The 288,358-nt window shown below is 41.4% G+C and overlaps 3 protein-coding genes, 2 long non-coding RNA genes and 2 pseudogenes across 15 annotated transcripts; 3 read left to right on the top strand and 4 right to left on the bottom strand.

Moving 5' to 3' along the window:
• Positions 1–2,778: 2,778 nt before the first annotated feature.
• LOC129528785 (zinc finger protein ENSP00000375192-like) lies at positions 2,779–18,303 on the bottom strand (the record flags this gene model as incomplete). Its single annotated transcript, XM_055370950.1, has 4 exons — positions 17,898–18,303; positions 14,869–15,102; positions 13,136–13,166; positions 2,779–2,812 (listed from the first exon to the last, which is right to left on the bottom strand). Coding segments are annotated over exons 1-4 (705 nt in total), but the record flags the coding sequence as incomplete, so codon positions are not given.
• On the bottom strand, positions 17,179–17,512 carry LOC101125084 (small ribosomal subunit protein eS27-like). The gene has a single exon (XM_019014869.4). It carries the CDS (start codon positions 17,494–17,496, stop codon positions 17,242–17,244), a length of 255 nt encoding a protein of 84 aa, XP_018870414.1. The 5' UTR covers positions 17,497–17,512; the 3' UTR covers positions 17,179–17,241.
• Positions 18,304–93,808: 75,505 nt separating the features above from the next.
• On the top strand, positions 93,809–117,469 carry LOC109024078 (zinc finger protein 726-like; annotated as a pseudogene).
• Positions 117,470–117,652: 183 nt separating this feature from the next.
• Positions 117,653–285,384, top strand: ZNF91 (zinc finger protein 91). 6 transcript variants are annotated; one of them, XM_031004095.3, is made up of 8 exons: positions 213,835–214,005; positions 234,554–234,680; positions 235,476–235,571; positions 246,660–249,882; positions 250,175–250,960; positions 267,236–267,855; positions 270,235–270,264; positions 270,442–285,384. In XM_031004095.3, the coding sequence occupies exons 1-5, from the start codon at positions 214,003–214,005 to the stop codon at positions 250,449–250,451; spliced, it is 3,726 nt and encodes a 1,241-aa protein (XP_030859955.2). In that variant the 5' UTR covers positions 213,835–214,002; the 3' UTR covers positions 250,452–250,960; positions 267,236–267,855; positions 270,235–270,264; positions 270,442–285,384. The 6 variants fall into 6 exon arrangements, with proteins under 6 accessions (XP_055228297.1, XP_030859954.2, XP_030859953.2 ...); XM_031004093.3 differs by lacking the exons at positions 267,236–267,855; positions 270,235–270,264; positions 270,442–285,384 and having other exon boundaries at positions 213,805–214,005; positions 246,660–251,686; XM_055372320.2 differs by lacking the exons at positions 267,236–267,855; positions 270,235–270,264; positions 270,442–285,384 and having other exon boundaries at positions 213,835–214,018; positions 246,660–251,686.
• On the top strand, positions 191,373–210,524 carry LOC109024114 (uncharacterized). 6 transcript variants are annotated; one of them, XR_010131919.1, is made up of 9 exons: positions 191,373–191,535; positions 203,215–203,320; positions 203,988–204,065; positions 204,763–204,848; positions 205,578–205,605; positions 205,832–206,118; positions 206,817–207,152; positions 208,292–208,599; positions 209,392–210,524. It is a non-coding gene; the product is annotated as an uncharacterized lncRNA (long non-coding RNA). The 6 variants fall into 6 exon arrangements; XR_010131921.1 differs by lacking the exon at positions 191,373–191,535 and having other exon boundaries at positions 201,780–203,320; positions 208,292–208,474; XR_010131922.1 differs by lacking the exon at positions 191,373–191,535 and having other exon boundaries at positions 201,780–203,320; positions 205,816–206,118.
• On the bottom strand, positions 224,044–224,874 carry LOC101124726 (cdc42 effector protein 3-like; annotated as a pseudogene).
• On the bottom strand, positions 228,817–264,711 carry LOC115931586 (uncharacterized). The gene is made up of 4 exons (XR_004068046.3): positions 264,525–264,711; positions 257,711–257,830; positions 235,982–236,047; positions 228,817–232,218 (listed from the first exon to the last, which is right to left on the bottom strand). It is a non-coding gene; the product is annotated as an uncharacterized lncRNA (long non-coding RNA).
• Positions 285,385–288,358: the final 2,974 nt, after the last annotated feature.

Here is a 288,358-nt window from a genome sequence, read left to right as displayed (position 1 = left end):
CTTTTTATTCTTTTTTCTCTAAACTGCTCTTCTCACTTCATTTCATTCATTTCATCTTCCATCACTGATATTCTTTCTTCCAGTTGATCAAATCTGCTACTGAAGCTTGTGCATTCATCACGTAGTTCTCTTACCATGGTTTTCAGCTCCATCAGGTCTTTTAAGGACTTCTCTGCATTGGTTATTCTAGTTAGCCATTCGTCTAATCTTTTTTCAAGGTGTTTAACTTCTTTGCCTGGGTTCAAACTTCCTCCTTTAGCTCAGAGAAGTTTGATCATCTGGAACCTTCTTCTCTCAATTCATCAAAGTCATTCTCCATCCAGCTTTGTTCCATTGCTGGTGAGGTGCTGCATTCCTTTGGAGGAGGAGAGGTGCTCTGATTTTTAGAATTTTCAGTTTTTCTGCTCTGTTTTTTCCCCATCTTTGTGGTTTTATCTACCTTTGGTCTTTGATGATGGTGACTTACAGATGGGGTTTTGGTGTGGATGTCCTTTCTGTTTGTTAGTTTTCCTTCTAACAGTCAGGATCCTCAGCTGCAGGTCAGTTGGAGTTTGCCGGAGGTCCACTCCAGACCTCGTTTGCCTGGGTAACAGCAGTGGAGGCTGCAGAACAGCGAATATTGGTGAACAGCAAATATTGCTGCCTGATCATTCCTGTGGAAGTTTTGTCTCAGAGGGCTACCTGGCTGTGTGAGGTGTCAGTCTGCGCCTACTGGGGGATGCCTCCCAGTTAGGCTACTTGGGGGTCTGGGACCCACGTGCGAAGGCAGTCTGTCCGTTCTCAGATCTCAAGCTCCATGCTGGGAGAACCACTACTCTCTTCCAAGCTGTCATACAGGGACATTTAAGTCTGCAGAGGTTTCTGCTGCCTTTTGTTTGGCTATGCCCTGCCCCCAGAGGTGGAGTCTACAGAGGTAGGCAGGCCTCCTTGAGCAGCGGTGGGCTCCAGACAGTTCGATCTTCCCAGCCACTTGTTTACCTACTCAAGCCTCAGCAATGGTGGGCGCCCCTCCCCCAGCCTTGCTGCTACCTTGCAGTTCGATCTCAGACTGCTGTGGTAGCAATGAGCGAGGATCCGTGGGTGTAGGACCCTCTGAGCCAGGCACGGGATATAATCTCCTGGTGTGCCATTTGCTAAGACCATTGGAAAAGCACAGTGTTAGGGTGGGAGTGACCTGATTTTCCAGGTGCTGTTTGTCACCCCTTCCCTTGGCTAGGAAAGGACATTCCCTGGCCCCTTGCACTTCCCAGGTGAGATGATGCCTCACCCTGCTTTGGCTCACGCTCGGTGTGCTGTACCCACTGTCCGACAATCCCCAGTGAGATGAACCCAGTGCCTCAATTGGAAATGCAGAAAGCACCCACCTTCTGCATCACTCATGCTGGGAGCTGTAGACTGGAGCTGTTCCTGTTCAGCTATCTTGGAACTGCCCTATTAACAGCTTTTATATCTTTCTTTGAGTACTGTCTATTTAGATCATTTGCTTTTTTCTGATTAAGTTTCTTATAGATTCTATATATTAATCTTATGTTGTATTCAGCTTGCAAATATTTTATTTTATACTTTAGGTTGTCTGTTTGTCAATAGTTTGTTTTGCTGTGCAGAAGCCCTTTAGTTTAATTAGGTGCCAATTTGTCAGTAGCATTTCTATACACTTATAATTATCTCAAAATGAAATTATAATGCAAAACAATCTCATCTACACTGACTGTAGTAACTATAATTTGAAATAAATTTAACTAAAAGGTTGAAACATTTGTACATTATAATCTAAAGAACATTAAAATAAAATCATATGCAAATGGAAAACATTACTCATTCATGCATTGGAGTTATTAATATTGTTAAATATGTTTATTACACAAAATGATGTACAGATACAATGCAACCTCTATCAAAATACCAGTGACATATTTAATAGAAAATTTTAAAAAATTTAAAATTTTATGGTACCACAAAAGACTCTGAATAGTCAAAGAACTCCAGCAAATAAGAAAGACGGAAATTATCACCCTATCTGACTTTGAAATATACTGCAAAGCCAGCACACAAGCATGGCACATGTATACATATGTAACTAACCTGCATATTGTGCACATGTACCCTAAAACTTAAAATATAATAATAATAAGAAGAAAAAAGAAATATACTACAAAGCTAAAGCAAATAAAACAGTATGGTACTTGAACAAAAAACAGACACATAGGCCAATGGAGCAGAAAAGGGAAATTAGAAATATATCTGTGTACTTCCAGCTAACTGATTTTAGATAAAGGTAACAATTTCTTAGAAAAAGAACAGTATCTTCAATAAATGGCACTGAGAAAAACTTAATAGCAACATGCAGAGCAATAAAATGCAACGCTCATCTTACTTCATATATAAAAATCAAATAAATTCTTAAATGCAAGGCCTGAAACTCTGAGACTACTACAAAAAATATAGACTGAAAGCCCCATAACATCTGTCTGGGCTGTAACTTTTTTTGATTTAAACTCAAAATCCCAGGGAACAAAATAAAAAATAGATGAGTAAGATTAGTTCAAATTATAAAGCTGCTGTGCAGAATCTGACAGACTTAAAATGAGAAAACTAAAAAATTTTTTTGCAATTTATACATTTGACAAGGGGTTAATATTAAGAATATGTAAGAAACTCAAATGACTATACAACAAAAAACAAATAACTACCAAAATGAGCAAAGGGCTTAAATATTTTTTAAGAAAAGATACATATGGCCAATAGATATATTAAAAAATTCTCAATGTGGCCTGGGTGCAGTGGCTCATGCCTATAATCCCAGCATTTTGGGAGGCCAAGGCAGGTGGGTCACTTGAGGTCAGGAGATTGATACTAGCCTGGCCAACATGGCAAAACTCAGTTTCTACTAAAAATACAAAAATTAGCTGGGCATGGTGGTGGGCACCTGTAATCCCAGCTACTCGGGAGGCTGAGGCAGGAGAATTGCTTGAACCCGGGAGGCAGAGGCTGCAGTGAGCAGAGAGTGTGCCACTGCACTCCAGTTTGGGCAACAGAGTGAAACTCAGTGAAAAAAAATAAAAAAACCCTCAATGTCAATTATTATCAGGGAGAGGAAAGCCAAAAAATCTATAATATATCAACTCGCTCTTATTAGAATGACTCCTATTAGAAAGAAAAAGAAAAAAAAAGATAAATATGTGAAGAGAATGCTTGCACACTGTTGATGTGAATGTAAATGAGGCCAGCCATTAGGAAAAACAAAGTAGAGATTTCTCAAAAAATTTAAAATCAAACTACCCTATAATACAGCAATTTCACTATTGCATATATATTTAAGAGAAATAAAATGAGAATGAAGAAACATTTGCGCCTCTCTGTTGTTTGCAACACTCTTCACAATAGCCAAAATATAGAAGCAACAGTTCAACATCTAATGAGTAAATAAAGACAGTATGCTATATACACACAATAAAATACTATTTATTTTTAAAAAAGAAAATTCTATTATGTTCAATTACATGGATTAACTTGGAGGACATTATATTACTTGAAATAAGCCAGGCACAGAAAGATTAAAATTTCATAATTTCGCCTACACATGGATTCTATAAAACTTAATTTCATTGAAGCAGAGAGTAAAATGGTGACCACAAGATCCCGAGGAATTTAAAAGAAAGAGGTGTTTGGGAAGATGTCTGTCAGATAATACATAATTATAGTTGGATAGGAGGAATACATTCAAGAGATATATTGTACAGCATGGTGTCTATAGTTAATAATAATGTATTATATTGGGAAGGGCCCAGATGGCCAAGTAGAAACAGCTCCGGTCTGCAACTCCCACCGAATTTAAACAGCAGGTGAATTCGGCATTTCTAACTGAAGTACCTAGATTCTCTCACTGGAACTGACTAGGCAGTTGGTGTGACCCACAGAGAACAAGAAAAAGCAGGGTGGGGCCACAGTTCACCCAGGACCTGCACAGGGTGAAAGGGAACTCCCTCCCCCAGCCGAGAAAGGCAGTGAGAGATTATGTTACCCCGGTGAAAAACTACACTTTTCCTATGGATTTTTGCAATTTGTGGTTTAGGAGAGTCCCTTTTTCTCCCAGACTAACAGGCCCTTGCATTCCAAGCACAAAGCTGTGTGGACCTGTGGCAGCTGCTAGGGTCAGCGGCCGTTCAGGCAGGCACTTAGTTGCAGGAATTTTTGCAAACTCCAGTGGCTTCCAGAACTCATGAGGCAGGAGATTCATCCACTTATGTGGGAAGGGGACTAAAGCCAGTGTGCCAAGTGGTCTCACTCAGCAGATCCCACTCCCATTGAATACCACAAGGCAAGACCACTGGATTGGAATGCCTGCTGGCCAGCAAAGCAGCCTGAAGTATGCATAATGCAAGCAAGTTTATTTTGGAGAGACGGGTGACTGCCGTAACTGTGACTCTAGTTGGTAGTTTTCCTCTGCCAGTGGTAGACAGACTGAGGTTTGGACTGGGTGAAAGTCCCCAGAGCACAGGCACAGTGGCTGTGGCAGATCATGGCCAGACTGCTTCTTTAAGTGGGAAACGGATACATCTCTCCTTACTAGGCTGAGTCTCCCTGGACAAATTCCAGGAACTTCAGCTGTAAGTTTACAGACAGAACTTTCATCTCTCTGGGTCAGAGCACCTGGGGGAGGGGCGGTCATAATCTAATGTTCAGTGGATATAATCTTTTCTGCCTGCTGGCTCTGAAGTGTCCTGATGATCTGGACGAGGGAGATGCCCCACAGCACAATACACTGACACCAGTGAGGAGCATCCAATCTGCTTCTTTAAATTAGTTCCTGAATCTGTGCCTCCTGACTGGGTGAGACCTCCCAACAGGTGTTCCCGACACCTCATACAGGAGAGTTCAGGCTGGCATCAGGTCAGTGTCCCTGTGGGAAGAAGCTTCCAGGGGAAGAAGCTTCCAGAGGAAGAAGCAAGTGGCAATCTTTGCTGTTCTGCAGCCTTCACTGGTGATACCCAGGTGAACAGCATCTGGAGTGGACTGACCCCCAGCAAACTGCAGCAGACCTGCAGAAGAGAAGACTGTTAAAAAAGAAAGAAAAAAGCAGCAACATCAAGAAGACCACAGAAAACCTCATTCAAATCTCAAAGGTAGATAAATCCACAAAGATGAGGAAAAACCAATGCAAATATGCTGACAATTCCAAAAGCCAGAAAGCCTCTTCTCCAATAGATCACAAAAAAACCTCTCCAGCAAGGACACAGAACTCGGCTGAAGCTCAGATAAATGAACTGACAAAAGTAGGCTTCAGGAGGTGAGTAAGCAATAATGAACTTCACTGAGCTAAAGGATTATGTTGTAACCCGATTCAAAGAAGCTAAGAACCATAATAAAAGATTACAGGAGTTGTGAACTAGATAACCAGTTTAAAAAGAAACATAAATGATCCAATGGAGCTGAAAAACAGAGCATGAGAACTGCATGATGCAAGCACAAGTATCAATAGCTGAATTGACCAAGAGAAAGAAAGACTGTGAGTGCTCAAAGACTATCTTGCTGCAATAAGGCAAGCAGACAAGATTAGAGGGAAAAAAATAAAGAGGAATGAACAAAAACTCTGAGAACTATGGAACTATGTAAAAAGACCAAACCTACAACTGACTGGCATACCTAAAAGAGATGGGGAGAATGGAACCAAGTTGGAAAACACACTTCAGGAGATCATCCAGGAGAACTTCCCCAACCTGGCAAGACATGCCAACATTCAAATCCGGAAAATCCAGAGAACCCTAATAAGATACTCCATGAACCATCCACCCCAAAAACATAATCATCAGATTCTCCAAGGTTGAAATAAAAAAAAAAAAGTTAAGGGCAGCCAGAGAGAAAGACCAGGTCACCAACAAAGGGAAGCTCATCAGACTAACAGCAAACCTCTCAGTGGAAACCCTACAAGCCAGAAGAGATTGGGGGCCAATATTCAACATTCTTAATGAAAAGAATTTTCAACCCGGAATACATATCTGGCCAACTAAGCTTCATAAGTGAAGAAGAAATAAAATCCTTTGCAGACAAGTTAATGACCAAGGATTTCATCCTGCCTTGCAAAAACTCTTGAAGGAAGCACTAAACATGGAAAGGAAATCCTTTACTACCCACCACAAAAAGACACTGAAGTACACAGACCAATACACTGAAGCAACTACATTAACAAGTCTGCAAAATTAACCAGCCAGCATCATGATGACAGGATCAAATTCACATATAACAATATTAACTTTAAATGTAAATGAGCTAAATGCCCCAGTTAAAAGACACAGAATGGCAAGCTGGATAAAAAGACAAGACTCATCACTGTGCTGTATTCAAGAGACACATTTCATGTGCAGAGAACACATAGGTTCAAAATAAAGGGTTGGAAAAGAATTTACCAAGCAAATGGAAAGCAGAAAAAAGGAGGAGATGCAATCCTTATTTCTGACAAAATAGACTTTAAACCAACAAAGGTAAAAAAAGATCATTACATAACAGAATATGGTTCAATTCAACACAAAGTGCCAACTATCCTAAATATATATGCAACCATTACAGAAGCACGCAGATTCATAAAACAAGTTCTCAAAAATCTACAAAGAGACTTAGACTCCCCCACAATAATAGTGGGAGACTTTATTATTTATTTATTTTTTTTGAGACAGAGTCTCACTCTGTCACCCAGGCTGGAGTGCAATGGTGCGATCTCAGCTCACTGCAAGTTCCACCTCCCAGGTTCACACCATTCTCCTGCCTCAGCCTCCTGAGTAGCTAGGAGTACAGGCACCCGCCACCATGCCTGGCTAATTTTTTGTATTTTTTTTTTTTTTTTTTTTAGTAGAGATGGGGTTTCACCGTGTTAGCCAGGATGGTCTCAATCTCCTGACCTTGTGATCCACCCGCCTCGGCCTCCCAAAGTGCTGGGATGACAGCACTTGTGAGCCACCACACCTGGCCAAATAGTGGGAGACTTTAATACCCCAGTGTCAATATTAGACAATTCATTGAGACAGAAAATGAGCAAAGATAATCAGGACTTGAACTCAGCTCTGGATCAAGTGAACCTGATAGATATCTACAGAACTCTCCCCACAAAAACAACATAATATACATTTTTCTTGGTGCCACATGGCACTCACTCTAAAATATACTACATAATTAGAAGTGAAACACTCCTTAGAAAATGCAAAATAGCTAAAATCATAACAGTCTCTCAGACCACAGTGCAATCGAATTAGAACTCAAGATTTAAAAACTCACTTAAAACCACACAACTGCAAGGAAATTGAATAAATTGCTCCTGAATGATTTCTGGGTATATAATGAGATTAAGGCAGAAATTTAAAAAGTTCTGAAACTAATGAGAACAAAGAGACAACATACCAGAATCTCTGGGACACAGGTAAAGCAGTTTAAGAGGAAAATTTATAGCACTAAATGCCCATATCAAAAATCTAGAAATATCTCAAATTGAAATCATAACATCACAGCTAAAAGAACTAGAGAACCAAGAGCAAACAAACCCCAGAGCTAGCAGAAGAAATAACCAAGCTCAGAGTGGAACTGTGAAAGATAGAAACATTAAAAATTACTCAAAAAATTAATGAATCCAGAAGCAGATTTATTGAAAAAAATCAATAAAATAGATAGATTGCTAGCCAAACTATTAAATAAGAGAAGAGAGAAGATTCAAATAAACATAATCAGAAATGAGAAGGGGGATACCACCACTTACCCTGCAGAAATACAAATAACCATCAGATAATACTATAAACACCTCTATGCAAATAAACTAGAAAACCTAGAAGAAATGGATAAACTCCTGAAAAATACACCCTCCTCAGACTGAACCAGAAAGAAGTCGAATCCCTGAATAGACCACTAACAAATTCTGAAATTGGAGTAATAATAGCCTACCAACAAGAAAAAGCCCAGGACCAGATGAATTTACAGCTGAATTCTACCAGAACTACAAAGAGGTGCTGATACCCTTTCTTATGCACTATTCCAAACAATTAAAAAGGAGGGACTTCTCCCTAACACATTGTATGAGGCCAGCATCATCCTGATACAAAAACCTGGCAGAGATACAACAAAAAATGAAAACTTCAGGCTATTATCCCTAATTAACATCAATGCAAAAATTATCAATAAAATACTTGCAAACTGAATACACCAGCACATCAAAAAGCTCATCCACCATGATCAAGTTGGCTTCATTCCCAAGACGCAAGGCTGGTTCAACATATGCAAATCAATAAATGTAATTCATCATATAAGCAGATCTAAAAAAATAAAAGAACCCACATGATTATCTCAATAGATGCAGGAAAGTCCATCAGTAAAATTCAACATCCCTTCATGTTAAAAACTCTTCATAGGCCAGGTGTGGTGCCTCACACCTGTAATCCCAGCACTTTGGGAGGCAGAGGTGGGTGGATCACATGAGGTCGGGAGTTTGAGACCAGCCTGACCAACATGGAGAAACACCGTCTCTACTAAAAATATAAAATTAGCCGGGTGTAGTGGCACATGCCTGTAATCCCAGCTACTCGGGAGGCTGACGCAGGAGAATCACTTAAACCCAGGAGGTGGAGGTTGCAGTGAGCCGAGATAGTGCCATTGCACTCCAGCCTGGGCAACAAGAGTGAAACTCTGTCAAAACAACAACAACAACAACAAATAAAATACTCTTAATAAACTAGGTATTGAAGGAACATACCTCAAAATAATAAGGGCCATTTATGACAAACCCCGCAGCCAATATCATACTGACTGGGTAAAAACTGGAAACATTTCCCCTTGAAAACCAGTGCAAGGCAAGAATGCACTCTCTCACCATTCTTATTGAACATATTATTGGAAGTTCTGGTCAGGGCAATCAGGCAAGAATGAAAAATAATTTTCAAACTGGAATAGAGTAAGTCAAATTGTCTTTGTTTTCAGATGATGTGATCCTATATTTAGAAAACCCTATTTACTCAGTTCAAAAGCTTCTTAAGCTGATAAGACTACTTCAGCAAAGTCTCAGTATACAGAATAAATGTGCAGAAATTACAAGCATTCCTGTGCACCAACAATAGACAAGCAGAGAACCAAATCGTGAATGGAATCCATCCCATTCACAATTGCCACAAAAGGAATAAAGTACCTAGGAATACAGCTAACAAGGAAAGTGAAAGACCTCCTTAAGGAGAACTACAAAACACTGCTCAAGGAAATTAGACGACAAAAACAGATGAAAAAACATTCTATGCACATGGATAGGAAGAATCAATATTGTGAAAATGGCCATGCTGTTCAAAGTAATTTATAGATTCAATGGTATTCCCATTAAACTACCATTGACATTCTTCACAGAATTAGGAAAAGCTATATTAAAATTTGTATGGAACCAAAAAAGAGCCCATAGGCTGGGTATGATGGCTCACACCTGTAATCCCAGCACTTTAGGGGGCCGAGGCAGGCAGATCACCTGAGGTCAGGAGTTTGAGACCAGTCTAACATGATGATATCTCATCTCTACTAAAAATACAAAAATTAGCCGGGCATAGTTGCAGGCATCTGAATTCCCAGCTACTCAGGAGGCTAGGGCAGGAGAATTACTTGAACCCAGGAGGCGGAGATTGCAGTGAGCTGAGATAGCACCATTGCACTCCAGCCTGGGTGACAGGGTGAGACTCTGTCTCAAAACAAACAAACAAACAAACAAACAAAAACAGCCCATATAGCCAGGACAATCTTAGGCAAAAAGAACAGAGCTGAAGGCATTACATTACCTGACTTCAAAGTATACTACAAGGCTACAGTAACTAAAACAAGAATGGTACCATTTCAAAAACAGACACATAGGCCACATAGAACAGAATAGAGAAATGAGAAATAAAACTGCTTGTCTACAACCATCTGATCTTCAACAAACTTGACAAAAACAAGCAATGGAAAAATTGTTTTTCTATTTAATAAATCGTGCTGGGAGAACTGGCTAGCCATATGTAGAAAATTGAAACTGGACCTCTTCCTTATATCTCACAGAAAATAACTCAAGCTGAATTGAAGACTTAAATATAAGCCCAAAACTATAAGAACCCTGGAAGAGAATCTAGGCAATACAATTGAGGACATAGGCATGGGCAAATATTTTATGATAAAATCACCAGAAGCATTTGCACAAAAAGCAAAAATTGATGAATTAGAATCTAATTAAACTAAAGAGCTTCTGCACATAAAAAGAAACTATCATCAGGCCAAACAGACAACCTACAGAAAGGGAGAAAATTTTTGCAATCTATCTTACAAAGGTCTAATATCCAGAATCTAGAGGGAACTTACACAAATTTATAAGAAAAAAACAAACAACCCTATAAAAAACTGGGCAAAGAACATGAACACTTTATTCTTTCTTGAGATGGAGTCTTGCTGTCACCCAGGCTGGAGTGCAGTGGCATGATCTTGGCTCACTGCAACCTCCTCCTCCTGGGTTCAAGTGATTCTCCTGCCTCAGCCTTCTGAATAGCTGGGAATACAGGCATGTGCCACCACGCCTAGCTAAGTTTTGTATTTTTAGTAGATACAGGGTTTCACCACGTTGGTCAGGATGGTCTTGAACTCCTGACCTCGTGATCTGCCCCTCCCCGCCCCCTCGGCCTCCCTAAGTGCTGAGATTACAGGCGTGAGCCACTGCACCTGGCTGAACAAACACTTTTCAAAAGAAGACATACATGCAGCTAACAAACCTGTGAGAAAAAGCTCACCATCACTAATCATCAGAGAAATGCAATTCAAAACCACAATGAGATACCATCTTATGTCAGTCAGAATGGTGGTTATTAAAAAGTCAAGAAACAACAGATGCTGGCTATGTTGCAGAGAAACAGGAATGCTTATATATTGTTGATAGGAATGTAAATTAGTTCAATTATTGGAAAAGACTGTGTGGCAATTCCTGAAAGATTTAAAACCAGAAACACCATTTGACCCAGCAACTCCATTCCTTGGTATATACTCAAAATAATATAAATCATTCTATTATAAAGATACATGCATGGGTATGTTCATTGCTGCACTATTCACAATAGCAAAAACATGAAATCAACCCAAATGCCCATTAATGATAGACTAGATAAAGAATACTTGGTACATATAAACAATGTAATACTATACAGCCAAGAAAAGTAGTGAGATTATGTCCTTCACAGAGACATGAATGAAGCGCGAAGCCATTATCCTCAGCAAACTATCACAAGAACAGAAGGCAAAACACCTCCTGTTCTCACTTTTAAGTGCGAGCTAAACAATAAGAACACATGGACACCAGGAGAGAAGCAACACACACTGAGGCCTGTCAGGGGAGGGCAGGGTAGGAAGAGCATCAGGAAAAACAGCTAATGCACACCGGGCTTAATACTTAGGTAGTGGGTTGATAGGTGCAGCTAACCACCATGGCACACATTTACCTATGTAACACATTCACCTATGTAACAAACTTGCACATCTACTCTGGAACATAAAGTAAGAAAAAAATAATAATTTATTATATTTTTTTAAAATGCTAGGACAATGTCATGTGGTCTCACCATAAAAATTTTAACTATGTGAGGTAAAGCATTAATTACCTAAAATTAAGCATTTGACAATGTATATATACTTTAAAACATCATGTTTTACATAATAAATATGCTTATCTGTCAAGTTAAAAAGATATTTAAAAAAATTACAGAAGAATACCAGTGTGTAAAATACTGTCTCTTTGTCATTAGTTTGGCTAAATAGTATCAAAAACATATGGTTTCTGTGCTGCTCCTGCCATTTAATTTCTCAGTCACAATCACAGAAACTCTGATATTTATCAGCATGTTCTGAACCCAGCACAGTGCATGGGAGAAGCCAATGTACATTAGGGCTTTTATTTTAAGCTTGAGGGCACATGAAGTTTTTGGTGCTGATAATAAAGGTATAAAAGACACTAAGAAAGCAGGTGTTGCTTATGGTCCCATAACAGGGCACTCTGTGAATACAGTAAACAAGTTTGCATGCAAAATAACAGAAAATGTTTTAATCAAAAAGCTGCTATGATCTTTAAAATTTTTTCCAGAAAAAAAAAAATGAGCAAGGTGTTGGCTACAGTTAGGTGACGAAGAATAAAAACTGTAGACTGAACTTCATCCACTAAAAATATTATATACAATAAGAGAAACTCCTCAAAATTGTAGTATCAATATGAAACAGAAATATTGTTTTGAATTTCAAATCCACAGGGTTCATTTTATTATTTTGCAAAATTTAACATTATCACTTAAAGACAAAAGATTCTGCATGAGAACATAAGTTGTGCTATATCATAAAAAATTAAATTAAAACTTTTTTACTTGTGAATAAGTCTTAAAAACTTAATTTGTAAGATATATTTTCTAACAAATTTTATATTTACACTTTGTGTAAGAATCTAATGAGATTTTTCTGTTACAAAGAAAAACAGTGCTAACTGATTTATTTCTCTCAGCTGTGGACAGTGAATGCATTTTTTGTTTGTTTGCTTGTTTTGTTTTGTTTTGAGACAGAGTCTCACTCTGTTGCCCAGACTGGAATGCAGTGGCGCGATCTCGGCTCACTGCAACCTCTGCCCCCTGGGGTTCAAGCGATTCTCCTGCCACAGCCTCCCGAGTAGCTGGGATTACAGGCACCTGCCACCATGCCGGGCTAATTTTTGTATTTTTAGTAGAGACAGGGTTTCAGCATCTTGGCCAGGCTGGCCTTGAATTCTGACCTCATGATCCACCCACTTCAGCCTCCCAAAGTGCTGGGATTACAGGCATGAGCCACCGTGCCCAGCCGCCTCTTAATTAACTGATCTGAAAGTTATATTGATAAGCTAATTCTTCAGTTAAAACTAATTTGTCAGTGCATTACTAAAATACCAACTTCCTTATCAAAACCTACAACGTACAGTGTGAAATGACATGGCATGAAGACAACAGTGAGGATACTGTAGCTGTAACTCAGAAAAAAAAAGAAGGTCTGTGATGCATACATAGTTGGAATGCCAATAATGAGATAAGCAAACATGAGATAATTTGGTAATATAAGAAGCAGAATTGGCCAGGCGCAGTGGCTCACACCTGTAATCCCAGCACTTTGGGAGGACGAGGCAGGTGGATCACCTGAGGTCGGGATTTTGAGACCAGCCTGACCAACATGGAGAAATCCCATCTCTACTACAAATACAAAATTAGCCAGGCATGGTGGCACATACCTGTAATCCCAGCTACTCGGGAGGCTGAGGCAAGAGAATCGCTTGAACCCAAGAGACAGAGGTTGCAGTGAGCCGAGATCATGCCTTGTGCTCCAGCCTGGGTAACAAGAGCGAAATTCTATCTCAAAAATAAAAATAAAAAAAGCAAATTTTCTCTTTAAATTCAGCAAGAGTCAGCTGTGCAGCCAAAAAAAAAAAAAAATCCTCTTCACATGACAAATCAACGTTATTTCTTCACCATTGATATTTTCTCTCTCTGACTTGAAGTTACAAACTAACTCCAGGAGGAATACTTATGGCTTATCATGAAGCAACTGCTACACAGCAAGCACTGCCATGTTTGTTTGCTGCATTTATATACAAAAACATCCTCTTGACTTATGGAAGCCACCCTAGTACTTACCTGAACAAATTTGCTCAATAAATAAATAAATTAACTTATGACAATTTTAAAATCTGAAAGGAACAGTAACTAAATAAAAGTGGGCTTATATAGTATTCTCCAAGTAAAAGAACAGAATGGAAACTTCTAATTAAATAAAACATAACTTCATACACTAATTGTAAAACTACATTTACAAATTATTTTGTGTGCACTACTAAATTTCATAAAAATCATTATAATCCCTGACCAGCTCACATAATGAATACTGCATAAACTACAAAACAAAAAAAAATAAGAAACAAGAAAATTATGGGTCTAGCAAAGAGTACCAAGCAAGTAAAACCAGGCAAATTGCATGGGGAGACTCTGAACCATAAGCCATAAAATTTTAAAGAATTCAATACAAAGCAGACAGTATAGAATTGCTTTCCACATTTTTTAGGTTTTTAGTTTTCTACTAAATTAGTCGCCTTAATAAAAAAATTTATGGCTGGGCGTGGTGGCTCACACCTGTAATCCCAGCACTTTGGGAGGCCGAGGCAGGTGGATCACGAGGTTAGGAGATGGAGACCATCCTGGCTAACATGGTGAAACCCCGTATCTACTAAAAATACAAAAAATTAGCCAGGCGTGGTGGCGAGTGCCTGTAGTCCCAGCAACTTGGGAGGCTGAGGCAGGAGAATGGCGTGAACCCAGGAGGCGGAGCTTGCAGTGAGCAGAGATCGCCCCACTGCACTCCAGCCTGGGCGACAGAGCGAGATTCCGTCTCAAAAAAAAAAAAAAAATTTATTGTTTTCTTCTGAAAATATGCCCTGACTCATACTTACACACACATTCATCATAATTTGCATATACCTAGTGTTATCTTTAAAATAATATATGTGTATATTTAACCCGATTGAAATCAAAACTAAAATTCTGTATGTATGTGTTTGCAGGCAGAGTTGCCACATGTTGAAAAATATATATATATATAAAACAAATTTTTGAAAGTTTTTTTTAGGACTCAGATATGTATGAATTTTATTTATATAATTTTAATTATGACCATAAAATTTATCCTGTACTCAATAACAATTGTACATTTAAAAATAGCTAAAGGTGTAGAATTGGATTGTTTGTAATACAAAGAACAAATACTAGTGGTGATAGATACCTCATGTACTCTAATGTCGTTATTACATATTATATGCCTGTACCAAAATATGCCATTTATGTGGATCACTTGAGGTGAGGAGTTTGAGACCAGCCTGGCCAACATGGTGAGTCCCCATCTCTACTAAAAATACAAAAATTAGCTGGGCATGGTGGCAAGTGCCTGTAATCCCAGCTACTTGGGAGGCTGAGGCAGGAGAATTGCTTGAACCTGGGAGGCGGAGGTTACAGTGTGCCAAGATCGTGCCACCACACTCCAGCCTGGGTGACAGAGCGGGACTCCATCTCAAAAAAAAAAAAAAAAAAAAAACAGAAACACTTCATTGAATGTACAATAGATGTAACATTTTAAACAATGTTTTACTAGAAAATTAAATTCACATATAACTGAAAAATTTTTAAATGTACTGCATATTACATAAAACTACAATTAATAAGTTACTGCTAATTTAATTAATTTTAACTAAAACTTAAAACATTTTTTTTCACTATAGTGGACAAAAATATTACTCAGAACACCTACCTCATACATCACTTAACATTATAAGTTAACCATAATGAGCCTCTCTACTTAAATTTTCATTATGTATTTTATATTTTAATGTTCTTACTCTTCCATGGAAAAGGTCATAAATAATGCCTACCTAATAAAAAAGAATCTCTTATATCTGTAATGCAGTAATATTTGATCACATGCTTTCACATGTAAATACAATATGAATGGAGAGCATGAAGTAATTTGAGAGTTAAATTACATCATTATTTGCTTTCCAAAAAAATCTGTAATAATAAAAAAGTATACTTTGAATGTAATTATAACTCTACAAAAAATCTTCTACTTCTTTTAAAGTTATATACTAATGACTTATCAAATAATTTTAGTTTGGGATTATTTTCTATACTCAACACTCTGATTTAATGTAATGTCTGAAGAGTAAGTGCCTTATTTCTACTGTGTATTCTCTGTGATTTACATAAAGTTAGTTTTGAAGTATTTTTTATATTTACTTCATTTACAAAAATATATCTTAGTATAAACTCTATGATGTTTTCTAAGCTGTAGTTTTTGAAATGTGTTTCTTTCAAATTCATTACATTTGCAGGGTTTTTCTCCAGTATAAATTTCCTGATATTGAACAAAGTTTGAGCAACTTCTTTAGGGTTTTCCTCTAGTACGAAATATATACAATAAGATCTGTGATACAAGTAAAGGTACTACTAAGGGAGGAGACCACCCCTCATATTGTTTTATGCCCACTTTCTGCCTCCAAAGAAAGACAAAGTAAAAACTAAAAGGCAGAAATGAAATCCACGAGCAGACAGCTCAGCGCCACACCCTGGGCCTGGTAGTTAAAGATTGACCCCTGACCTAATCAGTTATGTTATCTATAGATTACAGACATTGTATAGAAAAGCACTGTGAAAATCCCTATCCTGTTTTGTTCTGATCTAATTACTGATGCATGCAGCCCCCAGTCATGTACCCCCTGCTTGCTCAATCACGACCCTCTCACGTGCACGCGCTTAGAGTTGTGAGCCCTTAAAAGGGACAGGAATTGCTCACTCAGGGAGCTCGGCTCTTGAGACAGGAGTCTTGCCAATACCCCCTGCAGAATAAACCCCTTCCTTCTTTGACGCAGTGTCTGAGGAGTTTTGTCTGTGGCTCATCCTGCTACACTACAATCCTTTTTATATTTGTAAGGTTTGTCCTCAGAATAAATACTTTTTCACATTATAGGCTTATATTTTCTGAAAGACCTTTTAAGAGTAATTGCATTTATAATGCTTTTATTAAGTATGAACTCTCTGATGTTGAGTAAGATGTGAGCAGATATCAATGGCTTTTCTATAGTCTTTAAATTTATACAATTTTTCTCAAGTATAAATGGTTTCCTGTGCAATAAGGTGTGAGCATTGGTTAAAGGCTTTGCCACATTCTTCACACTTGTAGAAGTTTACTCCAGTATGAATTATCTTACCTACAATTAAGCATGACTGCCATTTAAAGACTTTGTCATATTCCTCACATTTTTAGACTTTCTCACCAGTATGATTTCTTTCATGTTTAGAAAGGTTTGAGGTGTTGTCAAAAGCATTGTCACATCTTTCAGTTTTGTGAAGTTTTTCTCAAGTATGATCTGGGGACTTATTAAAGGCTTTGCCACATTCTTCACATTTGTAATTTCTCTTCAGTGTGACTTATGTGTAGTAAGATGTGAGGAATGGTTACAGGCTTTGCCACATTCTTTACATTTGTAAGTTTTCTCTCCAGCATAAATTATTTTATGTTTAGCATGGATTGAGAAGTGAGTAAAAGCTTTGCCACATTCTTCACATTTGTAGATTTTCTCAAGTATGAATTATCTTATGTTCAGTAAGGTTTTTTTTAATCCAAAATGTGTTTATTGAGATGGTTTCCCACTCATCTTGATTCAGAGTGCTTTTAGTGCTGCTTCCTCCTGAAGGAACATCCTTCTGTAAGCATTGCTTTTCCTCCTGTAGGCTGGCAGAGGACAGTGGAGCAGCCAACACACAAAACTACCATTTGTGCATGACTAAAGACCATGGTGATTTTATAGCATCCTGGGCATTTCACATCCATGAAGTAGGAATTGGGGCTCTGCACCAGGCATTTCTTCTTGTGTTTCCTCTTCTCCTCTTCTGGAGAGGGATGAAGGAGATCCTTTGTGAGAGGCATGTCCTCTTGTGGGTAGGTTGTCACCACCGGAAAGCTGTTCAGTAAGTTTTGAGGACCACATAAAAGCATTGCCACATTCTTCAAATTCTAGAGTTTCTCTCCAGTGTAAATTATCTTATGCTTAGTAAGGTTTGAGGACCATTTAAAGGCTTTGCCACATTCTTCACATTTGTAAGGTTTCTCTTCAGTATGAATTATCTTATGTACAGCAAGGTGTAAGGACCAGTTAAAGGCTTTGCTACATTCTTCACATTTGTAGGGTTTCTCTCCACTATGAGTTATCTTATGTTCAGTAAGGTTTGAGGACCACTTGTAAGCTTTGCCACATTCTTTACATTTGAAGGTTTTCTTTCCAGTATGAATTCTCTTACGGGTAGTAAGGTGTGAGGACTGGCTAAAAGCTTTGCCACATTCTTTACATTTGTAGGTTTTCTCTGCAGTATGAATCATTTTATGTAAAGTAAGGTTTGAGGAGGAGTAAAAGGCTTTGCCACATTCTTCACATTTGTATAGTTTCTCTCCAGTATGAATTATCTTATGTCTAGTAAGTTTTGAAGACCACTTAAAAGTTTTGCCACATTCTTCACATTTACAAGGTTTTTCTCCAATATGAATTATCTCATTTTCAGTAAGATTTGAGGACCACTTAAAATCTTTGCCAAATTCTTCACATTTGTAGTGTTTCTCTCTAGTATGAATTCTCTTATGTTCAGTAAAATTTGAGGACTGTTTAAAAGCTTTGCCACATTCTTCACATTTGAACAGTGTCTTTTTAGTGTGAATTCTTTTATGTTGAGTGAGGGTCATGAACATTTAAAGACTTTGCCACATTCTTCACATGTGTAGGAATTCTCTCTAGTATGAATTTTCTTATGTTGAGTTAGGTGTGAAAGCATGCAAAATGATTTGCCACATTATTTACATTTGAAAGAATTTTTTTCAGTATATTTTATTTTATTATTATTTGAATTTGGATATTTATAAAAGACTTTCACATATTTATCACCACAAAATATTTTGCTCTGGGTAGATATCAAACATTGATTGCATCCATTATAACCTCCTTTGTGCATCCTACCATCATCCACACTTTTGCAGTTTTTTCTTAGTTGTAAATTCTCATCTCCACACTTTGCATATGTTCTCGGTATCAAGTTTTGGAAGGAATCTTTCATGCCCTGCTCTGGCCACAGGTCTTGAGCAAAATGAGAACACATAACTGAAAGAAATAAAAATAACAAATTACTCCAGTTGCTAGACTCAGATAAATATACTTTACTAATCTAACCTATAAAATTGTACAAACTACATAAGCAAGATGGCACAGCAAAATACCACAGGCCCTAATTCTTTTATAGACATATGCATGTAACAAAAACATACTGACCAAAATACACTTGCAGAAAATTTATGAATGGGTTAACTGTGTGCAATGCCCAGGTAAAAACAATGCAAAGAGCCACGTAGAAAGATTGTGTTACAGTTACGCAACACAGCTTTTCCTGATCCCTAAGATAACAAAGCTTTTTTAGCAGTAAATTGCTGGCTGGTCATGATGGCTAACACCTGTAATCCAAGCCCTTTGGGAGGCAGAGAAAGGTGGATCACCCAAGGTCAGAATTTTGAAACCAACCTAGACAAAATAGCAAAACCTCATCTCTACTAAAAATTTAAAAATTTGCCAGGTATGGTGGCACACACCTGTAATCCCAGTTACTCTGAAGGCTGAGGCATGAGAATCACTTGAACTTGGGAGGTGGAGGTTGCAGTGAGCCAAGATCTCACCACTGCACTTCAGCCTGGGTGACAGAGCAAGACTCTGTCTTTAAAAAAAAAAGTAATTGCCAACTCCTGGTTTCTTTTTTAAAAGATGGGAAAAATACTGGCACATACACATTTATTTCTGGCTTCAAGGGGCCTTTCCAGACCCTGGTTTCTTCCCTGCATTACATAAAGTGGTGTAAGAAATGATGGGATACTTTGGAATGACAGTTTGAGTCTGCTGAGACCAAACGTAAATGTTATAGCAGCAGAGAGACTGCAGTATCACATACAGGAAACACATGTAGCAAGTGATTACTGACTATTAAAACAGAAATAAACTTTTTTTTTTTTTTGAGACAGAGTCTCACTCTGTCACCTAGGCTGGAGTGCAGCAGCGTGACCTTGGCTCACTGCAACTTCTGCCTCTTGGGTTCAAGCAGTTCTCCTGCCTCAGCCTCCCTAGTAGCTGGGACTATAGGTATGTGCCACCACACCTGGCTAATTTTTTGTATTTTTAGTAGAGGCGGGGTTTCACAGTGTTAGCCAGGATGGTCTGGAACTCCTGACCTCGTGATCCACCCTCCTCGGCCTCCCAAAGTGCTGGGAATACAGACTTGAGCCGCCTCACTCGGCCTTCATTACTTTTAATGGCAAAACTGTGATTACTTTTGCACGAGCCTAATAGTTTACATTCCCACCAGCAGTGTAAAAGTGCTCCCTTTTCACCACATCAATGTGAACATGTAATTTTTTTTGATATTTTAATTATGGTCATTCTTGCAGAAGGTGGTATCACTTTATTGTTTTAACTTGTATTTCCCTGATAATTAGGGATATTGAGGATTTTTTCATGTTTGTTGGCCATCTGTATATCTTCTTAGAATTGACTGTTCATGTTCTTAGCCAACTTTTTGATGGAATTATTAGTTTTATTGATGATTGTTTGAGCTCCTTGTAGATTCTGGATATTATTCCTTTGTCAGATGAATAGTTTATAAAAGTTTTCTCCCACTTGTGCATTTTAGTTTAAGGCCCATTGATTTATCTTTGTTTTTGTTGCATTTGCTCTTGGGTTCTTGGTCATGAACCTTTGCCTAAGCCGATGTCTAGAATCATTTTTCTGATGGTATCTTCTACAATTTTTATAGTTTCAGACCTTACATTTAAGTGATTGATCCGTCTTAAGTTGAATTTTGTATAAGGTGAGAGATGAGTTTCCAGTTTTATTCTTCCAAATATGGCTTGCCAATTATCCCAGCAACATTTGTTGAATAGAGTGTCCTTTCTCCCACTTTATGTTCTTATTGACTTTGTCAAAAAAGTTGGCTGTAAGTATTTGGCTCTATTTCTGGGTTCACTATTCTGTTCCATTGGTCTACCTGCCTGTTTTTCTACCAGTACCATGCTGTTTTGGTAACTATAGCCTTGTCATATGATTTGACATCAAGTAACATGATGCCTTCAGATTTGTTCTTTTTACTTAGTGTTGTTTTGTCTATGTGGGCTTTTTTTTTGGTTCCATATGAATTTTAGGATTGTTTTTTCTAGTTCTGTGAAGAATAATGATGACATTTTGATGGAAATTGCATGAAATTTGTATACAGATTTTGGCAGTATGGTTATTTTTACAATATTGACTCTACCCATCCATGAGCATGGGGTGTGTTTTTGTGTTATGTATGATTTTTTTCAGCAGTGTTTTGTGGTTTGCCTTGTAGGGACCTTTTACCTCATTGGGTAAGTATATTCCTAATTTTATTTATTTATTTATTTAGAGACAGAGTCTTACTCTTTCACCCAGGCTGGAGTGCAGTGGCGTGATCTCAGCTTACTGCAAACTCCACCTCCCAGGTTCAAGCAATTCTAGTGCCTCAGCCTCCCAAGTAGCTTGGATTATAGGAATGCACCACCACGCCTGGCTAATTTTTGTATAGAGGGGGTTTTACCATGTTGTCCAGGCTGGTCTCAAACTTCTGAGCTCAAGCAATCCTCAGCCTCACAAAGTGCTGGGATTACAAACGTGAGCCACCACACTCGGCCCTAGTTATTTTATATTTTTTGCAGCTGTTGTAATAGGGTTTAGGTTCTTTACTGGATTTTCAGCTTAGTAGCTGTTTATGTTTTGCAGTGCTATTGATTTGTGTACATTTATTTTGTATCCTGAAACTTTACTGGACTTATTTAACAGATCTAGAAGTTATTTGGGTGAGTCTTTAGGGCTTTCTAGGTATACAATCATATGCATCAGTAAACAGTGACAGTTTGACTTCTTTACTAATTTAAATGCCATCTATTTCTTTCTTTTGTCTGATTGCTCTGGCTAGGACCTCCAGTATTATGTTGAATAGAAGTGGTGAGAGTCGGCATCCTTCTCTTATTTCAGTTCGCAGAGGGAATGCTTCCAATTTTTCCCCATTCAGTGTAATGTTTTCTTTGGGTTTGTCATAGATGGCTTTCATTATGTTGAGGTATGTCCCTTCTATGCTGATATTGCTGAGGGTCTTAATCATAAAAAGGTGCTGGATTTTATCAAATGCTTTTTTTGCATCTATTGAGATGATTGTATAATTTTTGTTTTGAATTTTATTTGTGGTCTATTACATTTATCCCTGCATCCCTGGTATAAAATGCACTCGACCATGGTGTATTATCTTATTGATATGCTGTTGTATTTGGCTAGCTAGTATTTTGTTGACAATTTTTTAAATTCATTTTCATCAGGAACATTGGAGTGCAGTTTTCTTTTTGTGTTATGTCCTATCCTGGTTTTCATATTCAGGTGATATTGGCTTCATATAATAATTTAGGAAGGATTTCCACTTTCTATACTTTTTGGAGTAGTTTCAGTAGGATTGGTACCAATTCATCTTTGAATGTCTGATAGAATTCACCTATAAATTCATCTGGTCCTGGACTTTCTTGTTAATGACAATTTTTTAAATTGCTGTTTCAATCCCACTACTTGTTATCGGTCTCTTCAGAGTGTCTATTTCTTTGTAGTTTAATCTAGGTGGGTTATATTTTTTCCAAGAATTATTGTTTCTAGGTTTTCTAGTTTGTGCACATAAAGGTGTTCTTAGTAGCCTTGAATAATCTTTTGTATTTCTGGGGTATTTGTTGTAATATCTCCCGTTTTGTTTCTAATTGAGCTTATTTGGAGCTTCTCTCTCTGCTTCTTTTAGTTAATCTCACTAATGGCATATCATTTTTGTTTATCTTTTCAAAGAACCAGATTCTTATTTTATCTTTTGTGGTTTTGTTTCAATTTTATTCATTTTTTCTCTGATTTTATTCAGATTTTTGTTATTTCTTTTCTTCTGCTGGGTTTGAGTTTGGTTTGTTCTTTCTCTAGTTTCTTGGTGTATGCTTACATTGAGTCTCTTGAAGACAGCAGCTACTTGTTGTAGGGATTCCTATTTATTCTGCTATTTTGTATCTTTAAAGTGAAGCACTTTTGCCATTTACATTCAACATTAGTAGTGAGATGTGAGGTACTGCTGGACTCATCATGCGAGCTGTTGCCTGAATAGCTTGTTATTTTTCTTTGTGTTATTGTTTTATAGGTCCTGTAAGATTTATGAATTAAGGAGATTCTACTCTTGTGTATTTTGAGGTTTTGTTTCAAGATTTAGATATCCTTTCAGCATTTCCTGTAGTGCTGAGTTGGCAGTGGCAAATTCTCTCAGCATTTGTTTCTGTGAAAGAGACTTTATCTCTTCTTCATTTATATTCCTTTATCTCACTGGATTCAAAATTCTTGGCTGATAATTATTTTCTTTAAGGAAGCTAAAGATAGAATGCCAATCCCTTCTCACTTGTAATATTTCTGCTGAAAAGTCTGCCGTTAATCTGGTAGGTTTTTATTTATAGGTAACCTGATGCTTTCACCTCACAGCTCTTAAGATTATTTTCTTCATCTTGACATTAGATAACCTGATGACTATTGCCTAGGTAATTATCTTTTTGTAATGAATTTCCTGGGGGCTCTTTGAGCTTTTTGTATCTGAATGTGTAAATCTCTAGCAAAGCTATGGAAGTTTTGTTGTTGTTGTTGTTGTTGTTTTATTATTATTCCCTCAAATAAGTCTTCCAGGCTGGGCACAGTGGCTCATGCCTGTAATCCCAGCACTTGTGGAGGCCAAGGTGGGTGGATCACATGACATCGTGAGTTCTAGACTAGCCTGACCAATATGGTGAAACCCCATCTTTACTAAAAATACAAAAATTAGCCAGGTGTGGTGGCAGGCACCTGTATTCCCAGCTACTCAGGTGGCTGAGGCAGGAAAATCACATGAACCTGGGAGGCAGAGGTTGCAGTGACTCAAGGTCATGCCCCTGCACTCCAGCTGGGGTGACTGAGTGAGAGTTCATCTCAAAAAATTTTAAAAAAGAAAACAATTTTCTTTAAAAATTTCAATAAGATGCAAAGAACATAGATAACTAAAAAAATTTTAGGAAACAACACAGAAACAAAATTAGAAACAATACATAAGTAGGCCAAGCATGGTGGCTCACACCTATAATAATAAAACTTTGGGATGCTGAGGCAGGAACATTACTTGGGACCAGGAATTCAAGACCAACCTGACCAACACAGCAAAATGACATCTCATGTTTTATATATATATATATAGAGAGAGAGAGAGAGAAATAAAAACCATAAAAACAACCACACAAAAATCCTGCAGTTAAGGTAAACAATGGCAGAACTGAAGAAGTGTAGTAGAAAATTTTAACAGGAGACTCAATTATAAAAAAGAATATTCAACAAACTCAAAAACTTGTCATTTGAAAGTAATCAATCATAAAGTGAACAAATTTACACATTTTAGAATTTTCAGAAGAAGACAGAGAAAAAGAATAAAGGAGATTGAAAGACATAATGTCAGAAAACTTTCCAAATCTAGGCCGAGCCTGGTGGCTCACATCTGTAATCCCAGCACTCTGAGAGGCCAAGGTGGGTGCATGGCTTGAGCTTAAGTGTTTGAGACCAGCCTGGGCAATATGACAAAATCCCATCTCTACAAAAAAATACAAAAATTAGCCAGGCAGGGTGGCACATGCCTTTAGTTTCAGCTACTTGGGTGGCAGATGTGGGAAGATCACTTGAGCCTGAAAGGCAGAGGTTGCAGTGAGCTGAGATCATGCCACTGCACTTCAGCTTGGGTGACAGAGTGAGCCCCTGTCTCAAAAAAAATCTTTCTAAATTTAGAAAAGGATATGAACATCCAGTTTTATGAAGCTCAATTTCTCCACAGAAAAAAAAATATAAACCTAGTAAATATTACCCTAGAACACAATATCATTAAATTGTCAACATTCACAGATAAAGCACAAATCTTGAAAACAGGAAGATATAAAAGATTCTTTACATACAAGAGAAACTTTATGTAATCAGTGGATTTTTCAGCAAAAATATTGCAAACCAGAAGATTGAATTATATATTTAAAATGCTGAAAGAAGAAAAGAAAAACCTGACAACTGAAAAGACTATATCCAATAAAGCTGTCCTTTAGCCATAAAACAGATCAAGACATTTCAAGACAAAGGAAAAAGGTGAGGAAATTTATCACCACTCAACCTGTCTTACAAGAAATGGTACAGGGAATTCTTCACATTAAAATGATGGAATCATAACTAACAATATGAAAAACATTAAAGTATAAATGTCACTGGAAATGATAAGTATATAGTGAAATTCAGAATATTGTAATGGTTTTGTAAAAATACTTTAAACTCTAAAATAAGATCTATACAAAAAGTATTAAAAATATAGTGACAATAATTTTTTAATAAATATACAACATAAAAAGTTATAAAGTATGACTATATAGTATTAAGTGTGTAAAAGAAGAAAATGTGTACAGTTTTTACATACACAGAAGTTAAATTGTTATCATCCTAAACTAGACTATTAAAATCCCAGCACTTTGAGAGACTGAGATGGGAGAATTACTTGAGCTCAGGAGTTTGATACCAGCCTGAGCAACATAATGAGACATTTCTCTACGAAAAAAATAGCTGGCTGTTGTGGAGCATGCCTGTAGTCTCAGCCACCTAGGTGGCTGAGATGGGAGGACTGCTTGAGCCCAGGAAGTTGAGGCTACAGAGTGCTGTGACTATACCACTGTGTTCTAGCTTGGGCAACAAAGCATAACCCTGTCTTGACACAAACTAACAAAACCATAGGAAAGACAGGACAAGAATAAAATATTTTTTAAAATTTAAATAAACAGAAAAAACAAAATCACAATAGTAACTTATTAATAGTAACCTATCACTATTTTACATATAAAGAAAATAAATTATCCAATAAACAGACACTGCTACTATACACAATGTCATCTCCACATTTTAGGTTAAAATTACATAGCCATTATAATAGAATTAAAAGGTGGGACCTTTAAGAATTGATTAGGCCATAAGCAACCTAACCCTCATAAATGGATAAATGTTCTTATCATGAGATGGGTTAATTATATCAAGAGATTCTCTTATAAAAGGAAGCTGTCTCTTCCTCATGCCTTTGGCTATGTTATTATGCAGAACAAGGCCTTCAACAGATGCCAGTGTCATATTCTTTGCCATCTCAGCCTCCAGAATCATGAGGCAAATAAATTTTTGCTTTTCATAAAATACTTAGTCTGTGATACACTGATATAGCAACAAACAACACAATGAAAAAGAGTGACTGACTCACTTTTTAAAAGCCCATTGATATGCTGCCTAAAAGAGACTCCCTTTTGATTTAAGGACAGGCCAAAAGTGAAAGGATGAAAAAAGATATTCCATGAAAATGATAATCAAAAGTGTGCAATGGTAGTTATTGTTAAATTAGACAAAAAAGACTTCCTAGCAACATCTATCACAAGAGTCAAATGAGTTTACCATGCAATAATAAAGAAGTTAATGTGTCAAGAGGATATAGTAATTAAAAATATGTATGCTCCCAGCACTGGAGCTTCTAAATATATAAAGCAAATATTCACAAAACTGTAGGGAGAAGTAGACAGAAATACAATAAAACTTTAATACCTTACTCAAAACAACAGACAGATCATTCAAACAGAAATCTACTAAGAAAACAGTGTAGTTGTATACCACTATAGACTAAATAGATGATATGCACATAACATTTCATTCAACAGTATGAGAATACACATTCATCTCAAAAATACACGAAATATTCTCCCAGCCTGGCCAACATGGTGAAACCTCATCATCATGGAAAATACAGACATTGGGTGGGCTTGGTGGTGCGCACCAGTAGTTTCAGCTACATGGGAGGATGAGGCAGAAAAACTGCTTGATCTGGGGAGATGGAGGTCATAGTGAGTCAAGAATGTACCCATGCACTCCAGCCTGGGCGACAGAGCAAGAGAGAACAACAACAACAAAAATAACAAAATAAAAATAAAAACAAAAAAATACATAAAATATTTTTCAGGAGTAATTATACTTTGAGAAATTATAATTTCAGGAGGTCACAGTGAGTCAAGACAGCACCCATGCACTCCAGCCTGGGCAACAGGACAAGACAGAGCAAAGAAAAAAATAACAAAATGAAAATGAAAATAAAAAATACATAAAATATCTTTCAGGAGAAATTATACATTAAACCAGAAATAAACAGGCTTTTTCAAATTTAAGAAGGTTAAAATTATGTTGTTTTTATTCTGATCACAATGGCATAAAACTAGAAAAAAATAGCAAGAAGAGAATTAGAAAACTCAAAACATGTGGCTACTAAACAACATGCTCCTAAACAACAAATGACAGTCAAAGAAGAAATTAGAGGGAAAATAAGAAAGCACCCTGGGCCAGGCACGATGGCTCATGCCTGTAATCCAGCACTTCAGGAGGCTGAGGTGGGTGGATCACGAGATGAGGAGATCGAGACCATTCTGGCTAACACAGTGAGACCCTGTCTCTAGTAAAAATACAAAAGATCAGCTGGGCATGGTGGCATGCACCTGTAGTCCTAGCTACTTGGGAGGCTGAGGCAAGAGAATCGCTTCAACCTGAGAGGCAGAGGTTACAGTGAGTCGAAATTGCACCACTGCACTGCAGCCTGGGTGATAGAGCGAGACTCCATCTCAAAAAAAAAAAAAAAAAAAGCACCCTGATATAAATTAAATTCAACACACGAGGACCCAAAACTTCTTGGATACAAGAAAAGCAGTTTTTTTTTTTTTTGAGGCAGAGTCTCACTGTGTTGCCTAGGCTGGAGTGCAGTGGCATGATCTTGGCTCACTGCAACCTCTGCCTCCCGGGTTCCAGCAATTCTCCTGCCTCAGCCTCCCAAGTAGCTGGGATCACAGGCACCCGACACCACACCAGGCTTTTGGGGTTTTTTTGTATTTTAGTAGAGACAAGGTTTCACCATGTTGCCCAAGCTGGTCTCGAACTCCTGAGTTCAGGCAGTCTACCCATCTCAGCCTCCCAAAGTGCTAGGATTACAGGCGTGAGGCACTGTGCCTGGCCCAGACCAGTTACTTTTTATTTAATTTTTTTAATTTATTTTTTTTTTTTTTGAGACAGTCTCACTCTGTCCCCCAGGCTGGAGTGCAGTGACGCAATCTGGGCTCACTGCAACCTCTGCCTCCTGGATTCACACCATTCTCCTGCCTCAGCCTCCTGAGTAGAGTAGCTGGGACTGCAGGTGTGTGCAACCATGCCCAGCTAATTTTTGTATTTTTAGTAGAGATGGGGTTTCACCATGTTGGCCAGGCTGGTCTCAAACTCCTGACCTCAAATGATCCACCCGCCTCGGCCTCTCAAAGTGCTGGGATTACAGGTGCAAGCCACCACACCTGGCCAGAGCAGTTTTTATAATTGAGAAGATTAATAAAAACAATAAGGCAGCAGGCCAGGTGCAGTGGCTCATGCCTGTAATCCCAACAATTTGGGAGGCCACGGCAGGCAAATCACAAGGTAGGGGATCGAGACCATCCTGGCTAACATGGTGAAACCCCGTCTCTACTAAAAATACAAAAAATTAGCTGGGCATGGTGGTGGGTGCCTGTAGTCCCAGCTACTCGGGAGGCTGAGACAGGAGAATAGCTTGAACTCAGGAGACAGAGGTTGCAGTGAGCTGAGATCACGCCATTGCACTCCAGCCTAGATGACACAGCGAGACACAGTCTCAAAAAAAAAAAAAGTCAGCAACACAAAATTGATCAAATTATGTTTACATTTTATGCACACATCATAGAAATGGTGACTATATACACATGAAAAATGAGAGTAGAACAGTTCTATATAAATAAAATTAAAAGTTTTAAATTGTTTAACAATTATAAAATTCTTTGTAGATCTATTTTTGTGTTTCGTACTTGTAATTGAAGATCAAAACATACAATAATATAAAGTAAAATAAGAGCTATTGTTAGTCATATAATTTTTATTTTATTTTTATTTTTATTTTTTATTTTTTGGAGACGGAGTTTCACTCTTGTCCCCCAGGCTGGAGTGCAATGGCACGATCTTGGTTCACTGCAACCTCTGCCTCCTGGGTTCAAGCAATTCTCCTGCCTCAGCCTCCTGAGTAGCTGGGATTACAGGTGTGCACCACCATGCAGGGCTAATTTTTGTATTATTAGTAGAGACGAGGTTTCACCATATTGGCCAGGCTGGTCTCAGACTCCTGACCTCAGGTGATCCACTGAGTCAGATTTTTTTTTAATGTTTTGCTTTGTTTATTTTATGTGCCATAGTATGTTTTAGAATTTTAAGACAATAGATATATTGATTATATATTTTTTCTTTGTCCCTAAAATTACAGAGAATAAAGTATATGCTTGTGAAATGAAGGTGAAATTAAATGGAAACCTAAACAACTGAGACCTGTTTCAGAACTTCCACTTTCAAAAGCTGCTATCTATAGTTGACAAATAGGGAAGTATTTATTCTCCAAAGTAAGATATAAGAAAAAAAAGAAATAGGAGTTTTTAAATTAAATTTGATAATTTATACACCTCAGTAAATCCCCCTTCCAAGATACTCATTATTGATAAAAAAAAATATTATTGATTAAAAAAAACTAACTTTATAGTGAAAACACCTTAGCCAGATGAATAAATTTAGCATCAGCTGTAATGAGACAAACCGGATTTAGGGGCCAATGCACAGATGGGCCCATTATGAGACTGATACGCTGCCTATTGCACTAAGAAGGCACTTAGGTGGGCCCTTTATTACTGCTGTGATATTGATGGAGAGAAAAGTACATAATCATCTGAATCTACTCAGGAGAAAATACAACCTGTAAGGGAAGACGCAGGTGATGGTATTTCTTCAAACTGGTCATGTGGTCTTAACTGGATGCCTGGGCTGAGAACCACTTAGCTGACCATTCCCTCTCAAGCTTCAGTGTGCCTATAGGTCATTTGGTATTCTGGGCCCTTCTATAACTAATGTGATCCTGCAGGTTTTGAAGGGGTCCAGGAACTGGCTTGTTTAAAAAAAGTTCCCCATAGGCCAGATGCGGTGGCTTACGCCTATATTCCCAGCTCTTTGGGAGGCCGAGGCAGGTGAATCATCTGAGGTCAGGAGTTTGAGACCAGCCTGACCAACAAGGTGAACCTCCGTCTCTACTAAAAATACAAAAATTAGCTGGGCATGGTGGCAGGTACCTTTAGTCCCAGCTACTCAGGAGGCTGAGACAGGAGAATTGCTTGAACCTCGGAGGTGGAGTTTGCAGTGAGCCAAAATCATGCCACTGCACTCCAACCTGGGTGACAGAGCGAGATTCCGTCTCCAAAAAAAAAAAAAAATTCCCTGTTAATGCTGATGTTGCTCTCCAGCTCTCAGAGAAAACAGGAATAGCACACAAAGTCCCTTACATACAATATTCTTATTGAAACATGAATATTTTTTGTTTACAGTGAAAACCACTAATCACCATCCCAAAAGATCACATTTTTTGCCAGCTATTTGAAGTCTACAGAAGGCTGGAGAATGCATTTTGAAACATGTACACATGTGTTAATGCAATGTTTATTGAGCTCATACTATGTGCTCACAAGTATGCTGTGGTGTGTTGTGCTGGGAAACTCACCTGGTGTGAGTGAAACCTCAAAAAATTCTGTGAAGTAGGTATTAAGTGTCCCATAATTTCTAGCAGGATTTAGACGACGGTTCAGGCTGTTTGTTTTCTTTTTTTGAGATGGAGTTTCACTCTTGTTGGTGCAATGGTGCAATCTCAGCTCACTGCAACCTCCTCCTCCCAGGTTCAAGTGATTCTCCTCCTTCAGCCTCCCGAGTAGCTGGGATTACAGGGATGTGCCGCCATGCCTGGCTAATTTTGTATTTTAAACAGAGACTGGGTTTCTCCATGTTAGCCAGGATGGTCTCGAACTCCTGACCTCAGGTGATCCGCCCACCTCGGCCTCCCAAAGTTCTGGCATTACAGGCGTGAACCACCGCACCCAGCCCTGTTTGCTTTCTTATCACTATAAAATCTAAATACAGAAGATAAAAGGGATACAGAAATGAAGGCTTAAGTAGAGGTCCAAAAGACTTTAAATTGTTGTGTTTATATTTTCTTTCTCATAACATGTAGAAAAACTATTGGATTTGCAGAAGTGTAAAACAGGTTGCTGTATGAAATGTCTCTAGAAGCACTGGTTTCAATAAGAAAGAAAGAAATTAAGGCTCCAAATAAATAACATTTTGCTCCCATTTATTCGTTTTTGGGTCTAGGAAAATCTTGAGATCCAGCTCTGGAGAGATACCAAGAGTTGCCACACATAAATCCGATCTCCTCTAATCAGTTCTGTGAGGGAGATATCAGGGTGAGGCCAGACCTGGACAAGGCTCGGAAAAGGGTAGAGCTGGGTAGGGCTGGGGCAGGGAGCTGGCCCTCAGCTTCTCATCTCTATGCTGCTGGCTTATTTTCAGTTCTCTATTCTAAGCCTGACCAATAAGAACTTGACTCCCAGAACTTTTCTGATTTAAACGATTTAAGCCTCATCCTATCTATTTTGCATGATACAATAGCAACCAATTTTACCAAATCATGTAGGTCTTTCTAAAAAAATTACATTGAAGCTGGGCATGGTGGCTCATGCCTGTAATTCCAGCACTTTGGGAGGCCAAGGCAGGTGAATCACGAGGTCAGGAGTTCGAGATCAGCCTGGCCAATACAGTGAAACCCTGTCTCTAATAAAAATGCAAAAATTAGCCGGGCGTGGTGGTGGGCACCTGTAACCCCAGCTACTTAGGAGGTTGAGGCAGGAGAATTGCTTGAACCCAGGAGGCAGAGGTTGCAGGTGGTCGAGATCATGCCACTGCACTCCAGCCTGGGCAACAGAGTGAGACTTCATCTCAAATTAAAAAAAAAAATAATAATAATAAAGAAAATTACATAGAAAACTATTTATTCTTGACAAGTGAAAAGAAATAGAAATAATAATTGCAACAACTTTTCTGTCCATGGGTGGCCCTTCAGGTGGTGACATCAGAACTCACAACCACAACATACAATTAGTGTCCCAAATGAAGCCCAAGTTCTCTATACAACTCCCTTCTTTGTTCTGATCGCATTTCTTGAAATTAAATAATTTATCCATTGGCTCTAGAATAAAAATTCCTTGATGGTAGGGTCCATGACTGCTTCACCTGTTCTTCTCATGGCCAAATAAAATGGAAACAATTTGTTAACCTATCAGTTTGGGCCTCCAGACCTCCTACTTGTTCTCCACCCAAATATCAGGAAATAAGAGCAACTCCTATTTGGACACCAAATAAGGAGATACCTTCTGTGATGGGAGAAAGAAGCCCTGGATTACTCATTCTTTTATGAGATGGGAGGAAGATTGGACTTGTCAGCCTGACCCTTGTCTGCACAGTACATCCCTAAATGTCTCAAGGACTCCTAGGTGCTAGTGAGAGGGTCTGCAGTGGCCCTGGGCTGATGCTTCAATAGTTATTCAAACAGAGGAGACTCAGGCTGACTCTGTGGAGCCAGAATAAAAAATAGAACAACCCCTCATTCTCGATCCAGATCTGATATTACCTATATATGTTGAGCTAACTGTTGGGTTCAAGGACAAGAATACCCTTCTCCAGTAACACAATTCACATATAGGAGATGTAGTTATCTTCATCTCTCTGGACAGCTGTGGCCCTGCCTTGCCTCTGCTAAGTTGCTTCTGTACACCTATAGATTCTGCCACCAAATTTACCTTACACCAGGAGCCCCTCACACAGCCACAGTGGCTCACTGCCCAAGATGTTAAGTCTGGCCCTGTATTGTGAATTCCAGGTGGATATCAGCCCTTATGTGTAGATTCTAGGTACAATTAACTTGGCTCTGTATTCTAGGCATTACAGTAAGGAGAGAAAAACTGGAGGAGAAATTCCAACATGAAGGCTGCTCTAACACATACTGGAGAACCCTAGAAGCTGGACTCAAAATTTGGAACTGCAGATTTAGGTTTGGAGGGGCAGAAAAGGAAGCCACAGGGACACTTGGCACATTTCTGGGTATTCAGGCAAGAGAATGAGTGAAATATTTAGATTCTCAGGCCTACTCAATGCAAATGTGTGAACCTAGTTGGGTTTTCAGGCCACATGCTATTTGAATCAATTTAAAGTCTGAAGATGCTGGGGGAATGAAAAGACACGGTGAGAATAGCTGATTAATGCCCTATGTTTGTTTTTGTAGAAATCTGGTCAAACTGCACTATTAAGAATGTTAGATCCCGGCCGGGCATGGTGGCTCACGCCTGTAATCCCAGCACTTTGGGAGGCCGAGGCAGATGGATCACAAGGTCAGGAGATCGAGACCATCCTGGCTAACACGATGAAACCCCGTCTCTACTAAAAATACAAAAAAAATTAGCCGGGAGTGGTGGCATGCACCTGTAGTGCCAGCTACTTGGGAGGCTGAGGCAGGAGAATGGCATGAACCCGGGAGGCAGAGCTTGCAGTAAGCTGAGATCGCGCCACTGCACTCCAACCTGGGTGACAGAGCAACACTCCGTCTCAAAACAAACAAACAAACAAAAAAGAATGTTAGATCCCAAATAGGCAGGAAGAACATTCAGCCTGCAGACTTTGAGGGCAGAGTGAACTTTGCTGCATGACTGTGGGTTGTGACTGGAAGCCCAAGAGTAAAAAGTCCATACAGAGTGAAGCCTTGTGAACACATTATGTGTTAATATCAGGTCTAGTAATTCTGAACAATGTGAGAGAAATATAATTAAAAACAGAGGCCAGGCACAGTGGCTTATGCCTGTAATCCCAGCACTTTGGGGGGCCAAGGTGGGCGAATCACGAGGTCAGGAGTTCAAGACCAGCCTGACCAACATGGTGAAACACCATCTCTACTAAAAATACAAAAATTAGCCAGGCATGGTGGTGTGGACCTGTAATCCCAGCTACTCAGGAGACTGAGGCAGGAGAATCACTTGAATCCGGGAGGTGAAAGTTGCAGTGAGCCAAGATCAAGCCACTGAACACCAGCCTGGATGACAAAGAAAGACTACGTAACCATCCCCCTCCCACTGCCAAAAAAAAAAAAAGACAACGATTGTTGTTGTCAGCAACAGCCAAATGGAAGAAACGTACAGGGCAAAAAAAGTGAAGGGGAAAAATGGGGTGGGTAGGTAACAGCTGTGATTAAAGTAATGCCCCATCTTTTGTGTTTTCCAAGGTCATCTTACTGCACAGAACACGCTTCTTGTTTTTGATATCACAAAGCCACACACTCTCTAAATTCTTTTTTTTTTGCCTCATAAATAATTGAATAATAAATTGTTAACCAAACTTTGCTTAAGTTTTTTTCCTTCCTCAGGCCTCCTAACTTAGACTCAGTCTTACTCTAAGCTAACATACAAGCCCTTTTTATGACCCTCCTAAGAATAGGCTGACTTCTGGGTGAAATATTCTCTCACCTAGGATCTGATTTTACCATGTTTTTTCCCTCCCTTCCCCTCCCACCTTTTTTTCTGACCCTTTTTGTGCCTCCTTATTATTCATACTAAATAATTTAATAGACAATCATATATAAACATTTCTAGAAGGTGCCAAGATTCATCTCATAAAATTTAGCATTAAACTTGGACATTCAGAGAGCAGAGTACAAAATAGAGATATCCACTGTTACAAATTCTAGATCCTATAAAAAAGAGGATCTGATATTTTGACAAATATATGAAATTCATCAATTAATCTTTCACATTTGCTTGTGGAAATGTGTTCACTTTCTATAGTCATAGTGGAAGAAAAATTTTCTCTATTTCTTTTCTCTAGTAGCATTCCCAAAGCAAAGCGAAAGAATTATTTATTTGAAATCACCCACTAAAAATAACAGACATGAAAAGCTAACTATGGCTGGGTGCAGTGGCTCACACCTGTAATCCCAGTACTTTGGGAGGCTAAGGAGGGTGGATCACCAGGTCAGGAGTTTGAGACCAGCCTGGCCAACATGATGCAACCTCATCTCTACTAAAAATACAAAAATTAGCTGAGTGTCGTGGTGTGCACCTGTAATCCCAGCTACTCAAGAGGCTGAGGCAGGAGAATCACTTGAATCTGGGAGGCGAAGGTTGCAGTGAGCCAAGATCATGCCATTGCACTCCAGCCTGGGCAACAGAGTGAGACTCCATCTCAAAATAAATAAATAAACAGCAGGAAATTAGACTGAAGTGGCTCTAGTGCCCTGTGCTCATAAGTAAAATATCTGAAACCTAACTTGAATGCATTTCTTACAAATTACTATCTTAGGATGAAAAAAATTCAGGCTTGGCCTATCATAAACCTGCAATTAACCTCTAATTATATAATGAGGACATTTCTACCTGGAACATGCAAGTAAGGTGACTGCAAAACTGTAACCAATTCTTGAATCTGGTTTGCCTTCTCAAGCACTTTATAAAACCTTTCCTTCATGCCCCTCACATGAACCACAAACCACGGTTGGGCGCTTTTCATTTCACCAATCACTGTTTGCTCCAATGAACTGATTAATGTTTAAACACTGATGTTCTTTAACTTTCAGTAGGAGAGACCATATGTGGTGGCTCACTCCTGTAATCACAGCACTTTGGGAGTCCGAGGCGGGCAGATCACCTGAGGTCAAGGAGTTAGAGACCAGCTTGGCCAACAGGGCGAAACCCCGCCTTTACTAAAAATGCAAAAATTAGCTTGGTGTGGTGGTGCACATCTGTAATCTCAGCTACTCTGGAGGCAGAGGCACAAGAATCGCTTGAGCCTCAGAGGCAAAGTTTAGAGTAAACCAATATTATACCATTACACTTTAGCTTGGGAGACAGAGCTAAACTCCATCTTAACAAAAAAATTTAATAGCAGTGTTGGGAACAGGCCCCCCAAAATCTGGCCATAAGCTGGCCCCACAACTGGCCATAAACAAAATCTCTGCAGCACTGTGACGTGTTCATGATGGCCATGATGCCCACACTGGAAGGTTGTGGGTTTACCAGAATGAGGGCAAGGAACACCTAGGCCACCTAGGGCAGAAAACCACTTAAAGGCATCCTTAAACCACAAACAATAGCATGAGCGATCTGTGCCTTAAGGACATGCTCCCGCTGCAGATAACTAGCCAAACCCATCCCTTTATTTTGGCCCATCCCTTCGTTTCCCATAAGGGATACTTTTAGTTAATCTAATATCCATAGAAAGAATGCTAATGACTGGCTTGCTGCTAATAAATATGTGGGTAAATCTCTGTTCGATGCTCTCAGCTCTGAAGGCTGTGAGACCCCTGATTTCCCACTTTACACCTCTATATTTCTGTGTGTCTTTAATTCCTCTACCACCGCTGGGTTAGGGTCTCCCTGACCGAGCTGGTCCTGGCAAGTGGCATCCATCAATGGGGGCTCGAATGCAGGTCAAAGTGTTGCCAGAGCGATGGTTGGAAAACATGGAACTAAGCTGGAGGACACCTGAGTACTCTTAAAGCAATCCCCGTGGTGAGTAAAAAGGGGAGCTCAGAAGCATCAGGGTAAAAATGGGACAAGTGGGGGTCTGGTTTGTTCCACCTTGGAACTTTTTCACACTGATGAGGAGGAGGAAGGAGAGTATAACGAATTAACAGAAGAGGTTACAGAGCAGGTTTATTTGCCAGCTAAAGCTAAAGCGGCAAAGGAGGGAGAGGTTCATCCCTACCCTTCTGCACCCCCTCATTATTATTTTGAAGAAAAAGACCCTCCAGATCTTTCTTTTCTGGAGGACACTGGGCAAAAAGTAGTTGCCCCAGTGACTGCTCGAGCAGCGCCCCGAGTGACTGCTCTTAGTTCTATTCAGGCAGGAATTCAGCAAGCTAGACGAGAGGGTGATTTAGAGGCTTGGCAGCTCCCTGTTAGAATACACCCTCCAGATCAACAGGAAAATATTATAGCTACATTTGAGCCCTTTCCTTTTAAATTACTCAAAGTATTTAAACAAGCTATTCATACTAAAAAAGAATGTAGAAATAATCAGCGAGTCAGGCCACCAGATAGGGGAAAAAAGAAAACTGCTGAGCCTGAAATATTTCCAAAATGTAAAAAAGGAAAATATTGGGCTAATCAGTGTCACTCTAAGTTTGATAGAGGAGGGAACCCAATTTTGGGCAACACCATGAGGGGCCCATCCTGGGCCCCGTTCTAAACTGGGGCATTTCCAGCTCAGGCTGTACTCACCCCTGTACAATGTCTGTCCCCCACCACAGCTGGTAATGCCACAGAGGATTTATGCTGCACAAAAGCTGTGAGCCTTCTGCCTGGGGAACCCCTGCAAAAGGTCCCAACAGGAGTCTGTGGACACTTGCCAGTGGGGACAATAGGATTTCTTTTAGGAAGGTCTAGTTTAAGTTTAAAAAGGGGTAGAAATACATACAGGAGTCATTAATTCAGATTACAATGGGGAAATTCAAATTGTTATATCTACTTCTGTTCCCTGGAAAGCAGAGCCAGGAGAGCGCATAGCACAGCTCCTGATTGTGCCTTATGTGGGAATGGGAAAAAGTGAAATTAAACAAACAGGAGGATTTGGAAGCACAAATAAACAAGGCAAAGCAGCTTATTGGGTAAATCAATTACTGATAAACATCCTACCTGTGAAATAACTATTCAGGGAAAGAAAATTAAAAGTTTGGTAGATACAGGAGCGGACATTTCAATCATTTCTCTACAGCACTGGCCATCTGTGTGGCCAATTCAACCTGCTCAATTTAACATAGTTGGAGTTGGTAAAGCCCCTGAAGTGTATCAAAGTAGTTATACTTTGCATTGTGAAGGGCCCGATGGACACCCTGGGACTATTCAACCAATTGTAATTTCTGTACCTATAAATTTATGTGGGAGAGATTTATTACAACAATGGGGAGCACAAGTTCTAATTCCAGAACAATTATATAGCCCTCAAAGTCAATGTATGATGCATGAAATGGGGTATGTCCCTGGTATGGGACTAGAAAAAAATTTGCAAGGTTTGAAAGAGCCACTTCAAGGAGTAAAGCAAAGTTCCCACCAAAGATTAGGATATCATTTTTGATGGCGGTCATTGTCAAGCCTCCAGAACCTATACCTTTAAAATGGTTAACAGATAAGCCAATTTGGATAGAACAATGGTGGCTAAGTAAAGAGAAACTGGAAGCTTTAGAGAAATTAGTTACTGAACAATTAGAAAATGGGCACATAGCTCCAACATTTTCCCCTTGGAATTCTCCAGTTTTCATAATTAAGAAAAAATCAGGTAAATGGAGAATGTTAACTGACTTAAGAGCCATCAATTCAGTTATACAACCTATGGGAGCATTACAGCAAGGATTGCCTTCTCCTGCTATAATTCCAAAAAACTGTCCTTTAATAGTCATAGATTTAAAAGACTGTTTCTTTACTATCCCTCTAGCCTAGCAAGACTGTGAACGGTTTGCATTTACAATTCCTGTGGTAAACAACCTGCAGCCTGCTAAGTGTTTTCATTGTTTTACAGATGGGTCTAGTAATGGTAAAACTTCTTATTCTGGCTTGAAAAGTAAAGTTTTCCAGACTCCCTATAAAAAGCAAAGCTTGTAGCTGTAATTGAGGTATTGACTGCTTTTGATATGCCTATTAATGTGATTTCTGATTCTTCATATGTGGTTCATTCCACACAGTTAATTGAAAATGCTCAGTTACGATTTCATACAGATGAACAACTGATAACAAAAGCAAAAAAGGGGGAGAAATAGGGATTATGGGACAGCCCCTACACAATTGAATCTAGCATTATTAACTTTAAATTTTTTGAGCCTGACCAAAGGCCAGATGTTATCAGCAGCTGAATAGCATCTACAGAAACCAGCTGCAAAGACAGAAGCAGAGCAACTGGTTTGGTGGAGAGATCCGATAACAAAAAGTTGGGAAATAGGTAAAATAATAACCTGGGGTAGCGGTTATGCTTGTGTTTCTCCAGGCCAAAAGCAATAGCCGATTTGGATACCATCAAGACACCTGAAACCTTATCATGAGCCAGATGCCAAGGAAGAGACTCTGGGAGGATCCCAAGGACCCCCTGGTTGCAGCCATGTCAAGACTGACACTGAGGAGGACCCCAACTGTCATGAGCAACACCCATCGAACACAGCCACCCACTTGGGGACAGATCAAGAAGCTGTCACGGATGGTGGAAGAAAACTTGAGGAAAGTGGGACAACCAGTCACCATGAGTAATTTAATGGCAGCTATGATAGCAGTGATCACCACTGCCATGAGTATTCCTTCAACAAAGGCTGACACAGAGAACAGTTATACTTATTAGGCATATTTATCAATCTTAGCTGGCAATGATGCCTGGATGTAATCACTCTATGGCACAGTTACACATGCTTTCTGATCTCAGTATTTACCATAATAAATCTGCTGCTGTATTGAGGCATACTGCCCTCAAAAACCTATTTGTAAACAAAATTGACCTGCTCAGAAAATATGAATGTACTTGTTTAGGAAGATTGCATTGCAGAACAGGCAGAGGTGATGCACAATGATTCCTATGGAATCATTGGTCCCCTAAGGGGATGTTTGGCTTGAATTGCACCTCTCAGTCTGCATGCCATGGCCACACTATGTTCATATGGTCTGAACAAATGGTCAGATGGTAGAAATGATAAGAAGTATGGCAAGAGTTCCTATTATCTGGAACAATGGTGGTATAGTGGCACCTCAACCTCAAAAGATATGGCCCATTGTAGGAGCTAAACATAAGGATTTGTGGCTTAATAAGATCAAAATTTGGGAAAGAATACAAAAGCATCTAGAAAGACACTCTACAAACTTGTTTTTGGATAAAAGAACAAATATTTAAAGCATCCCAGGCACACCTGACCTTAATGCCAAGAACTGGAGTGCTTAAAGGAGCTGCAGACAGATTAGCAGTTAGTAACCCATTAAAATGGATAAAAACACTTGGAAACTCTGTGATTTCAATGATGATTGTACTTCTAATCTGTGTTGTTTGTCATTGTATAGTCTGCAGATGTGGATCCTGACTCCTGTGAGAAGTAGCTCACCGTGACAAAGCTGCCCTTGCTTTTATCACTTTGCAAATCAAAGAAAGGGGACATGTTGGGAACAGGCCCCCCCCCCAAAAATCTGGCCATAAACTGGCCCCAAAACTGGCCATAAGCAAAGTCTTTGCAGCACTGTGACATGTTCAAAATGGCCATGATGCCCACGCTGGAAGGTTGTGGGTTTACCGGAATGAGGGCAAGGAACACCTGGGCCATCCAGGGCAGAAAACCACTTAAAGGCATTCTTAAACCACAAATGATAGCATGAGTGATCTGTGCCTTAAGGACACGCTACTACTACAGACAACTAGCCAAACCCATCCCCTTATTTCAGCCCATCCCTTTGTTTCCTATAAGGGATACTTTTAGTTAATCTAATATCTACAGAAACAATGCTAATGACTCATTTGCTATTAATAAATATGTGGGTAAATCTCTGTTCGAGGCTCTCAGCTGAAGGGAGCAGCCCCAAAGGGTCGGTGGATCTCTCCCCATGTGTGGAGATGAGAGAGTGTAGAAATAAAGACACAAGACAAAGAGATAAAAGAAAAGAGAGCTGGGCTTGGGGGACCACTACCACCAAGTCACAGAGACCGGTAGTGGCTCCGAATGTCTGGCTGTGCTGTTATTTATTGGATACAAAGCAAAAGGGGCAGGGTAAAGAGTGTGAGTCATCTCCAATGATAGGTAAGGTCATGTGGGTCACATGTCCAATGGACAGGGGGCCCTTGCCTGCCTGGCAGCTGAGGCAGAGAGGGAGCGGAGACAGAGAGAAAGACAGCTTATGCCACTATTTCTGCATATCAGAGACTTTTAATACTTTCACTAATTTACTACTGCTATCTAGAAGGCAGAGCCAGGTGTACAGGATGGAACATGAAGGCGGACTAGGAGCATGACCACTGAAGCACAGCATCACAGGGAGATGGTTAGGCCTCTGGATAACCACAGGTGAGCCTGACCAATGTCAGGCCCTCCACAAGAGGTGGAGGAGTAGAGTCTTCTCGAAACTCCCCCGGGGAAAGGGAGACTCCCTTTCCCAGTCTGCTAAGTAGCCGGTGTTTTTCCTTGACACTGAGGCTACCGCTAGACTGTGGTCCGCTCGGCAACGGGCATCTTCCCAGATGCTGACATTACTACTAGACCAAGGAGCCCTCTGGTGGCCCTGTCCGGGCATAACAGAAGGCTCGCACTCTTGTCTTCTGGTCGCTCCTCACTATGTCCCCTCAGCTCCTATCTCCGTACGGCCTGGTTTTTCCTAGGTTATGATTATAGAGCGAGGATTATTATAATATTGGAATAAAGAGTAATTGCTACAAACTAATGATCAATGATATTCATATATAATCATATCTAAGATGTATATCTGGTACAACTATTCTTGTTTTATACTTTATTATACTGGAACAGCTTGTGTCCACCGTCTCTTGCCTCAGCACCTGGGTGACTTGCTGCCCACATCAGCTCTGAAGGCTGTGAGACCCCTGATTTCCCACTTTGCACCTCTATATTTCTGTGTGTGTGTCTTTAATTCTTCTAGTGCCACTGGGATAGGGTCTCCCCGGCCAAGCTGGTCTCGACACCGGAGAGACTGGGGACCCCAGGGCCTCAGCTCCTCCCACACATACACTGAGTTGAGGTTCTGCCCTGATGACCTGTCTAGCATCTCTGAACACTCTGGGAAGACTCTGGGAACAATCTGCAGGTGCAGAGCTGCTGTTAGAAACAAATGCTCAGTCCCACAAAGGAGAATCAGCACTCTGGCAAAAAGCTTTCTCAGCAAGGCAATTTAGTTCTGCAGAAGGTTGCAGCTTGTGCCAGTCACAATCACAAGAGCATATCGAACAAAGAAGGGAAGGGGCTTTTATCCCTAACACAGTTAGTCCCCATTGCCGTGTCATTGACTGGGGCTGGAATGCACAATCTAAGCTAATCATGATTGGCTATTTCAAATGGGGCAGAGGTGTGGGTTACAGTGGCAGTAAGAGCAGTTTGGACAGAAGGTCAGTTACAGAGCGGGTAATCAAGGGAACAGATGTGAGTTATAGATTAGAACTGGTGGGAAGGTTGTTTACCATAACTAGGGGCAAGGAGCCACAAAGAATGAGGAAGTTAGGCTTTGAAAATTGAGATCAAAGAACAAGGAAGCTGAACAAGTCGACTCTTTGAAGAGGAACTCACTGTACCTAACACTGCCCAGAGAGTTCCAGATAGGGGGCCGTGCAGGGATGGGGAAGGATGCAAGGGTCCCAGCTGCAGGCCCAGTCACCATCTTGCAGCCAGAGGGGCCTGGAGCAGACCTGCACCACCAGGGACTCAGGTCACAACTGGGAGATGACTGTTGGGAGGCTGGTCCCACTGGATTCACAGCCCAGGCTGGAGTGCAATGGTGCAATCTCAGCTCACTGCAACCTCTGCCTCCAGGATTCAAGCAATTGTCCTGCCTCAGCCTCCTGAGTAGCTGGAATTACAGGTGCCAGCCACCAGGCCCAGCTGATTTTTATATTTTTAGTGGAGATGGAGTTTCACCATTTTGGCCAGGCTGGTCTTGAACTCCTGACTTCGTGACCAGCTTGCCTCAGCCTCCCAAAGTGCTGGGATTACAGGTTCCAGCCACCAGGCCCAGCTGATTTTTGTATTTTTAGTGGAGATGGAGTTTCACCATTTTGGCCAGGCTGGTCTTGAACTCCTGACTTCGTGATCAGCTTGCCTCAGCCTCCCAAAGTGCTGGGATTACAGGCATGAGCTGCTGAACCTGGCAAAAAAAAAAAAAAAAAACCTTTTTAAAAAAGCTGTCTAAATATTCCTCTTCTTACCCTTAATTAGCCAATAAGGTGCATTATACAAGCCAACCCAGGTAAGGAAAAAAGCAAGTGCATTTCAAGTCTCAGCTCTCTTCTTAACTAGTTGCAATACTCTGGGCATGTGACCCTGCATACTTGAACCTGTTTCCCAGTCCATAAAATGCAGTAATGCTGGGGAGGGTGGGGGTGGGATGTGGGTCCTGGAGCTTTATCGAGTCAGTGGTGCTGGCATGGGAACTGCCCAATCAGGCTCTCAGTTGGAGAGGAGGGCATGGCTTCTAGCATTTAGTGGGGCCTTTGTCTCCCTCCCTCCAGAGCTTGGAATTCATTTCCGCTGTTCTGCATCCTCTTCCTGTTTTGCGTCCTCTTCCTTGGGAGCCCCCGGTGACTCTGTCACAGCCTCTGTTGCCCTGTGATCTGCAGGTCCTGGGAGATGCATAGCTAAGATGCCAGGACATCCTGGAAGCTGGGAAATGGTGAGTATGCAGGGTTGGGTGTCCAGAGAGGGGAGACCGGGCTGTGAAATCACGGGACTGGCCTCCCCAGAGTTTGCTCCCATGTCACCGTCCTGAGTCCCCACTGGCTCAGCTCCTCCCCAGGCCCTCTGGCTGCAAGATGGCGGGTGGGCCTGCAGCCAGGACCCTGGCATCGCACCTGGTGTCTGGGGGGCACCCTATCTGGAGCTCTCTGGGCAGCTCTGCACCTGCAGCCCCGAGTATTTCCCAGAGAGTTCAGGGATGCCAGGGGGGTCATCAGGGCAGAATCCTGACTTGGTGTGTGCATGGGAGGAGCTGCAGCCCATGGGATCTTCAGTCTCTCTTGTTATTTTTTTTTCTTAAGACGGAGAGACAGAGGCTCACTTTGTCTTCCAGAGTAAACTTTAGTGGTGTGATCTCGGTTTACTGTAACCTCCTCCCAGGCTCAAGCAATTCTCGTGCCTCAGCCTCTCGAATAGTTGGGATTACCTTTGCACCACGCCTGGTTAATTTTTGTATTTTTAGTAGAGACGGGGTTTTGTGATGTTGACCAGGCTTGTCTGAAACTACTGGCCTCAAGTGACCTGCCCACCTCGGCCTCCCAAAGTGCTGGGATTACAGGCCTGAGCCACCAGGTGCATGGTCTCTTCTGTTAAAACTAAAGGGAGTCAATGTTAAAACGTTAATGGGTTTATTTGAGCAAACCATGATTGGTGAAATGGAAAGCACCCGGCCCTGATTTGTGGTCCACCTGAGGGGGATAAAAAAAAAAGGGGGTTCTATAAAGTGCTTGAGAAGGCAAACCAGATTCAAGAATGGATTACAGTTATGTAGTTAACTTATTTGTATGATCCAGCTGTAAATTTCCTAGTTATGTAACCAGAGGTTAATTGCAGGTTTATAATCACTTAGGCCTGAGTTTTTTTCTCCCTAAGATAGTAATTTATAAGAAATGCCTTAGAGTTAGGTTTTAGATGTTTTACTTATGAACACAGGGCACTAGAGCCACTTCAGTCTAATTTCTCACTGTTTAATTATTTTTATTTATTTATTTATTTATTTATTTTAGTATTTATTGATCATTCTTGGGTGTTTCTCAGAGAGGCGGATGTGGCAGGGTCATAGGATAATAGTGGAGAGAAGGTCAGCAGATAAACACGTGAACAGGGGTCTCTGGTTTTCCTAGGCAGAGGTCCCTGCGGCCTTCAGCAGTGTTTGTGTCCCTGGGTACTTGAGATTAGGGAGTGGTGATGACTCTTAATGACCATGCTGCCTTCAAGCATCTGTTTAAGCACCGCCCTTAATCCATTTAACCCTGAGTTGACACAGCACATGTTTCAGAGAGCATGGGGTTGGGGGTAAGGTTATAGATTCACAGCATCCCAAGGCAGAATTTTTCTTAGTACAGAACAAAATGATGTCTCCTATGTCAACTTCTTTCTACACAGACATAGTAACAATCTGATCTCTCTTTCTTTTCCCCACATTTCCCCTTTTTCTTTTTGACAAAACCGCCATCGTCATCATGGGCCATTCTCGATGGCCGCTATCTGTTGGGTACACTTCCCAGATAGGGCGGCCTGGCAGAGGTGCTCCTCACTTCCCAGATGGGGCAGCTGGGCAGAGGGGCTCCTCACTTCCCAGATGGGGTGGCTGCGCAGAGGCGCTCCTCACTTCCCCAACGGGGTGGCAGCCGGGCAGAGGTGCTCCTCACATCCCAGACAATGGGCGGCCAGGCAGAGGCGCTCCTCACCTCCCAGATGGGGCAGCCGGGCAGAGGCGCTCCTCACATCCCAGACGGGGTGGCGGCCGGGCAGAGGCGCTCCTCACATCCCGGACAGGGTGGCGTCCGAGCAGAGGTGCTCCTCACTTCCCAGACAGGGTGGCGGCTGGGCAGAGACGCTCCTCACCTCCCAGATGGTGTGGTGGCTGGGCAGAGGCACTCCTCACCTCCCAGACGATGGGCGGCCAGACAGAGATGCTCCTCACTTCCCAGACGGGGTGGCCAGGCAGAGGGACTCCCCACATCCCAGATGATGGGCAGCCAGTCAGAGACGCTCCCTACTTCCCAGACAGGGTGGCGGCCGGGCAGAGGCTGTAATCTTAGCACTTTGGGAGGCCAAGGCAGGCAGCTGGAAGGTGGAGGTTGTGGCGAGCCGAGATCGTGCCACTGCACTCCAGCCTGGGCAACACTGAGCATTGAGTGAGCGAGACTCCGTCTGCAATCCCAGCACCCCAGGAGGCCGAGGCGGGCAGAACACTCGAGGTCAGGAGCTGGAGACCAGCCAGGTCAACAGGGCGAAACCCCGTCTCCTCCAAAAATACAAAAATCAGTCAGGCGTGGCGGTGTGCGCCCGCAGTCCCAGGCACTCAGCAGGCCGAGGCAGGAGAACCACAGGAGCCTGGGGCAGGGAGGCTGCAGTGAGCCGAGACCACGGCAGTACAGTCCAGCCTCGGCAACAGAGGGAGACCAAAGAAAGAGGGAGAGGGAGAGAGAGAGGGAGAGGGATAGTGGTTTAATTATTTTAACTCTCCACAGGAAGACTGGTCTTTCTAATGTATGACAAGCAGGGCCACTAAGCCACCACCGTTTTCCCCTGGCCTAACTCAGGCTTGCAGTAAAATTGTAAATTTCCACTTTCATTCCTACATTCTCAAATTTTGGAAATGAGGCCATCTTCCTCTCTCCAACATACGACACTATACCATAAGTGTATTTTGACTTTCAGGAAATCCATAAGTAGTGTATTTCTTTCTTTCTTTTTCTTTTCTTTTTTTTTTTTTTTTTTTTTTGAGACAGAGTCTTGCTCTTGTTGCCCAGGCTAGTGAGCAATGGCATGATCTTTGCTCACTGCAACCTCTGCCTCCTGGGTTCCAGTAGTTTTCCTACCTCAGCCTCATGAGTAGCTGGGATTAGAGGCATGAGCCACCACACCCAGCCTCTTTTTTAAACTTTTATTATTATTGTTCAACAGAGGTCTTGTCCACCACATTGCCCCCAAGATAGTCTCCAAATCCTGGCCTCCAGATATCCCCTTGCCTTGGCCTCCAAAGTGCTGGGATTACAGGCATGAGCCATCTTGCACAGTCTGGTAATATTTTTGATGTGTTGATTCTTTCCAGCCCAGATGCATAATCTCATCCCTAAACATTCCTGCTGGTGTGATTATGACATATCACTTTACCCAGCACCAGAGTGATTTGATGCTCCTCCCTGGGCCCAGGCCACAAATGGGATTGTGACATATCCCTGGACCCAGGGAGGTGGTGTGACAATTCTACTGCCTTGGCACTGCCCACAGAGGACATCGTGACATATCACTGAGTTTGTACCCAGGTGGTGTGAATCTTCTCTCCTGCCTTGTCTCTTCCATAGGGGACATTGTGTCATATCGCTGGGTCCCACACTCAGGTTATGTGACTCTTCTGCCTGTGCTCTTCCCATGTGGGCCATTGTGACATATTGCTGTGTCACACACCCAGGTGAGGTAACTATACTGCCTAGACCCTGCCTGCAGAGGACATTGTGACATCCCTGCACCCATCACACAGGTAATATGACTCTATTCTCCTACCTGGCTCCTGCTCACAGAAGGGATTGTGACATATCACTGGGCTTGGCACCTAGGCGACATAACTCTCCTCCTTGTCTTAGGTTCTGCCTGCAGGGGATACTGTGACATGTCACTGGGTCTAATACTAAAGTAACGTTACTCTTTAGCCTTGCCACTGCCCTCAGAAGGCATGGTGATGTATTGCTGGGCCCAGAAGCAATGTGATGTGAGTCTCCTTCCTGACCCTTCCTGCAAGGTACCTACAAGATACATCTCTGGGCCATTTACTATTTTATGTGACTCTTCTCTCTACCTGGATGTTGCCCAAAAAGAGATTGTGACATAACTTTGGGCCCAGAACAGAGGTTATGTGACTCCCTTCTCCTGCCTGTGCCTTGCCCACAGAGGAGAGAGTGACTTACTACTCAGTTTAGCACACGGGTGATGTGATTCTTCTTCTGGCTCATGGAAGTCATTGTGACATATATCTGGGCCCATCACTGACATTATGTGGCTCTTCCTCCTGGGACCTGTCCACATTGGGGAGTGTGACATTGCTTGGCCCTTCACCTTCATGATTTGACTCTCTTCTTATTCCTGGTCCCCACTCACTGGGAGGATTTTGACATATAGTTGGGCCCAGCTCGAAGGTTATGTGACTCTACAGTTCTTCCTGAGCCCTACCCACAGCGGGAATTGTGTCATATGTCTGAGACCCTCAGTTAGGTGATGCAAATCTTTTGTTTGGGCCCTCTTCTCAGGGTGTTGTGATACGTAGCTGGGCCCAGCATCTAGGTGATGTGACTCTTCTCTATTGTTTGGTCTCTGCCCAAAAAATAATTGTGATGTATCACTGGGTCAATAACCTAGATGAGGTGACTCCTCTCCAGCCTGGGACCTGCACACATTGTGTGTTGACACATATCACTGACTCCACCTCCTAGATAATGCAATTCTCCTGCGTGGGCCCTGCCCATAGGGGTATTATGAGCTATCATTTTATTAATCACCTAGGTGATGTGACACTCCTCTTCTGCCTGGGCCCTGCCAAAAAGCTTTGTTACATGTCGCTGAGCCCAGCACCTAAGTGATGTGACTCTTCTCTCATGCATGGGTCCTGCCAACTGGGGAGTTTGTTACATATAGCTGACCCCAGCCCTTAGGTCATGTGATTTTTTTTTTTTTCTGGAGCCCTACCCACATAAGGCATTTTGACATATTTTTGAGCCCAGAGGTATTATAACGTATCTTTCATTTTTACTTTTTTGAGACGGAGTCTCGCTCTGTTGCCAGGCTGGAGTGCAGTGGTGCAATCTCGGCTCACTGCAACCTTCACCTCCCAGGTTCAAGTGATTCTCCTGCCTTAGCCTCCCCAGTAGCTGGGACTACAGGCGCCTGCCACCACGCCCAGCTGATTTTTGTATTTTTAGTAGAGACGGGGTTTCACCATGTTGGCCAAGATGGTCTTGATCTCTTGACTTTGTGATCCACCTGCCTCGGCCTCCCAAAGTGCTGGGATTACAGGCTTGAGCCACCGTGCCCAGACATAACATATCTTTTCATTCATCACCTAGGCAATGTAATGGTCTTCTGCCTAGGCCCTGCCAAAAAGGGGTATTGTGGTGTATCACTGGACCCAGCACGTAAGTGATGTGACTCTGCTGGGCCTCCCATATTTTGGTTATTTTAAAATATCATTAGGCCCAACACCTATAGGATAGTATGTTCCTGCCTGGGCTCTGCCCACAGAGACCTTGTGACATATATCTGCATCCGTGACCTAGAAGATATGACATTTTATAATCCCCTTCGCAGGAAGGATTGTGACATATCCCTGGAACCAGACACCAGGTGATGTGGCTCTTCTGCCTTTGTCTTGCCCCCAGGGAGCATTGTGACATAGTGCTGAGCTCAGCACCCAGGTGACATGAGTCTGTTGCCTGTGCTGTGCTTTCAGGAGAGAATTGTAACATATCCCTAGCTGAGCACCCAGGTGATGTGACACTCCTGCTTGGCTCCCTCCCTCAGGGAAGATTGTGAGATATCCTTGGCTGAAATCCAGGTGATGTGACTCTCCTGCTAGCTCCCTACCTAATTATAACATACACTGTTGTCAGCTTACAAATGTGATGATGGCTTTCATTCATCAAATCAGCTATTAGAAAAGATACTGTCTTTCATAGCTCAACTTAGAAAAATGAGCAACATCCTGGGTCCTCTCTTTGTATGCAGGTTATACAGGATTGCCACAACCCCACCTATAATATAATGCCTTCAAGTGTTAGAGAGAGTGTTATCACAGGGCACAGCACATAGGTGAGATTTTGTTTCTTATATGCACACCTCACCAGCCATTAGGATTATCACCCTCACACAAAGAGCCCATTGCTGAGGTCTTGAATTTCCCATGCAAACAGAGCCCACAGTTGGAATTGTGACTGTCATATGTGAGCATCCAGCCACAGTTCGAATGATGACACAGTTCTAAACCCAGAACATAAGCAGTGAGGACTCTACTATCTGGACCCAGCCAATTGGAGAGATGTTGACTCTAATATCTGGGCATAGGGCCATAGGTATGGTTGTGGTTGCATACAAAGATGAAGATCTGGCCAGACACGGTGGCTCACGACTTAATCCCAGCACTTTGAGAGGCCAAGGCGGATGGATCATGAGGTCAGGAGTTCAAGACATCCTGGCCAACATGGTGAAACCCCATCTCTACTAAAAATACAAAAATTAGCTGGGCATGGTGGTGGATGCCTGTAATCCCATCTACTCGGGAGGCTGAGGCAGGAAAATTGCTTCAACCCAGGAGGCAGAAGTTGCAGTGAGCTGAGATCGTGCCACTGCACACCAGCCTGGGCAACAGAGCAAGACTCCATCTTGGTGGGGGGAGAAAAAGATTCTCCCTTGGGGAAACAAAGATGAAGATCTCAGACTGAATTGTGATTCTCATTGACACTGTATAAAGCCTTTGGGTAGTATAGAGAGTGTACTAACAGGGCCCAGCTCACAGGGAAAATTGTGACAGTTGTATGCATACCCACACACAGTATACATTGTCATTTTCCCACATGAACACAGCGCACTTTTGAGGTTCTGAATCTCACACCTATAGGCAGTCAAAGGCCGGAAACTTGACTCTCAGATGTGGATCCAGTTCACTGGTGAGTTGGTGACACTCAGAGCAAGATTCAGCACACCTATGAGGCTGTGACTTCACTAATTAGACAGTCTGCAGGAGGAGTTGAGGCTCTCATGCACAAATTCAGTCAACCATTGCCATTGTAACTCCTGTTCTTAGACACAATATATAGGAAGTGTTAACCTCCTATACCTAATACCGGGACATGTGTGGGATTGTTAATTTCATCCCTGAACCTCCTGCAGGTTTAATTGTGACATTTTTCTCTGTTCATCAGCTGAGTGATCTGACTCTTGCATGGTCCAGCCCACAGATGGGATAGTGACATTTTGCTGAACCCAGAACTGAGGGTATATGACTCTATTCTGTGTTAGTGCTGCTTGCAAGGGACATTGTGACACCTTGTTGTGCCTTGCCACATAAGCAATTGTAAAACACTGCTGGGTCAAACACCCTGGTAATTTAACTCTACTGCCTGGGTTCTGCCATCAAGGGGCATAGTGACATATCTTTCCACCCATCACCCAGGTGATGTGACTGTCTTCTGCCTGGTTTCTCCAAAAACTAGGGATTGTGACATATCACTTGGCTCACTACCAACAGGGTGACTCTTCTTTTCATCACAAGTTTTGCTTGGATAAGGGATTGGGACATACTGTGGGGCTCAGCACCAATGTGAAATTACTGTTCTGCCTTGGCCTAGACCTCAAAAGGCATTGTGACATATTTCTGGGCCCAATAACAAGGTGATGTGAGTCTCCTGTATGAACCCTGACAACAGAGCATTGTGAAATACCTTTGGGAAAATCAACTATTTGTTGTGACTCTTTCTATACCAAGGCTTTGCTTATATAAAGAAGAGATTGTGACATATTTTTCAGCCCAGAAATCAGGTGATGTGTTTCTCCTGCCTGGGCTTTGCTCACAGGGAGCATTGTGACATATCACTGAGCCCGGCACCCAAGTGACGTGACTCTACTGCCTCTGCCCTTCTTTCTTTTCTTTTTCTTTTTCTTTTCTGTTTTTTGGGGGTGGGGGGAGATGCAGTTTTGCTCTTGTTGCCCAGGCTGGAGTGCAGTTGCGTGATCTCAGCTCACTGCTACCTCTGCTGACTGGGTTCAAGTGATTCTCCTGTCACAGCTTCCCAAATAGCTGAGATTACAGGCCTGCACCATCACACCCAGCTAATTTTTTGTATCTTTAGTAGAGACGGGGTTTCACCGGGTTGGCCAGGCTGGTCTTGAACTCCTGACCTCAGGTGATCTGCCCACCTCAGCCTTTCAAAGTGCTGGGATTACAGGCATAAGCCACTGTGACCAGTTGCAATTTCTTCTTAAAAGAAGGGCAGGCCTGGCAAGGTGGCTCACGCCTGTAATCCCAACACTTTGGGAGGCCAAGGTGGGCGGACCATGAGGTCTGGAGATTGAGAGCATCCTGGCTAAAACAGTGAAACCCTGTCTCCACTAAAAATACAAAAAATTAGCTGGGCATGGTGGCACGTGCCTGTAGTCCCAGCTACTCAGGAGGCTGAGGCAGGAGAATTGCTTGAATCTGGGAGGCGGAGTTTGCAGTGAGCTGAGACCATGCCACTGCACTCCAGCCTGGGTGACAAAGTGAGGCTCCATCTAAAACAAGGCAGAAGGCCGGGTGCAGTGGCTCATGCCTGTAATCCCAGGATTGTGGGAGGCCGAAGCGGGTGGATCACCTGAGGTGATTATCACACATAGCCTAGCCGCTAGGTTATGTTACTCTCCTCTTTTCTTGAACCCTTCCCACAGTGGACATTGTGACATGTCTCTTGGCTGCTAACCTAAGTGATGTGACTCTCCTGCCTAGGCCCTCCCCTCAAGGGGTACTATGCCATATTGCTGGACTAAGAACCTAGGTTATGTGACTCTCTACTGCCAGAAAAAGATTTTGATATATCACTGGGCTAGTATCCTAGGTAATGTTACTCTTCTGTTGCCTTGGCCCTGCATACATTATGTATTGTGACACATCACTGGGGCCAGCACCTAGGTGAAGTGACCCTCCTGCATGGGCTTAGCCCACAGGGGTATGATGACATATCTTTTCATTTTTCACTCAGGTGATGTGACTCTCCACTTATGCCTGGGCCTTGACAAAATAGGGATTGTGACATATCTCTGGACCCAGCACCTAGGTAATGTGACTTACCTCTACTGCCAGGGCATGGCATATTGTGAGTATTGTGATATATCTCTGGGCCCAACACCTAGGGGATGAGAGGCTTCTGCCTGTGCCTTGCCCACAGGAGGCTTGATGGCATGTCTCTGTCTTCATTACCTAGAAAGGTGTGACTCTCCTCTTTTATCTGCATTCTTCCCACAGAGATTGTGACATATCACTGGGCCCAGCAATTAGAAGGTGTTTCTCTCCCACCTGAGCCTTTCTCTCAGGAAAATTCTGACATATCCTTGGACTCAGCACCCAGGTGATGGGTCTTTGCCACCTATGGCCTGCCTACATAGGCCATTGTGAAGTATAGCTGCTTTCAATACCCACACGATGTAACCGTTCTTCCAGGGCACTGCCTTCTAGGGAAATTGTGATGCATCTCTGTGTGGATCACATAGGTGATGTGAATCTTTTCACTGGACTGATCCCTGCTCACTGGGGGATAACGATATATATTACTGGTTTCAGCACTGAGCTGATGTGACTCTTCTGCAAGAAAACTGATGTATTGCTGGGCCCAACACCAAGGTTATTTTGCCTGGCCTGCCCTCAAAAGACATTGTGACATATTGCAGTGCCCAACATGAATGTAATTTGTCTCCTGCTCAGACCCTGCCTACTTGGGGCATTGTGGCATATTTCTTGGCCCATCAACAATTTGATGTGGCTCTCCTTTCTTACCTTGGCTTTACCCATAGTAGAGATTGTGATATATCTCTGGTCCAAGCACCTAGATGATGTGACTCTCCCCTCCTGTCTGGGCCATGCCCACAGAAAATAGAGTGACTTATTGCTACACCCAACACACAGTTGATTTCTTCCTTCTGCATGATCTCTGCTTACATGGACTATTGTGACACATCTCTGGTCCCATCACCTAAATGGTGTGACTCTTCTCTTCCTGGGAACTGTCCATAGTGTGGATTGTTTTATATGACTTGGTGAAGGATTTATGTGATGTGACTTTCTTCTTGTGCCCTGTCCACAAGGATGATTATGTCATATAGGTTTACCCAGCTTCTAGGTTACGTGACTCTACTGTGACACATGTACACACACACACACACACACACACACACACATATATAGAGAGAGAGAGATAGAGTCTCACTCTATGCCCAGGCTGGAGTGCAGTGGCATGATCTCGGCTCACTGCAACTTCTGCCTCCTGTGTTCAAGCGATTCTATCTCAGCCTCCCAGGTAGGTGGGATTACAGGTGTGTGTAACCACACCTGGCTATTTTTTATTTTATTTTATTTTTCCAGGGGTCTGTCCTGCAGACCCTGACCCAACGATGGATGAATAATGTACACTAACACAGATATTATGCTCGTCAGACCGGCTGAGGGTCTAGGCCACTTACAGACTCAAAGGAGAGTGCTGTAAAGAGTTGCAGCTGTGGCCCTGACTCACTGGTCCTGCTGGCATTTATTCAGCACATATTAAATGATGAAGGCTTTGAGTCAACACCATCAGTGGGTAATCAATCTGGTTGCCCTCCCCCTACCCTGAGAGAGCTATCCTGCCTATAAACTATCAAATGTTAGTTTTAGGACCACATGAGTAAACAAGTTATTTAGATAAACTACATTTCTATGTATCTATGCCCTAAGCTTTTAAGAGAATTCAGCTGCCTTCAGTCCAACATTTTAGGCAAACCCCCAGGCCTTCCACAAGGGTTTGTGATTATTTCCTATAATTTTACAATTTCTCCCACCATCCTGACTGAATCCCCCACAACTTCCCCTTTTCTGTTCTTTGCATCAGGTTCTGTTGACTGAAGAGTACAGATGTGGGAAGCAACAGGTCTGTCAGGAGAGGTGGTCATTGCTCTTATTCCAACTTTGCATCCTAGAATTAGCAAATAACATAAGACAATCATGAGTATAATTAGCAACATTCTTTTCCAGTCAAAGAGTGACCTGTAGTGTTATTTGACACTTCAGTTCTATGTGTGCTGTTACTATGGAGCCCTACTAGAAGTAAATCTATCCCTCTTAGCCAAGCAGTTACATTATTAAAGGCTGGGAAGGGGATGTCTCCCCAGGTGACAGGGCAAAAGAAAGGCGGGTTCAAGTATGAGCCTAATAGAGTGTAGCAGGTACAGGTGGCCAGCAAAGCAAGAGCACAAAAAGGATCAATACCCTATGTGAGTTGCAATATACAACAGAAAGCATAGCAAGGAACAAATTTTCTGGAGTAATTGGTGTCAGTGTCCGGAGCAGGATTCGTTCAGCCTCCTGAGTTGTCCTCTTCAGCATCCCCCAGGTCTGGGGCTTGGGTCATCTGTGGAAGCTGCTTTGTTCAGGGCTGCAGGTACTGTAAGGTCAGTTTCTTCATTTCTGATATGGGGTTGGGTCCTAGGCATGCCACGGTATGGTTTGATGCATCGTGCTGGAATCCAAAGAGGACCTGAGGGGGTATGAACACAAGCATATCCTCTTCCCCACGTTAACAAAAACTGCAGGTTTTATGTCTTGAGAGGTTTTAGCAAAGTGCTTTTCTACAGCTGATTGAAATTTATCATCTAAATTTAGAAAATTAAGGGTCAATAAGGCTTGTGCCAATAGTGTTCCAGGGTCTTTACCCATACTCCCTCTTTTTTGTTTTTTGAGCATATTTTTAAGAGTGGAATGGGCACATTCTACTATGGCTTGTCCTTGGGGATTATATGGGATGCCTGTGAAATGTTGGATATTCCACGTGTGACAAAACTGTTGAAATTGAGAGCTGGCATAAGCTGGACCATTATCAGTTTTAATTGTTGTGGGCCACCCCATAAACACAAAAGTTAAAAGATGTTTAATGACATATTGAGTGGACTTTCTGGGAAGGGCGTGTGCACTAATTAGACCTGTTGAAGGAGGGGACATGCCTGTAAGCTGGCAATCTGGGCATTGCAGGATAATTTGTTTAGCCAGCCTCTGGGTAAGTTGAAATTGTTTAGATAAGTTTCTCTAATTTTGGTGGAAGAATTGATGTGATTTGCTGGCTTGGTTAAGCAGAGATGTTATAACAGGAAGGTCTGCTTGATAATTGCCATAAGCTAATGGGCCAGGCAGTGAGCTGTGGGATCGAATGTGTGCAATAAAAATAGTATGTGTACATTGATCTAGCAATTCCTGAAGTCAGAGAAAAAGATCACACAGGGCAGACTTTAGAGTGGACTTAATTAGGGTTGTCTCAAGATTCTGCAATAAGTAAACAGAGTAAGCAGAGCCAGTCACAATATTGATGGGCTGAGTGGAAAAAGTTTCCAAGGCCAATATCAGGACCCCAATCTCAGCTCTCTGAGTGAAAGTAAACCCAGATAGAGTGAGTGAATTTTATGGTCTCCACCACACTGCCACTTTTCCATGTTTGCCTGAACCATCAGTAAACAGTGTTAAAGCATTAGGTATAGGGAAGTGAACTATTTTTGTAGGCAAAATCGCAGGAGTACAAGATAAGAAATGAAGGAGTTTATTAGCAGGAAGGACATGTTCTATATGTCCTGGGTAATCAGAGAGAGCTATTTGCAGATTGATAGATACTGGCAATGCTGCTTTGAATTGCCTTTTACTTAAAGGAATCCTGATGATATCAGGATCATAATCTAGCAACTGACTGCATCGTTTGTGGCCTGAATAGATGACTTTACTGAGTAATTGGATATAAGGAAAGAGTGTTTTAGTCCCAGTATATGAGCAAAAAAACTATCTAGGAAGCACAGTTCTGGGGTTATCTCTCCTATTAACCCTCTAGGGGAGGTGTTTTACTGAATTGAGTAGCCTGGATATATGCAATCTAGCTGCCTCTGAGAGATGGATTGTTCTATTTCCTCAATTTCCCATGTTTGCTGCAGGGGTTAAATTTCTGGGATAATCTAGGGCTGTATTGCCCTTTAAGATAGAAAACAGGTTTTGTAACTTATCAGTAGGAATCCCCAAAGTGGGGTAGAGTCAATTAATATTGACCAGTAAGTTCTGATAATCATTTACTGTATGTAAGTTGCTAGTGTTTAGTTTAACTTTTTGAGGTCTTACTGACTTGGAAGTTAGTATGTACCCAAGATGTTTCCAAGGAGAGGACATTTGTACTTTTTCAGGTGCTATGAGTAAACCTCTTAACTGTATTATTTATGATAGAGGTAAATAAGTTTAAAAGTAGCAGCTCTATTGGGACTGTTAGTAATATATCATCCATCAAATGAATAATCTTGCAATCAGGAAATTCTTTTATACTGGGGAGCAAAGCTTTATTTACAGGATACTGGCACATGGTAGGACTGTTTAGCATTCCTTGAGGAGGCACTTTCCAATAAAATTGACAAGCTGGCCTTTCATTATTGATAGCTGGTATTGTAAAGGCAAATTTTTCTTTGTCCTGTTCTGCTAGGGGAATCATATAAAAACAGTCTTTTAAGTCAATAATGATTATAGGCCAATCTTGAGGAATTGCCATGGGGAAGGGAACCCCTGCTGAAGGGGTCCCATAGGTTGCAAGTTGGCATTAATAGCATGTAGGTCATGTAAAAGCCTCCATTTACCTGACTTTTTGGGGATGACAAAAATGGGCGAATTCCAAGGACTATTAGATGGTTCTACATGCCCAGCTTTTACTTGCTTTTCAAGTAATTCATGAGCCATTTGTAATTTCTCTCCCTTCAGAGGCTACTGTTTTACTTTAATTGGAAATGGAGAGAGTCACATTAGGGGTAAGAGAGAGATAAAAACAGTGGCCATTATTAGAAAGAGGTCTTTTAAATTCTTAAATTTTACTTAAATCTTAGCAGAGAATTATAATCTGGGATGTCACTTGTGTCATGCATGTCCGTGTGAAGAGATGACCAAACAGGCTTTGTGTGAGCAATAAAGCTTTTTAGTCACCTGGAGACAGGCAGACTGAGTCTGAAAAAGGAGTCAGCAAAGGGAGATAGGGGTGGGGCAATTTTATAGGATTTGGGCAGGTAGTGGAAAATTACAGTCTTGCAGGCAGGGCAGGGGTTACAAGGTGCTCTGTGGGGAGGTTGTGAGACTCATTGTCCAGGAGAAGGAATTTCACAAGGTCAATTGACCAGTTAGGGTGGGGCAGGAACAAATCACAATGGTGGGATGTCATCAGTTAAGGCAGGAATTGGCTATTTTTACTTCTTTTGTGGTTTTTTAGTTGCTTCAGGCCATCTGGATGTATACTTATATGCAGGATTGGGCTCAGAGACCTGACATTCCTGTCTTCTTATATTAATAAGGAAAGCAAAACAAAATAGTGGTGAAGTGTTGGGGTGGTGAAAATTTTGGGGGATGGTAGGGAGAGATAATGGGTGATGTTTCTCAGGGCTGCTTCAAGTGGTATTAGGGGTGATGTGGGAACCTAGAGTGGGAGAGATCAAACTGAAGAAAGATTTTGGGGCAAGGGGTTATATTGTGGGGTTGTTAGAAGGAGCATTTGTCATATAGAATGATTGGTGATGGCCTTGATGTAGTTTTGTATGAGTTGAGAAACTAAACAGAAGACACAAGGTCCAAATAAGAGAAGGAGAAAAACAGGTATTAAAGGACTGAGAATTGGGAGGACCAAGGATATCCAAATAGAGAGTGCCCAAGGGGTTCAGTGTAATTATTTGCTTGTTTGGTGAGTTTTGGGGCTCAATCCTTGAGTTTTTTTATGCTGTCATATACCAGGCCAGATTGATTTAGGTCAAAACAACACCCTTCATTTAAAAATTTAGAGTCCTCCTTTTTCAGCAGTAATTTGAGGCCTATTTCTGTCTTCTTATACTAATAAGAAAAATAAAACAAAATAGTGGTGAAGTGTTGGTGTCATGAGGGGAACAGGAAGCTGTTCAGTCCTATTTGTGAAATGATTTTTGGGAGTAAAGGAAACTAGTGTACATGTGCCTGTCCAATTAATAGGTAGAAACATGTAGGTGGAGGAGCCACAGAGGAAGAAGAGACCTTTGTAAGGCATAACTGGAAATGTAAAGTGAAAAGATGAGAAAGAGAAAAACTGGCCATGAGGGACAGAAGTTGGAATGCTAGCTGCTTCTTTAGCTACCTTATCAGCATAAGCGTTGCCCTGAGCAATGGGATCTGATGCCTTTTGATGGCCCTTGCAGTGGACTACCCTAGCTTCCTTGGAAGTAGAGCAGCTTTAAGAAGAGTTTTTATTAAGGAGGCATTAATGATGGAGGACCCCTGTGTAGTGAGGAAACCTCTTTCTGCCCATATAACAGCATGGTGGTAAAGGATGTGGAAGGCATACTTGGAATCAGTATAGATATTGACAGCTAGTCCCTTTGCAAGAATGAGGGCTTAAGTTAAGGCAATGAGTTCTGCTTTTTGAGAGGTAGTGGAAGGGGGCAGGGCTGTAGCCTCAATGATAGATAGGGAAGACACTATAGCATAACCTGCCTTTGCCGGTGATTGGCAATTGGACCTGGAAGAACTACCATCAGTAAACCAAGTGTGGTCTGGGTGGGGAACAGGAAAGAGGGAAATAGATTTTCAAAGCTATGGGAACTGTAGAGAGTAAGTGGAGCATAGCTTGTGATTTTGAGGGCGCCTAAAAGTATTAAAGCAGTGGCAGCTTCTGCACATAGACATGAGGGCTACCCCAGAATTGTGAGGTCAAGTTGTTTTGATAGAAAGGCAACAGGTCGTGGGCCTGGCTCCTGTGTGAGGACTCCAGCAGCACAGCCTTGTATTTCAGCTGTGTGTAAGGAAAAAGGATGGGACAAGTCGGGGAGTGCTAGTGTAGAAGCTGTCTCCAGGGCCATTTTGAGAGAGTGAAAAGAAGAATGGGGAAAAGACTTATGGTCTGTGGGATCAGTTAAGTTACCCTTTGTGAGTTTGTAAAGTGGTTTGGTTAGGATATCAAAACCTGGTATCTAGAGTCAGAAATAACCAACAATGCTTAAGAAGGAAAGGAGTTGTGTGGTGGTGGGGATTGGGGTCTGTGAGATTAACTGAACCTGGTCTACAGGAAGGCACGTGTATGTCGATGGAAGATTATACTGAGATAGATAATGCTAGGGGAAGAAATTTGTGTCTTGGAGGGGGATACTCGGTATCCCTTTGAGTAGAGATGTTGAAGAAGGAGGATAGTGTCCTGCTGGGAAGATTGGTAAGAGGGGCTACAAAGAAGATCATGAAAATATTGAATAAGGTGGAAAGCAGATGAGCAAACAGAAAGCAGATAATGAGAAAGGGCCTGGCCAAAGTAGTGTGGGCTCTCCTTGAAGCCTTGGGGTGAACAGTCCAGGTGAGTTGCTGAGACTGATGAACGTCAGGGTCAGTCCATGAGAAAGCAAAAAAAGGCTGGGATGAAGGGTGTGAAGGAATAGTAAAGAAAGCATCTTTGAGATACAGAACAGAATAATGGGTTGTGGAGGGAGGTAATGAGGATAGGAGAGTGTATGGGTTTGGCACCATGGGGTGGATAGGCAAGAAAATTTGGTTGATAAGATGCAGATCCTGGACTAGACTGTAAGACTTGTCTGGTTTTTGGAAAGGTAGGATAGGAGAGTTGTAAGGAGAGTTTGTAGGCTTTAAAAGGCCATGCTGTAACAGGCAAGTGATAACAGGCTTTAGCCCCCTTAAAGCCTATTGTGGGATGGGATACTGGCATTGAGTGGGGTAAGGGTGATTAGGTTTTAATGGGATGGTAAGGGGTGCATGATCGATCACCAAGGAGGGAGTACAGGTATCCCATACTTGTGGATTAAGGTAGGGAGACACAAGGGGAGAATGCGAAGAAGGCTTTGAACTGGGGAAAAGGGTGGCAATGAGGTGTGGCTGTAGCCCAGGAATAGTCATGGAAGCAGAAAATTTAGTTAAAATGTCTCAACCTAATAAGAGAGATGGGCAGGTGGGGATAACTAAAAAAGAGCGTATAAAAGAATGTCCAAGTTGGTACAAGATTTGGGGAGTTTAAAGAGGTTTAGAAGCCTGGCCATCAATACTCACAACAGTTACAGAGGCAAAGGAAACAGACTCTTGAATGTGGAGTGGGTAGCCTCCATATTGATTAAGAAGGGGATGGACTTACCTTCCACTATAAGAGATTACTCAAAGTATCTGTGATGGTCCAGGAGGCTTCCAAGGCGATTGGGCAGCATCAGTCTTCCACTAAGCCAAGAATATCTGGGAAGGAGTCAGTCAGAGAGCCTTGGGCTAGAATTCCAGGGGCTCTAGGAGTGGCTGCCAGGTGAGTTGGACAGTCCAACTGCCAGTGGGGTCCTGCACAGATGGGACATGGCTTAGGATGAATCCTGGACTGTGGGCATTCCCTGGCCCAGTGGCTGGATTTCTGGCAATTGAAGCAAGATCCTGGGGAAGAGGTCCTGGAGGAACACCTGGCCCTTGCAGTTTAGGAGTTTTGAAGTTCTTGTGTGCTGGAGATGTAGCTGGGGTTTCTCTCACAGCAGAGGCAAGTAATTGCAACTCAGAAATACGTTGCCACTTGGCTGCCTCTTCTCTATTACTGTACACCTTGAAGGTGAGGTTAATTAAGTCCTGTAGTGGGGTTTTAGGGCTGGAATCTAATTTTTGGGGTTTTTTTTAATGTCAGGAGTGGATTGGGTAATAAAATGCATATCGAGAATAAGATGGCCTTCTAGCCTCTCTGGGTCTAGGGCAGTAAAGCATCTAAGAGTTGTTGCCAAATGGGCCATGAACTGGGCTGGGTTTTTATATTTGATGTAAAAGAGCCTAAATGCTAACCGATTTGGGAAAGGTCAGATAAAGAAAAAGGAGCATTAACCTTGACTATGCCTTTAGCTCCAGCCACCTCTTTAAGAGGAAATTTTTGGGCAGGTGGGGGAGAGCTAGTTGTGGAACAAAGTTGTAAGCTGGACCAAGTGTGAGAAGGGGAGGTCATAGAAGGATTATAGGGTGGGGGAGCGGAGGCTGAGGAAGAACTGGGACCTGGCTCATCCTGGTGAGCAGCAGCCTGGGGAGGAGAAGAGAGGTCAGATGGGTCTTTAGAAAAGGAAGATTTAAAGGACTCAGAACTTGGGGTGGAGACTGAAGGAACAGACAGGAGAGAAAGAAGAAAGATTTGGGATGAGTCACATTGGGAGCAGAGACTAGGGAGGGACCGATGTGTAAAAGAATGCCTGGATGTCTAGAACCTCAGACCATTTGCCCATTTTTGACAAAAGTCATCCAGGTCTTGTAAGATGGAGAAATCAAAAGTGCCATTTCCCGTCCATTTGGAACCACTGTCGAGTTTGTATTGGGGCCAGGCAGTGTTGCAGAAGAAAATAAGGCATGTAGGTTTTAGGTCAGGTGTGAGTTGAAAAGGTTTTAAGTTCTTGAGAACACAGGCTAGGGGAGAAGAAGGGGGAATGGAGGGTGGAAGGTAACCCATAGTGAAGTTTGAAGAGAAGGGTAGAGATGTGGAGAAGGGTGTGGGGTGAGCAGCCCTGGGCTGTAACATGGGTGAGCAGCCAAAGCAGGCATCCCCACAATTGTCTTGCCAGCAAGGGAATGTGGGTGAATGACCAAGGCAGGCATCCCTGCGGTGATCAGACACCAACGGAATGTGGGTGAATAATCAGGGCAGGCATCCCCATGAAGATCAGACACTAAGGGAAGACTGTCTTCCTGAGTCCATGACCGGTGCCAGAGTTATGGGTTCATGGATAAAATGTGTCTCCTTTGTCTCTACTAGAGATGAAAAAGAACTGGAATTGGAAGGACAAGGAGATTGAAGGGTAATAAGAGAGGCTGGAGAAGAGAGTGAAAAGACTGCTTACCTGGTTTGAAATTGGTGAGATGTTCCTTGGGCTGGTTGGACTGAGGACCCGAGGTTGTAGGTGGATCACCTCATGGAGTGAGGGTGAGGACAGGGGACCAGTCTCCCAAAGGAGTCCCCCATCCCGGGTCTTCAGCACCAAATGGCACGCACTTCCGTGTGAAGAGATAACCAAACAGGCTTTGTGTGAGCAATAAAGCTTTTTATTCACATGGGTGCAGGCAGACTGAGTCCAAAAAAGGAGTCAGCAAAGGGAGATAGGAGTGGGGCAGTTTTATAGGATTAGGGCAAGTGGTGGAAAATTACAGTCAAAGGGAGTTTTTCTCTTGCAGGCAGAGGCGGGGGTTACAAGGTGCTTAGTGGGGAGGTTGTGAGACTCATTGTCCAGGAGAAGGAATTTCACAAGGTCAGTTGACCAGTTAGGGTGGGGCAGGAATAAATCGCAATGGTGGAATGTCATTAGTTAAGGCAGGAGCTATTTTCACTTCTTTTGTGGTTCTTTAGTTGCTTCAGGCCATCTGGATGTATACGTGCAGGCTTGGGCTCAGAGGCCTGATAGCTTGTATACAAGGAACACATGAAATTTTGCTGTGGGCTGCCCATGGAGTTGGAGGGCAGCAGCGTGGGTCCTGGGGTGGCTGTCGTGTTGCACTTGCCTAGGCGCCACTTTTTGCCTGTGCCGCTTTTCGCTTGTGCTGCTCCCTTCCCCCATCACCAGGCTGCTGCTGGCTTGGCGGACCTTCCTGTGCATGCCTTCCACCCCTCCTTAGCAGGCTAGCTCTGGCATGCTGGGCCTGGCTCCCCATCCTCGACACCACACAGGCTGTTTTTGGGAGCATTTGCTGGCTCCATGTCTGCGAGCTTCCCTGCTGCCAAACCTTTTCTTCTGCCTGCTGCCTGCTTGGCTGCACAGCTCTGGCCTCTAATGCCTTTTCTCAATTCTTTTTTTTTTTTTTTTTTTTTTTTTTTTGAGACAGAGTCTTGCTCTGTCACCAGGCTGGGCCAGGTCGAAGTGCAATGGTGCAAACTTGGTTCACTGCAACCTCTGCCTCCCGGGTTTTCAAGTGATTCTCCTGCCTCAGCCTCCTGAATGGCTGGGATTACAGGCATGTGCCACCACTCCCAGCTAATTTTTGTATTTTTAGTAGAGATAGGGTTTCATCATGTTGGCCAGGATGGTCTCGATCCCTTGACCTCATGATCTGCCTGCCTCAGCCTCCTAAAATGCTGGGATTACATGCTTGAGCCACCGTGCCTGGTCTCTCAACTCTTTATGTAACTGGTTGCCTCATTGATTTTGCATTACTGGGCAGGCTAATAGCTCCTATTCTAATGCTACTTGCTTAAGACAGGGTTGCATTGCTGTAGTGTATCCCTCATCTTTTTTCCTATTTATTTGAGGAAGAGGCTTAGGTAAAACCTCTGTTTCTTCTTTGTTATTTTGGGGCTGAGGGAGAAGAAGGTGGTAAGGCAGGTGATGATTCCTCCTTTTTCCCCTTTTTAGGCTCTTCTGTGTATAATGGGACCAAGGCCACCCTCACTAGAGCCCATAATATTAAAGATGATACTGGGAAGCATTACCCTTGCACATGGTGTTGCTTAAGATTTCTCCCCACTTGTTCCCAGAGCTCTATGTCTAGCATGCCTTCTTTTGGGAACCGTGGGTTATGGGTTGCAACAGTTTGCATTAGGTCCCTTAACTGAGCCTTCAAAACTGAGGCTCCACTAGCTTTAAGCAGCTATTTCAATGCTTTTATATACTATTTCTGTTGAGCTGATAACTGTTGTCCCATGATGAAACCTCAGCCTGAACAATCCCCGCCGAACTTGGAAATCTCATGTGGGCACCAATGACTTACTGATTACTCACTGACTGTGCAGTTCCTTTTTTACCGTTGCTTGGGGGTCCGTCATGCTCCCTGCACAGCATTCCTCACATGAGGCACCAGCTACAGGGGTTTGTCCTGCAGACCCTGACACAATGACAGATGAATAATGTACACTGACACAGATATTGTGCTTGTCAGATCGGCTGAGGGTCCGGGCCACTTACAGACTCCAAGGAGAGGGCTGTAAAGAGTTGCAGCCATGGCCCTGACTCACTGGCCCTGCTGGCATTTATTCAGCACACATTAAATGACAAAGGCTTTGAGTCAACACTATTAGAGGGTAATCAACCAGGTTGATTTTAGAGGCCTTCCCCTCTAAAAGAGCCATCCTGCCCACGAGCTATCAAAGGTTAGTTTTAGAACCACATTTGTGAACAAGTTATTTAGGTAAACTAGTCTACATTCCTATGTATCTATACCCTGAACTTTTAAGAGAATTCAGCTGCCTTCAGCCAAACACTTTATGCAAATCCCCAGGCCTTCCACGAGGGTTTGTCTTTATTTCCTATAATTTTACAATTTCTCCCACCATCCTGACTGAACCCCCACATAGTTTTAGTTAGAGATAGGGTTTTACCATGTTGGCCAGGCTGATCTCTAACTCCTGACCTCAGGTTATCTGCCTGCCTCCACCTCCCAAAGTGCTGGGATTACAGGCATGAGCCACTATGCCTGGCTGACATATTTTTTGACTCGGCACCTAGGTGATGTTACTCTTCTCCACTGCTTAGACTCTGAAGAAGATATTGTAATGTGTCACTGTGCCTGACACCTAGGTGATGATATTCTCTTCTCCTGCCTGGGCCCTGCATAAATTGCATATTTTGAGATATCACTGGGTTCAGCAAATAGCTGATGCAACTGTCCTGCATTTTCTCTGTACATGGGGGTATTAGGACATATATGTTCATTCATCACCTATGTGATGTGACTGCTCTCTTCCCCCTGGTCCCTGCCAAAAGGCAAGGTTGGGACATATCACTGGAACAAGAACTTAGGTCATGTGACTCTTCTGTTCTGTCTGAGAACTGCATATTTGGTACTATGACATTTTACTGAGCCAGACTCCTAAAATGGGAGGCTCCTGCCTCAGTCCTGGTTAGGGCTGCAGAGCAGGTTAGATCATGATTTTTTCTTTTTTTTTTCTTTCTTTTTTTGAGACAGAGTATCACTGCATCACCCAAGCTGGAGTGCAGTGGTGAAATCTCAGCTCACTGCAACCTCCACCTCACGGGTTCAAGCAATTCTCCTGGCTCAGCCTCCTGAGTAGCTGGGGCTACAAGCACGTGCCACCACGCATGGCTAATATTTTATATTTTCAGTAGAGATTTGGTTTCACCATGTTAGCCAGGATGGTCTTGATCTCCTGACTTCATGATCTGTCCGCCTTGGCCTCCCAAAGTGCTGGGATTACAGCATGAGCCACCATGCCTGGCCTAAATGTCATGTTTCTTGTAAGCACATTCTGCCAATTTTTAGAATTGTCACCCTCATACATAGACAGAGCCCACTGATGAGGTCATGATTCTCACACGCAGATCCAGTCCACAGTTGAAATTTTAACTATCATATCTGAATATCTGGCCACTTGAGATGCTGACCCTTTTTTTTTTTTTTTTTTTTTTAACATGAAGTTTCCCTCTTGTTGTCCAGGCTGGAGTGCAATGGTGTGATCTCTGCTCACTGCAACCTCCGCCTCCCGCATTCAAGCAATTCTCCTGTCTCAGCCTCCTGAGTAGGTGGGATTACGGGCATGTGCCACCACACCTGGATAGTTTTTTTCTTTTTTGTATTTTTAGTATTTCTCCATGTTGGTCAGGTTGGTCTTGAACTCACGACCTCAGGTGATCCGCCCACCTCAGCCTCCCAAACTGTTGGGATTACAGGCGTGAGCCACCATGCCCAGGTGAGATGCTGGCTCATTTCTAAACCCAGCTCATTGGCAAGTGAGGACTCTCCTGTCTGGACTCTGGCAATATGAGAGATGTTGACTCTCATAGTTAGACTTAGGACCACATAAGATTATGGATCCGCAGAAGTACAAAAGTCTCAGAGCAGATTGCAACTCTCCTGCATACCATATATATAAAGCACCCAGGTGGTAAAAAGAGTGTCCTGGCAAGGCTGAGCACACAGGTGAGATTGCGACACTCATATTCACACCCAGTTAATAGCAAAGATTGTCATCTACTTAAATGAATACAACCCACTTTTGAGGTTCAGAATTTTACTTTTGGAGGCAGTTGAATGTTGGAAAATGGACTCTCGGATTCTTTGCATAGTTGGATTGGTGACTCTTTAACCAAGATTCAGTGCACCTTTGTGGCTGTAACTTTAAGGCACAGAGTTTGCAAGAGAAATTGAGGCTCATGCACAAATCCAGTCCACCATTGAGACTGACTCCTGTACTTAGACCCAAAATGCAGGAGGTGTTGACTCTCATCCCTTCACTCGGAACATGTGTGTTATTGTTAATGTCATCACAGGACCTTCCTACAGGTGTGATTGTGACATACACCTCAGCCCAGCATCTGAATGGTTTGACTCTCTTCCCTGGGCCCAGCTCACAGTGATATATCCCTGGAACCAGACTCTATTCTGCCTTGTAAAGCCCACAGGGGTCATTGTGACATATTGCTGAACCTTGCACCCAGGTGATGTGAGTCTCCTCTTTGGCCTTGGTGCTGCCCACATGTTTATTGTGACATATTGCTGGGCCTCACACTTTGACTATGTGACTCTCTTGCTTGTGCCCTACCTACATAGGCCATTGTGACATATTGCTAAGTCCATCAGCCAGGTGAGGTAATGCTTCATCCTGGACCTTTCTACAGAGGGCATTGTAATATACATCTTTCCAATCACCCTGGAAATGTGACTTATTTTTCCTGCCTGTTCCCGAGTCACTGGGGGTATTGGGACATATTGTTGGGCCAGCGCCTAGCTGATATGACACTTTTCTTTCCTTTTTTCTTCTTTTTTTTTGACGGAGTTTCACTCTTCTTGCTCAGGCTGGAGTGCAATGGTGTGATCTCAGCTCACTACAACCTCTGCCTCCCAGGTTCAAATGATTCTCCTACTTCAGCCTCCCGAGTAGCTGGGATTAAAGGCATGTGCCACCATGCCCAAATAATTTTGTATTTCTAGTAGACACGGTTTCTCCATGTTGGTCAGGCTGGTCTCAAACTCCCAACCTCAGGTGATCTACCTGCCTCAGCCTCTCAAAGTGCTGGGATTACAGGCATGAGCCATTGTGCACGGCTGACACTTTTCTTTTTTTAAGTTTCTGCTCACAAAAGAGATTATGAGATATGACTGTGCCTAACAGTAAGGTGATATTACTTTTTTTGCTTTGGCTGTTCCCTTAGAAGGCATTGAGACATACTACTGGGCCCAGTACTAAGATGATGTGAGTCCTCTGCCTGAACCCTTACCACAGAGAGCATTGTGACATATTTCTTGACCCATTACAATCTCTCCTATAGACCAAGCTCAGGTAGATGCCCTTTTTACCTATGTGAGGTGACATTCCTCTTCTGCCTGGGCCATGCCCACAGAATAGAGAGGGACTTATTGCTGGGGCAAGTAAAACAGTGGTGTAATTATTCTGCCTGGTCCCTGCACACAGGAGTCACTGTGACATATGTTTGGGCCTCCCACCTAGATGACATGACTCCTTTCCTCTGGGGTTTGTCCACAGTGGGAATTGTGATATGCCACTTGACATAATTCCTATGTGATGTGACTCCTCTTCATTCTTGGCTTCTTCCAACTGGGGTGATTGGAACGTAAAGCTGAGCCCAGCACCTAGGCTATGTCTCTTCTCTTGTTTTTGAGACCTACACACAAGGGACATTGTGACATATCTCTAGGCTTCTCACCTAGGTAATGTGACTTTTTTGCCTAGGCCCTCCCCTCAGGGGTACTGTGAAATACTGCTGGACCAAGAATCTAGGTGATGTGACTCTCTGCTACTGCTTGGGGTGTGCTTAAGGGGAAATTGTGATGTGAATTTAGGTGCACCCTGCACCTAAGTGATGTTACTCTCGTCTCCTGCCTGAGACCTGCATGCATCATGTATTACAACGTTATCTCTGGATCCAACAACATGGTGATGTGACTTTCCCGCATGGGCTCTCACACAGAAATATTCTAACACATGGTTTTGTTCATTATCTTGGTGATGTGACTCTTCTATTCTGCTTGAGTATTGCCAAAAAGGAAAAAAAAAAAAGATTGTGACAGATCACTTGACCTAGCACCTAGGTGGTGTGACCCTCCTCACTTGCCTGAGACCTGCATATTTTGGTTATTGTGACATATCACTGAAACAAACACCTAGGAGTTGGAAGGCTTCTGCCTGAGCCCTTCCCACAGAGTGCTTTGGGATGTATTTCTTTAACCATCACCTGGGAGATGAAATCCTCTACTTCTGCCTGCTTTCTGCCATAGAGACGACTGTGACATATTGACGGGCCCAGCAACCAGGTGTTTTGTCTGTCCTTTCTGGGCCTTGCCCACAGTGATCCTTGTAACATATCTCCTGGCCCACCATCCAGGTGATCTTACTCTTCTTCCTGTGCCCTACTTTCAGGAGAGGATTGTAACATCTCTGGTTGAGAACCCTGTGATGTGACTCTCCTGTCTGGTGCATGCTCTCAGGGAAGATTGTGACATAACCCTGGCCCAGCACACAGTTGATGTGACTCTAGTGCTTGTTCTTTACCCACAGGTGGAATTGTGACATATAACTTGGCCAAGCACACAGATGTACTGAGGACTTTCATACCTCGAAGAAGCCAGTAGGAGAGATCATGTTGCTCATAGCTATGCTTAGGAAAACAAAGATGATCCTGGGTCTTCTTTCTATACAAAAGTCATAGAGAATTACCACTCTCTCACATCTGTAAAGCCCTAGTGTGTTATAGAGAATGTCATAACAGGGTCCAGTATGCAGATGAGATTGTGTTTCTCCTATGCACACCCCACCCACCTTTAGAAATGTCACCCTCACACATGGACAGAGCTCACTGGTGAGGTCCTGAATCTCACATGAATGCATTTCACAGTTGGAACTCTGACTGTCATATGTGAACATCTGGCCACAGTTGAGATGGTGACTTTTTTTTTTTTTGAGATGGAGTTTCTCTCTTGTTGCCCAGGCTGGAGTGCAATGGTGCGATCTCAGCTCACTACAACCTCTGCCTCCTGGCTTCAAGTGATTCTCCTTCCTCAGCCTCCCAAGTAGCTGGGATTACAGGCACCTGCCACCACGCCCAGATCATTGTTTGTATTTTTAGTAGAGATGAGCTTTCACCGTGTTGGTCAGGCTGTTCTCAAACTTGTGACCTCAGGTGATCCAACTGCCTCAGCCTCCTAAATTGCTGGGATTACAGGCATGACCCATCATGCCCAGCTGATGGTGACTCATTTCTAAACCCAGCTCATAGGAAGGTGAAGACTCTTATCTGGACTTAGCCAATTAGAGAGATGTTGACTCTGGGCTTAGAACCAATGAAAAGAATCTGGATTTCCTTCTTGTTTGAAGATCACAGAGGATCACCACTCTTGCATATTGTATAAAGCCCTCAGGTGACACAGAGTGTCATAGGAATGCACAGCACACAGGTGAGATAGTGTCTCTTGAATGCACACTCAGGCAACAATAAAGATTGTCATTCTCCCACATAAGCATATCTCACTGTTGAGGTTCTGAAGCTCACACATGGAGTCTGTTGAAAGTTGGAGAATTGACTCTCATATGTGGATCTGGTCCACAGGTGGGCTGGTGACTCTGACCAAACTTCAGCACACATATGAGGCTGTGCCTACACTGAAAGAACACAGTCTGCAGAAGAAATTTTGGCTCTCTTGCAAAAATTCTGTCAGCTATTGAGATTGTTACTCATGTATTTAGACCCAACATTACAGGAGGTGTTGACTCCCATATCTAGAACATGGACATGTATGGAATTTCTAATCTCATTCCTGGACTTTCAGGTATGATTGTGTCTGCTATGCATTTTAGTGATTTGACTCTCCTGCCTTGGCCTAGCCCACAGATGAGCTTGTGACATATATCTTGACTCTGCACCTCAAAGATGTGACCCTCTTTTCCAGCCTTGGTGTTGCCCACAGGTGTCATTGTGACATATGCCTGGGCCTTCCACCCAGGTGATGTGAGTCTTTTTTCTTCCCTTGGCACTGCCCACATGGTGCATTGTTACATATTGCTAAGTTCTGCACTTAGGTTATGTGACCCCCCCCCCTTTTTTTGGCCTAAGCCCTGAATATTTTCCATGTTAGGACATATTACTAGATCCAACACCTATAAAATAAGAGGCTTCTGCCTAGACCCTTTCTACAGTGGGCCTTCTGACATATCTATGCATCAGTCACCTAGGAGATGTGACTCTCCATTTTTGCCTACACTCTGCACACAGGAAAAATGGTGAATTATCACTAGGCCCAGGTACCAGGTGATGTGTCTCTCCTGCATGGGTCTTGACCATATAAAGCATTGTTACCTGTTGCTGAACTCAGCACCCAGGTGATATGACTCTGCTGCCTGTGTCCCACTTTTAGAGGAAGGTTGCAACATATTCCTGGCTGAATATTAAAGTGATGTGATACTCCTGTTTGGTAACTGCCCTCAGTAAAGATTGTGTTGTATTCCTGGCCAAAAACCTAGGTGATGTGACTCTCCTTCTCTCTGTCTATTCACAGATGGGATTGTAAAATATATTTTGGCCTAGCTCACAGATGCAATGGTGATTCTCATACCTCAAACCATCTAATAGGAGAGATGCTGTCTTTTATAGCTAGGCCTAGTGTTGTAATTATGATCCTGGGTCTTCTTTTTTTTGTACAAAGTCATAGAGAATTGTCACTTTCTTGCATACTATATAAATTTCTTGTAGTACAGAGAGTGTCATTCCACGGTTCAGCACACAGGTGAAATTGTGGCTGTCATGTGTACACCCCACCAATTGTTAGGATTGTCACCCTCACACATGGATGGAGACCACTGGTGAGACCCTGAATTTCACACAGACACAGTCCACAGTTAAAATTGTAACTGTCATATGTGAACATCCAGCCAAAGTTGGAATGATGACTTATTTCTAAACCCAGTTCATTGGCACGTGGGAATTCTATCTGAATCTGTGAAAATTTTATCTGGGCTTAGGGCCAGAGTGAACACAGTTTACAGGAGGAATGAAAGCTCTCATGCACCATTCCAGTTCATTGGTGAGGTTTTCACTACCATACTTAGACCCAACATAGAAAATGTGGTGACTCTCATACCTAGAACTGGGACCTGTGCAGGACTGTTAATTCATTACTGGAATTTCCTGTGAGTGTGATTGTTACATATGCCTATGTTCAGCACCTGAGTGGTTTGATTTTGCTGCCTGCTCCCAGTCCAAAGGTAAGATTGTGATATATCACTGGATCCAGCACCTCAGTGATTTGACTCTCCTCTTTTTTGGGGGACCCCACAAATTTTGGGTATTGTCAATTGTTGCTGAATCCTGCACCTGTTGAGACCAGCTCGGTCATGGAGACCCTAACCCAGCACTAGAGGAATTAAAGACACACACACAGAAATAGAGGGTGTGGAGTGGGAAATCAGGGGTCTCACAGCCTTCAGAGCTGAGAGTCTCGAACAGAGTTTGAACCACACATTTATTGACAGAAAGCCAGTGATAAGCAAGATTAGCTAAAAGCATTCCTTATGGGAAACAAAGCATTCTCAGCAAGGAGCAGAGAAACAGGCTCTGGCTGATTATCTGCAGCAAAAACATGCTGTCAAAGCACAGGCCACTCTGCTATCATTTGTGGTTTGGGTGGTTTTTTGCTCTGAGCAGGGCCAGGTGTTCCTTGCCCTGCTCCAGTAAACCAACAACTTTTAGCAGTGTGCATGACAGCCATCACAAGCATGTCACATTGCTGCAGAAATCCTGTTTATGGCCATTTTCTTTAAGGCCTGTTTATGATGGGCTTAGGGCTTGCAACCAACAAGTCCCCCTTTATGTTTTTGCAAAGCAATAATGGCACAGGCAGCTTTGTCATGGAGGGCTACTTATTGCAGGATTCGGGATCCACATCTGCAGACTATACAAAGACAACACAGATTAAAAGCACAATCATCATTGAAATCACAGAGCTTCCAAGTTTCTTTTTTATTATTATTATACTTTAAGTTTTAGCGTACATGTGCACAACATGCAGGTTAGTTACATATGTATACATGTGGCATGTTGGTGTGCTGCACCCATTAACTCATCATTTAACATTAGGTATGTCTCCTAATGCTCTCCCTCCCCCCTCCCCCCACCCCACAACTGGTGCCAGTGTGTGATATTCCCCTTCCTGTGTCCATGTGTTCCCATTGTTCAATTCCCACCTATTCCATTTTAATGGGCTAATAGCTGCTAATCTGTCCACAGCTCCTTCAAGCACTTTAGTTCCTGGTATTAGCATCAGATGTGCCTGAGAAGCTTGAAATACTTGTTCCTTCAGTTTTGCAATATTCAAAGATAAATTTCCAGTATGACCTTTTAAACGTTTCTTAATTCTTTTCCACTCATGCTCTGATTCATTACAAGGGTGAGGAGTGATACAAAAGTCAGAATTATTCCAGTCACATTTTAGCTGCATTCTATATTCTAAACTAGCTACTTGATCTCTTAGCCACATTACAGTTTGTCAGAGATCATTGATTTGATTAACTATCTTTTGGTCTATTTTAGTTTGAGAGTTCCACAGCAGAGTAGAATTCTTTTGCCATTTATTTACAAAATCTGCTGTTTGCACTGATGAATGTAGTGCAACTCCAGCTGCTGCAGCAGTAGCTGTGACAGTGATCAGTCTTATAATAATCAAGATTAAAGTAACAATGAAACACTGAGAGCATCTCAGAATTTTCTGAAGAATTTCAGTAATATGTAGAGAGAGAGAGGCTTCCTAAGGATGGGAAAGCTTCACTGGTAACCATACTCCTTCTTGAGCTCTCACTACTAGGTTAGAAAGTATAGTACTAAACAAGGAAGAGTTCACACAAGAGAACAATCTACATTCCTGGTAAGTTACATGATAATTAGAGATGTCAAACTTTAGATCACCCATTACCAACAGAAAAGGAGGGTGAACACAACTTTGTATTCACATTGTATTGTTTTCAAAAAGTTCTAAAATGTAATTAGGATTATATTGTGATGGCATAGTATATTTTCCTTCCCAAATCTTGATCTTATTAAGAGCTGTTAATAGTTTCCACAGATCCTTATGTTTAGCTCCCAGAGTGGGCCATATCATTTGAGGTTGAGGTGCCACTATACTGCCATGTTTCCAGATAATAGGAACTCTTGCCGCACTTCTTACCATTTCTACCATCTGACCATTTTGTTCAGACTAGCTGAACATAGTGTGGCCATGGCACACAGACTGAGAGGTGCAATTCAAGCTAAACGTCCCCTTAGGGGACCAATCAATAATGATTCCATAGGAATCGTTGCGCATCACCTCTGCCTGTTCTGCAATGCAATCTTCCCAAACAAGTATGTTCGTTTCTTCTGGTCAGGTTTAATTCTGTTTACAAATAGGTTTTTGAGGGTGGTATGCCTCAGTTATAGGAGCAGATTTATTATGGTAAATACTGAGACCAGAAAGCATGTGTAAATGTGTCGTAGAGTGATTTCATCCAGGCATTATTGCCAGCCAAGATTGATAAATATGCCCAATAAGTATAATTGGTCTCTGTGTCAGCCCTTGCTGAAGGAATACTCATGGCAATGGTGATCACTGCTATCATAGCTATCATTAAATTACTCACTGTGCCTGCTTTCCTCAGGTTTTCTTCCACCATCTGTGACAGCTTCTTGATCTGTCCCCAGGTAGGTGGCTCTATTTGACGGGTGTTGCTCATGACAGTTGGGGTCCTCCTCAGTGTGAGTCTTGACATGGCTGCAATCAGGGGGTCCTTGGGATCCTCCCAGAATCTCTTCCTCAGCATCTGGCTCATGGTAAGGTTTCAGGTGTTTTGATGGTATCCAAATCGGTTGCTGGAGAAACACAAGCATACCCTCTACCCCAAGTTATTATTTTACCTATTTTCAAACTTTTTGTTATTGGATCTCTCCACCAAACCAGTTGTTCTGCTTCTGTCTTTGCAGCTGGTTTCTGTAGATGCTGTTCATCTACTGATAACATCTGGCCTTTGGGCAGGCTCAAAAAATTTAAGGTTAATAATGCTAGATTCAATTGTATATATGAGGTGTCCCATAGTCCCTGTTTACCCCCCTTTTTGCTTTTGCAACAGCTGTTTCAATGAGAGATTCATTCTTTACACTATGGCTTGTCCTTGAGAATTATATGGGATACCAGTAATGTGTTTAATATTCCACATAGAGAAAAGTGTAGCTTGAGCTTGGCTCTACCTTGGGGCATTGTGCATTTTAACTGAAGCTGGAATGCCCATGACTGTGAAGCATTGCAGGAGATGCCATTTAACATAGACAGAAGATTCCCTTATTTGGCATGTAGCCCAAATAAAGTGAGAAAATGTATCTACACATACATGTACATAAGCCAGTTTACCAAAAGAAGGAACATGAGTGACATCCATTTGCCGAAGAGAATTAGGTTCCAATCTTTGAGGATTAACTCCTGTAAAAGATGCAGAATGCACCATTTGGCAAGTTGGGCATTGTTGGATAATGGCTTTAGCCTCTTTCCAAGTAATACTGTACCTGCGTTTGAGACCAGAGGCATTAACATTGGTTAAATTGTGAAAGTGTCTAGCATTAGATATTGCAGTAGCAACTAGGCAATTAGCCATCTAATTCCCTGCAGTCAAAGGTCCTGGAAGAGGTGTATGAGCTCTAATATGAGTAATGTAAAAAGGATGCATTCTATTCCTAACTGCTGTTTGCAATTGGGTAAAAAAAGTCATTAGTTGTTCATCTGTATAAAATCATAACTGAGCATTTTCAATTAATTGTGTGGAATGAACCACATATGAAGAATCAGAAATTACATTGACAGGCATCTCAAAAGCAGTCAGCACCTCAATTACAGCTACAAGCTCCACTTTTTGAGCTGAAGTATAGGGTGTCTAGAAAACTTTACTTTTTGATCCAGAATAAGAAGCTTTACCATTAGTAGACTTATCTGTAAAAACATTTCCAGCACCTTCAGTTGGTTTAAATTTAGTTATTTTAGGGAGAATCCAATTAGTTAATTTTAAAAATTAAAATAATTTTGTCTTTGGAAAGTGACTATCAAGAACACCTATGAAATCAGCTAAATGGTTTGCCAATTAAGACTATTTATAAAGTCTTGTTGTATTTGTGCCTCTGTAAGAGGGACGATAATTTTTCCAGGATCATATCCATGCAATTTAATGATTTGAGTCCTCCCATTTCCTATCAGAGTAGCAGTTTGATCCAAATAAGGAGATAGAGTCCGTGAATTAGTATGTGGAAGAAAAAGCCATTCTACAAGATCTTGCTCTTGATCAATAACACCAGTAAGTGAATGCTGAGTTGGAAAAATCAATAAGTCTAAAGTCTTTTCTGGATCTATTCCATTTATTTGAGTTTTATGCACCTGCTTTTTAATCAGCTGTAACTCTGTCTCAGCCTCATTTATTAATTGCCGAGGGCTAGTGAGATTAGGATTTCCTCTAAGGATAGAAAATAGATTACTCATGGCATAGGTAGGAATGCCTAGAGCAGGTCGTATCCAATTAATGTCTGCTAGTAATTTTTGAAAGTCTTTCAACGTTTTTAATTGATCCTTATGTATGGTTACTTTCTGTGGCACTACTGTAGTGTCATTTACTAAGGCCCCTAAGTCGGAGTAAGGAGTAGTAGTCTGAATTTTGTCAGGACCTATAATTAAACCAGCTCGAGAAACCGAGTTTTGTAAGTGATAACATTGGAATAATATTTCCTGAGTGGGGCAGCACAAAGCATATCGTCCGTATAATGAATAACGTAACACTGTGAAAATTTTTTACAAGTAGGTTCAATTGCTTGTCCTACATAAGTCTGACAAATTGTTGGACTGTTTAACATGCCTTGTGGCAAGACTTTCCAATGAAAATGCTTAGCAGGCTGCAGATTGTTTACCACAGGAATTGTAAATGCAAACCGTTCACAGTCTTCCTCAGCTAAGGGGAGAGTAAAGAAACAGTCTTTTAAATCTATGACTATTAAAGGACAATTTTTTGGAATCATAGCTGGAGAAGGCAATCCTGGCTGTAATGTTCCTATAGGTTGTGTAACTGAATTAATTCTCCATTTACCTGATTTTTTTCTTAATAACAAAGACTGGAGAATTCCACGTGGAAAATGTTGGAGCTATGCATCCTTTTTCTAATTGTTCAGTAACTAAATTCTCTAAAGTCTTCAGTTTCTCTTTACTCAGTGGCCATTTTTCTATCCAAATTGACTTATTTGTTAACCATTTTAAAATTATAGGTTCTGGAGGCTTAACAATGGCCACCATCAAAAATGATATCCTAAACCCTGATGAGAATTTTGTCCTTCCACTTGAAGCAGTTTCTTTAACACTCGTAAATTTTTTCTTAATCCCATGCCAGGTACATACCCCATTTCTTGCATCGTATGCTAAGTTTGAGGGCTATATAATTGTTCTGGAATTAGAACTTCTGCTCCTCATTGCTGTAATAAATCTCTCCCCCATAAATTTATAGGTACAGAGTTATAATTGGCTGAATAGTCCCAGATTGTCCATCAGGTTCTTCACAATGTAAAATATAACTACTTTGATATGCTTCAGGGGCTTTACCAACTCCAGCTCTGTTAAATTGAGAGGGTTGAGTTGGCCGTGCAGATGGTCAGTGCTGTAGAGAAATGATTGAAATGTCCACTCCTGTATCTACCAAACCTCTAAATTTCATTCCCTGAATAGTTATTTCACAGCTAGGATGCTTATCAGTAATTTGATTTACCCAGTAGGTGGCTTTCTCTTGTTTATTTGTTCTGCCAAATCCTCCTGTCTGTTTAGTTTCATTTTCCCCCATTTCCACGTATGACACAATCAGGAGCTGTGCTATACACTCTCCTGGCTCTGCTTTCCAGGGAACAGAAGTAGATATAACAATTTGAATTTCCCCATTGTAATCTGAATCAATTACTCCTGTATGTACCTGTACTCCTTTTAAATTTAAACTAGACCTACCTAGAAATAATCCTACCTTCCCCGCTGGCAACATCTGACTGGAGACAGCAACACTCTTTAACAGTCCCATTACAAAAGGAGAACCTGGTCCATATTGATTAATACCTTGTTTAAATTCTTTAAGTATTTTAAAAGGGAAAGGCTCACACATAGCCATGATATTTCCCTATTGATCAGGTGGGTATATTCTAACAGAGAACTGCCAAGCATCCATATCACCCTCTCTAGCTTGCTGGATTCCTGCCTGAATAGAACTGAAAGTGGTCATTCAACGTGCTTCTCAGTCACTGGGGCAACTACTTTTTGCCCAGTGTCCTCTGGAAAAGAAAGATCTGGAGAGTCAGGCCACTCTTTTTCTTCAAAATAATGGGGTGCAGAAGGCTAGGGATGAACCTCTTCCTCATTTGAGGCTTTAGCTTTATCTGTCAAACAAACCTGCTCTGTTACCTCTTCTGTCACTTTGTTATACTTTCCTTCCTCCTCATCATTATTGTGAAAAGGTTCCAAGGTGGAATGAACCAGAGCCCACACTTGTCCCATTGTTACCCTGATGCTTCTGAGCTCCCCTTCTTACTCACCATGGGGATTGCTTAAGAGTACTCGGGTGTCCTCCAACTTAGTTCTATGTTCTCCAACTGTCGCTCCAGTGACACACTGACCCAGGTTTGAGCCTCCACGTTGGGCACTGCTTGCCATGACCAGCTCGGTTGTGGAGACCCTAACCCAGCAGTGCTAGAGGAATTAAAGACACATACACAGAAATATAGGGTGTGGAGTGGGAAATCAGGGGTCTCACAGCCTTCTGAGCTGAGAGCCTTGAACTGAGTTTGATCCACACATTTATTGATAGAAAGCCAGTGATAAGCATTGCTTCTATAGATTATAGATTATAGATTAGCTAAAAGCATTCCTTATGGGAAACAGGATTCTCAGCAAGGAGCAGAGAAACAGGCTCTGGCTGATTATCTGCAGCAAAAACATGCTCTCAAGGCTTAGGCTGCTCCTGCTATCATTTGTGGTTTGAGCAGTTTTTCCATCCAGGCTGGGCCAGGTGTCCCTTGCCCTGCTCCAGTAAACCAACAACTTTTAGCAGTGTGCATGACAGCCATCACAAGCATGTCACATTGCTGCAGAAATCCTGTTTATGGCCAGTTTCTTTAAGGCCTATTTATGATAGGCTTATGGCTTGCTACCAACATTGCACCCAAGTTATGTGACTCTCTCAAATGTGTCTTACATGTTGTGTCATATTGGGGCTCAATATATCACATTAGACATTGTTACATTTTGCTGGGTTTAACACCCAGGTGATGTAACTTTTTTTTCTGGGCCTGCCTACAGGGGACCTTGTGACATAACTCAGTGCCCATCACCGTGGTGATGTTACTCTTTTCTCCCGCCTGGTCTCTGCTCACAGAGAAATTGTGACACTTCACTGGCCTAGCATCTAGGTGATGTGATTCTCCTCTTTTTCTCAGGCTCTGCATATTTGGGTATTGTGACATATTGCTAAACTTAACACCTAAGGGATGGGAGTTTCCTACCTGTGCTCTTCCTACAGGTGGCATTGTGACACGTCTCTGCATTCCTCACCTAGGAGATGTGACTCTCCTACCTGCATCCTTCCTACATGGAAAGTTGTGGCATATTGCTGTGGCCAGCAACCAGATGATGTGTTTCTGCTTCCTGGGTCTTTATTACAGGAAAGATGGTTGACATATCACTGGGCCCAGCATCCAGGTAATGTGACTCTCTTCTGCTGGTCCCTGCTTACAGGGAAATTGTAGCATATTGCTACACCCAGCACCTAACTTATGTGACTCTTCTCTTCTTTTAGGTTTTGGTTTCAGGGGACATTGTGACATATTGCTGGGACCTGCACTGACAATTTATTACTCAACTGCCTGCAATTTGCCCACTTGGGCCATTGTGACATATTGCTGAGTTTAACACTCAGGTGATGTAAATTTTATGTCTGGGCCTTGGCTACAGGGGGCATTTTAAAATGTTTTTTGTGGCTGGGTGCGGTGGCTCATGCCTGTCATCCCAGCACTTTGGGAGGCCGAGGCTGATGGTTCACAAGGTCAGGAGTTTGAGCCCAGCCTAGTCAACATGGTGAAACCCTGTCTTTACTAAAAAAAAAAAAAAAAAATACAAAAAACAGCCGGGCATGGTGATGGGCACCTGTAGTCCCAGCTACTAGGGAGGCTGAGCCAGAAGAATCACTTGAATTCAGGAGGCAGAGGTTACAGTGAGCCAGGATCGTGCCACTGCACTGCAGCCTGGGTGACAGAGTGAGACTCTGTCTCAAAAAAAAAAAAAAGATATCTCTGGCACCAGTCCCACAGGTGATATGACTCTCTTGTGTTACCTGGTCTCTGCTCATAGTGAGAATTGTGACCTTTCACAGCATGCAGCTGATTTTTTTTCTGTTATTTTTTAGTTTTTCCTGTGGGAAAGATTGTACAATATTTACAATATTACTGAACTAAGCACCAAAGGGATATTACTTTTTTTTTTCTTGGACCTGCAGACATAAGACATTGTGACACATTGCTGGGCCCTACCCCTGATGATGTGAGTTTTCTGCCCATCAACTATTTTATGTGACTCTCCTCTCTTATCTTCACTTTGTCCATGGTTAGATTATAATATATCTTTGGGCCTGGGTCATGCTAACAGAAGTGAGAGTGACTTATTGCTGGGCCCAGCACACAGGGGATTTGATTCTTCTTGGTTCCTGCCCAAGTGGTCATTGTGACATATCTCTGGATGGCCTAAGTGATAGGTCTCTCCTTATTTTTCTGGACCTGTCCACAGTAGGAAATGTAACATATCATTGGGCCCAGCACCTAGATGATGTAACTCATCTTTTCACTGGACCTTGCATATTTTGCATATTGTTATATATCACTGAGTCTGACATTAGGGGATGAGAGGCTCCTGCCTGGGTCCTGCCCACAGGTACCGTGTGACATATTTTGGCATCCATCACCTATGAAATGTGACTCTCCTCACCTACATGTACGATGCACAAAGAAAAGATTGCAGCATGTCAGTGGTGGGATCAGCCACGAGGTGTGTGTCTCACCTCTCAGGGTGTTGCTCAAAGAGAGCATTGTAACATATCACTGGGCTCAGCACCCAGGTGATGTGACTTGTGGCCTATGCCCATCTTTTCTCTCTTTCTTTCTTTCTTCCTTTCTTTTTTTGACAGAATCTCACACTGTCATCCAGGTTGGAGTGCAGTGATGTGATCTCGGCTCATTTCAACCTCTGCCTCCTGGATTCAAGTGGTTCTCCTGCCTTAGCCTCCCAAGTAGCTGGGATTAAAGGCATGCATCACCACAACAGGCTAATTTTTGTATTTTTAGTGGAGGTGGGGTTCCAACATATTGCCTTGGCTGGCAGGTGATCCACTTGCCTTGGTCTCCCAAAGTGCTGAGATTCCCAGCATGAGCCAGAGCACCCAAGTCTGCCTTATAGGAATTGATTTTAATGCATCCCTGGCTAAGCACCTAGGTGATGTGTTATGACTCTCCTGTCTGGTTCTTGCCCTCAGAAGAGATCGTGACATACCTTTAGACCACCCCCAGGTGATGTGACTCTTCTGCTCACTCCCTACTCACTAGTGTAATTGTGACAGGTATCTTGCCCCAGCTCGCAATTGCTATGATGATTCTCACACCTTGAACCAGGCAATAAAACAGTTACACTCAGCTGGGTGCAGTGGTTCACACCTGTAATCCCAGCACTTTGGGAGGCTGAGGTAGGTGGATCATGAGGTAGAAGTTCGAGACCAGACTGACCAAGATGGTGAAACCTCGTCTCTACTAAAAATACAAAAATTAGCCAGGCATGGTGGCAGGTGCCTGTAATACCAGTTACTTGGAAGGCTGAGGCAGGAGAATATCTTGAACCCGGGCAGCAGAGGTTGCAGTGAGCCGATATCACACCACTGCATTCCAGCCTGGGTGACAGAGTGAGACTGCTTCCCCCACCCCCCAAAGAAAGTTACACTCCCTCCTAGCTAGGGTTAGGAAAATGAACACGATCCTGTCTTTTCTTTTCACTGAGTTCACAGAGAATTGCCACTCTCTCAAATATTGTATAAAGCCCTTGGGTGGCACAAAAACTGTCATCAAGTGACAAAAACACGGATGATATTGTGTTTCTTTTATTTATTATTTATTTATTTATTGGAGATAGAGTCTCACTCTGTCACCCAGATTAGAGTGCAGTGGCACAATCTTGGCTCACTGCAACCTCTGCCTCCTGAGTTCAAGTGATTCTCCTGCCTCAGCCTCCCAAGTAGCTGGCACTACAGGCACGTGCCACCAAGCCCAGCTAATTTTTGTAGGGGTTTCACTCACCATGTTGGCCACACTGGTCTCGAACTCCACACCTTAGGTCATCCACCTGCCTCAGCCCCCCAAAGTGCTGGGATTACAGGTGTGAGCCACCATGCCCAGACCAAGATTGTGTTTCTTAAAAGAACATCCTGCCACACATTACAATTGTAATCTCTACATAGACAGAGCCCACTGGTGAGGTCCTAAATCTCATATGCAGATGCAGTCCACAGTTGGAATTGTGACAGTGATGTGCAAACATACAGCCAGAAATGGCTCATTTCTAAAGCTACAAATGATGACTCACTTCCAAATGTAGGTGATAGGCAGGTGAGGCACCTCCTATATGGATCAGCCAATTGGAGAGATGTTGACTCATTCCTGGGCTTAGAGCCACATGTACTATCATGGGTCCATACCATCACAAATGTCTTAGAGTGGATTGCTACTCACAAGCATATTGTGTAAAGTGTGGGGGATCAGTCAGAGTGGTGGAAAAATTATAGGGAAAGATGCAAACCTTCTGAAAGGTCAGAAGGTACTGCAGAGCACCAGGGGAGAATAGCTGAAGGCAGCTGTTTTATAATCCTGAGACAGAGGAGAAGGAGTAGATACAAGGGAGTGTGAGGGAATTTATCTTAAACAGACTTCTTTACATATTTACTTGTGTTCACCAGGAACTGACCTTTGATCATCTGCATAACGTTCTCTGAAAGGGGAACAATATATGTTAATTACCTGCAAGTTGTGTTGGCTCCAGGTTGTCAGCATTGTGCCTGCATGGAATAAAAGCAAGCAGCTCCAGTTTTTTGGGTTGCACTCTGGCCACTAGAGCTGGGCAACCCCCTAGCTGCTCTTACACTGCATACCTGTGTCTGAGTACTCATTTCAACTGTCTGCCAGGATCTGTGGGACAGACCCAGCAGGTGGTGCCCCATGTAAGAAGCAATGAAATGCATCATGATGGAACCCTCAAAAACGAAAGTGAAGTTACTGCACAGTAAGTAATTGATGCCCGCTGGGGATTTCCAAGTTTGGGGGATTTTTCAACCTAGGGTTTCATCATGAGACAACAGTAATCAGCTCAACAGCAACAGTATATAAAAATATTGAAACAACTGCTTAAAGCTAGTGAAGCCTGGGTTTCAAAGGCTCAATTAAGGGCCCTAATGCAAACTGTTATTTTCTGTAACCAATAATTCCTAGAAGAAGGCACACTAGACCTAGAGCTCTGGGAACAAGTGGGAAGAAATCTTAAATGACATTATGCACAAGGACAATGAGTCCCAGTAGCATCTTTAATGTTCTTTAATGTTATGGGCCTTAAGTTAGGACTGCTTTGGCCCTGCTCTACACAGAAGAGCATAAAACGGGAAGGGAGGAAGAATCATCACCTACCTTACTATCTCCTCCTCTCTCAGCCCCGCCATTACCGAGTAAAGGTGCCACAGAGGAGACATAGATTTTCCCTGAGCCCCTCCCCCAATAAATTGAGAAAAAGACAAGAGATACACTACAGTTATGGGACCCTGTCTTAGGCAAGCAGCATTAGAGGGGGAGCTCTTGGCTTGCCTGATGATGGAAGATCAACAAGGCAATCATGTACATGAACCCATTGCTTTCAAGACTTATAAAGAAATAAGAAAGAGCATTAGAGAAAATGGAGCCACTAGCCCATTTATGAAAGGATTAATTGAGACCATAGCATATAACTTCCACATGACCCCATGGGACTGGTTAGTGCTAGCTAAAACAACTTCAGAGGCCAGTCAATACCTCCTCTGGAGGGCGTAACATGATGAGTTATGAGAACGACAAGCTAACCAGAATCAATTGGCCAGGCAAAACATAACAGCTGCTATACTCCAGGGGAGGGGTCCCTATGTAAATGTACAACAACAATTAAATTTTTCCCCCAGCCTATGCACAGAGTCAGTGCACTCACAGGGCCTGGGACCAAATTCCCAAAGGTGGAGTTCAACAGTGATCTTTTCTAAATGTACGACAAGGGCCCCAGGAGCCATTTGTTGAATTTATCAATCATTTAACTTAGGTCATAGTGAAACGTGCCCATTCCACCCTTAAGAAAATGCTTAAAATCAAAAAAGGGTGAATATGAGTAGGGACCTTACAACACTACTAGCACGAGCCTTATTTACTCTTAATTTCTTAAATTTAGATGATACATTTCAATGAGCCATAGATAAGCACTTTGCAAAAACCTCTCAAAATAGAAAGCCTTCAGTTTTATGGAAAGGTGTAAATAGTAATGTACGGTGTGGTCCAAATGATTTGCTAACGTGGGAAATGGGATATGCTTGTGTTCACACCCCCTTAGGTCCTCTGGATTCCAGCATGATGCATCAAACCTTACCACGGCATGGCTAGGGCCCAACCCAGTACCAGAAATAAAGGAAATGATGATGCAGAACCCGCAACCCTGGATGATGTGGCTTCCTTGGATGACACTGGCCCCAGACATTACCTGGGGAATGCTGAAGAACACAACTCAGGAGGCTGAACAAATCTGCTTCAGATACAGATACCATTCAATCCAGATAATTTGTTCTTTGCTATGCTTTTTATTCCACGTTGCAACTCTTATAGAATACTGATTCTTCTTATTCTCTCTTTTTGCCTGCAACCCGCACCTGCTATACACTATTGGGCCCATCTTCTAGATCTGCCTTTCTTACCGCCTTTTACTTGGGAAGATACCCCCTTCCCAGCCTCTGACAACGTGACCAATTGGCTGGGAGGTATTGACACACCCCCGGTGGGGTCCCTCAGTAATGGCACACATTGGACTCAGGTGCCAAGTAACATTACATATCAATCCTTGATTGGAAAAGAATAATATTGATTATATTCATGTTTGTCTTATGTTATTTACTGGTTCTAGGGTGCAAAGCTGGAACACAAGCTGTAACCATTGCACCAGTCAAACCTGTCGCTGCTCACATCTGTATGCTTCAATCAACAAAACCTGATGCAAAAAACAGAAAAAGGGGAGATGTGGGAGATTGGTCAGAGTGGTGGAAAAAGTATAGGGAAAGAATGCAAATTTTCTGAAATGTTGGAAGGTCCTGCAGAGCCCCAGGGGAGAATAGCTGAAGGCAGCTGTTCTGTAACCTTGAGGCAGAGGGCAAGCAGTAGGTACAAGGGAGTGTGGAAGAATTTATCTTAAACAGGTTTATTTACTTATGTTGATCAGGAACTGACCTTTGATCATTTGCATGTGTGACATTCCCTGAAAGGGGAACAATAAATGTTAATTACCTGCAGGTTGTGTTGGCTCCAGGTTTTTGGTATTGTGCCTGCACTGAAAAAAGCAAGTGGCTCCAGCTTCTCAGGGCTGCACTTTGGCTACTAAAGCCTGGCATTCCCTTAGCTGCCCTTACACTGCATACCTGTGTCTGAGTACTAATTTAATCCATAGACCAGAATCTGTGGGACACACCTGGCAATAAAGCCCTCAGTAATACATTGAATGCCCTTACATGACCAAGCACACTGGTGACATTGTGATACTGGTACTCAAAACCAGTCAACAGTAACTATGCCATCCTTTTAGATAAACACAACCTACTTCTGAAGTTCTGAATCTCAACCCTGGAGGGAGTGGAAAGTTGCAACATTGACTCTCGTATGTGGATCTGGTCCACATCTGGGCTGGTAATTCAGACCAAGATTCAGCACAACTCTGAGGCTATGATTTTACTGAGAAGACCCAGTGTGAAGGAGAGATTGAGGCTCTTATTCAGGAATCCATCCACACTGAGATTGTGATTTGTGTACTTAGACCCAACCTCCAAATGGTCTTGACTCTTTTTTTTTTTTTTTTTTGAGCAGAGTCTCACTCTGTCACCAGGCTGGAGTGCAGTGGCATGATCCAGGCTCACTGCAGGCTCCACCTCCTGGGTTCAAGCTATTCTCCTGCCCCAGCCTCCTGAGTAGCTGGGACTACAGTGCACGGAACCATGCCCAGCTAATTTTTGTATTTTTAGTAGAGACAGGGTTTCACCATGTTGGCCAGGATGGTCTCGAACTCCTGACCTTGTGATCCACCCACCTCAGCCTCCCAAAGTGCTGGGATTACAGGCATGAGCCACCATGCCCGGCCTGGTCTTGACTCTCATACCTAGGATGGGAATATGTGAAAAATTATTCATGTTATCCCTGAGCCTTTCTGCATGTGTGATTTTCAAACATGTCTCTGCACATAGCCTGAGTGATTTGACTCTCCTGCCTGGGGCCAGTGCACAGACGGGATTGGGACATATTGTTGGAACAAGTATGTGGATGATGTGACCCTGTACTCTTTCCTTGGTGCTGCCAAAGAGGGCATTGTGACACATCACTGGTCCCTGCACCCAGGTAATGTGTTTGTCATTTCTGTGCCCTGCCCACATGGGCTGTTGTAACATATTGCTGGGTCTAACACCCATGTGATGTGAATCTCCTACCTAGACCCTGGCTACAGGAGACATTTTGCCATATTCCTGGACCCATCATCTATTTGATGTTACTCTCCACTTTTACACGGGCTTTTCCATAGGAAACATTGTAACATATCTGGGCCAAGCACCTACATGATGTTACCCTTTGCTCCTACCTGGGCTCTGACCACAGAAGGGAGAGTGACTAATCCCTAGGCACAGTATACAGGTTATGTAATTTTTCTGTCTCATACCTGTCTACAGAGGACATAGTGAATGTCCCTGGCCCACTAAACTAGATGATATGACTTTTTTTTTTTTTTTTTTTTGTCTCTGAGACCTGTCAACAGTGGGGATTATGACAGATCACTTGTCTCAGCACCTACTTAACACTTTCCCCATGCCTGGGCATTGCCCACTGGGGTGACTGTGACATATAACTAGGTGAAGGCCCTAGGTTATGTAACATTTCTCTTTGACCTGAACTTCACCCACATAGGGCATTTTGACATATCTCTGAAGCTCTAAATTAGGTAGACTGCTGCATGGGCCTTTTGTTTTTTAGGGAGTTTTGTCCCATATTTTACTGACCTAGCAATAAGCTGATGTTACTCTTTTCTAGGGCTTGGGCTCTGCCCAAGGAGGGATTGTGATATATCACTGGGCCCAGCACCTTGGTGATGTGACTCTCCTCTCCTTCTACAGGGTTCAGGTGAGAAAGAAGAGTTACATCACTTAGGTGATAAATAAAATAATATGTCATATGTCCCCTATTAGTAGGGCTTATGCAGGAGAGTCACATCAGCTAGGTGTTGGACCCAAACATATTTCAATATACAAATTGTATATTATGTTAAAATTGTGTATATTGAACTATGGCTGTGTCCAACAGCTAGGTGATGTGACTCTCCCCCATGAGCCCTTCTGATAAGGGAATTATGACATATTTTGTTTATCACCTAGGTGATTTAACTGTCCTTTTCTACTTGAGCCCTGTATAAAGGGGGGATTGTGACATCACTGGCCCCAGCATCGAGTGATATCCCTCTTTCTTTCTTTCTTTTTTTTTTTTTTTTTGAGATGGAGTCTCACACTGTCGCCCAGGCTGCAGTGCAGTAGCATCATCTTGGCTCACTGCAAACTCCACCTCCCAGGTTCAAGTGATTCTCCTGCCTCAGCCTCCTGAGTAGCTGGGATTACAGGTGTGCACACCCACAACTGGCTAATTTTTGTATTTTTAGTAGAGACAGGGTTTCACCATGTAGGCCAGGCTGGTCTCGAACTACTGACCTCAAGAAATCTGCCCACCTCAGCCTCCCAAGGTATTGAACTTATGGGTGTCAGCCATTTTGCCAGGCCTTATCACTCTCATCTTTCAAATTGGCCCTGTGTATTTTAGGTATTAAGACATATTGCTGGGTCAAACCAAGTGGGTGAAAGGCTCTTGCTTGGGCTCTGCCTACAAGAGGCCTTGTGACATATCTCTTCATCCATTACTTTGGAGGTGTGACTCTCCTCTTCCATCTGCACCATGCCCACACAGAAGACTGTGGCATGCCTCTGAGTTCAGCAACCAGGTGGTGATTTTCTTGTACACATGTCTTAACTGCAGAGAAAATTGTGACATATAGCTGAGTCCATTACCCAAGTAATGTGACTTTGCTTTCTGTGCCTTGCTTTTGGAAGAGAATTGTAACATAACCCTGGCCAGGCAACCAGGTGATATGACTCTCTGCTTGGCCCCTGCCCTAAAAAAATTGTAACATATTTCTGTCCCAGCACCCAGGTGATGTTACTCTCCTGTTTTCTTTCTACTCACAGTTTGGGTTGCGACATATACCTTAGCCAAGCTCACAGTTGTGATATCACAGTGTGGTATCACAGTTGTGATACCATGAATCAGCCAAAAGGAGAGATACTGGCACTTGTAACTAAACTTGGAGAAATGGGTATATTCCTGGGTCTCCTCTAGATAATAACGTCATAGAGGATTACTATTCTTTCACATTTTGTATAAAGTGTTTTGATGGTACAGAGCATGTCATGCCCACTGGAGAGATCCTGAATTTCACAGGTGAATGCAGTCCATAGTAAAAATTCTGACTGTCATATGTGATCATGCCATCACAGTTCACATGGTGACTCATTTCTAAACCCAGGTCATAGGCAGGTGAACACTCTCCTCTCTGGACCCAGCTACTTGGAGAGCTGTTGAGTCACATACATGGGCTTAGTTCCACCGGTACAATTATGAGTCCATACTAGGAAAAAGAGAAAATTGTGACTATCATGCATATTGTATAAATACCTCAGGTGGTACAGAGAGTTTTATAATGAGGTCCATCACAGGTGACATTGTGACACTTATATGCACACCCAGCAAACAGTAAAGATTGACATCTTTCCACATGAACACAGCTCACTGTTGAAGTTGTGGTTCTCACACCTGGAGGTAGCCAAAAGTTGAAAAATTGACTCTCACACATGGATTCAGTCTATATGTGGGTTGATGAGTCTCAGACCAAGATTCAACATACCAGTGAGGTTTTGACTTCACTGGGGACACAGTTCACAGCAAAGATTGAGACTCTTATACATGTATTCAGTCCACTATTGAGATTGTAACTGATGTACTCAAACTCAACTTACAAAGGGTGTTGATTCTAATACCTAGAAATGGGACATGTGCAGGATTGTTAATTTTTCCCTACATTTACTGCAACTGTAATTGTGAAATACACCTCTGACCGGCACCTGAGTAACTTGATTCTCTTGCCTAGTGCCCAGCCTATAGATTGGATTGTGACACATCGCTGGACCCAACACCTAGGTGGTATGACTGTACGTATGCCTTGACACTGCCCACAGAGGGCTTTGTGACATGTGACTGAGACCCACACCTTGGTTATGTGACGTTCCTGATTGTGCCCTGAAATTATGGATTATTGTGACATATTGCTATGTCCAACATCCAGGTGATGTAACTCTCCTTCCTGGGTCCTGCCTACAGGAAGCATTATGACCCACCTCTGTACCAATCACTGAGGTAATGTGACTCTCTTTTTCTACCAGGTCCCTTCACACATAAATGATTTTTTTTCTATTACTGGTCCCAGCACCTAGCTGAAGTGACTCTTCTCTTCTAAATAGGTTCTGCTCACAATGTAGATCATGACATACTGCTGGACTGAACAAGGTAATGTGAGCCGTCTGTCGAAACTCTGCTCACAGCAGGCATAGTGACATATCTGTGAACCTACCGTCTTAGTGCTATGACTCTTTTACTTGGGTTTGGCCTATAGGAGAGATTGTGACATATCTCTGGGGGCAGCACTTAGAAGATGTGATTCTCCTTTTCTCTCACAGCCATGCTCCCATAAAAGAGAGTGACTTATCCCTGAGATCAGCACACAGGCTATGTCATACTTCTGTCTGGTCCCTGTCCACAGAAGTTATTGTGACATATCTCTGGGCCCATCACCTAGATGATGTGACTCTACTCTCTTTCCTGGGGCCTGTCCACAGTGATGGTTGTGACATATCACTTGGTCAAGTACTTACATGATGTGACTCTTCTCATGCTTTGGCCCTGCCCACTAAGGTGGTTGTGATATGTAGCTGGGTCCAGCTCTTAGGTTATGTGATCTTTCTCTTCTTTCTGAGCCCTACTCACAGGGTGCATTGTGACATATCTCTGGGTATCTCACCTAGATGATGTGACTTTTCTGCCAGGGCTCTTTCCTCAGAGGGTACTGTGACATTTCTGTACCCAGAACCTAGGTGATGTGACTCTCATTTACTGCTTTGGCTCTGCCCAAGATGTGACTCATTTTTTTGCCTGGTCTCTGCATACATTGTGCATTGTGATGTATGGCTGAAACCAGCACCTACGTAATATGAGTCTTCTGCATGGACTGTTTTCAGAAGGGTATTATGAAATATCGTTTTATGATTTAGGTGTTGTGACTCTGTTCTTATGGCTGGAGTCTGCCACAAAGGGCAATTGCAACATATCGCCTGACCCAGCACCTTGGTGATGTGATTCTCTTTATTTTTTGGGGGGGGGTGGGTCTCACATATTTTGGGTATTGTGATATATTGGTGGGCTCAACACCTAGGGGATAGAAAGCTCCTTTCTTGACTCTGCCCCTGGGGACTCTGTGACATATCTCTGCATCCATGATCTAAATATGTGACTCCTCTATTGTGCCTGCACCCTGCTTACAGGGAAGATTGTGACATATTGCTAAATACAGTGTAAGTTATGCTGACCTCCTATCTCATCCTGTGACTAAGAATGCCTAACCTGAGGATGCAGCCCAATAGGTCTCAGCCTCATTTTACCTGACACTATTCAAGATGGAATCACCCTCGTTTTAATGCCTCGGACAAAGAGATCAACTATAACATTATGAAAAAATTTTATTTTAATTATAGTGAATAAGAAATGGAAGACCTAAGATGGGCTATTCTGAAAGATTATAAAGACAAATAGTTATATTTGTTTTATAAGTTTTCCATTAACCTCTATTTGTTACTTCTGAATAGACACATTGTTTTATTCTGTCAAGTTTAAACAGATACACTTGATAATCAAAAGTTCCCCGCTGTGAAAGAGAAATAAATCTCAGGATGTCAAAATTACTAATCCAATAGAAAAGTCAAGCTGAAAACTATGTCAAGCAAAGCTGTCTTCTATTTTATTCTTAAATAAGATAGCTATGCAGATAAAAAAGCTATACACCTACCTCACAATTTGCTCACAAGAATATTTCTACTGAGTAGACGACAGACAGAACTCAAAGTCATACCTCTGAGGCTCACCTGAGACAAATACATATCTGCTTACTTTCTCTGCTTTATTGTTAATATCAAAATGCAGATTCACTGAGCCAGACTAAATTGTGTATTCAGTGGGAGACTTATCAAGGGCTCAAATAAATTTATTCTTTTTTCTCTTATCTACTTGTGATGCGGAAGCCCCAACCTCAAGTTTTCCCGTCATACCTGACTAAACCAATGTACATCTTAAACATATTGATTGATGTCTCATGACTTTCTAAAATGTATAAGAAACTGTACCCCAACCACCCTGGGAACATTTCATCAGGACCTCCTGAGGCTGTGTCACAGGCTCCTACTTAACTGTGGCAAAATAAACTTTCTAAATTAATGGACCATTGCAGGGACTCTGCTTTCTTGATAACAATTGTTTCATTTGAATGGCTGATGGGCAGGTTTGTACCTGAGACTGCAGCACTGAGCTCCTGGGGGATGTGGGATGTTCCAAGCATCAGCTTTCAGCCAGTTTATCTTGTGACTCTTGAAAGTTATTTAGTGTAGTGTGAAGATGGGAATAAACAGCTCCTGAATGCTAACAATGGCTGTTCATTCTAGGGTGGTCCAAGGAGGCCATGCAGTGGTTCTGGGTTCTTCTGTGGCTTCTCTCTCTGTGGCTGATGGAGTGGTTTTGTTGGTCTTGTGATCCAGGGTGTGTGTGTGTAAGAGGAGTGGAGGGTACGGTGGGAAAAGAAGGTGACAGCCAGGTTCCTGGAGGTCACCTCCTGGCATTATTCTTGTGGCTTGCCAAGATTCTTATGTAAATTCTTTTTATTGTTAATAGTTCATGTGTCCTGAGCAAGGAGGTGCAAATAAAAATAGCTCAGAGCAGTCTCAGCTCTGTAAGGTCTGCACAATTTATCAAGACCAGGGAGATGAAAGTGCGGAACTTTACACAGGGGCAATTCTTTTTTTGTGTGTTTGTTTGAGATGAAGTCTCACTTTGTCACCCAGGCTCGACTGCAGTGGCATGATCTTGGTTCATTGCAACCTCTGCCTCCTGAGTTCAAATGATTCTTCTGTCTCAGCCTCACAAGTAGCTGGGATTACAGGCACATGAAACCACACCCAGCTAATTTTTGTATATTTAGTAGAGATGGGGTTTTACCATTTTGGCCAGGCTGGTCTCCAATTGCTGGCCTCAGGTGATCCGCCCACTTAGGCCTCCCAGAATGCTGGGATTAGGGGCAATTGTTTATAGACATTTTGTTTCTGACTAGCAGTCTCATCCATTATTTCTGGAATTTGTAAAACAAAAGAATATATATAGCCAATCAATAGCTTATGCATTTAAATATGAATTCTTGGTTAACAACTTAGGAACTGCCTTCTCATTTTTTTGAAGACTTGCTTTGAATGGCTGCTAATTGAAATATATATCCAGGGCAACTTAAATTTGTTTTCCTGGTGGTCATCCTCAATATCTGACCTTGAGTAAATGTATTTCAGATTACATTTTAAACTTTTTGATTATTTTAAGTTGACTGAGGGCTGGCCTGCAACATTCTCCTGGGTGTAAATACTCAAACCATAGGTTAACTGCTCAGTAGGGAACACTAATCAACAGCAGGACCTAGCACAGGTCAAAGACACATGCAGTGGGAAGGTTTTTGGGGCCTGGCTCCTAATTGCAAGGACAGTTGCACAGGGGTCTCTGAATGCTTAGACAGCCTGTCCTTTCCTGACCCAATGCCCCTCACCAGCTTTTTGAAGCACATCTTGACCTTTTGTCTTTCTGTTCCCTGGGATGAAAACTCATCTTCAGTGCTGTCTACAACAAAAGAGAAACATCATGTTACTAAAACCTCAGGAACAGAGATTGCAGATTGGGCTAAGATTGTACACTTTCTTAAGGATGATCTGCATGGAAAAGCAGCAAACAATTTCAGAAAGATACAAGAAAAAATGCCTCTAATGGGTACTTATACTGTAGTTCAACTCGATTTGTTCTGTAAGTGGTAGGGAAAATGGGATAAAATACTTCATGTTCAAGCATTTTTGCTGCTCAGTCAGAATGAAACCCTGCAGCAGGCATGGACATGTTTCCTGAGAGAAGTAGAAGAAAAAAATTTAGACAGACAAGCTGATCCTTTATTGCAAGCCCCCCCGCCACTTGGTTCAGTGGGCATTTTTGGGTGAAACAGAACCTCTTTCTGTCAGCTCTAAAGGTTCAGCTGTGTCCATCCTTTCTACCCCTAGTCCACCTGAAAGTTCTATTGAGGACCCTTCATCCCTCTTCCTTACCCATCTAGTCCCATTCTATACCCACCACTCCTTGAATAAGTGAGCTCAGTGAGTACTACTCATAGTGGAGCTGCCTATCAACCTCCAAAGGGAAATGTTTGTCCACTTAGAGAGGTTGCAAATGGAGAAAAAGTCCCGTGAGAAGACATGGCCCCTTTTCTATGTCTGGTTTGGCTCTATATAAGACAAGTTTGGTTATTTCTCTGAAGATCCAGGAAAATTCACAGATGAGTTTGAGAAGTTAACTTTGATCTCTAGTTTAACTTGGCAGGATCTGTATGTTTTGTTGTCTCTGTGTTATACAGTGGAAAAGAAACAATGCATTTTCAGGACAGCTAGGACCCATGCAGATGAGATATTGGCTCACAACCAGAACCATAATATATATCAGACAGGAGGTATAACAGTTCCAGATCAAGTTCTAGAGTGGAACTATCACAGGGGCAGTGAGGACTTGGGAGAAGAGATCATATGGTCACTTGTTTTTTGGAAGAGATGAAGAAAGGCATGAAATAGCCTGTTAAAAGTGAAAAGATTAACGAAGTTTCTCAGGGCAAAGATGAGAATCCAGCTCTGTTTCAATAGTGTTTAGTTGAGGCAACCAGGAGATATACTAACAGTGATCCTGCCTCAAGGAAAAGATAAACACTTCTGGGAGTCCATTTTATAACCCAGTCTGCCCCTGATATCCATAGAAAACTAGTAAAAGCAGCTGTGGGTCCCCAAACTTCTATGGAACAGCTTTGGATATGGCATTTTTAGTTTTTAATAACAGAGAAAAAGTAGAGGAAGCAAAAAGAGCAAGAAGGACCTCCCACAAGGTGCAGCTCTTGGTTGCAACCTTAAGCTAACCTCCCACATGGGGCTGCCTCCTAAGTCTTGGCCTGAACAACAGAAACTGAAAGGTGGGAAGACCAAAGCTGGCCATCTGAGTCACTGTGCTTTGGGCATAAATCAGGGTGCACACTGTAAGAAAACTGGCCATTGGAAGAGGGATAATCCAGTGTTCTGAAGAGAGCCATCAGCACCCGAACTAATGATGAGTGAAACAGCCAGGCAAGTGCCCAAAAGTGACGGGGCCTGAGACCTTCCACCAAAGCTCCAATCAGACAACTAGCCATATTATCTGGAGAAGCCTTGGTAACCTTCACCATGGCAGGTAAGAATATTAACTTTCACCAGGCATGGTGACTCACACCTATAATTCTAGTACATTGGGAGGCCAAGGTGGGTGGATAACTTGAGGTCAGGAGTTCAAGACTAGCCTGGCCAACATGGTGAATTCCCTTCTCTAATAAAAATGCAAAAAAAAAAAAAAAAAAGCCAGAAACTGCTTGAACCCGAGAGGTAGAGGTTGCAGTAAGCTGAGATTGTGCCACTGCACTCCACCTAAGAAAGAGAGCAAGACTCTATCTCAAAAAAAAAAAAAAAATATATATATATATATAAACTTTCTTCTGTACTGCTTACTCTGTTTTGACCCATTATAATGGGTTTCTGTCACCCCAAAACTGTATGGTCACAGGAATAGATTGAGAAGCCCATAGATGCCATTTTATCTATTCTCTAAGCTGTTTTTTAGAGACTTTGGTTTTCTTACATAACTTTCTTGTCATGCCTGGATGCCTCAGGGCAGTCACAGCACTTCTCTTTTGGTAAATAAAGCCAATAAACTGGCTGTAGAACAACACCCTGAGGTTTAAACCCACACCAAGTACAAGGAGTCCTAGAAGCTAAAGGACACCAGTGGATGACAGGGGGACGCTTATTGAAATATCAGGCATTTTGCTAGACACTCCTGATAAACTGTTGATGCGAGGTGCTAATCAGTGAAAAATAGTTAAACATTTGTATGACTCTGTTCATTTGGGAAGAGATTCCCTGTTTCAATTAATGTTGGCCTTTTATAGAAAAAGGATTACTTAAAACAGTAAACCCAGTAATTCGAGCCTGTGAACTATGTGCCTGGAATAACCCAAATGACCAACCAATGTTTATCTCCTCCTTTAGTAAGGCCTGTTCAGCATAGAGGAATGTACCATGGTGAAGATGGCAAATAGACTATACTTAGATGCCCCCATGTAAAAGGTTTAAATATTTATTAGTATTCATTGACACCTTTACTGTTTGGATCAAGGCTTTTCCTACCCGGTCGGAAAAGGCAATTGAGGTTCCTAAATTCCTACTAAAAGAAATAATTTTGCCTGGCACGGTGGCTTATGCCTGTAATCCCTGCACTTTGGGAGGCCAAGGCGGGTGGATCACCTGAGGTCAGGAGTTGGAGACCAGCCTGGCCAACATGATGAAATCCCTGTCTCTACTAAAAATATAAAAAATTAGCCAGGCATGGTGGTGGGCACCTCTAATCCCAGCTACTCAGGAGGCTGAGACAGGAGAATTGTTTGAACCAGGGAGGCGGAGGTTGCAGTGAGCTAAGATCATGTCACTGCACTCTAGCCTGGGCAACAAGAGAGAAAATCCATCTCAAAAACAAAAAAAAGAAAGAAAGAAAAGAAAAAGAAATAATTCCTAGATTTGGGCTGCCTAAGAGCTTACAGAGAGATAAAGGCCTATCTTTCACAGTGACAATTACACAGAACATATCTTGAGCCCTAGAAATTTAGTAATGCCTTCACTCAGCATGAAGGCCACAGTCTTTGGTGAAAGTAAAAAGAGCTAATCAAACTCAAAAGAGGACTCTTGCTATGCTATGCCAAGAAACATCAAAGACCTCGCTGTCTTTGCTATCCGTAGCCTTATTACAGATTCCAGTGGCCGCTAAGGGAAATCTGCAGCTCAGCTCTTTTGAAATAATGTATGCAAGGCCTTTCTCAGCTACATGCCTTCTAATAGACACAGATACTTTCAAGCTACAGAAATATGTGACAAGCACAAAACACACTCTGAATATGAAAATCAAAGACTCCCTTTCCCCAACTAAGGAAGATAATCTTGTTATAACCCAGCCAGGAAATTGGGTCCTATTAAAAACTTGGAAAGAAGGATCCCCAGCAGGTCAACTTTCCCCAAAATGGAAGGGACCTTATCAAGTTCTCTATAGTACCCCAACTGCAGTTAAAATTCTGGGAATAAACAGCTGGGTCCACTTATCTCAAATTAAACCTGTCTCTTATGAAGTCCTATAGGCTGGCAGAACACAAGAGACTGATCCTGTTTATTCCCATGAGCCAGTGACCTTTGACTCCTGTTCAGAAGAAATGAAACGGATAGGTAACATAAAGATATAGATTGGCATTCTACTTTTGGGTATAAGTTGGAATCATGCAGAGAGTAATTTATTTACTGAGTGAGCACAGACTTCATCCTCTCTACATAATCAAACAAACTGTTGTGTATGCAGACATTTTAACAGAGACCCAAAAGGAAACCTGTGCTTTGATCAAAACCAAATGTTGTGTGTATGCTCCAGACTATTCACATAATATTACCCAGGCTATAAAAGTTTTAAGCATTCATATCTCTGCCATTTTTATGCACTATCAGTCGACCACGTATCAGCTTGGTTCCAACAACTGCCCACTTCTTGCAGAGCCTTCCTGTTTAGTTTACCTGGGATAATTTTACTAATTTTGCTTTGCTGTTGTGAAATATATTGTGGTTTTACTCTTTGTGTAGAAATGCAAGACAAGCTCACTAAATGCTTTCTTGAATTGGACATTTATTAGTCTTCCAGTAATCACCTTTTTTTGGAACTTGAAGTTATGAACGACCTTCACTATACAAACACTGTCTGGCTGAGTTTCTCTCTACTCTGAATGCAAGAGGCCCCAACAGTTGGTCAGGAATATCATCGCCCCTACTCAGCCTGAAAAATTTACAGAAGGTGAATCTTTGTCTCTCTGCAACTCTTAGGATTAAGGGTCCTCTTGTAAAACAAGGGGGAAAATATGTCAGAAGCATTTATACCAGAGCGACTCCATTTTGAGAGAGGGCTAGGAAAATGATGCTGAGACTTGCTGGGCTGCATTCTCAGCAAGTTAGACATTCCTAGCCTCTAGATGTTTACGATTAAGGGAACGAATTAATGTTTACTAAGCAGAACCAGACTTAGGACTGTCCAGATATCCCAATATCTGGAGAACAGAGGCATTCCTAATTTTGCTTTAAAGATAATATCGAGTTGGCGGATGTGGTGAATCACGCCTGTAATCCCAGCACTTTGGGAGGCTGAGGCGGGTGCATCTCCTGAGATCAGAAGGCCGAAACCAGCCTGGCTAACATGGAGAAATCCCGTCTCTACTAAAAATACAAAAATTAGCGGGTGTGGTGTTGTGCACCTGTAGTCCCAGCTACTCTGGAGGCTGAGGCAGCAGAATCACTTAATCCCAGGAGGCGAAAGTTGCAGTGAGCCGAGATCGTGCCATTGCACTCCAGCCTGAGAAACAAGAGCGAAACTCCGTTTCAAAAAAAAAAAAAGTTTACATTTTGAATACATTGACAAAAAGAGAGAGCAAAGAAGAGAGAATTTTCCCGTGCTCTGGGATGGGCCTGGCTCAGCTCAGGGAAGAAACCTTGCCTGAAAAGGCTACAACTTAGGCTGTCAATCTTTCTTCTTTCAGTCCAACCTCTGACCACATCTTCCATCACTCAGGGCCTGAGAAGGCGGGGTCTTAAACGTTATCCAATCAGGGGCGCTGTCCTGGGAACTGTCCAATCAGACACACAGCTGGAGCGAACAGGGCGGCTTCCGGTATTTGGCGGGGCCTTTGCCTCTGGCTGCAGTCGTTGCTCCTGGTGTCGTCCTCATTGCTCTGTGTCTTCTGCTTTTAGAGGCCCAGCCTCTGTGGCCCTATGACCTGCAGGTATTGGACATTCACAACTGAGACACGAGGACCCCCTGGAAGCCTAGAAATGGTGAAAGTGCTGAGTCCGACATCCCGAGAGAAGGGACGAGCCTGGTTGGAACCGGTGGGAAGCGGTTGATGGGACTCAGGCCTCTCCGCAGTCAGCTCCACAATCTGCGCCCGGAGTTCTCCTTGCCCAGCTCGGCCTCAGTCCCCTTCAGCCATAAGATGGCGGCTGCACTGACAGCCGGGCCCCCCAGACAGCCTGTCTCTTCCCTGCTCAGTGACCATGTCCTGGCCTGGAGCCCTCTCTGGGCAGCTCTGGACCCGCAGCCCCGCATCTCTCCCAGATTGTGCAAGTACCACGGGAGGAAGGTCAGGGCAGATTCCTGACTTGGGGTGCAGGTTCACGAATGGGAAGAGCTTTTTGTCCATGGGATTCCCAGGCCCTTTTTTTCTTTTAAAAATTTATGGGCGTCACCACGAAAATATTAAATAACTTAATCAAAGGGTGATTCAAAAATTGTTGAGCAGCACCCTGCTGTAGTTTGTAATTTGCAATTCATGGAAGGCGCTTGAAGGAAAGGTTTTTATAAGAAAACCAAATTCAATAATTGGCTTGGTACGGTTATGCAGTTTTTTGTTGTTGTTGTTTTGTTTTGATTTTCTATTTTTTGAGACAAAGTCTCTCTGTTACTCAGGCTGGAGTGCAGTGGCTCACCCCAATCCCCGTCTCCCAGGTTCAAGCATTTCTTCTGCCTCAGCCTTGCTAGTAGTTGGGACTACAGGCGCTCGCCACCACATTTGGCCATTTTTTATTTTTATTTTTTGTAGAGATGGGGTTTCACCATGTTGGTCAGGCTGGTCTGGAACTCCTGACCTCAGATGATCCACCCACCTCGGCCTTCCAAAGTGCTGGGATTACAGGCGTGAGCCACTGCGCCCAGCATAGTTTCTTAATTTTTATAATCAAGGTAAAGCTGGTTATGTAATCAGCTTAATTGGCAGTTTATAGTTGGTTAAGCCTGAATTTTGTTTCCTCCAATGTAGTTATTTACCAAGAAATGCTCTTCAGTTTAGATTTTTTTTTTTTTTTTTTGAAGTAGAAATCCGGGGACTAGAGCCACCTCAATCTAATTTCCTGCCACTTACTGATTTTCACACTCCACAGGGGACTGATTTTTTTTCTGAATTTTTCACACGTGTCACAAGCAGGGCCTCAAGTCCACTCCTCATCACCTATTCCTCCAGTCTGACTCTGGCTTGCACTAAAATACTAAATTTTCAGTTTCGTCTGACATTCCCAAATGCCAATTTCCCCTCCCTAATTCACTTTATCAACAATTTGTCATTTAGTATACATTTTAATACCTATTTTAATTAATCTTTTTTTTTTTTTTAACTTTTGAGATAGAGCCTTGCTCTGTTGCCCAGGCTGGAGTGCAGTGGCTTCATCTAGGCTCACTGCAGCCTCCACTTCCTGGGCTCAAACGATTCTGTTTTTTTTTGTTTTGTTTTTTTTTTGACACGGAGTCTCGCTCTGTCGCCCAGGCTGGAGTGCAGTGGCGCAATCTTGGCTCACTGCAAGCTCCGCCTCCCGGGTTCATGCCATTCTCCTGCCTCAGCCTCGCGAGTAGCTGGGACCCCGGCTAATTTTTTGTATTTTTAGTAGAGACGGGGTTTCACCATGTTAGCCAGGATGGTCTCGATCTCCTGACCTCGTGATCCGCCCGCCTCTGCCTCCCAAAGTGCTGGGATTACAGGCATGAGCCACCGCGCCCGGCACAATTCTCTTGTCTCAATCTCTCAAGTAGCTGGAATTACAGGCACTCGCCAGCATGCCTGGCTAATTTTTGTATTTTTGGTAGAGACGGGATTTCACTATACTGGCCAGACTGGTCTTGAACTTCTGGCTTCAAGAAGTCCACCTGCCTCTGCCTCCCAAAGAGCTGGGATTACAGACCTGAGCCACCGCCCCTGGCTAATTAATTATTTTTTGACAAAGCATTTGATGGCACATTTAAAAAGATTTTTTTGTACATATTTCCTATGAGAGTTAAGCAAAGAATAATCTGACACTATTGTAAAATATCTCTGTGGGTTTTTTTTCTTCTATTTTCCGTTGACACAGATATCTTATCAGAATGTTTTGGGGTCAAGTTTTTTTTTTTTAGAAACATTATAGGGTGATGTGTTTTCAGTCACCCTTCAGGTTTTCTTGGACCTGGATTTCAGTACTGTATGGGGATAAACCACAATACCTACCATAACTATGTCTGCTAGAGTCTCTAGTGAATATCAGCCCTGGGGCTTATTCGCTCATAGGGCAACCTGAGGTATTGAGTGTAGCTTCTCAAGTGCACACATGGATGCCCTCAGGCTAAGAGGCATTTCCTGGTGTACTTTTTTTTTTTTTTCAAAGTTAACCCCTTGAGACATTAATATTGTCTTCACCCAAACCAATTTTCATTTCTTGGAGACTCATTGCTGGTCAGCCAATCAGATACCAGTATTGATGAGAAAAATAATTTCTGTGTCCTGGATTCCTTTAGGGGACAGAAAAATAGTACAAGAAAAACAGTAAAAAAATTCTAGAAAAAAAATCATCACTCCAAAGACAAGAAAACCACCAAACCCCAAAAAGCTGACTCCATTGAGATGGTGTAAGAACTTGCAGAGTAAAATGCGCCTGAGGCACTCTCTGGGTCATAGTTCAGAGTCTCCTGAGACGGGATTATTGAGCACTTAAGTGTGCAGGGTGGGGTGGGGCAATCTCTCAAGTAACTGAATGGCCTGACTTGACACATGAATAAGACATATCTGTACCTTGAAAAGATTTATTCACTTATTTTACCTAAGGTTTATTTATTTATTTTTTAAGACAGAGTTTTCCTCTGTCACCCAGGCTGGAGTGAAGTGGTGCCATCTCGGCTCACTGAAACCTCTAAATCCCAAGTTCGGGTGATGCTTCAGCCTCCCAAGTAGCTGGGAGTACAGGTGTTCACCACCACTCCCTGCTAGTTTTTGTATATTTAGTAGAGTCAGAGTTTCACAATGTTAGCCAGGCTGATCTCAAACTTCTGGCCTCAAGTGACTCACCTGCCTGGGCCTTCCAAAGTGCTGAGATTACAGGTGTTAGCCACTGTGCCCAGCTGTTTTTTTTTAATTGTATATTGCATTTTAGTAGTAGAGCTTGAAAGGTAAGAAAATATTTACAAAGGGCATAAAAAAGGTGAGTCTTTTTTTTTTTTTTTTAATTGAGACAGTTTCACTCTTGTTGCCCAGGTTGGAGTGCAATGGTGCCATCTTGGCTCACCGCAACCTCCACCTCCTGGGTTCAAGTGATTCTCTTGCTTCAGCCTCCTGAGTAGCTGGGATTACAGGCATATGCCGCCAAGCCTGGCTAATTTTTTATATTTTTAGTAAAGACAGGGTTTCTCCATGTTGGTCAGGCTGGTCTCGAACTCCTGACCTCAGATGATTCGCCCTCCTCAGCCTCCCAAAGTGCTGGGATTACAGGCGTGAGCCACCGCGCCTGGCAGGTGAGTCTTAAAAACATTAATATCTAATAATACATTTTGTTTGTTGAAAATTTTCACTTACCTTTTTCTCAGAGTGAGTTTAGAAATTTTCTCAGGTGTGTGTTTTTATGGCAGAGTGATTTCATACAGTCCATCTAGCTTTTAGAATGGTAGCTACCAAGGAAGAAAACAAAGAAAAATTTCTCTTCAATTTCAGCTGTAGACAATGAATACATTTCCACACACACACACACAAAATGTGGTTGGTAACTGGTTACATAGATTCCTGAAAACTTCAGTTCCTTTTGTTAGCAGGGTAAATTTTTGACCGTGACTATCTTTGTTCTATATCCTGTTTTTGTGTGTGTGTGTGTTTTTTTTTTTAAGATAGAGTCTCACAACGATGCCCAGGCTGGAGTGCAATCTCAGCTCACTGCCACTTTCGCTTCCCAGGTTCAAGCGATTCTCCTGCCTCAGCCTCCTAAGTAGCACTACAAACACGTGCCACCACACCCAGCTACGTTTTGTGTTTTTAGCAGAGATGGGTTTTCACCATGTTAGGCTGGTCTTGAACTCCTGGCCTCAAGTGATACATCCACCTCGACTTCCGAAAGTGCTGGGATTACAGGCGTGAGCCACCATGCCCGGCCCTGTATCCTGTTATTTTGATTTTTGAGTTTATTGCTAAATTTTATGTGATGAAAATTGGTGCCTCCTATAAGTGTTTCCAAGTGACTAATTTTTTTTTTTTTTTTTGAAACGGAGTTTTGCTCTTGTTGCCCAAGGTGGAGTGCAATGGTGCAATCTTGGCTCACTGCAGCCTCTGCCTCCCTGGTCCAAGCGATTCTCCTGCCTCAGCTTCCCGAGTAGATTGAATTACAGGCTTCCACCACCATGCCCGGCTAATTTTTGTATTTTTAGTAGAGATGGGGATTTCACCACGTTGGCCCGGCTGGTCTCGAACTCCTGACTTCAGGTCATCCACCCACCTCAGCCTCCCAAAGTGCTGAAATTACAGACGTAAGCCACCGCACCTGGCTGACTAATTGTTTCCTATATGAGTTTTAATACAAATAATAAAATAATACATTTATTGCCTGAAAGGAATAAATACTTTTGCTATTCTTTGAGGTATAAAGTGTAAGCGCCTTAAAATATTCTTCCGTTACATGAACACTGTGTTTGAGTAATTTTGCTGAATGTTTCTAACACTTAGTTTTAGTTTCAAAAACCAAGTTAATAACTCTGATATGGAAATTAAAGCTTACGCTGCAGGAGGGTGCACATGAACAAAGGAAAGTAGGGGGTTTTTATTACCTCTGATGCAGCTTTTTCTTGTTACTGTGTCCTGCCTCCACTGGCTGGAGTTGGACTGCATAATCTAAACTAAACCCAGTTGGCTAACTTGAAAAATGCAGGAATGCAGTTATACGGTTGGGAAGGCAGGAAGATCAGTTTCGGCAGAAGTAGCCATTGCGATGGGAGGGGTAATTCACAGAGTCGGTAATAGATTTGGAATGTGGGCTCCATAGATAAAAACTGGGAGAAGGTTGTTTACCAGGGCAGGGGGAACATACAGAATAAGAAAGTCTGGCCTTGAAAACAGGGAACAGAAGGGCAAAGAAACTTAAGCTAGCTAAACATTTGAAGAAGAATTTCTTATACAGTGTTCAAACTCTATGCATTACACGGTTAAGAAAATGCTCATTTAAATAGGATGGCATTTATTACCTGGAAAGTTCTGAAAAAATATCAGGAGATAACTGCTTATTAGGGTGCTAAAGAAAGAACTACTTAAAATGACTGCTAAAAATGTTAGAACATAGGCCGGGCACAGTGGCTCACACCTGTAATCCCAGCACTTTGGGAGGCCGAGGCGGGCGGATCACGAGGAGAGGAGATCGAGACCATCCTGGCTAACACGGTGAAACCCCGTCTCTACTAAAAATACAAAAAGTTAGCTTGGTGGCCGGTGCCTGTAGTCCCAGCTGCTCGGGAGGCTGAGGCAGGAGAATGGCGTGAACCCGGGAGGCAGAGCTCGCAGTGAGCCCAGATCATGCCACTGCACTCCAGCCTGGGCGACAGAGCGAGACTCTGTCTCAAAAAAAAAAAAAAAAAAAAAAAAAAAATTGTAGAACATGGACGATACCTGTATCTTGTACTTTCCATAAAAATGATGTTTTCTTATGGTTAAATTCAGACAGTAATTTAGTAGGGGCCATATCTCAGTAGTGATGCTGTGTCCTTCTGGGTGAATCAGCACACTATAAAAAGTTTTCCTAGTGCAGTTGATGTTAATAACTCAATAAACTCTCTTACAGAGTTTTTCACTATAGTTATTTTTCTCTTCATTAAGTATTTTTATGCAGTTGATGTGCATAAACCATCACATTTAATCTGGCAGCTGCTTTTTTTTTTTTAAGGTTTTCTTTGCATTTATCTTTCTTTGGTAAATGAAATTCTCATCTTTGTTTACAGGCCAGAAAAACTGAAAAAAAAACACAGGCTCTTCCACTTACTGGATGTTTGACAAAATAGTATTTTGGTGCCAAAACATTGGCATAACTGGTGAGCTTGGTAGAGCCTGGTACCTCAGACTTTATTTCAGATCTCCTGAAAAAATAATCTGCCTTAATAAGATGTCCAGTTTATTGTACACATTAAAATTTGAGTGGTACCGTCTAACTCAACATGTCTATTTTGTCTGAAATATATAAACTATGTCTTTTTCTTCTGAAAAATATACACAACTAATTCTCTATTATGTAAATATAGCACTCAAAAATGTACATGTTCGTGATATGCCCTCAATTTTATACTTTTATCATTCAGACAAGTATCACATATACACTGAGGTTGTGGATATTATGCCACTCTCTTATCTCATAGTTAGAGAATACCTTAGAAAACGTTTGTGTGTTGACAATTATTTTATTGGATAATTTCAGTTATTCTTTTAAGTCAGAACCAGTTCTATTCACTTTCTGATTTTACCTTGTGTCAAATAAAAAATTCTATTCATAGCCACTTTGTAAATATGTGTGTTTGTGTGTGTTTTCCAGGGACTGTTGACATTTAGGGATGTGGCCATAGAATTCTCTCTGGAGGAGTGGCAGTACCTGGACACTGCACAGAAGAATTTATATAGGAAGATGATGTTAGAGAACTACATAAACCTGGCCTTCCTGGGTGAGGATAACGTTAATACAAAATTCCTCAATATAAAATAAAAATTTCATTTCTGTTTGTAGAATGTTTTCTGGTAATTATGCTTTCATATTTCTGTTATCAAGAAAATCCTGGGGAGTTGTCTGTTTAGAAAAAATTTATTGAAGATGTTTCATCTTGACCTGAACTTTCCACATTCCTGAGCTGATCTGTGTCCTTCATTTTAGATTAGTGGTAATTTCAGAAGCTTAGTGGCATAAAATATTGCTATTCACACCTTAAAATCTATCTGCTTCACCAATTTTTTATTCAGTAGTGGCAGGCACTGAAATTAAGAACCTACAAAATTAAAATATTTTCTAAATATTTAAACATTTCTGTTATAAAATAGTATATTGGGATAAACCTTTTAGAATAATCTATTATATCCTTTTTACTGAGCACATTACTAAGTCGGTAATTGGAGAATATGAACAAAATTCATGTTAGTTATTTTTAATAAAACAGGTATTGCTTTCTCTAAGCCAGACCTGATCACCTGTCTGGAGCAAGGGAAAGAGCCCTGGAATATGAAGCGACATGCGATGGTGGATGAACCCCCAGGTAGGTGAGAGTGAATAAAACAGATGACATGGATGAGAGGTCCAAAGTCAAGAAGAAAGTAAGTCTTTAAAGCGATTTGGGAAGCTGTGTTCCTAAGGAAATAGTTTCTGGGAAGCCTGAAATTGTTTAAAAATTACACTCTCACATAGGGCCATCTTCTGTTTATGCTTATAAAATCTCTAAGAATTCTACTTTCCCTTCAGTGATCTTCGTTGAAGTTTACAGTGACAGCCAAAGTACTGTTCATGGCATATAAAAGAGTGCACAATCTGACTTCTTGTTTTTGTGGACAGATACATATCTGCATAATTTTGAGATACTCTGTTAAACCATTTTATTTTGTTTTATGTTATTTTATTTTATTTGAGAGGCACCTTTGCTTTTGTTGCCAAAGTTGGAGTGCAGTGGCGCAATCTCAGCTCACTGCAACCTCTGCCTCACAGGTTCAAGTGATTCTCCTGCCTCAGCTTCCTGAGCAGCTGGGGTTACAGGCACATGCCAACACACCCGGCTAATACTTTGTATTTTTAGTAAAGATGAAGTTTCATCATGTTGGCCAGGCTGGTCTCAAACTCCTGACCTCAGGCGACCTGCCCACCTTGCCTTCCCAAAGTGCTGGGAATACAGGCGTGTGCCACCGTGCCTGGCCTAAACTATTTTTAAGTTCTCTTTTTGCATCACATCTGGAATTTTGATAGGGAGTTTATTGAATCTAGAGATCACTTTGGATAATATGGCATTTTCACAATTCTTATTCTTTCAATAGAAATAAAATATTTTTAAATTTATTTGTGTCCTGTCTAATTTTTTTATTGATATATCTTTCATTTAAAAGATTTATGAGCTCTTGGCCTGGCATGGTGGCTCACGCCTGTAATCCCAGCACTTTGGGAGGCCGAGGAGGGTGGATCATGAGATCAGGAGTTCAAGACCAGTGAGATGGTGAAACCCCGTCTCTACTAAAAATACAAAAATTAGCTGGGCATGGTGGCGGGCACCTGTAATCCCAGCTACTCAGGAGGCTGACGAAGGAGAATTGCTTGAACCCGGGAGGTGGAGGTTGCAGTGAGCCGAGATTATGCCACTGCACTCCAGCTTGGGTGACAGAGCAAGACTCTTGTCTCAAAAAAAAAAAAAAAGATTTATGAGCTGCTTAATTAAATTTGTTCTAAAATGGATTATTTTATGCTATCATAAATAAGATTGTTTTTTCCTCTGTCAGAGAGTTTGTTTTAAGTGTATGGAATGATTACTCAGAATTGTATGTTAATTTTATATTTTGCTAATTAACTGAGTGTATTCATTAGTTTAAACAGGTTTTTATGTACTTTTTATTTTTTATATATTTAATATTACATGATCTACAAACAAACATTTTACTTACTGCACTTCAACTTCAATGACTTTAAATTTTTCTTTTGACTATTTCTTCTTTCACATGCCTTCAGTGCAATGTTAAAATAGAAGCATTGACAATAAGAAACAATAGTTTTGCATTGGTGTGTGTAAATTTGAAGGAGCAAACACCTCTTCAGGATTTTATAAACTGGTTTCAGAAAGGAAAAATCTATTTTTGTTGGGCCACCAGAGTGATAGAATGCCTCTGGGTTTGTAGTGAAGAGGGGTTTTAGGTTGGTTTTAAGCCTTCTGGATTTGCACAAGAATCCATTTAAGTGGGCTTGTTAAAAGGGGCTTGGATAGTTGTAATTCTCATTTAATTTTTGGACAGAGTGAATATCCTTCAGGACTTTGGTCTGCAGGGCAAACCCAAGGGCAGATTTCTGCAGTCAGGCCTGCATATGGTGGGCTTTATATCAGGATGTGGATGAGCATGGCTTTCACCAAGTACAAGAGAGAATTTTCCCCGGTCACTTTGGGTTTCTACATGGGCAGAACCAGCCGTGAACTGTGGCTCAGGGAGCTGGAACTGCATCATGGAACTGCTTCAGGGACCACAGTAAAGGCGAAGGTCTGCAGGCCTACTGCATGGCTATAAAGGCAGGTCTTCCTCCAGGCCTCTGGAAGGGCAAGACCTCCCCCAGACTATGGCTGGGAAGAGTTTGGGATTGTGACAGAGTAAGTTTAAAATTCTCAGTGGAACCAAGTTAGGTGGAACGTTTTCTTGTCTGTAGCCAAAAACAGTAGTCCTGTAGTTTGCCACCTGAATAAGGGCCTGTCTTCTAAACAGAATTACCTTCAGTCTTGGGCTTCAGCAGAGTTTCACAGCTCCCTTCCTGGATCTCAGAGCTCTCTTAAAGGCACTTATTTTTGAAATGGGGGTCTTCCTACATAACCCAGACAGGTCTTAATATTTTGACTGCAGGCAATTCTCCTACTTTATTTTGCCATGTAGTTGTCATTACAGGTGTGAACCACGATGCCTGGTTCTCTCATAAAGGCGTTTTTATCAGGAATGGCTGACAAATTTTCTTGCTTTCAGGGGATAAGCAAGTAGGGTACCTTTTTTAAAAAATCTTATTAATGTCACTCTCCATATACATTTTTACTTTCTATTTTCTACTTCAAATTTGTCTGTAATTTTAGATTCAGAAATTTAGGGTACTATACTAGAATTTACATGTTGTGCCTGAATTAAATTAGATAATTAGTGTGCAGGCAGACAAAAAGGAATTATAGAATTTTCAACAACTTTTATCAGCCTATATCTAAATAATAACATAATTTATTCCCCAAATATTCATTTTATATAGGAGGCTCTAACCATATGTGTATATATATACGTATATATAAGTGTATATATATATATATATAAAAGCAATGTAAGGATTTTCTTTGCTTCTAAACTTGGATTACAGTAGTTATATTTTGTTTAAAAATAGCGTATATTTAAAACGTAAAAATTGGCACTAGTTTTTTTAAATGCTTAAATCTATTAAAAGTTTCTCATTAGCATCTCCCATTTATGATTGTTCTGCATTTTCTCTGAAATTTTATTGCCATAAAATGGATGCCAGTAATTTCAAATGCCTGCCTTCCGTGAATGCACAGTTACAGTCAAACATTGCAGTTATCTAGACAAATTATTTGTTAATGTACATTAATGTTGCCAACTAGATTTTATGACTAAGCATTTCTGTTATTATTGTCTTGCAGTTGTACGTTAGTGTGCTTTTTAGTGTAAGTTTGTTAACATCAGTTTATTGTGTCTATTGCTATTATTTAAGAATTATAATTTTAGACAATTAGCAGTTGTTTGTATACTTTAAGTTAATGTAAGTTTTAATTAAAAGATAAATGAGCCATGTGTATCACAATCAAATTATATATATGTGTGTGTTTTTATCTGCAAATATGACCCCAATTTTGGCTATACCTTATCTTGTATACATTCATACATTCTTAGCTCATTTTCTTTCTTTTTTTTTTTGGAAATGGAGTTTTGCTCTTGTTGCTGAGCCTGGAGTGCAATGCAGGATCTCCTCTCACTGCAACCTCCGCCTCCCTGGTTCAAGTGATTCTCCTGCCTCAGGCTCCTTAGTAGCTGGGATTACAGGTATATGCCACCACACCCAGATAATTTTGTATTTTTTTTTTTTAAGTAAAGATGGGCTTTCTCCATGTTTGTCATGCTGGTCTGGAATTTCTGATCTCAGATGATCTGCCCACGTTGGCCACCAAAAATGCTGGGATTACAGGCATGAGCCGCCTTGCCCTGCCTCTTAGCTCATTTTCAATGTTGATTTTATCTTTTCTAAGTGAGTGGCCTTGGAAATAGTCTTATTTTCACCATGTGTTTAATGATGAATATGTGTTTCCTTTGTGTGAGAGAAACACTTTTGTGATCCGAAGGTAATTTTTAAAAAGATTTATAATTCTGTATTTTTTCCAGTTTAAAAAAAATTGTTGTAAAAACACATAACATATAATTTACCTTCTTAAATCTATTTAAATGTACATGTCAGGGCCAGGCATGGTGGTGGCTCACATCTGTAAAACCAGGATTTTGAGAGGCAAGGACAGGGGGATTACTTGAACCCAAAAGTTTGAGACCAGCCTCGGCAAAATATGGAGACACCCTCTCTAATAATATTTTTTTCTAAGAAATAGCTAGGCATGGTGGTGTGCACCTGTGGTCCCAGCTACTTGAGAGATTGAGGGGCAGGATTACTTGACCCTGGGAATCTGAGGCTGCAGTGAGCCATAATTGCGCCATTGCACACAATCTTGGGTGACAGATTGAGACCCAGTCTGAAAACAAAAACAAAAACAAAATGTATATTTTAGGCATGTCATCTATATTCACATTGTTATGCAAAAGACTTCTTGAAATTTTACATCTTGTAAAACTAAAACTCAGTATCCATTAAATAACATTTATCCACTTTATACTCTCTCCATCCCTTGAGAACCACCCTTCCACATTCTGTTTTTATAAATGAGACTATTTTATATGTCTTAAATAAGTGAAATCATAACATCCATCATTTCATTATGGCTTATTTCAGTTGACATAATATTCTCAGAGTGTATCTTTAAATGTGAGAAGATTTTTTTTAAGGCTGAATAATATTTCATTGTATCGAACATGTCTTCAAGGTCCTATGTTGCATATTTTAGATATAGATTCATAAATGGAATTGCTGTATTTGATCATTTATTTTTAATTATTTGAAGTACATTTATAACATTATAAAATAATGGGTGCATCCTTATTTTCCACCGACAATCAACCCAACTAACTTTGTATTTTTAGTAGTGATGGGGTTTCACCATGTTGGTGAGGCTGGTCTTGAACTCCTGACTCATGATTTGCCAGCCTCGGCCTCCCAAAGTGCTGGGATTACAGGCTTGAGCCACCACACGCGGCCAAGAGTTTCATTTTTATTGCATCATCGACAGGTTTGGTGTTTTTAAAAAATTGATAGTGGCCATTTAAATGAGTGTGAGGGGATTTTGTTTTTCATTGTGATTTTTATGCATTTCTCTACAAATTAGTTTTGTGTGTCCTTTCAAATGTTTTGATGAAAATTTATTTCAATTATTGGCCTATTTCTAAATAAAGTTATTCAACTTTATTGTTTTGTTTGTTTTGAGATGGAGTATTGCTCTGTCGCCTAGGCTGTAACCTCCACCTCCCGGTTTCAAGTGATTCTCTCACCTCAGTCACCTGAGTAGCTGGGATAACAGGCGCATGCCACCACACCTGGCTAACTTTTGTATTTTAAGTAGAGATGGAGTTTTGCCATGTTGGTCAGGCTGGTCTTGAACACCTGACCTCGTGATCTGCCTGCCTCGGCCTTTCAAAGTGCTGGGATTACAGATGTGAGCCACTGCGCCTGGCTATTGTTCGGTTTTAAAAGTTTATATTTTTTGAATATTGACTCCTATCATATATGATTTGTAAATATTTTCACCCATTTTCTAGGAGGCATTATCCCCCTATTAAATATTTATCTGTATTTATATGTGCAGAAATGGTGAAGTCATTATTTCTTTATAAATTATCCACTCTCAAGTATTCCTCTATATGCAAAATAATTAATGCAGTCTATAATGTTGTCTAGGTTTTCTGTTTTTTAATTGATTTTTTTATGTGAGTTTTCTATGATGGAAAATGGGGTCTTGATGTCTACAATTATTATGTTGCTATGTATTTTTTGCTTTACTTTTGTTAATATTTGCTTTATATATTTTGGAGCCTGATGTTATATATACACATACATAAAGAAAGGAAAGAAAGAAAGAAAGAAAGAAAGAAAGAAAGAAAGAAAGAAAGAAAGAAAGAAAGAGGGAAAGAAAAAGAAGAAGGATAAGAAAGAAAGAATAGTTATAGATTTGTGGTAAATCAATTCATTTTACCAATATATACTATCAATGTTTGTCTCACGTTAGCACTTGACTTAAAGGATATTATGTCTAATACCCAATTGTAGTTACTATTTTCATAAAATAAAGTTTTTTTTTCACCATGTGGTTTTCAGCCTATTTAACTCAGTGCTAAAATGAGTCCCTTGTAGGTGGCTTCTTCTTAAGCCACTAAGGCATTTTATTTTTTCTTTTTATAATTTCATTTAATTATTTGTTTATTCGTTTATTTTTGAGATAGGTCTCACTCTCAACCAAGCTGGTTTGCAGTGTTGTGATCATGGCTCACAGAAGCCTCAACCTCCCAAACTCAGAAGATTCTGTCATTTCAGCCTCTCAGGTAGTTGTGTGTAGCCTCTCAGGTAGTGTGTAGCATCACACCCAGCTAGTTTTTTTGTATGTATGGTTGAGACAAAGTTTTGCCACATTGCCGAGGCTGGTCTCAAACTTCTGAGATCCAGTAATTAGCCCACCTTAACCTCCGAAAGTCCTGAGATTACATTTCTTTCTATTAAGTAGTTTAATTAATTTATATTTAAAATTATTTATTAAAATGAAGTTATTAGTTTTATTGTTATTGTTTTATGTATTCCTCAGTGGGTTTTTTAATATATTGTTTTATTGCCTTAAATTTTATTTTAATTGTGTAGTGACGTGCTTCAATTATTTTTTACATTTTGTTTTGCATAGTTTCTATAAATATTATCTTCATAACCATCTTGTGTATTAGTCTGTTTTCATGCTGGTGATAAAGATATAACCCGAGACTGGGCAATTTACAACAGAATGAGGTTTATTGGACTTACAGTTTCGTATGACTGGGGAGACCTTACAATCATGCTGGAAGGTGAAAGGCATGTCTCACCTGGTTGGCAGACAAGAAAGAGAGCTTGTGGAGGAAAACTCTGCCTTATAAAGCCATCAGATTTCATGAGACTTATTCACTGTCATGAGATCAGCACAGAAAGACCTGCCCCCATGATTCAATTACCTTCCACCACGTTCCTCCCACAACATGTGGGAATTAAAGATGAGACTTGAGTTGGGACATGGCCAAACCATATCATCTTAAAAAATGGAGTTTACATGAAACATCTTAAAATTAAGACAATATATTTAAATCTCATGACAACTTAAATTGAATATAAAAATTATACCTCTATATTTTTCAGTTTGTTATTAATATTAAAAATTATTTTATATTGTATATTAACATTTATGCCGGTTTTTCTGTTTTAAATACTCTACAGAATAGCTTTAAGACTTGTATACATCATCATTATGATAGTAAAGAGTTCTATATTTGTATATTTGCATTTAATAGAGCGCTCTGTTTTATGTATGGTTTTATGATGCTGTCCAGTATTTTATTTTTAAACAAAATTGACTCATTTTAGCATTTTTTTGGTTATATGCAGAGTCTCCCTGGATTACTCAGCGTGATCTGAAACTCCTGGTCTCTAGTGTTCTGACAGCCTTGGCCTCCTAAAACTATAAGATTATAGTCATGAGCCCACAGTGCCTGCCCCCATGTAGCATTTTTTCATAAAACTGTGCAAGTGGTGATGAACACCCTCACCCCTTATCTTGGATTTTTTTTTTATTTTCATCTTCTTTTTAAAGTGAAATAAATTTAAATCAAATATTATTGGGTAGAATTTTTTCTTTTATTATGTCAAAATGTGGAAAGTTCTCACCGTTTTTTATCTTCAAGTAACCTCTATTATTTTTTTCTCATATTCTTCTTCCTTAATGAATATGTTGATCTAGTTGATGGTATCTAATAAGTTTTACATTCCATGTTTTAATTTTATTTTGCAATTTTATATTTTTGTATATAAAATTTTTATATGTATTTGAGGGTATGTCACAACACATCTGTTAATTGTGTTTTGATTTTTTAGTATATATTCTAATTGTGCGTGCCAATATTTAACTTTGTACAATTTAAGACATTGTGGAGCAAAATCATATATGAATTAGCCATATGTCTTTTCCAATAGAATTATCTCTATTTGCCTGGAAAAATGTTATCCTTGTTTTTTTTATAACTTGTATATCTGTTGTGAAGGTTTGTTGTGAATGGTTTTTTAATCCTGTGAAGATGAGAAGTCATGAAATTCTTGTAATTTCAACATCCTATTAATTTGTGAATATATGTGATTTTTGCATGGGAGAAACACATTTGGATTTGAATATAATTTAAAACTATCATAACTATATATCTTTTAGGTATTATTGTTTATTTTTACTTGTCAATAAAACATAACAAAATTTACCACAAAATATTTTTAAATATTCAGTTTATCGTGACATTGTCATGGAACATATTGCTAAAACATTTTTATCTTGTAAAGCTAAATCTTAATACATATTAAACAACTACTAATTTTTCCATTGTCTACCAAATTTTCCAGAGTCTTGCTCTGTCACCCACACTGGAGAGCAGTGGCACGATCTCAGCTCACTGCAACATCCACCTTCCAGGTTCAAGCAATTTTAGTGCCTCAGCTTCCTGAGTAGCTGGGATTACAGGTGCCAACTGCCATGCCTGGCTAATTTTTGCATTTTTAGTAGACGTAGTTTTGCTATGTTGGCCAGGCTGGTTTCAAACTCCTGAGCTTAGGTGATCCACCTGCCTTGGCCTCCCAAAGTGCTGAAATTACAGGTGTGAGCCACCATGCCTGGCCCCAGTTTTTTCTGTTTTATGGCACTTTTCAAATATCACTCTGTTCTTTGTTTCTAAAAGTGTAACTCCTTCAGGTATCTCATACAGTCTCTTTTTGTGGCTGGTTCATTTCATTTTGCATAATGCCATCAAGATTTATATTTATAGTTGGCAGAATATTTCCTTCTTTTTGAATACTGAGTGATATTCCAGAATTTTTTTTTGTTTTTCTATTTCATTTTTTAGATGGAGTTTCCCCCTTGTTGCCCAGGCTGTAGTGCAATGGCATGATCTTGGCTCACCGCAACCTCTGCCTCCCAGGTTCAAGCGATTCTACTGCCTCATCCCCCCAAGTACCTGGGATTACAAGCATGTGTCTCCACGCCTGGCTAATTTTGTATTATTAGTAGAAACTAGGTTTCTCCATGTTGGTCAGGCTGGTCTTGAACTCTCAATCTCAGGTAATCAGCTCGCCTCACCCTCTCAAAGTGCTGGGATTACAGGCTTGAGCCACCGCACCTGGCCTCACAATTTTTATATTTCAAATTATATCTGCTGAATGATTTGGTGAAAGAAATTTGCGTTGCTTTCACCTATTGGCTTACAGTAACAATGCTGCAATAATTATGAGTATGTAAATGACTCCTTATATGACCATATATGTGAAAGTTTATATGTGTGCTGCATTCTATTTTATGTCTACTTTTTTACCTTTATACTAATAGCAAATCATTTTAATTCTGTAGCTTTGTAATGTATTTTGAATTAAGAACTTAAATGCCTCCAGTATTTTTTTCTTTTTTTTGAAGATTGTTGGGCACTTTATAGTCTCTTGGGATTCTATATACTTTTGGGGTTGTTGTTTCTATTTCTTCAAAAATGCAATGAGAAATTTGGAAAACATTGCATTAAATATGTAAATTGCATTCAGCACAATGGACCTCTTCACAATTTAACTATTTCAACTTTTGTGTAAGAGCACACTTAAGAGTGTGTTGTTTAATTTCTGTGTATTTGTAAATTTTTCATTTTTGTTCTCATCATAGTATACTCTCATATCATTTTGGTCATAGAAAGTAGTTCATGGAATTTTACCTTTAAAAATGTTGGTAAGACTTCCTTTGTGGCCTAAGATGTGGTCTATCAAGGAAAATGTTATATGAGCTATTGAGAAGGGTGTGTATTCTGATGTTGTTGAGAAATGTTCTCCATAACTCTGTTCCGAATAATTGTTTTATACTGCCTTTAAGTAGTCTATTCCCTTATTAACATTCTTGTTTTATTTTTGTTACAGAAAGTGTGGTATTAAAATATCTTTCTATAATAATGCTGCTTTCTTTGTGTTTCTTCCATTCTGTCAATATTGGCTTTATATATTTGGAACACTAATGTGAGAGACACACACACACACACACTCACACACACACAGAGAAATTTGTAATAAGTTCCCAGTTAATGAATCAATTATTTTTTGATGTTCTTCTTTGTTTCTTTGGAGTTTTAATTTCAAGTACATTTTATAAAATATTATACTTTTTGACTTAAGATGGAACTTGTGTATGATTATTTTGACTGTTTATGCTGTCCTCTGATTAATGTTTGCATGGAATGTCTACTTCCAGTCTTTTTTAATCATAAATTTCTTTTCTGAGATGGAGTTTTGTTCTTTCACCCAGGTGGGAGTGCGGTGGCATGATCTCGGCTCACTGCAACCTTTGCCTCCTGGGTTCAAGCGATTCTCCTGCCTTAGCCTTCTGAGTAGCTGGGACTACAAGCATCTGCCACCACGTCTGGCTAATTTTTGCATTTTTAGTAGAGACGGGGTTTCACCATGTTGGCCAGGGTGGTCTCAATCTCTTGACCTCGTGATCCACCTGCCTCGGCCTCCCGAAGTGCTGGGATTACTGGCATGAACCACAGCACCCAACCTCTTTTGTGTATTTATACAAATATGTTTGTGGTACTTTGGGGATTACATATAACCTCTAAAAAATACAACAATATATTTTAATCTGGTAAAAAAATAAGTTGCATACAAAAATTCTTTTTCATCTTCCCTCAAATTTGTCATTGACGTTGCTAGTTATGTCTTTTTATGTTGTATATTCATTAACAGATATTTATAATTATTTCTATACTTTTTTCTTTCAAATTTCAGAGAATAATTAGAAATGTTTTTTGCACCACTAGGATAATGCTCAGAAATTCTAATTTTGTTTATTTGTGTATGTTTTCCAGAAAATTATTTTTGTATGATTATGTGGTGTTTTTTTGAATCATGTTATTTTCAGTAAAATAAACTATTTTCAGCACCCTTTATATGTAGGACATAAGCAGTACCAATATACTTTTTTAAAATTTGTTTATTTTGGAAAGTTTCTATATTTTTATTTGGCAGAACAGATTCACTGATGGTATTATTCTCACTTAATAGCTGCTTTTTTTCACAACTTTTTTATGACTACATCACACAGTTCCCTTATGGCCTGCAAAATTTTTGTTAACTGTTCACAGATTATCTCATAAGACTGTGTTTGTAAATGGCACATCACTGTTTCCTTTTAATTTTTATTTTTTGGAGACAGAGCCTCGCTCTATCCTCCCGACATGCTGGAGTGTACTGGTGCAACCTCAGCTAACTGCAACCTCCACCTCCCAGGTTCAAGCGATTCTCCAGCCTCAGCCTCCTGAGTAGCTAGGATTACAGGCACACACTTCCACACCCAGCTAAATTTTGTAGTTTTAGTAGAGATGGAGATTCGCCATGCTGGCCAGGCTGCCCTTTCTAAAGGCATTATGTTACAGTGAGAAGCAGGAAAAGCTGTGTTGGGTAAATTTATCAGACTTCTCTTTTTCTTCTATGTGGTTTTTCACATTGCGCTCATCTGGGACACTGCACACAATTAACTCATTTATAAATTTTCCACAGATGTATTTTGGTCTCTATGTTTTTGTTACATTTATAAGTCTGTGAAAGAATTAGGGCCTGTGGTATTTTGCAAAGCCATTTTATTTATGTAGATGGTATAAATTTATAGGTAAGATTTTTAAACTATATTCATGTGAGTCTAGTAAGTGGAGTAATTTATAAAATTTTTTTTTCAGGTATGCGTTCTCATGTTGCTCAAGACCTTTGGCCAGAACAGGGCATGGAAGATTCTTTTCAAAAAGTAATACCAAGAAGATATGAAAAATGTGGACATCAGAATTTACAGTTAAGAAAAGGCTCAAAGTGTGGATGAGCTTAAGGTGCACAAAGGAAGTTATAATGGACTTAACCTGTGTTACACAACTACCCAGAGCAAAGTATTTCAATGCGGTAAATGTTTGAAAGTCTTTTATAAATTTGTAAATTCAAACAGACATAAGACACACTGGAAGGAAACCTTCCAAATGTAAAAAATGTGTCAAATCATTTTGCATGCTTTCACACAAAACCCAGCATAAAAGCATTTATACTACAGGGAAGTCCTACAAATGTAAAGAATGTGGAAAAACCTTTAATTGGTCTTCAACCCTTACTAATCATAAGAAAATTCATACTGAAGAAAAACCCTACAAATGTGAAGAATATAGAAAAGCTTTTAATCTATCCTCAAATCTTACTACACATAAGATAATTCATATTGGAGAGAAATCTTGTAAGTGTGAAGAATGTGGCAAAACATTTAACAAATCCTTAACCCTAACCATACATAAGAGGATGCACACTGAAGAGAAACTCTACAAATGTAAAGAATGTGGCAAAGCTTTTAGCCAATCCTCAACCCTTACTACACATAAGATAATTCGTACTGGAGAGAAACGCTACAAATGTGAAGAACGTGGCAAAGCATATGTATGGTCCTCAACCCTAACTAAACATAAGAGAATGCACACTGCAGAGAAACCCTATAAATGTGAAGTATGTGGCAAAACTTTTCATCGATTCTCAAATCTTAGTGCACATAAGATAATCCATACTGGAGAGAAACCTTACAAGTGTGAAGAATGTGGCAAAGCCTTTAGCTCGTCCTCAACTCTTACTAAACATAAGATAATCCATACTGAAGAGAAACCCTACAAATGTGAAAAATGTGGCAAAACCTTTAACGAGTCTTGAATCCTTTCTAACCATAAGATAATTCATACTGGAGAGAAACCTTACAAGTGTGAAGAATGTGGCAAAGCTTTTAATCGTTACTCAAATCTTACTAAACATACGATTGTTCATACTGGAGAGAAACCCTACCAATGTGAAGAATGTGGCAAAGCCTTTAAATGGTCCTCAAATCTAACTAAACATAAGATAATTCATACTGAAGAGAAACCCTACAAATGTGAAGAATGTGGCAAAACCTTTAACCAGTCTTCAATTCTTACTAACCATAAGAAAATTCATACTGGAGAGAAACCCTGATAATATGAATAATGTGGCAAATCTTTTAACTTATCTTCAACTTTTAATAAACATTGAGGTAGTTTATACTGGAGTAAAACCCTACAAATGTGAAGAATGTGGGAAAGCCTTTTTCTCATCCTCATCCCTAACTACACATAAGAAAATTCATACTGGACAGCAACCCTACAAATGGAAAAAATTTGGCAAAGCCTTTAACCAGTCCTCACTTATTACTACAGATAAGTCATATTGGAGAAAAATCTTACAAGTGTGAATAATATGGAAAGCCTAAAAAAGTCCTCAATTCTTAACAGACATAAGATTATTCATATTGGAGAGAAACTCTACAAACCTGAAAGAAAAGACAATGCTTTTGACAACACCTCAAACTTTTCTAAACATAAAAACATGTTGCCGACAAATTCTAGAAATGTGAAGAATGTGACCAAGCCTTTAAATGATTGTCACACTTGATTATAGATAAGATAATTCATGCTGAGAAAATTGACGGTGTGAACAATGTGGCCAAGCTTCTAACCAATGCTCACATCTTATTGCACTGTAAAGCATTTATACTTGAGAACCAATGTACAAATATTGACAAAAAAGCCATTAATACCTGCTCAAATCTTACTCAAAATCAGAGTTCATACTAAATAAAAGCATTAAAAGTTTAATTACTATCAAAAGATCTATCAGAAAATATGTCTATAAAGTGCAGAAGAGTATTTATTTTGAAAAAGCATTACCAATATGAAGAGGGTTGTAATATCTTTGCTTGTATCACAGATCGTATTGTACACATTTTGTACTAGAGGAAAATCTTGAGGCAGTTGTTAAAATTTTGTTCAACATCAAGGAGTTTATACTGAAGAAAACCCTGCCAATGCAATAAATTTGGAAAAACATTTTTTTCAAAAACTGCAAATTATAAAACACCAAAGAGTTTATACTAAAATGTATTTTTGCAGACGCATTAAATATGAAAGATGTTCAGTCCAAAGTTAGTTCTATGTAAATATCAGGGAATCATTCACAGTAGAAATATCTAGGACACTCAAACTTTAGACATTATACTAAATCAGAATGCTGAGTATAAAAAATACAGACTAAAGTTCATATAAACATTATTTGTATATAACTCTAAAAAAAATTTTGGAGAGATATAATTACACTCAAAGTATACTTTTTGTGAAAATATGGAATTTTTAAAAAGTGAATAATAATGGAATTAATGTCTTAAATTACTTCATGCTGTTTCATCATTCCTGGTGTATTCACATGTGAAAATATGTGACTAATCATTGCTGCATAAACGATATGAAAGATTCTTTTTTTTAGGTAGGTGTTATTTATGACCTTTTCTATGGAAGGGTAAGGACATTATAATGTAGGATTCATGATGAAAATTTAAGTAGAGAGGCTCTTTGTGGTTAACTTATAACATTGAGTGATGTATGAGGTAGGTGTTCAGAGTAATCTGCATTATTAGGAAAGAAAAACATTTTTAAATTTTGTTTAAGTTAGTATGTTATCTTATTAATTGTACTTTTACGGAATAATATTAATTATACTTTTAAATTATAAATTTTACGTCAACTTTCCATTTAAACATTTTTAACAGTTTAAATACTATCATGAATTCATTGAAGTGTTATGCCACTAACTTTAGCCTATTCCACCTTACTCAAGGGTGTAGGTAAAATATGGTAACAATATATTATTTGGTAAGATAACAGACTGAAATCTCTAGTAATCATTTTTGCCAGTGGCTTTAAATTGTCAATAAGTTACAGAATATTGTTCCTATAGGTGAAACTTTTATTCTTATTTTCACGTTTAAATTTATTTTTCTTAATTTTTGTGGATGCATAATATGTGTATATGCGTATGCCATATATGGCATATTTTGATACAGGCATGCAGTATGTAATCATATTAGAGGAAAATACGTATCCATTACCTGTAGCATTTATTCTTTGTATTACAAGCAATTCATTTCTACAGTTTTAGTGATTTTTAAATGTACAATTAAATTGTTATTGACTGCAGGATCATTTTTATGGTCATAATGAAAATTATGTAGAAACATAAGTAAAATGTGGCCTCTGCTTGCATGCACATATGGACTGTTAGTATTGATTTACAGAGTTAAATATACATCTATTAGTCTAAAGATAAATCTTAGGTGTAAATAAATTTTGGAGTAAATGTATTTGTGTTATTGTAAGTTTGAAACTATTTTTAGCAGAAAAAAGCAATATTGGAACAAAATAAATCATTTTAAGAAGGTGTCTAATTTACTAGAAAAAAATTCTCAAAAATGCTGAAAGCAAATCTATTCTGTCTGCTTTGTATTGAATTTATTACTGTATAATCCTTGGCTTATGCTTCAGAATCTCCCCATGAAAATTCTCTGTTTTAACTTGACTATTACTCATGTTAGACCCATAATTTTCTTTTTGTTTGTTTGTTTAATAGTTTTTTTTTTTTTTTTGAGACGGAGTCTTGCTGTATAGCCCAGGCTGGAGTGCAATGGTGCTATCTTGGCCCACTGCAACCTTGGCCTGTCAGTTTCAAGCAATTCTTCTACCTCAGCCTCCCAAGTACCTGGGATTACAGGTGCCTGCCACCATGCCCAGCTAAGTTTCATATTTTTAGTAGAGACAGGGTTGGTCAGGCTGGTGTCAAACTACTGACCTCAGGTGATTCACCCACCTTGGCCTCCCAAAGTGCTGGGATTACAGGCATGAGCCACTGTGCCCAGCCTGTGTAATAGTTTATGAAGTATTCATTATGTGAGCTAGTCTGTAATTATAAGAATAATTTTTTAAAAAATTTCATTGTTCCATAATTTAATGGGGTACAGGTGATACTTGGTTGGATGAGTAAGTTCTTTAGTGATTTGTGAGATCCTGATAGACCCATCAGCTGAGCAGTATACACTGCACCATATATGTTGTCTTCTACCCCTCCTTTTTCCCACTCTTCCCCCAAGTCCCCAAAGTCTATTATATCATTCTTATGCCTTTGTGTCCTCATAGCTTACCTCCCACATATCAGCGAGGACACACAGCTTTTGGTTTTCCATTCCTCAGTTACTTCACTTAGAATAATAGTCTCTAATCTCATCTAGGTCATTGCAAATGCTGTTAATTCATTCCTTTTTGTGGTTGAGTAGTATCCCAACATATATATATATACACACATATATACACACACATATACACACCCATATGCACACCACACCTTCTTTATCTACTCTTTGATTGATGGGCATTTTGTTTGGTTCCACAATTTTGAAATTGTGAATTGTGCTCCTAGAAACAGGAATGTTTAAGTATGTTTTTCTATAATCAGTATTTGGGTTTATTTTTGGGTTCTCTGTTTCATTGTTCTATGTTTCAAATAATAACTTCTTTTCCTGTGGGTAGATACCCAGTGGTGGGATTAAATGGTAGTTTTACTTTTAGTTCTTTAAGGAATCTCTACACTCTTTTCTATAGTGGCTGTACTAGTTTACATTCCCACCAGCAGTGCAGAAGTGTTTCCTGATTGCCTCATCCACGCCAACATCTACAGTTTATTGATCTTTTGATTATGGCCATTCTTGCAGGAATAAGATGGTATTACATTGTGGTTTTGATTTGCATTTCCCTGATCATTAGTGATGTTGAGCTTTTTTAAATCTATGTTTGTTGGCCATTTGTATATCTTCTTTTGAGAATTGTCTAATCAAGAGCCCACTTTTTTATGGGAATTTTTTTTTTACTGAGTTGTTTGAGTTCATTGTAGATTCTGGATATTAGTCCTTTGTCAGATGTATAGATTGTTAAGATTTTCTCCCACACTGTGAGTTGTCTGTTTGCTCTGCTGACTGTTCCTTTTGCCGTGAAAAGCTCTTTAATTAGGTCTTAGCTATTTATCTTTGTTTTTACTGCATTTGCTTTTGGATTTTTGTCATGAAATTTTTGCCTAGCCAATGCCTAGAAGGGTTTTTCCAATGTTATCTTCCAAAATTTATAGAGTTTCAGGTCTTAGGTTTAAGTTCTTAAGTCATCTTGAGTTGATTTTTGTATAAGGTGAGAGATGAGGATCCAGTTTTATTCTCCTACATGTGGCTAGCCAATTATTCCAGCACCATTTGTTGAAAAGGGTGTTCTTTCCCCACTTTATGTTTTTGTTTGCTTTGTTGAAGATCAGTTGGCTGTAACTATTTGGGTTTATTTCTGGGTTCTCTGTTCCATTGGTCTATGTGCCTATTTTTATACCACTACTAGGCTGTTTTGGTGACTATGGCCTTACAGTATAGTTTGAAATCAGGTAGTGTGGTGCCTTCATTTTTTTTTCTTTTTTTTTTTTTTTTGCTTAGACTTCCTTTGTCTATGTGGGCTCCATATGAATGTTAGAATTGTTTTTTCCAACTCTGTTTTTCCAACTCACCATCTTCAGAATGATGATGGTATTTTGATGGAGATTGTGTTGAATTTGTAGATTGCTTTTGGCAGTATGGTCATTTTCACAATATTGATTCTACTCATCCATGAGCATGGGATGTATTTCCATTTGTGTCATCTACTATTTCTTTCAACAGTGCTTTGTAGTTTTCCTTGTAGAGGTCTTTTGAGTCCTTCATTAGGTGTGCTCCTAAGTATTTTATTTTTGTTGAGCTATTGTAAAAGGGGTTGAGTTCTTGATTTAATTCTCCGTTTGGTTGCTGTTGGTGAACAAAAGGGCTACTTATTTGTGTAGGTTAATCTTGTATCCAGAAACTTTGCTGAATTATTTTATCAGTTCTAGGAGCTTTCTGCAGGAGTCCTTAGGGTTTTCAAGGTAAATGATTATATCATCAGCAAACAGGGGCAGTTTGACCTTTTGTTTACTGATTTGGATGCCCTTTATTTCCTGTCTTATTGCTTTGGCTAGGACTTCCAGGATTGTGTTGAAGAGGAGTAGTGAGAGTGGGCATCCTTGTCTTGTTCCCGTTCTCAGAGGGAATGCTTTCAACTTTTCCCCATTCAGTATTATGTTGGCTGTGGGTTTGTCATAGATAGCTTTTATTATATCAAGCTGTGTCCCTTGTGTGCCAACTTTGCTGAGAGTTTTAATCATAAAGGATGCTGGATTTTGTCAAATGCTTTTTCTGAATCTGTTGAGATGATCATGTGATTTTAGTTTTAAATTCTATTTATGTGGTGTATCATATTTTTTTACCTGTGTATGTTAAACCATCCCTGCATCCTGGTATGCAATCCACTTGATCACAGTGAATTATCTTTTTGACATGTTGTTGGATTTAATTAGCTAATTTTTTGTTAAGGATTTTAGCATCAATGTTTATCAATGATATTGGTCTGTAGTTTTCTTTTTTGGTTGTGTCTTTTCCTGGTTTGGGTATTAGGGTGGTGCTGGCTTCATAGGATGAATTAGAGAGATTTCCTTCTTTCTCTATATTGGTACTGATTCTTTGAATATCTGCTACAATTCTGTTGTGAACCTGTCTGGTCCTGGACATTTTTTTGTTGGTGATTTTTAAATTACCATTTTAATCTCCCTGCTTGTTATTGGTCTGTTCAGGGTATGTAATTCCTCCTGATTTAAGCTAGGAGAGTTGTATTTTTCCAGGAATTTAAGTATCTCTTCTAGGTTTTCTAGTTTTTTTGTAAAGGTGTTTATACTAGCCTTCAGTGATTTTTTTGTGTTTCAGTGGTGTCAGTTATAATATCTCCTGTTTCATTTCTCAGTGAGGTTATTTGGATTTTCTCTTTTTTTCTTTCTTAGTCTTGCTAATGGTCTATCAATTTTATGTATTTTTCCTAAGGAGAAGCTTTTTGTCTCATTTACCTTTTGTATTTTTTTGTTTGTTTGTTTCAATTTCATTTAGTTCTTTTCTGATCTTGGTTATTTCCTTTTTTTCTGCTGGGTTTGGGTTTGGTTTGTTCTTGTTTCTCGTTTCTCTAGTTTCTTGAGGTATGACCTTAGATTGTCTGTTTCTGCTCTTTCAGACTTTCTGATGTAGGCATTTAGGGCTATGAACTTTCCTTTTAGCACCACCTTTCCTGTATCCCAGAGGTTTTGATAGGCTGTGTCATTATTGTCATTCAGTTAGAAAAATTTTTAATTTCCATATTGATCTTGTTTTTGCCCCAATGCTCATTCAGGAGCAGGTTACTGAATTTCCATGTTTTTGCATGGTTTTGAAAGTTTCTTTGTGTGTTGATTTCCAGTTTTATTCCACGGTGGTCTGAAAGAGTGCTTGAAATAATTTCAATTTTCTTAAATTTATTGAGGCTTGTCTTATGGCCTATCATATGATCTATCTTGGAGAAAGTTCCATGCACTGTTGAGCAGAATGTGTGTTCCATGGTTGTTGGATGAAATGTTTTGTGTATATCTGTTAAGTCCATTTTTTCCAAGGTATAGTTAAATTCATTGTTTCTTTGTTGACTTTCTGTCTTGATGACCTGTGTAGTGCTGTCAGTGGAGTATTGAAGTCCCCCACTATTATGATGTTGGTGTCTATCTTACTTCTTCGGTCTATTAGTAATTGTTTTATAAATTTTGGAGCTCCAGTGTGATGTTTGTATATTTAGGATTGTATATATGTTTAGGATTGTGATGTTTTCCTGTTGGATCAGGCCATTTACCGTTATATAATGTCCTTCTTTGTCTCTTTTAACCACAGTTGCTTTAAAGTTTGTTTTGTCTGATATAAGCATAGCTACCCCTGCTTACATTTGGTGTCCATCTGCATGAAATGCCTTTTTACACCCCTTTACTTTGAGTCTTTATGTTAGGTGAGTCTCCTGAAGATGGCAGATAGTTGGTGAGTTCTTATCCATTCTGCCGTTCTGTGTCTTTTAAGTGGAGCATTTAGGTCATTTACATTCAATGTTAGTATTGAAATGTGAGGTACCATTGCATTCATCATGATCTTTGTTGGCTGCATACTTTGGTGTTTTTGTTGTTGTTGTTGTTGTTGTTGTTGTTGTTGTTGTTTTGGGATGGAGTCTTGCTGTGTCACCCATGGTGGAGTGCAGTGGCTCGATCTTGGCTCACTGCAACATCCGTCTTCCAGGTTCAAGTGATTCTCCTGCCTCAGCCTCCTGAGTAGCTGGTACTACAGGTGCCCACCACTACACCGGGCTAATTTTTGTATATTTAGTACAGACAGGGTTTCACCATATCAGACAGGGTGGTCTTGAACTCCTGACCTTGTGATCTACCCACCTCAGTCTCCCAAAGTGCTTACTGGAATTACAGGTGTGAGCCACTGCATCTGGTATTTTTTTTTAACTTGTATTTTTATTTTATAAGTCTAGTTCGATTTATGCTTTAAAGAGTTTCTGGGCCAGGCATGGTGACTCACTCCTATAATGCCAGCACTTTGGGAGGCTAAGGCGGGTGGATCACCTGAGGTCAGGAGTTTGAGACCAACCTGATCAACATGGAGATACCCCCTTCTCTACTAAAAATACAACTGTTTCTTTCCTTCATATATGATGCTTAGTTTCATTGGATGCAAAATTCTTGGCACATAATTGTTTTGTTTGAGGAGGCTGAAGATGGGGCCCCAATCCCTTCTAGTTTGTATGGTTTCTACTGAGACGTCTGCTGTTAATCTGGTAGGTTTTCCTTTATAGGTTACCTGGTGCTTCTGTCTCACAACTCTTAAGATTCTTTCCTTTGTGTTTACTTTGGATAAGCTGATGACAGTGTGCTTAGGCGAAGATCTCTTTGCAATGAATTTTCCAGGTGTTCTTTGTGCTTCTTGTATTTGCATGTCTAGGTCCTTAGCAAGGCCAGAGAAGTTTTCCTTGATTATTCCCTCAAATATATTTTTCAAGCTTTTAGAATTGTCTTCTTTCTCAGGAACACAAATTATTCTTAGGTTTGGTCATTTAACTTAATTCCAGACTTCTTGGAGGCTTTGTTCATATTTTCTTATTCTTTTTTCTTTGTCTTTGTTGAATTTGGTTAATTCAAATATCTTGTCTTTGAACTCTGAATTTCTTTCTTCTACTTGTTACTGCTGAGACTTTCCAGAGCGTTTCGTATTTCTAAAAGTCTGTGCAAAGTTGCCTGAATTTTTTATTTTTTTTCTTTAAGCTATATATTTTGTTGAATATTTCTTCCTTCACTTCTTGCATGATTTTTTTTTTAATTTTGTTGCATTGGGCTTCACCTTTCTCTTGTCCCTCCATCATTAGCTTAAGAACTAACCTGAATTCTTTTTTTAGATAAATCAGGGATTTCTTCTTGGTTTGGATCCATTGCCAGTGAACTAGTGTGATTTTTTTTTTTGTGGGGGGTGTTGACAAACCTCCTTTTGTCGTATGACCTGGTTTGCTTTTCTGGTTCCTTCTCATTTGGGTAGTCCCTTTCAGAGGGAAGGTCTAGAGCTGAAAACTGTTGTTCAGATTTTTTTTTTAATCCCACAGGGTGTTCCCTTGATGTAGTACTCTCCCCCTTTTCCTGTGGTTGTGGTTTCCTGTGAGCCGAACTGCAGTGATTGGTTGTCTCTCTTCTGGATCTAGCCACCCAGTGAGTCTTCCCAGCTCCAGGCTGATACTTGGGGTTGTCTGCACAGAGTCCTGTGATGTGAACTGTTTATGGGTCTCTCAGCCACGGATACCAGTGCCTGCTCTGGTGGAGGTGGCTAAGGGTGCAATGGACTCCATGGGTGTCCTTAGCTTTGGTGGTTTAATGCTTTATTTTTGTGCTGGTAGACCTCCTGCCAGGAGATAGTGCTTTCCAGAAAGCATCAGCTGTAGTACTGTTGAAAGGGACCAGCAGTGGGTGGGACCCCAGAACTCCCAAGATTATATGTCCTTTTTCTTCTGCTACCATGGTGTGTAAGGAAGGACCAATGGGTGCGGGGGGCGCTAGGCATGCCTGAGTTCAGAGTCTCCTTGGGTGGTTGTTGCTGAAGCTGCTGTGGCAGATGGGGGTGAGATTCCCAGGTCACTGGAGTTGTGTACCTAGGAGGATTATGGCTGTCTCTGCTGAGTCATGCAGGGTGTCAGGGAAGTGGGGGAAAGCTGGCAGTCACAGGCCTTACTCAGCTCCCATGCAAACCAAAGGGCTGGTCTCACTCTCACTGTGCCCTTCATAACAGCCCTGAGTCTGTTTCCAGGTGGAGGGCGAGTTGGGCTTGAAAATTTCCCCAGGCTTTCTGTCTCCCAGCTGTGGGGAAAAAAAGGGCTTTAGTTCTTCCATGGCTGTGAAGTCGTCAAGCCGGATTCATGCCTTCCCCCAAGTTCTGGCCAGAAGTCTTCTTGCCCCATTGAAATTGTTACAAAGTTCAGCTAGGGAAGTCCTTCTCCCCTTGGAAGTTTTACCCCTGCTCCTCTGTCCTCCTCTTGATGGATCCCTGTGGTGCTAGGCAGGAATGGGCTCCTTGGGGATTCAGCGAGCTCCCAGGGCCTCTTTGTTGCCTCCTACACCCCTGTATTTCACTCAGCTTGGCTCTCTAACTTGACGCAGCTCCAGGTAGTTAGAAACTTCTCCCACAAACAGACTTTCAGCTTCTCCAGTGGGGTTGTGTGTTTAGGAGAGGAGGACCTCCCTTTCCCACTTCTGCAGTTGTGGCACTCACAGTATTTGGGGTGTCTCCAGGGTCCTGCAGGAGCAGTCTGCTTCCTTCAGAGGGTCTGTCCTGATGCCTTTAAAGACACAGTCTCAAGATGAAAGTGGTGATTTGTTCAGATAATCTCTCCTGAGAAGGAATCAGAGAAGAGAGGAAGAAATGGTTGATTGTCAGGTAAATGTGTCCCAGGTCAAAATTGTGTCCACATTTTCTTCCAGAATGTCATGTATTTAGAATTGCAATCATTTACATTTCTACTTCTGATGCTTTTGCCTAACAAGATTATTTGAACTACATTTCTCTTGTCTTCTCGTGACAGTGAAAGGACCTCATTAAAATAATTCACTCCTATATATCAGAGCCTTATCTTTATTCTCTCCATCCAGGATTCTTACATATCACAACTAATACTCACCTTGAATTTATACCCTGAAATATTGAGAATATTCTCTTTGTTGACAGATCAGCCTGGGCAGGTGGGGATATAAAACATTCTTATTGGGGATGGTGCTGGGTCCTCAGATATCAGTGAGGGAGAAAACCGCACCTTTTAGGTTCCATCGGAGGGCTCCATCAACTCTATGAAGAACATAATTTTTAAATGCACACTTTAAAAGAATGGAATTAATAGCCTGAAATAATTTAGAAAGATATGTAAAGGAATGAATTCAAAGAAATTTGCCTTCTAGAATGCTAAAAGAGTTTTTAGATACACTATTAGAAATTACAAAACATGGGCAACATACGTGGCTTGAACTTTACATAAAACATATTTTTCATGATTAGATTCAGATTATAATTTATGTTTTTTGGCCAGTAGTCTCACAGAGTCATGTTGCATCCTCCTATATGTATCAGCACCTGATACCAATCTGTCCCATTAATTTTATTAACTTGGTTAACGTGTTTTCTGAAGAATTTCTTCACTATAATGTTTATTTTTAAAAACTGTATTATTAATAGGTATTTTGGAGAGGTGACTAATGTGCATAAACAATTACATTTACTCTGAAAGCTCCCCTGTCATGCCAAGTGTCAGGTTGCAGCCTAATCTGAGGTCCAACAGGAGTGGGTGGGTGAGTGGTGGGTTGCTGGAAAAACAATCAAGGAACTATGGGAATTTTTGAGATGGCTTTTTTTTCTCTCTAGGCACAAGCCTGAGCATGAGCCCTGTGTACAGGGTGAGCAGCTTTACTCTCCCTCTCCCTCCTGTCCCCCTGCCTGTGTACTCCTTTCACTCAACAGTGGATCAGAGCCAAGTATGAGCTTACACAACCAGGTTACATAATAAGTAGAATTGTGCACCTGCACTCTAAACTAACTGAGTCATGCTGAACCAGACGTTTACCATGGCCTATTCTTGACCACAGAACATCCATTTTTCTTACACTCTTTTTCTTAATAGTTTCTCTTTGTTTATACATTGCTTTGGAAAATGAAGGCTGTCATCTTTGTTTACTGGTCATATACATGGGGACAAAACCCAGGTTCTATCACTTACTAGATGTTTTACAGAGTATTTTTCTTAAGCTAGAATCATTGACATCATTGGTGAGTTTGTTAGCAATACAGTAACTCAGGTCTCGTCCCAGATCTCTTGAATTAGAATATGTATTTTAACAAAATCTCCAGTTTATTAATGTATGCATTAAAATTCGAGAGGTAACTTCTAACTTACTGTGACTTCTCCATATGAGAACTGTACACACCTTACTCTGTATAATGCATATATGGCACTCAAAACTGTATATGCTTGTGTTTTTGCCATAAATATTATGCTGTATCATTCAGAAAACTATAATACATACACTGATTTTGTGGATCTTGTTTCATCCTCTTTCCTCAGAATGAAGGAATACATTAGAGAATCTTTCTCTATTGAACAATATTTTATTGGATAATTCCAGTCTCTTATGTAAAACAGAGCCAGTTCTCTTAACTCTCAAACACTTAGAATAAAATTAATAATTCTGCCTATGGCCACTTGCTAAGTATGTGTGGGTCTTTGGGTTTATTTTAGGGGATGTTAACTTTCAAGGCTGTGGCCATAGAATTCTCTCAGGAGGTGTGGAATGTCTGAATACTGCTAAGTGAAATTTGTATAGAGATGCAGTGTTAGAGAACTGCCGAAAACTGGTCTCTCGGTGTCAATACATTTTCCCCAGATTTTCTAATACACCCTAACGCTTCTATTTTCTCCCTTTGTAGAATGATTTTGGCAGTTTTTCCTCTGCATAAATTATTTTTAGATCAACACTTTTAAGGAAAACTTGAAGGTTTACTGGAACAGAAAAGAAAATCTTCAAGATGTTTTAAAAGGAAACTTCCCCTTTCTTGAGTTAAACTGTATTCTTCACTCTAGATTAATGGTCATTCTAGAAATTCAGTGGCATTAAATATTCTTGCCCAAATATTAAAATTCAATATCCAGCACCAATTTTAAATTCAATAATATTGAATAGTAGAGCTAACGACCCAGAAATGTAAAATATGTTCTAAATATTCAAAAGTTTCTGTCAGAAAACAGTATTTTGGAATTAAATTTCTAGAATCTTTCATATTTTCTCCTGTCTACTGAACATGGTACAAGATTGGTAACTGTAGAATCTCAGCAAGTTATGTTACTTTTTTCTAACAAAACAGGCCTTGCTGTCTCTAAACCTGATCGCATCTCCTGCCTTGAGCAAATAAAAGAGCCCTGGAATGTGGAGAAATGAGACAGTGGTCAAATACTCAGGCAGGTAAGCATGAATGAAGCAGATAACACAGACGAGAGGTACAAAGGTCAAAAAGAATTGCAGACCTTAAAATGTGGTATGGGATGCTCTGCTTCAGTGGAAATGTTTCCTAAAAAGCCATTTTTTATTCTGTAGCTTTTGTATAGGAGCATCATTTGTCCCATACCGTTAAATTCTCTATGGACTCTACTTGCTATTTAGTGATTTTCCTTTGAAGGTACCATGAGAGCTAAAGTCCTCTTTATGGCTTATAAGGTACTGCATGATATGCCTCCTCTTCCATTGCTTCAAGGGGGAATATAAGAATATCTCTGAGTATTTCGAGGAAGTGCATGTTAGATCATTTCTGAAGTTTCCTTTTTCCATCATATCTGAAGTGTGTGAGAGCAGTGGTGACATTAAGATTTGTTTCAGAAATCTCAGGAACATCAATGACAGATGTTACTTGCTATTTCTGTATTTTTTCTTTTCTTTCTTTCCTTTTTGTTTTTGTTTGTTTGTTTGTTTGTTTGTTTGAGGCAGAGTTTTGCTCTTGTTGCCCAGGCTGGAGTACAATGGCATGATCTCAGCTCACCACCATCTTCCCCTCCTGGGTTCAAGCGATTCTCCTCTGGGTTCAAGAGATTCTCCCACTTCAACCTCTGGAGTAGCTGGGATTACAGGCATGCGCCACCATGACCAGCTAATTTTGTATTTTTAGTAAAGATGGTGTTTCCCAATGTTGGTCAGGCTGGTCTTGAATTTCTGAACGTAAGTGATCCTCCCGCCTTGGCATCCCAAAGTGCTGGGATGACAGGCGTGAGCCACCGTGCCCAGCCTCTATTTTTTCTTTTTGATATTAGTAATTTTAACAGATTTGAAGTCATAGCTCCTCATTGTGTTCATTTGCAGTTGCCTATTTGTAGGTGATATTAGGTATCATTTTCATATAATAAACTAATTTTCTTTGAGTAGATACCCAATGATGAGGTTTCTGAATCAAATCGTAGTTTTATTTTTAGTTGAGATTGAGCATGTTTTTTATATGCGTGTTGGTTATTTGTATGTCTTTACTGAAAAATGCTTAGTAGTATTTGCTCATTTTTCAATGGGATTTCTTATTATTATGATATTTTTGAATTGTTTGAGTTATTTGTAAATTCTGAATATTGGTTTCATGTTGGCCCATAGTTTGCAAATATATTCTTTTATTCTGTAGGTTGCCTATTTATCTTGTTGATTTTTTTTTTTTTTTTTTTTTTTGCTGTGCAAAAACTCGTTTGTGTCCCATTTGTCTATTTTTTATAACAATAATATAATAATAGTTTTCTTTGTTGTGTCCTTGGCTAGTTTTGGTATCAGGGTGATACTGACCTCAGAGTGACTTAGGGAGAATTTAATTATCTTCAATTTTTGGGAAGAGTTTAAGGAGGATTATTATTCTTTGTATATTTGGTAGAATTTGGCTGTGCGTTTATCCAGTCCTGAGCTTTTCTTTGTCGAGATACTTTTTATTACTGACTCAATCATGCTACTCATTACTGGTTTGTTCAGGTACTCTATTTCTTCCTGGCTCTATCTTGGGAGGTTGTATGTTTCCATGAATTTATTCATTCTTTTTAGGTTTTCAGGTTTATTAGTGTCTAGTTGTTTATAATCATTTCTAGTGATCTTTGGTATTACTGTTGTATCCATTGTAATGTCTTCTTTCATAACTGATCTTGTTTATTTAGATTTTTATTCTGTTTGTGGTTAATCTACCTAGCAATTTACCCATTTTGTCTTTTTGGAAAACCAACTCTATTCTGTTGATCATTTTTATTGTTTTTCATCTCTATTTCATTTGGTTCTGTTCTGATTTTTGTTATTTTTTTCTTCTAACTTGGAGTTTTATTATTAATTTTCTAGTTCCTTGAAGAGTGTGTGATGTCAGGTGCTCAATATGTAAGCTTTCTACTTTTTTGATGCAGTCATTTAGGCTGTAAACTGCCCTCTTAGTATTACATTTGCTTTATCTCACAGGTTTTATTATATTGTGTTTGTCTTTCCATCTTTTTTCCCACACATTTTTAATTTTTATCTTAATTTTCTTTTTGAAATGGGTTTTAATCTGTCACCCAGGCTGGAGGGCAGTGGAACAATCTTGGCTCACTGCAACCTCCACCTTCCAGGATCAAACCATCTTTTTATCTCAGCCTCCTGAGTAGCTAGGACCATAGGTGCACACCATTACATCTGGCTATTTTTTTAAATTTTTTTGTAGAGATACAGTTGTGGCATGTTGCCCAGGCTAGTCTCAAAGTCCTGACCTCAGGTGATTCACCTGCCTCAGCCTCCCAAAGTGCTGGGATTACAGAGGTGAGCCACCACTCCTGGCTGGCCATTTTAATTACTTCATTTACAGTTGTTGGGAACAAGCCCCCCAAAATCTGTCCATAAACTGGCCCTGAAATTGGCCATAAACAAAATCTCTGCAGCACTGTGACATGTTCATGATGGCCATAACACCCACACTGGAAGGTTGTGTGTTTACCAGAATGAAGGCAAGGAGCACCTGGCCTGCCCAGGGCAGAAAACCGCTTAAATGCATTCTTAAGCCACAAACAGTAGCATGAGTGATCTGTGCCTTAAGGACATGCTCCTGCTGCAGTTAATTAGCCCAACCTATTCCTTTAATTTGGCCCATCCCTTCATTTCCCAGCCTGACCAATGTGGTGAAACCTGTCTCTACTAAAAATACAAAAATTAGCTGGACGTGGTGGTGGGTGCCTGTAATCTGAGCTACTGGGGAGGCTGAGGCAGGAGAATTGCTTGAAACAGGGAGACAGAGACTGTAGTGAGCCTACATTGCACCACTGCACTCCAGCCTGGGCAACAGAGCAAGACTCCATCTCTCAAACAAGTAAAATAAAATAGGTAAATCAACATGTACTAGTCAGTGAGCATCAGCCATGCAATTGTGCTAGGTACAGAAGATGGAAAAAATATTCTTGAGGTAAGAGAAACATGTTAACAGATAAATTACAGCAGACAGACTTGATAGACGAGGGTAAAAGTTATTAGGAACAGAAGGCCTAATTCTCCCTAGAAAAGGTACTATTTGAGATGGGTCTCAACAGAAGAGTAAAGAGTAAATATTCTTTGCTGGGGGAAGGGGATGGAGACACAACAAAAAGAACAACCGATGCAACAGCAGGGGCAGTAAAGAATTATTCAGTGTGTCAGTGATGTGGAAGACAGAGACAAGAGCCAAGACTAGCAATTTGGTTTGGAAGCAGATGAGGGTCTTCGTAAAACAAGTGAAGGAGTTTGGATTTTTCTTTTTGCAGACAACAGGGAGGGAAGAGATGTTATTAGGCAGGCAAATAATGAGAGCAGCTTTTGTTTTTGAGGATGATGACTCTGGCAGCAGGGTGGAAGATTAACAGCAGTAGAGAGAAACTGGTGGCAGAAAATTAAGAGGTGCTTATGACTCAATGAGGGCCTTAGTTCAGAAGTGATTAAACAGCCAAAGTCAGTGACTGAAGCATGGTTTTGAGGAGAGCCTGGTGACTGATTGGACATGGGGGTGAGAGAGACATGCATCAGGACAGCCATCAGTAATGTTCCTGGTCTAGTAGGTTGTGTGCATGGCAATCACCTTCCAGAAGGAATGGACATTACTTTCATTTTTACAAGTACTTGCAGGGTGAGGGACTTGTAGTGTGATCAGGATCACAAAAGATTACTGCTTCAGAAAAATTGTAAGTGAAAATATAGAGTTAGAGTTGCCAGTTTATAGGTTAGAGGAGAGGGCACAAAGCACCAGAGTGCACAGGGCACTCTGCAGGAACAGAACTCACTCCCAGGTATGGGAGGTGAAAGGTTGCTGCAGAGAACAGGTACCTCGCAACTGACTCCAATGGGATGCTTACAGTCTGTCCACTGATTTCAGAATTTTAAAACAACTATTCTCAAGTGTTGCACATGTCTCTAAGGTAAGTGGGGGCCCACACCACTTTGGGAGCAACTGTCTGCTTACTGCAGGCAGCCCTTTCTTTTCTGGAATTCAGTCTCCTCATCTTCCTGCCTTATCTCGTGCATATTTCCTGCTTGTGTAGTAGGGTGGAAAGTGGGAGGGCAGGACAAAGGTCAAATCAGTGGCACTTATTTGCTAAACATATACTAGACAGTTCTGGTGTGAGGCCTGGGGTCCCAGATCATAGAAATTACCACTGTCTGCATTATTGCATCCCTGTATTGTCCCCATCCATCTCAGCCAAGGCAGCTGGCTGACATCCACTCTCTCAAGAGGACATGTGTGGACGGAAGACCTGTCTCAGAAACACCGCTCTATGAAAAGGGCAGATAATTATGTAAGAATTTTGCAAAAACTTGAGAAATTAAAATAAGGGAGACTATGAATGCAACAACATTAACTATCAAGCTAGTAAGAGCTAGTTCAAAGAATTTTTTTAAAAGATATACTCCACGTAACTGAAAACATGAGGGAGACTGGCAGATGACAGCATCAGAGCGAATTTCCTAAATAACTGAGGTAGCAGCCACCTACCAAAACAGCTTTACAGAGCCAATGCATCTCATTTGTTGAAGAAGCTGGTGAGTTCTAGAGCTCTTATTTACTATGGAGTTTTCAAATACATTGAATACCACTTAATGTTTTCCTCAATCCCAAGCTTCTTGTACAACTTTGACCTTGCCAACCATGGCATCTTAGAGGCAAATAAAAGCTTACTTACTTTATGGAATTTCAGATTTCTAAATATAGCACATGCAATACAGGGAATGCACCCACTGTGCTTGTGGATGCAACAAAGGCCACTACTACACCTCTCAAGCAGGCTTCCTTGACTTCAGCTCTGCTGACATATGTGGCTATCCTGTGCATTGTAATATGCTGAGCAGCATTTCTAGTGTCTGTATACTTAAGGCCGGTAGCACCCTTCCCCAAAGCAAATCACTCAAAAATTCAAAATTCTGGAAAGGAAATCCACAGTGGATACCCACAAAGCTTCCTGATCTCAAAATAAACCACTTTATTCCATATGTAGGTTTTGAGTCTCTGGAACATTTATTTATCTTTACAACAATCCCATGAGGTAGAAAGGCTACTGAAAAGATGCCTATCATCATATTCATCAATGGCAATGTCACCAGAGGCTAAAGTTTCATTTGAAATTCCCTTATACCTTCAAATTCAATCAAATTTATTTTGAAAAAAATGGTCTTCTTTATTAAAAATAACAACACACATACACAGAGGTAAATAAGCAGTATACATTTAAATCTATGATTTTTTTTTTTTTTTTTGAGATCAAGCTGACTCTATAAAGCAGGTGTTCCATGGAGCTAGATGGTAGTTAGGAATTGTGGATGCTGAGCTTAATTTATTGCCAGCCACTGGGTACATCATAAAGCAGCTATAAAATGGGTCAACATACCCACCCAACCCTAATAGTGTTGTTCTGAGTATAAACATGGAATCTTTCCTGAATGATTGCAAAAAAGCAGGGTGAAAATAACTTAGTCCAAGAAGGTACATCAAAATGAATAAAAAACATTTTAAAGTAATTAAACTACCAGAAATATCACACATTTATATAGTCCTACCCCATTGTCTCTGAGAACACGGAAAAAAGAGAAAATACAAAGCAAGCTAGGGAAAGACAAATACAGTCTTTAAAAGCTCTAATTAACCCCACTAAGAATTTTTTTGGCTACCTGGTGTATGTCAGGCACTGTACAATGTAGGGCAGTGCTCCTCAACCTTGTTGGCACCAGGGTCTGGTTTTGTGACAGACAATTTTTTCACGGATGTGGCAAGATGGTTTTCTATTGGTATGATTTAAGTGCATTACACTTACTGTGCGCTTTGTTTCTATTATTACATTATAATATATAATGAAATAATTATACAGCTCACCATAACGTAGAATCAGTGAGAGCCATGGGATTGTTTTCCTGCAACTAAAGGTTCCCATCTAGGGGTGATGACAAACAGTGAGAGATCCTTAGGCATTAGATTCTCGTAAATAGTGTACAACCTACATCCCTCACGTGCGCAGTTCACAATAGGGTCTGCACTCCTATGATAATCTAATGCTGCTGCTGATTTGTAATGCGAGTGATGGGGAGTGGCTGTGAATCCTGATGAAGCCTCGCTCATCCACTGCTCACCTCCTGCTGTGCGGTTTGGTTTATAACAGACCACAGACTGTTATCAGTCTGTGCCCTGGGTGTTGAGGACTCCTGATGTAGGGCAACAATATTTATTCATTTATTTATTGAGTGTAGTGCTGTAATCTCAGCTCACTGCAATCTCTGCCTCCGGGGTTCAAGTGATTCTCCTGCCTCAGCCTCCTGAGTAGCTGGGATTACAGGCATGAGCCAAGAAGCACAGCTAATTTTGTATTTTTAGTAGAAATGGGGTTTCACCATGCTGGTCAGGCTGGTCTTGATCTCCTGACCTCAAGTGATCCACTCGCCTAGGCCTCCCAAAGTGCTGAGATTACAGGTGCAAGCCACCATGACCGGCTGGCAACTACATTTATTACCATCCATTTATTACTAGGTCACCCATGTTGTACAGTGCCTGGCACAGACCAGGTGGCCAATAAACAGCTATTGATCTAATGCAGGAATAATAAGGTAAGGTTTATTTTTTCTCCTTCAACATGCTGTACCTTTGTCAGATGCAAATAAGACCTCAAAAGTCTGCCTGAATAAACTTAACATAAAAGACCCTTTCATCAAACGGTCACTTAGATGGTGTAACAAGTTAGGTATGAATGTATCACCTGTACCAGCTTAGTGAAATGCGTGTTAACCATCACATAACAAACTCGTGTCTGGCACGCTAAGGGCTTAGAGTCTGAATTTCTGATGAGAAATAAAGTGGTATATAGAAAACCCCAGAGAATGATATTCCATATATCCATAAGCATCAGTAGCACTTCTTAAAAGTCTCGCACATCCAGCAAACCCTTTAAAAACGAGATATCCTAATATGCAACCAGTTTAGCAGTATTTTTAAGAATGATAAGGGCTGGGCACGGTGGCCCATGCCTGTAATACCAGCACTTTGGGTGGCCGAGGTGGGCGGATCACCTGAGGTCACGAGTTCAAGACCAGCCTGACCAACATGGAGAAACCCCGTCTCTACTAAAAATACAAGAATCAGCCGGGCTTGGTGGTGCATGCCTGTAATCCCAGCTACTGGGAAATCGGAGACAGGAGAATCACTCGAACCTGGGAGGCGGAGGTTGCAGTCAGCCAAGATCGTGCCATTGCACTCCAGCCTCGGCAACAAGAGCAAAACTCCATCGCAAAAATAAATAAATGAATAAAAAATAAAATAAAATAAAATAAAATAAGACAGGGCAACTTCATTTACCTAAAATGGAGCACAAGATCCTTTAGAAGGAACTCATACTCATTCCTGCAAAAATTCTGCCAACTCTTGAAGGTAACACAGAATTAAGCGTTTGTGTGTGTGTGTGTTTCCAAAGAGGTTTTAGCCAAGATTGTGGTCTCTAACAGACTCCCTGATTAAAATAGGGTTTAGAAACTATACTGCCTACTTGAAAAAGCATCAAATCTAGAGAATGCTTTTCACAGGTATGAAAAAAATGAAAACAAAATCACATTCTTCTATTCGCAATTCCCTTTCCCTCACTTTCCACTTCTATTAAATATACTTCAGTAACATTGTGCGTAGGTGCAGAGACCACACATATCTAAAAAAGGAAAAAACCCTCAAATATATGGGGATGGACTGGCGACTCTGCCTTTGCAGAAATCATTTTGTTTCCTCCAGACAGAAGAGTCTCATTATTTTCAGCATTCCTATCTAAAAGGCAAACTTTGTTTCCATTGACTTTGAAAGGGCTAAGCTTAAATCTGAACTCTTAAAAAAGGACAAGAGTTCAATTTTCTATTAATGAAAATCCCAGACAGGTTTTTCAGCCTACCAAATCGTTATACTTTTCTTATTCACTCTTCTATCTCTCTCCACAACCACCAACATTACCACCCACAAAAGAAGAAGAAAATCCCTCCAATGTTCCCCGAATGTGTGCTGCTGCTAGCTCGGAAGCTGTGTAGAATTTCGTAATGGAGTGTGAACTGCTGCCCCGGATCTGGGCTGTATCTGTGTTCTATCTCCTATCCAGTCAGGAGAGAAAAAGGACAAATCCGCTGAGCAGGGAAAAATTCTTTCCGCCTCATTTATAACCTCTCATGGATGCAGCGCTGAGGAGGGTCGCTAGCACACGGGGACCCTGTCAAGCTGCCCACTGGCCAGCGCGTTCTGCGCCGGGCGAGGTCTCCACGCCCTGCAGGTCTCCGCCTTGCCTGGAAAGGAAGCGGCCCCGCCAGGCAGTGAGATCGGTTGCCTTTCCCCACCCACACCCTTGGCCAGGGAGTGGGTCACATCCTCGATGCGCCCTCGGCCCAGAAAACGCGCCGCTTCCCGGGCGGGGGGCGTCGGCGAAGGGAAGGACCTCCCCTGCTCCTTAGCAAACACTAGGGTCGCAGTTTCCTAAGAGACGCCAGTGGGAAGGGGAGGAGGGAGCCCAGGAAGAGGCTGGTGCTGGGGGCAGAGAAAGCAACACTAGGCTGCGGGCCGGTGTGGGAGAAGGAAGTAAAGCCCCGGAACTAGCCGCAAATTGTTCGAGCGGGAGAAGCTCCCTGCCTTCTTCCTGGACTAATGACGGCACCCGGCACCGAGCCCCCGACTGCAAGGAAGGTGCACTCCACACCGACGGATCCCTGTAAAACACGCACCTAGCCAACGGAAGGGCAAGGACCAATAGGCGCCCCCATGGCCAGGCCCTGGCCCCCTTCTTTCCTGGGCGCCTAAGGTGGTAGGTAGTCAGCCACACCAAAACCGCCAGCCAGGAAAGGGCCAGGGCTCAGGGCTGCTTGCTGCCCCCTCGAAGCCAGTGTCCTCTGCCCAGAAAGATCAAATCCACAGAGCAGGGTGCGTCAGGGGCTTCCACCAAACACCCTGGTGAGAGCACCCCAGGAGGCCACCTCCTGGCCAGCACCCAGATGCTTTGCGACTGCAGGGGAAAGCAGGGGCCCTAGTTTCCAGGCTTCCCTGCCAGGGAGGGGCTGGAAAGACCTTAGAAGGAAAGTTTCTCATTCCACAGGGGAAGGATGCTGGGAAAGAGAGGGCAGAAGGTGGGGAGCAGCGTCAGGAAGATGTTTCTGGCCTGCGAGGCTTGCACCGTCTGAATCAGGGCGGTTCTGTAAGAAATAAATTCACCCCAGTATTCCGGGAGGCCAAGAAAGACGGAGCGCTTGCACCCAGAAGTTTCAGACCAGTCTAGGCAACATGTTGAGACCCGGTCACTGAAAAAAAAATTAGTCAGGTGTGATGGGCCACGCCTGTAGTCCCAGCTACTCGGGAGGCTGAGGTGAGAGGATCTCTTGAGGCCACAGTTAATCATAATCTTGTGCCACTGCACTCCAGCCTAGGTGACAGAGCAAGATTCTTTCTCATAGAACATATATATATATACTTGGCCGCCTGAGTTAGGCTGGATTAATACTATCCTCCAAAAGCTAATATAAATGCACATCAGATCTTTCTAGCGCAGCGCTGAAGAGGCTGCCACTACATGTGCTGGATGCTGCTTGGCATGGCCAGTGGCTCAGTAAGAGGAGTAGGAGGAGTGGAGGAGTGAAGAAAGAGGAGGAGGAGAAGAGAAGAAAAGGAGGAGGAAAGAGAAGAACTAGAAGAGAAAATGAGAAGAAGATAGTAAGAAGAGAGGAAGTGGAGAAAAAAAGGAGAGGGGGACAACAGGACCAGGAGAGGAGAGGAGAAAAGGGAAGCTAGGAGGAAGTAGATTAAAAAGAGAGAGAGAGAAGGAGGAGGAGGAGAAGAATAAGAGAATGAGGAAAAAATGAGAAGGAGGAGAAGGAGAGGAGGAGAAAAAAGGAAAGGAGGAAAAGAAGGAGAGAAGGAGGAGGACAGGAGGAGAAGAAGAGGAGGAGGAGAAGAGGAGTAGAGGAGATGGAGAAGGGGGGGACAAGAAGAAGGAGGAGAAGATGAAGAGAAAAAGGAGGAGAGAAGGAGAATGGGGAGCAGAAGGAGGAGGAGATGAAGAGGTGAAGGAGAGGAGGAGGAAAGGAGAAATAGGAGGAGAGAAGAAGGAGGAGAAAAGAAAGGAGGGGAGAAAAAGAAAGGAGAGGAGGAGAAAAATAGGAAGAGTAGGAGATGAAGAGAAGAAGAGAAGAAAAAAGGAGGAAGAAAGGGATGGAAGAAAAGAAAAAGGAAATTTAGGAGGAGAGGAGAAGGAATAGAAAAGGAGGAGGAAGAGGAGGACAAGGAGGAAGAGAAGATGAAAGAGAAGGAGCAGATGAAAAGAATGAGGAGGAGGAGAAGAGAAGGAGGAGGAGAAGGAGGAGTAGAAAAAAAGGAGAATGAGGAGGATTAGAGGAGAAAGAAAAGGAGAATTAGAAGAGGAGAAGAGAAAAAGAGAAGGAGGAAAAGAGGAGGCGGAAATGAGGATGAGAGGAGAAGAGGAGGAGAAAGAAGGGGAGAAAAAGAGAAGGAGAAGGAGGATAAGAGAAGAAGGAAAAAGAGGATGGGAGGAAGAGGAGAGAAAAAAGGAAAAGGAGGATGAGGAGAGGAAGAGGAGAGAAAAAGGAAAAGGAGGAGATGAAGAGAAAAAGGAGTAGAGGAGGAGGAGAAGGAGGAGAGGAAAAGGAGTATGAGGAGAGGAGGAAGAGAGAAGGAGGACGAGGAGAAGAGGAGAGAGAGAAGTAGAGGAGCTAAAAAGGAGGAAAAGATTGAGGAGAAGGAGGAAAGTAGGAGAAAAAGAAAAAGAAGAAAAGGAGGAGAAAGAGGGGGAAGAGAGTAGGAGGAAGAGGAGGAGGGGAAAGGAGGAAAGGAGGAGGAGAGGAGGACGAGGAGAAGAAGGAGAAGAGGAAAATGAGGAGGAAGAGGAGAAGGAGGGAAGAAGCAGGAGAGAAGCCAAAAGAGAGAAGAAAAAAGGAGGAGGAGAAAGAGGAGAGGGAAAAATGGAGGAGGAGAGGAAGAGGAGGAACAGGAGGAGAGGAGAAAGATAGGAGGAGAAGGAGGAGGAGAGCAGAAGAAGAAGGAGGAAAGAAAGGAAAAGTAAGAGAGGAAGAGAAGATGGAGAGGAGAAGGAGGAAGAGAAAAAGATGGAGAAGAGGAGGGGAGGAGAAGAGGAGAAGGAGGAGGAGAGGAGATGGAAAAGGAGGAGAAAAGGAGGAAGAAAGGAGAAGGAGGAGAGGAAAAGGAGAGGAGGGGGAAGGGGGGAGGAGGAGGAGAGGAGGAGGAAGAAAAGAGAGAAAAAGGAGGGGAGGACGAGGAAAGGAGGAGGAGACAGAAAAAGGAAAGAGGAAGACGAGGAGAAAAAGAAGAGGAAAAGGAAGAGAGGAGATGGAAAATAAAGAGGAGGAGGAGAGAAGGTGGTGGAGTGGAGTAAAAAGGAGAAGGAGAGGAGGAGGAGGAAGGGAAAAGAAAAAGGGGGGAAGAACGAGAAGGAGCAAGAGGAGAGGAGGAGGAGAAGAAGAAGAAAAGGAGGTGGAGGGAAAAATGAAGAGGAGCAGGAGAGGAGAAAAATGAAGTGGAGGAGGAGAGGAGAAGGAGGAAGAGGAAAAGAGAAGGAGAAGAAGGAGAAGAGAAGGACAGGAGAAGAGGAGGAGGAGGATAGGAGAGGAGAAATGGAAAAGGAGGAGGAGAGAAGAAGGAGGGAAAAAGAAGGAAAAGGAGGGGAGGAGGAGAGGAGAAGGTGCAGGAGGAAAAAGAGGAGGAGTAAAAGAAGAAGTGGAGGAGAAGAGGAGAAGAAGGAGTAGAAGGAGGAGAGCAGAAAAAGTAGGTGAGGAGGAGAAAAAGGAGGAGAGGAGGAGGAATGCAGAAGAAGTACAAAAAAAGAGAGAAGGAAGAAAAAGAGGAAGAGAGGAGAAGGAGGAGTGAAGAAGGAGGAGGAGAGGAGAAGAGAAGTATGAAAAAAGAGAGAAGGAAGAAAAAGAGGAAGAGAGGAGAAGGAGGAGTGAAGGAGGAGGAGAGGAGAAGAGAAGGAGGAGAGGCGGAGGAGGAGAGTAGAAGAAGGCGTAGAAGGAAGAGGAAAAGAAGAGGAGAAGGAGGAGGAGTGGGGAAGGAAGAGGAAATGGAGGAAAAGGAGGGGGAGAGGAGATGGAGGAGGAGAAGAGAGAGAGGAAGAGAGGAGTAGAAAGAAAGAGGAATGAAAAAGGAGAAGAGGAGAGAAAGAGGAGAGGAGGAGGAAGAGGAGAGAAAAAGGAGAAGAAGGAGAGAACAAGAAGGAGGAGGAGGAAAGGAGGAAGAGAGGAAAATGAGTAGGAGTGAAGGAGGAGGAGAAGGAGGTTAGGAGGAGGAGAAGAGGAAGAGAGGGGAAGGAGGAAAAGAGAAGAAAGAGGAGGAGGAAAAGAGTAGAAGAAGGAGTAGAAGGAGAGGAGAAAAAGGAATGAAGGAGGAAGAGGAGAGGAGGAGACAAGGAGAAAGAAAAGAGGAGGAGGAGAAGAGGGAGGGAGGAGAAGAGGAAGAAGGAAGACAAGAGGAGAAGGAGGAGGAAAGGAGAAGGAGGAGGAGGAGGAGGAAAAGAGGGAAAGAAGAAAGAGGAGAAGAAGAAAGAGGAGGAGAAGAAAAGGAGAAGAGAATAAAAGGAGGAAGAGGAGAGAAGAAAAGAAGAGAAGGAAGAGGAGAAAAAAGGAAAGGAGGAGAGGAGAAGATGGAGGAGAGGAGGAGGAGTAAAAGATCAGTAGGAGTGGAAGAAGTGGCAGAGGACAAGAAGAGGATAATGAGGAGAAGAGGAGAATGAAGAAAGGAGAAGTAGAGGAGAAGGAGGAGGAAAAGAGAAAAAGGAGGAGAGCAGGAGGAGAAGAGGAGGAGAGGAGAAGGAGGAGGACAGAAGGAGGAGGAAGAAAAAAGGAGGAAAGGAGGAGAGTAGAAGCAGAAGCAGAAAAGGAGAGGAGGAGGAGGAGTGGATGAGGAAGAGGAGACAAGGAGAGTAGAAAAAGAGGAAAAGGAGAAGAAGGAAAAGAGGAGGAGAGGAATAAAAGGAGGAGGAGAGGAGAAGGAGGAGGAGGAGAGGAGAAGTAAAAGGAAGAGGAGAGAAGAAGGAAGAGGATAAAAGGAGGAGGAGGACAATAAGGAGAGGAGGGGAAGAAGGAGGAGAGGAAGAGGAGTAAAATATGAATAGGAGGATGAGAAGATGTTTAGGAGGAAAAGGAGGAGAGCAGAATGAGGAGGAGAAGAGGAGGAAAAGAGGAAAAAGAGAAGGAAAGGAGGAGAAGGAGGAGATGGGGAGGAGGATGAGAGAAGGAGAGGAGTAAAAGGAGGAGAGAAGGAGGAGGAGGAAGGAAAATAAAACAAGAAGGAGAGGAAAAGAAGGAGGAGAGGAGGATGAGTAAAAGATGAGTAATAGAAGGAGGAGAGGGGTAGGAGGAGGAGAGGTTAAGGGGAGGAGGAGGAGAGGAGAATGAGGAAGAAAGAAGGAGGAGGAGAAGAAGAGGAGAGGAGAAGGAGGAGGAGAGGAGGAGGAGATTAAAAGAACAGAAGGAAAGGAGAAAGGAGGAGAGGGGAAGAAGGAGAAGAGAAGGAGGAGCAGTGGAAGAGGAGGAGGAGGAGAAGGTGAGGAGGAAAAGGAGAGGAGGAGGAGGAGAAAGAGAAGAGGAGGAAGAGGAGGAAAAAGTGAGGAGGAGAGAAGGAGAGGAGAAAGAGGAGGAGGAAGAGAGGAGGATGAAACGAAGAGAAGTGAAGGAGAGTAGGAGGTGGAAGAGGAGGAGGGGAGAAATATGAGAGGAAGAAAAGGAGAGGAGGAGGAAGAAAGAGGAGAAGAGGAGGAGGAGGAGAGGCAGAAAAGGAGGGGAGAAAGGAGAAAAAGAAGAGGAGGAGAACAAGAAGAGTGGAGGAAGAAGAGATGAGGAGGAGAGGAGGAGAAGGATGAGAGGAGGAGGAGGAGGAGAGGAAAAGGAAAGGAGGAGATGCAAAGGAGGAAGAGAAAAGAAGGAGGAGGAGAAAAAAGTTATCACTTTGTGACAGTAATTATGACTATTTTCATGGCTTTGGATTAAAGTTTATTTATTTTATTTAATTAATTAATTAATTAATTTTTTAGATGGAGTCTAGCTCTTTTGCCCAGGCTGGAGTGCAGTGGCGCCATCTCGGCTCACTGCAGGCTACGCCTCCCAGGTTCACGCCATTCTCCTGCCTCAGCCTCCCGAGTAGCTGGGACTACAGGCGCCCGCCACCACACCAGGCTAATTTTTTGTATTTTTAGTAGAGATGGGGTTTCACCATGTTAGCCAGGATGGTCTCAATCTCATGACCTCATGATCCACCCATCTGGGCCTCCCAAAGTGCTGGGATCACAGGCGTGAGCCACCGTGCCCAACCCTGGATTAAAGTTTAAACTCAACGGGAGAGATGGGCACAAAGATAAAAAATCCAGATTATTTCAGAGCTCAATTTCAGAGCTAAAGGAAAAGATATGTGGTAATACACCTGTGGACATTGCCAATGCAAAAGAGTTGCATTATTTTGGTTTTGGATCCAGCCATGTGTCACCATACGCAATGTATGCAGTGCCTAGGAGAGAGCAGAGAGCCACAACACTTAGATGCTGGCCTAGTGATACATCACAATCTCTTTTTGGCCAGAGACCAAACAGTAGAGGAGAGCCACATCATCTAGGTTCTAGGTCCAGCAATACATCACAATACTTTCTGAGAGGAAGACCAAAGCAGGAGAGCCACATCACCTAGGTGAGAGCACCAGAGATACGGCACAATGCCTTCTGTGGGTAGGGCTCAGGAAGAAGAGGAAAGTTACATAACCTAGGGGCTACAGCCAGCTATAGGTAACAATCACCCGAAGGGGCAGGGACAATGCATGAGAGGAGAGTCACATCAAGTAAGTGGTGAGCAAAGCAATATTAACAATCAGAGCAGAGTGTCATCTCCTACATGCTGGGCCATGAGATATGTTACAACCTCCCCTATGGGCAAAGCCCCAGGTAATAGAAGAGATTTCCATCAAATAGTTGATGGGCTAAGAGATACTTCACAATGCCCCCTGCAGAAAGAGAGTAGGAGAAATAAATCAGATTGCCTGTGTGCTGGGCCCCAGGGATAAGTCAGTTTTTCATCTGTGGACATGGCCCAGGCAGGAGAGGAGAGTCACATCACTTAGATGCTGGGCACAGAGATATGCAACAAGCTTTTCTATAAGCAAAACCCTGGTAAGAACAGAAAGATACATCAAATATTTTATGGACCCAGAGATATGTCACGATGTTTCCTCTTGACAGAGTCAAGGCAAGAAAGTGACATCACCTTGGTCCTGGGTCCCACAATATGTCACAATGCCTTCTGAAGGCAGGGACAAGGCTAATGAGTAACATCTTAAAGCTGGGCCCAGCATATATGTAACAATCTCCCTTGTGGGCAGAACCTAGGAAGAAGAGAATTGTCACATTAGCTACTTGCTGAGCTCAGAGATATGTCATCTTCCCTCCTGTGAACAGAAACCAGGCAAGAGATGAGAGTACATTACCTGGGTGATGAGTGCAGAGAGATGTCACAATCCCCCCTTTAGGCTGGGCCCAGGCAGAAGAGTCACATCACCTGGGTGTTAAAATCAGCAATATGACAAAATGCCCCTTATTGGCAGCACCAAGGTAGGAGAGAAAATTTACATTACCTGACTGCAAATCCCAGCGATATGTCACAGTGCCTCCTGTAAGAGGCACCAAGGCTTCAGAATAGAGTCATCTCACCTGGGTGCTGGGTCCAGCAATATATCACAATTCTATCTGTGAACCAAGCCAGGCAGGAGAGTCAAATCAGGTGTTTGGCAGAGGTGTATGTCACAATCACACCTTCAAAAAATACAGGGATGAAATTGCCAATCCCTCACATGTCCTGGTTCTAGGTATGAGAGTCCACATGTCTTGTATGATGGGTAAAGTAGACAAGTCACAACCTCAACTGTGAACTGGATCTGTGCAGCAGCTTCTCAATGTTTTCTGGGCATTGTGTCCCCTTAGATAAGTCACAGCCTGACATGTGTGCTAAATTATGGTTTAAGGGTCACAAAATCCATGCATAACAAATTCATGTATGAGAGTCAACATTGCAACTTTTGACTGCCTCTAGATATAAGATTCAAAACCTCAACAGTGGGCCATGCTCATGTGAAAGGAAAACAATCCTTACTCTTGACTGTGTCTGCTTACTAGTGTTACAATCTCACCTTTGAGCTGGGCTCTGTTAGTACACTCTCTGTACCACCCAAAGAATTTATGAGATACATGGTTTGGCTCTATGTCCTCACCCAAATCTCATCTACAATTGTAATCTCCATGTGTCAAGGCAGGAAGGTCATTGGATCATGGGACAGTTTCCTCCATGCTGTTTTCGTGATAGTGAGTGAGTTCTCAGGAGATCTGATGGTTTTATAAATGTTGGAAGTTCCTTCTTCATTCACTTTCTCCCTGCTGCCACCTGTTGAAGAAGGTCCCTGCTTCCTCTTCTGCCATAAATGTAAGTTTTCTGAGGCCTCCCCAGCCATGTGGAACTGTGAGTTAATTAAACCTCTTTTCTACATAAATTACCTGGTCTTGGGCAGTTCTTTACAGCAGTGTGAAAATGAAGTAATACAATATGATATGCATGTGAGTTGCAATCTGCATTAAGACCTTCATGCTGATATGGGCCCATGATTGTACCTGTCACTCTAAGCTCAGGTATGAGAGTCAACACCTCCCCAGTTGTCTGTGTCTAAATAGAAGAGTACTCATCTGCCTATGAGCTGGATTTAGAGATGGGTCACTATCCCATATGTGTCCAGATGTTCACATATGACTGACACAATTCCATCTGTAGATGTGTCTGTAGATTGTGTCTACGTATGAGATTCAGGATCTCACCAGTGGGTTGTGTCCATGTGTGACGATGACTATCTTAAGGATTGGCAGGGTGTGTATACCAGAAATACAATATCTCCTGTGTCCTTGGACCTGTGATGACATTCTCTGTACCACTATAGGACTTTAGAGAGTGGTGAACCTCTGTGACTTTTGTACAAAAAGGACACCCAGAATCTTATCTTTTTCCTTAAGCCTAGCTATGAGAGACAGTATCTCTCTCATTGGCAAGTTGAAGGTATGACAGTCATCATCACACCAGTGAGCTGGGCCAAGATATATGTGACAATCACTCCTCCAGATCGGGAGTAAGCAGGAGAGTAACATTACCTGGGTTTGGGGCCAGATGTATGTCACAGTATTCTCTGAGGGCTCAGCAATATGTCACAATGATCTGTGTATTCAAGACCCAGTCAAAAGAGCCTCACCACCTTCTTGCAGGGTCCAGTGATACATCATAATCTTTTCTGTTAGGAGGGTCCAGGCAGAAAAGAAGACTCACATTTCCTACGTAGTGTATATGGATATATGTCACAAGGCCTCCTGTGGGCAGGGCCCAGGCAGGAGCCTCTTATTTTCTAGGTGTGGGACCCAGCATTATTTCACAATACACCAAATATGTGGGGCCTAGAAGAAAGGAGTCACATCACATAGGTGCTGAGCCAACTGATATGTTGTAATCCCCCTCTTTAGCAGGGCCCAGGCAGAAAAATAAAATGTGTCACATCATCCAAGTGATAAACAAAAAGAGTAACATTACCTATGTGCTGGGCTCAGCGATACATCACAATACCTCCTTGGTCAGAGCCCAAGAAGTAGAAGAGAGTTACCTCACCTAGGTGCTGAGTCCATCAATATGTCACAGTACCTAATGAGTGAAGGGCCCAAGAATGAGGATTGCATCATTTCAGTGACGGGCCCAGAGCTATGTACCCATGCTCCCTGTAGGTAGGGCTTAGGAAAAAAGAAGAGAGTCACATAACCTGTCACATAACCTAGACAGATGAGCCCAGCCTTATGTCAAAATTACAACAGTGGTCAGAGTCCAGACATGAGAGGAGAATCACATCACATAAATGTTGGGTGAAGGAATATGTCACAATCTCTACTGGGGACAGAAGCAGAAAAATAAGGAGAATTACACCATCTAGGTAATGGGCCCAGAGATACATTGCAGTGACCCCTGTGGGCAATGACCAGGCAGTAGAATCACATCGCCTGTGTGTCGTGCCTAGTGATCATTTACTCTACATCCAGTGAGCATAGCACAGGCAAATGAGGAGAGTCACAACACCTAGGTGCTGGAATCAGAGACATGTCACAATCTCTTCTAATTGTAAAGCCCACATAAGCGAGAAGAGTCACATCAAATAGTTCATGAACTTAGAGATATGTTACAATGCCCCCTGTGGGCAGGGTCCAAGCAAGAGACTCATATCATATTGTTGCTGAGCCCAGTAATATGTCACAAAGCTTTCTGAGGTCAGGACCAAGGCAAAAGTGTAACATCACCTTACTATTGAGTCCAGAGACACATCACAACCTCCCCTGCAGGCAGAACCTAAAAAGAATAGAAGAATCACATCAATTCAATGCTGGGCCCAGTGATGAGTCACAATATTCCCTGTGAGCAGCGATCAGGCAGAAGTGAGTCATATCACCTGGCAGAGGTGCAGAGATGTCACAATGCCTCCTCTAGGAAGGGCCAAGGCAAGAGAGTTACATCACCTGGGTTCTGGACCAAGCAACATATCACAATGGGCCGTGTGGGCAGGGTACAGGTAGGAGAATCACATAACTTGGGTGTGGGGCCCAACGTCACAATGCCTTCTGTGCACAGTGACAAAAGAGAAGAGTAGACTCACATTAACTGAATATAAGGCCTAGTGACAGTGATATGTCACAATGCTGTCTATGAGCAGTGCCAAGGCAGTGGACTAGAGTCCCATCGTGAAGGTGCTGGGTTTAGCAAGATGTCAATATTCCATCTGTGGGTTGGGCCAAGGCAGAAGTGTTAAATCACTCAGTTGCTGGACAGAGGCATATGTCACACAGTCTCACATGCAGAAAGATACAGGGATAAAGTTAAAGTTCTTGCACATGACCCAATTCTAAGTATGGGAGTCAACATCTCCTCTATGTTGGGTCTAAATACATGAGTCACAATCTTAATGGTGGACTAGGTCTGTGCGTGGGAACCTCGCTTTCTTCTGTGCACTATGCCTCCTTAGTAGAGTCACAGCCTCACAGGTGTGCTGGATCCTGGTCTGAGAGTCACCAGCCTACCTGTGGACTGGATCCACATATGAGAGTCACTTTTTCAAGTTTCGACTGCCTCCAAATGTGACGTTCAGAACCTCAAAAGTTGGCCGTGTTCACGTGGCAGTATGATGCGCATACAAGTGTCAAAATCTCACCTGTGCTGTGCCTTGTCAGGAAACACTTTGTAGCCCCTGAGGGCTTTATGCATGAGAGTCTCAATATGCTCTGAGACCTCCCTTCTGGTATGGACCCATGGTTATAATTTTTACCCTAACCGCTTGTCTCAGAGTCAACTTCTCTTCAATTGGCTCAGTCCAAACAGAAGTGAACTAGGTTTGGAAATGAGTCACCATCCCAACTGTAGCATATGAGAGAAACAATTCCAGCTGTGGACTGTGTCAACCTATGTGATTCAGGACCTCACCTGTGGGCTCTGTCGACGTGTAAGGGTGAAAATCCTAATGGATGGTAGGGTGAGAATATGAGAAACACAACCTCATTTGAATGCTGGGCTCTGTGGTAGCATGTTGTTCCACACTAGGGCTTTATACAATGTGTGAGAAAGTAGTAATTTTCTATAACCTTCATACAAAGAGGAGACATGGGATTTTACCCGTATCTCTAATCTCAGCTAAAACAGATAGTATATTTTCTATTGGCTGGTGTGTGGTATTAGAGTCATCATTGCAACTGTTAGCTGGACCAAGATATACCTGTGGGTAGGGAGCAAACAGGAGAGTCACATCACCTATGTTCTGGTCCAGGAATATGTCACAATCTTCCCTGACAGAAGGGACCAGGCAGAAGAATAATATCACCTGGGTACTTAGCCAGGAATATGTTACAATCACAATCCCCTCCTGAAAGCTGGATGCAGGATGCAGGCTGCAGAACCACATCACCTTGGTAATGGGCCCAGCGATGTGTCAAAATGCTTTCCGTGGGCAAGGCCCAATTAGGAGAGACTCATCATCTGTTTGCTGAGGCCAGCAACATGTCACAACCTTCCCTGTAGGCAGGGTGCAGGCAGAAGAAGAGAGCCACATTGCTTAGGTGATATATGCAGAAATATGTCACCAGGTCCACTGTGGACAGGCCCCAGCCAGGAGCGTTCCATTTTCTAGGTATTGGGCCCAGCGATATGTCACAATACCCAAAACATGTGGGGACCAGGCAAAAAAAAAAAAAAGAAAAGAGAGAGAGAGACTCATATCACCTAGATGATGGATCAAGTGATATGTCACAATCTTCTTATTTGGCAGGTCCCAGGCAACAAAAATGTGTCATATCTCTTAGGTGATGAACAAACAGTATCATATAATACCCATGTCTTCAGGGCTTGTAGAGTTGCATCACGTATTGTTGGGTGCAGCCATATATTACAATACACAATGTATGCTGGGCCCAGGCAGGAGAGGAGAGTAACATCCCTTACGCCCTGTGTCCAGGGATACATCACAATGCCTCCTTCAGCAGAGCCCAAGAAGTAGAAAAGGGTCACATTACTTAGGTGCCAGGTACTACAATTTGCCACAATACTTCCTGAGAGAAAGGCCTAGGCAGAGGTGTCACATCACCTTGGTGAGGAAACAAGAAATATGTAACAATGTCCCTGGTAAATACAGTTAGAAAAAAAGATAAGAATCACATAACATAGGGTCAGTGCCCACTTATCTGTCACAATCACACAGGTAGGCAGGGCTCAGGCAAGAGTAGAGAGTAATATAATGTAGGTGCTACAGCAAGAAATATGTCACAATTTTCACTGTGGACAAGTCCCAGAAAGAAAACGAGAATCACATCACCTAGGTCATGGGCCCAGAGATATGTCACAGTGGCCCTTGTGGACAATAATCAGGCAGAAGAATGACATTGCATGTGTGCTGGGCCTAGTGATAATTCATTATTCCTTCTGGGGGCCTGGCACAGGCAAAAGAGGAGAGTCACAACACCTAGCTATTTGGCCCAGAGATATGTCACAATCTCTTCTATGGGCAAAGTCCAGGTAAAACAGCAGAGTCACATCAAATAATTGATGCAGCCAGAGATATGTCATAATGCCTTCTGTTGGCAGGGCCCATGCAAGAGAGTCCCATCACCTAGGTGTTGGACCCAGCCATGTGTCACAAAACACAATGTATTCAGGGCTCAGGAAAGAGATGATAGTCACATCATTTAGGTCTTGGATCCATTGAAACATTACAATTTTTTATTGAGCAAAGGCTAAGCAGTCTAGAAGAGTCACATCACCTAGGCTTTAAGTCCAGCAATACCTTGCAATAACCCCTGAGAGGAGAGCCCAGGTAAAAGGATAACTTTATTTAGGTGAGAGGCCTAGAAATACGTCACAATTATCTGTGTGGGTAAAGATCAAAATGGGAGGCAGTTCCAAGATGGCCAAATAGGAACAGCTGCAGTCTACAGCTCCCAGTGTGAGTGATGCAGAAGATGGGTGATTTCTCCATTTCCAACTGAGGTACCAGGTTCATCTCACTGGGGCTTGTCAGACAGTGGAGGCAGGACAGTGGGTGCAGCCCACCGAGTGTGAGCTGAAGCAGGGCAAGGCATCACCTCACCTGGGAAGCACAAGGGGTCAGGGAATTCCCTTTCCTAGCAAAGGGAAGGGGTGACAGACGGCACCTGGAAAATTGGGTCACTCCCACCCTAGTACTGCACTTTTCCAACAGTCTTAGCAAATGGCACACCAGGAGAATATATCCCATGCCTGGTTCAGAGGGTCCCACGCCCACAGAGCCTCACTCATTGCTAGCACAGCAGTCTGAGATCGAACAACAAGGCCACAGTGAGGCTAGGGGAGGGGTGCCCGCCATTGCTGAGGCTTGAGTATGTAAACAAGCGGCCAGGAAGCTCAAACTGGGTGGAGCCCACTGCTGCTCAAAGAGGCCTGCCTGCCTCTGTAGACTCCACCTCTGGGGGCAGGGCATAGCTGAACAAAAGGCAGCAGAAACCTCTGCAGACTTAAATGCCCCTGTCTGACAGCTTTGAAGAGAGTACTGGTTCTCCCAGCACAGAGTTTGAGATCTGAGAACGGACAGACTGCCTCCTCAAGTGGGTCCCTGACCCCTGAGTAGCCTAACTGGGAAGCACCCCCCCCCATAGTGGCAAACTGACACCTCACATGGTTGGGTACCCCTCTGAGATGAAGCTTCCAGAGGAAGGATCAGGCAGGAACTTTTGCTGTTCGACAATATTCGCAGTTCTGCAGCCTCTGCTGCTGATACCCAGGAAAACAGGGTCTGGAGTGGACCTCCAGCAAACTCCAACAGACCTGCAGCTGAGGGTCTAACTGTTAGAAGGAAAACTAACAAACAGAAAGGACATCCACACCAAAACCCCATCTGTAAGTCACCATCATCAAAGACCAAAGGTAGATAAAACCACAAAGATGGGGAAAAAACAGAACAGAAAAGCTGAAAATTCTAAAAATCAGAGCACCTCTCCCCCTCCAAAGGAATGCAGTCCCTCTCCAGCAACAGAACAAAGCTGGACGGAGAATGACTTTGATGAGTTGAGAGAAGAAGGCTTCAGATGATCAAACTTCTCCGAGCTAAAGGAGGAAGTTTGAACCCAATGCAAAGAAGCTAAAAACCTTGAAAAAAGATTAGATGAATGGCTAACTAGAATAACTAGTGCAGAGAAGTCCTTAAATGACCTGATGGAGCTGAAAACCATGGCACAAGAACTACGTGACGAATGCACAAGCTTCAGTAGCTGATTCGATCAACTGGAAGAAGGTATCAGTGATTGAAGATCAAATGAATGAAATGAAGTGAGAAGAGCAGTTTAGAGAAAAAAGAGTAAAAAAAACGAACAAACCTCCAAGAAATATGGGACTATATGAAAAGACCAAATCTACACCTGATTGGTGTACCTGAAAGTGATGGGGAGAATGGAACCAAGTTGGAAAACACTCTGCAGGGTATTATCCAGGAGAACTTCCCCAATCTAGCAAGGCAGGCCAACATTCAAATTCAGGAAATACAGAGAATGCCACAAAGATACTCCTCGAGAAGAGCAACTACAAGACACATATTTGTCAGATTCATCAAAGTTGAAATGAAGGAAAAAACGTTAAGGGCAGTCAGAGAGAAAGGTCGGGTTACCCACAAAGGGAAATCCATCAGACTAACAGCGGATCTCTCAGCAGATACTCTAGAAGCCAGAAGAGAGTGGGGACCAATATTCAACATTCTTAAAGAAAAGAATTTTCAACCCAGAATTTCGTATCCAGCCAAACTAAGCTTCATAAGTGAAGGAGAAATAAAATCCTTTACAGACAAGCAAATGCTGAGAGATTTTGTCACCACCAGGCCTGCTCTACAAGAGCTGCTGAAGGAAGCACTAGACATGGAAAGGAACAACCGGTACCAGCCACTGTAAAAACATGACAAATTGTAAAGACCATCGATGCTAGGAAGAAACTGCATCAACTAACGAGCAACATAACCAGCTAACATCATAATGACAGGATCAAATTCCCACACAACAATATTAACCTTAAACGTAAATGGGCTAAATGCTCCAATTAAAAGACACAGACTGGCAAATTGGATAAAGAGACAAGACCCATCAGTGTGCTGTATTCAGGAAACCCATCTCATGTGCAGAGACACACATAGGCTCAAAATAAAGGGATGGAGGAAGATCTACCAAGCAAATGGAAAACAAAAAAAGGCAAGGGTCACAATTCTAGTCTCTGATAAAATAGACTGTAAACCAACAAAGATCAAAAGAGACAAAGAAGGCCATTACATAATGGTAAAGGGATCAATTCAACAAGAAGAGTGAACTATCTTAAATATATATGCACCCAATACAGGAGCACCCAGATTCATAAAGCAAGTCCTTAGAGATCTACAAAGAGACTTAGACTCCCACACAATAATAATGGGAGACTTTAACACCCCACTGTCAACATTAGACACATCAATGAGACAGTAAGTTAACAAGGATATCCAGTAATTGAACTCAGCTCTGCACCAAGCAGACCTAATAGACATCCTCAGAATTCTCCACCCCAAATCAACAGAATATACATTCTTCTCAGCACCACATCACACTTATTCCAAAACTGACCACGTAGTTGGAAGTAAGGCACTCGTCAGCAAATGCAAAAGAACAGAAATTATAACAAACTGTCTCTCAGACCACAGTGCAATCAAACTAGAACTCAGGATTAAGAAACTCACTCAAAACTGCTCAACTACATGGAAACTGAACAACCTGCTCCTGAATGACTACTGGGTACATAGTGAAATGAAGGCAGAAATAAAGATGTTCTTTGAAACCAATGAGAACAAAGACACAACATACCAGAATCTCGGGGACACATTTTAAGCTGTTTGTAGAGGGAAATTTATAGCACTAAATGTCCACAAGAGAAAGCAGGGAAGATCTAAAATTGACACCCTAACATCACAATTAAAAGAACTAAAGAAGCAAGAGCAAACACGTTCAAAAGCTAGCAGAAGGCAAGAAATAACTAAGATCAGGGAAGAACCGAAGGAGATAGAGACACAAAAAACCCTTCAAAAAATCAGTGAATCCAGGAGCTGGTTTTTTGAAAAGATCGACAAAATTGATAGACCGCTAGCAAAACTAATAAAGAAGAAAAGAGAGAAGAATCAAATAGACGCAATAAAAAATGATAAAGGGCATAACACCACTGATCCCAGAGAAATACAAACTACCATCAGAGAATACTATAAATGCCTCTATGCAAATAAACTAGAAAATTTAGAAGAAATGGATAAATTCCTGGACACATACACTCTCCCAAGACTAAACCAGGAAGAAGTTGAATCCCTGAATAGACCAATAACAGGCTCTGAAATTGAGGCAATAATTAATAGCCCACCAACCAAAAAAAGTCCAGGACCAGACGGATTCACAGCCGAATTCTACCAGAGGTACAAGGAGGAGCTGGTACCATTCCTTCTGAAACTATTCCAATCAACAGAAAAAGAAGGAATCCTCCCTAACTCATTTTATGAGGCCAGCATCATCCTGACACCAAAGCCTGGCAGAGACACAACAAAAAAAGAGAATTTTACACAAATATCCCAGGTGAACATCAATGCAAAAATCCTCAATAAAATACTGGCAAACCCAATTCAGCAGCACATCAAAAAGCTTATCCACCATGATCAAGTGGGCTTCATCCCTGGGATGTAAGGCTGGTTAAACATACACAAATCAATAAATGTAATCCAGCATATAAACAGAACCAAAGACAAAAACCACATGATTATCTCAATAGATGCAGAAAAGGCCTTCGACAAAATTCAACACCCCTTCATGCTAAAAACTCTCAATAAATTAGGTATTGATGGAACGTATCTCAAAATAATAAGAGCTATTTATGACTAACCCACAGCCAATATCATACTGAATGGACAAAAACTGGAAGCATTCCCTTTGAAAACTGGCACAAGACAAGTATACCCTCTCTCACCACTACTATTCAACATAGTGTTGGAAGTTCTGGCCAGGGCAATCAGGCAAGAGAAACAAATAAAGATATTCAAATAGGAAGAGAGGAAGTCAAATTCTCTCTGTTTGCAGATGACATGATTTTCTATTTAGAAAATCCCATTGTCTCTGCCCAAAATCTCTGTAAGCTGATAAGCAACTTCAGCAAAGTTTCAGGATACAAAATCAATATGCAAAAATCACAAGCATTTCTATATACCAATAACAGACAAACTGACAGCCAAATCATGAGTGAACTCCCATTCACAATTGTTACAAAGATAATAAAATACCTAGGAATACAACTTACAAGGCATGTGAAGGACCTCTTCAAGGAGAACTACAAACCACTGCTCAAGGAAATTAGAGAGGACATAAATAAATGCAAAAATATTCCATGCTTATGGATAGGGAGAGTCAATATCTTGAAAACTGCCATACTGCCCAAAGTAATTTATAGATTCAATGCTATCCCTATCAAGCTACCACTGACTTTCTTCACAGAATTGTAAACAGCTACTTTAAACTTCATATGGAACCAAAAAAGATCCCACATAGCCAAGACACTCCTGGGCAAGAAGAACAAAGCTGGAGGCATCATGCTATCTGACTTCAAACCATACTACAAGTCTACAGTAACCAAAACAGCGTGGTACTGGTACCAAAACAGATATATAGACCAATGGAACAGAACAGAGGCCTCAGAAATAATGCCACACATTTGCAATCATCTGGTCTTTCACAAACCTGACAAAAGCAAGCAATGAGGAAAAGATTCCCTATTTAATAAATGTTGTTGGGAAAACTGGCTAGCCATATGCAGAAAACTGAAACTGGACCCCTTCCTTATACCTTATACAAAAATCAACTCAAGAGGGATCAAAGACTTAAATGTAAAACCTAGGACCATAAAAATCCTAGAAGAAAACCTGGGCAATACCATTCAGGACATAGGCATGGGCAAAAACTCCATGTTTAATACACCAAAAGCAATGGCAACAAAAGCCAAAATTGACAAATGAGATCTAATTAAACTAAAGAGCTTCAGCACAGCAAAAGAAACTATCATCAGGGTGAAAAGGCAACCCACAGAAAGGGAGAAAATTTTTGCCATCTATCTATCTGACAAAGGGCTAATATCCAGAATCTACAAAGAACTTAAACAAATTTATAAGAAAAAAAAACCCATCAAAAAGTGGGCAAAGGATATGAACAGACACTTCTCAAAAGAAGACATTTATGCAGCCAACAGACATATGAAAAAATGCCCATCATCACTGGTCATTAGAGAAATGCAAATGAAAACCACAATGAGATACCATCTCATGCCAGTTAGAATGGTGATCATTAAAAAGTCAGGAAACAACAGATGCTGGAGAGGATGTGGAGAAATAGGGATGCTTTTACACTGTTGGTGGGAGTGTAAATTAGTTCAACCATTGTGGAAGACAGTGTGGCAATTCCCCAAGGATCTAGAACTAGAAATACCATTTGACCCAGGAATCCCATTACTGGGTATATAACCAAAGGATTATAAATCATCCTACTACAGAGACACATGCACACATATATATACTGCAGCACTATTCAGAATAGCAAAGACTCAGAAACAATCCAAATGTCCATTAATAATAGACTAGGTGAAGAAAATATGGCACATATACACCATGAAATACTATGCAGCCATAAAAAAGGATGAGTTCATTTCTTTTGCAGAGATGTGGATGAAGCTGGAAACCATCATTCTCAGCAAACTGTCACAAGAATAGAAAATCAAACAGCTCATGTTCTCACTCATAAGTGGGAGTTGAACAATGAGAACACATGGATGGACATAATGAGAAGAACATCACACACTGGGGCCTGTCAGGCTGTCGGGGGCTAGGGAAGGGATAACATTAGGAGATATACCTAATATAAGTGACTGGTTGCTAGGTGCAGTGAGCCAGCATGGCACATATATACCTATGTAACAAAACTGCACGTTCTGCACACGTACCCAAGAACTTAAAGTATAATAAAAAAAAATATATTGAAACAAACAAGAGCCTGAATACTCAAGACAATCCTAAGCAAAAATAACAAAGCTGAAGATATCATGCTACCCAACTTCAAACTATGCTATGGGGCTATAGTAACCAAAAAGGCATGGTACTGGTACAAGAAGAGACACACAGACCAATAAAACAGAATAGAGAACCCAGAAATAAGACCACATGGCTACAACTATCTGATTTTTGGCAAAACTGACAAAAACAAGCAATGGGAAAAGGACATCCCATTGAATAAATGATGCTGGGATAACTGGCTAGCCATATGCAGAAAATTGAAACGGACTCTCTTCCTCCATCATCTTCAGCAAACTAACATAAGATCAGAAAACCAAACACCACGTGTCCTCACTTGTAAGTGGGAGTTGAACAATGATAACACACGGACACAGGGAGGGGAACAACATACACTAGGGCTAGTCGGAGGATGGGAGGCGAGGAGAGGGAGAGCATAAGGACAAATAGCTAATGCATGCATGGCTTAAAACCTAGATGATGGGTTGATAGGTGCAGCAAACCACCATGGCATATGTACACTTATGTAACAAACCCGCACATTCTGCACTTGTATCCTGGAACTTAAAGTAAAATTAAAAAAAAGAAACTGAACTCCTTCCTTACAGCATATACAATAATCAACTCAAGATGGTTTAAAGACTAAAATGTAAAACCCCAAACTATAAAAACTTTGGAAAACAACCTAGGCAATACAATTCAGGACATACACATGGGCAAATGTTTTATGATGAAGATGCCAAAAGCAATTAAAAGAAAGGAAATATTGATGAATGGGATCTAAGTAAAGTAAAGAACTTCTGCACAGCAAAAAAAAAAAAAAAAAAAAAAAGGAAAGAAAAAAAGAAAAGAAAAGAAAAAACAAAAACTATCAGCAGAGTAAGCAGACCACGTACAGAATGGGAGAAAATTTTTGCAAACTATGCATCTGACAAAGATTTAATTTCCAGCATCTATAAGAACTTAAATTTACAAGAAAAAAGTAAACAACCCCATTAAAAAGTGAGCAAAAGACAAAAAGAGACACTTCTCAAAAGAAGACATACATGCAGCTAAAAAAGCATATGAAAAAACCTCAACATCACTGATCATTAGAGAAATGCAAATCCAGGCCACAATGAGATATTGTTTTATACCAGTCAAAATGGCTATTATTAAAAAGTCAAAAAATAACATATGCTGGTAAAGCTTTGGAGAAAAAGGAACTAAATTTTTACCCTGTTGGTGGGAGTGTAAATGAGTTCAACCATTGTGGAAGACAGTGTGATGATTCCTCAAAGACCTAAAAACAGAAATAAAATTCAACCCAGCAATTTCATCACTGAGTATATACCCAAATGAATATGTCATTCTACTATAAAGTCATTCTATTATAAAGACACATGCACACACACATTCATTACAGACCTATTCACAATAGCAAATACATTAAATCAACCCACGTGTTCATCAATGATAGACTGGATGCAGAAAATGTAGTACATATACACCATAGAATACTATGCAGCCATTAAAAAAAAACCAAGATCATGTCCTTTTTAGACATGGAAGAAGTTGGAGGCCATTATCTTTAGCAAACTAATGCAGGAAAAGGAAACCAAATACCACATTTTCTCACTTACAAGTGGGAGCTAGATGATGAGAACACACAGAAGGGAACAACATGCACTGGGGCATATCATGAGGTGGAGAGTAGGAGGAGGGAGAGAAGCAGAAAAAATAACTAATGGGTAGTAGGCTTAATACCTGGGTGATAAAACAATGTGTACAACCAATCTTTATGACACATATTTACCTATGTAACAAAGCTGCACATCCTGCACATGTACCCCTGAACTTAAAATAAAAGTTAGAAAAAAAGTTGTAGCAAAAAGATAGATGATTTTTGACTGCCTTGGTGCACAGTCCAGAGTCAGCATGGACTGTCCAGCTCTAAGATTCTTATTTATCAGAAAGAAAGAATTCTGTCTTTTGTCTGCACTACTATTATATTGGGTATCCTTCTACTTGTAGGCAAATGTAATCCTAACCAAAGTGCTATCTTTGACATGGAATCCCTGGTAATCTTCGGTAAGACATGTCTCTTTCTTAAGACATTTTCTTATCCGCATAGTGGTGGAGGCAGGAGTGGGGAGATTTAATTCTGAAGTTCTAGTGCTTCTATATGGCCCACCTCCATAATTCCTTGCACAGTAATAGCATCTCAGATTCTCTTTGTGGGACTACTCCACCACAAAGGGCTTATCAGTCCGTGTGTTAAGTGTGGATGTCACCACTTTCTAGAGGCAGAGGACAGGGGACATATTGGGTATGCTCCAGTGGGAGCTGCTGGGGGATAAAGGTGGGTCTCACATACGCACATTGTCTGTGGGCCTTGAGGGATTCTGTGTGCATGACCTTTTTGGACAGAAGGTCCAGCTGCCCAGTGCAGAACCCATCTATTTCTGGCCAAGTGAGGAAGATCTGGGCACACCCTGATCACAGCCCTGCTACACCCATCCTAGTTGGTAGGGAGCTTGCACCGTGTGCATGCTGAGCTGTGGTTTAAGCACTTTGACATCTAATATCTCACTGGATAACTGGGAAATTGAAGTCTGGAGAGAAGCAGAGAATGGCCCAGAGAACATAAAGTTGGCAGAGTCCAGAGGATAAAAGAGCATTCTGACCTCATAGGCCAAGGTTCATCCTTATCACGGGGTTTGCTTTAGGAATGAGAGTCCCTGAGATCCTGAGAATTTCTGCCAATTTTCTCATATGCAGCAAACTCATGTCTGCATCATTAAACCTGCACAGTTTTGCATGCACGTGTGCACACACAGACACACACACACACACACACACACACAGACTTCTCAGGTTAAAGGAAGAGTTAACACCGATGGAGTGATGAGAAGAAAGAAGACAGAGGATGGCGGCAGCTTTGCCATGGTGTAGGGGCACCCAGTCTCCTGGTAACATGTCCAGGACCTATAACTGATGACTTGGGAACTTCAAGGTTCCCATGGATCTGCCTGGGCTGTGGCCATCCCCAGGAAAGCTTTCAGAGGACGAAAACTTGGCTTCTGCATTCACTGCTCTGTGTAATTAAAACCGGGAGGAATCCCCCTACACCCAGTATGGAGGGGAATACAGTAGTGAAAACCTCAAACTTTTTTCTCTGTAAATTGAAGTAATTGACCTGAGTGGCCTCTAAATTTCAAAGGCTTAAAAAGGTGGGTTGACCTTGCTGTCTATCAGTTACCCACTCTACTCTCAGATCCTTAGAAATTTCTCTATTATCCTCTGGAGGTTTTTCAGAGCAAAAATTGGCCTGGCGGTTTGCGGGACTGAGCACTCAGCTTAGTATAGAACATGGCAGAGCATCAGATCACTGATCTGAAGGCCATCCCTGTCATAGCTTTGGGGTTCTTTTTTGGAAGTGGAACCAGAGTCATTTTCCAGGCTGGGATGATGGAGTCTTGTGAGTTAACTGGATACCTCAGAACAGTGGAGGCAAACAAGAAAGCATGGGAGGCTTCTGAGATCTCTTACATTATCCTGGAGCCTATAGGCCTCACTAACTTGCCCTCCTGTTTCTTAGTTTATTTTTTTGTTTGTTAAATTGTTTTAAGTTTGGATTTTAAAATTTTGTTTAGTCTGCTGAAAGTTTGTCAATTTTTAACTTTTCAAAAAAGCCAAATTTTTTCGTTGATTTCTGCTCTAATCTTTATGATTTTTTTCTTCTAATAACTGTGGGTTTGGTTTGTTCTTGCTTTTCTAGTTCTTTAAGATACATTATTAGGTTGTTTATTTGAAAATGTTCCCATTTTTGGGATGTAGGCACTTATACCTATAAACATTCCTGTTAGTACTGCTTTTGTGTATCCCATAGATTTTGATATACAGTGTTTTTATTATCATTTGTTTCAAGAACATTTTTAATTTTCTTCTTAATTTCTTCATGGACCCAATAATCATTCAGAAGCATATTGTTTATTTTTGTGTATTTGTATAGTTTTTATAATTCCTCTTCTTATTAATTTATAATTTTATTCCATTGTGGACAAATAAGACGTTTGATATTATTTCTAGTTTTTGAATGTTTTAGGACTTTTTTGTGACCTAACATATAGTCTATCCTTGAAAATAATCCATGTGCTAAAGAAAAGAATGCATTCTGCAACCATTAGATAAAATGTCCTGTAAATATTTACTAGGTACATTTGGTCTATAGTCCAACAGATTAAGTCCAATGTTTCTTTGTTGATAATGTGTCTGGAATATCTGTAACATCTATTCAATGCTGTAGGTGGGTTTTTGGAGTCTCCACCTATTATTGTATTAGAGTCTATCTCTCTCAGGCTCTAATAATATTTGCTTTACATATTTCAGTGCTCAAGAGTTGGTTGTATTTATATTTAAAATTGTTACACCCTCTTGTTAAATTTACCCCTTTATGATTATATAGTAACCTCTCTGTCTTTTTTTTTTTTTTGAGATGGAGTCTTGCTCTGTTGCCCAGGCTGAAGTGAAGTGGCATAATCTCAGCTCACTGCAACCTCCACCTCCCAGGTTCAAGCAAGTCTCCTGCCTCAGCCTCCCAAGCAGCTCGGACTACAGGTGCTTGCCACCACGACCAAATAATTTTTGTAGCTTTAGTAGAGATGGGATTTCACCATATTGGCCAGGTTGGTCTCGAACTCCTGACCTCGTGACCCACCCACTTCGGCCTCCCAAAGTGCTGGGATTACAGGTGTGAGCCACCGCACCCAGCCCTCTTTGTCTTTCCTTATAAATTTTGTCTAAAAATCTATTTTTCTGATATAAGTATAGCTACTACTGCATTTTTTAAATTGACATTGAATATCTTTTTCCATTTCTAAAATTTTTAGTCTATGTATGTCTTTATAGATGAGGTGAATTTCTTACAAGCAAAGGATCAATATGTCTTGTTTTTATGTACATTCATCCACTCTGTCTTGATTGGCGAGTTTAGTCCATTTACATTCAATGTTATTATTGATAAGCAAAACCTTACTTCTGCCATTTTATTTGTTTTATGGTTGCTTTGGGGTCTTTTTTATCTTTCTCTGCTTTTTGTCTTCCTTTTAGTGAAGGAGGTCTTCTCTTTTATCTTTCTTTGCTTTTTGTCTTCCTTTTATTGAAGGTAGTTTTCTCTGGTGATGTGACTTAGTTTTGTGCTTTTTATTTTTTGTGTATTCTTGTATGTTTTTTGGTTTGAGGTTACCATGAAGCTTGCAAATGCTATCTTGTAATCTATTATTTTAATCTAATAACAACTTAACACTGTTTGAATAAACAAAGAAGCAAAAAGAATAATAAAAACTGTATGCTTTAAATCTTTTCCCTCAGTTTTTGTTGTTTCTATTTATATGTAATTTTACTGTCTATGTCTTGAAAAGTTGTTGCAGTTGTTATTTTTGATTGGTTTATTGTTTAGTCTTTCCACCTTGCATAAAAGTAGTTCACACACCACAGTTACAGTGTTATAATATTATTTGATTTTCTGTGTACTTACTATCACCAGCAACTGTATTTAACTATATGGTTTAAATAATTCCTCCATCAGCAAGTGTTAGCTGAGTTTGGTTTGCTTTTTCTTTCCGTTATAACAGGAAAGCACTGAATTCAATGCCTCACAATTGCTGAACTCTCCCTTTCTGCACCATGCCACCATTGTTGGGGGATGTGGGAAAAATAGTGTAAAAGATTCAAGACTGTTATTCCTACCCGTTCAGTGCCTCTTTCAGCAATATGAAGTTAAAACCAGGTACCATGAGTGCTCACCTGACTTTTGGTTCTTATGAAGGTGCTTTTTAAATGTAGGTCATTGTTAAATTGGTGTCCTTGCAGGGGGGATGGTTGGCAAAGCCTTCCATTCTGCCATCTTGATGTACCTATGAGCCATCTATGACATTTTAAATTAATTAGTTTAAAGCTACATAACCATATAAGCTTTCCATTGTCTAAATTATTAGAGGCCCAATTTTAAGATAAATTTTTGGCCTCTACATTTCTTTATTATAACATTTAGTAAATAGAAAATTATCAAAAAACTATTCAAAACATTTAGTCTGTAACTGTCATTGCTACCATACAATAAATTCTATGAGGGCAGGGACTCAGTCTGTGACTCACAGTTTCTCTAATATGTGACTGCTCTTTGTGGGAATTTAACCTCTGCATAAAATAATGAATACACGTCTGCACATTTAAAAAATAATTCCACATAAAATGTAGATCTATCTGATTATCTTAGGAAACTGTATATTCCTTCCACAGCATGAAGAGGTTATACTGTTTATCCTGGGGGCATGGCTTAGGAGAACAATGGGCCTGACTATAGAAAAAAAAAAAGCAGTAATCAGTTTAGAGTTGTTCATAAGCCAACAATTTGAATTATACGAAATAACCATATATACTGAAAAGATGTAGGAGACAGTGTAAAATGATACAAAGGTGCTCCTTTAGGACAAAGATGCTTTGGGTGACTCTGGACTCAGGTGAGAATTTAGGAGTGGTGTTGGACCTATGAATGTGTTGGACCCACCACTTGTGTTGAACAGAATAAAGGTCATGGAGCTGTTGGCCCAGGTTATAATTTCCAAACACAAAACACTAAAAAATGATAAAAACACGACATGTCATAAATGTGGAATTCTGTTATTAACTACTCCAGAACAGTGTTTAAAATAATCTTTGTGTTCTTTATGGTGTTCCACTTACTAGTAACATACAAAGGAAAAAATGACATTTACAAGCCTATTCAGAATTCAGCACATAATTTGGATATTAGAGATTCAAATATACTTGGAGGCACGTAGTTTAAGCTACGTTCACCTGAGGTTTTGGGGGCTGATGGTGATGACCTGGGAGATACTCAAGAGGCAGATGGTGCCAACGCACATGCTGTGGCCACTCTGTGAATATAGAAAACAACTTTCTATCTAATATTACTGAAAAAATATTTCAACTCCAAATCAGTCATTGTCTAAGGGACCTTTTTGGAGAGTACCAAGGAGTTGGCCATAGGTGCTTGAGAGTCAAATCTGTGTATCACAATGTGCATCTGGTAATTAAAGAAAACTCTGATGTCAAGGAAGAAAAAAAATCCAGCTATTTAACTATGGTCTGAGATAAGATCATTCCTACTGCTATATTACTGGAGACAATCTGATATTTTCAAGTAACTGATAATTTCATTTCCATGTGAGGAGATCTTTCATGGACAGATGAGGTCTGTTTTATGGAGAAAACAGAAACATTCTACTGTGTACTTCCCATTGTATCCAACTCAGAAATATTTTATTGAACCTTTTATTTCACAATACTTTTGTTCTAAAGAGAAAAACATATATATTCCCACTATACTATAACACTACTCTAGAATACCATAACAGGTTTTACATGTATTTTTATCATAAGTCTACAATGTGCTTTATTGTTCCCTTTTTACAGGTGAGGAGATATTAAATAAAAGAAGGCTGAATGACATTTCTAAAGTCACCTCATTGTAAAAAGAAAGTTTCAGGAGTAGACAATGTGCTTATCCACTACGTTTCTCAATCTTACAGACACAGATACACTTTAATATGTCACAAATTTGTTATTTTTAATTTTGCATATTTGTCAGTTATAAAATATATTTGTACTTTAAAAGAGTTTTGATTGTAGCGATCTCATTTAAGTCTAACCAAATTAAATCTAACCATTTATTATAGGGAAAATTGTATTTTTAATGAATGAAAACATCAAATAAAGTTATTTCAATGTTAGAATCATTAAATATATTAAAACAAATCCACTTTGGAGAGGAAAACTGGAGGCGCAGATACTTATTTACTTAAATAATTGAAATAGTTGAATATTAAGCCTGGCAAGGGTTTAGAATTTTTTTTCTTTGAGACGGAGTCTCCCTCTGTTGCCCAGGCTAGATTGCTATGGCACGATCTTGGCTCACCACAACCTCCGCCTCTTAGGTTCAAGTGATTCTCCTGCCTCAGCCTCCCAAGTAGCTGGGACTACAGGCACATGCCACCATGCCCGGCTAATTTTTGCATTTTTAGTAGAGATGGGCTTTCACTATGTTGGCCAGGCTGCGGCTTTAGAATATTTTTAAACCAAGAAGAAATGTCACAAACTATTCAATTCTGAAAACAATTGAAATCCATGCTTTTTTTTTCTAATGTGAAAACATTAAGGTCATCAAGTTACCTTTCCTTGAATCCTCCTTCCCTGATTTAATGAAGCAAATAGTCTTATCATAATTGACAAAGACCAGATGTTTTCTGTCGCCATCCAATTATGATCTTTCTTAAGTATATAATATGCCCTTGCAGGTAAAATAACACAACAAAAAACCTACATTTAATATTTTTGAAAAGAATAAGATAATTCAATCAGCTACATTCTATGCACTTTATATGCATGAAGGTATTGGAGAAATATATCTACTAATCTTGGAGTCATTCCTGACTCTTGTAGAGAAAATAAGAGTTAGCGGATTAATAATCAAAATGTATTGAAGAACTTTTCATAAAACATATTTCATAGCTTTATACATCACAAAGCAACAGTGATGACCACTGAGAATTACATTATATTAAATTATGATCAGTTAGGGAATGGCTTATGTTCTTGATATTATATTCTTTCCACAATTTCAGCCTATGAGTTAGTAATTATTTCACACCTTATGCATGGTTTTGGCAGTGGTCAGTTTCTGGAACAGAAGAGTTACTTTTTCAGAAAAGGCACAAGCTACAACAAATTTAATTTAAAGATGGAATTGGCTTATATTTGTAATTGTAGAGTTTTATGGATTCTACTTTGAGGCTCAAACAGCACTAATTCACTTGGGTTAGCTTCAAATGCATTATGAAGTCAAACTTAGCCAGTTTTTTGGTATCAATATTTGTTGTCTAAGATTCCCCAGGTCTTCCTGGATATTAATGCACCATTACATGTGCATTTTGTTTAATTTTGGTTCAGAGAAAGCAGATGGTACCTCCAGATGTGGCCCCTAAACAATCCCTGCAGCTCAACTCCACTGAACCCACAGAGCCCACTCCGTGTCCTCAATTTAGGTCTGGAGTGAAGCTTTGCCCAAGACAATCTATACAGAGCCTTTTCACAAGTGCCATTTCATGAAATGACAGTTAGATAAAGATGGGAGGAGACTGAGGTAAGGTCCTGGGTGAGTGCAAGCCAATGTGTCAGGTAGGAGACTGCAGAATCAAAGGTTAGTCAGTGCTAAACACAGCACTGCATTAAGAAGATAATCAACCAAGAATGACTATCACCTGGGTTGATATTGCCATTCTTCATGTCTTTCTTTTCTCTCTTTCTCCAGACTTCTTTCTTAGATAAGATCAGTCCTGAGAAGTCACTTCACAATGTATAATATGACATTTAGAACTTCAAATATGCCTTTTTTTGGTGCCACAATCCAGTAATTAGGAAGAAACTCACATGTTGAAAAAAGGTTCTATGCTGACCAGTAGAAGAAAAAAAAAATTCACACTGAAAACTCTTATATGAAGTCTGGGCATTGTGGCTCAGCACTTTGGGAGGCAGAAGAGGGTGAATCACCTGAGCTCACTTTGGGAGGCAGAAGAGGGTGAATCACCTGGGGAACATGGTGAGACACTGTCTCTACAAAAATATAAACATTAGCTGGGCACGGTGGCATTTGCCTGTAGTTCCAGCTACTTGGGAGGCTGAGGCAGGATAATTGCTTGAGCCCCAGAGGCAGAGGTTGCAGTGTGCCAAGATTGCACTATTGTACTCCAGCCTGGGTGACAGAGTGAGACTTTGTCTTAAAAAAAAAAAATTACATGGAGACAAACAAATGATCTATTTCTACTCTTTTCCCCAAATTACTATCTAATGTCAGTGAAGCCCACACATTAGGTAACAGCCAGGGGTATGTGGCTGGACTCATCCTCCCTTTCAAATCACAAAACCCTCAGTTTCTGCTAGTCCCTGCTGAGCATAGGGTCACCAGGGGAGAATGAACACAGCTTTTCATTTCTTGTGGTCCTGCATTTCCCAGCCTTCCTTCCATTTCTGAGCCCTAACCCGGAAACTATTCTTTTATGCTCCATCCTGCATGCTGAAGTTGAAATTTTGGTTTATTTTTTGTCACACTCGAGCCTGAGTGTAACAAACAGGGAGAGAAAGAGAGAGAGAGAAAAAATAAGAGTAAGGGGAGAAGGTCTTAATTGTAATATTAATTATCTTTTACCTTTGTTCACTCATTTATTTATTGGTCTTTCATACTGTTTGCTATTTTTTGTTATTGTTACATATTCACTGTTGGTGTTTAAATTTATTTTGAGACAGATGTTGGTCGCAAGTGTTGGACTTGCCAACAGCTTGCATTGTCTAAAGTCGACCAGGTGGCTCTTGCCGGCGGTAGTACCACACAGGTCCAGCAGAGGGATGCAATCGTGATTCACTGTGGCCTCCATCTCCCCGGTCTTGCCCAGGTGGTCTACCCATCTTGGCCTTCCGAGTAGTACGTGGGAGTACTCGCATTTTCTTCTTCTGTTTGTTCTCTAACCCCACTTTCAGATTGTTTCCATAGTACTTAGAGTGACTTCTTGTTGTTTTTCTTCTTTGTTCTTTTCTCTATTTTCCTTAGCTCCTTCCTGGACATTGAAATTGAAGTTTTCGATTTTATTTTTTGTCACACTCCAGCCTCGGTGTGACAAATGGAAAAAAGAGAGAGAGAGATAGAGAGAAAAAAGAGAGAGAAAAGGAGAAGATCTCAATTGTGATATTAATTACCTTATACCATTGTTCACTCCCACTTTATTGGTCTGTAATATTGGTTGTTATTCTTTGTTATTGTTAAATATTTACTGTTGGGTTTTTTTGTTTATTTATTTTGAGACTGATATCGGCCTCGAGCCTCGGACTTAGCTTCCAGCTTACCATCTTTAAGGCTGACCAGATGACTCTCGCTTTGCCATATCTAAGGTCGACTGGATGGCTGACGCTGGAGGTAGTACCATTCAGGTCCAGCAGAGGGATGCGATTGTGAATCACTGCGTCCTCGATCTCCCCGGTTCCACCCAGGTGATCTTCCCATCTCAGCCTACCAGTATCTGGGACTACTCGGACCTTCTTCCTCTGTTTTTTTCCTAAACACACTTCCAGTTTGTTTCCACAATACTTAAGGGTGACTTGTTGTTGTTTATCTTCTTTGTTCTTTTTTCTTTCTATTCTCCTATGCTCCTTCCTGTACGCTGAAGCTGACCTTTTGGTTTGTTTTTTTGGTCACACTCCAGACTGGGTGTGACAAAGAGACAGAGTGTGTGTGTGTGTGTGTGTGTGTGTGTGTGTGTGTGTGAGAAAATAAATGTTAATTTTGACACTAATTACCTTTTACCTTTGTTCACTCCCATTTATTTATTTATTGGTCTTTAATTTGTTTTGTTGTTACGTATTTACTGTAGGTTTTTAAATTTATTTTGAGACAGATGTCAGTCGCAAGCGTTGGACTTAGCCTCCAGCTTTCAATGTCTAAGGTCGACCAGATGGCTCTCGCCTTGCCGTGTCTAAGATCGTCCATATGATTCTCGCCAGTGGCAGTATCGTTCAGGTCCAGCAGGAGGATACGATGGTGATTCACTCTGGCCTTGACTTCCCTGGTCTTGCCCAGGTGGTCAACCCATCTCGGCCTCTTGAATACCTGGGACTACTCGGACCTTCTTCCTCTGTTTTTTCTAACCCCACTTTCAGTTTCTTTCCACAGTACATAGAGTGATTTGCTGTTGTTTTTCTTCTTTGTTCTTTTCTCTCAGTATTTTCCTACACTCCTTCCTGCACACTGAGGTTGACTTTTAGATTTTTTTATCACACTGTAGCCTGGGTGTGACATACAGAGAGAAAGAGAAAAGAGATCTTAATTGTGATATTAATTACCTTTTATTATTGTTCACTTCCACTTATTTATTGGTCAATAATATTGTATGTTACTATTTCTTTATTGTTAAATATTTACTGTTTGTGTGTATTTATTTTTCGACAGATCTCAGCCACAAGCATTGGACTTAGCTGCCAGCTTGCCATGTCTAAGGTCAACTAGGTATCTCTTGCCTTGCTATGTATAAGGTCGAGCAGATGGCTCTCGCTGGTGACAGTACAGTTTATGTGCAGCAGAGGGATGCGATCGTGATTCACTGTGACCTCAATGTTCCCGGTCTCACCTGGGTGATCTATCCATCTTGGCCTCCTGTGTACCTGAAACAACCTTCTTCCTCTGTTTTTTATCTAACCCTACTGATTGTTTCCAAAGTACTTACAGTGACCTGCTGTTGTTTTTCCTCTTTGCTCTTTTCTGTGTTTTCCTATGCTCCTTCCTCCTCAGTGAAGTTGACCTTTTAAATATTTTTTTATCACACTCTAGCCTGGGTGTGACAAAGGGGAGAGACACGCACACAGAGGAGAGAGAGAGAAAGATCTTAATTGTGATATTAATTACCTTTGTTAACTCTCATTTATTTATTGGTGTCTAATATTGTTATCATTTCTTTGTTATTGTTAAATATTTACTTTTTTTGTTTATTTATTTTGAGAGACGTTGGCAGTGAGCATTGGATTTAGCTGCCAGCTTGCCATGTCTAAGGTTGACCAGATGGTTCTCATCCTGACATGTATAAGGTCGACCAGATGGCTCTTCCCTTGCCATGTCGAAGATTCACCACATGGCTCTCACTGGTAGTAGTACTGTTCAGTTCCAGCAGAAGGATGTGATCGTGATTCACTGCAGCCTCAATCTCCCGGGTCACACCTGGGTGTTCTTCTCATCTCAGCCTCCCAAGTACCCGGGACTACTCAGAACTTCTTTTTCTGTTTTTTTTTGTTGTTGTTGTTGTTGTTTTTCTCAGCCCACTTTCAGTTTATTTCCACAGTACTTACAGTGACTTGCTATTGTTTTTCTTCTTTGTTCTTTTCTCTATTTTCCTACACTTCTTCCTGTAAGCTGAAGTTAACCAATTTTCTTTTCTTTCTTTCTTTTTTTTTTTCTTTTGTCACACTCCAGCCTGGGTGTCACAAATGGAGAGAAAGAGAGAGGAGAAAATCTTCATTGTGATATTTATTGTACTCTACCTTTTTCACTCCTCCTTATTTATTTTCTTTAATATTGTTTGTTATTATTTCTTTGTTATTGTTAAATATTTACTGTTGGGTTTTTTGTTTATTTATTTTGAGACAGCTGTTGGCTGTAAGCATTGGACTTAGCCACCAGATTGCTATGTCTATGGTCGACCAGATGGCTCTTGCCTTGCCATGTCTAAGGTCCTCCAGATGGCTCACGTTTTGCTATGTCTAAGGTTAACCATATGGCTCTTGCCGGCAGCAGTCCCATTCAGCTCCAGCAGAGGGATGCAATCCTGATTCACTGCAGCCTTGATCTTTCCAGTCTTATCCAGGTAGTCACACAACAAAACATCAACCTCGGCATGCAGGAAGGAGTGTAGGAAAATACTGGGAGAAAAGAACAAAGAAGAAAAACAACAGCAAATCACTCTATGTACTGTGGAAAGAAACTGAAAGTGAGGTTAGAAAAAAACAGGGGAAGAAGGTTCGAGTAGTCCCAGGTATTCAAGAGGCAGAGATGGGTAGACCACCTGGGCAAGACCAGGGAGGTCGAGGCCACAGTGAATCATGATCATATCTTCCTGCTGGACCTGAACGGTACTGCCACTGGCAAGAGTCATATGGACGACCTTAGACATGGCAAGGCCAGAGCCATCTGGTCAACCTTGGACATGAAAAGCTGGCGGCTAAGTCCAATGCTTGCAACCGACATCTGTCTCAAAATATATTTAAAAACCTACAGTAAATATATAACGATAACAAAAAATAACAAACAATATTAAAGACCAATAAATAAATAAATGGGAGTGAACAAAGGTAAAAGGTAATTAGTACCACAATTAAGATTTATTTTCTCTCTCTTACACACACACTCTCTCTCTCTCTGTCTCTTTGTCACACCCAGTCTGGAGTGTGACCAAAAAAAAAAAAACCAAGATTAGCTTCAGCGTACACGAAGGAGCATAGGAGAATAGAGAGACAAAAGAACAAAGAAGATAAACAACAACAAGTCACTCTAAGTATTGTGGAAACAAACTGGAAGTGTGTTTAGGAAAAAAAAAAAAACAGAGGAAGAAGGTCTGAGTAGTCCCAGGTACTCGGTAGGCTGAGATGGGAAGATCACCTGGGTGGGACCGGGGAGATGAGGCCACAGTGAATCACGATGGCATCCCTCTGCTGGACTTGAATGGTACTACCTCCAGCGTCAGCCATCCAGTCAACCTTAGACATGGCATAGCAAGAGTCATCTGGTCAGCCTTAAAGATGGTAAGCTGGAAGCTAAGTCCAAGCCTTGAGGCTGATATCTGTCTCAAAATAAATTTAAAAACCCAACAGTAAATATTTAACAATAAGAAAGAAAGAATAACAAACAATATTACAGACTAACCCCACTTTCAATTTGTTCCACAGTACTTAGAGTGACTTGCTGTTGTTTTTCTTGTTTGTTCTTTTCTTTATTTTCCTATGGTCTTTCATGCACATTGCAGTTGAATTTTTAGGTTATTTTTCATTTGTCACACTTCAGCCTGGATGTGACAAAAGGAGAGAGACAGAGAGAGAAGATCTTAATTGTGATATTAATTACCTTTTTTTTTTCACTCCCAGTTATTTACTTTTGGTCCTTAATATTGTTTGTTATTTCTTTGTTATTGTTAATTTTTTTTTACTGTTGGTATTTTTGTTTATTAATTTTGAGACCGATGCCACCCATGACCCTTGGACTTAGCTGCCAGCTTGCCATGTGTGAGGTTCACTAGATGGCTCTCACCTGTGGCAGTACCATTCAGGTCCAGCAGAGGGATGCAATTGTGATCCACTGCAGCCTTCATCACCCCAGTCTCACCCGGGTGGTCTTCCCATCTTGGCCTCTTTGAGTACCTGGGACTACTGGGACCTTCTTCCTATTTTTTTTCTAACCCCACTTTCAGTTTGTTTCCAGAGTACTTAGAATGACTTGCTGTCCTTTTACTTTTTTTTTCTTTTCTCTCTCTCTTTTCCTATGTAGCTTTCTACATGCTTACGTTTACCTTTTAGGGTGGGAGGCACCAAGATGGCCGAATAGGAAGAGCTCCGGTCTACAGCTCCCAGCGTGAGCGACGCAGAAGACGGGTGATTTCTGTATTTCCATCTGAGGTACCGGGTTCATCTCACTAGGGAGTGCCAGACAGTGGGCACAGGACAGTGGGTGCAGTGCGCCATGCGTGAGCCAAAGCAGGCTGAGGCATTGCCTCACTCAGGAAGCACAAGGGGTCAGGGAGTTCCCTTTCCTGGTCAAGGAAAAGGGTGACAGACGGCACCTGGAAAATCGAGTCACTCCCACCCTAATACTGCACTTTTCCAATGGGCTTAGGAAACGGCGCACCAGGCGATTATATCCCACACCTGGCTCAGAGGGTCCTGCGCCCATGGAGGCTCGCTGATTGCTAGCACAGCAGTCTGAGATCAAACTGCAAGGTGGCAGCGAGGCTGGGGGAGGGGCGCCCACCATTGCCCAGGCTCGCTTAAGTAAACAAGGCAGCTGGGAAGCTCGAACTAGGTGGAGCCCACCACATCTCAAGGAGGTCGGCCTGCCTCTGTAGGCTCCACCTCTGGGGGCAGGGCACAGACAAACCAAAAGACAGCAGTAACCTCTGCAGACTTAAATGTCCCTGTCTAACAGCTTTGAAGAGAGCAGTGGTTCTCCCAGCACGTAGCTGGAGATCTGAGAATGGGCAGACTGCCTCCTCAAGTGGGTCCCTGACCCCTGACCCCCGAGCAGCCTAACTGGGAGGCACCCCCCACCAGGGGCAGACTGACACCTCACACGGCCGGGTACTCCTCTGAGACAAAACTTCCAGAGGAATGATCAGACAGCAGCATTCACTGTTCACAAAAATCCGCGGTTCTGCAGACACCGCTGCTGATACCCAGGCAAACAGGGTCTGGAGTGGACCTCTAGCAAACTCCAACAGACCTGCAGCTGAGGGTCCTGTCTGTTAAAAGGAAAACTAACAAACAGAAAGGACATCCACACCAAAAACCCATCTGTACATCACCATCATCAAAGACCAAAAGTAGATAAAACCACAAAGATGGGGAAAAAACAGAGCAGAAAAACTGGAAACTCTAAAAAGCAGAGCACCTCTCCTCCTCCAAAGGAATGCAGTTCCTCACCAGCAACAGAACAAAGCTGGACAGAGAATGACTTTGACGAGTTGAGAGAAGGCGGCTTCAGACGATCAAACCACTCCGAGCTACAGGAGGAAATTCAAACCAAAGGCAAAGAAGTTGAAAACTTTGAAAAAAATTTAGACAAATGTATAACTAGAATAACCAATACAGACAAGTGCTTAAAGGAGCTGATGGAGCTGAAAGCCAAGGCTCGAGAACTACGTGAAGAATGCAGAAGCCTCAGGAACCAATGCGATCAACTGGAAGAAAGGGTATCAGTGATGGAAGATGAAATGAATGAAATGAAGCGAGAAGGGAAGTTTAGAGAAAGAAGAATAAAAAGAAACGAACAAAGCCTCCAAGAAATATGGGACTATGTGAAAAGACCAAATCGGCGTCTGATTGGTGTACCTGAAAGTGACGGGGAGAATGAAACCAAGTTGGAAGACACTCTGCAGGATATTATCCAGGAGAACTTCCCCAATCTAGCAAGGCAGGCCAACATTCAGATTCAGGAAATACAGAGGATGCCACAAAGATACTCCTCAAGAAGAGCAACTCCAAGACACATAATTGTCAGATTCACCAAAGTTGAAATGAAGGAAAAAATGTTAAGGGCAGCCAGAGAGAGAGGTCGGGTTACCCACAAAGGGAAGCCCACCAGACTAACAGCGGATCTCTCGGCAGAAACTCTACAAGGCAGAAGAGAATGGGGGCCAATATTCAACATTCTTAAAGAAAAGAATTTTCAACCCAGAATTTCATATCCAGCCAAACTAGGCTTCATAAGTGAAGGAGGAATAAAATACTTTACAGACAAGCAAATGCTGAGAGATTTTGTCACCACCAGGCCTGCCCTAAAAGAGCTCCTGAAGGAAGCACTAGACATGGAAAGGAACAACCGGTACCAGCCACTGCAAAATCATGCCAAAATGTAAAGACCATCGAGACTAGGAAGAAACTATATCAACTAACGAGCAAAATAACCAGCTAACATCATAATGACAGGATCAAATTCACACATAACAATATTAACTTTAAATGTAAATGGACTAAGTGCTCCAATTAAAAGACACAGACTGGCAAATTGGATAAAGAGTCAAGACCCATCAGTGTGTTGTATACAGGAGACCCATCTCACATGCAGAGACACACATAGGCTCAAAATAAAAGGATGGAGGAAGATCTACCAAGCAAATGGAAAACAAAAAAAGGCAGGGGTTGCAATCCTAGTCTCTGATAAAACAGACTTTAAACCAACAAAGATCAAAAGAGACAAAGAAGGCCATTACATAATGGTAAAGGGATCAATTCAACAAGAAGAGCGAACTATCCTAAATATATATGCACCCAATACAGGAGCACCCAGATTCATAAAGCAAGTCCTTAGAGATCTACAAAGAGACTTAGACTCCCACACAATAATAATGGGAGACTTTAACACCCCACTGTCAACATTAGACAGATCAATGAGACAGAAAGTTAACAAGGATACCCAGTAATTGAACTCAGCTCTGCACCAAGCAGACCTAATAGACATCTACAGAACTCTCCACCCCAAATCAATAGAATATACATTTTTTTCAGCACCACACCACACCTATTCCAAAATTGACCACATAGTTGGAAGTAAAGCTCTCCTCAGCAAATGTAAAAGAACAGAAATTAAAACAAACTGTCTCTCAGACCACAGTGCAATCAAACTAGAACTCAGGATTAAGAAACTCACTCAAAACCACTCAAGTACATGGAAACTGAACAACCTGCTCCTGAATGACTACTGGGTACATAAGGAAATGAAGGCAGAAATAAAGATATTCTTTAAAACCAACGAGAACAAAGACACAACATACCAGAATCTCTGGGACACATTCAAAGCAGTGTATAGAGGGAAATTTATAGCACTAAATGCCCACAAGAGAAAGCAGGAAAAATCCAAAATTGACACCCTAACATCACAATTAAAAGAACTAGAAAAGCAAGAGCAAACACATTCAAAAGCTAGCAGAAGGCAAGAAATAACTAAAATCAGAGCAGAACTGAAGGAAATAGAGAAACAGAAAACCCTTCAAAAAATTAATGAATCCAGGAGCTGGTTTTTTGAAAGGATCAACAAAATTGATAGACTGCTAGCAAGACTAATAAAGAAAAAAAGAGAGAAGAATCAAATAGACACAATAAAAAATGATAAAGGGGATATCACCACCGATCCCACAGAAATACAAACTACCATCAGAGAATACTACAAACACCGCTACACAAATAAACTAGAAAATCTAGAAGAAATGGATAAATTCCTCGACACATACACTCTCCCAAGATTAAACCAGGAAGAAGCTGAATCTCTGAATAGACCAATAACAGGAGCTGAAATTGTGGCAATAATCAATAGCTTACCAACCAAAAAGAGTCCAGGACCAGACGGATTCACAGCTGAATTCTACCAGAGATACAAGGAGGAACTGGTACCGTTCCTTCTGAAACTATTCCAATCAATAGAAAAAGAGGGAATCCTCCCTAACTCATTTTATGAGGCCAGCATCATCCTGATACCAAAGCCAGGCAGAGACACAACCAAAAAAGAGAATTTTAGACCAATATCCTTGATGAACATCGATGCAAAAATCCTCAATAAAATACTGGCAAAACAAATCCAGCAGCACATCCTAAAGCTTATCCACCATGATCAAGTGGGCTTCATCCCTGGGATGCAAGGCTGGTTCAATATATGCAAATCAATAAATGTAATCCAGCACATAAACAGAACCAAAGACAAAAACCACATGATTATCTCAATAGATGCAGAAAAGGCCTTTGACAAAATTCAACAACCCTTCATGCTAAAAACGCTCAATAAATTAGGTATTGATGGGACATATCTCAAAATAATAACAGCTATCTATGACAAACCCACAGCCAATATCATACTGAATGGGCAAAAACTGGAAGCATTCCCTTTGAAAACTGGCACAAGACAGGGATGCCCTCTCTCACCACTCCTATTCAACATAGTGTTGGAAGTTCTGGCCAGGGCAATTAGGCAGGAGAAGGAAATAAAGGGTATTCAATTAGGAAAAGAGGAAGTCAAATTGTCCCTGTTTGCAGACGATATGATTGTATATCCAGAAAACCCCATTGTCTCAGCCCAAAATCTCCTTAAGCTGATAAGCAAATTCAGCAAAGTCTCAGGATACAAAATCAATGTACAGAAATCACAAGCATTCTTATACACCAATAACAGACAAACAGAGAGCCAAATCATGAGTGAACTCCCATGCACAATTGCTTCAAAGAGAATAAAATACTTAGGAATCCAACTTACAAGGGACGTGAAGGACCTCTTCACGGAGAACTACAAACCACTGCTCAATGAAATAAAAGAGGATACAAACAAATGGAAGAACATTCCATGCTCATGGGTAGGAAGAATCAATATTGTGAAAATGGCCATACTGCCCAAGGTAGTTTATAGATTCAATGCCATCCCCATCAAGCTACCAATGACTTTCTTCACAGAATTGGAAAAAACCACTTTAAAGCTCCTATGGAACCAAAAAAGAGCCCACATCTCCAAGTCAATCCTAAGCCAAAAGAACAAAGCTGGAGGCATCACGCTACCTGACTTCAAACTATACTACAAGGCTACAGTAACCAAAACAGCATGGTATTGGTACCAAAACAGAGATATAGATCAATGGAACAGAACAGAGCCCTCAGAAATAATGCCGCTTATCTACAACTATCTGATCTTTGACAAACCTGACAAAAACAAGCAATGGGGAAAGGATTCCCTATTTAATAAATGGTGCTGGGAAAACTGGCTAGCCATATGTAGAAAGCTGAAACTGGATCCCTTCCTTACACCTTATACAAAAATCAATTCAAGATGGATTAAAGACTTAAACGTTAGACCTAAAACCATAAAAGCCCTAGAAGAAAACCTAGGCATTACCATTCAGGACATAGGCATGGGCAAGGACTTCGTGTCTAAAACACCAAAAGTAATGGCAACAAAAGCCAAAATTGAAGATCTAATTAAACTAAAGAGCTTCTGTACAGCAAAAGAAACTACCATCAGAGTGAACAGGCAACCTACAGAATGGGAGAAAATTTTCGCAACCTACTCATCTGACAAAGGGCTAATATCCAGAATCTACAATGAACTCAAACAAATTTACAAGAAAAAAACAAACAACCCCATCAAAAAGTGGGCAAAGGATATGAACAGACACTTCTCAAAAGAAGACATTTATGCAGCCAAAAGACACATGAAAAAATGCTCATCATCACTGGCCATCAGAGAAATGCAAATCAAAACCACAGTGAGATACCATCTCACACCAGTTAGAATGGCAATCATTAAAAAGTCAGGAAACAACAGGTGCTGGAGAGGATGTGGAGAAATAGGAACACTTTTACACTGTTGGTGGGACTGTAAACTAGTTCAACCATTGTGGAAGTCAGTGTGGCGATTCCTCAGGCATCCAGAACTAGAATTACCATTTGACCCAGCCATCCCATTACTGGGTATATACCCAAAGGATTATAAATCATGCTGCTATAAAGACACATGCATACATATATTTATTGCGGCATTATTGACAATAGCCAAGACTTGGAACCAACCCAAGTGTCCAACAATGATAGACTGGATTAAGAAAATGTGGCACATATACACCATGGAATACTATGCAGCCATAAAAAATGATGAATTCATGTCCTTTGTAGGGACATGAATGAAATTGGAAATCATCATTCTCAGTAAACTATCACAAGGACAAAAAACCAAACACCGCATGTTCTCACTCATAGATGGGAACTGAACAATGAGAACACATGGACACAGGAAGGGGAACATCACACTCTGGGGACTGTTGTGGGGTGGGGGGAGGGGGAAAGGATAGCATTAGGAGATACACCTAATGCTAAATGACGAGTTAATGGGTGCAGCACACCAGCATGGCACATGTATACATATGTAACTAACCTGCACATTGTGCACATGTACCCTAAAACTTAAAGTATAATAATAATAAAAATTTTTTAAAAAGTTTACCTTTTAGATTTTTTGGTCACACTCCAGCTGGGTGTGACAAATGAAGAGAGAGAAAGAGAGAAAAAGAGTGAAGAAGATCTTAATTGTAATATTAATTACTTTTTACCTTTGTTCACTTCCACTTATTTATTTACTGGTATTTAATGTTTGTTGTTATTATTTCTTTGATATTGTTAAATATTTACTGTTGGTTTGTTTATATATTTTGTGATGGACATTGACCATGAGCGTTGGGCTTAGCTGCCAGCTTGCCATGTCTGAGGTCGACCAGATGGCCTCGCTGGTGGCCATACTGTTTCAGGTCCAGCAGAGGGATGTGATTATGATCCACCGTGGCCTCGATCTTGGTCTCACAAGGGTAGTCTTCCCATCTCAGCCTCTCAAGTACCTGGGACTACTAGGACCTACTTTCTCTGTTTTGGTTCTAACCCCACTTTCAGTTTCTTCCACAGTACTTAAAGTGACTTGCTGTTGTGTTAAATCTTTGTTCTTCTCACTCTATTTTTCTATGTTCCTTTCTGCATGCTGAAGTTGACCTCTTAGATTTTTTTTTGACACACTGCAGCGTGAGTGTGACAATCAGAGAGAGAGAAAAATAGAGAAGAAGATCTTAATTGTGATATTAATTACCTTTTACCCTTTTTCACTCTCATTTATTTATTGGTCTTTAAAATTATTTGTTATTATTTCTTTTTTTTTTTAGACGGAGTCTCGCTCTGTCACCCAGGCTGGAGGGCAGTGGCTCGATCTCGGCTCACTGCAAGCTCCACCTCCCAGGTTCATGCCATTCTCCTGCCTTAGCCTCCCAAATAGCTGGGACTACAGGCGACCGCCACCATGCCCAGCTAATTTTTTGTATTTTTAGTAGAGACGGGGTTTCACCATGTTAGCCAGGATGGTCTCAATCTCCTGACCTTGTGATCCACCCGTCTCGGCCTCCCAAAGTGCTGGGATTACAGGCATGAGCCACCACGCCCAGCCTATTATTTCTTAGTAATTGTTAAATATCTACTATTGGGTTTTTTTGTATATTTATTTTGTAACAGATGTTGGCTGCGAGCGTTGGATTAGTTGCCAGCTTGCCATGTCTAAGGTCAAACAGATGGCTCTCGCTGGTGATAAGGTTGACCAGATGGTTCTCACTGGTAGCAGTATTGTTCAGGCCCAGCAGAGGGATGCCATCATGATTCAATGCAGCAACGATCTTCCCGGTGTCACCCAGAGGACTTCCCATCTCAGCCTCCCATTTACCTGGGACTACTCAGGCCATCTTCCTTCTTTTTTTTTTCTACTCCCACTTTCATTTTGTCTCCACGGTATTTAGAGGGGGTTGCTATGGTCTTTCTTCTTTGTTCTTTGCTCCGTTTCTTTTTCCTTTTTTGTTACCCTCCTTCCTGAACGCTGACGTGGATGTTTAAATTTGATTTTTGGTAGGTCTTCTCACTGTCACACCCTGGCTGGAGTGTAGGTGCTGGATCAGCAGTGAGCCGTTACCATGCCCCTGCCCTCCAGCGTGTGTGTGACAGTGTGACACATGGAGATCGATGGAGAGAGGGACAGAGAGACAGAGACACAAACAGACAGTGGCAGAGAGACAGAAACAGAGAAAGACAGGGAGGCAGACAACAATTAGTTGTTATATTAATTACATTTTACCTTTGTTCACTCCCACTTATTTATGTATTGGTCTTATCATTGTTTGTTATTTCTTTGTTATTGTTAAATATTTATGTGCCAGGCGAGGTGGTTCACACCTGTAATCCCAGCACTTTGGGAGGCTGAGGCGGGCAAACCAGCTGAGGTCGGGAGTTTCAGACTAGCTTGACCAACATGAAGAAACATCAACTCTACTAAAACTACAAAATTAGCCAGGCGTGGTGGTGCATGCCTGTAATCCCAGCTACTCCGGAGGCTGAGGCAGGACAATCACTTGAACCTGGGAGGCAGAGGTTGCGGTGAGCCAAGATCACGCCACTGTACTCCAGCCTGGGCAACAAGGGTGAAACTCCAGCTCAAAAAAAAAAAATTATTGTTTGTTTATTTGTTTATACATTTTAGACAGATGTCAGCCACGAGTGTTGGACTTGGCCGCCAGCTTGCCATGTTTAAGGTTGACCATTTGGCTCTTGCTGGCAGCAGTACCATTGAGGTCCAGAAGAGAGATGTGATGACGATTCACTGCAGCCTGGATCTCCCCAGTCTCACCCGGGTGGTCTTCCCATCTTGGCCTCCCGAGTACCTGGGACTACTCAGACCTTGTTCCTCTGTTTTATTTCTAACCCCACTTTCAGTTTGCTTCCACAGTACTTAGAGAGAGTTGCTATAGTTGTTCTTCTTTGTTCTTTGCTCTCATTCTCTCTCTCTCTCTTTTATTTTATTTTTTTTTACGCTCTTTCCTGTATGCTGAAGTTGATGTTTTATATATACACATATTTTTTTTAGCCAGGTCTTCTCAATCTGTCACACCCTGGCTGGAGTGCAGGTACATGATCAGCAGTGAGCTGTGACCACACACCTTCACTCCAGCCTGGGTTTGACAGTGTGACACACGGAGATCAGGGAAGAGAGATTCAGAAAGACAGAGAGACAGAGACCCAGACTGAAACAGAATGACAGAGAGAGGCAGAGAAATAGAGACAGAGATACAGTTAATTGTGATTTTAATTACCTTTTATTTTTGTTCACTCCCACTTATTTATTTATTGGTAATATTATTGTCCATTATCATTTCTTTCTTATTTACTGTTGGTTATTTATTACTTTTGAGGCAGATGTTGGCTGCGAGCATTGGACTTGGCTGCCAGCTTGCCATTTCTAAGGTCTACCAGATAGCTCTCACCAGTAGTATTGTTCAGGTAAGGCAGAGGGATGCAATTGTGATTCACTGCGATATTAATCTCCCTGGTCTTTCCCAGGTGGTCGTCCCATCCATCTTGGCCTCCGGAGTACCTGAAAATACTTGGACTTTCCTCCTCTGTTCTTTTTTTTTTCCAGCTCCACTTTTAGCTGCAGTACTTACAGGGAGTTGCTGTGGTTTTTTTTTTTTTTTTTCCTTTCTTCTTTGCTCTTTCTCTCTCTTTTATTTTCTTATGCTCCTTTCTGCATGCTGAAATTGACGTTATATATATATATATATATAAAACTATTATTTTTAGCTAGGTCTTCTTACTGTATCACATTCTGGCTGCAGTGCAGGTGAGTGATCAGCAATGAGCTGTGACCACACACGTGCACTTCAGCCTGGGTGTAAAAGTGTGACACATGGAGATTGAGGAAGAGAGAGATAGAGAAAGAGAGACAACAATTAATTGTGACATTAATTACCTTTTATCTGTGTTCCCTCTCACTTATTTGTCTTGTTATTATTTGTTATTACTTATTATTGTTAAATATTTACTGTTGGTTGTTAGTTTATTTATGTTAAGACAGACTTCAGCCATGAGCATTGGACTTGGCCACCAGCTTGCCATGTCTAAGGTAGACCGGAAAGCTATCACCAGTGGCAGTACTCTTCAGGTCCAGGAGAAGGATGCGATTGTGATTCCCTGCAGCCTCGATCTCCTCAGTCTTGCCCAGGTGGTCTTTCCATTCGGCCTCCCAAGTACATGAAACTACTCAAGCTTCTTCCTCTGTTTTTTTTTCTAGCCCCACTTTTAGTTGGCTTCAACAGCACTTAGAGGGAGTTGCTGTGGTTTTTCTTCTGTGTTCTTTGCTCTCTCTCTTTTTAAAATCTTTTATGCTCCTTCCTGGATGCTAAAGTTGATGAGATCCACCCACCTCAGCCTCCCAAAGTGCTGGGATTACAGGCATGAGCCACCGCGCCCGGCTTTAATTTTGTATTTTTAGTAGAGACAGGGGTTTCTCCATGTTGGTCAGACTGGTCTCAAACTCCTGACCTCAGGTGATCCACTCGCCTCCGCCTCCCAAAGAAAAACTGGTCTAAGATCTAGCTATTTTCTTAAATTTTAGGTTTGATTAGCTCACTTTTGGCATGAGTGACTCATTTTGTTTTGTTTTGGTCTGTTTGGGAAAAGTGCACATGCTCAGTCCAGATGATGGCCATAAATAATTTTGTTTAAAAAATTCACCCCAGGCCGGGCTCAGTGGCTCAGGTCTGTAATCTCAGCACTTTGGGAGGCTGAGGCTGGCGGATCAAAAGGTCAGGAGATCCAGACCAGCCTGGCCAATATGGTGAAACCCCATCTCTAGTAAAAATACAAAAATTAGCCGGGCGTGGTGGTGCACACCTGTAGTCCCAGCTACTCGGGAGGCTGAGGCAGAAGAATCACTTGAACCCGTGAGGCAGAGTTTGCATTGAGCCGAGATTGCACCACTGCACTCCAGCCTGGGCAACAGAACAAGATTCCATCTCAAAAAAAAAAAAAAATTACCCCATTTGTAAGCTCTCACATAGGTCATGGTGTGACCAAAACTCAGGGCCTTAGTGCCACTCTGTTTCCATTCTCTTTTTTTCTTTTTTTTTTTTTTTAAGATGAAATCTCGCTTTGTTGTCCAGGCTGGAGTGCAGTGGCACTATCTCAGTTCACTGCTACCTCCACCTCCTGGGTTCAAGCAATTCTCCCACCTCAGCCTTCCGAGTAGCTGGGACTACAGGCCCATGCCACCACGGCTGGCTAATTTTTTGTATTTTTAGTACAGACAGGGTTTCACCGTGTTACCCAGGATGGTCTCCATCTCCTGACCTCATGATCCACCCACCTCGGCCTCCCAAAGTGCTGGGATTACAGGCCTGAGCCACCACAACAGGCCAATTTTTGTATTTTTAGTAGAGATGGGGTTTCACTATGTTGCCCAGGCTTGTCTCAAACTCCTGACCTCATGATCCACCCACTTCAGTCTCCCAAAGTGCTGAGGTTACAGGCACCGCACCTGTCCTATTTTGGGTTTTTGTCCTTATCATGTCATTCATAGGTTATGGTGTCTTCATAGTCACATGTGTCTTTGAGTTTCTGTCATTCTGGTTTAAAAGAGACCATTTGACATTTTGGAGATGACCGCATGCAAACATTTATAACTTTTGAGAGAATACGGTGAAGTAGGGAGACACTACTATTTCAACTATCAGGAGAAATGATACCAAGAGTTTGAAGCATGCTTTTTAGCCAGGGTCCCCACGAAACACCAACTAAAATTAAATAGGCCGAATATTTAGCTAGATAAGTGGTCTACTCATTTCAACCAAGCACACTGTTCATTAATCCTCTGCAACTGCATCTCCGTGGATGCAGAGTAGGCTCAGGGAGCCTACACTACGTATTTCTCCATGTGCAACTACAAGTGTTAGCAACTTCATAGGTACTTCTCTGTTCATCCAATAAGTAATTAAAAGAAATAATATTATTGCTGGGCACAGTGGCTCACGCTTGTAATCCCAGCACTTTGGGAGGCCGAGACAGGTGGATCTCGAGGTCAGGAGATCGAGACCGTCCTGGCTAATATGGTGAAACCCCATCTCTAGTAAAAATGCTAAAAATTAGCCGGGCATGGTGGTGGGCGCCTGTAGTCCCAGCTACTCAGGAGGCTGAGGCAGGAGAATGGCGTGAACCTGGGAGGTGGAGCTTGCAGTGAGCCGAGATCGAGCCACTGCACTCCAGCCTGGGTGACAGAGCGAGACTCCATCTCAAAAAAAAAAAAAAAAAAAAAGAAAGAAAGAAATAATATTATTTAGCACAACTTTAGTAAGTAAATTTAAAATCTATTGTGTAATCATAGCCTTTACAGTATAATCTTCTATAGAGCCCTATTGGGGGGATACATTTCTAACCATTGCCTCATTTACTTTATACCATGGAAAGAAAGACCTAACAAATGATGGCCATTCAGAAGAGTAAGGGCATCCTGGAAATGCTCCTTAACTTATTGTGAAAAAGTTGTCCTTAACTTATGAAGTAGGTTAAGAGCAGTGGACCAATATTCTGTTTCTGATATTGTGAGGGAACAAATATCCCATAAAAATTTCTCACCCAGGCTGGCCCTTCATCTTTTACCTATCAAGGTGTAAGTTTTTTCATATATAATGTTGGCTGCAAAATTCTCTACATTTAAGTATACCCCATAAGTGCACACAAGGGACCCCTTCTTTATTTCTATTGTTTGTAGAGCCATAAAAAACTGTGAAATAAGTGTGTCATGATAGCAGAGAAGTATGATCATGTTCTGAGTGTGTCTCACCATGAAACAAGCAAAAAAAAAAAATACTGCTGTTATTTTGAGATAGTGAGTTAGTATTTTGTGCCAATATGTACTATGTAATTTTTTATTGATATGTAACATGCATAGAGAAATACATGAAGAAATTCTTCATTCAAGTAAAGCTCAGTGAATTGTTGTGAAGAAATATACTTGTGTAATCAGATAATAAAACTAGGCCGGGCACAGTGGCTTATGTCTGTAATTCAGTACATTGGGAAGCCAATGCGGGCGGATTGCTTGAGCTCAGGAGTTCAAGACCAGCCTACCCAACATGGCAAGGCTCTGTCTCTACTTTAAAAAAATACCAAAAAAAAAAAAGAGCCAGGCAGGCTGGTGCATGCCGGTGGTCCCAGCTACTGGGGAGGCTGAGGCGGGAGGATCACTTAAGACTGAAAGTTTGAAGCTGCAGTGACCCATGATTCAGCCACTGCACTCCAGCTTGGGTGACAGACTGAGAGCTGTATGTGTAAACACACACACACACACACACACACACACATGCACATGGTGGGGGATGTGAAAAAGAGAAAGTGTGGCTCCTGCAATTCAGTGAGACCTGGTTCTCCATCTTGGGAACTGCCCATCCACACTGAAACCACAACCTAGCACATGCCAATTAGCACACTAAACCTGCTGAGATACCACTGTTTACCCTTAAAAAAAAACTGAAGTGTTTCACCTAAAAGAAGGGAAAAAGAAAAGAAGGATTTCACATCCAAAGCCTTTGTTTCCTTTATAAAACAACAGCCCCTTGTCATTCGAGTTGTCCAGAGGTGTCTGACAACACTAACACACTTATAGAATCAGCCAGGAAAAATGGGCCTCTCAGGTGACAAAGAGGCACAATGGTAACTAAAGACAATCCATTCTCATCTCTACATGATGCCCCCAACTCATGAAGTGGTGTTAACCATGTGAACCATATTCACCAGAGGAAAGTATGTTCAGGGCAACACAATCATGAGGTTGCAAATCAAACCGGGGGTGGGAAGCACGTAGGAGGTTTCCATGGCCAAGACACTGGTGGCTATCCTTGGGTGTCAATTAAAAATTTCAGGTGAAAAATCCTTTTCTTCCAGTTGGCTCAGGAAAACTAACAGACATTACAATTGGAATTCGTTTTACTTTTTAGAATTTCTAAGACATAAAGCATGCTTCAAACACTCCAAAAGACATTCAGCTATACCTGAGGCTGAGGACCTGCCTCCTTCTCCACGTTAGGGCCCTGACAGCAGGCAAAGAGAAGGAGCACAGGGGCCGGGTGTGGTGGCTCACAGCTGTAATCTCAGCATTTTGGGAAGCTGAGGCAGGCGGATCACCTGAAGTCAGGAGTTTGAGATGAGGCTGGTCAACATGGCGAAAACCCTTCTCTACTAAAAATACAAAAATTAGCCATGTGTGGTGGTGTGCACCTGTAATCCCAGCTACTCAGGAGGCTGAGGCAGGAGAATCATTTGAACCGAGGAGGTAGAAGTTGCAGTGAGTCAAAATCGTGCCATTGCACTCCAGCCTGGGCAACAAGAATGAAACTGCCATCTGAAAAATAAAACAAAACAAACAAACAACAACAACAACAACAAAAGAGAGAAGGAGCACAGGCAGGTGGGGACAGAGAGCAGCCCAGGCCTATAGGGATCCCCAACAACCCCCAGAGCCACTCTACAGTGTCTGTAGGAGGGACTGTGTGGCAAGAATCAGGTAGGGAGCTGGGCTTCATGGAGAGGTTACCACCACTTCTGTATCTTTAACTTTTCCCAAGGATTTATGATTCCACTCTGGTTCTCCCCAGGTCCCCCACCCATCCTACCCTCACTCCCACACTGTGTGTTATGTGGGTCTGGTTAAAATGAGGAGAATAATACTTCCAGATTGTAGCCTTCAAGGTATTCCCATCTGGGGTACAGGGAGTAGGGAGGCAAGTCAGAGTCTGTGGTGGTGCTTACTTCTGGGTCTGAGGGCAGGAAGGCCAGGGCTGGGCACATAGATATCTGGGGAAACACCACTGTTGATTCCTTCTCCCCACCCGGAGCTACAACCAGGCCAGGGCAATCACAATTAATAAAACCAATGCAGCTCACATCCTGCACAAAACTAAAGTGTACCCCAACCCCCAGTCCTACCACAGATCGAGAACTTCCCATCCCAGAACACAGGAAGCCCTCCGTCTTTTTGACCTAAAGCCTGGACTTTAAGCCAGGCTGGGCTTGGGGGTAGTGGCAGCAAAAGCAGCAGCCACAGGGTCAAACATACCAATGACCTGAGAAATCTCATCTGCACGTCATTCACTCAGAACAGACCTGGAGTTGTGAACAAATTAAGAAAAAGGCCAGATCTATACACTCATGGGCATGGACACCTTCCACACTTGCTGGGGAGAATGAGAGGCACCTGTTTCCCAGCTGCAAGCTGATGTCCACGTACACCCATTCACGTGTCTTCATTTAGGTCTCTGCATTGTATATTCATTGAACCAATACAAACACATCTTCGGTGGCGGGGGTGGGGGGGGACATCATTTAGTGCAACACTGCTCCCCACTTGTTCTAGGGGGCACTCAGGAGGTATCTGGTCAGCTCCTAATTCCCTAGGACAAAGGTGGCGCCCCATTTCCAGCACTCACATCCAGCAGCGCCATCTCAGATTTTTTTTTTTTTAAACATGAACAGCATGAGGAAGCAGGCATGGTACGACAGGCTCAGGGCCATGGACAGCTGGCTGCTGGAGAAGCAGCACAGGCAGTCACATCTGTGGGTGGGGCCATGACAAGACAAGGCCACCATAGTTCCTACCCCTGACAGCCCTAGCCCAGATAGCATTCAAATCTTCCTTGATGGGCTTCATGGCTGTCACTCACCGGCTATTTAGCACCGCCTTGTGTTGGTTACTCAGGGCCTGGGAGAGGTAGTGGGGATCGTAGATCCAGGGTGGGAACCACCTCACACCCAGAGTTCACCTGGCCACAGGCCAGCAAGCAAGCCCAAGCAGCACAGCTCTAGACACTGAGCCTCGGCACCTCCAGCTGCACTTTCTATTTATATATCAGGTTTTTAAATTCCATAAATAAAGAGACACAAAAACAGCCACTTTGATTGAGGAAAAAGTGGGAGCCTAAAGCAGCTGACCCTCAAACATCTCCACCAAGCCCCAGGCCAGGCCAGGCCATCTGAACACTCCAAGGCCACATGATAGTTACAGAGGATGACAGTTCCCACAGGTACTTGTCAAGCACTGTGCTAGCTTCTCAATCACAGTCTCAGAACGCCTCCTTGCCAATACCCTGTGAGGGGAGGCTCTGCCTCACTAGAGCACAGGAGTTTCCTAAGCTCTTCCCAGGAAATGGTTAGCAAAGTGTCGAGCTAGGAGAAAGCCCAGTCAGAACAAGTGACTCCCCAGGGTCTTCCTAGACTCCATCTGCTCCTCCACATGGGGCCCGGAGGTGATGCGGGCAGCCTCCTAACCCCCTCCATCCCACTCTCTCCTCAATCAAAGTGGCTGATTTTGTGTTTGCTTGTTTCTTTATGGGATTTTAAAAACCTGATATTTTATTTAGAGTAGTTTCAGGCTTGTATGTGTGTATTTGTATAGACTTTATTAGAAGGAAGAGGGCTTAAGATAATAACGTTTTTAAAATGTCTCAGTGGGGAATAGACTTCCATGTCAGAAACCATGATGTTGGCCTATTTCTGCTGCCTTTGAGCAAAGTATAAGTAGTGTGAGAATTGGCATGTGCTGGGTTGTTGTTTCAGTGTGGGAGAGCAGTTCCTCAAGATGGAAAAACAAATCTCACTGAGCTGTAAGAGCCATGCTCATCTTTTACCACATTCCCAACCAGGGTCTTTCACTTTTCTTCTGTGCTTCAATTTCTTTCAACATACATATTATTTTGATTATATATATAGGGTACATATATATGTGTGTATATATATATGTATGTGTCTCTGTGTGTGTGTGTGTGTGTGTGTGTGTGTGTGTGTGTATACACTCTGTCACCTAGGCTGGAGTGTAGTAGCTGAATGATGGGTCACTGGTCACTGCAGCCTCAACCTCCAGTGATGGTTCCACCTCAGCCTTTCAAGTAGCTGGGACTACAGGCATGCAACACCACATGAGGCCAATTTTTAAAATTTTTGTTGAGACTGAGTCTCACTACATTGCCCAGACTGGTCTTGAACTCCTGGGCTTAAGCAATCATTCCACCATGGTCTTCCAAAGTGTTTGGATTACAGGTGTTAGCCATCAAACTCTGCCAAAAATATTTTTTAAGGAACTGTTACAACCAAGTTATGAGCTATGGTTGTGCCACTGTACTCCAGCCTAGGTACCAGAGTGAGACTTTGTCTCCAAAAACAAAACAAAACAAAAAAACTTACGACCAAATTAAAATTCTAAGGTTGTGTCATATGTGTCCCCTTCCTGCCCTGTAAGCTATCACTGTTAAATATAACGGTATTGGCCGGGCACGGTGGCAAATGCCTGTAATCCCAACACTTTGGGAGGCCGAGGTGGGCGGATCACCTGAGGTCAGGAGTTCAAGACCAGCCTGACCAACATGGAGAAACCCTATCTCTACTAAAAATACAAAATTAGCCGGGCGTGGTGGCGCATTCCTATAATCCCAGCTACTAGGGAGGCTGAGAGGCTGAGGCAGGACAATCGCTTGAACCCGGGAGGTGGGGGTTGAGGTGAGCTGAGATCATGCCATTGCACTCCAGCCTGGGTAACAAAAGCGAAACACCGTCTCAAAAAAAAAAAAAAAAAAAATATATATATATATATATATATATAAACATATAAAATGGGTATTGAGAAAACTGTTATATATTATTAAGAAATTCCTGGCTGGGCGTGGTGGCTCATGCTTGTATTCCCAGTACTTTGGGAGGCCGAGGCAGGTGGATCACCTGAGGTCAGGAGTTTAAGACCAGCCTGGCCAATATGATGAAACCTTGACAGACCCAGGGCATGGTGGTGGGAGCCTGTAATCCCAGCTACTCGGGAGGTTGAGGCAGGAGGAGCGCTTGAACCCAGGAGAAGAAGGTTGCAGTGAGCCAAGATCACACGATTGCACTCCCTTCTGGGCAACAAAAGCAAACCTCCATCTCAAAAAAAAAAATTCCTATATATTCTCTAAATGAGAATAAGTTATTCTGATGTGGCCCAATATTTCCTCACTCTTACCTCCACGGTCTAACCCAGCAAATCAAATCAGGACACCCACAAAGGACAGTTGGCCATTTTCAAATAGAAATAAAATAGAAAATAAAAATACCCCATTAGTGAGAGTAATCCAGTGATTTTAAAAAAGAGAAGTCAGATTGAGATGCAGTGCAGTGCAGTCAGTACTGCAGTGCAGTAATCCAGTGTGTATTACCCTGGAATACACACTTCACACAGAATGATTGAGAAGTCTTTCTAAAATAAACAAATTTGGGTAACATAATTTTTGCTTAACCATTCTCAACCACCGCTTTCCCCTACCCCTGCCCCATTCCTAATGGCCATCCCACGATGTGGTCAACAGTGTGGTACAGCATGATGAGAGAGGTGCTCAGGGATGGGATGAGGGTCTTTCCTGCATTATCAAAATGATTAAAAAGTTGTTAAAATATGTTCAAATGGGCTGGGCATGGTGGCTCACGCCTGTAATCCCAGCACTTTGGGAGGCTGAGGTGGGAGGATCACCTGAGGTCAGGAGTTCGAGACCAGCCTGCCCAACATGGCGAAACCCCGTCTGTACTAAAAATACAAAAAGTAGCTGGGTGTGGTGGCATGCGCCTGTAATCCTAGCTACTCGGGAGGCTGAGGCAGGAGAATCACTTGAACCTGGGAGGCAGAGGTTGCAGTGAAACAAGATCACACCATTGCACTCAAGCCTGGGCAATAAGAGCAAAACTCAGTCTCAAACAAACAAAAATAGTCCAAATGTTCTTTTCTTACCCTTAAGTAGCATTTGATGCATTATACAAGCAGACCCAGGTAAGGGAAAGAGCAAGTTCATTTCAAGTCTCAGCTTACTTCTTAATTGGCTGTAATTCCCTATGGTTGACACTCCCTGCTTTAGCCTGTTTTCCTGGGGGTGGAGGGAGTGGTACGGGGCGAGTGCTGGTGCTTTATCGAATCAGTGGCGCAGTTGGAGAGGAGGGCGTGGCATCCGGCATTGGTGGGGCTTTTGTCTCTCGCTGCAGCCAGAGCTTGGGATCCCTTTCTGCTATTCAACGTCCTCCACCTCTGCCCCCCTCTCCCCCCAGCCGGTAACAGGCTGTTGCCCTGTGATCTGCAGGTCCTGGGACGTGCACAGCTAAGATGCCAGGACATTCTAGAAGGTGGGAAAGGGTGAGTGTGAGGGGTTGAGCATCCCGAGAGGGGAGAGCTGGCTGAGAAACCGACGGGACTGGCCTCCTCACCGCTCCTGATTTGCCGACCTGAGTCCCTGCTGGCGCAGCTCCGTCCCAGGTCCCTCTGGCCGCAAGATGGTGGCTGGGCCCGCAGCAATGACTCCCGCGTCCCGCCCAGTCCCTGCGGCGCCCTGTCTGGAGCTCCCTGGGCAGCTCTGCACGCAGCCCCGAGTATTTCCCAGATTGTTCAGGGATGCCAGGCGGGTCATCAGGGCAGAATCCCGACTCGTGTGTGCGTAGGAGGAGCTGTGGCCGGTGGGGCTCCCAGTCTCTTTTGTTAAACATTTTGTTGGTTTGTTTGAGACAAAGTCTTGCTCTGTCGCCCAGGCTGGAGTGCAATGGCGTGATCACTGCAACCTCCGCCTCTCAGGTTCAAGCGATTCTCGTGCCTAAGCCCCCCGAAAAGCTGGGATTAAAGACCTGCACCACCACGCCTGGCTGATTTTTGTATTTCTAGTAGAGAAGTGGTTTCGCCATGGTGGAAGCTGGTCTGGAACCCCTGGACTCAAGTGATCCCCCCGCCGCGGCCTTCCAAAGGGCTAAGATTACAAGCATGAGCCACCGCGCCCAGCCTCTTCTCTTGCAAAGTAAAGGCAGTCAACGTTAAAACGTTAACGAGTTTATCTGAGCAGTGATTAGTGAAATGGAAAGCACCCAGCCATAATATGTGGGCCACCTGAAAGGCAAAAAGGGAAGGGTTTTACAAAGGGCGTGTGAGAAGGCAAGCCAAATTCAAGAATTGGTCACAGTTATGTAGTCACCTTATTTGTATGATTTGGGTGGAAATTTCCTGGTTATGTAATCAGAGGTTAATTGCAGGTTAAGCCTGAATTTTGTTTCTGCCTAAAATAATTTATAAGAAGTGAATTCGAGATAGGTTTTACATTTTTTACTTATGAACACAGGGCACTAGAGCCCCTTCAGTCTAATTTCCTGCTTTTTAAGTAACACGCCACAGGAGGACTGGTTTTCCTCTGTAACTTCCTAATGTATGGCAAGCAGGACTTCTAATCCACTACCCTTTTACCCTAGCTTAACTCAGGCTTGCAGTAAAATTATAAATTTCCACCTTTGTTCCTACATTCTCAAAAGTGGAAATGAGAACAACTTCCTCTCTCCAATTTACAACACTATCAACTATTTGTCCTTTATTTTACATTTCAAACACAGTGTTTTTATTATTAATCATGTTCATACACAGCAGTGGATGGCAGGTTTTAAAATAATTGTTGTCTGTATACAATTTTTTTTTTTTTTGGAGATGGAGTTTCACTCTTGTTGCCCAGGCTGGAGTGCAGTGCAATCCCCACCTCCCAGATTCAAGCGATTCTCATGCCTCAGCCTCCCAAGTAGCTGGGATTACAGGCTCCCACCACCGTGCCCGGCTAATTTTTGTATTTTTAGGAGAGACGGGGTTTCCTCATGTTGGCCAGGCTGCTCTTGAATTCTTGACCTCAGGTGATCCACCCGCCTCAACCTCCGAAGTCTGTAAACATTTTACGTGAGAATATAATCCTCTGGAACTCCACTGTTAAAAAAAAAAAAAAATCTCTGTGACTGTCCTTTTATCTTCCCTGGTGCATACACCTTGTTAGTAGGTCTTTCGGTTGAAGTTTTGCTTTGGAGAAATTCCAGGGCCCTTTGTGGCAGCCCTCCGGTCTTTTCTTGTTCATGATTTTCAGAACTGTCAGGGATAACTCAAGATGCCCACAGTGGCCATATCTCTTGGAGTGTCTAATGAATATCATCCCCTGGGTCATCTCTTAGAGGACAGCCTGAGGAGTAAGAGTGTAGCCTCTCAGAAGAGCAGCTGGATGGCTTAGGCCTGTGGAAATTTCCTCGCATACCATTTGTCTTAGAAAGCTAACCTTTTAGAAAATTAAAATTATTTTTTCACAAAGGAACGCGTATACACTGTTGATGGGAGTGTAAATTAGTTCAACCATTATGGAAGACAGTGTGGCAACTCCTTGAAGACCTAGAGACAAAATACCATTTGACCTAGCAATCCATTATTGGGTATTTACCCAAAGCAATATGAATCATTCTATTATAAAGACACATGCATGCATATGTGCATTGCAGCACAATTCACAATAGCAAAGGCATGGAATCCACCTAAATGCCTATTAATGATAGACTGGATAAAGAAAGTGTAGTACATATACACCATGGAGTACTGTGCACCCATTAAAAAAAAAATGAGATCATGTCCTTTGCAGGAACGTGGATAGAGCCATAAGACATTATTCTTAGCAAACTAACAGAGGAATAGAAAACTAAATACTAGCTGGATGTGGTGGCTCACAGCTGTAATTCCAGCACTTTGGGAGGCCAAGGCAGGTGGATCATCTGAGGTCAGGAGTTTGATACCAGCCTGAGCAACATGGTAAAACCTCATCTCTACTAAAAATACAAAAAATTAGCCAGGCGTGGTGGCAGATGCCTGTAATCCCAGCTACTCAGGAGGATGAGGCAGGAGAATCTCTTGAACCCGGGAGGCAGAGGTTGCAGTGAGCTGAGATAGTGCCACTGCACTCCAGCCTGGGTGACAAGAGCGAAACTCTACCTCAAAAAAAAAAAAAATAAAAAAAGCAAAACAAACTACTACATATTCTCACTTATAAGTGAGAGTCAAATGATGGGAACACATGGGCCCATAGAGGGGAAGAACACATACTGGGGCCTATTGGAGGAGGGAGAGGATCAGGAAAAATACCTAATGGGTACTAGGCCTTAATACTTGGGTGATGAAATAATCTGCACAACAAACCCCCATGACACACGTTTACCTCTGTAAAAAACTTGAACATATACCCTTGAACTTAAAAGTTAAAAAAAAAAAAGAATTTGGTAGCTTTTCCAATAATTCCCTGACAGCATTTTGATTTTATGTGTATATGACACCTATTAAGTATCAAACATTTGGATTACACAGATGAACAGGGTTCAACATACCTGCCCCATAGGAGTTTGTAGTTCATTAGCATGGATAGGTGTGTAAATGATTAATTTATTCTGGAGAATAACCCTTGTACATAAAAAGACTTATAAAGTATTGAGGAGCTAAATGGTAATAGTGATCAATTCTGCCAGTGACATAGCACTGGGAAAATCAAGGAGGGCTTTATAGAGGAGGTGACATTTGAGTGGGTGTCAGGGTTTACTAGAACTTTTTGTGTTAATGCTGCTAGTGCAGAGTATGCTTTTTTTTTTGACACAGTCTTTCTCTGTTGCCCAGGCTAAAGTGCAGTAGTGCAGTCTCGGCTCACTGCAACCTCTGCCTCCCAGCGATTCTCTCACCTCAGCCTCCCTCCGCCTTTAAGCGATTCTCTCACTTCAGCCTCCCAAGTAGCTGGAATTACAGGCATGAGCCACCACACCTGGCCCCAGAGTAAAAAATTATTTCCAGCTTGGCCAACATGGTGAAACCCCGTCTCTACTAAAAATACAAAAACATTAGTCAGGCATTGTGGCATGTGCCTCTTCCTGAGTTTTTTACCTTGGAAAGATTTTTTCACTTATTTCTATTTCAGTTTTTTAATAACTGTAACTTATATTTTATCAGAAGAGTTTAAAAGATGTTTAAAAAGTCAGACTATGAAAGGTATATTTCAGAAAAATCTACTCATATATTTTATGTATTAAAGATTCTTATTTACCTTTATCTTCTGCAGAGTGAGTGTAGTAAGTTTCTCATGTCTGCTTTTCCTGGTTCCATGATTTTAAATAGAACCCCAGGGCTTTGCTTTGGGAATGCTACCAGAGAAAAGAAATAGGAAAAATCTTTTTTTCATTATGGCTATACAAAGTGAATATATTTCCACAAGCAAATGTGATAGATTAATTGGTGCATTGTATATATTTCTCAAACCATCAGCTCCTCTTTTTTGTGGTGTCTAGAATTTGTAACAGTGGATAATCTCTGTTCTGTATTCTGTTGTCTAGATGTCCAAGTTTAATGCTAAATTTTATGAGATGGAACTTGACATCTTCTAGAAATGTTCACATATGATTGTTTATTAAATTATCTATCATGGAAATAGTTAAATGAGATGTTTATCATCCAAAAAGGACCGATACTTTTTTTTTTTTTTTGAGATGGAATCTTGCTCTGTTGCCCAGGCTGGAGTGCATTGGCACAATCTCGGCTCAGTACAACCTTTGCCTCCTGAATTCAAGCGATTCTCCTGCCTCAGCCTCCCTAGTAGCTGGGATTACAGTTGCCAGCTGCCACACTCATCTAATTTTTGTATTTTTAGTAGAGATGGGTTTCACCATGTTGGCCAGGCTGGTCTCGAACTCCTGACCTCAGGTGATCCTCCTGCCTCGGCCTTCCAAAGTGCTGGGATTACAAGTGTAAGCCACCATGCCCAGCCTTACTTAAGCTTTTTATATTGTAGTTGAAAATTTAAGTCTTACAATTTCCTTACACTATTCTATAAACAGTGTGTTGGAGTGATTTTGCACTTTTTTGAAACATTGGTCATTTTTTTTTATTATTATTATTTATTTATTTTTGAGACTGAGTCTCACTCTATCACCCAGGCTGGAGTGCAGTGGCACGATCTTGGCTCACTGCAACCTGCGCCTCCCAGGTTTAAGGGAATCTCGTGCCTCAGCCTTCTGAATAGCTGGGATTACAGGCGCATGCCACCACGCCCGGCTAATTTTTGTGTTTTTAGTAGAGATAGGGTTTCACCATGTTGGCCAGGCTGGTCTCGAACTCCTGACCTCAAGTGATCCACCTGCCTCAGCCTTCCAAAGTGCTGCAATTACAGGCGTGAGCCATCATGTCTGGCCATACAGTGGTCATTTTCTTATTTCAAACTAAGTGAATAATCCTGACTGGGAAGTAGAAGCCTGAACTCAGTGACTGCAAGCTAAGGATAGTTTTGCCTGCAAAGGGAGATCATTGAAAAAGCAGCTGTTCTGCCTGAGGAGCCTCCCCTGCAGATGTCCTGGCCTGCTCACAATAGCCATGGACAGAGCCTTTATAGTTAGAGAAGCCACAGAGCCTTGAAAACCTTGAAATCCACAGGCAGATGCAGTTGGGATTGGCACAAAGGTGGGGTTGGGAGGCTCTTTCTGGGAATGGAGTTGTTATTGTTCTGAGGTTGTTTCTAGGTTTTGTAAAATATGATGAATCTAGATTTAGGTAAGAAGTTATTTATTTATTTATTTATTTTTATTTTATTTTTTTTTTTTTTGAGCCAGGGTCTCATTCTGTTACTCACGCTGTAGTACAGTGGCATGATCTCGGCTCACTGCAACCTCAGTCTCTCAGATTCAAGCCATTCTCCTGCCACAGCCTCCCTAGTAGTTGGGACTACAAGCAGGCACATTGACGCCCACCTAATTTTTGTATTTCTAGTCGGAAGGTTTTGCAAAGCCTCCTGGGAGAATAGCTGAAGGCAGCTGTTCTATAAGCCTGAGGCAGAGGGCAAGGAGTAGGTACAACAGAGTATAGGGGAATTTATCTTAAACAGGCTTGTTTACTTTTATTGACCAGGAACTGACCTTTGATCATCAGTGAGAGTGATGTTCCCTGAACTTTTTTGGTTTTATTTTTCCTTCCTTCCTATCTTTCTTTCTTCTCTCCTTCCTCCTTTCCTTCTGCTTTGTGTTCCCAGGGCTGGTGTCAAAATTCTGTGCTCAAGCAATTCTCCCATTTCAGCTTCCCAAAGTGTTGAGATTACAGGTTTGAGCCACCATGCTCTGTCCTCTTTTATTTTCTTGTTTTTCCTTTCCATTCTTCCTTTTCCTCTCTTCCTCCCTCCCTCCCTCCCCTCCTTCTTCCCCATCTTCCTTTTTTTTTTTTTTTTTTTTTCCGAGATGGAGTCTCACTCTGTCGCCCAGGGAGTGATGGGAAGCTCGCAGACTTAGACGCCAGAGGGACATTTTCAGGGGTGAGCGCCACACATGGCCTGCAGGGTGGACACGGTGGCTTCTCGGTCTGGCCGCCGGGTGACCAGATGTGGGTGGTGAGCTGTGGCCAGTAGTTGTGGCTGCTGGCCTCTCGTTTGGGTGGACCAGGGATTCAAAGCTTAGGAAGGAAGGTCGGCGGACTTAGAGGCTGGCTGCGGAGGTGGGCCGCCTTGGGGGAAATAAGGTTCCAACAGGGACAGCTTCAGGCCGCGAGTGCCACATGTGGCCTGTAGGGTAGACACAGTGGGCTTCTGCTTCTGCCTCCACCACCAGCTGGCTTCTCTTTCTGGCTGCCAGGTGTACAGGATGTGGGCCACGAGCGTAGGACTTGGTTGCCAGCTGGAAATGTTTACGGTGGACCAGATGGCGCTCACCGGCACAGTACAGCTTCGGTCCAGCAGAGGAGTTCAATGATAGCTCACTGCACTCTTTACCTTCCTAGGCTCATCCAGTTGATCCTCTTATTTTGGCCTCCCAAATAGCTGGGGCTCTCAGGATCTTTCTGTTTCTTTTTCTTTTCCTTTTTTTTTTTTTTTTTTTTAACACCACTTTGAGTTTATTTTCACAGTACATTGAGTTCTGTTGTTTTTTTCTTTTTTTCTCTTTGTCTCTCGTGCTCCTTCCCGTACACTGAAGTTGCTGTTGTTTTAGATTTCTTTCACCCAGGCTAAAGTGCAGTTGCATGATCACAGCTCACTGCAGCCTCGACCTCCCTGGGCTCAGGTGATCCTCCCGTCTCAGACACCCCACTTCCCAGTAGCTGGGACTAAAGGCATGCGCCACCACACTGGTGCTTTATTTTGTATATTTTACTTTTTATTTTTGTAGAGATAGGGTCCCATCATGTTTTCCAGGCTGATCTCAAACTCCTGCAGTCAGACGATGTGCTGGCCTAGACCTCTCAAATTACTGAGCTTACAGGCGTGAGCCACCATGACTGGTTCTATCTATATCTATCTATCTATCTGTCTATCTGTGTGTCTCTCTGTCTACCAATCAATCATCTATTTTTTTTTTTTTTCAGTAGAGATGTGTTCTTGCTATGTTTTTCAGGCGCTGGTCATATATATATTTATATACTTTTTTTAACTGTAATTATTATTATTATTATTTTTTTTTTTTTATTGATCATTCTTGGGTGTTTCTCGCAGAGGGGGATTTGGCAGGGTCATAGGACAATAGTGGAGGGAAGGTCGGCAGATAAACAAGTGAACAAAGGACTCCGGTTTTCCTAGGCAGAGGACCCTGCGGCCCTCCGCAGTGTTTGTGTCCCTGGGTACTTGAGATTAGGGAGTGGTGATGATTCTTAACGAGCATGCTGCCTTCAAGCATCTGTTTAACAAAGCACATCTTGCACCGCCCTTAATCCATTTAACCCTGAGTGGACACAGCATGTTTCAGAGAGCACAGGGTTGGGGGTAGGGTCACCGATCAACAGGATCCCAAGGCAGAAGTATTTTTCTTAGTACAGAACAAAATGAAAAGTCTCCCATGTCTACTTCTACACAGACACGGCAACCATCCGATTTCTCAATCTTTTCCCCGCCTTTCCCCCCTTTCTATTCCACAAAACCGCCATTGTCATCCCGGCCCGTTCTCAATGAGCTGTTGGGTACACCTCCCAGACGGGGTGGTGGCCCGGGAGAGGGGCTCCTCACATCCCAGTAGGGGCGGCCGGGCAGAGGCGCCCCTCACCTCCCGAACGGGGCGGCTGGCCGGGCAGGGGGCTGACCTCCCACCTCCCTCCGGGACGGGGCAGCTGGCCGGGCAGAGGGGCCCCTCACTTCCCAGTAGGGGCGGCCGGGCAGAGGCACCCCTCACCTCCCGGACGGGGAGCTGGCCGGGCGGGGGGCTGACCCCCCCACCTCCCTCCCGGACGGGGCGGCTGGCCGGGCGGGGGGCTGACCTCCCCACCTCCCTCCCGGACGGGGCGGCTGGCCAGGCAGAGGGGCTCCTCCCTTCCCAGTAGGGGCGGCCGGGCAGAGGCGCCCCTCACCTCCCGGACGGGGCGGCTGGCCGGGCCGGGGGCTGACCCCCCCCACCTCCCTCCCGGATGGGGCGGCTGGCCGAGCGGGGGGCTGACCCCCCCCACCTCCCTCCCGGATGGGGTGGCTGCCGGGCGGAGACGCTCCTCACTTCTCAGACGGGGTGGCTGCCGGGCGGAGGGGCTCCTCACTTCTCAGACAGGGCGGTTGCCAGGTGGAGAGTCTCCTCACTTCTCAGACGGGGCGGCCGGGCAGAGACGCTCCTCACCTCCCAGACGGGGTCGCAGCCGGGCAGAGGCGCTCCTCACATCCCAGACGGGGCGGCGGGGCAGAGGTGCTCCCCACATCTCAGAGGATGGGCAGCAGGGCAGAGACGCTCCTCACTTCCTAGATGGGATGGCGGCCAGGAAGAGGCGCTCCTCACTTCCTGGGGCTAGCACTCCTCCTCTGATAGTAGAATGTAGTGGCTTGACCTGTGGGCTCTGGAGTCAGGCTGCCTCTGAATTGGAATTCAGGCTGTGTGCCTTTCAGTGAATACTTAACCTCTTTAGATTTCAATTTCTTCATCATATGGCTGTGGAGATGCCGCGAGAAGTCCTGGAGCAGATTCAGGTACTGTATGCAGATACCTGTAGCCTCTGGAATCTTGATTTCAGAACGCCATTTGATCCAGCAGTTCTGCTCTTGGAAATCTGTCCTATAGAATTCCTTGTGCTCTTACTACCTGTCATGCGCAGAGCCCTGTTTAGTCCCGTCAGTAGGTTCCTGGGTGTGGTGGCACGTGCCTGTAATCTCAGCTGCTGGGGAGGCTGGGGCAGGAGAATGGCTTGAACCCGGGAGGCGGAGGTTGCAGTGAGTCAAGATTGTGCCATTGCACTCCAGCCTGGGCGACAGAGGGAGACTCTGTCTTGAAAAAGAAAAAAAAGTCCTTTTTTTTTTTTTTTTTTTTTGAGACGGAGTCTCGCTCTGTGTCACCCAGGCTGGAGTGCAGTGGCGCAATCTCGTGTAATTATTATTTTTTAAAATAGGTGTTGTCTCACCATGTGGCCCCCAGGATAGTCTCAAAATCCTGGGCTCCAGATATTCTCCTGCCTTGGCCTCCCAAACTGCTGGGATTACAGGCATGAGCCACTATGCCTGGTCTGGTCATTTTTTTTTTTTTTTTTTTGAGATGGAGTTTCACTCTCATTGCCCAGGCTGGAGCGCAATGGTGCAATCTCGGCTCACCACAATCTCCGCTTCCTGGATTCAAGCAAATCTCCTGCCTCAGCCTCCCGAGTAGCTGGGATTATAGGCATGTGCCAGCACACTGGCTAATTTTGTATTTTTAGTAGAGACGGGGTTTCTCCATGTTGGTCAGGCTGGTCCAAACTCCCGACCTCAGGTCATCCGCCCGCCTCGGCCTCCCAAAGTGCTGGGATTACAGGCGGGAGCCACTGCGCCCGGCCTGGTCATATTTTTGTTGTGTTGATTCTTCCCAGTCCAGATGTATAATCTCATCCCTGAACATTTTTGATAGTGTAATTATGACATATGACTTTACCCGACACCAGAGTGAGTTGATGCTCCTGCCCAGCTTACAGAAGGGATTGTGACATATCACTGGACCCAGCACCAAAGTGATGTAACTGTTCTACTGCTTTGGCACTTCCCACAGTGGGCATTGTGACATATCACTGGGTCTTGTACCCAGGTGGTGTGAATCTTCTCTCCAGCCTGGCTCTTTCACAGGGGGCATTGTGTCATATTGCTGGGCCCCACACATAGGTTATGTGAGTCTCCTGCCTGTGCCCTGCCCATGTAGGCCATTGTGACATATTGCTGGGTCCAACACCCAGGTGATGTAACTCTACTGCCTCGGTCCTGCCTACAGAGGACATTGTGATATAACCCTGCACCCATCACACAGGTAATGTGGCTCTCTTCTCCTGCCTGGCCCCTGCTCACAGAAGGGATTGTGACATATCACTGGGCTCAGCACCTAGCTAATGTGACTTTTCTCCTCTTCCTGTGTTTTGCCTGCAGGGGATATTGTGAAATGTCACTAGGCCTAATACTAAGGTGACATTACTCTTTTGTCATGGCACTGCCCTCAGAAGGTATGGTGATATATTGCTGGGCCCAGAACAAATGTGATTATGAGTCTCCTGCCTGGACCCTGCTTACAAGGTGTATTGTAACATATCTGGGGCCCTTTGACTATTTTATTTATTTTATGTTATTTATTTTAATTTTATTTTTGAGACAGAGTCTCACTCTGTCACCCAGGCTAGAGTGCAGTGGTGTGATCTCAACTCACTTCAACCTTTGCCTCCTGGGTTCAAGTGATTCTCCTGCCTCAGCCTCCTGAGTAGCTGAGGTTACAGGTGTGCACCACCACGCCTGGCTAATTTTTGTATTTTTAGTAGAGACAAGGTATCACCATGTTGGCCAGACTGGTCTCAAACCCCTGACCTCAGCCGATCTGCCCGACTCAACCTCCCAATGTGCTGGGATTATAGGGGTGAGCCATTTCGCTTGGCCCTTTTTGACTATTTTATGTGACTCTACTCTCTTACCTGGACATTGCCTAAAAAGAGATAGTGACATATCTTTGGGCCCAGCACCAAGGTGATTTGACTCTCCTTTTCTGCCTGGGCCTTGCCCATAGTAGAGAGAGTGACTTATTGCTGAATTTAGCATACAGGTGGTAGATTCTTCTGCTGGCTCCCAAAAGTCACTGTAAGATATATCTGGGCCAATTGCTGAGATTGTGTGACTCTTCTCCTGGGACCTGTCCACAGTGGGGATTGTGGCATATTGCTTGGCCAAGTACCTACATGATATGACTCTTTTCTTAGGTCTGGGCCCTGCCCACTGAAGTAATTTTGACACATAGCTGGGCCCAGCTCAAAGGTTATGTGACTTCACACTTCTTCCTGAGCCCTACCCATGAGGGCCATGGTGTCTTATCTCTGAGACCGCTTATTAGGTGATGTGACTCTTTATTTTTTTTGAGATGGAGCCTGGCTCTGTTGCCCATAATTTAGAAGATGCGACTCTTTTGCGCCAGAATGGGTACTGTGACATATTGCTGAACCCGTTACATAGGTGATGTGACTCTCTTGCATGGGCCCTCCTCCTAAGGGGGTAGTGTGACACATTACTGAACCCAGTACATAGGTGATGCGACTCTTTTCTATGGCTTTGCCCAAGCAGGGATTTGTGATGTGTTGCTGGACTCACCACCTATGTGTTATGACTCTCCTCTTCTGCCTAAGCCCTGAATGCATTGTGTGTTGTGACATATGCCTGGATTCAGCACTTAGGTGGTACAACTTTATGACATGGGAACTGCCCACGGAAGTATTATGACATGTCTCCTTTCCATCACCTAGGTGATGTGACCCTTTTATTTTTCTTGTTTCTGGCATATTTTGGATATAGTGATGTATCATTGAGTTCAACAGACATGAGATGGGAGGCTTCTGCCTGAGCCCAGCACGTAAGTGGCCTTGTGACATATCTTTGTACCCATTATCTTTGAGATTTAATACCCCTTTTCTGCCTGCACCCTCACCACTGGAAAGATTGTGATGAATCACTGTTCTCAGCAATCAGGTGATGTGTTTTTCCTTCCTGGTCCTTGCCCACAGATCATTGTAACATATCACTGGGCCTAGCATCTAGGTGATGTGACTCTGCTGACTGTATTCTGCTTTCAGGAGGAGATTGTAACGTATCCCTAATTGAGCACCCAGGTGGTGTGACACTTCTGCCCTGTCCCTGCCCTCAGAGGAGATTCTGACATATCACTGCCCCAAAATGCAGGTGCTGTGAGTCTACTAGTCAGTCCCTTTTCATTGGTGGGATTGTGATGCATATCTTTTCCAAACTTAAAGGTGCAATAATGATTTTCATACTTCGAAAAAACCAATAGCAGATACACTATCTCTCATAGCCAGGGTCAGGAAAATGAGTAATGTCTTGGGTCTCCTCTTTGTATGAAGGTCATAAAGAATTAACACTCTGTCACATACTGTGTAAAGTTGTCAAGAGGTACAGAGAATGGCCTAACAGAACTCAGCACACAGGGGAGGTTGTGACACTCATATGCATAGCCTGCCAACAGTAAACACTGTCATCTTTCCACATAAACACAGCTCACTGTTGAGGTTCTGAAGCTCTTATGCAGATGCAGTCAAAAGTTGGAAAATTGAATCTCATATGTGAATTCGATCCATAGAGATGTTAGTGTCTCTGACACCAAGATTCAGCACACCTGTGAGTCGGTGACTTCACTAAAATGACACAATTTGCAGGAGGGATTGAGGTTCTCATACGCAAATTCAGACTATCATTGAGATTGTCACTCAGGTACTTACACCCAAGATACGGAGGGAATTATGTCTCAGCTAGAACTAAAAAATGTGTGAAATTGTTAATGTCATACCTCATCCTTAAGTTAGCTGTGTTTGTGACATACACCTTTTTTTAGCACCTGAGTAATTTGACTCTCCTGCCTGGACCCAGCGTACAGATGGGATTGTGCTTCATTGCTGGACCCAGCATTTAGGTAATGTGAGTCTATTCTTATTTCACAGAGGGCATTTTCACAGAGGGCAAGGGAGGACTGTGGCATATCACTAGACCCAGCAACTAGGTGTTGCAATTCTCCTGTTTTTCCTCGGCCTCACATATTTTTGGTATTGTAAATATTACTAGGCCCACTACCTATGAGATTGCATGCTACTGCCTGGGCTGTGCCCACAGTGACCTTGTGACATATATCTGCATCCATGACCTAAAAGATATGACACTTCTTGCCTGCAACCTGCCCTGCACAGGAAAGATTGCAACTTCTCCCTGGAAGCAGACACCAGGTGATGTGGCTCTCCTGCCTCTGTCTTGCCCCCAGGGAGCATTGTGACATAATGCTGAGCTCAACCCTTAGGTGTTGTGACTCTGTTGCCTATGCTGTGCTTTCAGGAGAGAATTGTAACATATCCCTGGCTGAGCACCCAGGTGATGTGATATTCCTGCTTGGTTCTTTCCCTCAGGGAAGATTGTGAGATACCCTTGGCTGAAATCCCAGGTGATGTGACTCTCCTGCTAACTCTCTACCTACAGGTTAAATGGAGGCATGTACTGTAGTCAGCTTATAAGTGTAATGATGACTCTCATACCTCTAGTCAGCTATTAGAAGAAATACTGTCTCTCATAGCTCAACTTAGAAAAATGAGTCACATTCTTGGTCTTCTCTTTTTATGAAGGTCATACAGAATTGCCACCCTCCAACATATCATATAATGCCCTCGAGTGTTACAAAGAGTGTTATCCCAGGGCACACAGCACAAAGGTGAGATTGTTTCTTATATGCACACCTCACCAACCATTAGGATTATCACCCTTACACATGAAAAGAGCCCATTGCTGAGGTCTTGAATCTCAAATGCAAACACTGTCCAGAGTTGGAATTGTGACTGTCATATATGAGCCTCCGGCCACAGTTGAGATGGTGACACACTTCTAAACTCATAACATAGCAGATGAGGACTCTACTATATAAACCCTACCAACTGGAGAGATGTTGGCTCTAATACCTGGGCTTAGAGCCACAAGTATGGTCATGGGTGCTTACAAACATGACTTTAGAGTAAATTGTGACTCTTATTTATACTGGATAAAGCCTTTGAGTAGTATAGAGAGTGTACTAGCTGGGCGCCGTGGCTCATGCCTGTTATCCCAGCACTTTGGGAGGCTGAGGCAGGTAGATCATGAGTCAGGAGTTTGAGACAAGCCTGGCCAACATGGTGAAAACCTGCCTCTACTAAAATTGCAAAAAATCAGCTGAGCATGGATGTGGCCGCCTACTGGGCCTTTCCTGCAGGCCCTGGCTGATGGATAGAATTAGTACTCAGACACAGGTATGCAGTGTAACAGCAGCTAGATAATGGCCTGCCTCTAGTGGCCAGAGAGCTGCCCCAAGAAGCTGGAGCTGCTTGCTTGCTTTCAGTGCAGGCACAATGCCAAAAACCTGGAGCAAACACAACCTGCAGGTAACTAATATTTATTGTTCTCCTTTCAGGGAATGTCACTCCCGTGGATGATCAAAGGTCAGTTCCTGGTCAATATAAGTAAACAAGCCTGTTTAAGATAAATTCCCCTACACTCCACTGTACCTACTCCTGGCCCTCTGCCTCAGGGTTATAAAGCAGCTGCCTTCAGCTATTCTCCCCTGGGTCTTTGCAGAACCTTCCAAACTTTCAGAAGGTTTGCGTCCTTTCCCTATAGTTTTTCTTACCATTCTGACTGATCCCTCACAGGCGCCTGTAATTTCAGCTACTCCGGGGGCTGAGGCAGGAGAATCGCTTGAACTCGGAAGCAGAAGTTGCAGTGAGCTAAGGTCGCACCACTGCACTCCAGCCCAGGCGACATTGTGAGACTCCATCTCAAAAAAAAAAAAAAGAAAAAAAGTGTACTAACAAGACCCAGCACACAGAGGAGACTTTTACGATTATATGAACACCCATCAAACAGTACACATCATCATTGTGAGTTCTGAATCTCACACATAGAGGAAGTCAAAGGTGGAAAAATTGACTCTCATATTTGGATCCAGTCCACAGGTGAGTTGGTGACATTCAGAGCAAGAATCAGCACACCTATGAGGCTGTGACTTCACTAATTAGACACAGCAGGAGTATGGGCTGTTAGGTACAAATTTTGTCTACTGTTGAGATTGTAACTCCTGTCCTTAGATACAACATATAGGAAGGGTTAACCTCCTATACCTAAAACCGGAACATGTGTGGGATTGTTAATTTGATCCCTGCACCTTCTCACAGGTTTACTTGGAACATATTTCTCTGCCCAGCACCTGAGTGATCTGACTGTCTTGCCTACAGATGGAATGGTGACATATAGCTGAACCCAGAACTGAGGGGATATGACTCTCTTTTTCTGCATTGGTGCTGCTCACAGGGGGCATTGTGACATATCGCTGGGCCTTGCACTTAGGTGATGTGAGTCTCCTTCGCCTTGGCACTGCCCACAGAATGCATTGTCACATATCTCTGGGCCCCACACCCAGGTTTTTTGACTCTCCTACCTGGTCACCTGACCACATAAGCAATTGTGACATATTGCTGGAACATACACCCTGGTAATGCAACTCTACTACCCACAAGGAGCATTGTGACATATATTTTCACACCTCACCCACATGATGTGACTTTCTTCTCCTGCCTGGTCCCTGCTCACAGGGGGAGTTGCGACGTATCATGTGGCTCAGTACCAAACAAGTGTGATTCTTCTTCCATCATAGGTTCTGCTAGCAAGGAGGACTGAGACATATTGTGGGGCTCTACGCCAATGTGACATTACTGTTCTGCCTTGGCCTGTACCTGAAAAGGCATTGTGACATATTGCTGGGCCCAGCAACAAGGTGACATGAGTCTTCCGTATGGACCCTGACAACAGAGCATTGTGACATATCTTTAAGAGCATCAACTATTTGATGTGACTCTCCTTTTCTACCAAGGCTTTCCTCATATGAGAGATTGTGACACATCTTCTGGCACAGAAATCAAGTGATGTGTTTCTCCTGCCTGAGCTTTGCTCATAGGGAGCACTGTGACATATCTCTGGTCTCAGCACCCAGGTAATGTGACTCTACTCTCTGTGCCCTGATTTCAGGAGAAAATTTATACGCCTGACTAAGCATCCAGTTTTTAACTCTTCTGCCTTGTGCCTGTTCTCAGAGAAGATTGTGACATATACCTGGCCTATTACGCAGATGATATAAGTCTCCTGCTCTCTCCCTATCCACAGGGGAGATTGTGACATATATCTTTGTTCAGACCATTGGTGCAATGTTGACTCTCATATCTGACATCAGCCAATAGGAGACATACTATCTCTCATATGTGGGCTTAGGAAAATGGGTAAGATTCTGGCTCTCCCCTTTGTAGGAAGGTTAAAGAAAATTACAGTCTCTCCCATATTGTATAAAGCCCTCCAGTGCTCCAGAAAGTGTCATAACAGGGTCCAGAAAACAGGAGATTGTTTTATATTTGCACAGTTTGCCAATTGTTAAGATTGTCACCCTCATCCATGGACAGAGCCTACTGGTGAGATCTTAAATCTTACATGTGGACGCAGTGCAGAGTTAAAATTGTGACTGTCATATGTGAACATCAGGCAACATGAGGTGGTGACTCATTAGCCTAGCTTATAGGCAGGTGACAACTCTCATATCTGGACCCAGCCATTACAGAGATGTTGACTCTCTTATCTGAGCACAGAGCCACAGGTACGATCATGGGCCCATACCAGCACAAATGTCTCCTAGTCACAAAAGATTGCGACTCTCATGCATACCTTATAAATCCTCGGTTGGTACAGAGAGTATTCTAGCTAGACTCAGTGTACAGTTGAGGTTTTGACATTCCTGTATACCCAGTCGACAGTAAAGATTATCATCTTTTCACAAGAACGGTCCACTGGAAATTCTGAATCTTATATGCAGAGACAGTTGCAAGTTGTAAAATTTACTCATAAGTGAATCCAGTCCAAAGGTAAGTTGGTGACTTTCAGACCAAGATTGAACACACCTGTTTGTCTGATTCCACTAAGGTGACACAGCCAGTAAGAGGGATTGAGTCTCTCATTCAGTGATTCAATTCATTCTAAAAATTGTGACTTATGTACTTAGACCCAACATACAGGAGGTGTTGACTCTCATACCAAAAATTAGGGTACGTACAGGATTGTTAATCTCATCTCTGGTCTTTCCTTCAGGTGTGATTTTGGCACACACTTCTGCCCAGCACCTGAGTAATGTGATTCTTCAGAATTGGCCCAGCCCACAAATAGGATTGTGCCACACTGCTGGACCCAGCGCCTAAGTGATGTAACTCTATTCTTCTGCCTTGGTGCTACTCGAAAAAGACATTGTAACATATCTCAGAGCCTTACACCCAGGTAATGTGAGTCTCTTCTTCTGCCTTGCTGCTGCACACAGAAGCGGAATATGTACAGGATTGTTAATCTCATCTTGGATCTTCCTGCACATGTGATTGTGACACATGCCTCTGTGTAGAACCTGAGTGAGTTTACTCTCCTGCCTGGATTTAACCCATAGATGGAATTGTGACAAATCACTGTACCAGAAACTAGGTGATGTGACTCTATTTTCTTGCCTCTGTGTTTTTATATGGGGCATCGTGACATATCACTGGGCCTTGCACCCAAGTGATGGGAGTTTTCTCTCCTGCTTTGGTGCTGTCCACAATGAAAATTGTGAAATATTGCTGCCCTCCCCACTAGGTTATGTTACTCTCCTGCCTCTGCTTTGCCCACATGGGTCACTGTGACATATTGCTGGGTCTAAAACCCAGGTAATGTCACTCTCTTGTTTGGGTTCTGCCTGCAGCAGTCATTGTCGCATATCTCTATGCTCATCACCCAGGTAATATGACTCCCTTTTACTGCTTAGTTCCTTCTCACAAAACAACTTGTGACATATTGCTAGGCCCAATACACCTAGCTGGTGTTAACTCTTCTTTTCTTTTCTTTCCTTTTTTTTTTTTTTTTTTGAGATGGAGTCTCACTCTGTTGCCCAGGCTGGAGTGCAGCGGCATGATTTCAGCTCACTACAGCCTCTGCCTCCTAGGTTGAAGCGATTGTCCTGACTTAGCCTCCCAAGTAGCTGGGATTAAAGGCATGTGCCACCACACCCGGCTAATTTTTGTATTTATAGTAGAGACAGGGTTTCGCCATGTTGGCTACGCTGGTTTCGAACTTCTAACCTCAGGTGGTCCTCCTGCCTCGGCCTCCCAAAGTACTGGAATTACAGGCATGAGCCACTGCACCTGGCCTGATTCTTCTCTTCTTTCTAGGTTTCGACTGCAGCAGAGATTGTAACAAACCACTGGGCCCAGCCGCATAATGATGTTACTCTTTTGCCTTGGGCCTGCCCTCAGAAGGCACTGTCACATATTCATGGGCCCAACGCCAAGGTGATATGTGTCTCCAGCCTGGACCCTGCCCACAGGGGGCATTGTGACATATCTCTTGGCCCATCATATGTTTGATATTATCCCCTCCCCTCTTCTACCCTGTGTTTGCCTATAAAAGACACAGTCATATGTTCCTGGGCCCAGCACCTAGGTGTTGTCTTACTGGAATGTGTCCACATGGGGATTGTGATATGTCACGTGGCCCAGTACTTAACTTGATGTGACTCTCCTCTCATGCCTAGGCCTTGTAGAGAATCCCCTTCCCCTTTTGTTTTCCTTTTTTTCTTTGCAGATCCAGGAGATAATCAACTAAGAGCCAGGCACCCGTTTAGGTCTAATAAGAAACATTTTACAAACTGCTCTCTCTTTTAATTCACCTATCTGAGAGATTCCTCTGTACAATAAAACTTGGTCTCCACAATCCTTTACCTTAACCTAAACCTTCCCTTTCATTGATCCCAGGTCTTCAGATTCCACCACTTGTCAACCACAAAATATTTAAACTTACCTGGAAGCCGCCCGCTTTGAGTTGTCCTGCCTTTCTGAACCAAACCAATATATTCCTGCAAAACCGGCCATGATTAAAACATCAAAAAATAATATGTGTTGGCATGGCTGTGGTGAAAAAAGAATACTTTTTCACTGCTGGTGGGTATGTAAACTAGTACAACCACTATGAAAAACAGTATGGAGATTCATTAAATAAAAGTAAAGCTACCATTTGATTAAGCAATTCTACTACTGCGTATCTACATGAAGAAAAAGAAATTATATGCGTAAGACACTTGCACACACATGTTTATAGCAGCACAATTTGCAATTGCAAAAATATGGAAGCAGCCTAATGCCCATCAGCTAATGAGTGGAAAAAGAAAATGTGGCATATGTATACCAATGCATACTACTCAGCCCTAACGAGGAATAAAATAATAGCATTTGCATCAATCTCGATTTAGTTGGAGACCATTATTCTAAGTAACTCAGCAATAAAAAACCAAGCATTGTATGTTCTCACTTATAAGTGGGAACTAAGCTATGAGAATGCAAAGGAATAAGAATTATGTAATGGACTCTGGGTACTCAGCAGAAAGGGCGGGAGAGAGGGGTGAGGGATAAAAGACTACATATTGGGTACAGTGCACACTGCTTGGGAGATGGGTGCACCTAAATCTTAGAAATGATTACAAAAGAACTTATCCATGTAACCAAACATCACCTGTACCTTAAAAACTTTGGAAGTAATAATAATTACAAACAAAAACAAAAAAACACAAAACCCCATAAGTTTAACTTTCTATATTTTGGCTGTTTTGTTTTGTTTTGTTTAGAAAGGGTCTCTGTCACCCAGAATAGAGTGAAGTGGCTCAATGAGGGCTCACTGCAGCCTCGACTTCTGGGCTCATGCAATTTTCCTCCCTCAGCCTCCTGAATAGCTGGTACTAAATGTGCAGGCTACCATGCTCAGTTAATTTTTAAATTTTTTTTAGACGTGTTTTTGCCATGTTGCCCAGGCTGATCTCGAATTCTTGGGCTTAAACAGTCTTCATTACTTGCTCCCCCAAAGTGCTGGGATTATAAGCATGAGCCAACATGCCTGACTATAATTTTTTAATTTTATTTTACTTTTTATTTTTTGAGACGGAGTCTCACTCTGTCAGCAGGCTGGAGTGCAGTGGTGCAATCTCGGCCCACTGCAACCTCTGCTTACTGGGTTCAAGTGATTCTCCTGCCTCAGCCTCCTGAGTAGCTGAGACTACAGGAGCGCGCCACCACGCCTGTCTAATTTTTGTATTTTTTAGCAGAGACAGGGTTTCACCATATTTGCCAGGCTGGTCTTGAATTCCTGACCTCATGATCCACCCACCTCAGTCTCCCAAAGTGCTGGGATTACAGGCGTGAGCCACTGCACCCAGCCCAGAATCTTTAATATGTTATAAAAAAGCTAACTATATTTAGATTCGTTAGTTTACAGAAAATTCAAAAAAAATCTTTTATTAAATGTTAGAAGCAAATTTTTGATGCTGCAAAGGAAATAGTACTTGAATGTAAATTTTCTCAGCAAGGCAATATTTACTTTTATAGAAGGGTGCATCTTGCGAATGGAGCAATGGCAAGAGCACACCTGAACAAGGGAGGGAAAGGAGTTCTTAGCCCTGATGCAGGTAGCCCCTACTGCTGTGTCATTCCCCTGTTGGCTAGGGTTGGACTGCACAGTCTAAGCTAATTCCCATTGGCTATTTTAAAGAGAGGAGGAGTACAAGCCAGAGTGGTGGGGTGAGCAGTTTGGATGGGAACTACTGTTATGGAACAGGTGACCAAGGTGACTCAGGTCAGAGCAGGTGACCAGGGGTGACTCAGGATGGAGCAGGTGACCGGGGGTACAGATGTAAACTACTGATTAGAACTGGCGGGAAGGTTGTTTACTAAAACTGGAGACAAAAACAAGTTAAACTTTAAAATGGAGAATGAAGAACAGGGAGCTGAATATACTGACATACTGATTCTTTGAAGAGCAATTTAGAACTCACTGTATTTAACATTAAAATATATAAATGTTTTTTATCTACAAATATTAATATAAAACAGTTCAAAATTACTTCCTAGGGATTTCACTAAAAATTAGTTTGTTAAGGGTTAATGTAATTAATATAAGACCACTAGATGTAAAAAAACTAATTCTTCAAAGAAAATGTTTAAGGCCAGGTGTCGTGGCTCACGCCTGGTAATCCCAACACTTTAGGAGGCCGAGATAGGCAGATCATTTTGAGCTTAGGAGATCGAGACCAGCCTGAGCAACATGGCAAATTCCAGTCACTACTTCAAATAAGGAAATAAACCGGGCATGATCGCGCACGCCTGTAATCCCAGCTACTCCAGAAGCTGAGGCTGGAGAATCGCTTGAATCTGGGAGGTGGAGGTTGCAGTGAGCTGAAATCATGCCACTGCACTTCAGCCTGGGTGACAGAACAAGCTTCTCTCTCGGAAATTAAAAGAAAATAGAGAGTGTATAAACAAAAGCAAAATATGCTTTTGATGAAGAAAGTTAGAAACATTTGTCTGCTTTGAAATTACTTAAAGGTTCCTTCAAATTGAAAAAGTAAAAATAATGTAGATTAAAATGAAATATAAAAAGTTAAACAATGGACCGGCATCATGGCTTACCCATGTAATCCCACTACTTTGGGAGGCTAAGGCAGGTGGATCACCTGAGGCCAGGAGTTCAAGACCAGCCTGGCCAACATGGTGAAACCGCATCTCTACTAAAAATACAAAAAATTAGTCAGGTGTGGTGGTGCACCTGTCATCCCAGCTACTCCAGAGGCTGAGGGAGGAGAATCCCTTGGACCTGAAAGGCAGAGGTTGCAGTGAGCCGAGATCGTGCCGCTGGACTTCAGCCTGGGCCACAGAGCAAGACTACGTCTCAAAAAAAATTAAAAAATTATAAGAGATCATAAAATATGTATAAAAATCTAGAGAGGTCAAAAAAAATTTATTTTTATTTTTATTTTTTGCTGGGGTGCAGTGGCATGATCTCAACTCACTACAACCTCCGCCTCCCGGGTTCAAGCGATTCTCCTGCCTCAGCCTCCGGAGTAGCTGGGATTACAGACGTGTGCTACCATGCTCAGCTAATTTTTATATTTTATTTTTCATTTTTTTGAAATGGAATTTCACTCTTATTGTTCAGTCTGGAATGTATTGGCGCGATCTAGGCTTACTGCAACCTTGGCCTCCCGGGTTCTAGCAATTCTCCTGCCTCAGCCTCCCGAGTAGTTGGGATTACAGGCACGCACCACCATGCTCAATAATTTTGTATTTTTAGTAGAGATGGGGTTTCACCATGTTAGCCAGACTGGTCTCGGACTCCTGACCTCAGGAGATCCACCTGCCTCGGCCTCCCAAAGTGTTGGGATTACAGGTGTGAGCCATGGCGCCCGGCTGAGAGACTTACAATGTTTTATCAAATTAGCTTTATTATTGATAATACACTATTAATAAAGTAAAAGTTGATTTTCTCTGGAACAAAAATTTTATGTATTATTAATATACAGCAAATATTTTTGTTCACATTTTGAATACATTGAAAGAGAGCAAAGAAGAGAGAGGATTTTCCCATGCTCTGAAGTGGGCCTGGCTGAGCTGAGGAAGCCCTGCCTGAAAAGGCTGCAGCCTACGCTGTCACTCTTTCTTCATTCAGCCCAGTGTCTGATCACATCTTCTGTCACTCAGGGCCTGAGAAGGCGGGGCCTTAAACGTTATCTAATCAGGGACGCTGGGCTGGGAACTGTCCAATCAGGCACAAAGCTGGAGCGGACAGGGCGGCTTCCGGGATGTGGCTGGGCCTTTGTCTCTCGCTGCCGCCGGAGTTTCCAGGTCTCGACTTCACTGCTCTGTGTCGTCTGCTCCAGGAGGCCCAGCCTGTGTGGCCCTGTGACCTGCAGGTATTGGAGAGCCACAGCTAAGACGCCAGGAACCCCTGGAAGCCTAGAAATGGTGAGACTGCCAGGTGCGACGTCCCGAGAGAGGGAACGGGGCTCGTTGAAACCGGTGGGATGCGGCTGTGGCGAGCCTCAGGCCTTCCTTCAGTCAGCTCCACAATCCGTGCCCGGGTTCTCCTTGCCCAGCTCGGCCTCAGTCCCCTTCAGCGATAAGATGGCGGCTGCGCTGACAGGCGGGCTCCGGGCGTCCTGTCTCTTCCCTGCCCAGTGACTGTGTCCTGGCCTGGAGCCCTCTCTGGGCAGCTCTGCACCCGCAGCGCCGCGTCTCTCCCAGATTGTGCAGGGATCACGGGAGGGTCGTCAGGGGAGAATCCTGACTGGAGGTGCTGGCTCATGAATAGGAAGCACTTTAGTCCGTGGGGTTCCCAGGGCCTCTTTTTTTCTATTAAAAATTTATGGGCGTCACCGCGAAAAGATTAAATAATTTAATCAAAGAGTGATTCAAACATTGTAGAGCACCCAGCTATGGTTTGTAATTTGTGGTCTATGAAAGGCCTTGAAGGAGATATTTTTATAAGGTTCATGATAAAGAAAACCAAATTCAGTAATTTGCTAGGTACAGTTATGTAGGTTTTGTTTTGTTTTGTTTTTTGAAAAGGAGTTTTGCTCTCTCGCGCGGGCTGGAGTGCAGTGGCGTGATCTCGGCTCACCGCAACCTCTGCCTCCCGGGTTCAAGCGATTCTCCTGCCTCAGCCCTAGTAGCTGGGATTACAGGCGCCTGCCACCACACCAGGCCACTTTTTTTATTTTTCGGAGAGACGGGGTTTCACCTTGTTGGCCAGGCTGGTCTGGAACTCCTGACCTTAGGTGATCCACCCACCTTGGCCTCCGAAAGTGCTGGAATTACAGGCGTGAACCACCGCACCTGGCCTAGTTTCTTAATTTTTACAATCTAGGTGGAAATATCCTTCTTATGTAATCAGAGCTTAATTGGCAGTTTATAGTTGCTTAAGCCTAAATTTTGCTTCTGCCAATGTAGTAATTTACCAAAAAATGCTCTTGAGTTTAGATTTTTATTTTTAGAAGTAGAAATCCGAGGACTAGAGCCACCTCAATCTAATTGCCTGCCACTTAATTTTTCTCACACTCAAAAGGGGACGATTTTTCCCTGAATTTTTTACATGTGTCTCAAGCAGGGCCTCAAGTCCACCTCTCATCCCCTGTTCCTCCAGCCTAACTCTGGCTTGCAGTAAAATACTAAATTTCCAGTTTCGTCTGACATTCCCAAATGCCAATTTCCCCTCCCTAATTCACTTTATCAACTATTTGTCCTGTAGTGTACATTTTGATACCGATTTTAATCATTTTTATTTTTAATTTTTGAGACAGAGCCTTGCTCTGTCACCCAGGCTGGAGTGCAGTGACGCACTAGGCTCACTACAACCTCTGCCTACTGGGCTCAAATGATTCTCCTCTCTCAGTCTCCCAAGTAGCTGGACTTACAGGCGCCCACGACCATGTCTGGCTAATTTTTGTATTTTTAGTACAGACAGGGTTTCACTATGTTGGCCAGGCTGGTCTCGAACTCCTGGCCTCAACTGGTCTGCCCACTTCGGCCTCCCAAAGAGCTGGGATTACAGACGTGAGCTACCGCATCTGGCCAATTAATTTTTTTTTGACAAAGCATTTGATGGCACATTTAAAAAGATTTGTTTTTTTTGGTAAATACTCCCTGTGAGAAGAAAGCAGAGAATAATCTCCTAACACTGTATTGTAAAATATCTCTGTGCATTTTTTCGTCTATTTTCCCTAGACGCAGCTATCTTACCAGAATGTTTTTGGGTCAGGTTTTCCTTTTGGAAACTGTATAGGGTGATGTGTCTTCAGTCACCCTTCAGTTTTTTCTTGGACCTAGATTTCAGTACTGTATGGGGATAAACCAAGATACCCACCATGGCTATGTGTGCTAGAGTGTCTAGTGAATATCAGCTTCTGGGTCATATTCTCTCATAGGACAACCTGAGGTATTGAGTTTAGCTTCTCAAGTGTGGATGTGGATGCCCTGAGGCTGAGAGGCATTTCCTGGTGCACTTTTTTTTAAAGTTAATTCCTTGAGACATTAATATTGCCTTCACCCAATTCAGCTTTCATTTCTTGGAGACACATTGCTGGCCAGCCAATCAGATACTAGTATTGAGGAGAAAACAAATAATTTCTGCCTCCTGGATTCCTTTAGGGGGCAGAAAAATAGTGCAAGAAAAATAGTAAAAAAATTTCTAGAAAAAAAATACCCAGCACTCCAAAAGACAAAAAACAAAAAAAACACAAAAAACCAGAAAACTGACCCCAGTTAGATGGCGTAAGAACTTGCAGAGTATAATGTGCCTGAGGCACTCACTGGGGCATAGTTCAGAGTCTCCTGAGAGGGGGTTATTGAGCACTTAAGTGAGCAGGATGGGGTGGGACAATCTCAAGTAATTGAATGGCCTGACTTGACACATGAGGAAGACTTATCTGTATCTTGAAAAGCTTTGTTCACTTATTTTGACCTAAGGGGTTTTTTTTTGTCTTATTTATTTATTTACTTATTTATGAGTCGAAATCTTGCTCTGTCGCCCAGGCTGGTGTGCAATGGTGTGATCTCAGCTCACTGCAACCTCTGCCTCCTGCATTCAAACATTCAAGGAATTCTGTCTCAGCTCCCCAGTAGCTGGGATTACAGACGTGCACCACCACTCCCAGCTAATTTTTGTATTTTTAGTAGAGATGGGGTTTCACCATGTGGCCCAGGATGCTCTCAAATTCCTGCCCTCATGATTTCTCCACCTTAGCTTCCCAAAGTGCTGGGATTACAGATGTGAGCTGTCGTGCCTGGTTCTATTTCCTGGTATTTTGATTTTTGAGTTTAATGCTAAATTTTATGTGATGAAACTTGGTACCTCCTAGAAGTGTTCCCATGTGACTTTTTTTTTTCTTTTTTTTCTTTTTTTTGAGACGGAGTTTCACTCTTGTCACTCAGGCTGGAGTGCAGTAGTGCAATCTCAACTCACTGCAACCTCTGCCTTTTGGGTTCAAGTGATTCTCCTGCCTCAGCCTCCCAAATAGCTGGGATTACAGGCGCTTGCCACAACGCCCGGCTAATTTGTGTATTTTTAGTTGAGGTGGGGTTTCACCATGTTGGCCAGGCTGGTCTCGAACTCCTGACCTCAGGTGATCCACCCACCTCAGCCTCCCAACGTGCTGGAATTACAGGCATGAGCCACTGTGCCCGGCAGACTAATTGTTTGCTACGTGATTTTTGATACAAATAATAACATAATATATTTATTGTCTGAAAGGAATAAATACTTTTGCTTTTCTTACTGAGGTATAAGATGTAAGCACCTTAAACTTTTCTTCCCTTATATGAACACTGTGTTTGCGTAATTTTGCTGAATTATTCTACCACCTAGTTATAGTTTCAAAAGCCAAGTTAATAACTCTGACATAGAAATTAAAGCTTAAACCCAGTGACTCCAAGCTAAGCCTTTTGCAGGCTTGAGCCTGCAAAAGGAGGTTTTTAAAGACCCAGTTAGTTCCTTCTGGGGAGCCTCCCCTGCAGATGTCCCAGCTTGCTCACCTCAGCTATGGAAGAAGCCCCTATACTGAGACAATCTACAGAGCCCTGGAAAGCTGGCAACCCACACGCAGATGCAGTTAAGTTTAATATAAAAGGGTATTGGGAGGGTCTTACTGAAGATGAAGTTATTGTTTTGAGGCAGTTTCTAGACTTTTTAAAATAAAAGTTAGATGTATGTAAAAACTTGAATTTCAAAGTATTGCAACAGGAGGAAGTAGCGACTATAAGATTTTTAAAGATTGCAAAGATGAGGCAGACAGTGGCTTTTTTTCCTAGGGAAAAGCAAACAAGATTAGTAAGGAGGTAGGAGGGGAATGTTTAAACAGAGGGTAATAAAATCAGATTTTGAGAATGTTTTACCCTGAAGTCAGCATGTTCTTAGGATAAACATAAAATGGGGTTGTATGGTGGCTCAGACTGAGGGTAGCTCAAAGTTCAGGAGCCTGTGGGAAGAAAATAAACTTAAGTTCAGTTTGATTAAGAAGTATTTTATGTTTACCACTGAAGACAAAGTCAGCTGATTTTTAATGAGGAAGAGGAGAAAATGCACAAAGCGTTTTTCTGGCTGTGTGATAGGTAAGAAAAGAGAGCAAAAAAATAGATACTGTCAAGGTTTCAGAGAAAAGGGAATACTTATACATTGCTGTTAACAGTGTACATTAATTCAACCATTGTAAAAAGCAGTGTGGCAATTCCTCACAGAACTAAAAACAGAATTACCATTTCACCAAGCAACCTCATCACTGGGTATATACCCAAAGAAATACAAATTATTCTCTCATAAAGACACATGCACAAGGGTGTTCACTGCAGCACTATTCACAATAGCAAAGACATGGAATCAACTTGAATGCCTATCAGTGGTAGACTGAATAAAGAAAATATGGTATGATCAGGCACAATGGCTCATGCCTATAATCCCAGCACTTTGAGAGGCCAAGGCAGGTGGATTGCCTGAGCTCAGGAGTTTGAGACCAGCCTGAGCAATATGGGAAAATCCCATCTATAAAAATGCATCTCTAAAAAAAAATACAATAAGAAAAATTAGGCATGGTGGCACACGCCTGTGGTCAGAGCTACTTGGACATCTGAGGAACAAGAGTATTGCTTGGCCCACCACGATGGCTCATGCCTGTAATCCCAGAACTTTGGGAGGCCAAGGTGGGTGGATCCCTTGAGGTCAGGAGTTCAAGACCAGCCTGGCCAACATGGTGAAACCCCGTCTCTACTAAAAATACAAAAATTAGTCGGGCGTGGTGGTGGTGGGCATCATAATGAAAAGGGTTCCCCCCCCCCACCATAAAGTGTTCTTGGAGAACACAAAAGATAGAGAATTTTATTAATCACAGCTGTTTATCATCTATGTGCTTCATCTTTTTCCACCTTTATTCTTGGTCTTATACATTTTTTTCACATGACTTTGTTGGGGTTGTACCTTTTTCTTTTCTGAGACGGAGTTTTACTCTAATTGCCCAGGCTGGAGTGTAATGGCACAATCTCGGCTCACCACAACCTCCGTCTCCCGGGTTCAAGCAATTCTCCTGCCTCCACCTCCCAAGTAGCTGGGATTACAGGCATGTGCTACCACGCCTGGCTGATTTTGTATTTTTACTAGAGACAGAGTTTCTCCATGTTGGTCAGGCTGGTCTTGAACTCCTGATCTCAGGTGATTCGCCTGTCTCAGCCTCCCGAAGTGGTGGAATTACAGAAGTGAGCTGGCGCGCCTGTCCCGGGTTGTATCTTTTATGTGAAAATGGTAAATATGACTACAGTGTTCCACTGAGTTCTGTGAGTAGCTCTAACAAATTAGTAAATTTCAGTAACATTATGGGAGTCCCCAGTTTCTAAACAGTATCTCAGAAGCATAGATGGGCTTATAGAGTTTGTGACTGGCATCTGCAGTGAGGACAATGTTGTGGGATTGAGCCCTGAATCAAGGTCTGTGCTGACTCTTGGTGGTGTCAGAATTGAAGTTTTAGACAATAAGTTGGTGTTGGAGAATTGCTTGGTGTTTAGCAAACTCTACAGATTTGGTGCCAGAAGAAAGATACCACAGACTCCTGGATTAGAATAAACCTCTGGGTGTCCAGGAATGAGAGGCTGTGCTCTCTACACAGGCTGTCACACTGTCCCTTGTTCTGTGATTCCGGCTCCCCTTCCAGGGTGACAGAGGACCTAAAAATTAGAGGAAAGGAGCTCTGATGGCAGATCCCCTTTTGCCACAGCCACCACCACAAGATTTTCACCCACTCACTAACATACCCACTAGACATTAATGTGTCCACACCTCTCCCAGGACAGGGAACCACACTCAGGAATTTTACTACAGCATTTTTGATCCTAGTGTTTTTTTTTTTTGCCAAAAACTTACAGAAGTATCTCCAAGTCTTCTGGCATATTCCCACCTCCAGACATTGAATCTGCAGCAGCAGCCTGTTTTGTCCACCAGCCTGGGGTTCTGGACCACCTGTTTATAAACTCATCTGCCTGCATGGACCCAGAAATAAATCAGAGTACAGCCCCACCTGGGCCACTATCTGTAGCACAAACCAGTCCTTCTACCTGGAGTGTACTCTTCCCTACCCAGGGAGTTTTTTTTTTTAAGCTTCTATTTTTGGTTTAGGGGTACACATGCAGGTTTGTTATACAGCTAAAATTGTGTCATGGTGGTTTTGTGTATAGATTATTTTGTAACTAAGGTACTAAGTATAGCACCAAAGAGGTATTTTTTCTGACCCTGTTTCTCCTGCCACCCTCCACCCTCAAGTAGGCGTCAGTGTCTGTTGTTCCCCTCTGTGTTCATGTTTTTATTATTTAGCTCTTACTTATAAATAACCTGCATTTGGTTTTCCATTTACGCATTAGTTTTCTTTCTTTCTTTCTTTCTTTTTTTTTAAAGATGGTTTCACTCTTGTCACCCAGGCTGGAGTGCAATGGCGTGATCTTTGGTCACTGCAACCTCCACCTCCTGGGTTCAAGCAATTCTCCATCCCCAGCCTCCCAAGTAGCTTGGGATTACAGGTGCCCACCACCATGCCTGGCTAATTTTTGTATTTTTTAGTAGAGATGGGGTTTCACCATAATGGCCAGGCTGGTCTCCAACTCCTGACCTCAGGTGATTTGCCTGCCTTGGCCTCCCAAAGTGCTGGGATTACAGGCGTGAGCCACTGCGTTTGGCCTCCGCATTGGTTTTCCAAGAATAATGGTCTCCAGCTTCATGTTGCTATAAAGGGCATAATCTTGTTTTTTTCTGTACCAGTTCCATGTTACTTTGTTTACTGTAGCTCTGTAGTATAATTTGAAAACAGGTAATGTAATGCCTTCAGTTTTGTTGTTTTGCTTACGTTTACTTTGGCTATTCAGTCTCTGTTGTGGTTTTATATGAATTTTACAATTTGGTTTTATATGAATTATACAAAAACAATGTTTTTGGTTATTGTTTTCTGTTTGTTTTTTATGACCACACGGTATTCCATGATGTTTATGTATCACATTTTTTTATTATATATTTTATTTTATTTTAGAGACAGGGTCTCACTCTGTTGCCCAGGCTGAAGTACGGTGGCATAATCTTGGCTCACTGCAACCTCCGCCTCTCGGGTTCCAGCAATTCTGCCTCAGCCTCCTGAGTAGCTGTGATTACAGGTGTGCGCCACCACGCCCTGCTAATTTTTGTAGTTTTAGTAGAGACGGGGTTTCACCATGTTGACCAGGCTGGTGTGGAACTCCTGACCTTAAGTGATCTGCCCACCTCTGCCTCCCAAAGTGCTGGGATTACAGGCATGAGCCACTGAGCCTGGCCTTCTTTTTTTTTTTTTTTTTTTTTTTTTGAGATAGTCTCACTCTTGTTGTCTAGAATGAAGTGCAATAGTGCCATCTCAGCTCACTGCAACCTCTGCCTCCCGGGTTTAAGCGATTATCCTGTCTCAGCCTCCCGAGTAGCTGGGAGTACAGATGCCCACCACCACCATGCCCGACTAATTTTTGTATTTTTAGAAGAGATGGGGTTTCACCATGTTGGCCAGGCTAGTCTTGAACTCCTGACCTCAGGTGATACACCCACCTTGGCCTCCCAAAGTTCTGGGATTACAGGCATGAGCCATCGTGGTGGGCCAAGCAATACTCTTGTTCCTCAGCCTTCCAAGTAGCTGGGGCCACAGGTGTGTGCCACCATGCCTAACTAATTTTTCTTATTGTATTTTTTTTAGAGATGCATTTTTATAGATGGGATTTTCCCATGTTGTGCAGGCTGGTCTCAAACTCCTGAGCTCAGGCAATCCACCTGCCTTGGCCTCTCAAAGTGCTGGGATTATAGGCATGAGCCATTGTGCCTGATCATACCATATTTTCTTTATTCAGTCTACCATTGATAGGCATTCAAGTTGATTCCATGTCTTTGCTATTGTGAATAGTGCTGCAGTGAACACCCTTGTGCATGTGTCTTTATGAGAGAATAATTTGTATTTCTTTGGGTATATACCCAGTGATGAGGTTGCTTGGTGAAATGGTAATTCTGTTTTTAGTTCTGTGAGGAATTGCCACACTGCTTTTTACAATGGTTGAATTAATGTACACTGTTAACAGCAATGTATAAGTATTCCCTTTTCTCTGAAACCTTGACAGTATCTATTTTTTTGACATTTTAATAGCTGTTCTCACTGGTGTGGATGGTATCTCATGGTTTTTCTTGGCATTTCTCTAATGATTATTGATGAGCATTTTATTGCATGCTTGTTAGCCAAATGTTTGTCTTCTTTCGAAAAGCATCTTTTTCATGTTTCTTGTCTACTTTTTAATGAGGTATTTTTTTTCTTGTAAACTTGTTTAAGTTCCTTATGGATTCTGGATATTAGACTTTTGTCAGAAGCATAGTTTGCAAATATTTTCTATTATTCCGTAGGTTGTCTGTTTACTGTGTTGATAGTTTCCTTTTCTTTGAAGGAGATTTTTAGTTTAATTAGGTCCAATTTGTCAATTTTTACTTTTGTTGTAATTGCTTTTGGTATTTTCATCATGAAATCTCTGCCAGTTTCTGTGTCTAGAATGGTATTTCTTTGGTTATCTTCCAGGGTTTTTTATCATTTTAAAATTAACATTTCAGTCTTTAATTAATCTTGAGTTGATTTTTGTGTATGGTGTAATAAAGGGGTCCAGTTTTAGTCTTCTCCATAGTGCTAGCTGGTTATACCACAACCATTTATTAAATAGGGAATTCTTTCCACATTTCTATTGTTACTTTTGGTGAAGATCAGATGGTTGTAGGTGTGTGGCATTATTTCTGGGCTCCCTATTCTGTTACATTCATCTATGAGTTTGTTTCTGTACCAGTTCCATGTTGCTTTGTTTACTGTAGCTTTGCAGTATAATTTGAAAACAGGTAATGTAATGCCTTCAGCTTTGTTGTTTTGCTTATGTTTACTTTGGCTATTCAGACTCTTTTTTGGTTTTATATGAATTTTACAACAGTTTTTTTTTTCATTCTGTTAAAAATATTTTGGTCATTTTATATCGAACAGCATTAAATCTGTAAATTTTGGAGGACAGTATGATCACTTTTAGGATATTGATTTTTTCTATTTATGAGCATAAAGTTGTTTTCCATTTGTGCCATTTCTGACTTCTTTAAGCATTGTTTTGTAATTCTTATAGAGATCTTTCACCTTCCTGGTTAGCTGTATTCTTAGATATTTTATTATTTTTGCAGCAATTGTGAATGGGATTGTGTTTATGATCACATTTGGCTTGGATGTTGTTGATTCACAGGGATGCTACTAATTTTTGTCCATTTATTTTGTATCCTAAAATTATTTTTTTCAAAGGCATGTAAAAATATATTTTTACTTTAAAAATAACTTAGTTACAGTAGTACTTTGCCTGTATCTTACCAACATGTAGCTGACAGTTAAAATTTTGCAATATAGATATAATATATAGGGATATATAAGAACTACAAGAAACTCTCCAAAACCTGTAAAGTTCAAATGTGAAAACAGAAAAGTTTTAACACTGGAGAATTCTCTACGGTGAGCCCAAGCAATATATAGAAAAGACTCTAGAAAAAAGGCTAAGGTGTTAAATATGTTTTTACTTCCTCTTGCTCAGAAAATGTTGGAGTGCTGTAAAGTTCTGTAAATTTCTAATGTGACGCGCCCAGCCCTTTGTAGCTAGTGCCAATCCTGGCCAAGCTAGATTTCTTGTGTGTCTGCAAACAATATGTGAGCCAAACATCACCAATGCCTGCTGAAAATGGGTTCTGACTGATGGATTTCCTCGTTTTGCCAAGACAGGATTTTTTTTTTTCTAAATTGTTTTTGCAAACAAGCTATAACAGGTAAAAAATGCTTTATAAGAATATTATTTTAGAAAAGCCATCACAAAACTGCAAATACAGCTTCAGAAGCCCTTCTGTTCAACTGCAGTTAGTTTAGTTTGTTTTTGTACCTTCTACCCCAAAGGAAATAAGTTGGCATCCTGTTACTTATTTTTTTCCATGACATTCAGCCCCTCATCCAAAAGTGAGGGCCCAACATCAAGCTGCAGGGGGAGGAGGGAACCTGTAAGATCAGAGAGGGACTCCTCTGACTTAGTCTTTCCCTTGATGAGCTTGCATGACGCGGGATGGTGAAACATGTCTTTGGCTGGCCATTCGGGGTACTGTTCGGACAGGTTGGAGGAGTGGCTGTCCCTGCCCTGTCTGGACTGAGATGCGGAACCGCTGGAGCCCCATGAGGTGTCTCCCTGGTGGACTGTCCCGTTCTCCAACAGACTGCTTTTCTCCTGACCTTTTTCCTCCATGACGGGCTCGCAGCTAAGCCTTGGCAACTTTGCTGGCCGAAAGGACTCCTGTTTGGAATTAAAGTTCACCGGTGACAATAAGAGCAACATGAGAGCTTGGGACCCTCCAGTGATCGTGAGGGAGATGGTATTTTTGACCACTGAGGAGGGTGTTTCTGTGAACACAGTCTGAGGTGCTGTTGGCCCGGAAGAACTTACTATGCCCGGGGAGCTGACCCAGGTGTGCTTTCTCCTAGTTTCCAGGTAAAAGCTCATTGTTCCCTTGAAGAAAGGAAATATCTCCAAAGACGTCATGCTTGGCCCTCTTTGCCGATTTGAATGGTATGGCAAAAGTCTCCAAGAGGGGGACTGATGATATCGGGAGACAGAATGTGTCAGTTTAAATTTCTTTCCTTTCTTGTTATTGGCTGCTTTCAGGTAAATTGGGGCCTTGGCTGGCATTTTGGAATTTGAGAATGTCTGTTTTGCAAGCGGAAGAAAGGGCAACTTTTTTCACAGATGGTATATGTTTCTGAAGAATCTTTTTCGTTAGGAACTGTCACATTTTTCTCAAGTGGCTTCAGAAGTGGCTCTAGCTGTGCGCGGTTCCGGCGTGGTGGGCGGTGACCTGCAGGGAAGCGAGGCCACCTGAGTGCACTGCCCTGGCCAGGCTGCAGCTCCCCAGGTCCCTTGCAGCCCGGGATTGGTTGGGCGCGGAGGGCTGTATCCTGAAATTATACTGAAGTTATTTGTAAGTTTAAAGAGCTATTCTGCCAAGTCTCTACGGTTTTCCTGATGTGGAAACCTGTTGTCTGCAAACAGGGATAGTTTGACCTCCTCTGTTCCTGTTTAAATGCCTTTAATTTTAATTTTAATTTTTTTTTAGATGGAGTTTTGCTTTGTCGCCCAGGCTGGAGGGTAGTGGCACGATCTCGCTAACTGCAACCTCTGCCTCCTAGGTTCAAGCGATTCTCCTGTCTCAGTCTCGTGAGTAGCTGAAATTACAGGCACGTGACACCATGCTCGGCTAATTTTTGTATTTTTAGTAGAGACAGGGTTTCACCATGTTGGTCAGGCTAGTCTCGAACTCCTGACCTCGTGATCCACCCGCCTTGGCCTCCCAGAGTGCTGGGATTACAGGTGTGAGCCACTGCATCCAGCCAAATGCCTTTTATTTTTATCTTTTGCCTGATTGCTCTGACCAGGACTTCCAATTTTATGTTGAATAGTAGTGTTAAGAGAAGGCATCTTTTGCCTTTTGCCAGTTTTCAAGGAGGAATATTTCAAGCTTTTTTTTTTCTTTTTGAGATAGTCTCCCTTTGTCTCTCATGCTGGAGTGCAGGGGCACAATCTCGGCCAACTGCAGCCTCTGCCTTCTGGGTTCAAGCGATTCTCCTTCCTCGGCCTCTTGAGTAGCTGGGATTACAGGCGCCCGCCACCACACCTGGCTAATTTTTGCATTTTTAGTAGAGATGGGGTTTTGCTATGTCAGCCAGGTTGATCTCAAACTCCTGACCTCAGGCGATCCACCTGCCTTGGCCTGCCAAATTGCTGAAATTACAGGACTGAACCACTGTACCCATCCGCTTCCAGGTTTTGTTTATTCAGTATATTGGGGCTGAGGGTTTGTCATAGATAACTTATTTTAAAGCATGTACCTTCAATGCCTAGGTTGTTGAGGATTTTTAACATGAAAGATGTTAAAATTTACCAAAAGCTTTTTCTGCATCTACTGAGGTAATCTTGTGGTTCCTGTCTTTAGTAGTTCTTTTTATGTGATGAATCACATTTATTAATTTGTGTATGTTGAACCAACCTTGCATTCCCAAAATAAATTCTACTTGCTCATAGTGGGTTAGCTTTTGGATATGCTGCTGGATTTTGTCGAAGATTTTTGTATCAGTGTTCAAAGATACTGGCCTGAATTTTATTGGTTTGTTTTATCTCTGCCAGGTTTTGGTATCAGAATAATGCTGTTCTTATATAATGAGTTGGAGAGAAGTTACTTTTTCTTAATTTCTTAAAATAGTTTTAGTAGAAATAATACCAGCACTTTTTTGTACGTCTGGTCCACCTGTGAATGTCTGGTCCTTGGCTTTATTTGGTTGGTAGGCTATTTATTACAGTTCAGTTTTTGAGCTTCTTGTTCATCTGTTTAGGGCTTTGATTTCTTTTTTGTTCATTCTTGGAAGGATGTATTCCTTAATAATTTTTTTCATTTTTTCTAGATTTTCTTGTTTGTGTGCACAGAGGTGTTCATAATAGACTTCAAGATATTTTTGTGGGGTCAGTGGTAATATCTCTGTGTGTTTGGTTTGTATAATTTTGAGATTTTTGAATTTCTTGAGGATTTTTTTATTTCTGATTGTGTGGTCAGTATGTGCTACGTGGCGATGAGAAGAATGTATGTTATGTTATTTTTAGATGAAGAGTTCTGTAGATACCTATTAGGAATATTTGGTCAAGTGTTGAGTTTAGGTTCTCATATTTTGTTAATTTTCTTCTTCAATTATCTGTCTATTAGTGCCTGTGGGATGTTGTAATCTCCCACTATTATTGTGTCTGAATCTAAATCTCTTCATAGGTCTCTGAGAACATGCTTTATTCATCTGAACCTATGAATTTTATGTAACACCTTTCTCTCTTCTGTTTTTTCTTCCATAAACATTCTTTCATGTGCACACAGTATGCAAAATTTAGATGTCCAGGAGTTCAAGAACATGTTTAGAGACCTGGCTGTTGTAAAAGAAAATATAAATTAGAAATAAGAGGCTTAATTAGTCTACATAAAAGTAAGAAAATATCTTACTAAAATCTCTTTTCTTATAACATTTAGATTACGTATATATTTTTATCTCCCTTTTTTTGAAATACATGTAAATCAAATAACAGCTGAATAAACCTTTTGTCATTTTTTTTTTTTTTTTTTGTCTCAGGATTGTCTTTATCTGGGACCCGAGATTAATTGCTTCGTTTTTGCTTTGGCAAAAGATTGTTCTTACAATTTTTAGTCTTTTAAAGTTGACACAGATTTGTTCAGTCTTGCTCATTCTAAAAGCACACAAAAGTTGAGCATAAAAATAGGATTAAATTTAGCAATAAAGAATTATAAAGACTAAAAGATACTGAGTAAGTTGTTTGACAGAAACCTGATTATCCATGATGATTATTTGCAGGCTAAAGTATTTATACTACAAAAGAAAAAAGAGTTCAGTTTATGGCTGGGCGCGGTGGCTCATGCTGGTAATCCCAGCACTTTGGGAGGCCAAGTCGGGCGGATCACCTGAGGTTGGGAGTTATAGACCAGCCTGACCAACATGGAGTAATCTTGTCTCTACTAAAAATACAAAATTAGCTGAGCATGGTGGCGCACACCTGTAATCCAGCTACTCGGGAGATTGAGGCAGGAGAATCACTTGAACCCAGGAGGTGGAGGTTGAGGTGAGCCGAGATCATGCCGTTGCACTCCAGCCTGGGCAATGAGAGCAAAACTTAGTCTCAAAAAAAAAAAAAAAAAAAGAGAAAGAAAAAAAGAGTTCAGTTTATAAACTGAAAAGTGGAGTGTGTTGTCATACCTTTGTTTCTATTTATTCAGTACAATTAGCATAGTAATGTATAATGTTTGTAGACAACCTGCATTCATATACATTCAATAGTATTTTCTGCAAGAGTATGAATATAAAGCCACAATATTTACTTTGAATGAATTCCTTAAATAGTTGTTTTAATATTGTGATTCATAGTTTTGAAATGTAGTTTTTCAACTGAATTATAGTTGCAGAAAATTTTTTAAAATCCTACATACATTATGAGTAGTATATTAAAATTATTCATAATTACATATTTATATCTAATATCCAAAGAAAATGTATTACCAAATCGTTACAGTAGAGATTAGTCTGATATGCTTATTAATTTAACCAATAGGGATAGTTATAGGTAAGTATAATTTTAGTGGCTTTCATTTCAGAAATTGGAATGCTGCTATTACAGGACAAATAAAGGCAGGTGATTTGGCCACCCCAAAACTGTATAGCTGTTTAGTTAGTTATGTTGCAGGCTCACATATATTCCATTATATTAACACAGTCAGGTTTTAATTTTTTTATCAAAAAGTGCTGGTGGTAGTTGTCAGATATATTTCTATATAGATTCCACATTTAGTGGGCAGCAGATTAGAGAGCAGCAGAGATAGAAAAAAAATCTTCTAAAATTCTGCTGATAATGTGCCCTTTCTTCATAACACTCATGTTTCTCATGCTGTGAGTAGCTATGCACTTTGGATATTTAGAGAGAAATTATTTTTAGAGGAATATTTTCTGGCTGACTTGATCAATCTTATATGTAATCTCAGTTTTGTCTTAAGACGCTTTTAACTTGTTTTTTTCTCTCAATATAATCTTTCTCGGAATGAGAGCTGTTTTTCTTTCTAATGCTTTGTGTATCTGTTTTAGAAACCCTATTAGTATCCCATAATGTCTGTGAAAGACGTGGGCTGTCACAGTGAGAACTCTTAGAGCTATCTCTATCTGGATGCATGCTGGAAACCCAGCAGTATATTTTCCATGTCACCATTATAAATAGAAACTGTGGCTTAGATAATGCTCGCATTCCCATTATTGTGAAGGTGCAATTCTACCCGGGAGGCCTGCAAGCTCTCCTTCTGCAGCTCAGGCTTCACTCTTTTTTTTTTTTTTTTTTTTTGAGACGGATTTTCCCCCCTTGCCCAGGTCAGAGTGCAATGGTGCAATCTCGCGATCTCAGCTCGCTGCAACCTCCGCCTTCTGGGCTCAAGGGATTCTCCTTCCTCAGCCTCCTGAGTGCTTGGATTACAGGTGCCCACCACCATGCCCAGCAAATTTTTTATTTTTATTTTTAGTGGAGATGGGGCTTCACCATGTTGACCAGGCTGCTCTTGAACTCCTGACCTCATGATCTGCCCACCTCAGCCTCCTAAAGTGCTGGGATTACAGGCATGAGCCACCGCACCCGGCCAGACTTCACTCTTTGATGTGACACTAAAGTGCTGCTGTGGCAATTGTCGTTCATCTAAGATGTGAGCTGCCAGCTGTGAGCCCTGTGCTGTGGGCTGTACCACAGTGGCAGATAGTAGGAAACAAAAGAGGACACTGGCCACCAGGAGAGGGGAAGCAGGAGTGCACTAGTCAAGTCCTCAGGGAGTAGAGAGCCAGTGCTTTAAAATGCAAGTAGCCAAAAAGATAGCACCCTATTCAACCACTTTTGTAGAAGAGTGAAAGTCTACCTTAAGCAGGCACCTGGCTTCAAGTTGCAAAACTACCTTCTGCCATGAAGATGTGAAAAGCTTATTTTGTCATTGAATATAACCAATTAGCATACATGGATGACCTCCCCAATGACCAGGTGAATTTAGGATGAACTACCTATGACATGGCGCTGTAAATTCTTCTACTTGTGAACTAATTACGGTAACCGTCTTTATTTCTTTTCAATCTCTTAAGCAGATGGATTGTAATGCATGTGACATTCAGACTTAATTGTGTAATGAGACAGTTTTCTTTCTGTTCTATTACTGTGGTTTCTCTGGTGCTGAAGAGAATTAATAAAAATTATATTTCCCAAACACTGTGTAGAATTACCAGACATAATATAAACACATAAGGTGCCAACCAAGCTCTACTCTAGAGGGGACTTTCCCTCTCAGGCTTCCAGTCAACTCGCAGTTATGCTGTAAAATGTGTGCTGTCACCTAAATATGCAGGCAGAATTGTGTCTCTGCCTATTTGGTAGTTTCATTTTCTATTTAGAATCAGCCTGAGTCTCTCTTGCTGGCTTATTATTGGACCATCAGCCCAGGGTCACTGGAAATGCTCTCACAGTCACCTAGGTATCTTTGAGACATTTGAGAATCTCCAGAACAGAATTGTGTCAGGCTGACTAGAGTGGTTAATTTTGCTTCTATCTTAGTGTAAAAGAAATGAGTCATCCTGTGTTTGCTCCTCCCCTCATACAAGAGATGTCTTTGGTTGGTACCCAGGTGAGAGTTTCTCTAGTTCCCTGGTACTTGAGTGAAAAATGATGAGGAGGTCTGGAGACTCAAACAAATAAACTAATTGCTTCCAATTCATATAGTCATTAGAAAAATAGATGAAGCAGTCATGGTCCCTACCATGCAAGAACTTTTAGTCTAGACTAGCAACTGGATAAGTGGTTTAATTATGCATCAAAAGGTTGGGTACAATAAATAGATGTGTGCAAAAATATGGGCTTTATTTGGGCCATTTTCTTTATATTTTTGTGACTTGTGATGTCTACACTTGAACATATATTAATAAACAAAAAAGTTATTATTTGTATTTTTTATGCCCTGCTAAGAATACTTATTTATCATCTAAAAAATTATTCTAGAAAACCTTAAGGGATTTGTTTAAATTGCTTATTAGTATGTGATATAAAATTGAAAGGGCAGTGGGGCTAAAAAAGATTAAAATTACACAAACTCTGAGATTTAAGTTTCTGTTTTTGTTTTTGTTTTTTAGCTAAGTTTAAAAAAAGAAACGGAACTGAAAATACTCCCCAGTGGCATAAAGAACAGAATTTTACATCAACTCTACACCCTGCTTCAGCCCTGTTTAGATTCACCCTTTTTGAAGGCCTTATTTAAGTCTTGCCCTACCCTGGAGTTTTGCCTCGCAGAACTAACTAGAAGAGATCAGAGTTTTGGGTGATGAATCTTGTTGCCTTTTTAGAGTTGGTGCTCACAATTTTCTGAAACCCAATAGCAGATAAATGGAAAAATAACATGTATTATAGGGTCTTAATTTAATAATTTTATATTAAAACCAGTGTTTACAGAGACATTCCATTTAGCAACTTGTTTTCTGTTCCTGCAGATACAGTAGTTGATTCACAAGTCACAAAATAGTAAATATAAACATAATAATTCATCTAAATTACATTACACTCTATCTGTATCCCTCTCATCTGTCTATATTTAGATTTTATTCTATGCATTTTTTAAAAAAAAATTAGTGACAGAAAAACAGAAGAAGAAATAAAAATGCTGGATCCTTATTCTAAATCCTTGGGATTATTCAACACTTAGTATCAACTCACAGGGTGTTATTAGAATTAAATCAAATAATGAATTGTCACAGTGCTCTGTAACATCCTGTTGATTACATAGTACCTGCTTAATAAACATTGCATTAGTACATATGCACATGTTGTTTTCCAAATGCAGACTTACTCAGAAATTGCTGTTTTCTGTTTTCTTTGTGAACTTTAAAGAGCCAGCAAGTAGTATACTTTAAGATAGAGAATGGTTGTCTTCATTTGTATCAGAAGTATTTGTGTTGTGACAGGAGTGCTGAGTGTAAGGGACTCTGTGCTGTGCCTCATTTTTCTAACAAATGCTAATAATGAGACCAGAGAGAGTGACATCAGCACTGACAGGGGACTTGTTTAGAACACCCATTTATGGACCATTTCCAAACCTGCAGAATCACATTACATAGAGTGGGGCCAAGTTTACCAAGTGATTTATAAGCTAATTAAAGCTTGAGCGGCAATGCTTAGGTAAGTGGTTATAAGCTCAGGCTTCTAATTAGAAGCACATGGCCAATTCACAGAACTCTCTTGTGCCCTTTTCACAGTTTCTGTTTAATGTTCTGAAGATAGCATCTATTTGTTTTAATTAAGTGTCTCCTGTGACTCTAAGGTGCCAGAATCAAGTATGAGAAGTTTAAGATACATTCATGAGAGTTAAGTTCCACCTTTGCACTGAAGGGTGGTCCAGGAACCTGTTCTATTTGGATTTGGTAAGGACAGGACAGTGTGGCCAATATTTGTATTACTGTAGCAGAAATTGCTGATGTCCGTAGCAGGGGAGGGCACCTGAGGACAAAAAAAAAAAGAGAAACTTATATTTTTATCTCTGTGGAGCAGCTCATTGTTCTGAATCTTTTCTGTTATTCAGGACAGAAATGGGTAGAGTTTTTGTCTTGGGCCTTCTGCCTTTGGGTGTGGTGGTAATAGGTAAACATGTGCTCAAATTATTAAAGGCAAATTCTCAAAATGCAGACATAATTAGTCCAGAAAATCTCATCTGAGAAAGAATTTGAGAGGAGGAGGAGAAAGAGAAAAAATGGCTTTTTTTCAGCTAAACATGTCTCAGATCAAGAGCTGTGTCTACTCTGCCTCGTGGAATGCCACGCGTTTAGTACTTGCAAATTTTTACTTCTGTACCTGTATTTTTTCTCCCTAATGAGTTTGTCTTAACTACTTTTAAAAATGCTTATGATAGGCCAGGCGTGGTGGCTCACGTCTGTAATCCCAGCACTTTGGGAGGCCGAGGCGGGCAGATCACCTGAGGTTGGCAGTTCGAGACCAGCGTGACCAACATGGAGAAACCCTGTCTCTACGAAAAATACAAAATTAGCTGGGTGTGGTGATGCATGCCTGTAATCACAGCTACTCGGGAGGCTGAGGCAGGAGAATTGCTTGAACCCGGGAGGCAGAGCTTGTGGTGAGCCGAGATCGTGCCATTCCACTCCAGCCTGGGCAACAGCAAGAGCAAAACTCCGTCTCAAAAAAAAAAAAGAAAAAAAAAAAAAGCTTATGATAGTCAAGGATCTCTGAAAATATTTCTTTTGTATCTACCAGAGCCTTCTCTGCATGATGGCTTCTTATATGCCATGCAGAATTCTCACCATGAATTTGTGATCTGCAATATTAAAAATGTTCTCTTTGTGGCTGTTGAACATGGAAAGGTGTGGATAATCTATTTCTATGGAGAAAACCTGGGATTCTTAGTAAAGATGGTGAACATATAATGTTGAGGTTCTGTTTTTTTATTATCTCTGTGCATTACAGGATTAAGAAAGTGCTCATTTAAACAGGATGGCATTTATTACCCAGAAAGTTTGGAAAAAATTATCAGGATATAGCTGCTTATTAGGGTGTTAAAGAAAGTACTTAAAATCACTATTAAAAATTGTAGAACACGGAAGATACCTGTACCTTGAACTTTCCATGCAACTGATATTTTCTTATGGTTAAATTGAGACTGTAATTTACTTTAGTGGGGGCAATATGGTGCATCAGCATACTATAGAGACTTGTCCTAGTGCAATTGGTATTAATAACTCACTTGCTTAATAAGCTCTCTTACAGATTTTTTCACTACAGAGTTATTTTTCTCTTCATCATTAAGTATCTTTATGCAGGTGATGTGCATAAAACATCACATTTAATCTGGCAGCTGCCCTTTTTTTTTTAGGTTTTCTTTGCATTGATCTTTTTTTGGTAAATGAAAGCTCTCATCTTTGTTTACAGGCCAGAAAAACTGAAAAAAACACAGGCTGTTCCACTTACTGGATGTTTGACAGAATAGTTTTTTGGGGTCAAAACATTGGCATTACTAGTGAACTTTTTAGAAATTCAGGAATTCAGACTTTATTTCAGATCTCCTGAAAAAATAATCTGCATTAACAAGATGTCTAGTTTATCATACACATTAAAATTTGAGTGGTACTGGCCAGGCATGGTGGCTCATGCCTGTAATCCCAGCACTTTGGGAGGCTGAGGCGGGAGGATCACGAGGTCAGGAGATCAAGACCATCCTGGCTAACACAGTGAAACCCCGTCTCTACTAAAAATACAAAAAATTAGCCGGGCGTGGTGGTGGGCACCTGTAGTCCCAGCTACTCGGGAGGCTGAGGCAGGAGAATCACGGAACCCGGGAGGCGGAGCTTGCAGTGAGCTGAGATTGTGCCACTGCGCTCCAGCCTGGGCAACAGAGTGAGACTCTGCCTCAAAAAAAAAAAAATTTTTTTGAGTGGTACCTTCTAACTCAACGTGTCTATTGTGTCTGAAATATATAACAACTATGCCTTTTTCACCTGAAAAAAATACACAAGTCATTCTGTATTATGTAAATATAACACTCAAAAATGTACTTGTTAATATTTATGCCCTCAATTTTACACTTTATCATCTAGACAAGTATCATATATACACTGATATTGTGGGTATTATGCCACTCTCTTTTCTCGGAGTTAGAGAATACATTACAAAACGTTTGTGTGTTGTCAATTATTTTATTGGATAATTTCAGCCACTCTTATAAGTCAGAACCAGTTCTAGTCACTTTCTGATTTTACCTTGAGTCGAATGAAAAATTCTGCCTATAGCCACTTTGTAAATATGTGTGTTTGTGTGTGTTTTTCAGGGACTGTTGACATTTAGGGATGTGGCCATAGAATTCTCTCCGGAGGAGTGGCAATGTCTGGACACTGCACAGCAGAATTTATATAGGAATGTGATGTTAGAGAACTACAGAAACCTGGCCTTCCTGGGTAAGGAAAACTTTAATACTAAGTTTCTAATATAAACTAATGGTTTTACTTCTTTTCTTTTTTTTTTTTTTTTTTTTTTTTGGAGACAGAGTCTTGCTCTGTTGCCCAGACTGGAGTGCAGTGGCGAGATCTTGGCTCATTGCAAGCTCTGCCTCCCAGGTTCACACCATTCTCCTGACTCAGCCTCCCGAGTAACTGGGACTACAGGCACCCAGCACCATGCCCGGCTAATTTTTTTTTTTTTGGTATTTTTAGTAGAGACGGGGTTTCACTGTGTTAGACAGGATGGTCTCGATCTCCTGACCTCATGATCTGCCCGCCTTGGCCTCCCAGAGTGCTGGGATTACAGGCTTCATTTCTGTTTTGTAGAATGTTTTCTGGAAATTTATGCTTTCAGATTTCTGTTTTCAAGAAAATCCTGGGGATTTGTTTGTTTAGAAAAGAATTTCCTCAAGATGTTTCATCTTGACCTGAACTTTCCACATTCCTGAGCTGATCTGTGTCCTTCACTTTAGATTAGTGGTAATTTCAGAAGTTTTTTGGCATAAAATACTGTTACTCACACCTTAAAATCTAATTGCCATCACTAGTTTTTGATACAGTAGTACCAAGCAGTAAAATTAAGAACCTATAAAATTAAAATGTCTTCTAAATATTTAAACATTTCTGTTACAAATTAGTATATTGGGACAATTTATTAGGATATTCTATTATATGCTCTTTACTGAGCACATTACTAAGTTGGCAGGTGGAGAATATGAGCAAGACTCATGTTAGTTATTTTTAATAAAACAGGTATTGCTCTCTCTAAGCCAGACCTGATTACTTGTCTGGAGCAAGGAAAAGAGCCCTGGAATATGAAGCAACATGAGATGGTGGATGAACCCACAGGTAGGTGAGAGTGAATACAACAGACGACAAGGATGAGAGGCCCAAAGTCAAGAAGAAAGCAGGTCTTTAAAGTGATCTGAGAAGCTGTGTTCCAAAGGAAATAGTTTCTGGGAAGCCTGAATTTTTTTTTTAAATTATGCTATCACTTCTGTTAATGCTTATAAAATCTCTAAGAATTCTACTTTCCCTTCAGTGATCTTTCTTCAAGTTTACAGTGACAGCCAGAGTACTGTACATGGCATACAAAAGAGTGCATTTTGCTAATTTTACATTTTGCTCATTTTTTGCATTTTACATTTTGCTAATTAACTGAGTGTATTCATTAGTTTAAACAGGTTTTAAAGTACTGTTTATTTATATATATATATATATAAGATTACATGATCTACAAAAAGCAACATTTTACTTACTGGTCTTCAATTTCAATGACTTTAAATTTTTCTTTTGACTGTTTCGTCTTCCACATACTTTGAGTGCTATGTGTTAAAATAGAAGCATTGACAATAAGAAACAATAGTTTTGCATCGGTGACTGTAAAGAAGGAGCAAACACTTGTTCAAGTATTTATAGACTGGTTTCAGAAAGTAAAAATCTATTTTTGTTGGGTCCTCAGAGTGATAGAATGTCATCTGGGTTTGTAGTGAAGAAGGGTTGTAGCTTGGTCTTAAGTCTGCTGGGTTTGCACAAGGGTCCACCTTTAGTTGTGTTGTTAAAAGGGGCTTGGATAGTTATAATTCTCATTTAATTTTTGGACAGAGTGAATATCCTTCAGGACTTTGCTCTGCAGGGCAGACCCAAGGGCAGGTTTCTGCAGTCAGGTCTGCATATGGTGGGCTTTATATGAGGATGTGGATGAGCATGGCTTTCATCGAGTACAAGAGAGGATTTTCCCAGGTTACTTTGGGTTTCTACATAGGCAGAACCGGCCATGAACTGTGGCTCAGAGAGCTGGAACTGAATCATGGACCTGCTTCAGGGACCACAGTAAAGGCCAAAGTCTGCAGGCCTGCTGCATGGCTATAAATGGGTGTCTTCCTCCAGGCCTCTGGAAGGGCAGAACCTCCCCAAGTCTGTAGCTGGGAAGAGTTTGGGATGGTTACAGAGTACAGTTCAAAATTCTCAGTGGAACCAAGTTAAGTGGAACATTTTCTTGTCCGTAGCCAAAAACAGTAGTACTGTAGTTTGCTGCCTGAATGAGGCTTGCCTTCTAAAAAGGATTACCTTCAATCTTGGGCTTCAGCAGAGTTTCATAACTCCCTTCCTGGATCTCAGAGCTCTCTTAAAGGCACTTATGTTTGAGATGGGGTCTTGCAACATAACCCAGGCAGATCTTAACATTTTGACCGGAAGCAGTTCTCCAACTTTAATGTGCTGTGTAGCTGTCATTACAGGTGTGAACCATGATGCCTGGTTCTCTCACAAACGCATTTTTGTCAGGAATGGCTGCCAAATTTTCTTGCTGTCAGGAGATAAGCAAATAGGGCATCTTTTTTTTTTTTATCTTATTAATGTCACTCTCCATATAAATTTTTATTTTTATTTTCTACTTCAAATTTGTCTGTAGTTTTGGATTCAGACATTTAGGACAATATACTAGAATGTACATGTTGTGTGTGAGTTAGGTAATTAGTATACAGGCAGGCAAATAGGAATTACAGAATTTTCAGCCACTTTTGTCAGCCTGTAACTAAATAATAACATAATGTATTCCTCAAATATTTGTTTTATACATGAAGCTCTAACCATATTTTGCTAAATATATACATAATTTAGCAATTTAAGGCTATAGTTGGTTCTAAACTTGAATTACAGTAATTTTATTTTGTGTAAAAATAGCACATATTTAAAACATAAAAATTGACACTAGTTTCTTTTAAATGCTTATCAAGTTTCTCATTAGCATCTCCTATTTATGATTGTACTACATTTTCTGTGGGATTTTATTGCCATACAATAGATACCAGTAATTTAAAGTGCCTGCCTTCCATGACTGCACAGTTAGTCAAACATTGCCGTTTTCTAGACAAATTATTTGTTAACGTACATTAATGTTGCCAACTAGATTTTATGAGTAAACATTTCTTTCATTATTTTCTTGCAGTTCTACATTAGTGTGTTTTTTAGTGTAAGTTCCTTAATATCAGTTTATTGTTTTTTGGTTTTACTTATGTATTATAATTTTAGACAATTTGCAATTCTGTTTGTATACTTTAAGTCAGTGTGGGATTTAATTAAAAGATAAATGAGCCATATGTCTATCACAATCAGATTATATATGTGTGTTTTTATGTCTACAAATATGACCCCAATTTTGGTTATAGCTTATCTTGTATATATTCTTTCTTATCTCATTTTTTTTTCTTTTTTGTTTTTGAGATGGAGTTTTGCTCTTGTTGCTGAGGCTGGAGTGCAATGCATGATCTTGGCTCACTGCAGCCTCCACCTCCCAGATTCAAGCGATTCTCTTGCCTCAGCCGCTAATGTACCTGGGATATCAGGCATGTACCACCATGCCCGGCTAATTTTGTATTTTTCTTTTAGTAGAGACAGGGTTTCTCTCATGTTGGTTAGGCTGGTCTTGAGCTCCTGACCTCAGGTGATCTGCCTGCCTTGGCCTCCCAAAGTGCTGGGATTACAGGTGTCAGCCACCTTGCCCAGCCTCTTAGTTCACTTTCAATGTTGGTTTTGTCTTGTCTAAGTGAGTAGCCTTTGAAATAGCATTATTTTCACCATGTGTTTAATGATGAATATGTATTTCCTTTGTGTGAAAAAAAGTTCTTGTGATTTGAAGGTAATTTTCAAGAAAATTTATAATTCTTTATTTTTTCTGTTTTTTTCCTAAAATAATTGTTGTAAAAACACATAACATATAATTTACCTTCTTAAATCTATTTCAATGTACATGTCAGGGCCAGGCATGGTGGTGGCTCACTTCTGTAAGACCAGGATTTTGAGAGGCCAGGACAGGAGGATTGCTTGAGCCCAAAAGTTTGAGACCAGCCTGGGCAAAATATGGAGACACCCTCTCTACAAACATTTTTATGTAAGAAATAGCCAGGCATGATGGTGTGTACCTGTGGTCCCAGCTACTTGAGAGATTGAGGGGGCAGGATTATTTGAGCCTGGGAGTGTAAGGCTGCAGTGAGCCATAATGTGCCACTCTACTCAAGCTTGTGTGACAGATTGAGACCCTGTCTCAAAAAACTAAACAAAACTGTATATTTCAGGCCTGTTAATATTAACATTGTTATGCAAAAGACTTCTAGAAATTTTACATCTTGCGAAATTAAAATGCAATGCCCATTAAATAACATTTGACCATTTTATGCGCTCTCTAGCCCTTGACAAACACCCTTCCACTTTCTGTTTTTATGAGTGTGACTATTTTATATATCTTAGTGAAATCATAACATTTATCGTTTCGTTACTAGTTTATTTCAGTTGACATCATCTCAAAGTGTATCTTTAAATGTGACAAGTTTTTTGTGTTTTTTTTTTAAGGTTGAATAATACTCCGTTGAATCAAATATGTCTTCAGGGTCCTATGATGCATATTTTAGATATAGATTCATAAATGGAATTGCTGTATTTGATAATTTTATTTAAAGTACATTTATAACATTATAAAATAATGGGTGCATCCTGCTTTCCACCAACAATCAATATAAGTTTTGTTTGTTTGTTTGTTTTTTGCTTTTTTTTTTTTTTTATTGATCATTCTTGGGTGTTTCTGGCAGAGGGGGATTTGGCAGGGTCATAGGACAATAGTGGAGGGAAGGTCAGCAGATAAACAAGTGAACAAAGGTCTCTGGTTTTCCTAGGCAGAGGACCCTGCGGCCCTCCTCAGTGTTTGTGTCCCTGGGTACTTGAGATTAGGGAGTGGTGATGACTCTTTAACGAGCATGCTGCCTTCAAGCATCTGTTTAACAAAGCACATCTTGCACCGCCCTTAATCCATTTAACCCTGAGTGGACACAGCACATGTTTCAGAGAGCACAGGGTTGGGGGTAAGGTCATACACCAACAGCATCCCAAGGCAGAAGAATTTTTCTTAGTACAGAACAAAATGGAGTCTCCTATGTGTACTTCTTTCTACACAGACACAGCAACAATCTGATTTCTCTATCTTTTCCCCACATTTCCCCCTTTTCTATTCGACAAAACCGCCATCATCATCATGGCCCGTTCTCAATGAGCTGTTGGTTACACCTCCCAGACGGGGTGGTGGCCGGGCAGAGGGGCTCCTCACTTCCCAGAAGGGGCGGCCGGGCAGAGGCGCCCTCCACCTCCCCGACAGGGCAGCGGCCGGGCGGAGGTGCACCCCACCTCCCTCCCGGACGGGGCGGCTGGCCAGGCAGGGGATGCCCCCCACCTCCCTCCTGGACGGGGCGGCTGGCCGGGCGGGGGCTGCCCTCCACCTCCCTCCCGGGCGTTTTTTTTTTGTCTGAGACAAATTCTTGCTCTGTCGCCCAGGGTGGAGTGCAATGGCACGATCCTATCACACTCCAACCTCTGCCTCCTGGGTTCAAGCGATTCTCCTGCCTCAGCCTCCTGACTAGCTGGGATTACAGGCACACGTCACCACACCTGGGTAATTTTTGTATTTTTAGTAGAGACAGGGTTTCACCACGTTAAGCAGGCTGGTCTTGAACTCCTGACCTTGTGATCTGCCTGCCACGGCCTCCCAAAGTGCTGGGATTAAAGGTGTGAACCACTGTGCCCAGCCAAGGGTTTCATTTTGATTGCATTATCAAGAGATTTGGTGTTTTTAAAAAATGGATAGTGACCATTTAAGTGGGTGTGAGGGGATTTTGTTTTTCATTGTGGTTTTAATGCATTTCTCTACAAATTAGTAATTTTGTGTGTCCTTTCAAATGTTTTTTTATTTGTGTTTTTTATGAAAATTTATTTTAATTATTTGTCTATTTCTAAATAAAGTTATTTAACTTTATTGTTCCGTTTTAAAAGTTGTTTATATTTTTTGGATATTCACACTTATCACATGTAATTTGTAAATATTTTCATCCATTTTATAGGAGGCATTATTTCTCTATTAAATGTTTACTTAAATATGCAGAAATTTTGAAGTGTAGTGTAGTTAAATTATTCTGGTTTTTTTCTTTGTTGCTCATGCATTTAATGTTGTATCTAAGAATTTGGCACCAAGACTAATGTCATGTGTTTCATATATATATAGAGAGAGAGAGAGAGAGGAGAAAAAGAGAGAGAGAGAGAGAGAGAGAGATATGGAGTTTCGCTCTGTCACCCAGGCTGGAGTGTAATGGTGTGATCTTGGCTCACTGCAACCCCCACCTCCCGGGTTCAAGCAATTCTTCTGCCTCAGCCTCCTGAGTAGCTGAGACTACAGGCACGCGCCGCCCTGCCTGGCTAATTTTTGTATTTTTAGTAGAGACAGGTTTTCACTATCTTGTTCAGGCTGGTCTGGTCTTGAACTCCTCACCTCGTGATCCACCTATCTCAGCCTCCCAAAGTGCTGGGATTACAGGCATGAGCCACAGTGCCCTGCCTCCCCTCTGTGTGTTTAAGAGATTAAAAATTTATGCGGCTGGGCCTCGTGGCCCAGCGCTTTGGGAGGCTGAGGTGGGTGGATCACGAGGTCAAGATTTCGAGACCAGCCTGGCCAACGTGGTGAAACCCTGTCTCTACTAAAAATACATAAATTAGCCAGACGCTGTGCCCGGTGCCTGTAATCCCAGCTACTCGGGTGGCTGAGGCAGGGTAATCGCTTGAACCCGGGAGGCGGAGGTTGCAGTGAGCCGAGACTGCGCCACTGCACTCCAGCCTGGGTAACAGTGAGACTCCATCTCAAAAAACAACAATAACAAAACAGCAACAACAACAAAGTTACCTTCTTATGTCTAATTAAAAGATTTTCACATATGGTTTAAGGAAATAATCTTTATTTTATCAGAATGGATATTCAGTTTCTAACAGAATTTTTTGAAAAGATTATCTTCCATTGTGTGCTCATGTCAATTTTGTGGGAGATTATTTGGCCATATACAGAAGGGTTCATTTCTGGCCTCTCTACTCTGTTCTTCATCTGTTTATCTGTCTGTGTGAGTACCTCATTGTTTTTGTTATTGTTGCTTTTAGTACGTTTCAAAATCAGAAGTTATAATGCCTTTGTTTTTTTTCCATGGGTGTTTGGCTATAGTTCGTAACAAAATTTTAACATCTCAAACAGTATTTCTTTAAAAAACTACTGTTGGGATTTTTATAAAGATTATATTGAATTTGTGTACCACTGTTGGTTGTATTGACATCTTTGAAAAATTAATTTTTTTATTCCTGTGCAAAAATATGTTGAAGAGTTTTTTATTTTCATGTATTTTTGGATTTTTCAGTTTTAATCTCCAGTTTAATTGAGTTTTGGTCAGAAAACACAAAGTGGATAATATTGATATTCTTAAATTTATTTGTTGTTTTTTTGTGTTTGTTGTTTTTGTTTGGAGACAGGATCTTACTCTGTCACCCAGGCTGGAGTGTATTGGCATAATCTTGACTCGCTGCAGCCTCAACCTACTGGGCTCAAGTTATCTTTCCACCTAAGTCTCTCAAGTAGTTGGGACTACAAACAAAGTACCATGTCTGAATAATTATGTGATTATTTTGTAGGGATAGGGTCTCACTATGTTGCCCAGGCTGGCCTGAAACTTTTAGCTCTAAGTGATCCTCACACCTTGGTCTCTCTAAGTGTTGGGATTATAGGCATGAGCTACACCACCCACCTGGCATTCTTAAATTTAATAAAACTTAGTATGTGTCGTAACAGAATACACCAGGTGCAAATAAAAATATTGCGTATTCCCTTGCTTTTGACTGAAAAGTTTTGTACATGTCTGTTAAACCTAGTTGGTCTATAATATGGTATTGATGTTGATGTTACTCAAACCTTATGCTGCAATGTAATTGTTGATGTTAGATGTCGGACCTGGTAGGAGGTGTTTGGGTCATGGGGCAGAGTCCTTATGAATAGTTTGGCACCATCCTCTTGGTAATCAAAATGTGTGCACTTTATTAATTCAAATGAAAGCTGGTTTGTTAGAAGAACCTGGCTCCTTCACCTCGTACTTGCTCTGTCTGTTATCTTGTGGTGTGTACAGTTAATCTTCGCCTTCAACCGTGATTGTAAGCTTGCTGACACTCTCACCAGAAGCAGATGCTGGCACAGACTTTTTATACAGTCTGCTGAATTGTGAGCCAAATAAACTTGGTTTTTTAATAAATTATCCACTCTCAGGTATTCCTCTATATGCAGAATGATAAATCAGTGTATAATGTTGTCTAGGTTTTCTGTTTTCTTATTCATTTTTATATGAATCTTCTATTTATCGAAAATGGGATTTTGGTGTCTACAATTACCATTTTTATTCTGTTTTAAATATTCTATAGAAGATCTTTAAGGATTTTAAGCATCATCATTATGATAGTAAAGACTTCTGGTCAGCCCCCCGCCCGGCCAGCCACCCCATCTGGGAGGGAGGTAGGGGGCTCAGCCCCCCGCCCGGCCAGCCGCCCCGTCCGGGAGGGAGGTGGGGGGGTCAGCCCCCCGCCCGGCCAGCCGCCCCGTCCGGGAGGGAGGTGGGGGGGGTCAGCCTCCGCCGGGCCAGCCGCCCTGTCCGGGAGGTGAGGGGCGCCTCTGCCCGGCCGCCCCTACTGAGAAGTGAGGAGCCCCTCTGCCCGGCCACCACCCCGTCTGGGAGGTGTACCCAACGGCTCATTGAGAACGGGCCATGATGACAATGGTGGTTTTGTGGAATAGAGGAGGGGGAAAGGTGGGGAAAAGATTGAGAAATCGGATGGTTGCTGTGTCTGTGTAGAAAGAAGTAGACATGGGAGACTTTTCACTTTGTTCTGTACTAAGAAAAATTCTTCTGTCTTGGGATCCTGTTGATCTATGACCTTACCCCCAACCCTGTGCTCTCTGAAACATGTGCTGTGTCCACTCAGGGTTAAATGGATTAAGGGCGGTGCAAGATGTGCTTTGTTAGACAGATGCTTGAAGGCAGCATGCTCGTTAAGAGTCATCACCACTCCCTAATCTCAAGTACCCAGGGACACAAACACTGCGGAGGGCCGCAGGGTCCTCTGCCTAGGAAAACCAGAGACCTTTGTTCACTTGTTTATCTGCTGACCTTCCCTCCACTATTGTCCTATGACCCTGCCAAATCCCCCTCTGCGAGAAACACCCAAGAATGATCAATTAAAAAAAAAAAAAAAAAGACTTCTATATTTGTCTGTGTATTTACATTTAATAGAGAGCTTTATTTTGTATATGGTTTTATGATACTGTCCAGTATTTTTTTTAAAACAAAACTGACTCATTTTAGCGACTCATTTCAGCATTTCTTATTGTTATTTGCAGAGTCTCACATTACTCAGGCTGATCTGAAACTCCTGGTTTCTAGTGTTCTGACAGGCTTGCCTCCTAAAACTGTAGGATTACAGGCATCAGCCCACGGTGCCTGGACACCATGTAGCATTTTTTTTTTTTTTGTAGAACTGTGCTGGTGGTGATGAACACGCTCACTTTTTATTTTGGAAATTTTTTATTTTCATCTTTTTAAAGTGAAATAAATTTAAATCAAGTATTCTTGGTTAGAATTTTTTTTCTTTTATTACATCAAAATTTGGGAATTTCTCACCTTTTTTTATTTTCAAGTAATCTCTGTATTATTTTTTCCCATATTCTTCTTCTAAGATTTTTTAATGAATATGTTAATCTAGTTGACGGTGTCTAATAAAGTTTACATTCCATGTTTTAATTTGGTTTTGCAATTGTATATTTTTGTGTTATATATTTTAGGGTATGCCACTACACATCTGTTAATTGTGCTTTGATATTTTAGTATAATAATTGTGCATGTCAATATTTAACTTTATGCAATTTAAGACAGTCTGGAGCAACATCAAATATGATTGAGCCATATGTCTTTTTCCAATAGAATTATCTCTATGTTTGTTTGCCTGTATAAATATTATCGTTGTATTTTTTATAACTTGTATATTTGTTGTGTGGATTTGTTGTGAATGATTTTCTAATCCTGTGTAGCTGAGTAGTCATAAAATTCTTATAATTTCAACATCCTATTTATTTCTGAATCTATATTTTTTTATGGGAGAAACACTTTTAAATGTGAATATAATTTAAAACTATCATAACTCTGTACTTTTAGTTATTATTATTTTTACTTGTCAAAAAAAACCAAAATTTACCAGAAAATAAATATTTAATTTAGTCATATTAATCATCTTGAAATTTTCATGCAACATATTGCTAAAATGTTTTTACCTTGCAAGCTAAATCTTAATACATATTAAACAACTACCTTTTTTTTTTTCTTGAGATGGAATTTTGCTCTTGTTGCCCAGGCTGGAGTGTAATGGCGCAATCTCGGCTCACCACAACCACTGCCTCCTGGGTTCAAGTCATTCTCCTGCCTCAGTCTTTGAGTAGCTGGGATTACAGGCATGTGCCACCACGCACAGCTAATTTTGTATTTTTAGTAGAGAGGGGTTTTCTCCATGTTGGTCAGGCTGATCTCGAACTCCTGACCTCATAATCTGCCTCAGCCTCCCAAGTAGCTGGGATTACAGGCATGTGTCACCACACCTGGCTAATTTTTGTAGTTTTAGTAGAGATGGGGTTTCACCATATTGGCCAGGCTGGCCTTGAACTCCTGACCTTAGGTGATCTGTCCTCCTTGGCCTCCCAAAGTGCCTAAAATACAGGTGTGAGCCACCATGCCTGGCCTGGCCTGGCACATCACTTTTATTTTGCAGCTTCAAAGATTTTTTTTGTCTGTGACTTTTGAAATTGTGCTTATATATGTGTTTGTTATAAATATCTTTCTGTGATCCTAGTTTGTTGAGCTTCTTTATTTTTACATCATTTTTTCTTACTTTTAGGATCTATCAGTTTTTATATTTTTACCTCCACAATTTCTGTTTTTTTGACATCTTAAATATTTTTGTTCTCATCCTCATTTTTCCGATTTTCCATAGTTGTCTCTGTTCCTATTTTAATCAGTGAGTATTATTCATTACCAGTTCATAAAATTAATGTATACATCTTTTTTATGGTTTCTTTCAGAAAATTTTATAATATTTTGGTGGCATCATATTGCCCTATTTTGTATACATTATAATCTTTGATTGAGATTTGGACATTTAAAAAAGCTAACTGTCAAAGTCTTTATAATGTAGTTTTGTCCTGGCATAGTTTGAAAACAACTGTCTTGTCTAATGATTATGGGAATTTCTCAAATATGTTCTTAGGATATGTGTTGTCTGAAATTTTGTGTTTATGTCTTAATTAAGAGTGTTTACTTATGTTACTTTGTAGGAGTCAGTAATCACTTGCTATGCCTGTTTCCTTTCTGTGGTACTGCAGTCTCTCTGCTGCTGTAACATTTTTCTTTGGTCTCAGCAGACTCAAACTTTCATTCCAAATTATGCCACGGTTTCTTTCAACACTTATGTCATGAGAGAGGGAAATCAGTGTTAGGAAAAGCCCCTAAAAGCTGTAAATAAAAATGAATGGGCTACTATTTTACCTTTCTTTTAAAACATAAACCAGGAGTTGGCAATTTACTTCTAAAGGCACTCTGCTATAATGGGAAGCAGGAAAAGCTGTGTCAAGTAAATTTAACAGACTTTTCTTTTTTTTCTGTGTGGTTTTTTGCATTGTGCTCCCCTGAGACACTGCACACACTTAACTCATTCATAAATTTTCCATAGATGTAATTTGATCTGTATGTTTTTGTTACATATATATGTCTATGAAAGAATTAGGGCCTGTGCAGGGTAATGGCGTGAACCCAGGAGGCAGGGCTTGCTGTGAGCCAAGATTGCGCCACTGCACTCCAGCCTGGGTGACAGAGCGAGACTCCGTCTCAAAAACAAACAAACAAAAAAACAAAAATAGAATTAGGGCCTGTGGTATTTTGCAGTGCCATATTGTTTATGTAGTTTCTATAATTTTGTAGGTAAGATTTTTAAACTATATTCATGTGAGTCTAGGTGAGTGGAGTAATTTATTATTTTTAGTTTTTTTTTTTTCAGGTATATGTCCTCATTTTCCTCAAGACTTTTGGCCAGAGCAGAGCATGGAAGATTCTTTTCAAAAAGTATTACTGAGAAAATATGAAAAATGTGGACATGAGAATTTACAGTTAAGAAAAGGTTGTAAAAGTGTGGATGAGTGTAAGGTGCACAAAGAAGGTTATAATAAACTTAACCAGTGTCTCACAACTGCCCAGAGCAAAGTATTTCAATGTGGTAAATATTTGAAAGTCTTCTATAAATTTTTAAATTCAGACAGACATACGATAAGACATACTGGAAAGAAATGCTTCAAATGTAAAAAATGTGTCAAGTCATTTTGCATCCGTTTATACAAAACCCAACATAAATGCGTTTATATTACAGAGAAGTCCTATAAATGTAAAGAATGTGAAAAAACCTTTCATTGGTCCTCAACCCTTACTAATCATAATGAAATTCATACTGAAGATAAACCCTACAAATGTGAAGAATGTGGCAAAGCTTTTAAGCAGCTCTCAACCCTTACTACACATAAAATAATTTGTGCTAAAGAGAAAATCTACAAGTGTGAAGAATGTGGCAAAGCATTTCTATGGTTCTCAACCCTAACTAGACATAAGAGGATACACACTGGAGAGAAACCCTACAAATGTGAAGAATGTGGCAAAGCTTTTAGCCATTCTTCAACCCTTGCTAAACATAAGAGAATTCATACTGGAGAGAAACCCTACAAATGTGAAGAATGTGGCAAAGCTTTTAGCCGTTCTTCAACCCTTGCTAAACATAAGAGAATTCATACTGGAGAGAAACCCTACAAATGTAAAGAATGTGGCAAAGCTTTTAGCAATTCCTCAACCCTTACTAATCATAAGATAACTCATACTGAAGAGAAACCCTACAAATGTAAAGAATGTGACAAAGCTTTTAAGCGACTCTCAACCCTTACTAAACATAAAATAATACATGCTGGAGAGAAACTCTACAAATGTGAAGAATGTGGCAAAGGTTTTAATCGATCTTCAAATCTTACTATACATAAGTTTGTTCATACTGGAGAGAAACCTTACAAGTGTGAAGAATGTGGCAAAGCATTTAACTGGTCCTCAAGCCTTACTAAACATAAAAGATTTCATACTAGAGAGAAACCCTTCAAATGTAAAGAATGTGGCAAAGCATTTATATGGTCTTCAACCCTAACTAGACATAAGAGGATACACACTGGAGAGAAGCCCTACAAATGTGAAGAATGTGGCAAAGCTTTTAGGCAATCCTCAACCCTTACTAAACATAAGATAATTCATACTGGAGAGAAACCCTACAAATTTGAAGAATGTGGCAAAGCTTTTAGACAATCCTTAACCCTTAATAAACATAAGATAATTCATAGTAGAGAGAAACCCTACAAATGTAAAGAATGTGGCAAAGCTTTTAAGCAATTCTCAACCCTTACTACACATAAAATAATTCATGCTGGAAAGAAACTCTACAAATCTGAAGAATGTGGCAAAGCTTTTAATCAATCCTCAAGTCTTTCTACACATAAGATAATTCATACTGGAGAGAAGTCTTACAAGTGTGAAGAATGTGGCAAAGCATTTCTATGGTCCTCAACCCTAAGAAGACATAAGAGGATACACACTGGAGAGAAACCCTACAAATGTGAAGAATGTGGCAAAGCTTTTAGCCATTCTTCAGCCCTTGCTAAACATAAGAGAATTCATACTGGTGAGAAACCCTACAAATGTCAAGAATGTGGCAAAGCTTTTAGCAATTCCTCAACCCTTGCTAATCATAAGATAACTCATACTGAAGAGAAACCCTACAAATGTAAAGAATGTGACAAAGCTTTTAAGCGACTCTCAACCCTTACTAAACATAAAATAATACATGCTGGAGAGAAACTCTACAAATGTGAAGAATGTGGCAAAGGTTTTAATCGATCTTCAAATCTTACTATACATAAGTTTATTCATACTGGAGAGAAACCTTACAAGTGTGAAGAATGTGGCAAAGCATTTAACTGGTCCTCAAGCCTTACTAAACATAAAAGAATTCATACTAGAGAGAAACCCTTCAAATGTAAAGAATGTGGCAAAGCATTTATATGGTCTTCAACCCTAACTAGACATAAGAGGATACACACTGGAGAGAAGCCCTACAAATGTGAAGAATGTGGCAAAGCTTTTAGCCGTTCCTCAACCCTTACTAAGCATAAGACAATTCATACTGGAGAGAAACCCTACAAATGTAAAGAATGTGGCAAAGCTTTTAAGCACTCCTCAGCCCTTGCTAAACATAAAATAATACATGCTGGAGAGAAACTCTACAAATGTGAAGAATGTGGCAAAGCTTTTAATCAATCTTCAAATCTTACGACACATAAGATAATTCATACTAAAGAGAAACCTTCCAAGAGTGAAGAATGTGACAAAGCATTTATCTGGTCCTCAACCCTTACTGAACATAAGAGAATTCATACCAGAGAGAAAACCTACAAATGTGAAGAATGTGGCAAAGCATTTAGCCAGCCTTCACACCTTACTACACATAAGAGGATGCACACTGGAGAGAAACCCTACAAATGTCAAGAATGTGGCAAAGCTTTTAGCCAATCCTCAACCCTTGCTACACATAAGATAATTCATACTGGAGAGAAACCCTACAAATGTGAAGAATGTGGCAAAGCTTTTAGGAAATCTTCAACTCTTACTGAACATAAGATAATTCATACTGGAGAGAAACCCTACAAATGTGAAGAATGTGGCAAAGCATTTAGCCAATCCTCAACCCTAACTAGACATATGAGGATGCACACTGGAGAGAAACCATACAAATGTGAAGAATGTGGCAAAGCTTTTAATCGATCCTCAAAGCTTACTACACATAAGATAATTCATACTGGAGAGAAACCTTACAAGTGTGAAGAATGTGGCAAAGCATTTATATCATCCTCAACCCTAAATGGACATAAGAGAATTCATACTAGAGAGAAACCCTACAAATGTGAAGAATGTGGCAAAGCATTTAGCCAATCTTCAACCCTAACTAGACATAAGAGGTTGCACACCGGAGAGAAACCCTACAAATGTGGAGAATGTGGCAAAGCCTTTAAAGAGTCCTCAGCTCTTACTAAACATAAGATAATTCACACTGGAGAGAAACCCTACAAATGTGAAAAATGTGGCAAAGCCTTTAACCAGTCTTCAATCCTTACTAACCATAAGAAAATTCATACTATCACGCCTGTAATCCCAGCACTTTGGGAGGCCGAGGCGGGCGGATCACGAGGTCAGGAGATCGAGACCATCCTGGCTAACACAGTGAAACCCCGTCTCTACTAAAAAATACAAAAAATTAGCCGGGTGTGGTGGCGGGCGCCTGTAGTCCCAGCTATGCGGGAGGCTGAGGCAGGAGAATGGCGTGAACCCGGGAGGCGGAGCTTGCAGTGAGCCGAGATCGCGCCACTGCACTCAAGCCTGGGCGACAGAGCGAGACTCCGTCTCAAAAAAAAAAAAAAAGAAAATTCATACTAGAGAGAAACCCTACAAATATAAAGAATGTGGCAAATCTTTTAACTGGTCTTCAACCTTTACTAAACATAAGGTAATTCATACTAGAGTAAAACTCTACAAATGTGAAGAATGTGGCAAATCCTTTTTCTGGTCCTCAGCCCTAACCAGACATAAGAAAATTCATACTGGACAGCAACCCTACAAACAGGAAAAATTTGGCAAAGCCTTTAACCAGTTTTCACACCTTACTACAGATAAGATAACTCATATTGGAGAGAAATCTTACAAGTGTGAATAATGTGGTAAAGTCTATAAAAAGTCCTGAATTCTTAACAGACATAAGATTATTCATACTGGAGAGAAACTCTACAAACCTGAAAGATGTGCCAACGCTTTTGACAAGTCAAATTTTTCTAAACATCAAGAAAATCATGCTGCTGAGAAATCCTAGAAATGTGAAGAATGTGACAAAGCATCTAAATGATTGTCACACTTGATCGTAGGTAAGATAATTCATACTGGAGAAGACTACCAGTGTGAACAATGTGGCCAAGCTTTGAACCAATGCTCACACCTTAATGCATAGGAAAGCATTTATACTTGAGAAAAAGTGAACAAATATAGACAAAAAGCCATTAATACCTGCTCACATCGTACTCAAAATCAGAGCGTTCATACTAAATAAGAAGTGTAATTACTGTCAAACGATTGATCAGAAAATATGTCTTTAAAGTACAGAAGAGTATTTATTTTGAAAAAGCATTACAAATATGAAGAGGCATTGTTTATGACCTTTTCTATGGAAAGGTAAGGACATTAAAAATGTAAGATGCATGATGAAAATTTAGGTAGAGAGGATCTTTATGGTTATAATATCAAGTGATGCATGAGGTAGGTGTTCAGATTAATATTCTGCATTATTATGAAAGAAAAACATTCTTAATTTTAGTTAAAGTTTATGATTTATTGTATTTTTATGAAATATATGCAGCATATTTTTAAATTATAAATTGCATGTGAACTTTTCAACTAAACAGTTTTAACATGTTAAATACTATCATGAATTCAATGAAGTGTTATTATGCCAGTAACTTTAACCTATTCCACCTTACTCAAGGGTGTAGGTAAAAGATGGTAAAAATACACTATTTGGTAAGATAATGGACTGACATCTCTAGTGATTTTTTTTGCTAGTGAGTTTTAATTGCCATTAAGTTAAAGAATATTGTTCCCATAGGCTAAATTTTTATTTTTATTTTCACATTTAAATTTATTTGACTTAATTTTTGTGGATACCTAATATGTGTACATATTATGCCATATGTGGCATATTTTGATACGGACACAAAATATATAACAATCACATTAGACTAAATGCAGTCTCCATTACCTCTAGCATGTATTCTTTGTATTACAAATAATTCAATTCTACAGTTTTAGTTATTTTTAAATGTACAATTAAATTGTTATTGTCTACAGGATTATTTTTATGGTCATAATAAAACTTATATACAAACATAGTTAAAATCCATATATTTCTGAGTCCCAAATCTTTTTTAAATTTTTCATATATTTTTCTTCGAACATGCGGCCTCTGCCTGCAAGCACATATGGACTGTTAGTATTGATTTACATAGAGTTAAATATACACATCTATTAGTCTAAGATGAATCTTAGGTGTAAATAAATTATGGAGTGTGTTTAAGTTTGAAACTATTTTTGGCAGAAAAAAGCAATATTGGAAAAAAATCATTTTAAGAAGGTGTCTAATTTACTACAAAACAAAAATTCTCAAAAATGCTGAAAGCAAATTTATACTCTGCTTTGTGTTGAATTTCTTGCTGTACAATCTTTTGGCTTATGGTTCAGAGTCTCCCCGTGCAAATTCTGTTTTAACTTGACTGGTACTCATGCTAGACCCATAATTTTTTGTTGTTGTTGTTTAATAGGTTTTTTGTTTGCTTAATTGTTTTTTGTTGTTGTTGTTGTTTGTTTGTTTTTGAGACAGAGTCTTAATCTTTCTCCCGGGCTGGAGTGCAATCGTGCAATCTGGGCTCACTGCAACCTCCACCTTTCAGGTTCAAGCAGTTCTCCTGCCTCAGCCTCCTGAGTAGCTGAGATTACAGGCATGCATCACCACGCCCGGCTCATTTTTGTATTTTTAGTAGAGATGGGGTTTCACCGTTTTGGTCAGGCTGGTCTCAAATTCCTGACCTCGTGATCCACCCGTCTCTGCCTCCCAAAGTGCTGGATTACAGGCGTGAGCCACCTCGCCTGGACTAATTTTTGTATTTTTAGTAGAGACAGGGTTTCACCATGTTGGTCAAACTGGTCTCCAACTCGTGACCTCAGGTGATCCACTCACCTCGGCCTCCCAAAGTGCTGGGATTACAGGCATGAGGTACCAGGCCCGGCTGGTCTGTGTAATAGTTTATGAAGAATTCATTATGTGAGCCTGTCTGTAATTATAAAAATACTTTTTTAAAATTTTATTGTTCCATAAGTTACTTATGTACAGGTGGTATTTGGTTAGTTGAGTAAGTTCTTTAGTGGTGATTTGTGAGATCCTGGTGCATCCATCACCCGAGCAGTATACACTGCACCATATATGCTGTATTTTATCCCTTCCCCTTTCACTCTTCCCCGCAAGTACCCAAAGTCCATTGTATTATTCTTATGTCTTTGCATCCTCATAGCATACCTCCCACATATCAGTGAGAACATACGATATTTGGTTTACCATTCTTAGAATAATAGTCTCCAGTCTCATCCAGGACATTGCAAATGCTATTAATTCATTCCTTTTTGTTACTGAGTAGTATTCCAACATATATGTATGTATGTGTGTGTGTGTGTGTGTGTATATACATTTTAAGTGTTTATATATTTATATACATATACACACACATATATATATTTCACAGATTCTTTACCCACGCGTTAATTCCTGGGCATTTCAGTTGGTTCCACGATTTTACAATTGTGAATTGTGCTGCTAGAAACATGCATCTGCAAGTACGTTTTTCAAATAATCATTTCTTTTTCTCTGGGTAGATACTCAGTAGTGGGATTGCTGGATCAAATGCTAGTTCTACTTTTAGTTCTTTGCAGACTCTCCACACTGTTTTCCATATGCATTTATATGTTTTCCATAGTGGCTCTATCAGTTTACATTCTCACCAGCAGTATAGATGTGTTCCCTGATTGCCACATCCATGCCAACATCTACAGTTGTTTGATCTTTTGATTATGGCTATTCTTGCAGGAATAAGGTGGTATCGCATTGTGGGTTTGATTTGCATTTCTTTGATCATTAGTGATGGTAACCATTTTTTATATGTTTGTTGGCCATTTGTATATCTTCTTTTGAGAATTTTCTATTCATGTCCTTAGCCCACTTTTTGATGCGATTGTTTTTTTCCTTACTGATTTGCTTGAGTTTGTTGTAGATTCTGGATATTAATCTTTTGTCAGAGGTATAGATTGAGTTTGTTGTAGATTCTGGATACTAATCCATTGTCAGATGTATAGATTGTGAAGATTTTCTCCCACTGTGTGAGTTGTCTGTTTACTCTGCTGACTGTTCCTTTTGCCATGCAAAAACTCTTTAGTTTAACTAGGTCCCAGCTATTTATCTTTGTTTTTATTGCATTTGCTTTTGGGTTTTTGGTCATGAAATTTTTGCCTAGCCAATGCCTAGAAGGGTTTTTTTCCAATTTTATCTTCTAGAATTTTTATAGTTTCTGATCTTAGGTTTAAGTCCTTAATCCATCTTGAGTTGGTTTCTTTTATAAGGTGAGAGATGAGGATCCAGTTTCATTCTACATGTGGCTAGCCAATTATCCCAGAACCATTTGTTGAAAGGGTATACTTCCCCACTTTATGTTTTTGTTTGCTTTTTTGAAGATTGCTTGGCTGTAATTATTTGGGTTTATTTCTGGGTTCTCTGTTCCATTGGTCTTATGTGCCTATTTTTATACCAGCACCATGCTGTTTTGGTGACCATGGCCTTACAGTATAGTTTGAAATCAGGTAGTGTGGTGCCTCCAGATTTGTTCTTTTTGCTTAGTCTTGCTTTGGCTGTGCAGGCTCTTTTTTGGTTCTATATGAATTTTAGAATTGTTTTTTCTAACTCTGTGAAGAATGACGGTGGTTTTTTGATGGGGATTGTGTTGAATTTATAGATTGCTTTTGGCAGTATGGTCATTTTCACAAATTATTCTACCCATTCTTGTGCATGGGATGTGTTTCCATGTCTTTGTGTTGTCTATGATTTGTTTCAGCAGTGTTTTGTAGTTTTCCTTGTACAGGTCTTTCGACTCCTTCATTAGGTATATTCATATAATTTTTTTCCCGCTATTGTAAAAGAGGTTGAGTTCTTGATTTAATTCTCCATTTGGTTGCTGTTGGTTATTAGAAGAGCTACTGAGTTGTGTACATTAATCTCGTATCCTGAAACTTTGCCGAATTGTTTTATCAGTTCTAGGAGCTTTCTGGAGGAGTCCTGAGGGTTTTCAAGGTAAATGATCACATCATCAGCAAGCGGACAGTATGACTTCCTGTTTACTGATTTGGATGCCCTTCATTTCTTTCTCTTGTCTGATTGCTCTGGCTAGGACTTCCAGGGCTATGTTGAAGAGGAGTAGTGAGAGTGGGCATCCTTGTCTTGTTCCCGTTCTCAAAGGAAATGCTTTCAACTTTTTTCTATTCAGTATTATGTTGGCTGTGGGCTTGTCATAGATAGCTTTTATTTATTACATTAAGCTGTGTCCCTTGTATGCCAACTTTGCTGAGAGGTTTAATCATAAAGGGATGCTAAATATTGTCAATTTTTTTTTTTGCATCTATTCAGATGATCATGTGATTTTTGTTTTCAATTCTATTTATGTGGTGTTATCACATTTCTTTTTTTTTTTTTTTTAATTTTTTTATTATACTTTAAGTTTTAGGGTACATGTGCACATTGTGCAGGTTAGTTACATATGTATACATGTGCCATGCTGGTGCGCTGCACCCCACATTTCTTGACTTGTGTGTGTTAAACCATCCCTGCATACCTGGTATGAAATCAGCTTGATCATGGTGGATTATCTTTTCGACATGTTGTTGGATAATCTTTTCGACATGTTTTTGGATATTGTTAGCTAGTATTTTGTTAAGGATATTAGCATCAATGTTTATCAAGGATATTGGTCTGTAGTTTTCTTCTTTGGTCGTGTCTTTTTGTGGTTTTGGTATTAGGGTGATGCTGACCTCATAGAATGAATTAGGGAGGGTTCCTCCTTTCTCTGTCTTGTGGAATAGTGTCAAAAGAATTGGTAGTAATTCTTTGAATATCTGGTAGAATTCTGCTCTGAATCCATCTGGTCCTGGACTTTTTTTGTTGGTAATTTTTAAATTACCATTTTAATCTCACTGCTTGTTTTTGGTCTGTTCAGGGTATCTAATGCCTCCTGATTTAAGCTAGGAGGGTTGTATCTTTCCAGGAATTTATTCATCTCTTCTAGGTTTTCTAGTTTATGTGTGTAAAGGTGTTCATAGTAGTCTTGAATGATTCTTTGTATTTCAGTGGTGTCAGTTATTATATCTCCTGTTTCATTTCTCAGTGAGGTTATTTGGATTTTCTCTCTTCTTGGTTAATCTTGCTAATGGTCTATCAGTTTTATTTATCTTTTCAAATAAGCACTTTTTGTTTCATTTACCTTTTGTATTTTTTTGTTTGAATTTTATTTAGTTCTACTCTGATCTTGGTTATTTCCTTTTTTTCTGTTGGGTTTCGGTTTGGTTTGTTCTTGTTTCTCTATAGTTCCTTGAGTTGTGACCTTAGATTTTCCGTTTTTGCTTTCAGACTTTTTGATGTAGGCATTTAGGGCTGTGAAGTTTCCTCTTCATCACCTTAGCTGTATCCCAGAGGTTTTGATAGGTTGTGTCATTATTGTCACTCAGTTTGAAGAATTTTTTTATTTCTATATTGATTTTGTTTTTGCCCCAATGCTCATTCAGGAGCAGATTATTTAATTTCCATGAATTTGCATGGTTTTGAACGTTCCTTTGGGAGTTGATTTCCAGTTTTATTCCACTGTGGTCTGAGAGAGTGCTTGATATAATTTCAATTTTCTTAAATTTATTGAGGCTCATTTTATGGCCTATCATATGATCTATCTTGGAGGAAGTTCCATGCACTGTTGAGTAGAATGTGTGTTCTGCGGTTGTTGGATGAAATGTTTTCTAATATCTGTTAAGTCCATTTGTTCCAGGGTATAGTTTAAATCCATTGTTTCTTTGTTGTCTTTCTGTCTTGATGACCTGTCTAGTGCTGTCAGTGGAGTATTGAAGTTTGCCACTATTACAGTGTTGCTGTCTATCTTGTTTCTTAGGTCTATTAGTAACTGTTTTATAAATTTGGGAGCTCCAGTGTTAGGTGCATATATGTTTAGGATTGTGATGTTTTTCTGTTGGACCAGGCCATTTACCATTACATAATGTCCCTTTTTGTCTCTTTTAATCATTTTTGCTTTAACGTTGGTTTTGTCTGGTATAAGAATAGCTACCCCTGCTTGCTTTGGATGTCCATTTGCATGAAATGCCTTTTTCCACCCCTTTAAGTTTATTTGGGTCCTTAAGTATTAGCTGAGTCTCCTGAAGACAGCAGATAGTTGATTGGTGAGTTCTTATTCATTCTGCAGTTCTGTGTCCTTTAAGTGGAGTATTTAGGCCATTTACATTCAATGTTAATATTGAAATGTGTGGTACCATTGCATTCATCATGCTCTTTGTTGCCTGCATAGTTTGGTGTTTTGTGTGGTTTCTTGAGACAGAGTCTTGCTCTGTCTCCAAGACTCGAGTGCAGTGGTGTGACTCCCAAGATTATATGTTCTTTGTCTACCACTACCAGGTTGGGTAGGGAAGAATCATTGGGTGCGGGAGGTGCTAGATATGTCTGAGTTCAGACTCTTCTTGGGCGGGTCTTGCTGCGGCTGCTATGGGGGATGGGGGTGAGATTCCCAGGTCACTAAAGTTTTGTACCTAGGAAGATTATGGCTGTCTCTGCTGAGTCATACAGGATGTCAGGGAAGTGGGGGAAAGCCGGCAGTCATAAACCTCACTCAGCTCCCATGCAAACCAAAGAGCGGGTCTCACTTTCACTTTGCCCCCACAACAGCCCCGAGTCTGTTTCCAGGTGGAGGGCAAGTTGGGCTTGAAAATTTCTTAAGGCTTCCTGCCTCCCAGCTGGGAAAGAACAGGGCTTTAGTTTTTCCCTGCCTGTGAAGTCTGCAAGCCAGGTTCTCACCTTCCCCTGGGTTCTGGCCAGGAGGCTTCTTGCCTCATTCAAATTCTTGCAAAGTTGAGCTAGGGAAGTCCTTCTCCCTTCAGTGTTTTACACCCTGCTCCTCTGTCCTCCCTCCTGATGGATTCCTGTGGTATCCAGCAGGAATGGGCTGCTTCGGGATTCAGCGAGCTCCCAGGGCCTCCCTACTGCCTCCTCCACCCTGTATGGGGGTGTGTGTTCAGGAGAGGAGGGTCTCCCTTTCCCATTTCTGCAGTTGGGGCACTCACAGTATTTAGGGTGTCTCCCGGGTCCTGCAGGAGCAGTCTATTTCCTTCAGAGGGTCTATCCTAATGCCTTTGAAGATACATTCTCAAGATGAAGGTGGTGATTTGTTCAGATAATCTCACCTGAGAAAGAATTAGAGAAGAGAGAAAAAATGGTTGATTCTTAGATAAGTGTGTCCCAGGTCAAAACTGTTCACATTTTCTTCTAGAATGTCATGTATTTAGGATTGCAATCATTTACATTTCTACTTCTGATGCTTTTGCCTAACAAGATTATTTTAACTACCTTTTTCCTTTTCTTCTCATGACAGTGAAAGGATCTCTTTAAAATAATTCTTCCCGATTTATCAGAGCCTTAACTCTCTCCATCCAGCCTTCTTACATATCACAAATAATACTCACTTGAATTTATACCCTGAAGTATTGAAAGTATTTTTCTTTTCTTTTCTTTCTTTTTTTTTTTTTTTCTTTTTCCGTGGTTGAGTCTTGCTCTGTCTCCCCAGCTGGAGTGCAGTGGTGTGATCTTGGCTCACTGTAACCTCTTCCTCTAGGGTTCAAGCAATTCTCTTGCCTCAGCCTCCAAGTAGCTGGGATTACAGGCATGCGCCATCATGCCCAGCTAATTTTTGTGTTTTTGTAGAGATGGGGTTTCACCATGTTGGCCAGGCTGGTCTCAAACTCCTGACCTCAGGTGATCCGTCCACCTCGGCCTCCCAAAGGGCTGGGATTACAGGCATGAGCCACCGTGCCCGGCATGAAAGTATTTTCTTTGTTGACAGATCAGCTTGGGCAGGTGCGGATTGCAAGGCTCTTATATTGGTTCGAACCCTGAGAGCGTGCCAACAGACAAGATGAGGCAATGTGGAGCAACACACTGTTTTAATGAGCATCTTGGTGCAGGCGGGCTGAGGCCTGAAATGGCATCAGCCCCAAGCAAGGACAGGGCAGGGGTTTTATAGACCTCTGTAAAAAGGAAGTGTCCCAGTCTGATGCAACTGTTACATGGTACCGGACAACCTCCCTCTCAGTCTTCAGGTGGAATGGGTCTCCTGGCCATATCTCTTCCTGCTTCTGCTATCTTGCTGATGCACGCTACTTGCACAAGTGGCCTTGCACCTTGGAACTGGGCCTGAGGAGGGAGAAGTTATTCATTCCCTTAAGCGTTCAGACCCCAGGGAGAATCTTTCATTCCTGTCTATTTGGTTATAGAAAAAAGGGACAACTTTCTCAATAACTACTTCAGGCATGACATAGGGGTGGCATGGGCACCTTCGCAAAATAAAAACTTAATTTTTGGGGTATTCTTGAGAGACGGGTTGGTATCCATCGTGTCGTTGTAGCAGGAGCATGGTCTGGATTGTCTGGCAGCTAACTTTAGTTTCAATAAGAGTTTTAATGGCTTTTATTATTAGTGGGATAACACAGGAGAGAAACAGGAGGAACCCAGTGATGAAGATTACTGGTCCTACCAGCATTTTAAATCCCCCTAAATTAGAGAACCACCCTCCTTAAACATTTGTTGGGCCCCACCCCTTCCAGATTTGGACTGGCACATGGGCTTCTCTTCTGATGTTTGAAGTGATTTCTAGTACTGCTTTTCTGTTATCGTCTATGTTAAGACAACAATTGGAGATATTAAACTGACCACAGACCCCACCTTTTTCTGCTAATAAGTAGTCTAGTGCTAGCCTGTTTTGATAAATTGCTGCACGCATTTGGTTTTCTTGTTGCGTGAGCATTTCCAAGGCTGAGGCGGTTTGGTTAGTGATTATCTCTAGAACCGCCTGTAGTCTAATTATTATATTTAGAGTATATATGGGAGTGCAATAACCCCATGAACTATCCTCAGCCCAAGTGGCAGGACTGTAATATTCGATGATCCGTTGCGGAGGCCATTCATCCTGTTGCCATCTTTGGCTTCCTCCTGCCTTTATGGATCATGGTTGTTTTTGTTTGTTTGTTTGTTTTAAATTATTATTACATACAGGTACTCCGAGAGTGTTGCCCACGTTAATGTTCTGGAGGAAGGAGTAGCCTTGGGGGTGAGCTTGACCCTAGTGCGATGAATCCAGTTGAGGAGTCCTTGGACTCTCACTGCAGTTGGCATGCTGTGTATCACAGTGTAGGGGCCTGTCCACTTCAGTTGTAGGTTTTTGTGAGGCTCGGGTTGGCAGATAAACACATCTGTGCCTGCAAGACAGTTATGTTGAGAGGACAAGGAGGTGTTGACAGGAAGGGGCATGGCCTCATTTGCTGCTTCACGAATGAAAGACCATGTCTGGATTAAGGAGGGGAGGTAATTCCTGAATGGCTCAGAATCTGGGAAGGGTAGAGGCCCCAAGACAAAAGTTTGGCTATCGGGGGAACCAGCCCCCGATATTTCAATGTAGGTTATTTTCTATTTTCCCTAAGTGTCGGCTGGTCTGAGAAATAAAGGGAAAGAGTATAAAGAGAGAAATTTTACAGCTGGGCCTCCAGGGATGCCATCACATATTGGTAGGACCATGATGGCGACCCCAAGCCACAAAACCAACAAGTTTTTATTAGGGATTTCAAAAGGGGAGGGGCGTACGAATTGGGAGTGGGTCACAGAGGTCACATGCTTCAAAGGGCAATAAAAGATCACAAGGCAAAAGGGTAGAGCAGGATCACAAGGCAAGGGCAAAATTAGAATTACCAATGAGTGTCCATGTCCCGCTGGGCACACATTGTCTTGATAAACATTTTAACAGGAAACAGGGTTCAAGAGCAGAGAACTGGTCTGACTAGAATTCACTAGGCTGGAATTTCCCAATCCTAGCAAGCCTGAAGACACTGCAGGAGACCAGAGTGTATTTCATCCCTTCTCTCAACCGCATAAGACAGACACTCCCAGAACAGTCATCTGTAGGCCTACCCCTGGGAATGCATTCCTTCCCCAGGGTTATCAATTATTAATATTCCTTGCTGGGAAAAGAATTCAGTGATATTTATCCTACTCACACGTCCATCCATAGGCTGTCTGTGAGAAGAAAAATATGGCTGTATTCTGCAGTCAGACTGCAGAATAGAGATAACCATAAGGCAGTCAGACCTTATGGTTATCTTTCCTTGTTCCCTGAAAATCGCTGTTATTCTGTTCTTTTTCAGGGTGCCCTGATTTCATATTGCTCAAACACCTACGTTTTACAATCAGATTTCATATTGTTCAAACACACGTTTTACAAACAATTTGTACAGTTAACTCAATCATCACAGGGTCCTGAGGCAACATACATCCTCAGCTTACAAAATGATGGGATTAAGAGATTAAAGTAAAGACAGGCATAGGAAATTATAAGAGTATTGATTGGGGAAGTGATAAATGTCCATGAAATCTTCACAATTTATGTTCAGAGATTGCAGTAAAGACAGGCGTAAGAAATTATAAAAGTATTAATTTTGGGAACTAATAAATGTCCATGAAATCTTCACAATTAATGTTCTTCTGCCACGGCTTCAGCTGGTCCCTCCGTTCGGGGTCCCTGACTTCCTGCAACATTCAGCCATACATGATTTCAAAGGGACTATAAAAAGAGTGTGCCTTTGGTGTTGCACAGAATCTCATGAGGGAAAAAGGGAGATTTTTTTGTCCACCACTGGAGGGTTTCTAGAGCCAACTTGGTGAGTTTAACAACAGAGGTAATTTTTTTCAACTTTGCCTGAAGATTGAGGCCTGTAGGGTGTGTGGAGAACCCATTTTATACCTAAGGATATAGAGATGCCTTGGGTAATTTGTCTGAGGAAGGCAGGCCCATTATTGGACTGGATGGATGTTGGCAGTCCAAAATTGGGAATTATATGCATGTTGAGAGTTTGTGTGGTGACATTTGCACTTTCTGAAGTTGTTGGGAATGCTTCTGCTCACCCAGAGAAAGTACAGACAAAGACTAGAAGATAGCAGAGCCATTATTGGGTGGCATGTGAGTGAAGTCTACTTGAAAATCTTGCCTGGGTACCTGGCCCTGGGCTTAGTGGGTAGGAAAAGGCAGTGGCCAAAGGGAACTGTGGGGTGATACTGAGTGGCAGATAGAGCAGGACTGGGTAATCTCTCAAACACGGCTGGAAAGGTGAAGACAAGTGAGGATAAGGTGGAGAAGTTGCAGGAGAGGTTTGTAATTGACATGGAAAGAGTTGTGGAGGCTTTGGAGGATAGAGATTGTCTGAGAGTGAGGAAGAACGAAGCACCGTTCCTTGACATACCATGGTCCTTGTTTTTGAAGGTTTTGGGCTTGGTAGTCCTCCTTTTCTTCTGGAGAGTAAAGAGGAGAGAACGAGGACAGGCACAGAAACTGGCCGTGTACAGGTTGTAGGGCTACTTGTTTGGCTTCTCTATCTGCTAGATTTCCCACCAAAATAGGATTGTCTGGGGTTTGGTGGTCCCTGCAATGAATGACGGTAGCTTTCTGCAGGAGTCTGGCAGCTTGAAGGAGCTTGCTGATGAGAGAGTCATTTATGACAGGAGTGTTTTTTTGCAGTTAGGAAACTCCATTCTTTCCAGATGGACGAGTGTGAATGCACTATGTGGAACGCATAATGAGAATTTAAATATATGTTGATCTGTTGTCTGGCTGCTGGAGTGAGAGCTCGAATGAGGGTGATGAGTTCAGCTTTTTGGGAGGTGGTGCCTAGGAAGAGCGTATTGGCTTGAACAGTGTGTAGCGGGGGTGACACTATAGCATAGCCAGCATGCCGGCATCCTTGATGTAGGAAGGAGCTGCCGTCTACAAACCAAGTAAAGAAGGCATCTGGAAGGGGTTGGTCTGTTAGGTTTGGAAAAGGTATAAGAAAGGTTTGAACAGTGTTGATACAGAAGTATGTAGGATCTTTGGCATGGCCAAGTTTAGATGGGAGCTGGTTACCATGGTGATGTGCGGAGTTTCTATGAATAGAGCATACAGTTGGAGGAGCCGTGGGGGAGAGAGGAAACTGCGGTGAGCTAGCATGTCTTTCTTTGACGTTATGGATTGAATAAACTGTTAAGTTGGCATGGAGAGATAGTTTAGGCTTTCAAGGGCAAGGACAGCAGCTGCCATCAATGTTCAGAGGCAGACAGGCCATCCGAGAACTGTGGCTTCAAGCAGTTTAGAGAGGTAGGCAAAAACCTGGAGGGTGGATCCCTTAGACTAGGTTAGAACACCTACTGCAACTCCACACCATTCATCGGTATAGAGGGAGAAAGGTTTAGTGGTTCCTTCTGGGATAGCTGGGTCTACATTGGTATACTTTCTCATGGCGTCAGTTAAACAAGAGAGAAAAAGGGCTGGGTTTTTGTTATGACCTTGGGTGATTTCTGAAAGTTTTTCATAGTTTACCGCTTTATGGGCACCCTTTTTGAGTCCTGCAAGGAGACACACAATCATGTGGTCTCGATGGTGGCATCCAGGGACCACATCTTGATAATCTCAGTGGGGTCCTGGTTGGGAACTGCCTGTGCACCAGTAGGCTGGGCAGGAGCCTGGTGATGAATTGTATTGGCATGCACCTGAGCTAGGGTCTAGATACAGTCCTCATCTTCTGGGGAGAGGGTGGCAGAGAGGATAATGTAGAGGTCATGCCAAGTTAGTTCATAACACTGGGTGAGGTACTGAAACTCTAATATAAGAGGTAGGGTCTTCTGGAAATGAACTGAGTCTTTTTGTTAATTTGAGAGATATCAGTGAGGGAGAAGGGAACGTGAACTCTAACAACATGTTCAGTTTCTGCCACTTCCTGAAGGAGGCACTGTAGCACAGCCGCTGAAGTAAGAGTGGGGCATGGGCTAAAGGTGGCGCCTGAGCAAGTGTGGATGGGAGAGAAGGAGGAACCTGGAAGTGGTTCCTGCTGAGGGTTTGAACGGGGAAGGGCGGTTGAGTTAACAGGCAGTGGAGGATAGATAGGAGTGTAAAGTGGCGGGATGGGTTTACAAGCCTCAGGAGAGGGCGGTGGCGGAGGTCAGTGGGTACAGGCAATACTAGAATTGTCCTGAGGAGGGGACGATATAGGAAAAGAAGTGGATACTGCTGACTGGGAAGATGGTGGCTGGGAATATTGCTGCTGAGAAGATGGTGACTGAGAAGATTGTGGCTGAGAAGATGAAGAAAAGGCTTGGGGGTGAAAGAAGACGGTTGAGAGGGAGAGGTAGGGGCTGGGAGGGTGGACAGCAGTCTGCTGGATCCAAAGAGGAAAAAGAGGTAGGGTCGGGAAGAGGAAGGCAATCTGGGTGGTGAGAACAGAGGAGGAGGATTTGAACACGTGAGCAAGAATTGCAGAGGTTGGGTTGTGATCTGAGTGCAAAAAAGGCCTGGATATAAGTAATTTCTCCTCATTTTTCCAGCCATCAGCAATAATTGATTAAGTCAGTTAAAATTGTAAAGTCCAATGTTCCATTTGTGGGCCATTTGGACCCATTATCCAATTCGTATTGTGGCCAGAATGAATTGTAAAACAAGACAAGGCACGGATATCTTGACTGAGGCCTAAGGTTTGTAGGTTTTTTTATGAGGCAGCCTAGAAGGATGTCCTTTGGAATGGAAAACTTGAAATTTCCCATAACCGAGGTTAGGCTAGAGAGAACAGGGAAAAGGGGACCATCCTGGGAAGCTGGAGGGAGATGATAAAAGGAGCGATTGTCACCACTGCCTTTTTTGTTCCCAGAACGGGATCAAATGGCTTAGAGGCATCCCCCTAAGACCAAAAGATCAGCAAGTGCCTGGCACATGCCAGAGCCTTCTTGGGCCAACGTTGGATTTTTGGACTGGAGAGACCAAGAGAGGCTGTGTGGATTTTTCCCTGTTAACTGGGCTCCCAGGATACTTACTGGTAGGTGAGATCAGTGACCAAGGGGCATGCACAGACAGGCGACTGGAGGCTGAGGAGCTTCTTTTGCCCAGCTGCTATACCCAGATGGCCTCCCTCTGGATCTTCAGGGGGTATGTGTCTTCCCGCCAACTGTTCCTGCTTCCGCTCTCTTGCTGACGCACGCTGCTGGTGCAAGGGACTTTGTGCCTTTGGACTAGGCCTGTGGAAGGAGGAGTTATTCATTCCCTTAAGTTTTCGGGAGAATCTTTCAGGGATATAAAACATTCTTATTGGGGTTGCTGCTGGGTCCTCAGATATCAGTGAGGGAGAAAAGTGCACCGTTTAGGTTCCATCTGAATGCTTCATCAGCTCTCTGAAGAACATAATTTTAAAATCCCCACTGAAAAAGGATGGAATTAATAGCCTGGAATAATTTAGAAAGATGTGTATGTAAAGGAATTAATTCAAAGAAATGTGTCTTCTAGAATGCTAAAGAGACAGTATTTAAATAGACTGCTAGAAGTTACAAAACATGGGCATCATATGTGGCTTGAACTTTGCATAAAACATGTTTTTCATGATTAGATTCAGATTATAATTTATGTTTTTTGCCGGGCGCGGTGGCTCACCTCTGTAATCCCAGCAATTTGGGAGGCCGAGGCGGGCGGATCACGAGGTCAGGAGATCGAGACCATCCTGGCTAACACGGTGCAACCTCGTCTCTAATAAAAATATAAAAAATTAGCCAGGCATGGTGACGGGCGCCAATAGTCCCAGCTACTCGGGAGGCTGAGGTAGAACAATAGCGTGAACCCGAGAGGTGGAGCTTGCAGTAAGCCAAGATCACGCCACTGCACTCCAGCCTGGGTGACAGAACGAGACTCCATCTCAAAACAAATAAATAATAATAATTTATGATTTTTGGCCAGTAATCTCACAGAAGTCATGTTGCATCCTCGTATATGTATCCGCACCTGATGCCAATCTGTCCATTTTATTCACTTGGTTAGCATGTTTCCTGAAGGAATTCTTCACTTTAAAATTACTTTCTAAAAACTGTATTATTAACAGGTATTTTCGAGAGACTTTCTGACTAATGTGCAGAAACAATCACATTTAATCTGAAAGCTCCCCTGTCATGCCAAGTGTCAGGTTCCAGCCCAAGCTGAGGTCTGATAGAAGTCAGTGGGCGAGTGGTGGGTTGCTGGAAAAACACTCAAGGAATTGTGGGCAGTTTTGATATGGCTTTATTATCTCTCTGGGCAGAAGCCTGGGCATGAGCCATGTGTGCAGGGTCAGCGGCTTTACTCTCTCTCTTCCCCTCCTGTCCACCTGTCTGTGTACTCCTTACACACGATAGTGGCTCAAAGCCAAGTATGAGCTTACAGAACTAGGTTACATAATGAGCAGAATTGTGCACCTGCACTCAAACTCACTGAGTCATGCTGAACCAGATGTTTACCTCAGCTTATTGACCACAGCACATCCATTTTTCTTACATCCCTTATCTTAATAGTTTCTCTTGTTTATATCTTGCTTTGGAAAATGAAGGCTGTCATCTTTGTTCACTGGTCATATACATGGGGACAAAACCCAGGTTCTATCACTAGATGTTTTACAAACTATTTTCCTTAAGTTAGAATCATTTATGTCATTGGTGAGTTTGTTAGCAATGCAGTAACTCAGGTCTCATCTCAGATCTCTTGAATTGGAATCCATATTTTAACAAAATCTGCAGCTCATTGATATATACGTTAAAATCGGAGAGGTACCTTCTAACTTACTGTGACTTCTCCATATGAGAACTGGACAGAACTTACTGTGTATAAGGTAAATATGGCACTCAAAACTGTATATGCTTGTGTTTATGCCATAAATTTTATGCTGTATTATTCAGAAAACTACAGTACCTACACTGGTCTTGTGGATCTTTTTTCATTTTCTTTCCTCAGAATGCAAAAATATATTAGAGAATCTTTCTCTATTTAACAATATTTTATTGGATAATTCCAGTCTCTGTAACTCTCAAACACCTAGAGTAAAATTAACAATTCTGCCCATGGCCATTTGCTAAATATGTGTGGGTGTTTGGGTTTGTTTAGGAAATGTTAACATTCAAGGCTTTGGCCATAGAATTCTCTCAAGAGGAGTGGGAATGTCTGAATCCTGCTCAGTGAAATTTGTGTAGAGATGCAATGTTAGAGAACTATAGAAACCTGGTCTCTCGGTGAGAATAAATATTCCCCAGATTTTCTAATATACCATCAGGCTTCTATTTTCTCCCTTTGTAGAATGATTTTGGGAGGGTTTGCTCTGCATAAATTATTTTTAGATCAGTACTTTTAAGAAAAACTTGAAGGTTTATTGGAATAGATAAGAAAATCTTCAAGATGTTTTATCTTAATAGGAACCTTCCCCTCTCTTGAGCTAATCTGTATCCTTCAGTCTAGATTAATGATAATTCTAGAAATTCAGTGGCATTAAATACTGTTGCACAAATATTAAAATCCAATATCCAGCACTAATTTTATATTCAGTATTGGATAGTAGAGCTAAGGACCCAGAAATGTCACATATGTTTTAAATATTCAAAAGTTTCTGTCAGAAAACAGTATTTTGGAATTAAATTTCTAGAATCTTTCATAATATTCTCTCCTCTCTACTGAACATAGTACTAGGTTGGTAACTGGAGGATCCCAGAAAGTCATGCTAATTTTTCTAACAAAACAGGCCTTGCTGTCTCTAACTCTGATCTGATATCCTGCTTTGAGCAAATAAAAGAGCCCTGGAATGTGAAGAGACATGAGACAGTAGTCAGCTTCTCAGGTAGGTAAGCATGAATGAAGCAGATAACAGAGACGAGGGATACGAAGGTCAGAAAGAATTTCAGACCTTAAAATGTGGTATAGAATGCTCTGCTTCAATGGAAAGGTTTCCTAAAAAGCCATTTATTTCTCTAGCTCCCACATAGGAGCATCTTTTGTCCCATACCCTTAAATTCTTTAAGGATCCTACTTCCTATTTAGTGATTTTCCTTAGAGGGTACCGTGAGAGCTAAAGTCCTCTTTATGGCTTATAAGGTACTGCATGATATGCCTGCTCTTCCATTGTTTTGGGGGAGTATAAGAATATTTCTGAGTATTTTAGAGGAACTGCATGTTAGATCATTTAACGTTTCTTTTCCCATGTCTGAAATGTGTAAGAGGAGTGGTGATATTAAGATTTGTTTCAGAAATCGCAGGAACATGAATGACAGATGTTACTTATTTCTCTATTTTTTTTTTGTATTAGCAATCCTAACAGATTTCAAGTGATAGCTCATCATTGTTTTCATTTGCAGTTGCCTTTTGGTAGGTGATATTGAGCACTTTTTTATATATCTATTGGTCATTTGTATATATTTGTTGGCAAAATATTTTTTTCACTCTTTCAACCATTTTTTAGTTGGATTATTATTGTTATTATTATACTTGCTTTTGCTTTGAATTTTCTATATATTTTGAATATTAAGCTTTTCTGATATATACAGTTTGCTGTTGTGAGCATGCTGCAATAAATGTGCAAGTATACGTATCATTTTCATATAATAAACTATTTTTCTTTGGGTAGATACCCAATGATGAGATTTCTGAATCAAATGATAGTTCTGGCCAGGCGTGGTAGCTCACGCCTGTAATCCCAACACTTTGGGAGGTAGAGGCGGGCAGGTCATGAGGTCAGAAGTTTGAGACCAGCCTGAGCGATATGGTGAAACCCCGTCTCTACTAAAAATACAAAAGTTAGCCAGGCTTGGTGGCACTTGCCTGCAGCCCCAACTCCTCAGGAGGCTGACACAGAAGAATTGCTTGAACCTGGGAGTCAGTGGTTGCAGTGAGCTAAGATCGTACCACTGCACTCCAGCCTGGACAACTAAGACTCCGTCTCAAAAAAAAAAAAAATGGCAGTTTTATTTTTAGTTGAGATTGAGCATTTTTTTCATATGCGTGTTGTCTATTTGTATGTCTTTATTGAAAAATGATTAGTAATGTTATTTGCTCAATTGTCAATAGAATTCTTTATTATTACTATTATTATATTTTTGAGTTGTTTGAGTTATTTGTAAGTACTGAATATTAGTTCCATGTTGGCACGTAGTTTGCAAATATTTTCTTTTATTCTGTAGCTTGCATATTTACCCTGTTGATTTTTTTTTCTGTGCCAAAACTTTTAGTTTGATTTCCATTTGTCTATTTTTTATAATAATAATATAATAATAATTTAATAATAGTTTTCTTTGTTGTGTCCTTGGCTAGTTTTGGTATCAGGGTGATACTGACCTCTGAGTGACTTAGGAAGAGTTTTATTATCCTCAATTTTTGGTAAGAGTTTCAGGAGGATTATTATTCTTTGTACACTTGGTAGAATTTTGCTGTGCATTTAGTCCTGAGCTTTTCTTTGTCAAGACATTTTTTTTTATTGCTGACTCAATCATGCTACTCAGTATTGGTTTGTTCAGGTACTCTATTTCTTCCCGACTCGACCTTGGGAGGTTGTTTGTTTCCATGGATTTATTCATTCTTTCTAGGTTTTCAGGTTTGTGAGTGTCTAGTTGTTTATAATCGTTTCTAGTGATCTTCTGTATTACTGTTGTATCCATTGTAATGTCTGTTCTTTTATATCTGATTTTGTTTATTTAGATTTCTATTCTATTTGTGGTTAATCTAGCTAGCAATTTACCAATTTTGTCTTTTTGAAAAACCAACTCTTTATTCTGTTGGTCATTTTTATTGTTTTTGGACTTCATATCATTTGGTTCTGTTCTGATTTTTATTTATTTCCTCTTCTAACTTGGGATTTGATTTGTTATTAATTTTCTAGTTCTTTGAAATGTGATGTCAGGTCCTTAATATGTAAGCTTTCTATTTTTTTGATGCAGGCCTTTAGGCTATTAACTTCCCTCTTAGTACTACATTTGATGTATCTCACAGGTTTTATTATATTGTGTTTCTATTTCCATCTTTTTTCCCACAAATTTTTAATTTTCATCTTTTTTTTTTTTTTTTTTTTTGAGATAGGTTTTACACTGTCACCCAGGCTGGAGTGTAGTGGCACAGTGTTGGCTCACTGCAACTTCCGCCTTCCAGGCTCAAACGATCGTTTTATATTAGCCTCCCGAGTAGCTAGGACCATAGGTGCACACCACCACACCTAGCTATTTTTTCATATTTTTTTTTGTAGCGACAGGGTTTTGCCATGTTGCCCAGGCTGGTGTTAAACTTCTTACCTCAGGTGGTCCACCTGTCTCAGCCTCCCAAAGTGCTGGGATTACAGGTGTGAGCCACCACCCCTGGTCAACCATCATAATTACTTCATTTACATAGTCACTGTTGAGGAGTATGTTATTTAAATTCTTTGTAAATTTATAGTTTCTGAAATTTCTCTTGATACTGATTTGTAGTTTTATTCTACTGTGGTCTAAGTAGGTAGTTCGTATAATTTTGATTTGGGGGGATACTTTGTTGATTTGCCAAATTTCCTATCTCAATGGTCTCTCTAATGCTGTGAGTAGAATGTTGAATTTCTCCACTATTATTGTATTACTGTCTATCTCGTTCTATAGATTTAATAATATTTCTTTGTGAATCAGGGTGCTGTGATGTTGGGTTCATATATATTTAGAATTGTTACATCTTTTGGCTGAAATGATTTCTTTATTATTGGATGATGATCTTTATCCTTTTTTGTTACAGCTTTTTAATTTAAAGTCTGTTTTATTTGATGTAAGTATAGATACTCCTATTTACTTTTGGTTTCTGTTTGTGTTAATATATTCCCCCCCATTTGCCTTTAATCTATATGTGTCTTACAAGTAAGGTGAGATTTTCGTAGGCAACATAGATTTGCGTTATTTTTTCTCATTCATTTCATAAATCTATACTTTTTTTTTTTTTTTTGAGACGGAGTCTTGCTCCATCGCCAGGCTGGAGTGCAGTGGCGCGATCTCATCCCACTGCTCACTGCAACCTCTGCCTCCCCTGTTGAAGTGATTCTCCTGTCTCAGCCTCCTGAGTAGCTGGGACTACAGGCACACACCACCACGCTCAGCTAATTTTTGTATTTTCAGAAGAGACGGGGTTTCATCACATTCACCAGGCTGGTCTTGATCTCTTGACCTCGTGATAGCCTCACCTCACCCTCCCAAAGTGCTGGGACTACAGGCATGAGCCACCGCACCCAACCAAATCTATACATTTCAATGAAGGATTTAATTTATTTATATTCAAGGTAAATATTAATATGTAAGGTTTGGTACTATCATAATGTTAATTATTTTCTTGTCTTATTTTTTCTTTTTATCTGTCTTTGTAGTTTAATAAAATTCTGTCATGTTGTGATTTGATTTATTTCACTTTGTTTTGTTTTGTAAGACCTGTTAGTTTTATACTTTTATATATTTTAATAATGGTGAATATCAATCTCTTGTTTTTATATTAGAATTTTTTTTAACATCTTTCATAGGCCCAGTCTAGTGGTAATTAGTTTCCCCAGCATTTATTTGTCAGGGTAAGACTTTATATTCTTCATTTGTGAAGGTTATTCTAGCTTGATATAAAATTTTTGGCTGGCAGTTTTCTTTTTTTTCAACACTCTAAAAGTGCCATCCCATTCTCTTCTGGTCAGTAAAGTTTCTGCTGAGAAGTCTGCTTTTAATCTAATGTGGTTTTCTTTATAAATTACTAGATGCTTTTCTTTTGCTTATTTTAGAATTACTTCCTTCACTTTGACTTTAGATATTCTGATTATCATGTGCCATTATGATGTCTGTTTTGCAATATATTTTGTTTATATTTTGTTGTATTTTGTTTGCTGAGCTTCCTGTGTATGTATGTCTAATTCTATTGCTAGAGTTGGAAAGTTTTCATCAATTGTTTTCTTAAATAGGTTTTCTAAACTTTTTGATGTTTTTTCTTCCTCAGAAACACTGATAATTTTGAAGTTTAGTTACTTCATGTAGTCGGAAACAAAGTCTTCATTCATTCTTTTTTATTCTTTTCTCCTTATTTTTGTCTGAGTGTATTATTTTAAAAGACCTGTTTAAAGGTTTGAAAATTCTTTTTATGTTTCTTCCAGTCTATTATTGAATCTTTGAATGTATTTTCTTTTGCCTGCAATAAATCTTCAGTTCCATAATTTTTGTTTCGGTTTCTATTAAAAGATATCTATCTCCTTGGAACATTTCCCATTTGGACTCTAAATTTATTTATTTATTTTTGTATTGGTTTTCAGATTTCTCTTGCCTCTCTTTGAGCTTCTTTAAAATCTATATTTTGAAGTCTTTTTAAAGTATTTTAAAGCCATTTCAATGAATTTTTTTTTCTTAGAGTACTGGAGAATTATTGTGTTCCTTTGAAAGTGTCATAAGCCTTGCTTTTCTGTGTTTCCTGTGTCTTTATGTGTCTTTATATTGATTTCTGCACATCTGGAGAAATAGTTGTTTCATTTTATTTTCGAATTTATATTCATTGGAGGAAGTTTTTTTTTTTTTGAAGTTATTACCATAATGTTTATTGCATAGGGCCATGTGGCTTTACTTTTAAAGGGTTTGTGCAGTGGGAAAGACTCTGTATGAGTTTCTTCAGTATAAACAAATATATATATATATATATACACACACACACATACACACATATATATACATGTCTGTGTATGTGTGTGTTTATAAATACATATATATATAAAACAAATGTTTTATTGGCTCAGGGGTCATCTTTTCTCTTAGGTTGATTTTGAATTCTAAGTCTAAGTCTAAGTCTCAGAAAACAATAAATTTATCTTTGTTGTGTTGGTCATTGAGGGCCAGCACACCTGACATGAAAGAGTAAGAAGGTAGGGTGGGGTAGATGCTGAGAAATTACTTAATAGTTATAATGTACATTATTCGAGTGATGGATACCATAAAAGCCCTGACTTCACCACTATGCAATCTATGCATGTAACTAAATTATACTTGCACCCAACACATTTGTATAAATAAATTAAACACAACCACTAGTTAAAACTTGCTATCTTGCTTATTCATACATACAAATACGTTATAAATGTTTCCCATGACATTAACTATTATTGATACAGGAGTTAAAAGCAGGAGAATGGCGTGAACCTGGGGAGTGGAGCCTGCAGTGAGCGGAGATCACGCCACTGCACTCCAGCCTGGGTGACAGCGAGAATCCATCTCAACAAAAACAAAAATGAATAAATAAATAAATAATTTAGGCAGATAGTGAGTGAGGGCAAAAACAGTCCTTGGTAAAGTTTTCCTTTTAATAAAAACCCCCAAATTATTTCTTTTTAACAAAGAGCAGCCTGTAAGATTGAGCTGCAGACATATAGATAAGCAAGCTGGAAGCTTGCATGAATAAATGCCTGCAGCTCTGCTAATAGGAAAAGCAGCTACCTGGAAAGGACACATGTTCAAAATGGTGGCTCCATCTTCCCTTTTCTTTGTAAACCACGTGTAGAGTAACAAACAGGCAACATGGTGCTGGCAAATGCTCCATTTGCATAATTGAAGATTAGGGTGGGGCAGCCAGCTTCCTCCTAAGCTGTGTAAACATCCATACCTGATCCAGCCAATCTTTGGCCCCTATGTAAATGAGACACCGCCTCCTGAAGGCAGTCTGTAAAATCCAATGCACTTCTCTGCAAGCTAGAAGTCCCACTCTTTCTCAGGAGAGAGAGCTATTCTCCTTTCTCTTTCTTTTGCCTATTAAACCTCTGCTCCTAAACCAAGTTTTTCTGTGTCCATGTACTCGATTTCCTTGGTATGAGATGATGAACCTCAGGTATTCACCCCAAACAAGTGATTCCACTTCATTATGTTAAAATTAATATATTAGTTAAAATTACTATATTAAGAAATGTAGCACATTTTAAAGGCTGCTGATGCACAGTGTAAAACCTGCCATATACAAATATGACATCAAATTGTACTTCCGGTAACAGTGTTAGAAAGCTCTTGTTTCCCTACAATTATCATTTATGAAGAGTTCAATGGAACATGTTATTTTAAAAAGTATTTTCCGGGGTTCCAAGATGGCCGAATAGGAACAGCTCCAGTCTACGGCTCCCAGCATGAGTGACGCAGAAGACAGGTGATTTCTGCATTTCCAACTGAGGTACTGGGTTCATCTCACTGTGACGTGTTAGACAGTGGGTGCAGCCCATGGAGTGTGAGCTGAAGCACGGTAGGGCATCACCTCACCCAGAAAGCGCAAGGGGTCGGGGAATTCCCTTTCCTAGGCAAGGGAAGCCGTGACAGATGGTACTTGGAAAATTGGGACACTCCCACCCTAATGCTGCACTTTTCCAACGGTCTTAGCAAACGGCACACCAGGAGATTATATCCTGTGCCTGGCACGGAGGGTCCCATGCCCATGGAGCCTTGCTCACTGCTAGCACAGCAGTCCGAGATCAAACTGCAAGGTGGCAGCGAGGTTGGGGGAGGGGCGTCCACCATCGCTGAGGCTTGACTAGGTAAACAAAGCAGCCGGGAAGTTTGAATTGGTTGGAGCCCACTGCAGCTCAAGGAGGCCTGCCTGCCTCTGTAGACTGTGCCTCTGGGGGCAGGGCATAGCTGAAGAAAAGGTAGCAGAAACTTCTGCAGACTTAAACATCCCTGTCTGACAGCTTTGAAGAGAGTAGTGGTTCTCCCAGCACAGAGTTTGAGATCTGAGAATAGATAGACTGCCTCTTCAAGTGGCTCCCTGACCCCCGAGTAGCCTAACTGGGAGACAACTCCCTGTAGGGGCCAACTGACATCTCATACAGCTGGGTGCCCCTCTGAGATGAAGCTTCCAGAGGAAGGATCAGGCAGCAACATTTGCTGTTCTGCAATATCTGCTGCTCTGCAGCCTCTGCTGGTACCCAGGCAAACAGAGTTTGGAGTGGACCTCCAGCAAACTCCAACAGACCTGAAGCTGAGGGTCCTGACTATAACAAACCTCCACGCTGTGCACATGTACCCTAGAACTTAAAGAATAATAAATAAAAAGTTTAAAAAATTCCAGTTAAAAAAATTCTTTTTTGGTATGTGAAAAACTGGCGTCTCATTATTTTAATATGCATTTAGTAACTATTTAGGTAACTTGGTTTTATATATGTTTAGTGTACTACTTTTGAATTACCTAGTAAGGTCTTCTGCTTATTTTGCTACTGAATTATTTAACTTTTTACTGATTTGTGTAAGCTTTTGGTAACCCCATTATAATAATCATTTGTTCAAAATTATTTTACATATATCTCCATTCAGCTCCTAGTGTTCATATTCAATGTTTTTGAGAGAAAAGAAGTCCATCCCTTCTAAAATTGTCTACTCTCTAAGGAGTTTAAATAAGTACCAATTAGTAAATACAATTAGGGAAGTTTAAACATTGTCTAATTGAATTTGATTTGTGGAAAATAAATGTTTCTCACCTTCTATTATTATTTAACCATGTATAGGAAGGCAGCCAATACATTCTGGGCTGAAAAGTCTCTTTTTAAAAAGGGAAAATGTATTCTATCAAAAAGGGTACCAAATTACAAGTTTGCACTGCATGTTGCTGAACACATTGTCTTTTTTCAAGCTTAAACTTTCTAAAACGTTAGCAGTGTTCCCTCTGAAACACAGAGCTGCTCACATTACAGCCCTGCTCCAAAACATTTGATGGCTCATAACAGCCTACACAGCTGAGCCCCCCATCCATTTTCCTAAGGCCAGTATCTCTCATCATGCCAACTCTACACAACACTCCCAAACTATATTCTCTTGTCACACTCTACTTCTTGTCCTACCCTGTCCTCAAATAAGCCTTATATTTTAATACTTCAAGTCCTGTACTTAAACTACTTTTTTGCCTAAATTTACATTTCTTCTTTCCCACACTCTTCCTCTACACATGGAAAACATGTACATTTGAGGGTATCACCTTTTCTTTGCACTGCAACTTTTCACTTGCCAGTTCTCCACTTGTTCTTGCTGGTTGTGAGTGACTGGTGAATTTTAGAACTAGAACCATATTATATCAATCTTTATAGTTCCACAGCCTGGTACCAGGTGTGGGCGTCAAAAAATGGTTCCCAATCCAAGCTTGCTGAAAGTGATATTCAACAGATGACAAAAGAAAGGAGCCAGAATGCTGGTCTGCTAATCCACATTGCTTTCCACTATTGCTTTGCTGAAACTCTCCCAATGTCATGAGAAATATAACAATGATAATAATAATACTAGCAGTAAATACAGAAGACAAGTCAGTTAAAATTGAGCTGGTAGCATGCATGACTTCATTTCTCTATTTATTACTAGTTTCAAAATAGTCCTTATCTACAGATAGGAAGAAACAGGAAACAGACCCTCGAGTGCTTATCACAATGCAAGATTTGCCAATTTCATAACTTGTTCAGGCACCCTCATAAAAGAATCTAGGCACACTGGTGACCCCATCTCAAACACACTCAAAACACAGAAGGTCTTCCTCTCACTGTCCTCCAGTACATGTGGCTCCTCCTGCTTAAAAAGCAAAACAACAAAGAAATAATACCTCCCAGAGGCTATCACAGTTGAGCTTGGACAAATCTTTAGATTAGATTAGTAGTCAGGCAAATTCAATTGTTGCCTTTACTTGGCTCATATCACGTTATGAACTTTTTAGGATCACCCCAATACAAATTCTGAGGCAAAACCTTGAGTTTCTATAATATGTAAAGTAACAATAACCTATTATAACAAACCAATAGACCTGTTCTCAAGGCGCTGGGCCTACCCAAAGCAAAACTAAATTTCCCAAACACTTATGAGTGTACAGTTTGAAATCTCTTCAAAAGGAGGTTTCATATGGGTCCTTGAACAGGGCTCAGCACTTCCAGTGAGGTTAAAAGTGGGTGTCCACAAAAAAGGTTTCAAAAGATAAGAGAGTCCCCCATGATCCACCACACAGAGGACCAGCAGAATCGCAGAGTCCATGCCCACCCTTTTTCACTTCTGGAATGTTTCCCACCATGTGAAAGACCACCTCTTTTTCACACATTATTCTTTGCAATGAGAACATGGTAAAAATTTGATCCTTGACAGGCTTTGTTCAGGGTTTCACTCTTCTTTCCCACTGGGTTTCAGCCTGCTAGTATTCTGCTTTAGTGTCTTGTTGAACCTCCCCTCTTTAAGGGCATACAAATCTAAGTCAGTCAGTTCATGTAGTAACACGACCTATGCAAGCCCCTCAGTCCACAGAATACCAATCTCCATTCCTGATCATCACAGAAGGGAAGGTCCCACTTATGTCGTCAAATATTAGCTAAAATGAGGTGTTGACTTAGGTAAGCTGTGATTTATTTCTGGAAATCAGGACCCTGTCCTGGCACACTTATACTTTTTCCTTGGTGTGCCCATCTTTTCGCTTGATGTGCCTAACAGGGAGAACTCTGCACACAGGAGATTTTCAGTTAGTATTTGTTTGGTGAACGAATCGTGTCTCTATGGTAGGTAGTCTGGCAGGGGTCAGAAGCACAGCCCTGGAGACAAACTTAACAGTTTGAGTTCTAATAGCTGGCTGCCTCCCTGGGTCTCTGTTTTCTCACGTGAATCCTGAGGATAATAATTACATCTACATCCCTCTGTCATGTAATGAATGAAAAAGATGATGTGTTAAAAAAAAATTAGGATGCTGGTAGCTAGTGGTCAGTAATTGTTAGATCTTATGACTTCTGCTCTTACTGCCATCATGGTGAGTGTGTTTCTATGTAAAAAAGCTAACAACCAACAAAGGGTGAAAATTAAAGTTCAACTTTTGATTATTGACTTACAGACTGGATTCCTATCGATTAATAATAGGTCTAGCACAGGTAGAAGAGAAACAGAAAGATTTAACTTCTGGTTTATATGATTTAATGCAAATACAAACAAACCTGGCTAAGAAATGGTTTTCATCAAAGTTTGTCTGCAACTTGAATATTGTAGGTTAAACTTATTTAAAAGTACTCTAGACAGATTTGTTTGTAATAGAAGCATGTCATAGTTTCTGGTGTTTAGGACTGGATTTCTGTTTATTTAATTTTCTGAAGAGACACCAGAGACAGCCCTAGCTACTATCAGACTTCTTAGAGACAAGCTGGGCAAATGAGCCCTTACAAAATTCCATTTACTGTAAAGATAATAATGAAATAAATAATAATCTCTAAACATAAGAATTTGACCAGTGTTAACCACTCCACTTCTCCAATACACTGATACTTCTCCCTTTCTCTTAGCATAACACAAAACAAACACATGACCACACACTGTCCACTCTCCAGTGCAGAACAGAGTAACAAAGGCGCACAGCAAGCTTCAGAACACAGACCACCATGTTCACCACATCTACATCTAGAGCTGCTTTAAAAAAGCCAAATCCATGAGAAACTGAGAAGATGAGTGACTACCCTGTTTTCAGCACTTACTGTCACAAGAAGACCAAACATGCACACACACTCTCATTCTGAGGCACAGCATCCACTTTCCTGAAGAAAGAGTAATTTTACAGCATATATCCTGATCTCACATTCTTAGCAACATGACACTGGCTTTGGGCATGCAAAGAATAGGCATATTACAGACAACCCTAAGACACATCGCATGGCCTGTATTACCAGATATAATTTTTAATTTCTTTGACGTAAACTCAAATTACTTCTCTGAAGTAAACTCAAATTTCAAACTTGTATTTCTTTATTAACTTATTTAATTAATTTCCTCAGGGACTTCACAGAAAATATATTCAACTTTCATTCACTTAGTCTTACCACAATAGAAGGTCTAACATATACAGAAGACAGCCATATGTAAGACATGCCCATACCCCAAAGCATAGAAAATGTAACACACCAGGGCCTTGAGGAGGCAGCACTGTAACAGTGCAAATACACAAATATTTAGGAAAACTTACATCACCCAACAGACAGCATGTATGGTCACCATTATCCAGCACTCTCCAAAATAAGTAGCTATGAGTGGCTTATCCAAAAGTTGTCTTATATATACTTGTCACCACAAATTGTTTCTGAACATACTATTGATTCCAATTTTGGGTATTCACAACATGGTAATTATCTGGTAAGAGATATTTATGACTAACTTGTAATTAGACTTCTAAATGCATACATACGCTTGGGTCACAGTGAGGCAAAAAACTCTGAGTTATTTGTAGAGTACCTTAAGATTTAACTTTTCAAAAACCATATTTAAGCTTAGCTTTAGAAGTATTCTTCCCAGCATCCCTTCACCAAGCTATTTCAATTTTTTAAAGTGAGGAGTAGGGAGGGCTTTTTAAAGTATTATTCCTTTATATTCAGTTTCTCTTATCCCATATAGAAATGGAATAAAGCATGGTGTCCATCCTAATGATATTTATAGGTGTGGTGATGCAGAAATATCCATGGGCTCAAGCAAGAGATGAAAAATCATATTCTCCCCAAAATGGGAAAATCAGTACTACCAGGGGCCCAAAGGGATGTTCAGGTTACATCTGTCAGGATTAATACCATAACAGAGGACCATCTTTGGAGCACAGTGGGGCTCACCTCCGATTTTGTGAGTCATGTGGATGACATCAGAGACAAGCATTACCCAAAATGAGCATCCCAATAAGACTTTCATGTGAGATGGTATTAGAAGACTTTCTTTTTTTTTTCTTTTGAGACGAAGTCTGGCTCTGCTGCCAAGGCTGGAGTGCAGTGGCACAGTCTCGGCTCACTGCAACCTCCACCTCCCAGGTTCCAGTGATTCTCCCGCCTCGGCCTCCCGAGTAGCTGGGATTACAGGTGCCCGCCCCAACACCCGGCTGATTTTTATATATTTAGTAGAGGCGAGCTTTCACCATGTTGACAAAGCTGGTCTCGAACTCCTGACATCAGGTGATCCGCCTCAGCCTCCAGAAGTGCTGGGATTACAGGCATGAGCCACCATGCCTGGCCGCGAGTCCCAGTAAAACTTTTATGTGAGATGGTCTTAGAAGTTGGTGGCCCAATTCACACAGAAGAGGATGGCTGTGCAGCCAAGTGAGACAGATATTTTTTCTCAGGAGCAGAAATCTTAAGGTAGAAGATGGTCACTCGCTGAGTAGTTGAGGCATGCCTTGATGGAACTCTCTGGGGGTCAGATTGCACGCTGTCTCCCTGAGTTGCATAAAGCACAGGACAGCCTGCCTGCACTCCAGCTTTTAGCATGTACCAGCTCAGCAGACAACATCACTATTTTGTTTGCCATTAAAATACACAGTACTTTGTTTGCCATTAAAAAATATAGTACAATCTCAAGGACTGCTTAGGGGTAGGTAGAAAGTCTGTCATCACCGTAGGTAGAAAGTCTGTCATCACCAGAAGTATTTAAATGCTGGCTAGACAAACACTCTGTGGAAATAAGTTTCACTCTTTGTGAAAGGGGTAAAATGAATCATTTTCTTTGGCACTGACAGAGCTAGTGAAGATCTTAGCATCCAGTAGATAAACAGCAACTTCCGTTTACTACATAAACTTTATTTTCACAGATTACTGCTGAAGCAAAATATTGATATATTTCTAAGACATTAAGCATATCACAAGACCACTTATGTTCTTTATGGGCATTCAATTAAGAAATGACTTGAAAAATCAGGCCTTGAAAGGAGTTCTGATGCTCCTAATTAGCATCAGAACTGCTCTGATGGGCTTAAGCCATCCTGAGAGTCCTAGCTTGCTTCCTACCCGAGGTCTCTTCTCATGAATCCTATGCTTCCAAGTCAAACAGATAAGGCATCACTAAATCAAATACAAACTTCACTCTTAACATTTAGGTGTACATCTCATCTGAAAATCATTCAAAAGCTCAGGTCATCTACAAGAACTCTTTTCTTTGCATTTTAGTATCAAAAAATTGAAAGAAGGAAAAGAATAGGATAAAGCCATTTATTTTCATAGGTAAGAATGTAACATTGGTTTATCAGTTACATAAGTACATTTAATGCGTCATCCATGCCAGGTACATAATTTTTAACCAACTAAAACACATTACTACAACACATTCTCCACATTACAAGTGGAGAAATAGCTAAAAACATGGAAAACATATACATAACTCTTTAAAGGGTAGGGAACATGCCCTGTTCATATACATTGCTTAATCCGGCATTCCAGTCTCAGTGAGGCACCACCATCCACCCAGCTATAAAATCCAAGATCAGGAAGTTATCTATCCCTTCCCCACACCATCCAATCAGCAAGCCTCTCTTACCTCTTAAACCTTTATCAAATCCATTTGAGCTCCCATCTTTACTGTCACGATGCTGCAGGCCATCACTGCTTTTCAAAGTTTTCATAAACTAGCCTTCTAACTGATCTTCCAAACAGAAGGCCAATCATTATTTCCTTCTACCAGGTCTATTTACTACTTGGGTAAAAATAGTCCTTAGCATGCAAATTTCATCATACTACTTTTTGGCCCAACAGTTTTCAAAGCTTTCCAGAGTTCTTACAATCTGCTCTAGCCCCTATCTACTTCATCATTCCTGTCATTCACCTCATTCAGTGTCTTTTCTTCTTCCAGACACTGTACTTCCCCCATTTCCCTGACACATCCACCTTTTCAACCTCAGGGCTTTTGTACCAGCTGTTCTCTGAAGCATTCTTTTTCCTTCTATCACACATCCTTCAGATATTAGCTCAAATGTTACTTCCACAGGATGCCTTCCTTGACCTGCATCCTGGCATCCTCCATTCCTCTCCCATACACAAAGGCCAAACTTTACTTCATAGCTTCTTGTCATACTTAACTTTGAGCAGTTAACACTGATAGAAGTGACCTGTTCATGGCTAGATGAGTCTCTCTCAATGTGATCTATCTTTAATGAGATTAGCAACTGTATGTCTTTGCCATACCAGTAGGCTTAGTGGTAAAGACAGAACCTTCACAAGCAGATATTTGGATATTTATGGACTAAATACAGATCTGTAAAAGTAAAAAAAAAAAAATGGGAATGGTAAATTTGGTAGTAAAAAACTGTCTTCTAAAAGGAGGCTAAGTCCGATAGAAAAAAATTGTACTTAGGAAAATTAAGTTGTGAAACCTTAATAAGCTTTTGAACACAAAAATCGTTCTTTGAAAACTTAATTTCATAATTTAAATACAAATCAAATTCAGAGAAACACAGGTTAAGACTCCTTTAAGTTACTCTTGGTTTAAAACTTTGAAGTAGAATATTTTAACCAAATACATATAGATTTAACCAACCAAATCACAGAAAACCTGTTCGGGTTGTTAATTAAACCATTATAAACCACTTAACAAACAATTAAAACTCTAAAGTAAAAGATAAAATGGCTTAAAAAAATCTATTTTCTGTATCACAGAGGAAAATACACAAGCCTCCTCAGAAATGAAACTAAGTTAGAATATTATGTCTAAATGTATCTGCCAGGTATGAGTCTAAATACTAGTTAGCATGTAAGCACTTATTAAAAGACATTTAAAGTTAGTAACGTAACTTTAATCAATCAGGATTTCATCTTGTATAAAGATACTAAGGATATTTCACCCACAATGCAAACTTTTTCTTTGTTAAAAATTTATTGTTTGACAAAAAAAACCCATTCAAATGTTTCACCTCGTGTTTCAGAACACCTACCTTATCTTCTGGGTATCCCTTTTATTCTGAAGATACATGTACCTCTTTTAAAAGAAAGTTAAATTTTTGATTTTTAGTAGTTAGAACAATGCTTTGTTGTTTTTAACAGTAAAGTATCAGGGTAAAGTATGTTCTCCAAAAACAGTACACATGATTCTTCTTATAAATATGATATATAATCAATTATTATCAAGTATGTACATTGCACACACATCAAGCAAGATTTATACCCTGTAGGTTTCTGGTATTGCATTCAATTTTTAAAACCAAGAATTATGGAATAAAGAGAATTTATGTACAAAGCAACACTCCTATTAACTCATGCCACTAGTGAAACAAAACTCTAAATAAGTAGAGAAAACGGGTTCACACATTGGAGCTCTGAAATGATCTGGGTCCTTTATGTCTGCATTTATTTTTCCTATTGAATTTGAAGTTCAAACCAAAATCCATTAAAAATGTTTAGAATTATTAAAGGCCACAGTGTGACAGCTTTTAGTGCAAGCAGGCATTAGCAAGCATTTTCTTTTCTCTTTAAGCTGAGCCAACTTTTGTTTTAGAATTTCTGTAATTCAACAGTATTTCCCACCAAAGCACCAAAATCTTTTCCACCTTGCAGCAAACTACTACATGACAGATGTGCCAAAGTTGTTAGTTTATACTCACTTCCTTTGCTGAATATGTAGTAATAGTTAGGCCTTAGCTTCCAATTTACATGATGGTATTCTCCAAAATCTTCAAAAATTTCATTTTTATATCAGAAATCAGCATGCAAGTCCAGGCATGGTGTCTTATGCCTGTAATCCCAGCATTTTGCCAGGCCGAGGCAGGCGGCTCACCTGAGGTCAGGAGTTCAAAACCAGCCTGACCAATGTGGTGAAACCTGTCTCTACTGAAAATACAAAAATTAGCTGGACGTGGTGGTGGGTGCCTGTAATCGGAGCTACTTGGGAGGCTGAGGCAGGAGAATTGCTTGAAACCGGGAGGCAGAGCCTGCAGTGAGCCAAGATTGTATCACTGCACACCAGCCTGGATAACAGAGCAAGACTCCACCTCTCAAACAAGTAAAATAAATAAATCAACATGTAATAGTCAGTGAGCACCAACCATGCAATTGTGCTAGGTACAGAAGATGGAAAAAATATTCTTGAGGTGGGAGAAACATGTTAACAGATAAATTACAGCAGACAGACTTGATAGATGGGGGTAAAAGTTATTAGGAACAGAAGGCCTAATTTTCCCTAGAAAAGGTAGTATTTGAGATGGGTCTCAACAGAAGAGTAAAGAGTAAATATTCTTTGCTGGGGGAAGGGGATGGAGACAAAACAAAAAGAACAACCCATGCAACAACAGAGGCAGCAAAGAATTATTCAGTGTGGCAGTGATGTGGAAGACAGAGACAAGAGCCAAGACTAGCAATTTGGTTTGGAAGCAGATGAGGGTCTTTGTAAAACAAGTGAAGGAGTTTGGATTTTTCTTATTGTAGACAACAGGGAGGGAAGAGATGTTATTAGGCAGGCAAACAATGAGAGCAGCTTTCATTTTTGAGGATGATGACTCTGGCAGCAGGGTGGAAGATAAACAGCAGTAGAGAGAAACTGGAGGCAGAAAATTAACTCAAGAGGTGCTTATGACTCAATGAGGACCTTAGGTCAGAAGTGATTAAACAGCCAAAGTCAGTGACTGGAGCATGGTTTTGGGGAGAGCCTGGTGACTGATTGGACATGGGGGTGAGAGAGACATGCATCAGGACAGCCAGCAGTAATGTTCCTGGCCTAGTAGGTTGTGTACATGGCAATCACCTTCCAGAAGGAATGGACATTACTTTCATTTTTACAAGTACTTGCAGGGTGAGCGACTTGTAGTGTGATCAAGATGACAAAAGATCACTGCTTCAGAAAAATTGTAAGTGAAAATATAGAGTTAGAGTTGTCAGTTTATAGGTTAGAGGAGAGGGCACAAAAGCACCAGAATGAACAGGGCACTCTGCAGGAACAGAACTCACTCCCAGGTATGGGACCACAAAGGTTGCTGCAGAGAACAGGCATTGGGCACCTGGCAACTGACACCAATGGGATGCTTACGGTCTGTCCACTGATTTAAGAATTGTAAAACAACTATTCACAAGTGTTGCACATGTCTCTAAGGTAAGTGGGAGCCCAGACCACTTTGGGGGCAACTGTCTGCTTACTGCACGCAGCCCTTTCTTTTCTGGAATTTAGTCTCCTCATCATCCTGCCTTCTCCCTTGCATATCTCCTGCTTGTGTAATAAAGTGGAAAGTGGAAGGGCAGAACAAGGCTCAGATCAGTGGCACTTGTTTGCTAAAAGTATACTAGACAGTTCTGGTGTGAGGCCTGGGGTCCCAGATCATATAAATTATCACTGTCTCCTTTATTGCATCCCTGTATTATCCCCATCCCTCTCAGCCAGGGTAGCTGGCTGACATCCACTCTCTCAAGAGGACATGTATGGACAGAAGACCTGACTCAAGAAACAGCACTCTATGAAAAGGGCAGATAGTTATGTAAGAATTTTGCAAAAACTTGAGAAATTAAAATAAGGGAGACTATGAATGCAAAAACATTAGAGAGCTTGCGCCCAGAAGTTTCAGACCAGACTAGGCAACTTGTTGAGACCCTGTCACTAAAAAAGAATTTAGTCAGGTGTGATGGGCCACGCCTGTAGTCCCAGCTACTCGGGAGGGTGAGGTGAGAGGATCTCTTGAGGCTACAGTGAGTCATAATCTTGTGCCACTGCACTGCAGCCTAGGTGACAGAGCAAGATTATTTCTCATAGAATATATAAATTATAAATATATGTGTATATATATGTATACATACGTATATACATACATATGTATATACATATATATATATATATACTTGGCCGCCTGAGTTAGGCCGCATTAGTACTATCCTCCAAAAGCTAACATAAATGCACATCAGTTCTTTCTAGCGCAGCGCTGAAGAGGGTGCCACTACTTGTGCTGAGTGCTGTTTGGCATGGCCAGTGGCACAGTAAGAGAAGGAGTAGGAGTGGAGGAGTGAAGAAAGAGGAGGAGGAGAAGAGAAGAAAAGGAGGAGGAAAGAGAAGAACTAGAAGAGAAAATGAGAAGAAGATAGTAAGAAGAGAGGAAGTGGAGAAAAAAAGGAGAGGGGGACAACAGGACCAGGAGAGGAGAGGAGAAAAGGGAAGCTAGGAGGAAGTAGGGAGAAAAAAAGAGAAGGAGGAGGAGAAGAAAAGAATGAGGAAAAGAGAAGAGGACGAGAGGAGGAGGAGAGGATGAGAGAAAGGAAAGGAAGAGGAGGAGGAGGAGGAGTAGAGGAGATGGAGGAGGAGGGGACAAGAAGGAAGAGGAGAAGACGAAAAAGAGGAGGAGAATCGGGAGCAGAAGAAGGAGGAGGAGATGAAGAGGTGAAGGAGAGGAGGAGGAAAGGAGAAGAGAAGGAGGAGGAGAAAAAGTGGAGAAAGGAGAGGAGGAGAAAAAATAGGAATAGGAAACGAAGAGAAGAATAGGAGGAGGAAAAGGATGGGAGAAAAGAAAAAGGAAAAGGAGGAGTAGAAAAAGGAGAAGGAGGAAGAAGATGAAAGAGAAGGAGGAGACGAAAAGAATGAGAAAAAGAGGAGAATGAGGAGGAGAAGAAGGCGTAGAAGAAGAGGAGAGGATAAAGAAGGAGAAGTAGAGGAGGAGGAGAGAAGAGGAAAGGAGGAGGAGAGAAGAGAAGGAGGAGGAGAAAGGAGAAGAGAAAAGGAGGAGGAAAAGAAGGAAAAGGAGGATGGGAGGAAGAGGAGAGGAAAAGGAAAAAGGAAGAGGAGAGAAAAAGGAAGAGGAGAAGAGTAGAGGAGAAGAAAGGAAAAGGAGGATGATAGGAAGAAGATGGAGGAGAAGAGGACAGAGAAGTAGAGGAGAAAAAAGGAAAAGAATGGGGAGAAGGAGGAAAGTAGGAACAAAGAAAAGGAGGGGGAAGAGAGTAGGAGGAAGAGGAAGGGAAGAGGAGGAAAGGAGGGGGAGAGGAGGAGGACGAGGAGAAGATGGAGAAAAGATGAGGAAGAGAAGGAGGGGAGGAGGAGAGAAGAAAGAAGAAAAGAGGAACAGGAGGAGAGGAGAAAGGAGGAGGAGAGAAGAAGGAGAGAAAGGAAAAGTAAGAGGAAGAGGAGAATGTGGATAGGAGAAGGAGGAAGAGAAAAAGGTGGAGAGGAGGAGGGGAGGAGAAGAGGAGGAGAGGTGAAAGAAAAGGAGAGGAAAAGGAGACAAGGGGAGGGGAGGAGGAAAAGAGAAGGAAGAGGAGAGGAGGAGGAAGAAAAGAAAAAATGGGAGGATGAGGAAAAGAGGAAACAAAAAGGAGAAAGGACGAGGAGAAAAAGAAGAGGAAAAGGAGGAGAGGAGGTGGTGGAGGGGAGTAAAAAGGAGAGGAGGAGGAAGGGAAAAGAAAAAGGGAAGAATGAGAAGGAGCAAGAGGAGAGGAGGAGGAGAAGAAGAAAAGGAGGTGGAGGAAAAAATGAGTAGGAGAAGAGAAAAACGAGGCGGAGGAGGAGAGGAGAAGGAGGAAGAGGAAAAGAGAAGGACAAGAGAGGAGGAAGAGGAGGACAGGAGAGGAGAAATGGAAAAGGAGCAGGAGAGAAGAAGGAGGGGAAAGTAAGAAAAAGGGGAGAAGGAGAGGAGAAGGTGCAGGAGGAAAAGAGTAAAAGTGGAGGAGAGGAGAAGAAGGAGTAGGAGAAGAGCAGAGAAAGGTGAGAAGAAAGAAGAGGAGGAATGCAGAATTACTAAAAAAGAGAAGGAAGAAAAAAGGAGTGGAGAAGGAGGAGAGTAGAATAAGGAGTAGAAGGAAGAGGAGAAGAGAAGGAGGAAGAGTGAGAAGGAAGAGGAGAAGGAGGAAAAGAGAAGAGGGAGGAAGAGGAGTCGAATAAAGAGGAGTGGAGAAGGAGCAGAGGAGGAAGAAGAGAGAAAAAGGAGAGAACAAGGAGGAGGAGAGGAAAATAGCAGTGAAGGAGGAGAAGATAAGACAGGAGGAATGAAGGAGGAAGAGGAGAGGAGGAGATGAGAAAGGAGGAGGAAGGAGAAGCCGGAGAAGAGGGGAAGGAGGAGGAGTAGGGAAGGAGGAGGAGAAGAGGGAGAGAAGAAAGAGGAGAAGGAAGAGGAGGAGAGGAAAAGGAGAAAGGAAGAGGAGAGAAGATGGAGATGAGTAGGAGTAAAAGATCAGTAGGAGTAGAAGAAGTGGTGGAGGACAAGGAGAGAATGAGGAGAAGGAAGAAAGGAGAAGTAGAGGGGAAGGAGGAGGAGAAGAGAAAAAGAGGAGGAGAAGAGAAAAAGAGGAGGAGGAGAGGAGAAGGAGCAGGACAGGAGGAGGAGAAAGGAAGGATAAAAGGAGGAGAGTAGAAGCAAGAGGAGAAGAGAGAAGGAGGAGTGGATGAGGAAGAGGAAACGAGAGTAGAAAAAGAACAAAAAGGAGGATAGGCGGAGGAGAGGAAAAAGGGAAGGAGAGGAGGAGGAGAGAAGTGAAGAGGAGAGAAGAAGGAAGAGGATAAAAGGAGGAGGAGGAAAATGAGAAGGAGGAGAGGAGGAGGAGTAAAAGATGAATAGGAGGAGGAGAAGATGTTTAGGAGGAAAAGGAGGAGAGCAGAATGAGGAGAAGAAAAAAGGAAAGGAGAAGGAGCAGATGAGGAGGACAAAAGGAGAGAAAATGGAGGAGAGGAGGAGGAAGAGGAAAATTATAAAGAGGAAAAGGAGGAGAGGGGGAAGAGTAAAAGATTAGTAGGAGAGGTGGAGGAGGAGGAGAGGAGAATGAGGCAGAGAAGGAGGAGAAGAGGAGAAGGAGGAGCAGAGGAGGAGAGTAAAAGGAGAAGAGGAAAAGGAGGAGAAGGAGATGAGGAGAGGAGAAAAAGAGGAGAGAAGGAGGAAATTGAGAGGCTGAGTGGAGGAGGAGAAGAGAAATAGAAGAAGGAGGAGGAGTGGAGGAGGAGAAGGATAGGAGGAGGGGGAGAAAAAAGGAGAAGGGGAGGAGAAAGGGAGGAGGAAAAGGGGGAGGACTAGGAAGAGAAGTGGAGGAGGAGGAGAGGAAAAGGAGGAGAAGAGGAAAAATGTAGGAGTGGAGGAGGAGAAGAGAGGAAGAGGTGAGAAGAAGAGATGGAGGAGGAGGAAGAGGAGGAAAAGGAGAGGAGAAGAGGAGAGGAGAAAAGGAGTGGAGGAGGAAGAAGAGATGAGAGGA

The sequence above is a fragment of the Gorilla gorilla genome, chromosome 20, assembly GCF_029281585.2.
Source record: "Gorilla gorilla gorilla isolate KB3781 chromosome 20, NHGRI_mGorGor1-v2.1_pri, whole genome shotgun sequence".
NCBI classification, from domain to species: Eukaryota; Metazoa; Chordata; class Mammalia; order Primates; family Hominidae; genus Gorilla; species Gorilla gorilla.
The sequence above is the reverse complement of the archived record's forward strand: the minus strand, read 5'-3'. Positions and strand labels throughout refer to the sequence as shown.

Bases quoted from the DNA above. Each gene is read 5' to 3' on its own strand.
- LOC101125084 (XM_019014869.4), bottom strand. From the start codon at position 17,496: ATGCCTCTCACAAAGGATCTCCTTCATCCCTCTCCAGAAGAGGAGAAG.
- ZNF91 (XM_031004095.3), top strand. The intron at 235,572-246,659 runs GTAGGTGAGAGT...TTTTTTTTTCAG, and splicing joins GATGGTGGATGAACCCACAG to GTATATGTCCTCATTTTCCT. The intron at 249,883-250,174 runs GCCTGTAATCCC...AATTCATACTAG, and splicing joins AAGAAAATTCATACTATCAC to AGAGAAACCCTACAAATATA.